Source organism: Notolabrus celidotus, chromosome 22 (assembly GCF_009762535.1).
Source record: "Notolabrus celidotus isolate fNotCel1 chromosome 22, fNotCel1.pri, whole genome shotgun sequence".
Taxonomy (NCBI): domain Eukaryota; kingdom Metazoa; phylum Chordata; class Actinopteri; order Labriformes; family Labridae; genus Notolabrus; species Notolabrus celidotus.
The window spans coordinates 22,013,876-22,302,233 of NC_048293.1; the positions used below are offsets into that span (position 1 = coordinate 22,013,876).

The following is a 288,358-nucleotide window of genomic DNA, read 5'->3' on the forward strand; positions in this document are numbered from 1 at the left end:
GCAGCCTTGTATTGAAAGTCCAGCTCCCAGAAGCTGTGTGGGCCTGCGAGGTTATCCAAACTTGTCTGAGTCATTCATCATTGCAGTGGAGACTCCTCTCCTCTGGAGTCACAGCTGTTTGGGGAGTGACACCGCCGTGGCAGTGTGGCCTCTACATCTGCTGCTGGGTGGGTGCTAACAGGGTCATCTGAGGATTCGTGGTACACAACAGTCTGCGGCAGACGGACTCAGCGACACAAAGCACAGGGTCGGAGGGCTACGAGTGATGTCTTAGCTGGAAATTAGTTTCAGATTGGAACTGATTTCATATTTCAGCTGGCTGCTCTGAAAAGAAGGATCACTGGCAGGAAAGAAAACTGAGGTGTAAACTGGTCACTACTGGGATGATTTTACTTCTTTATGTTCTTTAAACGACTCCTGACTTTAGTAACATGGAGGGAAGTTAGAAAGATATAACTGAATCAAGTCTTAATCAGGGATGGGAATTTGTCTTTCAATACTGAGAATAATACTGCAAATACTCTGAGTTACTGGAAAAAGAGACTCTTCATGACACATAAATCAGAGAGCACAAACCACACGAGGAGAAAATGTCTAGACCAGTTTGGTCCGTGCAGAAACCACCTGTGAGATCAGGTTTCTTTAAAGAAACTCTCTCAGGGAATTCATGAAAATGTATGGCATTTAAAGAATTTCTCATATTTTAAATTCTTCTCTGTAGAATTCACTTTCTTTAAAGCGGATCTGACTTTTAGATTTATTATTCAGATAAATGCTGCAGCTGCGTGCTCTGAGTGCTTATTTTGTCAAATAAAGGGCACTCAATTCATATAGGAGTAAATGCACAAAATGCTTTACAGTGTCAGTATGGTGTTCAGTTATTCTGACATAATTCTGATTCACTGTGGTCCAGTGATTCCTGATTAATTCAACACTATTTGCACTTTTCAGGAGTTCCACTTCAGTTGCTTTTTCTTCATACAGGTCCTGTACTCGTGAAACTATTGATCAATGTCATGCAAGACTTTTAAATGTAAGTAAAAATGTATCTCTGACTTTTATGTTGGGTTTCATAATTTTATTACTTACATTTTTATATTGATTTTAATGTTTTTTTTAATTTGTATTATTTGTCTACTCAGTTTTATTGCTATTTTTTACTGCCTTTATTTATCGTCAACTTTTATCCTTACCGTTATTAATTTGTTTATTTTACCTCATTAAATTCTTATTAAAGTGACATTTATTTTATTGATGTCTCTACTTTGTGTTTTTTAATATGTAGAATGTTTTGCAATTATTTTATTTTATTTTTTATTATTGCCTGATAATTACAACTATTTATACCATGGGTAACATTTGTACAAACTTTTAAATAATAATAATAATTTTATGTAAAGAGCACTTTTCAAAAAGTGTATTAACATTGGCAGCAAAATAAAACAGGCAGTTTGTAGAATCATATAAGTCAAGATTAAGAAATAAAACATATTTAAAAAAAAAAAAAAGAACTCTTTAAGGAATACAATTTCAAAATATATTTCTTAAAACGGTTAAACTAAAATAAAATAAAATGAAATTCAAAATAAATGGGGAAAGGCTCTTAAATAAAAGTATGTTTTAAGAAGAGATTTAAAAGAGATCACTGACTCAGCAGACCTGAGTCCTTAAGTTCTATTTTAATTTTAATGTAATTTTAATTTTTCTCTATTCATGCTCTATTATTCTTGTACTTCTCTTGCTACTATTTCTGTGTTGCTGCAACAACCGAATTCCCCCCGGGATCCACAAAGTATCTTATCTTATTTCTGCTTTTTACTTGCAATGACTGGTCCCAACATGCCAACCTCAGGACATCCCTTGGACCTGAGTCTTCCTCAGTGTCGACTAATCTGCAGTCAGTTACCATCCATTCATCAAGCACTGTATTTAAAGTCTTTAGTTTAGCTTCATGTACAGATCTATGGTGATTCACACTCTGAAAAGGTGCTCTGACATCAGACTGCACCTGCATGCTTAGCTCCTTATTGGTAGCTCAACTCAAAAGTGCATTACTTTTTACTCGCTGACTGAACCGTCTAAGGGTTTTAAGGTGAGATGTGCAGAACCACAATCGTTCCAAAGGGCTGCAGTGTCGTTATTGTCGCTGCAGCAGCAGGAGCAGAAAGACGCAGATGTGACTTAACGTTGTGCATGACAGGAAATGAAAAAGCATGCAATTAACTAACTATGATGACAGAAAGCATTTGATAGTTTCACCCTTCTTTCATCTGTTAACATGGAGAAGGCCGGCTTCATGACCTACACTGCAACCCTTCCGAGGAGAGAGCTCTAAATGTTTGGCTCCACTTTCCAGGAGCTGTTATGTCGTTCATCTTTTAATATGGTCTGTAGTTCAACTTTCACTCCTCTGGGAAACTCACATAAGTCATAATCAACACCATCTGATCAGAATGGTTTTAATTCCATTCATCCACAATCATCTGTCTCATCTCAGACATTTGTATAAACACACCTCGGCTGATGTCTGCTCTGAATTTCAAAAACTAGCAGACTACTAAGGAGGATTTTCTTGTCAGCGTGATAAAGTGGTAGAAAACAAAAATAAAGAGAAGCTGTAAACACTTTGAGGAGGTGGAAGAAGGATGAAGTCATTTTGGAGTTCAAACCCACAAACATCCCTACGATCCGATGGGAGGGGAGCTTGCTGCTGCTCCTCTCCTCCGCTGCTCCACCCCAGCCGGCTTCTCCTCTCACCTCCCCTGCTGAGACGTCGGCTTTCATGTTCTTTTCAAAGTCTCAGGTAGTGTTACCCCCAGCAACCCTGACAGAGCCCGGGGCAAAGGCAGCGCTCGCTTCTGCACCTGCGCAGACACACACACACACACACACACATATGGAGCCATGGAGCAGCAGGTAGGCTCACTGCAACGCATGCACGCCACCAGACCTGCACCCACGCTCCCTCTGCATACCCACCCACACTCTGACTGCACACACACACACACACACACACTCTCTCTCTCTCACTCACTCACTCACTCACACACACTTTGATTGTCTCCACACTGAGGCTGTCATTAAGACTCATTAAGGGGGATGGTTTTATTGAAGGCGGTCGTGTTGAGGCATCCGCTGAATTATTCATACGCGCCTTCCACCACACACTGTTTCTTTCTGATTCTCACACACACACCTCGTTGAAATGCATGAAGCTGGAGCAGACGAGAGAGAGAGAGAGAGAGAGAGAGAGAGAGAGAGAGAGAGAGAGAGAGAGAGAGAGAGAGAGAGAGAGAGAGAGAGATGCAGCCTATATAGGTCACTTCCTCCTCTGCCTGCTGCTCTCAGAAAGTGGGACTGGAAGGCGGGAGGGAGGGAGACAGAGAGCCAGGCTTATTATAGCAAGCAGGCAGACACACACACACACACACTCTCTCTCTCTCTCTCTCTCTCTCTATCCCTCTTACACACACACACACACACTCAGAAACACAGGCCCCAGCAGATAAAGGAGCGTACACCTTGGAGAGTAGATTGTCACAGCTATGAATGAAGCTCAGAGTGGCTTTTGCTGGAAGGTAATACTAATTTATTGTTCAGAGACATAGGGAGGGAGTCTGTGTGTGTGTTTGTGTGTGTGTTTGTGTGTGTGTGTGTTTGTGTGTGTGTGTGTGTGTGTGTGTGTGTGTGTGTGTGTGTGTGTGTGTGTGTGTGTGTGTGTGTGTGTGTGTGTGTGTGTGTGTGTGTGTGTGTGTGTGCCTGCATGCATGAAGGCCAGTGCTGATAGATCAGAAGGAACTGATCAGATGCCTAAGCTTTCATCCTTCATGTGGAACATATGGCTTACAGTGTGTAAGGAAACGGATGCAAATTTATATTTAGTTTGATCATTTATTCCATCAAATATTCATCACATACAATCAGGGTTTAATATGCACGCTCACGTGGCGGCATCAGAAGCAGAGAGGGAAGCTAAACGCTGTGGGTAAACGCACACTGGAGGCTAAAATAGTGAGGATGTGGTGTTAACTGAGGTTTAAATTGGGGGGCTGACTGTACTCCATGAGGTTTAGGAGCGCAGAAACAGTGCTGTGTTATATGTGGGTCAAAGGTGCAGAATAAAGACGGAGAGTCTGCAGGTGTGCAATGGGGTTTTGGTATGAAAGGTGTTCTGGTTGAGAGATTGTTTGGCACACAAATGTTTCTGCAAGCTGTGCATCTAAACAGCTGGTTAGGAGAGCAAAAGTGGAGGGACGAAATCCAGCTGGGAGCACATTGGTGGTCATCTGATGATGATTTAGTCTTAATTAAAGTCTTTATACAAATATGTGCATGAAAGTTCAGCTGACAATCTGCTCCTGGACATCGTTTCTGAACACTTATGGCTAAATACCACCAGATCCATCTCCACTCCGCCCAAGCTGCTTTCTATTCTAGTCAATGTGTTAACTTCCGCTGAATCCGCTCCATGGCGTTCCGGCTGTGTCTCTGATCCTGCAGGTCGGAGCCCTCCGGATCAGATACACAAGACTTCTATTTGTGCCGGATGCCGGAGCACGACGCATCAATCTCAACAGAGCAGATGGAGCGGGACAGGAAGTCAGGCACCAAAACAAAATGAAAACATCCGGTTAATTCGGTCAGAATAAAACACTCTGTGTTATCACCAGATCGTATTTCACTTAACTACAACAACAAACCGTCATGATGAGCGGAGCCAGGCCTGGAGTCAACAGGTCAGAGGTTTTCAGAGGACCAGAAAGACAACATGGATTAGGAGAGGAGGAGGAGAATTCTTGATCCAGTGATTACCGCGGGAAAACCTCGGTCACATGACTCCAGCTGTCTGGCGGTCCTGCTCCGCGCTACGTTCTTAAAACGGGTGCTGACGGATGAGAGAGCACAGAGCAGGACCGCTTCACTCTGCAGCTTAAAAAGTGTTGAGAGAAGCCAGGATGTGTTCACATTTTGGTCTTTTCCTGTTTACTTTTCAGGCTACAAATGTCCGTGGCGAGGTTTCTTATTGGTGGTTCCAGTTCCCTGTGATTTACGGAGTGTGTGTGTGTATCGAGTGTTGCTGATATCAGGAAGGAGAATGAAACACCTTTGAGTTGAGCATTGGGATAAGAGCTCCAGAAGGTCAGCCGCTGAATAGAGAGACCTCGCTTTGAAAGCAGGGAAAGGAGCTCCAATATTCCCGCTCGCATGACAGGCAAATACAGCATGGAGAGGTGTGTGTGTGTGTGTGTGTGTGTGTGTGTGTGTGTGTGTGTGTGTGTGTGTGTGTGTGTGTGTGTGTGTGTGTGTGTGTGTGTGTGTGTGTGTGTGTGTGTGTTCACAGGCTCACAGGGGCAATATCTCGGCAAAGGTTCACTGCATCTCCTTGTCACCTGGGTTCCTCTGTCCTCACCTGATGTCTTGTCAGTGACCCAAATGTCAAGTGCATCTGTGCCTGAGTGTGTGTGTGTGTGTGTGTGTGTTTGTGTGCTTGCGCATGGTCATCTGGGCAGAGGAGGAGACAGATCTGGGTCAGGCCGTTCCCATGAGTGCGTCCGTGCTCTCCACGGTGGACGTCGTGTTTGATGTGAATCAGGGAGCACGGAGGAAGAGGAGGAGGAGAGGGAAGGAAAGAGAGAGAGAGAGAGAGAGAGAGAGAGCGTGCAGCCAGACAGTGAAACAGCCAGGGGTCAGAGGAGGACAGAGCCATCGCATGATCACACACACTCACACAGGCACACACATGCACACACACACACACACACTGCTGTAGCCTTGCAGCAAATCTACATGCATCAGTGCATCTCTCTGCTGTGACGCTCTGGAAAGTGGCTGCAGTGACTGCTCGGAGTCACGTGTTGCTTCTGACGAGTTTTCATCAGGAAAGACGGAAACAAGAGGAGAGCTTCAGGTGGGATACATAAAAAGGGTCGTGTTTGAACGTCTAATATATTTTATCAAAGAATCTGTGAACTGACAGGTGAAGAAAATGGGACAGTATGGAAAAGGTTGCAATTTAAAGTTTATGACCTCTCCTTCAAGATGTGCAGGGAAAAAGTGGAAAGAAAGGAGGAAACTTGATCTACAAATATGAAGATGATGCATGAAGGTAACATGCAACAGAACCCCAAAGTGGGATACATGTTTTAGGACGAGTGACTCTGACAGAAACACTCCATAAAGTGCAACAAGACTCCTCTACTTGCTTGCATTAACGGCCAAATTCCACCAGATCCGTGTCCGGTCTTTCTCGGATCCGTCACAGCACTGGATCTGTTTCTATTCTAGTCAATGTGTTAACTTCCTCTGGATCCGCTCCCTTGCGTTCCGGCTGCGTCGCTGATCCGGCAAGTCGGAGTCCTCTGGATCAGAGACGCAAGACCTTTATTTTTGCCAGATGCCGGAGCACGACGCATCAATCTCAACAGAGCAGATGGAGCGGGACAGGAAGTCAGGCACCAAAACAAAATGAAAAAATCCGGTTAATTTTCAGAATCAAACACTCTGTGTTATCACCAGATCGTATTTCACTTAACTACAACAACAAACCGTCAGAGGTTTTTCAGAGGACCAGAAAGACAACATGGATGAAGACAGGAGGAGGAGAATCCTTGATTCAGAGATTACCGCAGGAAAACCTTGGTCACATGACTCCAGCTGTCCGGCGGTCCTGATCTGTGCTGCGTTCTGAAAAAATCGGACCCAGATCTGTTCGAAGTTCAATGTCAGCTTACTGATGCACATCTTGTGCAAAAATGATGAGCTGTTAAATTCCAGTCATTAAGAAGAGGATTGACTGTGACTTAAACTGAGGTTCAGATTAACTTCATTTATATTTAGTGGCAGGAAAAGAATCAGAATCCAGAAAGGACTTCATCGGGCGTCCATCAAGCAGTCAGGATCATTTGTTGAAGCTAAAGAGTAAAAATACAGTTCAAACATTGAATCAGGCTGGATGAAATCAGTGCTAAATGATCTCTTACAGAGAGCCCTTTTCACCACGTAATAATGAATGACACACCAGGTCCTGGAAATAATACTCAGCAATCAACTCGAACCACCAAAGTTTGAAAAACCGTCATTAATTCACCATGGGTCGAGCGTTGCTGGAGCTCTGAGCTGCACGGCCGTGGATAAATTGGTTTTAATGGATTTCATGGGGAGCCGTTCGAGGGCCGTGTGATTGACAAAGAGGTCTGAGAGTCACCACGGCCCCCTGCTCCCGCTCTGTCCCCGAGCAATGCTCCATTGATCAAACACATACAAACTGTCACTCTGTATTGCCGTGACGCCAGTGACGGACTCACCAGTCACTTCAATCATTAGTCAATCAGCCTCACATCCGAGAGTCAGAGGCACAAACTGAAGTAGGAGCGCAGCGTGGGACACATTTTTAATTGGTCGAAGGTGAAATGATGACATCCTTTGACTGTGATTGAACTTTAATAATATTGGAGGAAGAGACGGCAGAAGAAAGAACGAGAAACAGCTTTATGTTACCTCTTTTCAAGGATTATGCAAAATTAACCTGTAGGCATGAAGCTAGGTTTTGTTATTGACCATGTTCTGGTTTCTATTTGGCGTTTGATCAGGCGGCGGCCGTCTGCAGGAAAACAGTATGATGCACAAAAGAGGTGTGATGCAATTCCATCTCAATCCTAGTGTGCATTTTTCCACTGAAAGGATTCAACATTGCTTTAGGAAGATTTATAACCGACCGTTCAAAGACGCTGATTCGGTGCGGGTGTCATATTGGAAATTCTGAACTCAAACTAGTGTTCCCACCTGTCAATCAAGTCAGCGGTGCCTTTAATTGTGCAAAACTCCTAATCTTAATATTGACCCAGGCTCTAAACATGTTTATTCCTGCTGTAAAGATCAGCTCTTAGAATGGGTGTGTATGTGGTTTCTGATGTTCCTGCAGCCAGCTTCTAGTGGACGCTTGAGGAACTGCAGTTTTTAACATTTTTACATTGGCTTCAATTCTCTCTGTATCTCATCAATCAACTACTTCGGCATCAAGAGATCTTTTCAAAATTTCTCCCTTTACTACGTTTACTACGTCTCTGAATATTTTCAACATCACACGCCGTAAATATGTTTTTGTGAGTGAAGTCAAATGTGTTGAAATTGTCATTTCATCTAACCTTTGAAGAAATCTCGACCCTCTTACCCCTAAAGTTAACAGCTTCTGAAAATTATTAGCAAAATTGTGTTTATTCACATGAAATTTAATGACCTGATGGACCTCAAAACGATTCAAAACATGCACAGAGTTAAAAATCAACACTACCTACCAAGGTTTTCCAACAGAGTGAAGTCAAACACAACATTCGAGGAATATACGTAAAAAAAACAGCATGGAAAGGAAATGTAAAACTACTTGTGTCTCGTCTAAGGGGCTAAAGTTGCACATTCTAGGAAAGATACGATTCTTCTGCTGCAAACATGACTTGAGCATGCACAGGACAGGATCAGCAAGAATATGAATTTGTCTAAAAGAATTATTAGAATCAACACAAACCAAAAATTCCTCAGGACCTTTTAAATGTTAAAATGTTTCATGCATTTTTTTCTGAAGAGTTCACATATTAAAGGGACTGACTAGCTAGCTGTGAAAGAGTTTAAATATTAAAAAGTACCACCCTTATTGACAAACATGTATTCAACAGTCGTAGTGTGATTACCTCCAGCAATCCAAAGGGCAACCCACCACCTGTGACGTCCTTCAGCGGCTCTTCCTCTCCATGGAGATGCCACGAGGGCGCAGGAGAGGATGTCCTCACCGGACATGAGAAATGAGTACGATTACAGCTTCTGAGAGGTAATTATATGCACGTCCGGGTGGCAAGGACCCATAAATAACGCCAGATCCGCCCCGTGTGCTTGTTCAGTAATTGAAGAACAATGAGCTGGGAGAAGGGAGTGAGGTGCGTGTGGCGTCACGATAGCACCTCATCCATTGTGCTCTCTTTCACCCCAGAAGAAAGGAGGGTCGGTCAGCCAGGCAGAGCTGAATGATATCAAGCACACCGGAAACAGCTCTGCAGTGAGTGTGTGTAATAACAGGGTGGAGGGTTTAAAAGGGGTGAATATCAGAGGGGAAGAGTGTGGCAGCCGCTCACTGTGGCTTTTGTTAAAGACATTAGATTAGGTGAAGAAATCTGCAAGAGCTAATATATTTACTGCTCGGGGTCTCAGAGAGTTTAGCATCAGGAAGTTGCAGCATGAAGAGAACATATGCAAATCAGCCCGACTTTTAAAAACATGCAGGACTGTTGGGGTTTTCTGGAAAGCGTTCCCCAGATAGAGACCCCTCTTGTAGTTTTACAGATGGCTTAATAGTCTCTGTTCGCCCGCTCCTAAAGCACTTTATCTCCTGCAGAAGTGATAGGGCAGTAAATAAGTAGCTTAGGACACACAGGAGCTTTTCTCTGACTACAGGGTGGTTGTCGGTGTTAAGTAGCTATCCTTGCACGCTGCAAGCTAACATCAAAAGTGAAGGGGCCATGTTTCATCTGGGGTTCCTCCACAACAGAGCCCAGAGAAATGTACTAACAAAGAGGAAACTGGAGCTGCAAGTAGGCTAACGATGAATGGATGTTAAAGCATGGAAGATAAATCCCTGCTTATTTCTAATGCTTTATTTTACATCTTTGAACACGCAGTGGGTGAAGAACGTATAATCTAAATGTTGAAGAAAGAAAGAAGAACCCTATGCTCGACGTAGACTATGTGGATTCATCACAGTGATCAATCCTAAACAGCAAGAGCGACACCAGAGATAGCCTTATCATACACATCAACTCTGTCCCTCACATTCCCCCTCTGCCTGTTGACACTGTGGTAAAAACGTTAGTGTGGTCTCAGGCTGGTCTTGAAAGTTTGGGACAGATGTGAGAGCAGCCTGAGGAGCTACTGGACCCCAATCATCTCCTGTCCTGCAATCCAGAGCTGCTGATCTCTATAAAGTCACTGAAACCAGGAGAGGTAGAGATAACAGACACGATGTTCAAAGCTGAGACATTTGACTCGTTCATGTTTAAAGTCAACGTCAAAGAGAAGAAGGAGAGCTTAACGAAGACAGAAATGTCAACGACAATATTCCTGCAGAAGTCCTGCTCACCTCGTCTAATGTTACCTTCAATAGAATTATTCACTTTAATGCTCATTTGTCAGCATCCAAGGGTTTCTGAATGTGGAATTGGAGGAACTATTCTTATAGTTGTACGACTAAATCATTTTAAAACCTACTTTCAAAGATCTGGGAACAAGTACGCAGTCTCCCTGATGCTGCATGCACATGCTGACTGATTATCAGATATTTAGTGACATACAGAAATAAAAGGTTCAGTCGGTTTGTCTTTTATCCTCTGATCCTAAATCAGGTGACTGGAAGACGTAAACATTCTGTGATTGTCGAATGCACAACTACCGTATTCAGAGTTATGAGGAGGCTCAATAAAAAGCAACGAGCGATGGCAAGACAGATTCGAATGACTCAAAAACAGCAACTTTAGGAACTGTTCCTCACTTTTAAGACTTAAACGGCCACTTCTTGGAGAGAACCGCAAGCTGCAACTGAATAAATCCAGGACTCTGGTACTTTCTAACCGACTAAACAGTGTAAATAAGTCTGCTTTGGTTAGCTGCTCCCCGAAAAGGTTTTTGGGATCAAGTTTATGTCACTTGAGGGTCCACGTATGCAGCCATGGCTCGTAAGGATTATGCGTCTGAGACAGAAAAGTGCAAAAGATTCCTTCAGGAGTTTTACTCAGAGGATGATAATGGAAAGAAGGTCTTCAAATATGGAGGCTCTGGCCCACAGGGAGCCGGTGTCTCTCTTTGTGGACCTGGAGGATGTGGCAGAGGAGGACCCCGAGCTGGTCGAGAGCATCTGCGAGAATGCAAAGCGCTACACGGGCCTGTTTTGGAGACGCCGTCCACGAGCTCCCAGCACTACTAAACCCAAAGTGGTGTGTGAAGTGCGAGCAGACAGCATTGGGAATCTTCCTGAAATATTGTTGTGTCTTAAGTAACGCTGCTGTAAATATTTGCTATTTTTGCAAACTATTTCTTGTAAGCTAATGTTTCCTCTGATTTTCTGCGCGTTCACAGATCTCAAACTTGATTTTTCTATGGAGTCAAATTCCAGACAGCTCATCTGCATGATTCTGCATCTCAATCTGTCTCCCACTGTAAGGACTGAACACACTCTCTCATGCTCCCCTCCTCCAGCACACACACTCACGATCCACCACATACCTTCCTCCTTCATGCCAATGTTTCCACTACTTTAAGAGTCTCCTGCAGAACTCTGAAGCGCCCTTCTCCCGCTCCGAGTCACTCTCTCTTTTGTTTGTCTTTCTCACTCCTCCTCCTGTGGAGAGCGACGTGTTTGTGCATAAATTTCATTTCAACGGGTCATATAAATTCTCCTCCATGCAAATGAGCCAAACTCTCTGAGGCATTAATCACCTGAAACCCCCACACACAAACACACACACGCGCCCAAACACACACACCCCAGGTGGCTCCATATTGCATCCCTAACATGAATAAATAATTAAGTGAAATCAAATTTTTTTATTTCATTTCCGCTGCAGCTGAATCCAATTCCGCCTCCTCAGCTTGAGGACGACACTCAGGTGACCCTCAGGTACAATTATCACCATTCAAGGTGTTACAGACTCACTTTTGTTTCAGGAGAGGTGGGCTGTGTTTCCTGTGTTAGACGGAGATGATATGCTTGATGTGTGGAGATGGAGAGAATAAAGGATAAAGTAATAACAAAAAACAACTGCTAGCATCAATGGCATTTACAGAGACACAATGCAAAGAACAAATAAATATAGATATCTGTGCACACTGTTCTCTGAATGATTCATCCTGAACAATATGTCTCTGTAGTTTTTTCTTCTCATTTTATTTCAGACCAGAACCTGGGATGCAAACGCCTCCATATATTTCTACAAAGTTAAAAGTACAACACAGCATCCTCCTCTTTCCCAGCAACATCAATATTTCACTCGTTCTCCCTGCGTTTCATGCCAGCGTCTTTCCAGCCGAGTGCACTAACTCACGTGAGGCTGCCGGCAGCCCCAACAACGCTGTCATTCCTCATTCCAGGTCAAAAGGTTCATGACCTGAGGAAGCCCAGGCGGCTGGCACGTAAGAGCGGCGCGGTCACATGACGAGCAGGTGACGACAGGCTGGATTATTCATGTCGCTGCAGCGCTCCGAGTCTGTGGAGGCTGTGGGTGGAGAGGAGATGTCACGCTGCAGTGACTAATCAGTGACGACAGCAACATAGATCTCCTGGCTTTTGTCCAGAGGAGACGATGTCGCTTTTTTAAAAATGTTGCTTCGTTTGCAGCAGAGGCAGAATGTCGGGCGTTAAATAGGATGTCAGGGAATCAGGGTGCAAAGACTGAATGAAACGATGGACAGCATGACAGCGCCTCAAAAGTGAAGACAAAACACTATAAGCCTGCTTCCTCCATGTTAACACCGACTCTCTATAGATCATGTAAGGTGTCAGTGGTCCTGGGTGAGCTCTGAAGGTCTGTGTGGTATCTGGCACCAAGACGTTGCCAGCAAAACCCTCAAAGTCCTGGCTGCTACAAGGTTGGGCCTCCTTAGATCAGACTTGATGCTCGATTCGGAGACCAAGACAACTCCACATGCAGCCTCCTTCCTTTTTTCCATCACTCCACGGTCCAGTTTCGATGCTCTTGTACGCGCTCCTCGTTGTGGACAGGGGTCATCATGGGAACCTGGACCGTGTTTGCGTCTGTGCAGCGTCACACAGACAGAACTGTGATGCACCTTCGCAATGTGAGCTCCAGTTATTAGGCTGGCTGGGTTTTCTATTCATAATGCACAGAATCATTCACAGCATCATAAACTATATTAAGATGATAGAGACGTAAAAATGTGTGTGTATGTGTGTGTGTGTGTGTGACAAGCATCACAGGTTTCCAGATGAGCGAGATTCAGCGATTACCTTAACACCATCTCTCTAACTCTCCACCCTGATCCCCCCTCTCAATAATTGACTGCAGTGTATGAAGGGTTCTGTCCATGTGTGTGTGTGTTGGTGTGTGTGTGTGTGTGTGTGTGTGTGTGTGTGTGTGTGTGTGTGTGTGTGTGTGTGTGTGTGTGTGTGTGTGTGTGTGTGTGTGTGTGTGTGTGTGTGAATGTGTGAGCAGCTTCTCTGATTAGATAGACGAATACACTCTGTATTCAGCCACAGCACCGCCCGCCTCGACTGGCATAGCTAATGAAGTGCCCGCACCCCTCCCTGGGCACTCGTGTGTGTGTGTGTGTGTGTGTGTGTGTGTGTGTGTGTGTGTGTGTGTGTGTGTGTGTGTGTGTGTGTGTGTGTGTGTGTGTGTGATGCATAGAGTCAAGCTGCAATTAAAAGGCCTGTCAATGGTGTCTGCCATAACAGAGGCTTTGACTGTCACTATCGACCAGCCTCAACACACACTGTATGGAGGAGGAGACGGCGGCTAGCACAGGGAGGAGGGGGGAGAGAGAGGGAAGAGAGAGGGATGGTGAAAGGAGGGCAAGGGGAGAGGAAAGAGTGTGAGGATGAAGAGGCAGATGGAAAAGTATTTATTTTATTATGTGAATTAACAGTCCAAAAAAAGAGAAAGAGAGTGTGTTTATGGAAGTATACTGTACAATCACTCCACAGAGTGTTGCAGTCCGTCTTCTGTACGGGATGAGCGATGCATGTCTTCATTTAGCCCCGCTTCTTTCAAGTGATGTCACAGAAGTATCCTTAATCAGCGGCTCAGGTTTTAAAAGGACGATAAACCACGTAAATATCATCTAAGCTAGCTTTACACTTTTGATAAAACAAATATCTATTAACTTCTTATTCCAGTACCCTAAAGTATTAAACTTTTTAAAACTTTTACATATCAGCACCAGGGTTACTTGTTGGTGTAACCAATTACGACAATTTTTTATTAACGTCTGGATTCAAAGAGGAACTGGATCACGAAAACCTGATTCAGGTCAAGAATTCAAACGTCAACATTAAAGGTGACATATCATGCAAAATCAACTTTTTAATGGTTCTCTACCTGAAATATGTGTCCCTGGCATGTCTACAAAAATCCATTCTGCCCCTGTTCTGATTTCTCCACCTTTCTGTAAATGTGTGCTGAAACGAGCCGTTTCAGTTTTCAGTGTTTTTCATACGTCACAACGCCATCCGGTCTGTAATGGAAGTCAGAGCTCGGCACTTGTTCAGCCCATAGACTGTATAAAATACAACTCAACTCCTCCTCCGTTTTTCATTACCTGCACACACGTGTGCTAACAAGGAGCTTAGGAGGGAGGCATGCTAGTTGTAGGCTGTCTTAATAAACACAAAGGTCGGTTTTACTCCCCACGTCTGCAGATTTGAAGATCTAGTGGATGATTTTTATTTTTCATGGAAAAGTGCTAGCGCTAGTTAGCATAGCTACATAGCTACATGTTCGTAGCTGTGTACCAAGACACACGTCGACATGCTGACAAATAAAACATCAAGAAACACAAAATCTGTGACCAATCGTTCAGAAAGGTCCTGCTGCAGGCGCCTCAGATTCAGAGGGTTGAAGTAACGCGGGTCTGTGAGCAGCCGTGTATATTCAGCCAACATGTAAACATTAGATCAACGTGCTGGAGAGCCGAGGCCACATCCACTTCCTGAGAGGGCGTGGTCAGAGAGCTCATTCTCATTTAAAGGCACAGACACAGAAAACAGCCTGTTCTGAGCAGGGCTGAAAAAGAGGGGTTTACAGGCAGACCAAAATCTGATTTCAAAGTGTTTTTTTGAGCATAAACTTCAAAGACATGTTTTGGGGACCTCTTAGACCAATATATTTTGATGAAAAAGAGCATACTATGTCACCTTTAACATGTGAAATGTAAAATATACAACAGTTTATTTGAACAATTGTTGACCTTTGGACAAACTTGCTAATTTTCGGAAATAACGTGCTGGTCATTTTCAAAAATGACCCGCAACTGTCGTGCATCCTTCCTGCTTCATCAAATCGTACTTTTCAATCGGGTTTAGCATCGATTATGATCACCTGTCATAACTGAATCAAATACATACTCATTCATTGATTTCACTTTTAGCACACTTACCTGATGAAGCCATATTCCCTCTGTTACACCTCCGTGTGGCGTCCTCTTAACTGGCTGCGTCTTTGGCGTAACTTGACCTTTCAAAGCGAAGCAATGTGGTTTCTAAGTAGTACTATTTTTAGAGATTGTGTACGCTGCCCCTCAGGTCTTATAACATTTTGGGTCTTTAAGCTCATTGTTTCCGACACATGTTCTGCTCTCATGAGTCTCTCATTTCCAGCAGCTCTGATAAAACTTTCGTACACGAGCTTACGATGCTCCCGCCGATACTCATAAATCACAACTGTGTTCAGGAGTATTAGTTGTTTAATGAGATATCCAGCATGTTTATGGTTTACAGATGTCAGTGGCACATATGTGTATTTATAAACTTCAGTGTATGTACATGACACACAGTCTTTATCAATGCTGCCTTCACATGCAGTTTGCACAGAACACACTGTGACGCAAAGGAATGTCTGTTAGCAGCCTTTTTTTGTTGCAAAGGATGCGTAAAAATATGTTACCACACTCTTACAATCCACACACGCACACACTCTCTCACACACACACACACATTCAGATCACCTGTACACTCCCTCAGAGCAGGATGCGGTATTTGAGGGCACGTGGGACTCTGTTGATGACGAGGCGTCCGTCGTAGCTGAGTGAGGCGAAGAGCCAGGGGTCGGCCGACGACCACTCCGCTGCGTACACACTGTCCTCGTGTTCCTCGTAGGTCGACACCACGCTGTCCTTCAGAGGCTCCTTACCCCTGAAACACAACACAACACAAACACAGAGAGGTCAGTGACAGGGACTGAGAGAGGGTTTCATCATATCTGTTACAGAAGACTGTGATGCATTTTTCCGTCTCTGCAAGACTCAGTGAAGGCAGAGCCAGGCCGAGAACCCTTGCAGAGCTAGAGCTCACCCCGCCCAGTGTTGCCAACTCCTCAGTGAGGAAAGTAGCTATTGGCTGTCCTAAAAGTCGCTAAATTACATCATCGCCTAATTTGCATATTTGAATTGTAATGGACGCTGTAGGAGAGACAGGTAACTTTGAGGGAGAGAGAAAAAGAGGTTAAAAAACACCCTAAATATGTTTATAACTACACTTAGGAGCCTACAACATATCAAAGTAAAACATTACATTTTTCAACCAGAACATTTTCAAGATGTTTATTGTATACAATCTACATCAACTATCTAAATGGACCAAACAGAGACAGTAAGCGGGATCAGCCAGCGGTGTCTTCGTACATGCTTGATACATTAAGAGTCTAGATGCTGAGGGATTAACGACTCCTGCTCTGAATGCAGCTCGGAGGGACTCACAGCAGCATCAATTGCTCGATGAGTAAGAACGAGCGCTTTTTTAAAAAAGAGTCCCTAGAGGGGCCTGAAAACTCGCTAAATATAGAGACAAAGTCGCTAAGTTGGCAACACTGACCCCGCCAGGTTTCGCTGTACACATCTACCTCCCCCTGCTCCTCCCTTTGCATGAGGGAGGAGAGAAGAAGACAGAGAGATGAGCATGTAGAGAGGTGCTAAAAAGAAGGAGTTTTGAAGTCTATCGTTTTCAGTCACCATATTGTAAAGCTGACTCCACCAAACCTTCTGTCGGCAACAAGAGGTAAAGAGGTGGAGTTTAGGCAGGCTTTACCTACAGTGTCTCTCTGCCTGTCAGTCAAGTCAGCTGTACCCTTAATTATGTGAAACTCATAACCTTAATATCTCCAAAACTGATGAGTTGTTTCTTTGAATGGGTGTGTATGTGCTTTCAGGTGCTTCTGCAGCAAGCCTCTTGGAACTGCAGTATCTAACACATCAGCATTAGTTTCATTTCTCAGAAAACTGGGTGTTCGATCATTTCCACGTCAAAGATCGGCATTTATTAATCTGAATGTGGTGAGGAGGCCGTGCTCAAATGCAACGCCAGGTCTTAATTTGTGTACAAAAGTTTCCCAGTGCAGCAAAGTAAATCTGGCTGTGATGGAGAACTGCATCATGTTAGTGCAGGGCTTTTTCAGACAGACAAACAGAGGCTCACTGATAAATATTTAGATTGTTATGTTAGATATGACACCTCAAATGTATTTTACTTTACTTTAAAACTCCTATGAGGAATTTTTCAGTGGTCATGAAATGGACTGAAGTTAACAGTGATGCCTCTTTATGACCTAGAAAAGCAAAGAAGATTGTTAGAAAAGGTATTGATCATTTCTGTTTTGTTATTTTAAAGGTGACATATCACGCTTTTTTCATCAAAATATATTGGTCTAAGAGGTCCCCAAAACATGTCTTTAAAGTTTATGCTCAAAAAAACACTTTGAAATCAGATTTTGGCCTGCCTGAAAATCCCTCTTCATCAGTCCTCCTCAGAACACTCGGTTTTCCCTCTGACCACGCCCCCTCAGGAAGTGAATGTGCCCTCGGCTCTCCGGCACGTTGATCTAATGTTTACATGTTGGCTGAATATAAACGGCTGCTCAGAGATCACGTTACTTCAACCCTCTGAATCTGATCCAGAATCTGATCCTGACGGAGAGGCGCCTGTAGCAGGACCTTTCTGAAGGATTGGTCACAGATTTAGTGTTTCTTGTTGTTTTATTTATCAGTATGTAGACGTGTGTCTTGATACACAGCTACAAACATGTAGCTATGTGGCTATGCTAACTAGCGCTAGCACTTATCCATGATAAATAAAAATCATCCACTATATCTTCAAATCTGCAGACGTGGGGAGTAAAACCGATCTCTGCCAGAAAGGCAGCAGGACCTTTCTGAAGGATTGGTAACAGATTTAGTGTTTCTTGTTGTTTTATTTGTCAGTGTGTCTTGGTACACAGCTACAGCTACAGCTACAGCTATGAACATGTAGCTATGTGGCTATGCTAATTAGCCCTAGCACTTTTCAATGACAAATAAAAATCATCCACTAGATCTTCAAATCTGCAGACGTGGGGAGTAAAACCGACCTTTGTGTTTATTAAGACAGCCAACAAATAGCATGCCTCCTTCCTAAGCTCCTTGTTAGCACACGTGTGCAGGTAATGAAAAACGGAGGGGGGATTCAGTATTATTTTATACAGTCTATGGGCTGAACAAGCTCCGAGCTCTGACTCCGTCACAGACCGGATATTGTTGTTACGTAACAAAAACACGGAAGTCTGAAACGGCTCGTTTCACACACATTTATAGAAAGGTGTAAAAATCAAAACAGGGGCAGAATGGATTTTTTTAATTCTCGGGGGGTTTTTAGACATGCCAGGGACACATATTTCAGGTAGAGAACCATTAAAAAGTCCATTTTGCATGATATGTCACCTTTAAAGCCTGAAATCGCTGTGAAAGGGTAGGTGTCAGACGAGGTGATTGACAGCACGTCAAGAAAAACCCATTTTCTGAAGTAAATTATTCTTAATGAGTGAAATAGTTGACTTTTAGTTAAAAGCTGGAGGAGATAATATAATTTACACATGTATAGGATAAAATAAGCAAGATCAGTTAGTCAACAGGGGGGCACCAAAGTCAACACAAACAGAAAGTTCCTCACAGGAGCTTTAATAAAAAATGTGTGGTGTCTTTATCGGTTTACTTTACAATCAGAGAGGATGCTTTTAGTAATCCTAAACACTCACAGGAGCACAGTAAAACCTACAGAAAACTCAAAATAAAGATCTGCCAGGACAAAAGGAGATTTCATGAAAAAGACAAAGATTATATCTTAGTTGTGCCCGTGCTGCCCTGAATAAAACCTTTTCAAAAAAAGGAAAACAAAACACTTTCAACAACCAGTTCATGAAGTCTCTCCTTCTCTCTTTTTAAATAAATACTTCCAGGAGCAGAGACTGAAATAACCTCAAACAGAGTTCAGTTGTATTTTTGTAAATACCAACACAGCCACATGCCCAATCCTCTGAAACATTTCATTAAACTGTTGAAGTAGGAGTTTAGAAAATAAGCTCTGGAGGAGTTTTGTGTGTGGTGTCCAGGTTCTGTGGAGTGGACACGTACTGAACACACGAGAGGGGTCAATAAGTGCAGTGGAGGGGTTAAAACTGAAGCTGAGAGCTGGTGATTAGGATGAAGGGTTGATAATTGTGGATGAGAGTGTGTCGTTGAGTAGTTATGGATGAGAGGGGGAATGGGACTGTAATGGATGGTGGTGGAAAATGACTGAATGGTAACTATTACAGATGATATCACTTCAGTTCAACAAAATAAGGCCGTACGCTGCAGAGGAAAACACCTCAAGTGTTGTGACAGGAACATATTCTCAATGTTTTACATCTGTGCTTTATCATTTTGAGTGTCAAAATATGGGAGTGCAGATTTAATCTGCAGATGACTGATAGCAGCTGCATTTTTATGCATATTTGGAAATCACAGCAAAGTTTCATGAGATGGCTCGGGTATCGAGAAGCAGCTCCAACTTTGGACCGGACCCTACTTCCTGAGATTTGTGTATTAGATACGGCACATGAAACTCAGTTCTGCTTTTCAAAATGTAGTATATGATTCTAATATTTGATATCAATAATAGTTCTAATAAGCCACATCTGTGTGTTGCTGTTATTCTGCTGCAAGGTGAAGCTCTGCCCTGACTGTGTTGGTGAAGTAAAATGAATGTAAATCTTTTGTTTATTAATTACATTATTTTGTGAAAAAAATGTTACAACAGATACGACAAAAATGTATGAATGAATTTTTAAGTTGCCTGAGCAAAAATGACATTCATTAAGTCTTACAATTGATTTAAAAATGTGTGCAGGAACCATTTAAAGAAATGATTAAAAAATGACAATATTTTGATAATACATTTCGGATGAGAGGTGCATTTATTGGGATACATATTTAAAATATTTTTTTAAAAGCTTATTTTATTTTTATTTTTAAGAACCTTTCATGCTTTTTTTCACAATTGATGAAACTGTGAGAGGAAAACCAAAAACTCAGATTAATTTAGTATAAGAGACCTATCTATTTTGAAAAACATTTTGTTTTCATTCTGAAAAAATTAAGTTGAGAAATTAATTTTTTTTTCTATTTTTTATTTTTTTAAACATTTGATGTTACTTTGGGAGGAAACCGAAGTACTCGGAGTAAACCCTACCACCCAGGAGTACATGCGGGCTCACATGTACTCCTGGGTGGCACTGCTGCTATCTAAAGTCTTTCCTCTGGATCTGGACGAGGTCGGACGTGGGGGCCCCAGTAGACCTTTTCCACAGCTGTCGTAGAAGGAACCCGAAGGCACACTACCACACAAAAGGACAGCTGTAAAAAAGGTCTATCCCACCCACCCACCCTGGGGCCCGATGATTCTTTACTTGCCTTTGAAGAGGGAAGTGAACGGTCTGAATATACTTGTGAAAAACCTTTTGATGCCGCTGGTCTTCTTTGGGAAAAGCCGTTTAGTCAGAGTTTCCACCACAACCTCGTTGAATGACTGAGTCTGTAACAGCAGGCTCCTCCAGAGCAACGTATCACCTACCTTGTTAGACAGCTCCTTGGCAACCTTCTTGCAGATCTTCTTCAAGTTCGCTGAACTTAAATCGACATTAACTTCCGAGCCTCTTACCTCCTCCCAGAGCATTTTGGTCAACTTGGCTACGGTGGCTTTGTAGGCGCTGTGGGTGTGGTCAATGGGGAGATCTTTCAGGATCGTTTGTGACAGCTCCAACACGATGATTTCACAGGTCAGTTTGTCCCAGTTTTGGAGTTTGGGGGTGTGAGGTGTGAATTGTTGGCATACTGCGCGCTCAGGTGTGAATTGTTGGCATACTGCACGCTCAGGTGTGCATTGTTGTGGTACTGCACGCTCAGGTGTGCATTGTTGGCATACTGCACGCTCAGGTGTGAATTGTTGGGGTACTCCACGCTCAGGTGTGGACCGTTGGGGTACTGCACGCTCAGGTGTGGACCGTTGGGGTACTGCACGCTCAGGGGCGAATGTCAAGCTAGCTCTGTGTGTTGGTGTTGACCTTTGGCTTTCCTTACTCTTAGGTGTGACGCTGGTCAAAGTCTCCTTCTCTTCTTTCGGATCACTCGTTTCTTCTTCCTGAATGCTCACAACCTCCGAGATCTGTGTCACAGCCACACTGATGTTGCCCTTTTTTCCTTTGCACTTTCGGACCTGCTGACTGAGCCAGTTCCTCATCCGCTTCTTGAAACCTTCGACTTCTGTCCGGATCTCCACCTGAGACTTTACTTCAATGTCTTCTCCAGGCATCAGGTAATCAGCCAGTACTTCACTCAGCCTTTCAGAAGCACTATCATGCTTGCCGCTGGAAATGTTGTGGGCAAGTTTCTCATACAGGCAAAATTCTGTTGAACTGCTTTCGGTTTCCTCAGCTACCTTTGAGATCATGTAATTCACGACTTCATCAACAGAACCAATAAGATTCATTACTGATGATCCCTCTTGCTTCTCTCTTTGACTTGAGGTTTGCTTGTCACTCAGTTTAGTCACCACGTTCAGGACTGACTCTCTGGCGTATCTTCTGAAAAAGAGAGCCTTGATTTTGCTGGCGAGCCTCTTCCTGAGTGATATCTTGGTTGGTGTCACTGTCTTTGATTTGCTCTGTTTATCCAGTGTGCTAACCACGTCCTGTTCAGAGCTACTTTTTAGGATATCAACAATCTCTGTTGCTAGTTCTTCTGAATCCTCGAAGGAACTTGAATGAAGCTGCCCCATTTTTTTCTCTGAAATCAGACTCTCTCCATCAACAGCAGCTATCCCTTTCCATTGTTCGTCCAATATGTTCTTCACTGCTTCAACTGATGCATGATATGCACTGACATCAGGCAGAAAACGGCTTGATGTGTCTTGTTTCAGAGATGTTACAGGGGTCTGTTTGACTGACATGACCTCCTCCTCCTCCTCTTCCTCCTCTGTTTGAACCTCTGTTTCCAAAGTCTCGTCCTCCCTCTCCTCTTCCTGCTCTGGTGTGGATTGTTGGGGTACTCCACGCTCAGTTGTGGACCGTTGGGGTACTGCACGCTCAGGGGCGAATGTCAAGCTAGCTCTGTGTGTTGGTGTTGACCTTTGGCTTTCCTTACTCTTAGGTGTGACGCTGGTCAAAGTCTCCTTCTCTTCTTTCGGATCACTCGTTTCTTCTTCCTGAATGCTCACAACCTCCGAGATCTGTGTCACAGCCACACTGATGTTGCCCTTTTTTCCTTTGCACTTAACCTGCTGACTGAGCCAGTTCCTCATCCGCTTCATGAAACCTTCGACTTCTGTCCGGATCTCCACCTGAGACTTTACTTCAATGTCTTCTCCAGGCATCAGGTAATCAGCCAGTACTTCACTCAGCCTTTCAGAAGCACTATCATGCTTGCCGCTGGAAATGTTGTGGGCAAGTTTCTCATACAGGCAAAATTCTGTTGAACTGCTTTCGGTTTCCTCAGCTACCTTTGAGATCATGTAATTCACGACTTCATCAACAGAACCAATAAGATTCATTACTGATGATCCCTCTTGCTTCTCTCTTTGACTTGAGGTTTGCTTGTCACTCAGTTTAGTCACCACGTTCAGGACTGACTCTCTGGCGTATCTTCTGAAAAAGAGAGCCTTGATTTTGCTGGCGAGCCTCTTCCTGAGTGATATCTTGGTTGGTGTCACTGTCTTTGATTTGCTCTGTTTATCCAGTGTGCTAACCACGTCCTGTTCAGAGCTACTTTTTAGGATATCAACAATCTCTGTTGCTAGTTCTTCTGAATCCTCGAAGGAACTTGAATGAAGCTGCCCCATTTTTTTCTCTGAAATCAGACTCTCTCCATCAACAGCAGCTATCCCTTTCCATTGTTCGTCCAATATGTTCTTCACTGCTTCAACTGATGCATGATATGCACTGACATCAGGCAGAAAACGGCTTGATGTGTCTTGTTTCAGAGATGTTACAGGGGTCTGTTTGACTGACATGACCTCCTCCTCCTCCTCTTCCTCCTCTGTTTGAACCTCTGTTTCCAAAGTCTCGTCCTCCCTCTCCTCTTCCTGCTCTGGTGTGGATAACCTCTTCTTTCTTGGAAGCATCTTGGACATTTTTCTTGCACATTTCCTCAAGATCTTCTTGAAATGGAATGCCAACCTCTTTGCCATACCTGGAGAAGTCTTGTGCTCCTCGACGACTTCTCCGTTGCAGCTTTGCGAGAGTTTGGAGTTTACTCTCTCTGCGACTCCTGTGGCTAGAAGCTCCGTCATCTCCTGTGTACCTGCGTAACAGATGTTACCTACACCCTGCACCTCTGCAACAGTCCGTGTGACAATCTCACCCAGGTTACCCAGACGCTTGTACACTTCCTCCACCGATACTTCAGGGCTCCTCTGGGATCCTCTCTCCTCCTCTGTTACACTGTTCCTTAACAACTTCAGGAGAGATTTGGCAAAAGTTTCAAGGATATCCACACACATATTCGTGAGGATAGTCTTTGTCTCCTTGTCTATACACCCCGTCTGCACTTTTTCCCACGTTCCTGACGTGATCTGGTCCAGGAACATGGAGACAACTGGGCAAAGTGTGTCTATAGTGACCAGATTTGATTGTTGTTCCATCCTTTCTTGTTCTCTTGGTGTGTTCATTGCTATATTTGTTTGCTGTCGATCAATTTCAACTTGAGAAATGCTCGTGACGTAAATACGGTCAGCTCTAAATCTGTTCCTGCTGGGTGAACTATTGCAGTTTCTGAAACTGGTATAGGTAGCTGGCTCAGGGTGCTGTCCTTTGATCTTGGGTGGGGAACTCACTGTGACTATGATGTCATATCTCACATATGACATCATAGTCACAGTGAGTTCCCCACCCCCCACATTCCCTGTTACCGTGTCAACGAATCACACCATCTCATTGGCCCCGGTTACATGATGTTTTTTAATTCAGAATTAACTAGAAAGGTTGCATTTCCTGAAAGCAAATGCGTTGAAATGCTGAAGCTGAAGGCTGAAAGCTGTGAAACACAGCTGAACATGTGGAAGAGTAGTAGAAGTAGTTGAATTAGTGGAAGTAGAAGGATTAGAAAATGTAGAAGGAGAGGAAGTTGAAGAAGTTGAAGAAGTGGAAAAAGGAGAAGAAGTTGAAGGAGTGGAAAATGTAGAGGTGGAAAAAGGTGAAGGAGTGGAAAAATGTAGAAAAAGGAGAAGAAGTGAAAAAGGAGAAGAAGTGAATAAAGTGGAAAAATGTAGGAAAATGTAGAAAAAGGAGAAAAAGTGAAAAAGGAGAAGAAGTGAATAAAGTGGAAAAATTAAAAAAGAAGTTGAAGTGTTAGAAGTATTAACACCTATAAACTGCTTGACAAACTATGGAAATGTCTTACCTGTGTGTGTGTGTGTGTGTGTGTGTGTGTGTGTGTGTGTGTGTGTGTGTGTGTGTGTGTGTGCTTGTGTGTGTGTGTGTGTGTGTGTGTGTGTGTGTGTGTGTGTGTGTGTGTGTCTGCGTGCTTGTGTTTGTCACTCACTGATGAGGTCATCTGAATCACCTGTGTGTGTGTGTGTCTTTGTGTTTGTCACTCACTGATGAGGTCATTTGAATCACCTATGTGTATATGTGTGTCTGTGTATGTTTGTGTGTGTGTGTGTGTTTGTGTTTTATTACTCACTGATGAGGTCATCTGAATCACCTGTGTGTGAATGTGTGTCTGTGCGTGTGTGTCTGTGTGTGTGTGTTTGTGTGTGTGTGCATGCGTGCTTGTGTTTGTCAATCACTGATGAGGTCATCTGAATCACCTGTGTGTGTTTGAGTATGTGTGTGTGTGCGTGTCTTTGTGTCAGTCAGAACTGACGAGGTCATCTGAATCACCTGTGTTTCCAACTGTCATTAACTGTCTCCATGGTGATGGGACCAGCTGTGTAACTGCTGTGTGACAGTTGATCAAGAATGGGATTCATGGAGTAAATTAGGGTCTACAAATGCCAACACTATGCGATAACCGTAATACCTATCAGAAAAAGGATCAAACCGTGAGCGTCACAAGACTCTGATGAACACAGTGATGTGTTTTTCATGTCTGTACAGTCAGAAATGTAGTCAGGGCAGCGAGTTAAGAAAAGTGAAACTTGTGCTGCCCTCCAGAAATATTTAACATTACGGCAGATGGCCGAGCAGAGAGACTTTCTCTGACAGTTGGTGACCTGGTGGCTCAACGGTACAATCTTTTGCTTTGGTAACCTCTTTGACAGAAGCAGGAGAAGACAGGGAACGTTTTGATGTCTTATTTGTGTATGTGGAGTGAAATTTGTGGATTTTCTGGCAATTTTTCCAGAGGCCATGTCCCATTTTTTTCCCAGCCTGCCCACTCTAAGTTTTGAACCTCTCACTCTGCCCACCAGAGTTCCACCCCATACACACCAATGTTAAAGTGAGGAAAGAGCTGAAATTTGATGAATTTTTGAACAGTGAAATCTGTGAAACTGTGAAAGGTATCAAAAAAGTGAAAAATGTGTAGATAGCTGAAAGTCTTGTGAACAGTTTAAAGATTGAATGGAGTCTATAAGTGAAAGTATGCTGAAGCTATGAGCTGTAGTAGTTGAAGAAGTTGAAGTGGATTTGAAGATTCCGCCCCATCTGTTTCAATGTTAAAATAAAGGTTAAATAAAGTTGAATAATTCAAAAAGTATAAGGGTTAAATATGTGAAAAGATATAGCCTGCGAATGGTGAGGAAGCTGAATAGTTTAAAAGTTGAACGGTTAAAATCGGTCAAAATTTGAAGGCTGTGAAAGCGGTCACGGAAGTGGAAAAATAATAATAAAGTAGAAGAACAATATGTTGAAATGCTCAGCATTTCAACATAATTATTCAGAACTAGAAAGGTTGCATTTCCTGAAAGCAAATGCGTTGAAATGCTGAAGCTGAAGGCTGAAAGCTGTGAAACACAGCTGAACATGTGGAAGATTAGTAGAAGTAGTTGAATTAGTGGAAGTACAAGAAGTGGAAGGAGAGGAAGTTGAAGAAGTGGAAGAAGTGGATAAAGGAGAAGAAGTTGAAGGAGTGGAAAAAGTAGAAGTGGAAAAAAGGTGAAGGAGTGGAAAAGGGAGAAAAAGTGAAAAAGGAGAAGAAGTGAATAAAGTGGAAAAATTAAAAAGAAGTTGAAGTGTTAGAAGTAGTAGCACCTATAAACTGCTTGACAAACTATGGAAATGTCTTACTTGTATGTGTGTGTGTGTGTGTGTGTGTGTGTGTGTGTGTTTGTGTTTTATTAGTCACTGATGAGGTCATCTGAATCACCTGTGTGTGCGTGCGTGTGTGTCTGTGTGTGTGTATGTCTGTGTGTGTGTGTGTTTGTGTGTGCATGCGTGCTTGTGTTTGTCACTCACTGATGAGGTCATCTTAATCACCTGTGTGTGTTTGTGTGTGTGTTTGTGTTTTATTAGTCACTGATGAGGTCATCTGAATCACCTGTGTGTGCGTGCGTGTGTGTCTGTGTGTGTCTGTGTGTGTGTGTGTTTGTGTGTGCATGCGTGCTTGTGTTTGTCACTCACTGATGAGGTCATCTTAATCACCTGTGTGTTTTTGTGTGTGTGTGTGTTTGTGTTTGTCACTCACTGAGGAGGTCATCTGAATCACCTGTGTGTGCGTGCTTGTGTGTCTGTGTGTGTGTGTGTGTGTGTGTGTGTGTGTTTGTGTGTGCATGCGTGCTTGTGTTTATCACTCACTGATGAGGTCATCTTAATCACCTGTGTGTGTTTGTGTGTGTGTGTGTGTTTGTGTTTGTCACTCACTAAGGAGGTCATCTGAATCACCTGTGTGTGCTTGCTTGTGTGTCTGTGTGTGTGTGTGTGTGTGTTTGTGTGTGCATGCGTGCTTGTGTTTATCACTCACTGATGAGGTCATCTTAATCACCTGTGTGTGTTTGTGTGTGTGTTTGTGTTTGTCACTCACTGAGGAGGTCATCTGAATCACCTGTGTGTGCGTGTGTCTTTGTGTCAGTCAGAACTGATGAGGTCATCTGAATCACCTGTGTCTCCAACTGTCATTAACTGTTTCCAACTGTCATTAACTGTTTCCATTGTGATGGGACCAGCTGTGTAACTGCTTTGGGACAGTTGATTAAGAATGGGATTCATGGACTAAATTAGGGTCTACAAATGCCAACACTATGCGATAACCGTAATAGCTATCAGAAAAAGGATCAAACCGTGAGCATCAGAAGACTTTGATGAACACAGTGATGTGTTTTTCATGTCTGTACAGTCAGAAATGCAGTCAGGGCAGCGAGTTAAGAAAAGTGAAACGTGTGCTGCCCTCCAGAAATATTTAACATTACGGCAGATGGCCGAGCAGAGAGACTTTCTCTGACAGTTGGTGACCTGCTGGCTCAACGATACAATCTTTTCCTTTGGTTACCTCTTTGACAGAAGCAGGAGAAGACAGGGAACGTTTTGATGTCTTATTTGTGTATGTGGAGTGAAATTTGTGGATTTTCTAGCAATTTTTTCAGAGGCCATGTCCCATTTTTTTCCCAGCCTGCCCACTCTAAGTTTTGAACCTCTCACTCTGCTCACCAGAGTTCCACCCCACACACACCAATGTTAAAGTGAGGGAAGAGCTGAAATTTGATGAATTTTTGAACAGTGAAATCTGTGAAACTGTGAAAGGTATCAAAGAAGTGAAACATGTGTTGATAGCTGAAAGTCTTGTGAACAGTTTAAAGTTTGAATGGAGTCTATAAGTGAAAGTATGCTGAAGCTATGAGCTGTAGTAGTTGAAGAAGTTGAAGTGGATTTGAAGATTCCGCCCCATCTGTTTCAATGTTAAAATAAAGTTTAAATAAAGTTGAATAATTCAAAAAGTATAAGGGTTGAAGATGTGAAAAGATATAGCCTGCGAATGGTGAAGAAGCTGAATAGTTTAAAAGTTGAACGGTGAAAATCGGACAAAATTTGAAGGCTGTGAAAGCGGTCACGGAAGTGGAATAATAAGAACTAGAAAGGTTGCATTTCCTGAAAGCAAATGCGTTGAAATGCTGAAGCTGAAGGCTGAAAGCTGTGAAACACAGCTGAACATGTGGAAGAGTAGTAGAAGTAGTTGAATTAGTGGAAGTAGAAGAAGTGGAAGGATTGGAAAATGTAGAAGGAGAGGAAGTTGAAGAAGTGGAAGGAGTGGAAAAAGGAGAAGAAGTTGAAGGAGTGGAAAATGTAAAAGTGGAAAAAGGTGAAGGAGTGGAAAAAGGTAGAAAAAGGAGAAAATTTGAAAAAGGAGAAGAAGTGAATAAAGTGGAAAAATTAAAAAGAAGTTGAAGTGTTAGAAGTAGAAGCACCTATAAACTGCTTGACAAACTATGGAAATGTCTTACCTGTGTGTGTGTGTGTGTGTGTGTGTGTGTGTGTGTGTGTGTGTGTGTGTGTGTGTGTGTGTGTGTGTGTGTGTGTCTGTGTGTGCGCGTGTGTGTGTGCTTGTGTTTGTCACTCACTGATGAGGTCATCTGAATCACCTGTGTGTGTGTGTGTGTGTGTGTGTGTGTGTGTGTGTGTGTGTGCATGTGTGTGTGTGTGTGTGTATATGTGTGTGTGTGTGTGAGAGAGAGAGAGTGTGTGTACATGTGTGTGTTTGTGTTCCTGTGTGCATGCGTCTTTGTGTGTGTGTATTTGTGTGTGTGTGCGTGCGTGTTTCTGTTTGTCACTCACTGATGAGGTCATCTAAATCACGTGTGTGTGTGTGTGTGTGTGTGTGTGTGTGTGTGTGTGTGTGTGTGCATGTGTCTTTGTGTTTGTCACTCACTGATGAGGTCATTTGAATCACCTATCTGTGTATGTGTGTTTGTGTATGTGTGTGTGTGTGTGTGTGTGTGTGTGTGTGTGTGTGCGTGCATGTTTTTTTTTTTTTTCACTCACTGATGAGGTCATCTGAATCACCTGTGTGTGCGTGTGTGTGTGTTTGTGTGTGTGTGTCTGTGTGTGTTTGTGTGCGTGTGTGTGTGTGTTTGTGTGTGCATGCATGCTTGTGTTTGTCACTCACTGATGAGGTCATCTGAATCACATGGGTGTGGTTGTGTGCATGTGTGTGTGTGTATGTGTGTCTGTGTGTGTTTGTCACTCACTGAGGAGGTCATCTGAATCACCTGTGTGTGCGTGTGTGTGTGAGAATGTGTGTGTGTGTGCATGTGTCTTTGTGTCAGTCAGAACTGATGAGGTCATCTGAATCACCTGTGTCTCCAACTGTCATTAACTGTTTCAACTGTCATTAACTGTTTCCATTGTGATGGGACCAGCTGTGTAACTGCTGTGTGACAGTTGATTAAGAATGGGATTCATGGAGTAAATTAGGGTCTACATATGTCCACACTATGCGATAACCGTAATAGCTATCAGAAAAAGGATCAAACCGTGAGCATCAGAAGACTCTGATGAACACAGTGATGTGTTTTTCATGTCTGTACTGTCAGAAATGTAGTCAGGGCAGCGAGTTAAGAAAAGTGAAACGTGTGCTGCCCTCCAGAAATATTTAACATTACGGCAGATGGCCGAGCAGAGAGACTTTCTCTGACAGTTGGTGACCTGCTGGCTCAACGATACAATCTTTTCCTTTGGTTACCTCTTTGACAGAAGCAGGAGAAGACAGGGAACGTTTTGATGTCTTATTTGTGTATGTGGAGTGAAATTTGTGGATTTTCTAGCAATTTTTCCAGAGGCCATGTCCCATTTTTTTCCCAGCCTGCCCACTCTAAGTTTTGAACCTCTCACTCTGCTCACCAGAGTTCCACCCCACACACACCAATGTTAAAGTGAGGAAAGAGCTGAAATTTGATGAATTTTTAAACGGTGAAATCTGTGAAACTGTGAAAGGTATCAAAAAAGTGAAACATGTGTAGATAGCTGAAAGTCTTGTGAATATTTTAAAGTTTGAATGGAGTCTATAAGTGAAAGTATGCTGAAGCTATGAGCTGTAGTAGTTGAAGAAGTTGAAGTGGATTTGAAGATTCCGCCCCATCTGTTTCAATGTTAAAATAAAGGTTGAATAAAGTTGAATAATTCAAAAAGTATAAGGGTTGAATATGTGAAAAGATATAGCCTGCGAATGGCGAAGAAGCTGAATAGTTTAAAAGTTGAACGGTGAAAATCGGACAAAATTTGAAGGCTGTGAAAGCGGTCACGGAAGTGGAATAATAATAAAAAGTATAAAGTTTAGGAATAACAATATGTTGAAATGCTCAGCATTTCAACATAACTAGAAAGGTTGCATTTCCTGAAAGCAAATGCGTTGAAATGCTGAAGCTGAAGGCTGAAAGCTGTGAAACACAGCTGAACATGTGGAAGAGTAGTAGAAGTAGTTGAATTAGTGGAAGTAGTTGAATTAGTGGAAGGATTGGAAAATGTAGAAGGAGAGGAAGTTGAAGAAGTGGAAGGATTGGAAAAAGGAGAAGAAGTCGAAGGAGTGGAAAATGTAGAAGTGGAAAAAGGTGAAGGAGTGGTAAAATCTAGAAAAAGGAGAAAAAGTGAAAAAGGAGAAGAAGTGAATAAAGAGGAAAAATTAAAAAGAAGTTGAAGTGTTAGAAGTAGTAGCATCTATAAACTGCTTGACAAACTATGGAAATGTCTTACCTGTGTGTGTGTGTGTGTGTGTGTGTGTGTGTGTGTGTGTGTGTGTGTGTGCTTGTGTTTGTCACTCACTGATGAGGTCATCTGAATCACCTGTGTGTGTGTGTGTGTGTGTGTGTGTGTGTGTGTGTTTGTCACTCACTGAGGAGGTCATCTGAATCACATGTGTGTACGTGTGTCTTTGTGTCAGTCAGAACTGATGAGGTCATCTGAATCACCTGTCTCCAACTGTCATTAACTGTTTCCATTGTGATGGGACCAGCTGTGTAACTGCTGTGTGACAGTTGATTTAGAATGGGATTCATGGGAAAATTAGGGTCTACATATGCCCTCACTGTGCGATAACCGTAATAGCTATCAGAAAAAGGATCAAACCGTGAGCATCAGAAGACCCTGATGAACACAGTGATGTGTTTTTCATGTCTGTACATTCAGAAATGTAGTCAGGGCAGCGAGTTAAGAAAAGTGAAATGTGTGCTAACCTCCAGAAATATTTAACATTACGGCAGATGGCCGAGCAGAGAGACTTTCTCTGACAGTTGGTGACCTGCTGACTCAACGGTACAATCTTTGGCTTTGGTTACCTCTTTGACAGAAGCAGGAGAAGACAGGGAACGTTTTGATGTCTTATTTGTGTATGTGGAGTGAAATTTGTGGATTTTCTGGCAATTTTTCCAGAGGCCATGTCCCATTTTTTTCCAGCCTGCCCACTCTAAGTTTTGAACCTCTCACTCTGCTCACCAGAGTTCCACCCCATACACACCAATGTTAAAGTGAGGAAAGAGCTGAAATTTGATGAATTTTTGAACAGTGAAATCTGTGAAACTGTGAAAGGTATCAAAAAAGTGAAACAAGTGTAGATAGCTGAAAGTCTTGTGAACAGTTTAAAGTTTGAATGGAGTGTATAAGTGAAAGTATGCTGAAGCTATGAGCTGTAGTAGTTGAAGAAGTTGAAGTGGATTTGAAGATTCCGCCCCATCTGTTTCAATGTTAAAATAAAGTTTGAATAAAGTTGAATAATTCAAAAAGTATAAGGGTTGAATATGTGAGAAGATATAGCCTGAAAGTGGAGAAGGAGCTGAAGAGTTGAAAAGTTGAACGGTGAAAATCGGTCAAAATTTGAAGGCTGTGAAAGGCGTAACGGAAAGTGGAATAATAATAATAACTAGAAAGGTTGCATTTCCTGAAAGCAAATGCGTTGAAATGCTGAAGCTGAAGGCTGAAAGCTGTGAAACACAGCTGAACATGTGGAAGAGTAGTAGAAGTAGTTGAATTAGTGGAAGTAGTTGAATTAGTGGAAGGATTGGAAAATGTAGAAGGAGAGGAAGTTGAAGAAGGAGAAGAAGTGAATAAAGAGGAAAAATTAAAAAGAAGTTGAAGTGTTAGAAGTAGTAGCATCTATAAACTGCTAGACAAACTATGGAAATGTCTTACCTATGTGTGTGTGTGTGTGTGTGTGTGTGTGTGTGTGTGTGTGTGTGTGTGTGCTTGTGTTTGTCACTCACTGATGAGGTCATCTGAATCACCTGTGTGTGTGTGTGTGTGTGTGTGTGTGAGAGAGAGAGTGTGTGTGTACATGTGTGTGTTTGTGTTCCTGTGTGTGTGTGTATGTGTGTATGTGTGTGTGTGTGTGTGTGTGTGTGTGTGTGTGCGTGCGTGTTTCTGTTTGTCACTCACTGATGAGGTCATCTGAGTCACCTGTGTGTGTCTGTGTGTGTGTGTGTGTGTGTGTTTGTGTGTGCATGCATGCTTTTGTTTGTCACTCACTGATGAGGTCATCTGAATCACCTGTGTGTGTTTGTGTGTGTGTGTGTGTGCGTGTGTCTTTGTGTCGGTCAGAACTGAGGAGGTCATCTGAATCACCTGTGTCTCCAACTGTCATTAACTGTTTCCATGGTGATGGGACCAGCTGTGTAACTGCTGTGTGACAGTTGATTAAGAATGGGATTCATGGACTAAATTAGGGTCTGCAAATGCCAACACTATGCAATAACCGTAATAGCTATCAGAAAAAGGATCAAACCGTGAGCATCCAAAGACCCTGATGAACACAGTGATATGTTTTTTTTGTCTGTACAGTCAGAAATGTAGTCAGGGCAGCGATTTAAGAAAAGTGAAACTTTTGCTGCCCTCCAGAAATATTTAACATTACGGCAGATGGCCGAGCAGAGAGACTTTCTCTGACAGTTGGTGACCTGCTGGCTCAACGGTACAATCTTTTGCTTTGGTAACCTCTTTAACAGAAGCAGGAGAAGACAGGGAACGTTTTGATGTCTTATTTGTGTATGTGGAGTGAAATTTGTGGATTTTCTGGCAATTTTTCCAGAGGCCATGTCCCATTTTTTTCCCAGCCTGCCCACTCTAAGTTTTGAACCTCTCACTCTGCCCACCAGAGTTCCACCCCACACACACCAATGTTAAAGTGAGGAAAGAGCTGAAATTTGATGAATTTTTGAACAGTGAAATCTGTGAAACTGTGAAAGGTATCAAAAAAGTGAAACAAGTGTAGATAGCTGAAAGTCTTGTGAACAGTTTAAAGTTTGAATGGAGTCTATAAGTGAAAGTATGCTGAAGCTATGAGCTGTAGTAGTTGAAGAAGTTGAAGTGGATTTGAAGATTCCGCCCCATCTGTTTCAATGTTAAAAAAAGGTTAAATAAAGTTGAATTATTCAAAAAGTATAAGGGTTGAAGATGTGAAAAGATATAGCCCGCGAATGGTGAAGAAGCTGAATAGTTTAAAAGTTGAACGGTGAAAATCGGACAAAATTTGAAGGCTGTGAAAGCGGTCACGGAAGAAGAAAAATAATAATAAGTTTAAAGTAGAAGAACAATATGTTGAAATGCTCAGCATTTCAACATAATAATAAAGTTGAATAACAATATGTTGAAATGCTCAGCATTTCAACATAATAAAGTAGAAGAACAATATTATATATTATATAATTATATAATTCGGAATTAAAGTATTCTCCTTCGTGTTTACATGGAAATAGTAATTCCGAATTGAGGTTTACATGGAAAACATGTTTAACCGTCTTCATTCAATTCCTCTTAAGGTCTGGGGGTTAGGAAGGGTTCTGATTGGACAGGGGCGTGACGTATTTACGTTTACCGGAAGAAAACAGACTCCAGTACCTGCTTCTTTTATTGTCGGTTACAACATGGAAGACCACACAATAAGTACAACTTTCACTTTGATTTTGATTATAGTTTTGAATAAGCAGTTGGACACAAACATACTGTTTCACTTTCGTCAGCTGAGGAGGAGAAGAGAGATAGAGGACCGGAGAAGTGAGGTGGAAGACCGAATTTTGGCGAATCAAAGCCTGATTATGGAAGAAGTCATGGAGATGGCAGGAATATGGGCTGTATTCATTACAGCGGTGAGTTTTCACCGGCGCCATGTTTTTGTTTGTCCTTACTTCCTCTTCCGTCAGTCATCTAAGTCAGCTTGCGTCTCGATTGGCTTTTGCTCCGGTACACGTGACATTACACACTGTGCGTGCTCGGCTCCTCTCGTAGCATTCCACACACTACAGCTGTTAGCTGCCCGTAGCATGTTGATGCTAAACGATGCTGGGCCCGGTGTTCCCTGCGAGCTGAGGAGAAGGAGGCAAGGACGACGTGCTGGTATTGAGGTGCAAGCTAGGAAGGGACGACGTCGACCTGTCCATCCACCCACCGTTATGGGGAATGTGAGATCTATCTACGATAAGGTGGATGAGATAACCCAGAACCAGAGGGAATACTGGCAGAGTAGCATCATGCTAACAGAGCTAACACCGGACACGAACGCTACATTGGAAGGATTTCACCTGCTGTGGGCGGACAGGATACAGGAGAGCAAGACTGAACACACTGGTGAAGAAGGCCAGCTCAGTTCTGGACCCTGTGGAGGTGGTGGCTGACAGGAGGATTATGGCCAATCTGTCGTCTTTGATGAATATTTCTTTTTTTTTTAGATATATATTCTGATAGATTAGTTATATTTAGACATAGAGTGGTCTAGACCTCCTATGTTTGTAAAAGCGTCTTGAGATAACGTTTGTTGTGATTTGGCGCTATACAAATAAAGATTGATTGATTGATTGATTGATTGACACTACATGATTTCTAGTCGCAAATATTAAACATGTTCATTATTTACGATCTCTCCTTCTGAGGCCTTCCGACCGGACAGAATCACTCTTAACACACGCCACAGGAAAATCACACACCATGTCGTTTGCAAACATCAGACAATCGGGCCTTTGCTTGATGATCATAAAGGGGACAAAAATCACCCCGATTATCCTGTAGTGTGTACCCGCCTTTAGACTTGCATAGAACCACGCAACTGAAGCAATATGTATCCATCGGCAGCCATGTGGACGTTAACCTGCAAGTAGTAGCAATGCTAACGATATCCACAACCCTTTAATATCGTTAACCCACAGACGCTGTGATCCAGTGTTTGATAAATTCAGCACAGTTTGACTGTTTTCAGAGAGTTTTCTTACCTTTAGACGGCAGTAATTTAAATTGCAGCTTGAACAACCAGGAAACTGCATCGCTAACATCCCTAACTAACCTTTTCCATACTCCCGTCACAGACTGCAGAGTTGCCTACAGCAGTAACGGCTGGTACACAAGATGACGACACACAAATTGCTTGCCGGATTCATGTAGATGTATTTTCCTCGTCACATCTTGACTAATGAAACACTGCACACAAACCTCTCCCAGAGCTCCCTCTGGCTTTAAAACCTCATAGAGAAACTGTAAAGCGATGGCCATAAATGGTAAGACGAAGAAGAATATAATGATAATAAAATCCATCGTATTGCTTTCTTATACCCGACATGAGAAAAAGCAACATCTTAAAATCAAGCATTGTATGTGTTGTTCTTACTTTTCCTCCTGGTGGTTGTCCTCCCCCTCGCTCAGCTCTTCATCATCCACCAAGTGTCCGAACGGCTCTGAGGAGATGGACACCATATTGGAGAGGATGAGGCGGCTGTCACTGCTGGCCGTCAACACCAGCTGGTCATGGCTGTGGTTGTAGCGCACGCTCCACACCCTGGTGCAAATGACACAGACATTCAGTGAGTGCTGCGGTAAAGGTTTGTGCATGAATGTGTTTAAGAGTCTGCAGTGGAGATGAGGAATTAATCGATCTGAATAAAATGAGCAATGATACAGACTAAAACTCTCCACTGTGGATTAAACAGCCTTCCACACAGCAAAAACACAAACAGCTAGTAAGTCTGTAGTCCGTGCCAAAAAGCGTGTCTGCAAAACCTGCAAATCCTCTTTTAGCTGTCAGTAAGAGAGAACGGATGTCTACGATAAATAAATAAATAAATAAATAGATAAATAAATAAATAAATAAAAGAGGAAAGTGGATCCAGGCAGCAGAAAAAAACAACTTAGAAACTGAACTTTCTTCTCCTTCAAAGACGGGGAAACTTTCGGTATGACCTCAGTCATACGGGCATTGTTGGCAGCTCGGCTCGCCTGCCTCGGTGCGTCGGAGAGACTCAGACATTCAAGATGAAAATCCTTTATTCAGTTATTCTGCTGCAAGGGTTCTTCTATTCTCGTGTAGCATTTATGTCAACTGTGTGTCTTAAGTTCAGGCTGCTGGACCAGGATAGGATTTGATTGAGAGGGGTAAGAGTATAATTAATGGTTGAGACCGTATACTTTACTGTAAAGAGCACAGAAATGAGACAGCTTCAACAACTGGTAATACTTCTGCAGGTTAATAAAAAAGAACATTTTAAAAGGTTAGTTATTCATTTTTCCTATTTTTTAAAGGCACTTTAAGTTACCACTACTCGAGTACTCGCAATTATTATTACTTTTAACCATAAACAAAAATAAATAAATAAAAGTCCATTTTGGTTATTAGCAGGCTAATCTTCTCCGCTCTGGTTTCGTCACAACAACGTGTGCTAACAGGGCGAGCAAAAGACGTGATGTGAGACTGCCTGTTATCTGTCTCTGCTGTTTTCTCCTTGTGCTTTAAGCATCGAACTAGTGTTTCTATGGTATGCAAGTTTAACGCCACATATCTTGCACTGCACATTAACATCATCGTGTTCTTGGAAGTACTTCCAGACATCACTTTTTTTTTTTTAACTAACATGTCGCAGGTGTCGCAGACGGTTCTGTACTTGTGCTTTTGCTTTCGGTGGAATAATGTGTTCCTAGAGAGTTGCCGTAGCTGCCAAAAAACTGTTGTTTTTACTGAAATCTGGCTCGGTGTGTACTAAAGCTGAAGCGGTGGCCGGTGAAGTCATACGTTTATATCCTAATGGCGAGAACCTGAGTACTCGAGTATTCGTACCCATCCCTACTTTGGTTTAGATTCTAGATTTTGTAAGTACTTTGAGTTTAGTTATTTTTCTGAGTTAAAGCTGGGGTTGGTAGTCACGGAAAACTAGCATGAATTTGAATGTAGCATGTCCTCATGACTCCGTCTAACCCCTCCCCCCCTCCCCTCGGAGCTCCTCCAAAATGACGTCCCCGCTCACATGCATGAGCGCAGCTGATTTGCGACCATATGATCGTGGCTGATCCAAAACCGGTCCTCACCAAAACATTATCATAGTGAAAGTTAAAAACACAAACAAACATGGCTGCTGTTAGCACTCACAACTGTCATGCTAGTATTATCCAGTTGTACTGGTGACACAATATCAGGAGAAAAGTTATAATACATATATAATACTGTAACAGGTCTACTGTTTGTTAAACGTGTTCAGTGTAGATGTTCTTAATTCCTACAGTGTTGACAGTCAGTGAAGGCATCAGGAGAGGTGTAGAGAGTGCGAGCGGGAGAGAGGAGAGACAAGAGGAGAAGTTCTTCATTCATTCAAACATTGATTGTTGCTTTGTTGGTTGGCGTGATCACGGCCGACAGTGACCGGTTATTAAAGATCAGCGTGTTCACGAATCGGCTTGTCATCCCTACAGTGTCCGGACGGACCCTACAGTACATATTATGTAGGACTTACTAAATGTCATAAATTCTTTTGTTTGTCAGAGCCCCCGTGGTGAGAGCTTCTTAGACTCTGATCCGGACTACAGTCCTGAGCAAAGCGTCTCATCGGGTCGGAGGGGACAGGCCTGAGGTCGAGCGAGTGGGGCAGTAAGTAGAGACAGGGGAAGCAGAGGCAGGGGACGGGGAGTGAACGCTGGGGAAATGTAGGAGGCGAGCAGAACAGCAGGATGGGATTTTATTGGTTTCATATTTGGCTCCTGATGGCAGGGATTGGTTGGTGTTTTCCCAGGTTTACTCCGGCTATAGATAGCGGCTTTTTTTTCGCTCTTTTTTAAGAACACATTATGTATTGATTGCCATCAGGACATAAAGATCATTTTAACCAGTATAACAAAAAATGTATCTAAATCTGATTACCAACCCCAGCTTTAACTCTTTTTCTGATGCTTAATTCTGATTGGCCCTTGACGACGGTTATTAACTTTCATTAACATGAGCAACACCAGAGACAAACTGATCACACGTCACGCCAAATCAATCCGCGGAAAAGAGTTCTGGCACATTTCAGGGGTTCAAAGTTGTGACATTTGTTTATTTTTAAAGGTGTGTGAATCGCAGAGCTCAGAGAAGAAGGACAGCTTCACGTCTTCAATCATTCCAGGGCAGAGATCAGCAGTGATAAAACTTAAAGCACGTAATGGATAAACACACTGTATGTGCAGGCAGACCACACACGCTGTCACATACATGCTCATGCTCATGCAGAGATTTTCTCCGTCTGTATCGTTCTCACACTCGGCTCATGCAAGTCATGCAGAAAATGCAGTGTTCTCACAGTGGGATTCACAGCTAAATATTCCTATCTGTGTGTGTGTGTGTGTGTGTGTGTGTGTGTGTGTGTGTGTGTGTGTGTGTGTGTGTGTGTGTGTGTGTGTGTGTGTGTGTGTGTGTGTGTGTGTGTGTGTGTGTGTGTGTGTGTTTTTGTGCTGGTGCCAAATATGTGGATTTGGTACCTTGCAGTCTATATTTGGGCTGGATTTAAATGAGTAGATGATAATTACCATCCCCTGCATGATGCCAGTTTGCTCATTTTTGCTTCACTTCTTTCTCATCACTCCTTCATTCCTGCCCCTCTCTTTCCATTCCCACTGATCAGCCCTGTCTTCCTCTTTTTCATCCTCTTCCTCTCTTTGTGATTGTCTATGTCTTTCCCTCTCTTCATTTCTCTGTGCGCCCGGGGCACAGCTCAGAGTGCGGTCCCGGTTCCCTCACAGGGAGGGATTGAGGGATAACCGAGGCTGTTGACAGGAAATCAGCCTCGGCCACGCTGTTCCCCGCGCTCCCCTAATCCGCTTCCCTTCTAAAAAATAGTCCCTAATACCCCCAGCAGCCCTGAGGCCATATCCTGGCTGCGCTCTGAAAAATGAGTGCGCACAACAAAGCACAGACACACACACACACACACAGACACACATACACACACGCTCTGGGAAACACCCACACAAATATGCGTCACAATAAAGATAAAGGACAAATACACACAGACATATGCCTTTGCATTATAGAAAGGCTCTAACACATTTCTGCAGCCATACACAGATATACAGAGAACCCATGCACATTCACACACACACACACACACACACACATACACACACACACACACACACACACACACACACACACACACACACACACACACACACACACACACACACACACACACACACACACACACACACACACACACACACACACACACACACACACACACACACACACACACACACACTTATCTCATATCTGAAATCATCCCATCTGCAGCTATCTCCAGTTATGGATATGTTTTCCAAGCGTACCTTTCTTTTGTAGATAACACACGCTCTACTGTGTGTTTGTGTGTGTGCATGTGTGTGTGTGTGTGTGTGTGCATATGTTGTATTCATGTGTGTGTGCGCCTTTATTAGGTAAGGGTTGCTGTGCTGCAGCAGCAATAGCCCAGTTTGGCTCGCAGACACACTGATCATCCATTCAGCTCACATAGGAGAGTGCCTCCTGTGCAAACACACACACACACACACACACACACACACACACACACACACACACACACACACACACACACACACACACACACACACACACACACACACACACACACACACACACACACACACACACACACACACACACACACACACTCACTCCTGCAGTACACTGTGTTCAGCTCTTAGCATCGCCTGAAGCTCTTTCAGAAGACGACCCAGAGCAGGACTTGGATGCAAACTACCCACAGTGATTCAACCCTCACTGACAAAACGAGTAGCTGCCTTTTTAATTAGTAATTAGAGTATAACTGCAGTTTATTGCACCAGCAGTAGTTAGGGCATTTCATTAGTTAGGAGATAAAGCCATTAATAAAAGCAGAAACCAATCAACAGTGCAGCAAAGGAGTTATCACGGTGTTTATCATTATTGTTGGTGAGTTTTCCTGAATGTGCCTGAATCACACTCCGATGCTGAATAAAAGGGATTCTCCCATCAGGCAGATACAGTGTAATTATATTAGACGCAGGAAATACTTTTCATGCGTTCATGTAGTAAAATTTAATGACATGATAAATTACTTCTTCCCCTTTTTTGGGTTATAACTCTTGTCAATTCCAATCAAGTAATAAAATCGGAGATAAAACATTATGCCCTCAACACAAGAGTCACTGAGCCGTGGAGGATCGGAGGGATTTTAAAACTCTGTTTTCCACGAAAACTTCAAGTCTCTGTGGATAAATATTTAAACCAGTTAATCAGTTAACCCTGATCGGTCGTAACAGTCAGTCCTATTATGTCAAGACTAAAACAGTGACCTGATGAGACATGGACTCCAACAACGGGCAGCAACACGTCAGCAGCAGATGGATCAGACTTGGTTGGCAGATAAACTCGGTATCAGTGCATGTGTGGGCATCCTAACCTGCAAAATATTCACCTGCTGCCACCATCTTCAATCAGCTACAGATGTCAAAGACAAGAAGAGTGAAGAGCAGACACTGGAGAGCACCCTCTGCTGTTCATCAAGGGTATTAATATTCATTTTTTATCTCGCTCATTTATGCTCTACACGCTCTGCAGCCTGCTGCACCAGCTCTGTATAAGTTGTGTTCTAAGTTAGGATGTAAAGTTGTCACTACACCATACGTTGAAACTAGTTAGTTTGATTACTATTTACAAGATAAATGCAAACTACCATCCCCTTGGTTCATTGCTACAGATTTTTAAGTGTTACTGGTATTCATATTGTTAATGTATGTTATACCATCAGTTTTGTGAATGTTATTATCACTGTCATTATTATCATAATTCTTATTTCATTATATTATAATCTTGTTGTATTTTATTTTACTTTAATTAATTTGCTTTTATTATGTATTTGCTTTTCTTCTGGTCCTGTCTCTTGGCTTATATGACTGTTCCTTGAAGTGCAACTTTAAAGAAGGGCCAGTTGACTTGTATGACTGAAAAAAGAAAAGTGATTTTAGAATAGAGATATTTGGTGGTTTATTTTTTTAACGTGTTGATTTGTCCGGCTTTTTGCCAGGAACTGATGTTTTATAAACATGCTAACTTGAGAGAAACTCTGGATGTCGGCGGCTCCTTTCAACTGTGACTTATGAAGCCCTTATGAAGCGTTGATGCTGTAGCAGAGGAAAGAATCACTGACAGAATCCCCGGTATCACAGGAACTCAACGTGAGGTGTGCGACATGACCTCCTCAGACAGAACTTTAACGTGCAATCATCTGACCCGGTGTCGGTCAACCATGCCAGCTATAATGTTGAACCATGCGTCATCTTCTGCAGAAATTTAGAGTACAATAAGAATTACTAACTGATTCACATGCCAACAACTGAACAAGGAGAGTACCAGCACTTCTTTTCTCCCATTGAAGCCCTGCTCTCACATGTACTGACTTCCATCTGTCCTGTGAGGTGCCTTTTCACCACTTTGATTAACCCCTGTGCTTAAGTTCTCCTGCTTCAGTGTGATACTCAGGGACATTTGGCCGTAATGGATATTTGCTAACACAGCGTCTTGAATCAGATCCTTAAGGTCAAGGACAGGTCCCGCTTCCCGAGCCACCCCCTCCCTGAACCTCCTCCACAGATCCACCCACCAATGCGAGTGCTCCTCCAGGGTCTTGACCGGCTCCTGGACGTTGCGGACGTCCCAGAACTTGACCTTGCAGTCGTCTCCGCAGCTGGCCAGGTAGTACTGCCGGTTGGGGTTGAAGTCCAGGTCACGCACCAGCTGGCCATGGGCGTTCTCGATGCTGTAGATCTGACTGGAGAGGAGACAGAGGGAGAGAGGGGTGAATAAAAAGAAGACAGGAGGCATTGAGGGAGAGACAAATGAGAGACGAGGCAGACAGAAAAGAAATAAGACAGGGGGGTGAAGTGAGAGGAGCAGCAGAATGGAGAGAAATGATAAGAGAGAGCAATGGAGGAGAGAGAGTGGGATATGACAGAACAACAAAAGGAGATATGAGACAGAGAGAGTGATTCACAGGGTCCACACAAGCTGGAAAACATTCCCAGGCTAAATCAAAGCCTCCTCTGTGTCTGTGTCTGTCAGCGAAGGCCAGACTCAATAAAGGAGCTGATACCGGTGGTGGTAAATTATACAGGCAATCCTCATAACCGCACAGCCTTGAGTATCTGCTGGAGTGAAGTTAACAGAAGAGAGACGCTCTGTGCATTGTGTCGCTTTCCATCTTCCCAGCCACCTACACTTCCTTTTGTTCCCTACACACTTTCTTCTGCTGGGTGTATCCTTTATTCTTAAATATAAAGTTGTTGTTTGTCTCTCTTCTGGTACCTAAAGCTCAGACAAACACAGCTTCCCACCCAGCCAGCAACAAACGTTCAACTCCTGCTGCCCTGAAACAGCCGTCAAATGATCAGAAGAGTCTGAGGTGACCATCGTGTCATAAGTTACGTTACTGATTTAAGTGAAGCTGCTGTTAAAAAACATTTTCTTAAGCTTGCATCTGTCTTAGGCGATGTTATGAGCACCGTAAAAATCAATATAGGAGACGCACTTTAATGTTTGTCATCACACCAGTAGCTTAAAGAAACTAGCAGTCTTACATCTACAGCTCTGCAAAAGACACGAATGTAACTCGTGCATTTTAATGAGACACCAGAAGGACTTCACGAAACATCTGTATTTGCCGACCTGGAGATTTGAATGGTCTGTTTGGTTGCTGTGTGAGGGCCGAAGGTCTGAAAGAGATATACGCACAGAGGGCAGTGCAAGGAGCAGCTGCATACAAACAACATTTAGCTCCTTGTTGCAAAGTTGGGCAAAGCTTTGGATGAATTTAATAGTTTTCAGAATGTTACTGCTGCAGAAAAATCCCAAAATAATGTCTAATGTTCGTGTTTCTGTAGCTACGTCCTCATAATTCATTATTATTATTACTATTACTATTACTATTACTATTACTATTGTTATTATTTTACATTCATTTTATTGTATTTTATTATTCATTTATTTATTTATTTTTTATTTATTTATTTAATTATTCTACTTTGAGTTTTTACTTTTTATTTTCATGACTTGTAAAAAATGTAGTGCAACAGAGCTGTTGTGTGTCTTGTATCCTAAAAAATGTTTGAAAAATAAACTAGAAAAAAAATTAAAATAATAATCAACATGTTTAAATTCTTTGTTTTCATTTGCAGCAAAGCTTTTGATGAATTTTTATCTGCTTATAGAGCTGCAGAAAAATCCCCAAATAACATCTAATCTTTGTGTTTCTGTAGCTGTTTCCTTCTAATTCATTATTGTATTATTATCTTATTATTATCATTATTATTGTCATTGTTATTGTTATTTTTTTATTATTATTATTATTGTTATACATTCATTTTATTTTATTTCATTTATTATTCTACTTTGAGTTTTTTCTTTCTATGACTTGTACAAAAATATAGTGCAATAGAGCTGTTGTGTATCTTGTATCCTAAAGAAAGGTTTGAAAAAAAAGTATAAATAATAATAATAATAATAATAATAATAATAATAATAATCGTGTTTCAAAGCTTTGTTTTCATTTGCAGCTTTCTTAACTTTCCCTCTATGCTGCTCTCCCTCTTTTGCCTGCAGCTTCAAACTGAAGGAATCAGCCTGTGAGTCAAACAGTGAAGGTCAGGAGCAGAGGTCACTGTGAGTACAGGAAATAAAGGCCCAGAAAATACCTTTTTTATACATTTAATGTCTCCATGTGAGACAAAACAAAATCAATAGTATCCTGAATTTATCGCCACACTTTGTTGTATCGTTATTTGTGCTTTTTTGGTCTTCATGCGACTCAAAACTCTGCGACATGACGTCACATACAGGATGCTTTACTAAGTCCTGCTAAGCTGATCCCAATCACACCACTCAGGAGCGACTCAAAGTTCAGTGCCCTGCCCAAGGACACTTCAACATGCAGGCTGCAGGATCTGGTATCGAACCACCAACCAATCGATGGAGAGAAAACCTGACTCCACTGCTGAGCCGCAGCTGCACACATCAATTCAGCGACGGCGGCTTGTTGAGCCAACCTGCTTTCCTCCATGAGTGTGTAATTGAGTGAACAGGTGTAGTGGTTCCATGGCTCTGAAGCCGTTTTCATCAGCCTGCCTTTGAAGACTCCTGATGTTGTTTTCCGTACAAAAGAAGGGAGCAGAAAATCAACTGGGGGTCAGAGAATGGGAGCCCATTTGAATAAACTTGTAATTAATTGGATCCAGAGCTTTGTTTCCACCATAAATGCAACATGAGACTTAGCAGAAAACCAGCACTTGTTTTTCCTCGGCATCATTTCTTCTCCGGGCTCGCCTCGCTCAGCTCAGCTTGGCACGGTTTTGTTCAGCAGAGTGGAAAGCTGCAGTGTTATGGCCCAGCTGGAAGCCTACCGCAGCTAGCCGGCTAGATAGTCACCCCGCTGATCACGTTAGGCAATTAACATGCTAATTAAAAATCTCATTAAAATAAGGGAGGAATAAAAGAATGACCTGGGGCAGACCGCTGGGCTTCAATTAGGTCAAGACAACTCAGGGACTGTGTGTGAGTCTGGGTGTGTGTATTTGTAAATGCTGTCACCGCCACTGGACCATGGAGCCGCAGCTTGAAGGAAAATAACGAGTAGAGCCTTCAGAAAAACACACACACACAAGCACACACACACACCCTGTGGCGACCCCTCGCTCCCCATAGATCTCTGTAAATAGAAGGTAATATGTGCAGGACACACAGATACAACATTTAAGAAGAACTAACAGTTATGATTACAGCAAGTCCTTCATTTCATCTGCCATTGAGCACCATGATGACATGCTCTCAGTTTCAACCACATGTATTCCTGCAACTGACGGCTCCACATCAATGATATCAATGCATGTGTGTATCTGTGTGTGTAACTAAGAAAGAAAACGTCATCAATCAGAAGTAGAAAGGTGGGAGGGCATGGTATAGAGTAGCACAAACCTCGCCCCCAAAACCTGTACAACCCTGCACTCCAAGTGTGTGTGCATTCAGGAAACGGTGAGGTCATCCATTTGGAGATGTGAGCTGTATCATGAGATAAGACTACCTCGGAGTGAAGTATGTTTCCCCTAAATACGGTTAAAATGAATCAGCTGGCGATCTGGATTTTTAGAAGCGAGGACTCTCAAATGTAGTGTAACCTGGGACTTCAACCAGATCCGTGTCCAATCTGTCTCCGATCCGCTGCGGTCCGGCTCCGTGATCTCCCATCCGTCAACATGCAAGCTTCTGTTTTCAGAACGTAGCACGGAGCAGGACAGCTGGAGTCAAGTGACCGAGGTTCTTCCCACGTTAATCACTGAATCAAGGATTCTCCTCCTCCTCTCCTCATCCATGTTGTCTTCCTGGTCCTCTGAAAACCTCTGACCTGTTGACTCCAGGCCTGGCTCCGCTCATCATGATGGTTTGTTGTTGTAGTTAAGTGAAATACGATCTGGTGATAACACAGAGTGTTTTATTCTGAAAATTAACCGGATGTTTTCATTTTGTTTTGGTGCCTGACTTCCTGTCCCGTTCCATCTGCTCTGTTGAGATTAATGCGTCGTGCTCCGGCATCCGGCAAAAATAGAAGTCTTGTGCATCTGATCCGGAGGGTTCCGACCTGCCGGATCAGAGATGCAGCCGGAACGCGAAGGAGCGGATCCAGTGGAAGCTAACACATTGACTAGAAACCTATCAGATCCAGAGCTGTGACGGATCGGAGACAGACCGGACATGGATCTGGTGGAATTTGGCCGTTACAATCCATACTTGTGCAGATGATCATTCTCTGTAAGACGTGTTCTGAAGGAGCGCATAAAGAAGGGAAACCACACCTCTGTAACGGCCTCTGTGCAGAGGATCCTTGTAGGTAGACTGTCCCGTGTACTTCTCCAGTATCTAAATATTTGAATCAAGCATCAAACCACAACTATCAAGTCTGAATCTGACTCTCCTTGAAACTTTGGCTGAACTTTGATTTCACTTTAAAGCAGCTTTTCATGTGTAATTTTAGTCAGGAGCATATGTTTTATTTACGGCACCCCCTCCTTCCCCTCCTCCCCCTCCTCCCCCTCCTCTTCCTCCTCCTGCGTGTGACTCTGAGGTAAAAGGCGTGACCTCGGGCTGTAGGTCTGCTGGTGTTCAACCCGGCCCGCCGTGGAATGGGACGCACCCGCCGCGTGAAAAAGGAAATGGAGCAGGAAATTGGGTTAGTTTTGCTCTTTCCCTCTCCGGTGTCTCTGAGCAATCCTCTCCACGCACGCACACACACGGACACACACACTCGCGCATACACTCCCCCGGCTCAGGCTAATAGCGGAGAGAGAGACCTGGGACTTTTTGTACGTGTGCGAGTGTGTGTTTGTGTTTGTATGAGGGCACAGGATTAGAGATGTGGCCGGCCTAAGCCACCAAACACACTCAATCTCAAGTCATCCAGCCAGCTGAGTGTGTGTGTGTGTATGTGTGTGTGTGTGTGTGTGTGTGTGTGTGTGAGAGAGAGAGAGAGAGAGTGTGTGTGTGTGTGTGATGGGGGTTTGATGAGGGGACAGGGGACCTATTACACACACTGTTAGGCGCTCACAGATAAAAACATAAAACTGGGAAAACACACTCCCTCAAATACGGTTGTGTGTGTGTAAATACAGAAAAAGATATACAGTAGGTGTGTGTGAGAGGAGTCACAAAGGTAGACACACACACACACACACACACACACACACACACACACACACACACACACACACACACACACACACACACACACACACACACACACACACACACACACACACACACACACACACACACACACACTCTCTCTCTCTCTCTCTCTCACGCTGACAAATACACGCACACACACCCTCCTGGCTGAGTCTGGGTGATAAATCTCTGCTGAGGGGATCGACTGGAACACAGACGCTCACAATTACACACACGCTCACACACACATACACACACATAAACTAACACACACACATGTCTCTGTTTCTATGACAACTGCCATGAGGAGGGAGGGGGAGGAAGAAAAATCGAAATAGGAGCGCAATCATTTCATCGCTGATCAAAATTAAAGCCTGGCTTTGAGACCGAGCTGCAGAGAGAGACAGATGGAGAGAGAGAGAGGGAGACAGGCAGGCAGGTAGAGTGAGTGAGAGGAGGGGAAGGAGGGAGAGAGGGAGAGGGGGGAGAGTCTGCCCATGCATAAAAGTGAGAGATCATTACCTCAAGCTGCCTTAATTTTGGGGTAGATATTCATGGTTGGCATTAAGTGCTCACAAAAGTCCAAAAGAGAAAAACTGTGATCACGAGTTCTGAATTTCAAACTTTCAGGAATTAAAGTTAAATTCTCAACGCCTTATTTTATCTCTGTTAGAGATCACACAGAGCAGATGCATTCTGCAGAGGGGAACCAGGACTGTAAACTATGGTTTACATGTCACTTCCTGAAGCCAATGCAGAAGTGTTAAAAATTGCAGTTCCTCGAGTGTCCTCTACAGGCTGGCTGCTGAAACACCGGAAACCACATACACACCCATTCAAAGAAGCCGATCTTTACAGCAGAAATAAACATGTTTACAGCCTGGTTCAAAAAACAGTTTAGGTCTGTACCAGTCTGTCGTGGTGAAGAGAGAGCTAAGCCAGAAGGCAAAGCTCTAAATTTACCGGTCAATCTACATTCCCACCCTCACCTATGGTCACGAGCTGTGGGTAGTGACCGAAAGAACAAGGTGGCTAATACAAGCGGTCGAAATGAGCTTTCTCCGCAGGGTGTCTGGACTCTGGAGAGAGGGTCAGGAGCTCAGACATCCGGGCACAAAGTAGAGCCGCTGTTCCTCCAGATTCAGAGGAACCAGATGAGGTAGTTCGGGCATGGTCAGGATGCCTCCCTGCGGAGGTGTTTCGGGCCTGTCCGTCTGGGAGGAGGCCACGGGGAAAACCCAGGACACGCTGGCAAGATTATATCTCTCAGCTGGCCTGGGAACGCCTCGGTATCCTCCCAGAAGAGCTGGTGGAAGTGGTCGGGGAGAGGAGTGTCTGGGCTTCACTGCTGAGACTGCTGCCCCCGCGACCCGGAACCGGTTAAGTGGGGGAAGATAGATGGATGGATGGATGGACTGAATAGTTAATTTCTCTATCGAAACACACTGTACAGGGGGTGATTTTTATCATAACTTGTTCTATTTGAAGATATTAAACTTACGAGTTTTGCCCAAATAAGGGCGTGGCTGACTTGATTGACAGGCGGGCACTCTGACGCTGTTAGCGTAAAGGCTGAAGCCCCGCCTCTTTACCTCACAATTGCTCAGACAGAAGTTAGGTTGAGTTCAGCGTTTCCAATATGGCATCCGCCGACGATCGGCTTCAAAACAGCGCTTCAGAAACAGACGGGTGACGCCACGGAGACTACGTCCATTTGTTATACAGTCTATGTGTCACATGCACCACTGTCTGCAAAGATAGTAAAGACAGGATGACAAGTCTCACTCCTCAGCGATTCAAATCGAGAAAACAATCTCATGTCTGCACATCAGAGAAGACTAAAGAAATGTGGGATCATGAGGATAAGATTATAGCATTACAAGAATTAAGCTGTAAGATAATAAAGGAACGATATCACAGAAACAGAGTCGTCATTTTTTGGGGGAATTAAGACAAAATATTTGGATGAAATAACAAAATATGAGAAAAAGTTGTTATTTCTAAGATTACAAGGATTTTTATGTGGTGATGAAGCAGCCTTAATTTAGGACTAATGCCACTCTATCACCTAAAAAGCAAACAAGACGGACAGATAAGAAAAACTGTTTCTAAATGCTGATTAGTTAAGAGAAATCTCAATTTTTACAGTGTTGTAATATAAGACAGACATGTAGTGCTAATGTTAGCCTAATAAACTACTTTGCATGACAGAACAATCAAATCAAAAGCTATAAATTCAGCCCAATCCAGATCTTTCTAAAACTGCCTCAAGTAAGGACATCCTAAATTCTGCGTCAGACGCCCGCTATACCAGCGTTACTGTAACCTGCTGAAGAGCCCGACATTAAACCGGTGGCGGGCCGACCCGGTGTCATAAATCTAAAGAAATCTTTGTTCATTTTTATCCCTTAATTTCAAGGTCTGCATAAGGTCATGAACACACCATTATGAGAGTTACAGTACGATGTCTGGCTGCCGTCTGGGGGAGTTTGGGCGCATGAAAAGGTTACAGATGATCGATTTGACAGTCGCCGGGTTCAAAAGGTCATCCTCAAATCAACAGCGCCGTATGGAAAACCACTTCTTCAAAAGCACCTGACATCTTTTGCATAATGGCACATATAAGGATGTGAAATATGATACTCCTAATGGGGAACACTCTTTGCATAATGGTGCTATATTTGAATACGTGAATAAAATATGATGGGAGGCTTCAGAGTAATGCTTTACCTGCGGAGCGGAGAAGCACTGACGCTGCTGGGGGAAAAGGTGGATTGCTGTTTCCGGTCAGTGTGTGTGTGTGCGTGTGCGTGTGCGTGTGTGTGTGTGTTTGTCCTGTCTGGATGAGCAGTTTTGATGATGTCTGGTTCTTGTCTTTGTACCAACAGACGGCTGGCTTTTAACCCGGACGGTGAACGAGCAAATAGCAGCACTATCCATCATTCACCCCTTTTTTTTATTATTCTTGCTCTCTCTTTCTTTTCTCTCTTTCTTTTCATAACTGCCCAAAGTGTTCTCTCTCTCTCTCTCTTTATAGCTAGCTCACACTCTCTCTCTCTCTCTCTCACACACACACACACACATGCCCGAATACACACCACAGGGGAGGTGTAGAGTCCACGCGTCACTGCAGCACTGCACTGCTTTTCAGTATGCACCCTGCAGTGCATGGTATGGCCGCGGGCCTGACAGCTATTACACAGCTCAGTGTGCATGTAGGAGTGTGTGTGTGTGTGTGTGTGTGTATGTGTGTGTGTGTGTGTGTGTGTGTGTGTGTGTGTGTGTGTGTGTGTGTGTGTGTGTGTGTGTGTGTGTGTGTGTGTGTGTGTGTGTGTGTGTGTGTGTGTGTGTGTGTGTGTGTGTGTGTGTGTGTTGCCCCTCACTGTGGACTGTCAGTCCAAAGGGAATTCAGAGGAGCTGCAGTGTAAGAACATCTCCAGTGACAGGCCTCTCTCTCTCCTTCCCTCTCTCCCTCTCTCTCTCTCTCTCTCTCTCTCTCACACACATACACACACATCTGTACAGTATGCCCAGTGGCTAGTTCTTCATGCCTGTTAGCTAGCCTAATGTTATTCAAAAGCTCACAGCACCCCAGTGTGCTGGGAATGACACACAGTCGGTTCTCCACAAACTAACACGACTCTGTTTTTTCATTATTTCTCTGTAAAGTCGTTTAAAGTTGCCGACAGGATCGCACATTTCATAAACACTGATGGATCCCTGCTCGGGTTGTTTGTCCCGACTGGAGGGCACACGTTGCTCTTAACTGACTAACTCTTAGCAGGCATCACTAATCAACCACCGGTCACTGTATGAGCTAACGTTTCACAGAGAAATGAAAAGAAAAAAACAATGCACCATAAAATGATTTGCACTCACACAAAAACTCCCAAATATATTTTGATTTTGCACAGATTAAACTTTGAGAGCATATGCAAACAAAACAGTCACAACTTTGCGCTTTAGAGCAGAGTCTTGTGTCAGTTTGAAGCGGACGCCCGTGGTTATCCTCTACTCTGATAATCTGGTGCTCACAGCTCTGCAGTAGCTTCATTAGTGTCACATCATATCCTTACAACCTTTTTACAGCATCAAATAACAAAAGAAAACCAAAGTTCAAAGGAAATTTAACACTGGGACATAATTCAACATGATAAGAACCGACAATAGCCGTTAACTTGTGATTAATCGCAAATTAATTTAGCATTTTTTAAAATCTCTTCTGAAGTTACCTCAAGGGGATATTCTTTTAACTGTGTATTACTCTTATAAACATGTGAGTGGACATAAATGCTTAAATCGTTTTTAAATTGCTGGTAAAACTAAAATCTACAGCAAAATAAACTGTCTCAATGAAATGTGAATTTTATATTTTCTTGATGTGACATTTAAACACATCGTGATGACATCATAATTCTGACCCAACCTTGAACACATCCTAACGTTTGACTGTCAGAAAATGTTTTTTATTCAAAAGCTTTATTAGACAGATGATCGTTTTTAAATCTCTTCTTAAAACATATTTTATCGCAGAGCCTTTCCTGATTTTATCTGAATTTCATTTTTTTTTTGAGTTTAAGAAATATTTTTGAATAATCATATTCCTCCAATTTTATCCATATTAAAGTATGTTTTATATCTTTACCTTGCCTTGTGAGATTTTACAAACTGCTTGTTTTATTTTGCTGCCCATGTGAAGCACTTTGTAACTTGGTTTTGAAAAGTGCTTTATAAATCAAATTATTATTATTATGATGCATGTTTGTACATCAGTGATTTGATTTCACATGCATGAATCAACTCAAACGCTGTCAAATTTTAAGCTGTCTGTGCATCTGTTTTTATTTATTTATTTATTTATTTTGTGTGTATGTAGTGGTAGTTTATGATTATTATTTTTTATGTGTGTATGTAATTGATCTCTTGAGTGACCCAGCACTTGGTACTTTGGTCACTATTGTGGTGATGTTAATTGTTGATGATGATAATGGAAGGTCTTGAATTGTTGGGTGCTTCATTGTAGATGTTCCCTATTTTAAAAAATAAAAATAAAAAAAATGAAAAAATTCCTTACTTACTTTTGTGCATTGCCTTTCCACTGCTTGGCAGTACCTGCACCCAAATTGACTTGAAGCACTTTGTTACTCGTACTGATCTTGTTTCCTCTTGTCTAGATCTTTGCTTGTGTTGTTCTTGTTCTCGTATGTACGTTACTTTGGATAAAAGCGTCTGCTAAATGACATTGTAACATTGTAACATTGTAACATTGTAACATTGTAATTGTATTGTGTCTATTTTAGTTATAGGTGGTCCTTGCCATTCAGGGTGCCACTGCTTGTTTATGCTTGTTCACTGTGAAAATAACAATAAAAACTATGAATCGTAAAAAAAAAACATGCATTAATCAACTCACGATATAACGTAACGTCTCGGGACCCACAAGACCTGATAGCAGTGTGATGAGCTCAAACGTTATTGATTTTGGCGTTCTGCAAAACGTGGAACGAGGTTCTAAATCGAGCTGTGTTTCTATTTCTTCATCAACTTCTGCTCAGTGAGGTTTTGTTTCATCTTGCCCTCCACAACGTTACTGCTGCACTGCTTCCTGATTTCCTTCAAGATGTCACAATCACAGAACATGTGAGCGTTAATCATGAGTCATAAAAACTAGTGGCGTTAAAAGGAATTTGCGTTAAGTTGTTAATTTAAACTGCTCTAGGGTTTTGATTTTAAAGTTAGATCCAAGTCCCTACGACCGATGCTGCAGCCAGTCAGCAGGGGGAGCTCTAAATCTTTTGGCTTCACTTTCAGGGAGCTCTCATATCATCCATACATTCATCCAGTCTTTGCGGCCGAACCGCTGGATGTTCCTGCAGAACTCTGGAGATTAAGAGGCAGAGGAGGCATAGAGCTATGAGGGAGGAGAGCTGGTTTAAGAAGACGGAGGTTTATGGAGAGGAGATAGAAGCCGTGTCTCTCCTCTGTCATCACGGACAACGTGAGATCTCTGGCTAATAAGATGGACGAGCTAACAGGACTAGCCAGGAGTCAGACAGTTTTGGGGATTTAACATGGTGTGCTTTACGGAGACGTGGCTGCATCTGGATATTCCTGACCATGACGTCTCCATTGACGGCTTCCAGACTGTCCGGGCAGACCGGGATAGCACCGAGGGTGCTGTGGGGCTCCGACCATATTATCTGCACAGGGAGATCTCACATGTCATACTGGTAGCTAGGCGTCCAATGTTCTCAACGCTGCCATAGCCAGACTCCAGACAGACCACCAGAGGGCCCTCTTCCTGATCTCCGGGGACTTCAACCATGTATTTATTTTCTACAGAGCTTATTATTCTACTTGTATAACTTATTGTGTATTGAGCAACTGTAATGACTGGGATAAATAAAGTATTTCTGATTCTGATTCTTTGAACCCAGGACCTTCTTTCAACAGTTCTGAACATTGTACTTATGCGCCACCGAATCTATTGTTAAACTCTACTTTATGAACAATATGCGTGCAAACTTAAAGTCCTCAAAAATGCTGCAAAGCTCTCTCTGTCGACTTATTGCACAAGAGAAAATTTTGCTTTAAAACATGCATTAATAGAAAAAAAAAATCACAACAGCAGCTCTGCACAACAGGGATTCAGCTGTGAATAATGTAAGAGCGAAGGTACGATATGATACAAAAAGACAAGCTGAGAAGAAGAGGAAATGTGTAAGAATTTTCTATTAAACACCACTTTCTGTCCCCAATATTGGAGCAGGGTATTCTATAATTTACATAATACTGCATATTACATCAGTACAAACTAGAACAGGATCCATATATGTTTCATAAGAGCTGTTATCTTTGTGTTTTAAGCACTGCGTGTCTGGGAGACAGGGTGCTGTAGATACCGAGCTCCTCTCCAGGGTGTTAGATAACTAACTAGAGGCGGCTGCCACTGCTGGGCTGCTGTCCCCGTCCTTATTTCAGAGAGAGGAGGACAGGAAACAAGGAAAAAAAGGAAAGAAGAGGGGAGGAAAGGAAAGAAGAAGAGGAGAGTGTGTGCACTTTTATGCGTGTGGGTGTGTGTGTGTGTTTTAGTATGTGTGTGGGTGTGAGGGGACACCTCAGAGGTCGTCTGAGGAGGCAGCAGAGCGTGCTGAGAGGCTGCCATCACACAGCTGCCACGCCAACTGGACACACACACACACAAATCAAACACACACACGAGCAAGCCGCATCTATGTGGAGGCATGAACACACACACACACAGCAAAGAGCAAACACGGCCACTTGTCACACGCGAGTCACTTACTCAAACAGAAACACACAAACGTGACTCACCGCTCATTCACACTTGCAACCTCTCCACTCGCAAGCACTTCACACTTGTGCAGGGATGGCATGCATGAGCAAACACACACATACACACACACACAAATACACACACACCATGCCCTTGGTTGTGTGCGTGTTGATCTGAAACCTTGGTTTCAAGGTGTAAAGAGGCTACAGAGACTCATTCAGTCCAAAACCTCGATGGACTTTTTGCCTTTCATACGTCATTATTTTTAATCTTTCATCTTTGTATGAAATGTATTTAAATTTGAAGCCAGCAACATGTTTAAAAACTGAAAAGGCATGTTTACATTGTATTCATCACCTCCTTAATTAACAACACTCTGTAAATGTTGGGGGACCCAGGAGACCAGTTTCTGGACTTTAAAGTCAAATGTTGTCCCATTCTTGCCTGATAGAGGATTTCAGCTGCTCATCAGTTCAGGGTCTCCTTTGTCGTGTTTTATGTGTTGAACGGGTGACGAGTCAGGACTGCAGGCAGTCCAGTTCAGCACCTGGACTCTTCTACAACAGAGCCATGCTGTTGTAATCCGTGCAGAAAGTGGTTTGGCGTCGTCTTGCTGAAATCTGTAAGGTCTTCCTGAAGACATGATTGTCTGGATGGCAGCATGTGTTGCTCCTAAACTTGTATATATTGTTCAGCATTAATGGAGCCTTCACAGATGTAGAAGCTACCCATGCCATGGACTCTTGTGATCCCCATACCATCAGGGACACTGGCTTTGAACTGTGAGCTGATAACAAGCTGGGTGGTCTCTCTCCTCTTTAGAGGAGGACACAGCGTCCATGATTTCCAAAAAGAACGTCAGATTTTGATTCATCAGACCACAGGACAATTTCCACTTCCCCTCAGTCCATCTTAAACGGGCTCAGGTCCAGAGAAGCCTCCGGCATTTGCATTTGTAGAGGTAGTGACAAACTGTGTTCACAGACAGAGGTGATTTTGAGCCCATGCAGTGATTTCCACTACAGAGTCATGTCTGTTTCCACTGCAGTGCCACCTGACACCCCAAAGATCCTCATTCTTCTCCCTTTTAAACTGTGATTTCTCCAGATTCTCTGAATCTATCAGGGTATTGTTGTGGTTTTGGGGTCCTCTTGTAGTGGACTTGGTCTCTTTGTTCTTGTTTTGGAGTTTCTTTGTAGTTGTTTTGTGTCCTCGTCATCATTCAGCGTCTCTTTGAAGATGTTTAAACGGGCTCAGGTCCAAAGAAGTCTCTGTGTTTCTGGATCATGTTTATATATGGTTTCCTCTTTGCATGGTTCAGTTTTAGCCTGCTGTATTGTGTGTAACTACAGTAGATTTGGAAGTGATTTTGAGCACATGCAGTGATTTCCACTACAGAGTCATGTCTGTTTATAAAGCTGTGCAGAGATTTCTCTGTTGCCTGGATGTTAATCCACTTCTCAGACGGTGAATCCAAATAAATCTGGCTCAAACTTTCATTGTGTAGTATGTTTAACTTATTCTCTGAACTAAAAAGCGATCACTTTAACAACGGGAAACCCTCTCACTGAAATAAAATATAGACTTGAGACCTGTTTTTATAAGTGATATAAGACCAATCCTAAAATCTTAACCTTATCTTAACAAAAAGTCAGGTTCAACCTTAAATTTAAATAGTCTAGCTTTCCGCCCTAAACGGCAGCAAAGTCCCCAAAATGTGACAGTTTTCCACTTCCCCTCAGTCCATCTGAAACAGGCTCAGGTCCAGAGAAGTCTCCGTGGTTCTGGATCATGTTTACATATGGTTTTCTGTGTGACAAACTGTGTTCTCAGACTGGTTTTGGGCAGTGATCTTGACCCCATGCAGTGACTTCCACTACAGAGTCATGCATTCTCTGAATCTTTAAATTTTGTTATATGAAGATGATGAAATCCTCACATTTTTTGCACTTTTCTGCAGATGAATGTGATTAATAGAAATGAAAATAACATTAAAATATACTTAGTACTATCATTTAATTTTAAAAACTGTTCTTTTTATATTGATTACAAAATAAATGAATATTTATGCACACAGTTAGATTATTTTAAAACCAACTACCGCTTGAAGCAGCAGTGACACATTCATGAACCAGTCATTTCAAACTGAGCCTTTAAAGATAAAAATGTTTGAGCTTCATATTTTTAAGTTAAATTAAATTACAGATCTAAAATTTTCACAACATTCAAGCTCAGTTTTCAGGAAACGTGTTTTAAATAACGCCGATCTTTTGGTACGCTCTGATTTGAGAGATGAGGCTGTGGTCTGTGCCGCCGCCGCCGCCCCCTCCTTCCCTTTGTGCCAGCGGCTAAATCAGCACTGTTGCATCTTTCAAAATAGCACAACGGGAGGACGCACAGCCAAAATGTAGCGTGCAGGAACTCTGTAATTTGTTCTGGGGCTGACGAGGAGTGATATCAATGATTCAGCTATCTTATCTGAGCTTGTGATACACATCTGTGAATAAATTCTCCCTCTCCTCCAACCGGCACCCCTCTCCATCTCTTCAGCGGGTTCCTGTTATCACGGCGATGGAGAGCGAGGTGATTAGTATTCCTCCACATGTACACACACACTGACCTCACTCCTCGCACAGTGCACACACACACACACGCGCTGATTGAGGCTGTAAGGTGGGAAGCTGATAACCTGCAGTTACAAGGTTAATGTGTGGTAGTACACAAGCTCCATGTCAAGCAGGACTGTTTGTGCTCTGCTGCCTCGCACTTCATTGAATGCTGAGGAGACGCTGATGTTCGATAAACTCATGAAGAAGAACACGTCTACAAACAGAACGTGTCGTAAACAGGTAAAAAGGAAATAAACAGGACGTGATGGCTTCTCAGAAGTGAAGCCAGAATATTTGGAGCTCCCCCTACTGGCTGGTTGCAGTGTAATCATAAACTCCACCTCCTCTATTCTAACAGATGGGACATGGGTCAAAGTAGAAAATCAAAATACACGACTTCTCTCCGTTCCGTCACAGCACCGGATCTGATAGATCTCTGTTGCGCTCCGGATGCGTCTCTGATCCAGCAGGTCGGAGCCCTCCGGATCAGATGCACAAGACTTCTATTTGTGCCAGATGCCGGAGCACGACGCATCAATCTCAACAGAGCAGATGGAGCGGGACAGGAAGTCAAGCACCAAAACAAAATGAAAACATCCGGTTCATTTTCAGAATAAAACACTCTGTGTTATCACCAGATCGTATTTCACTTAACTACAACAACAAACCGTCATGATGAGCGGAGCCAGGCCTGGAGTCAACAGGTCAGAGGTTTTCAGAGGACCAGAAAGACAACATGGATGAGGAGAGGAGGAGGAGGATCCTTGATTCAGTGATTACTGCGGGAAAACCTCGGTCACATGACTCCAGCTGTCCGGTGGTCCTGCTCCGTGCTGCATTCTGAAAACGCAATCGGGGGGCTTTGACGGACGAGAGACCACGGAGCTGGCAGCAGATCGGAGACGGTCTGGACACGGATCCAGTCCAGTCCATTCAGTCCCAGACCCAACTCGGTCGAGGCATTATGGCTGTCTAACATAAGTCTGGTTCTGCCTGAGGTTTCTGCCTGTTAAAAGTTTTTCTCGCCACTGTAACCAGCTAAATACTGCGATGTGCAATGCTCATGGTGGATTAAGGTGAGGTCAGACTGAGTCTTACCCTGTGCTCTAGACCTCCTATGTTTGTAAAAGCATCTTGAGATAACGTTTGTTGTGATTTGGCGCTATACAAATAAAGATTGATTGATTGACTGATTGATTCATCATGCTTTTCTCTGTGCTGTATCAGGTGCAAGTTTTGCGCAGCATCTCTTTCTGTTCAACTTTGCCATAACCAAATCAGAATCATTTCCATATCGTTGACATTGCATTTATTTCGTCAGCAGTTCCACTACAGCCTTCTCGTCATGCTCCTTCTCGTCTGCATCCACTTTGGTCTCCAAACATGTAAAAGATAATTACTCTCTGTAATATCTTCAGTCAGTGTGATGAGTCAAATTAAACTGCCCTGAAATATCTTGTAATGACATGTAAACACACGCTGAAACAGTTAAGCTGTGAGAGTTTAACTCAAAGGACTCACTTCTGTCAGATTTAAACTGTCGACTGTTCCAAACATCAGAGTGTTTTTCCTTCAGGTGTCTTAATGCTGAGCGGCAAAGCTCAAAGAAAGAACGCCTCGTCTTTTTTTTCCATTTCTGAATATTCAATCCTCGATGCAACCGAAGCTGTTTCTGCCTCATTCTTCTTTCCTGGCACTCGCTCACGGGCAGACACAGAGTTATTGAGCACATGTGGTTTCACCTCAAGTGTCTGTACATGTTCAGGTTTCAGGAAAAAAAAAAAAAGATCACTACAGTTTCCCTGAAACAACGACCATCAAACAATGAGGGTCCGTCTTTACATTAGAAACCAGGTTTTGTCTGCACCGTTTTTCTTTTTTTCAAGCTCCTTCTAAAATCTTAACTCTCACTGATCAACTTGAATTAAGACATATGAAGAATATTAATTAGAAAAATATTGGAATTTTGTCATCATTCATCATAAACATGTCGGGCCAACACAATTCTGGATGCATAAACCTAAAAATATAGATCTCTTTGCACTCCAGACGATATTAAGACTGTAAGTTTTGCAAAGTTGCTCTCCTTGTGAACACCAGAGCATGCTGACACCTGATTGGACAAAACTAAGTGGACTACAAACCTAACACTTCTCATGCTGAAAGAACAGATTCAACATTTTCATGAGGAATCTTTAAATAAAGATCGAGTTGGAGCATCACCCAGGAAAGGATAAATAAGAAGTACACATAAAAACAAACAGTATGAGTATGCAGACTGTATTGTGTTTGTTTTCCACACCTCATGGTGCGAAGGTCCCATCCCCGTATGGCCGTGTCGTTGGCGGTGGCGAGCTGGCTGCAGTTGTGATGCGGGCTCCACTTCCCCGAGGTGAACTTCAGCTGACCTTTGCCCTCCAGGGTGGCCATGCTGGAGACCTGCAGAGGACAGCAACGCCTTCATTAGCATCTCTGCACGGGGACGTGAATTTCATCTGAATATGTGCGACAGGTTCAGGCGGTGCGGTGCATTCAATCAGCATAATGAGGCATTATTAGACATTGTTTTCTCTGCAGGCCACACTCCAGATTACAATTCTCCTGTAGGACGATCACCGGAGCAGCACATACAACTGCCAGCTGATTTAAAGCAGGCTGGAACATACACACTAATACTGACATGTGAGACTATGCAATCAAAGGGTCAGACCCAGTCAGAGTAATTCCTCAACAATTATTTATACATTTAGGGAGAGAGCTCCTGTAATCTGCAGCTTCCCTTTTCTCTGTAGAGCCTTTGAGCCTGTTGTTACTCATTGTTTTGGCTGTTTGATATGTCAAATTATTTATTTATCAACCTTTTTTGGCAGCAGGCAGCAAGTTAACAAAAATATGACATAAATAAAAAGACAGATACACAGGACCAGAGGGTAGAACAAGAAAGGTAAGCTCCAAACTTGCATATTTCATTCAACTTCATTGACTACATTTTGGTCACATATGCTTCTGAGATGTAATCTATGCAACCTCAGAATAAATCTTGGAGTATGTGCATGTGAAAGTATTGTGTTGCAACCTTTTACTTTCATTACTGTATAACACGTCCACTGACAGGTTGTTTGAAAGTCATCGTAAAATCTCAAACAAAAACATTCAACTGAAAAAAAAAAAAGAATCAGAGCAGTTAAAAAGCGTTTCAGGTTAAATGTAAGACTTTCAAACAAGACGACATGCTGTCACTGGATATTTATCAAACCCAGTACATACATTTCACAGGGCAACAATGAAGGTGAAATTAATCAAAGTCAAAACACTTCAAGGAATTTGAATTATAAAGCATATCACTTCATCAGCCTACTTTAAAAATGGAATCCAATTAATTCAGCAGGCCAGCTTTAGAAATGGTTATCTCTCCCTTTAACTATGATGCATCTAACCATTCTAAAAAAGCAGCATCACGCTGCTCCATTTTTCTCTGCTCCCTGACTATCTGCAGGTTTTTATCCTCATCTTTCTCCTTCTCCCGTTTCTCCCCCCCTCCCCCCCTCCCTCCCTCCCTCCCTCGTCTCTGCCTGTTGGAGCAGGGATCATCGATCGCCCCGTCACCGCACAGCTCCCTGGTACACTCTCATTATTTCAGCTGGAGAGGACAGAGAGAGAGAGAGAGAGAGAGGGAGGGATAAGAGAGGGAGAAAGCAGCAGGGATGCAGGAGGAGGGAGAAATAAAGGGAAAAGAAAATGAGTGAAAGGAAAGAAGCTGAAGTCAGGGTGGAAGAAATGGGACAAGGAGAGAACAAGGTTTCCAGCGTGGCCTTTATGTCTTTATTACATTATCACAGTTTCTCATGTTACATATTCTGGACTTTGAAACAACCGTGACACTATGAATGTTTTTAGATCTCTCACTGTTCGACCCTTTCTGTGTGTTAACCTTTTCAGCCCAAACTCAAATGTGACATAATCTGAAACACTTCAAAATACAACTTTTTATTCAACCCTGCATTTTTTGAGCTCCTTCGATCTACACAAAGCATGCAAGTCTCATAGACCCTGAAATGACTATAAAACCTGTTTATAAGGAGCGCTTTAGATACCTGTTTCTGTCATCTATATACACAGGTGTGACTGTTGTACCAGTATAAAATACAGAGAGGTATTTTACTCTGTCGCGGTATTTTACCCAGAAGATGGAGCTCGAAAAACCAAGCAAACTCATCGCTAAAGCAAGATGACAGATGATTCTCTAAAGAAATCTGCACAGAAACTGCACATTGCTGAATGCAGGTGTTTAAACTTTTCCTTGTAGGAGCCCAAAAAAAACAGACTTTATGTACCAGTGCGACTTATATTCTGGATTTTATGGTATTTGCAGAAATCCTCTTAAGGCATACCTTGTGATCAAAACCAGAACATCACTGAATAATGAAGCTTTAGGCAAAAAAAAGACAAACAATGTCTTTGATGCACTTTGGCCAAGTGTCAGGGAATGCAAACTGAGCTGCAGCTAGCCACGTCTTAGATGCACAGCTCGTTCATACATTGGGATTTTCTTAGTGTTCATTGTTCAGAAGGTTTCTACCAAAAGACAAAATCTCAGCACAGATCTCCTCCACTCTGAAACTAACAGACTAAGAAACCAAAACCTTGTGAACAATTGATACTAAGAAAGTCTTAATGTACAAACAAGATGTGCAACAAAAACCTAGCTAGTTGCAGCTCAGCCTGCAGCCCCTGATGCTAAGTGTTAGATGCTCAGCTTGTTCATACGTAAGGTTTCCACCAAGAGACAAAATATCAACATAGGTGTACTCCTCTAAAACGAACAAACCAGGGAATCAAACCACGTAGAGAGCAAATATTGTGTTGTTACAACGCTCTTTAGACGGGCTTTAAGGGCTGCAAGCTGAGCTGCAGCTGACTAATCTGTGTGTGCCCCACTTGTTCTTAGGTTGGGACAATTTATATTTACTGTGTAAGGTTTTTACTGAAAGCTGGGTTATCCAAAGAGGTTTCAACTTCTCCAAGCTATCTAAAACCTGGTAAAAGAGTGAATCGAGAAGTTTCTCCAAAGTAAGGTTGTGGTTCTACGATGTTCTTTGGCAGGGATTTGGGGGCTGCAAGCTGAGCTGCAGAAAGCTAATAAGTTGGTGCTTGTTCTAAAGGATTTTACTTGGGGTTGAAAAATATCTGCACAAGTCTTTAAACACTTACTTCGAATTTAAAGCCCATAAAATGACTGATGGAGAGTTCCCAAGAAATAAATCAGTGTTTTTTTGGTTCTTTTCTCTTTGATTGGACTTTCAGAAGCTGCAAGTTGAGTAAGCAATCAACCTTAGTTTTGTAAACCCATGAAGAGACCAGAATAGTGTCCTGACATAAGAAAGTGTTTCTCTTATGCTCTTTAGAAAGGCTTTAGGGGGCTGCAAGCTGAGCTGAGGGTAGCTTATTTGTTAGTGCTCAGCTTGTTTATAGATTCTGTCAGTGTTCACGGTTTGTCAGGTTTGCACCTGAAGTAGAAATGTGCACAGAGGTCTCCTTTACTCTAAAGCAAAACGACTTAAGTAAGCAAAATGCATGAAAACAATAAACTAGACAGATTTTGGGAAGATAAATGTTGGATTCTTGGTTGAGCTTTGGGGGCTGCAAACCAAGCTGCTGCAACGGGAACTTTGAAATGTGGCTTCAACATTTCCTCCAAAGGGACTGATGTCTAGAGGAATCAGAATTCATTGAGAGTTTTAGCATCAGAACGAAACACCCTGAGCTCATATTTTCTAGAGACGGGTGTCAAATCTGCTGATCGACGCTGAATAACCCGAAAAGCTGATCGAGTTCCCCGACTTCCTCATAACAGAACAGAAGCTCTGTTAACTTCACGCTCAACAACTCTCCCTCTCTGCAGACACGCTACAGCAAAGCCGGAGCTGCGTGCATCCCAGGTTCCCAGCTTTATTAGTGCACTAACCAAATTAGGGGCCCTAACAAGGCAGTACACACAACACTTGGGGACGTATTCATTTAGGACGCAAGCGGCACTAATGCAAAGCTATCTGTCAAATCGCCTTGCATTTATGCTTTCTCCAGACTCCGGAAGAGAGGAAGAGTGTGTGCGTGTGCGTGTGCGTGTGCGTGTGCGTGTATGTGCGTGCGTGTGTGTGTGTGTGTGTATGAGCAGATGTGCAGGACAAGGTATGTGGGTGTGCTGTGAGCCGGCGGAGATGTTCTCACTCAATTCCACCAGCGATTCTAATTGATGAGCCACACACACACACACACACACACACACACACACACACACACACACACACACACACACACACACACACACACACACACACACACACACACACACACACACACACACACACACACACACACACACACACATCTCCCTTCAAACAATGCACACTGGTACGCTTATGTACATGATCCTCTCTTATATATGCATACACACACTCATGCAGACACCCACACTGAACAAACACACACACACACACTAATCTCGGCTCGGCCCTTGAGAGAGAGAGAGAGAGAGGGAGAGGGAGAGGGAGAGGGAGAGGGAGAGAGAGAGAGAGAGAGAGAGAGAGAGACGCATCCACACTGCAGCTGGACACGGCTTGAGATGAACACATCACCCTCTGACAGATAGAAGGAACGAGAGAGAGGAGAGTGGGATGAAAGGAGGGAGGGAGAGAGAGAGAGAGAGGGAGGGAGAGAGATTAGCATTCTCATCAGCACTGGAGGAATTTGTCTTGGCTGCCAAGCTCTTTCTCCTCTTTTCATTCCCTCTCTCCTCATCAAGCCCACTCTCTGTCCTTTTCCGTATCTCCCTCTTCCTCCCTCCTAATCTCCATCTTTCTAATCAGTCAAACCCTCCATCGCTTCCTCTTTTCTCCATCCTCCCTCCATCTTCCCTTCCTTGTTATTCTTCTCTCACCCACCATTACTTTCTTCCTCTTCTTCTCCCTTGATGCAGGATTTAATCGCGGTGTCGTCCGGTGTCGGAGTCAGAGGAGGGAATCAACGACCCCTGTCTTAACCTGTCTTAACCTCACACCAGGTCACACACACACACACACACACACACACACAGATTCCCACACACACATACTGAATTGATTATAAGAGGAACATGTAGACTTAGAGTTCAACCACAAAGACGTTCTCCTGTTTGAGGATTCATGCTGTCATGTTGATTATGCTCAAATTTAAATGATCTGACATTCATTTTGTGTCTTTAAGCGTTCTTATCAGGGTGCTTTAAACTGTCCAGCAGGAGGAGCTCTACTGATCTCTGATGTTTTCATGAAGTGACACTGCCGTATTTAGCTTGTCAGACTGGAGGCTATATTCCAACTTAAACGCGGCACAGAAGTGGACATGTCCCTGTAAGCTTTACGACCAAATTCTGCCTGAATATTTGAACGTAACGTGGAGGAAAGTTGCAGAACTGTTAAGACATTTAAGACGAAATAGTTCTTGCAGACAATGCCAGGATTTCCAGTGATGTCTAGTATTCAGTGTTCCAGTATCTGTGAGATGTTTGATAAATGCCGTTAAGTCCTTGGCTACCATCTTGTTGGTCAACTCGGCTCTGGGTCCTTCCTCTTTCCTTTTGTCAACTACAGACTCCTGATACTGAGAGCTGCAACTTAGCTAAAAGTTGTCATGAACAAAGTAAAGTAGGATTAAAACGAAGATCTGATTTCATTCATTCGCCTTGACAACAAATGAGACACATCTTTATGACAGTGGGTGACGGTGCTCATGGGAAATGTGGTCTTAATTCCAGAAAAAAACACAGATTTTGTCTGTTTTACTGTCTTCTGTTTGCTGCTTTCACAAGTAAAAACTTAACGCCTCATGCACTAATGTTTTGCATTAAAAGTAAGGCAACTTTTCTTTCCACTAACGGCCAAATTCCACCAGATCCGTCTCCGATCCGTCAGAGTGCCGGATGTAATAGGTTTCTATTCTAGTCAATGTGTTAACTTCCACTGGATCCGCTCTGTTGCGTTCCGTTTGCGTCTCTGATCCGGCAGCTCGGAGCCCTCTGGATCAGAGACGCAAGACTTCTAATTTTGCCGGATGCTGGAGCATGACCCATCAATCTCAACAGAGCAGATGGAGCGGGACAGGAAGTCAGGCACCAAAACAAAATGAAAACATCCGGTTAATTTTCAGAATAAAACACTCTGTGTTATCACCAGATCGTATTTCACTTAACTACAACAACAAACCGTCATGATGAGCGGAGCCAGGCCTGGAGTCAACAGGTCCGAGGTTTTCAGAGGACCAGAAAGACAACATGGATGAAGAGAGGAGGAGGAGGATCCTCGATTCAGTGATTATCGAGGGAAAACCTCGGTCACTTGACTCCAGCTGTCCGGCGGTCCTGCTCCGTGCTGCGTTCTGAAAACACAGCTGGTGGGTGTTGATGGACGAGAAAGCCCGGACCTGACACGGATCGAGTGGAGGTCCCGGATAAGCCTCTACAAAGACCGGTTTCATGCTGCCCCACATCTTTAATTTTTGCTGTTCCTCTGAACACCAGAAAGCGAGCGCTGCCTTCTCATTCTTTATCTTTTTGGCATTTCTACCATCCATGACTGATGTCACACTCACCATTTATCAATAATAAGATAACACATACGCTTGAAAACAGGCACTTAATCAAACCTTCCTCTTTAGGTCAATTCTTAATTTGTGCATCAATAAATAATGCAACAGGTAACACCTGACTGCAGAACAGGTTTACTCTCACCTCAGAGCGAACATGACGGTTCATGAGGTGTAAAGGTGTTTGTAATATTCATGAATGTATGTATGAATTATGTAAACTGTGCATTCCCATCACGCTGTCTCAAGGATGCTCGACATATGATGTATATGTAGCCCAAAGGGAAAGTCTGTGTGCATGTAGTATTTAATTAAACACATTTTCTATCAGTTATAAAACTTCTTCTAACTTCACTTTGCCAAAAGAGATGGAAACTGTCAACACGGAGCACAGATGGAACAAAGCTAGCTTGCAGCTAAGATCAGTTTGCACGAGGCAAAGTGGGAACAAATGATGGTCTGAGGCGATGTTCTCACAGTTGACTCTCCAGTCACTCTGGAACACGGCGTACCTCTCCATGATTTATTATTTACTCGGCATGATTTTCAACCGGCCCTGCAGGAGCGTCAGCAACCAAAAGGTCAACGTGTTAGCAGCTTAGCTTTCTGTAAAGAGTGCTCCAGTTTATTATGATACCCTGGAAAATTTACCACCTGAAAATCTCACAATATCAGAAGATAAACCTTCATCGATGTCAGACGGAGCAGCTTTTCTTCACATGCTAACAAACACTCATTTTCCTCGCTAATTAAGATCTAATTTGAGTCGCCTGAGTGATTGAATTACACATTTTTCATCTGACTTATTTAAAAATGAGAATCCTGTAAGACGCTAAAAACAGCTGATGCTAAAGCAACCTGTCCCTGACAAACATGAGCATTATCACCAGCTGATGGATGCAGGAATAATATAAATACAGATGTTGTTTTTCACAGTGGAGCTGACATCCTACCTAAGAAGAAGAAGAAGAAGAAGAAGAAGAAGAAGTTTCGGTGCCTTGCTCAAGGGCACCTCGGCAGTGCCCAGGCAAGTGAACCAGTACCTCTCCATCCATCTATATATCTATACATCCATACATCCATACATCCATCCATCCATTTATTGATTTTTATTGATTTTTCAGTTAAAAAGGACCATGCATATTAATTACCACTTCTGTAAATATGCCAGAATTAGCCAAAAGGCTAGTTTACATCCATAGTCCCTTGCCAGATGTTAAAAAAAAGGCTCCCTAAAGAGATCAAGATTAAACAAAATAATAAAATAAAGTAAAATAAAATGAAAATAAGAAGGGAGAGGGTCTGTCTGTCCGTCTGTCTGTCTGTCTGTCTGTCTGTCTGTCTGTCTGTCTGTCTGTCTGTCTGTCTGTCTGTCTGTCTGTCTGTCTGTCTGTCTGTTAATTTAATTTAAAGTCACAGCTTTACGTTCTGACATAAACGTATTAAAATCATAACCAGAAATCAGAAAAATGACCAATAACAGAGCTTCAAAATAATACAAGTCTGGACTAAATAGCAGCGTGTTGTTGTCTATCATCATGAAGCAGATACTGCACACACACAATAAGTTCAGTGACCTCAGTATGTCAACGTGCTCTGGTGAAAGTCCAGTCCTGACTCTTTTAACTGTAGGTCCAGAGGCTGAAGATGTCATAGATCTTGCAGGCACAGAGACAAAGATGTGCCAGGCGGTGTTTCGGTTAAATTAGTTACCCTGTTAACTGGTGACTTTCATCCAATACGACTATAGGAATCATCGTTGCAGCTGTTAAAGCCCCTGCAGATAACTCTTTGTTTAGTTATTCATGGGAGGCACATCTGATGAGTAAACAATGAAGGGGGACTTCATTTGTTGTAACAGACTCATTCATAACAACTGATAGTCACCATCCAGGGTCACTCTGCGTCTTTAACCACCCAGTAATTCTGGTAACGACTAGCGAGGGAATCATTTAGTCGACTACCTTGTATTAGCATTAGCTATCGTTGCCTTTGTGAGCTTCTAATCTCTGCAGAGTTTCTGATAAGACCTGCTTTCACACAACAGAACGGGTGAACCTGTCGGAGCTAAAAAGTTGGCCATTGCTCCGACGTTCCCAGAGGCAGCACACTGTTTCAAATCCTGGCTGCTGGATTTAAAGATTGAGCTCTGCTTGATGTGAATACAAAATAATAATCAATAATTTAAGGTGAACGCCTCGATGCAGACTCACACCGACGAAGCCAGAGAGAGATTGACCGAGAGTGTGTGTGTGTGTGTGTGTGTGTGTGTGTGTGTGTGTGTGTGTGTGTGTGTGTGTGTATTCATGCAAACTAAGGCTAGAGGTTTTCAATGCATCAGCTCACTGACATCCAAACACACACACACACTTCTATGTTCATTGTATCTATAAGGAGTGCGACCTGCCTGCCCTGTGTGTATGTCTCAACAAGAGCATGAATTACCAATTACCCATCTACATTCTTCTTCCCTCATGCCCTCTAATGGAACAACACACACTCACACACTCCACAACTCTATTACTTCTCCCTGCACACACACACACACACACACCTGACACACACCATTATCCTGAGTCTTTAAATACATAATGGGCATTTTAATTGCAGAGCCGGCAGGTTGGAGACAGGGACTCTACAGTGAAGAGCCTCTTCACCTTGCATTAGGGAGGACAAAACTACAAAAGGAACTGACCAGGAGCACTCACACGCCACGGCTACACGGGGATCCATTCCTTTTTTACACATCTTAAAAATCCATAACTGTGTACTCAAGACAGAACCATGGTGATTGAATGAGTGGAGGAAGTGAGTTTGCCTCTGAAAACTTTGAAAGAAGAGTTTTCAGAGTTTGTGAATGTCTCCTTTTTGAGTTATATGAGGAGCTAGCTCATGTTTACAAAGCCGGGTTCACACGTCAGGTCATTTAAAACAAAAACACATTTAAAACACAGAATGAAAGATCCTTAAGGGCTTTCAATTTGAGGCAGAAAGGTTTTAAGACCTAAATATAGATGTATGCGATTAAAGCTCCAGGGTCGTGGTGATTTTGAGTCTGCAGAAACTTTGTCACAAGACGCTCTTTGATGCTAGTGTGAATGTTAAACTATCAACCAAAGGGATGAGACTTCCTGTGTCCACGTAGATTTTTCATGGCGTTGCAGAGTCTTTACATTTCTAGGAAACACAGACGTTAGCGCTGCTGCAGTGAGATCTGTTAAATGACCTTCCTGTTACTTATGAAACAAAACTATTACGATCCCTGTGGGAGAGACTCGACCAGAATGATGTTGGAGTGGTCACAGCTTACAGCCCAGATACTGTGCATATATCTGTGTGTATGTGTGTGTGCAGGAGTGTGTGTTTGTGTGTATGAGATAGAATGGACACTCTGCTGTTGTTGCAAAGAGGATGTGTGGGTCCGATAACACCAAGACGATATGGTTGTTATCAAATAATGAGTTAGCTATTGTGCGATATGGTGTGTGTGTGTGTTGAGTTATACAGTGTAAGTGTGTGTGTGTGTGTGTGTGTGTCTTACTGTGGCCTGTGTGGAGCCCTCCTGCAGGTCCCAGAGTAGTGCATGGTTATCAGCCAATGAAATCACACGCTTGCCGTCCCCCATGGGCTCCCACAGCACGCTGTAAGTACACAAAGGCAAACGCACAAAACCTCAAAGTCACACTCAATTAGAATACAGATGCTGGTCAAACATGCGTACGTTCTCACGGGAGGACAGATTTCACATGCATGTTGAATACAGACACAGGTTGTGCAAAGAGACGCCTGATGATTGTTTCTTTACACTGGAAAATCAAGAAAAGTGACGGAAACGGAATTAAAGGAAGAAGTCAGAGAAATCTAGCAAACTGGAGTTGGTGCATGACGTTAACACTGAACAGATGTGGAACTGTGTCATAAGTGCTTTTCTTGGAGTTCCAGTCTGCTGGAACAACCCTCTAACTTTACATTATCTCTGACTGTGTGACAACCCAGAACATGTCTTAAATTATCCTGCATGAACCTCCTCACCTTAAATATATTACACTTCTTACACCTTAAAGGTCAAGACTGAAGACTGTTCATTTGAAGGGGCACGAAGAGGTGGTTCAGTTCCTTCATGAGCACAGGTTGGGACACTTTTACCTTTACTGAGACAGGACATATGGGGAGCAGAGAAGGGAGGGGACATGCAGCAAAGGGTCGAGTTTATGAGATGAACCAGAGACCGCTGCAACAAGGACTGCATCCTCTGTATATGGAGCTTGAGTAGATTCTAGCATGAGTACAGATTCTTAAAGGGATACACAAAACCCTGGGGCTACTTCAGAGGGCTGCAGGAAAGACTAAAGATTTTTATATTTGTAAAATTCCAGGCATGAAAAATATGCCATGAAGACGTGAGTTTGATAAGCCACATGTCACATTGTATGCTCTTATTTTCATTCATAGATGTATGAAACATAGAAGGTCTCTGACCCGGGACTTCCACCAGATCCGTGTCCAGTCCGTCTCCAATCCGCTGCGGTCCGGCTCGGTGCTCTCTCGTCCTTCAACACCCACTGGTTGTGTTTTCAGAACGCAGCACGAAGCAGGACCGCCGGACAGCTGGAGTCATGTGACCGAGGTTTTCCCGCGGTAATCACTGAATCAAAGACTCTCCTCCTCCTCTCCTCCTCCATGTTGTCTCTCTGGTCCTCTGAAAACCTCTGACCTGTTGACTCCAGGCCTGGCTTTGCTCATCATGACGGTTTGTTGTTGTAGTTAAGTGAAATACGATCTGGTGATAACACAGAGTGTTTTATTCTGAAAATGAACCGGATGTTTTCATTTTGTTTTGGTGCCTGACTTCCTGTCCCGCTCCATCTGCTCTGTTGAGATTGATGCGTCGTGCTCAGGCATCCGGCAGAAATAGAAGTCTTGCGTATCTGATCCGGAAGTTAACACACTGACTAGAATAGAAACCATCAGATCCGGTGCTGTGACGGATCGGAGACGGTCTGGACACGGATCTGGACACGGATCTGGTGGAATTAGGCCGTGAGGGTGCATTTAAACTCTACGGTGACCTTGAGTGCTCAGAAAGGCGCCTTTAAATAAAATGTATCATTATTATTATGGAGCCAAATATGGCAGTCACCTTGTTTCAAATACTGACTATAAATAACTACATAGATAATACGAGATCATGCACTAGTCAGAGATCACTTTGTTGCAAAAAATATTTAACAGACTGCACAAAATGAATGTGGAAAGTCACTTCTAAAGCAGGTCCGACTTACACAAAACAGGCAACGGCCAATTGTTAATCACCCAAAATACTGACAACAGCTCACAATTGAGCCATGCACAGTAAGCACACGGTGCTTATTGGAAAGCCAGCAGCCCAATTCTGTCAATCCAGCGTTCAAACACAGCACTGGGATGCAGAGTTGCCTCAGTGGTGTTAAAGAAGTGGTAGCTTTTACTGCATACTTAGCTTTGATTCCTCCCTGCATACTACTTTCTGAAGAGTATTGATTCCTCGCTGCATGCTTCTTGGAGATGTGATTCTCCACTGCGCTCTACTTAAAACATGTATTCTGTGCACAAGCCATAGGGACCGATCCGCACCTGACACTCTGGAGCCCAAACTGTTGCTTTATCGCTCCCTCAGTGTTGTTTGGATCAACATGCTTTCATGCTTTTGTTGTTTGTTCTTAGTTTGGATGGGCTGAGCAGCTAAATGTAGGCAGAGACACAACTACATGGAATAAGAAAGAGGACACAACCCAAGTGAGAAAGCTTTTAAGTCTGAGTCCTGTCGACTTTAAAAGCAATATGTCAGCGCAGTCAGAGACCCGGCAATAAGCTAAACATAACCTTGGTCTGAGAAAGCTGCTATATGCTTGTTAAGGTTTGATCTGGTGTGACGTCTCGGCTCAGAAAAAATTCTCTCTCTAATTTGGGTCAAAGGATGTGAGATGTCACAGAGGCACAGACGTGGTCTGGCTGAGGGTTTGGATTTCTCTTCGTGTCAAAGTATTAAAGCTGCTGTCGTTAGGTTTACCAAATGATGCCATTTATTTAAGGAGTTCATCAATTAGACAACCCCATTTTCTTTCAATCATCTCTCAACTTGAAGCCATAGTAACAATGGCGGCATTACAGAGAGAGGGTGCTGAAGAAGGTGAGTGTTCGCAGGAGATAAAGGCATGACAGAGGAAGGGAGGGAGGACAAAATGACAGTTTTCTTTAGGTTGAAATCCATATTTCTAATATGCATAAAGGCTGAAGAGGAGGAGAGGGAGGAGGTGTTAATTTAAAGGCTCTATAAGGAACAGCTCTTACTCCCTCTCTGGGTTTGGGATATACTGTACGTTCTCCAACACGCACACTGAACGAGGACATTTGTTTCTGGACTTTAAAGTGAAATGTTGTCCCATTCTTGCCTGATAGAGGGTTTCAGCTGCTCATCAGTTCAGGGTCTCCTTTCTCATATTTTATGTTTTCAATGCGGGACAAGTCAGGACTGCAGGTAGGCCAGTTTAGCACCTGGACTCTCCGGCATCGTCTTGCTGAAATCTGTAAGGTCTTCCTGAAGACCTCATTGTCTGGATGGCAGCATATGTTGCTCCTAAACCTGTAGATATTGTTCAGCATTAATGGAGCCTTCACAGATGTGGAAGCTACCCATGCCATGGACTCTTATGATCCCCATACCATCAGGGACGCTGGCTTTGAACTGTGAGCTGATAACAAGCCGGGTGGTCCCTCTCCTCTTTAGAGCGGAGGACACAGTGTCCATGATTTCCAAAAAGAATGTCAGATTTTGATTCATCAGACCACAGGACAGTTTTCCACTTCCCCTCAGTCCATCTTAAACGGGCTCAGGTCCAGAGAAGTTTCCGTGGTTCTGGATCTTGTTTATATATGGTTTCCTCTTTGCACGGTTCAGTTTTAGCCTGCTGTACTGTGTGTAACTAAAGTAGATTTGGGAGGGATTTTGAGCCCATGCAGTGAGTTCTACTACAGAGTCATGTCTGTTTTTAAAGCTGTGCAGAGATTTATCCTGGATTGATGTTGCCTGGATGTTAATCCACTTCTCTTACATTGGAGTTACTCCAAATAAATCTTGTCAAACTTTCATTGTGTCGTATATTTAACTTATTCTCTGAAATAAGAAGCGATCACTTTAACAACGGGAAACCCTCTCACTGAAATAAAAGAGATCTGTTTTTATAAGTGATATAAGACCAATTCTAAAATCTTAACCTTATTTTAACAAAAAGTCAGGTTCAACCTTGAAATTGATCGGTTGAGCTTTTCGCCCTAAACGGCAGCAAAGTCCCCAAAATGCGCTCGGCAGCTCACAGACACAATGGATGGAGACTACGGCATGTCACATATCACCTTTCTCTCAGACACACACACACACACTCTGACATATAAATAAGCACACCACAGGACCAATTAAAATATACTCACCACTCTGGGATTTACGCAGAGTATGCCTCCCTATAGTATAAATTAATTCATTGAGCAGAGGGTGCAGGGTGCACAGAATCTCACATTTCCTTCCTCTCTTATTAAAGAATATAAGTTATGTGCATTTGACCTTGAGCTCTGCAACAAGCTGGCACTCTGGATACTGGAGTGGTATGTAAATACTGTCAGGGAGAGCTATGGAGGTTTTATAGCCCCATATATCTAAGTCTGGGACACAGATGCACTCCTCTCTCTCTTTGTCTCTCTCGGTGTCTCTCGCTCATCAGATTGCTCCCCTGCTTTACTGTGCTTTGCATCCATATGAGTCTAATCCAAGCCGCTCTTATACAAATACAACAGCCAGCACAAACAAAGTGTGTGCGTGTGTATGAGTGTGAGTGTGTGTGTGTGTGTGTGTGTGTTTTCTCCTTCTGGATAAGATTTAAGCTTGGATACAGGGACCGCACGGGCAGCGTGTTTCAGTATGTGAGATGTTTGGAAATTAGTTTTCCAGAAGGAGGACATTTTAGATAAGTTGCATGAGGTTTGTGTTGTTGTTGGTTTGTGTTAGAGCTCCTGAGAGGAGTTTTTAGCCGGCCCAAAAAGACGAACAAGACCATCAGTAACAAAATAGATCCTCTCTATGATGTTTTAATGGCTGAAACCGCAACCAGAGTCAGTGTCGGGCGTCGCGAATACCTGCATGCTTCCAAAACAGCCTCTTATTCACATTTCATGCAGCAGAGATTCTCGATGAGTGACATGTTTGACTGTTAAAAGAGGCAAGATGACATTTTTTATTTAAAACAAACACCATATGTGCCAGGCAAGATTAGCCGATGGATAAGATGCATCGTTTGTCCACAGGGGCCGCCAAAAAATCAAACAAACTGAAGGTTTCTCAAAGGAGCTATAAAGATAACCATCATGCATTACAAAAAAGGGTTGTATTTAAGTTCTTTTGACGATAGCAGGCCAAAGTCTGGAGGTCATATCTTCACTTTGCGATCATGAATCAAGTGTCAAGCAGTTTCTGGTCTGGTGTGTGCTGCACTTGGTAATGCAAAGCTAAAAGCATAGGCTTCCCTGATCGATGTACTGAAGTAGAGGGATGGAGAAGAAAGGTGCTCCCTGATGTCTGCAGCCATGTCAACTACCAGGCTGCAGAGAGAGATCGGGTTTGCAGAAGAAGCTCCAGGCAATCCTGTCGCAAGCCCCTTCCACACATGCACTGCACTCTGTCCAGGTGGGGTGTACGAGTAAACACAAACAGCCAAATATGTTCATCCAGACTTCAGCCAGACTTTCTCCAGCCTGCGTGGAGTCGGGGTGACTCGATGCAGCAGTGAGCAGTCTGAAGCAGTCACAGGGAGCTTGCAAGCTTGTAGAGAAGTGCAGACGTAGAGCATAGATAGTGACCATCGTGACCAGTTCATTGTTTTATGCAGTTGGGATTGGCATTGGAGAACATCTATATCCATGTTGCAATGATATTAAAACAGAAACAGTCACCATTATCCGAACCCTAACCCTGTGCATGCACCCAGCCGCCCTCCCTTGCCTGACGCAGAATATTTCCAGCATTCTCGACTCAGATAACCCCCCACTGTGACGTGCATGTGGGCCTGAATGTCCGGGAGTTATCAGGAAAATGTCAGGGGCTCACGTGTGAAGGAACGGATAGAGGCTGCAGAATGATCAGAACTACTGGTATGTTTGTTTCACAGAACAAAGCTGGTAGACCTGCAGACAACTGAAGCTTGGATTTTTAGTCTGCTGGGACTTGTTTTGCAAACTAGCTACAGAATAAGAGACAAATTATAAGTGCATATGGATGCTATGGATGAGGAAACATTTTGCAGCACTATAAGTCACAAAATATGCAGCCATGTTTAGGCAAAGAAATGCAGCGGCGTGAAGCCAAGGCTTAACTGCTCAATTTCTGTGTATCCTGTTGATTGACAGGCGGGCACCCTGTAATTGTTAGGGAGGAGGCTAAAGGCTCTTAACCTCACACTTGCTCGACAGAAGTTAGGTTGTGTTCAGAATTTCCAATATGGCATCCCCTGATGATCAGCTTCAAAACAGCGCTCAGGAACAGAGGGGTGACGTCACGGATACTACGTCGAACACACACAGAAGATGATCCCAAATCTACAGAGGTAGTTTCATATATCCAAACAAATCTTGATTATCCTTGATACAGCTGTGGCTTCCCTGAACTTTACCAGAATTCCTGTTTAATCAGAACCTGCTCGTACCAGAGGAGAAACCTGCAAACTTCATTGGAAAGCCTCCATCAATAATGTAAGACGTGGTTGAAAAGGCTGGACACCGCAGGCCCTGTGATCGACTCCAGCCTCCATCACACAAACAAACCATCAGACGAGTGTGTTTGTGTGAGACTCCTCTACTGGGGTACGATTGATTGGGACTCAGGGACCCTGACAGTGAAAATCAGCAAGAAATCATTCTCACACACTCACACACACACTTTGCATGTCCAAGAGAGAAATATGGACCCTGCTCTCACTCCAGGTCTCCTCGTGTATGCAGCGAGAGAGTCTTTCACTTGAAATGGCTGCAAAATAATACACACGATCGCATTCATGCGTGCGCACACACAAACACCTACAATCAGACACACAAACACCTCTTGCCCCCTGCTGTCAGTCCACACTTTAGAAAATTAGCCGTATTGCCTTCTGTGCTTCATCATTCTCACGTACAGCCCTGATTGGGTGAAATGGCTCTATAGGAATCGATTTGATCAACCCAATTGAAACCAATCCAGGGGATGAAAAGAGGATAAAAAAAAACACATGGGACCCAAAGACAGATTTCCCCCTACCCTTCTGTAGCCCTGTTTGTCTCTCTTTGGGTGTGTTTTGCTGATATTTCCATTCAGAGCACGCTTCACGACGGGGCAGAGGCTCAAATGTTTGCCCACCCAAACAATGAGGGGATTTGGAGGAAGGAGAAAGTGTTATTGTTAGTGGGAGTGGAGGGACACCAGCCACGGGATAACACACACACACACACACACACACACACATAGGAAGGAGGTGGGCAGACATAAACACACACACCGAAGACACACAGGGGCAAACACACGTTGGACGGACAAAAGCCTCGTAAGAATACGATACACGATCGCTTTACTCTTTGTCTGCTCACAAACATTCACACATACTCTGACTGGTGCAGGCTGCCAGTATTATCTGTGTGTGTGTGTGTGTGTGTGTGTGTGTGTGTGTGTGTGTGTGTGTGTGTGTGTGTGTGTGTGTGTGTGTGTGTGTGTGTGTGTCATAGAGAGATGGAGGAGGTGGGCAGCAGACCAAAGCCATCCATCTAGGAGAGCCAATAGTGCACAGCATAGGCTACAGGCTTCACAGCACTGAACACACACTCCCCCCAAACACGCACACACACACACACACACACACAGACACACACACACGCACGCACACGCACATGCACACACACAAACACACACTCTAAACACAGTACACAGTGTGGTGCCCTTGTGAGGGTTACAGCTCTAAGGGTGTTAAGATGGAGGAGCCCAGGGCCATCAATCTTTCCCCAGCAGCCTTGCTTGACCTGCCCTCTGACACACACACACACACACAAACACACACACACACACACACACACACACAGAGTACACATGCAAGGATGCTCCCCCGCAAATAAAAGACCCTCCTCTTCCACTCACACAAGCAGCAGACACACACCACACTGCACAAATCCAATCTCTCCTCTCCTCTCTTGCGTTCTTCTTTGTGAGTTTCTTTCTCTCTCTCTCTTCCTCACTCCTCCTCTCCATCTTTATCTCTCCCTCGCAGACACCTGCTGCAGCATGCATCACGCTAACTGATTGGCGCCTCTAAAAATGATTGCAATCATGTGCCAGCCGATGAGCGGTGGACTAAAAAGGGGAATGACCATTGATTTTTGTTCTCATCAGCGGTGAATTATGGCGAGGCATTGTGCACGGGAGCTCCGACTGTAAGACAAAGAGGAACAGTGCCGAGACTAGGATCTGAGACGTGGACCAGTCAATAGTCTGAGCCGGGGAGAAATAATAAAACACCCGTATGGAGAGAGACACAGGCAGAGAGTGGGAGATAAGAGTAAAGAGAGTGGAGCTGTATTCCAGCTCGTAGTGGTGTGGAGAGAGTGGGTAGTTTCATTTCAGTAGGACAACATGTCCATCTGTCCTCTCGTGTGTTTCCTCCGCTCTGTGTTTCTAAACAGCTCTCGTTTAGTTTGAGGATTTCTGATCTGATGATAAAACTCCCTGTGAGTTGTTTGTTTCTGTGTTTTAGGTGGGGAATATCAAAACACTAAAGTCTCTGCCAAAGCTCTTCAGAGGACTCCTGAATGAGCGTTTCGTATTATGTGATGTTTAAATCCGAGCATCACAGTCTGCGTATCATGTACCCGGATTAAAGGATGGGCTCACAGGCTTTCAGGTCCTTCTTGAAGGATGACGGCACATGAGCACTGTTTCCCAAAGAATGACTCTGTACCTGTCACAGGGGGGCAGAGAGGGTACAGATACCACAGTGTTGAAGAAGTCATGCAGTCCAAATCTGGAGACTCTTTTCATAAACTGCAAACCCTTCTATTCGCCGCGGGAGTTCTCCTCCTTTATTCTGGTCGGCGTCTACATCCCACCTCAGGCCTGCGTAACGGAGGCGTTACAGCACCTGGCTGACCAGATTACAGACGTGGAGAAAAAACATCCTGACTCTCTGCTCATCATTCTCGGGGATTTTAACAGAGCAAATTTAACCCACGAACTACCTAAATACAGACAACATATTAAGTGTCCCACCAGGGAGTCTAACACTCTGGACCACTGCTACACAGTAATAAAGGACTCATATCGCTCTGTCCCCCGTGCAGCTTTAGGACTATCTGATCACTGTCTGATTCATCTCATCCCGACCTACAGGCAGAAGTTAAAAACGGCTAAGCCTGTAGTTAGGACTGTGAAGAAGTGGACGGAGGAGTCAAAGCAGGAGTTACAAGCCTGCTTTGATTGCACTGATTGGAGTGTTTTTGAAGCTGCATCAGGAAACCTCAATGAACTCACTGACACTGTGACTTCATACATCAACTTCTGTGAGGACATGTGTGTGCAGACCAGGACCTTCTGCACATACAACAACAATAAGCCCTGGTTCACACCTCAACTGAGGAAGCTGCGTCAGGCCAAAGAAGAGGCCTACAGGAGTGGGGACCGGGACCTGTTCAAGCAGGCCAGAAACAAACTGACGAGGGGGATCAAGGTAGCTAAGAGGAGCTACACTGAGAAGTTAAAACAGAGCTTCTCTGCCAACGACCCCTCAGAAGTTTGGAGAGGCCTGCGTGAAGTTACAAGCTACAGGAGACCCTCCCCCCACCCTGAAGGTAACAAAAGACTAGCTGACGACCTGAACAGCTTCTACTGCAGGTTTTCACACCCCACACCCGAACACTCTGATTTACCTGGCCCCCCCACAAGCCCCTCCCCACCCCCCTCTGACCTCCCACCTGCGCTGACGATCTGTGAAGATGAGGTAATCCAGCTCTTCCAGAGACAAAAGACCAAGAAGGCTCCAGGACCAGACGGCGTGTCCCCCTCCTGCCTGAGAGTCTGTGCTGAGCAGCTGGCCCCCATCTTCACAAAGATCTTCAACACATCGCTGGAGCTGTGTGAAGTGCCCTCATGCTTCAAAAGCTCCACCATCATCCCAGTCCCAAAGAAACCCACCATCACAGGACTCAATGACTACAGGCCCGTCGCCCTGACGTCTGTGGTCATGAAGTCCTTCGAGAGACTAGTGTTGAGCCACCTGAAAGACATCACAGGCCCCCTGCTGGACCCCCTGCAGTTTGCCTATCGGGCAAACAGGTCGGTGGAGGATGCAGTCAATATGGGTCTGAACTACATCCTGCATCACCTGGACTCCCCCAGGACCTACGCTAGGATCCTGTTTGTGGACTTCAGCTCTGCGTTCAATACCATCATACCAGACATCCTGCACCAGAAACTCACCCAGCTCACAGTGCCGGCCTCCATCTGTCAGTGGATCACCAACTTCCTGACGGACAGGAGACAGCAGGTGAGGCTGGGGAGCATCAAATCCAGCACCCGGACCATCAGCACTGGCGCCCCACAGGGATGTGTTCTCTCCCCACTGCTCTTCTCCCTCTACACCAATGACTGCACCTCAGGAGACCCCTCGGTGAAACTCCTGAAGTTTGCAGACGACACCACCGTCATCGGTCTCATCCAGGACGGAGACGAGTCTGCTTACAGACAGGAGGTGGAACAGCTGGCCCTCTGGTGTAGTCAGAACCATCTGGAGCTGAACCCGCTCAAGACGGTAGAGATGACAGTGGACTTCAGTGTCTCGTGTCTGATCTTCTGACAATATTCATCAGCAGCTTGTTCATAGAGACGGAGCATCTCAATCGATGCATCCAGAGGAGAGACATACGAGAAAGTATGGACTGCAGCGGCAACAGCTACTACTACTACTATCCATCTCACCACTATCATCTCTCTCTCTCTCTCTTCATCTCCCTCTATCCCTCTCTCCAACACGGTCTCAGCAGATGTGTGTCTAACATGAGTCTGGTCCTGCTGGAGGTTTCTGCCTGTTAAAGGAAGTTTGTCCTTGCCACTGTAACTTGCTAAATGCTGCAAAGTGCTCTGCTCATGGTGGATTAAGATAAGATGAATCCTGGTTCATTCATTCGTCACTTCCCGTATCGATTACTGCAACGCCCTCCTCACCGGACTCCCCACCAAACTGATCAACAGACTGCAAATCATTCAGAACTCGGCCGCCCAGATCATCACCCGCACCAAATCATCTGACCACATCACCCCTGTTCTCATCCAACTTCACTGGCTCCCTGTCCCATACCGCATCCATTACAAAAACCTTCTCCTCACCTACAAAGCTCTTCATAACCTGGCCCCCACTTACCTCCGCGACCTCCTTCATGAATACACTCCCTCCCGCTCCCTCCGCTCAACCTCTGCTGGACTATTAACAATTCCACCATCACGCCTCATTACTATGGGTGCCCGAGCCTTCAGCTGCTCAGCACCCAGACTCTGGAACTCCCTCCCCCCACAAATGAGACAGTCAGACTCCACAAACATTCAAATCCCAACTCAAAACTCACCTGTTCAAACAGACATATTCATCTAAACTGGACTCTCTGCACCTCACTAGTTTTTAGTTTTTATTTATTACTTTTTGTTTGTTTGTTTGTTTTTATGATGTTTTAATGATGTATGCTTTTATAATCTGTAAGGTGACCTTGGCTGATCTGAAAGGTGCCCAAAATAAAATGTATTATTATTATTATTACTAGACTGAGTCCTGTCTGTAAGATGGGACTGGATTGATGTTGGATCTTTGTTAATAATAGAACATAGAGTACGGTCTAGACCTGTTCTGTTTGGAAAGAGTCTGAGGAGAACATTTGTTGTGATTTGGCGTGATACAGGAGGACCTGTGCAGGACGTGTGTCAGGTGCTGCAGATTTGTCTGCAACATTGTCAGACTTTTAGAAAAATCTGAGCCTGTTTTGAGGACTTTCCTAAAGGTCCCTGAGGATTCCTTTGCAGCCGTTACGTTGTTTTGCTGCTGCACGCTGGAGCAATTACGAAACTTTATGTACAAACGAAACATTTAGATTAGTAAAAATAGGACCGAGAAGTAAATGATCCGAACAATAAAAGGTTTAGGTCTATCTCAATACTTCAGAAACTAAATCTGTATCAGGGTTTTTAGACGTTCGGCATCCTGGTCCGCCCACAACTACATCAAACACATCCGTCTTATAAATACACACAGGAGACAGACACTTAATCGCACACTACGGCGGATCAAAAGAATAATTCACTTGTGTGAGTTCGACTGTTCCCCGGCAACACCTACCAGGAAGCATTGCTGTGTGCGCTGTCGTCAAGGTGACAGAGCAGCTCCAGGGTCTGGGGGTTGTGAGCGGAGTCGTCAGGTGACTCATGGCTTCCTGTGTCCCAATCAGAGGGCATCCGCCATACCGCCGCACAGGACACCACCCTGCTGTCGCTGGCTGGAGGGGGCGAGAAACACAAACACACACACACAAAGAGTCATATTCACAGGTTGTTAGAGTACAGGGCGGTGATGTGGATACACTGTGCTTCAAATCCACATCGCATGTGAGTTATTTTGGCACATCCACACCAGAGCCAGAGCTGCTAATTGGAACCAGTGGAGTAAATGTAGAATTGATACGGTAATTGGACTAAAAGTTTGAGGCTGGAGGGCATAACCGATCACAGAGAGAGAGAGAGAGAGAGAGAGAGGGAGAGAGAGAGGGTGAGAGGGAGAGAGGGAGAGAGAGAGAGAGAGAGAGAGAGAGAGAGAGAGAACAGAGGGAGCAAAAGAGCCTAATTTCTTTTCGGTGTAGTATTGACAGTGTGTGGGCAGGCGCCGGGCTATGAAACACAGGCGTTAGGCCTATTTGTCAAATTAAAAAGCAACGTGGTGCGAGTCCACAGGCTCTTGAGTGGTTTTAGACAACCTTGCACTTGGAGTAAGTGGGCAAGCAATCATCTTGAACAAAAGGCTTTTCTTGCTCACATATTGGAGTGCCGGTGGGAGGCGGTATGGAAACGCCATAAGAGCGCACTTGTGTATGTGTGTTTATTACTCCTGTGTATGTATATATTGCTGTGTGTGTGGTGTGTGTGTGTGCATCAGTGCGTGGTGGGCTGTCTGAGCCTCAGCCCGGTCCAGAGTGGCTGTCATCCTGTGAACTGAAGCATGTAGAGCTCAGCTGACAGAGAGCGAGAGACAGAGGGGGGGAGGGAGAGAGGGGAGGTTGGGTGAGGATTGTGTGTAACCCTGAAGGCCTACAGTGTGCTCTCTGCACACACCTCACCGTGCCCCATCTGATGTGGCTGTCTGCTCCTGTGTGACGCAAACTCACACACACTCACACCAAAACACCAAAACACCTACTACACCTGTGAGATCCGAGGTTTAAACACATTTTTACACTGTTTTTGAACTTTTTGTGCTTCCAATTAAAATTTTTAACTTTGTTTTAATGCTGGTTTATATTTTATTTGTTTATTAGTTTTAGTTTTGTCTCCAGGTAATCAAAGCTAGCATGATGCCGGACCAGGAGAGATTGGAAAAAGAAGACAAGCACATCCAAACCAAAGACGACACGCAACATTAAGTGCTGCTGTCTCCTGGTATGAAACAGTCTCTTGTTCTTGCCTTTGGTTTGGGTTTACGTAGAGAAACTTTGAGTGTATGTAAAGTATAAAAATGGAGATTTAAGGACTAAAAGCTGTAACAGACTTACATTTAGGTAAAGCACTTTTCATTATGTTTCAGGGACAACGAATCAAAACCTGAGGCCACGTGCAACGAGTGTCAGAAAACATGTAGCAGTGTCAGCGACCGGCTTGAATGCTGCAGAAAAAAAAGACTTCTCAATAAATATGTGACAGGTTACTATAAAGCTAAGCTGGACCATGTTGAGTTCAGAGTTTCAGCTTTAAATACAAAGAAAAGTGCCATTCTTTCAGTCACTGTAACACACTGATGCTCTGTGCAGGAGGTTTAGATCCTCAGCTGAAAGAAGCTTCTGAATTGTGATGAGTTTGAATAATCAGCAGATCATCCATACAGGAGAAGAACAATCACAGCATCTCTGACACTGGGTCATGTTTTTAAGCTTGGTCCTGATATCCTGCAAAAACTGTTTGTATTTATCACAGATTAAATGAAACCAATCATTTTATTTGACTTCTATTTCACCAAGTATACAACTTTCTGCCTGTACAGCTCATGTGTTTCACTGTTAAAGATTAAGAGTTGTCTGTGTGTAGTTTATTTTCTTTTTGATCCTGTTACATGTCGTTTTTTTAATTTTGGTGTTCTATCAAATACAGGGTTCCCACTCTATTCCAGAGATCATTTTCCAGGACATTTTCAGTGACGATCAAGCTGGTATGACAGTCTAAATGTAGTTCCTAATTTAGTTCCTAAATAGTCTAATATGTTCCTCTCAGTGGAAGTCTACATTGAAGACATGCAGTCTATGGCTATGGATGAAATCATCTCTTACATTAGGGCTGAACGATTAATCGAATTCAAACCGACATCGCAATGTAATAGAATGCGATTATCAAATCGCAAAGGCTGAGACTAAAAAAAAATAATAATAAAAGTTTCATGTACTCAGACGCAGCCTCACGTGACATGCATGCAGTAGGTGGCCGTAATGCGCCTTTCAGCTGATTTGCCGACGGCAAATAAACTCAGAAGAACGAGACACGTGTGAGCGGGGGATGAAGAAAACAACTTAAGCCAAATTTTTGCAAAATTTTGATTTGAAAAATATGAAATAATGCTATGAATAAAGGAAATATATTTGTGATTAAAAATGTATCTTTATAAATCCACTCTTTTTTTGTTACAAACAAAATTATTATTCTCACGAACCACAGATTCGTTTGCGTTTCCAGTTTTTGCGTTTGCGTTTCCAGTTTTTGCATTTGCGTTTCCAGTTTTTGCATTTGCGTTTCTACATAACTGTCATGGGCGGGACCTCCCCTGAGAGATGCAAGAAGCCTCCTGATTGGTCAGTCTCACTCAGAGAGACGGTGTGACAACTTCCGCCCCAACAAGTTGTTGCCGCGAAGGGAGACATATCAACATCGAGAAACAGGTACGTTTTGCGTAACATACCTGTCTATTTTCTGTCTTATTGGTGCTATTAAGGTTACACTTGTCGTTCGGTCTCCCTTCGCGGCAACAACTTGTTGGGGCGGAAGTTGTCACACCGTCTCTCTGAGTGAGACTGACCATTCAGGAGGCTTCTTGCATCTCTCAGGGGAGGTCCCGCCCATGACAGTTATGTAGAAACGCAAATGCAAAAACTGGAAACGCAAACGCAAAAACTGGAAACGCAAACGAATCTGTGGTTCGTGAGAATAATAATTTTGTTTGTAACAAAAAAAGAGTGGATTTATAAAGATACATTTTTAATCACAAATATATTTCCTTTATTCATTGCATTATTTCATATTTTTCAAATCATAATTTTGTTTGCAAAATTGTTTTTTGTTCTCAAATCCATTATTTTTGATTGCATATTAAAGACACAATATTCTCTCCATAAATATCAACATGTGGAGCAGGCTTATAAATCATCTCCGCAGACGCAGAATCAGTGAAGACCCAGACAACATGTGGATTTACTGCAACAGGACAACTGAACAGAATCATATTTAATACTCACAGTGTCCAGTTTTCTGTCTACTGGTTCTTATTGAGAAAAATAAGCATGTTTACGTGGTCAGGTGTCAGTCAGGAGCGCAACCGGGTCAGAATCAGTCCGGCAGCGCAGAAAAAAGAGACCTGTCACTCAGCCGCAGCTCCCAGCTGAGCGTCTCCGCTGGTTCACATCCAAACATGCTTTAAACTGAAAACACTTGTCTGGCAGAATTTTGTTAATTAGTTGTGGTGAACGCTTACAAGACTCCAAGTCAAAGGATTCAGTAAGTTTACAACTGTAATTGAAGTAGATAAATAAACCGTCTTTCATATTAATTCATGCTTCATTTGCCTTTATCTTAACAGAAGTCCAGCCTATGAGAAAGAACAGTTTGTGTATAATAAACCTGATATTGTTTATTATAATACAGATTGATTTATTACTTGTGTTTGTTGAAAAATACATGAGAAGAGGACCTTGAAAAAATAATCATATACTAAATCGCAATCGCAATATTAAGGAAAATAATCGCAATTAGATTATTTTCCAAAATCGTTCAGCCCTATCTTACATGTTTAAAAATGATGGCAAATTAATTATAGAACAATGCAACCACAGATGTACAGCACTTTATTAGTGCAACCAAGCAACAATGATGGCCAACTCTCATCTCAGCTTTCTCTTTTCTCAAAAAATATAAAATGAGCTAAGTAAAAAACAAAAGAGCCAGCAAAACACTCTGGAAGCTGCCTTACTGAAATAAATAAATAATAATAATAATCAGAGGATCAGTGCATAAATTGACCTAAATAGATCTGAATGACAAAAATGGCCACAAATGTTGAATGGGGGTGTGTTTTTTTAACCTTGTCAGGTCTCATATAGTCATGTTGGAATAATTTTCCAGGACAATCCGTGATTTTCCAGGACATTTAACTTTTTCTCCTATTTTCCAGGTGTTTTCCAGTACTGGAAAACTGGTCAATTGTTTTCCAGGTTTTCCAGTTTTTCCAGGACGCTTGGGAACCCTGAAATAGTTTTTCCTATCGAGAGGATCCTGGGCGCTTGTCTCCAGTGGGAGCATTCTTTGATAGAGCATATCCGTTCATCTCACCTGAAGTCTAATCAAGTTTTCTTTTGTTATTTAAATAATCTTTGGGGGCTTGTGCTTTTATTTTGATAGGACAGGGTGAGAGAATAAGAAATGACCGATCAGGAATCTATCCTAAGACCTGTGCGAGAGGACTGTGACCTCAATGCATCCGCGACACCAACCTTACCTAGATGGCGCCGCATTGAAAGATTGTAATAAGGTATTGAAACACGCTCCTATTACTCTGAAAATGCAAATGTAGAGAGTATTATTGTGACGTAGAATGAGTCTATACTTGGAGCATTATCTGAGGGGGGATATTCTCCTGAAATCATTAATAAAAGTCTTATAAAAGTCCATGAAAACATTATTCTTTAACTACATTTACCCCTGTTTGAGACCAAAAACATGAATAAATAGAGAGAGCTGAGGCATGCCGGTTAAATTGCGCACCTCTTGTGAAGAGGCTATCGTCCTCAAGCAGGCAGCTTGAGTTTGATTCCAACCTGCGGCCTCTTTTACTGCATGTCACTCTACACTGTCTCTCCCAGCTTCAGAATAAAGGCATAAAAGCCGAAAATATAACTTTAAACACAGAGAGCTGACGGCTGTTGATTCATGCTCCAGTGGAGTTTTTGGACAAAGCAGCAAAAGTTGATTTTTAACGTCATCACTTGCAGCTTTTATCATGCAGTGATATCCCTGTATATGTACCTGCTGCACTCCTACAGCTCACCCTGCACAACACAAAGTTTGACTTCAGGACTGGCGGGAGAAATTCCAGATAAAGTCAGAAGATAAAGATGATTCTGTTAAGTTTTGAGGAGTTCTTGGATGTGAAAAGAGAAAGAAAAGTAGATGCACGGCACAAACAAAGAGAGAAACAGAAAGAGGAATAAAGAAAAAACTGAGAGAATCATGATGCGTAGAGAGAGACTGTGAATGGATCCAGAGACAGACGGAAACAGTAGGACTCACTTTTGTTATAGCAGGTGGTGAGCACAGCCTTATCTGCAGGACTGGCGCCAATGTGCCATATCTCCCCAGCTTGGTGCAGAAGGACATTCTTATTAATGATGTTATTCTCATCATCAAAGTCAATGATGTGGATCTGGAAGAAAAGCAAAGACACACAGAGAGAGAAGAGGATGAAGCTGGAGTTAAAACACCGCAAGCACCTCCCTCACACACACACACACACACACACACACACACCAGCTGCAGTTCAAAGCTCCAACACTCCTCTGAATCCCACAGAAAAGAAGGTTTCTCTTTTTAATATGACAGTAAACGTAATTTCAAGGCAGGCTTCTCTTTGGTTCTCTCTTCCCTGTCAACGCCGAGACGTTTCATCTTGATTTAGCCTTTAAAGCGACGATTAAGACACTTCTTGAAGTCGTGTTGGATTCACGGGAGTTCTCATTTGACATGTTGGAGGAGTCAGAGGAAAAGGCAAAACAAAAAGGAAATCGATAAAAGCTCATTCCATCTTTTTTTTTTTTTTTTTTTTGAAGACAAATGGCTCTGCTAAATGGAGCTGGGGACGAGGTGCATTATCTGAGAGAGCTTTTCTGTTGAAGGGCTTTAATTGTGCAGTTTTTAGAGAGACATTTTTTATTTTGCAAACCTTTGGCAGTAGATTATTAAACCACGGCTGAGTGTGCCATCATTTTACATGTCTAGTTTTGATCTGCAGAGTATCAATTAGGTACAGTATGAGAGGGGCAGCAACAGGATGGAGAGCAGGAAGTATTCGTCTTAACTTAACGGATCATATGACGAAGAAATGTAAACTTCACCGTATTGCTGATGTAGCTCCGGTTCCTGGGAAATAAAGGGTACAACACGGATTTGTGACCGGGCTGTCGGCATCAGAATCAGAATCAGAAATACTTTATTCATACTGGAGGGACATTCAGTCGTCACAGTTGCTCTTAAACACGAAACAGAAGTAAGAATATAGAAGCATATTAATAGAAATGGGGAATAAATGAGCAATGAGCCAAAACCAACACAAATTTAAAGTTTTCACAGGAGCTTTAAGGTCGGATCAGACGTATATAATGCATATTTCTCAAACTTCATGTATTGAAAAGGTGATAATGCACACAATTATCACTACAACAGTAATCTTTATTCACAGATTCAGCATAGAAATGTACAATCTATACTCAGGGGTCTGGATTTTCAGTATCAGAAGTGTTCTGGTTCCTGTTTATAGTTGTCACGTTTCAGGAAGCTTCAGTGTGTGCAGGAAAAAGAGTTCTATGGAGAGCAAAAGCAGGCTGAATGCACACCCTGCCATAACATCTCACTGACTTCTATCGGTGGTAATCTGACATTGCAGACGAAAACACAGCATGGAAAAGAAAGTGTTAGGGACAACCAGATCCGTGTCCGGTCCATCTCCGATCTGTCACGGCAGCGGATCTGATAGGTTTCTATTCTAGTCAATTTGTTAACTTCCACTGGATCCGCTCCGTTGCGTACTGGCTGTGTCTCTGATCCAGCAGGTCGGAGCCCTCCGGATTAGAGCACAACGAATCAATCTCAACAGAGCAGATGGAGCGGGACAGGAAGTCAGGCACCAAAACAAAATGAAAACATCCGGTTAATTTTCAGAATAAAACACTCTGTGTTATCACCAGATCGTATTTCACTTAACTACAACAACAAACCGTCATGATGAGCGGAGCCAGACCTGGAGTCAACAGGTCAGAGGTTTTCAGAGGACCAGAAAGACAACATGGATGAGGAGAGGAGGAGGAGAATCCTTGATTCAGTGATTACCGTGGGGAAAACCTCGGTCACATGACTCCAGCTGTCCCGCTCTGTGCTGCGTTCTGAAAACGCAACCAATGGAAGTTGATGGGCAAGAGAGCACAGAGCCGGACAGCATCGGATCGGAGACAGACCGAACATGGATCTGGTGGAAGTCCTTATTAGTTGGAAGTCAGCATCATTCCCAGAGCTACATCACATAGCATCCTCAGACAAAGATAAGCGAGGATAAAGCGATGAGACGCTAACAAGAAAGAAAACAAAGAATCTAAACTGAAGTTCCTTCTGCAATGTCATACTGAGCTTGGACCTGCAGGATGGGGTCAAAATATTCTGATAAAAGGTGGAGGTCAGATTTTTCTTTTCAATGTTTCCAGCGTAAAGAAAAAACTCATCCTAACATTGTATGATCTGTTTTCCCTGTAGCTTAAATGTTCATGATCAAGAATGCAAAAGATGCACTAGAACACGTTGTTAAATGTAGAAGCTAAATCACTTCCCGTCACGAGGACCAAGAAATGCTCCAAATGTCACGGCCTTGAAAACACAATCATCAGCTCTCTCACTTTATAGCGCACAAGTTCAACAAACAAGAAGCTAACTTTTATCCATAAGATGTTAACAGCGACTCCTTCTTCGGCTCTTTTTACAACATGGAAATCTATTCTACGAGGGCTTGCGATTGAATGCAGTTCAGGGCCCTCGATACAGTAAAACAGTGAGGGTCTCAAGGTTTGATCAGACAATTAATGGCGGTTTCTCCCCGATGAGAGACACTTACAGCACCTTGGGGGACTGTTAATGGGGTTGCACTGGACAATAACTCCTGCGAGGCACTTCCACTCCCCTTCCCTGTTCTACTTTTACGGGCTAAACAAGAGGATGAAAGAAGGGGTGTTGGGAGGAGGACCAGCGGAGCAGCAGCATCCTTCAGCCCCCTCAAAGTCAGCTAGGCAGCTATTAACCTTGAGTTGGACTGCAGCGAGCAAAAAATTATTAGGCAAAGTTATAATTTTATGGTGGTGGGGGAGCGGCACAAATAAATTCAGGCTGGCGGGACAGGGTAATTGGAGGGCCCGGTAATAGGGTCCCCCTGAATGAACCCAGGTGTGAGGGGAGAGAAGTTCCAGCCCTCCTCCCCCAGGTGATTTATCCCTCATTCTTCAGGTCTAGGGAGTGACTCATAGCCCTTAGCCACTTGGGCAGCCGGCCCAGCAGTTTTAATTATGTGCCGATGGTGGGAGGAACTGAAGCAAGGAGGAGGAGAGGGGAGGGAAGATTGGGAAGCGGGGGTGAGGGAGGGATAAAGCCGAGCTGGCTCGTGGCCCCCACTCCGAGGGCCTCTCTGCTAAAGCTCTTTAGCCGTGCAGATGACAGTAAGCGGGGCGGAGGAGTGGCGAGCGGGTGAGAGGTGCCAAGCTCGGGCGCTTTATCTCGTTAGCAGCCTTAAATGCCATGCCGACGCGCCCTCCGATTTGTCATTCCAGCTATTGGTCTCTGAGGGATTTGAGAGGTGCTCTGCGAGTTAAAAGAGACATTTCCACCCTGCATTATGCTTAATGGGAGGTGGAGAGGCCAGCAGGCTTATGGATACAGCAGAAGCTATCAGGGCTGAAATGCCAATCGAAAAAACATTCTTCACATCACAAGTTCAGACTGAGACGGACGGAGCGCACCGATGTAGGCCAGCGAAGTTATGCAGAGTGGAAGAGACGAAGAGCTCATGAATAAAACAAACCCAATCTGGGACTTCAAATCAGGGTCATCTTAAAGACCACGAACTAAGAGACCAACGATGATCCCGATTAGGTTCTCAGCTTTGACATTAATATCAGAAAACCAAGGTCATGACAGATTTTACATTTTAACAACACGAGTTAAAATAATGTTTGTTTTCAAGGTTTGCATTACTTTAACAAGACAGCATCAAAACCAGACTGTGCAAAAAGATGGATGACATTACCGCTCCTGAAAGGTAAAGCCCCAAAAAATGGAGCGCCCCCCCTCTGGTGACTGGCTGCAGTGTCTGTCCCAAAGCACGCCTCCTCCAAGATGATGAGATTAGAGAGCATATCTAGTAAGATGTTTCACAGTTTTGATGAACTCTAACGGCCAATCCGTCACGGCACCAGATCTGATAAGTTTCTATTCGAGTCATTGTGTTAACTTCCACTGGATCCGCTCCGTTGCGTTCCGGCTGCGTCTCTGATCTAGCAGGTCGGAGTCCTCCGGATCAGATACACAAGACTTCTATTACTGCCGGATGCCGGAGCACGACGCATCAATCTCAACAGAGCAGATGGAGCGGGACAGGAAGTCAGGCACCAAAACAAAATGAAAACATCTGGTTAATTTTCAGAATAAAACACTCCTGTTATCACCAGATCGTATTTCACTTAACTACAACAACAAACCGTCATGATGAGCGGAGCCAGGCCTGGAGTCAACAAGTCAGAGGTTTTCAGAGGACCAGAAAGACAACATGGTTGAGGAGAGGAGGAGGAGAATCCTCGATTTAACGGACAAGAGAGCACGGAGCCGGACACTGGTATTGACTCTCAAACATCTGTGCCAATAACAGCCAAGCACGACGAGCCAATCGGATCAACTCACAGAGAATCAGCTTCTCCTATTCCTCACAAGATCAGTTGAATGAGGTTTAAATAAAACTCCAAAAATCTGCAGCTACTTGAAGATGGTCCATTTCTTTTCACAAGTACAAAGAAATAACGAGAAGGAGCAGTTTAGAGAATATTTCCATGCAGTGTATTTCTGACACTGCAGCAATCAATCAGATTCATTTATAGGTAAATGCAGGTTGTACACTGCTCCTCCTGCTTTCATTAGACTGAATATTTACATCTTCTTTAATAAAACTGTTCATTTACTTTTTAGACTTTATCCTCAGATCGCTAAATTTGAGGATAAAGTCTAACACAAGAGGCAGCAGGGCGACATTACATCAGGTTATTGCATTTTAAATGTGATTTCAGATGATTGAGGATTTCACCGCGTCTCTCTTATTAGTACAACTTTCTATTACGACGTCACAAAATTGCAGCAGAGGTCCTGCGTGGCCTTAAAGTAATGAACCCATGAATAAATGATAAGCACAATAACCGCCTTCATTACTGCATTAATTTGAAAATTATGCTAAGAATGGATTTACTCTATTATTAAAGTTCCTGGTGCCTCCCTGGTTCTCGTGTGTTTCAGTGTGCCAGAGTGAGAGTGAAAGTGCGAAGAGGAGTATATTCAGCTACTAACAGTGTGTGATAAGAAATCACACAGATCGACTGGGATGCATTGTCACCGTTCCCAACGAGCTCTGAATTAGACTCGCTACACAAGACTTGGATTGAGCTGCGTCTGCATTCAGTGCCAGACCGTTTTCACACCGGAGTCTGCCAGAGAATAGGCTCCTCTTTTTTCAAAGCAGGAATCTCTCTCTCTCTCTCTCTCTCCATCTCAATCATTGACAGCCAACTGTTTCCGTCATCTGTGTCTGAAATAACCTCTGCAAGATGTGCACACACAGCCACACACTCGCACACTCACGTACTCCAGCACACATGTAGAGAAAGCACAGATACACACACGATATCACACAATAAATTCACTAGATAATCAATTAATCACAGGCCAAATAATATCCATCTCACTCACAGTTATGTTGCAATAAATATCATCTGAGTCCTTACGCAAGATGAACGATTAACATTTACCTTTTCCAGCTCTTTCAAAACAGATTGAAATGAACTGTGATGCACCTTTATGATGCACAAAATCAAACTGCTGACAGGAAGATCGACATTTTCCATATTGTAGTCTTGAATGCCTGCAACCAGTGAGAGGGGGTAGGTGACAGATGAGACTAAGTAAAGCATGCAGAGGAAAGAAACTGCCCTCATGTACCTTCTCCACAGCAAAGATTCACAGTGAGTGACATATTTCACAATTCAAATTAAAGTGTGTGATTTTTATTTTTATTCAGAAGACGTAAGATGTAATACTCTGCCAACTGGGGGCGCCAAACTAAATAGAAAGTTCCTTTAAGGAGCTTTAATATTATAATTTTTATTTCTTATCTTTTACATTCTACCTTTATTATTATTATTATTATTATTATTATTTATTTAATCAGTTTCAATGATATTTTTAGCCTTTATTTTAGCTCCAACTCACCTTTTTTATTTATTTTAAAGATGTATATTCTTAATGTTAATTTCATGCTTGAATTTATTTTAATAACACATATATTGCTGTTATTAGTGTGCATAAGTCTCTATTGTTATGTTATATTATAATTATATTTTATTATTATTATTTTAATCATTGCTTCAACATGTATTTATCTTATATAATTATTTATTTATCTATTTATTTCTTGTATTCATCTGATCTTGTTAAATCTACCTTATTTTTAACTTTTCTTTCCACTACTACTTATTGTATTCATTTTACTGTATCGATTTTATTTTTAAGTATTTTATTTATAATCATGCCTTTTATAATTTCACCATTGCTGTTGTTTTCTGTCTCTCTGTTATTCTGTGAAGCACTTTGGGCTGCATGCTTTTATCTATGAAAGGTGCTATAGAAAATAAAGTTGAGTTGAGGATTATAAAATCTTTTTTTTTTTTTAAGTTTTGCCTTTATTTTATTTCTGCTTCTTTCTTGTTTTCATTCACTGTAAAGTTTGAATTGCATTTGATTTAAGATAGATAAGATATTACTTTATTGATCCCCGTGGGGAAATTTGGTTGTTGCAGCAACCCAGACAAAAGTACAATCTAGAATACGTTTAAATAAGTAAAATAAAATAAATAAATAATACAGATTTAAGATATATACAAATGTTACAAATGGTTTAAATGGATGAAAGGGGCTATACTGTATAAATAAAGCTTGATTGATTGATAAGACTCCCCAGCATAATTCAGCCCCTCACTCTTCACACAACCTTTTTCAGATCACATAACACAAAGAGAAATCTCTGCCCACATGGCATGCATCTAAACATGTACACAACACATAATCAACAAAATATACCTTATTTCTGCACCTTCTCATTTTTTTTAGATAAGAGATGATCTACTTAATTGATCCTCCATTGGTGGAAATGTACTTGTAACAGCTCAAAACAAAAAAACAAGGGGGTCTTGAATATGAAAGTGAAGGACATGAACAAAAAGCTTCATAGCTAAAACAGAATAACATCAAACATAAATAAATACATCATATACAGGAGGTGGAAAAAAGTTCTTGGACACCCTTAAAATTTTACACAATCTCAAACATTGTCATGAAATGTTTGTGGGAAAATATGTGTGACTGGACTAAAATAAATTGCACTTGAAGACCATAGAGTGATTCTCGGTGCAATATTTGGAGGAAGTACACACTTTGAGATAAGCATAATGATGTGGTAAAGAAGATGCTGCAGTCAACATTGCACATGAAAAAACAATAGTTGCACTAACATCATTGCACAGTAAGCATGGAGTAAGTTTTTACAAGGATACAGATACTATGTAGAATATATATGTGTGCATCGTATAGATGTGCATAAGCATTAAAATTGAAATTATAGTAGGTGCATTTAATCATTTTATTTATCCTCAAAGTGCCTCAACTTTCAGCAACATCAACATCCCTGCATCTTTTCTAACTTTCTGTAGCTCCTGTGCTGAATGTCCCTCTGTTAGGTTTGCTCTTTGTATTTCCTTTTCATTGTTTGTTCTTGATTTGTATTTCATGTTATCTCACCAATAAAGAGATTAAATGTCTGTCAGGATTTTAATTCATACCTGGTTGTCAAATTTCAGTGACTGTGTGCCCACAAGGAACCGAATAGCATCAGTTTCAGCTGTCTGAGCTGTCAGTGCTCGAGCCTGTAAAGGAGGAAAGTAATAATATGGTTATCCTATATCACATAAAAACATTGTATGTTACTTAAACACCTCAATGACACACTTTAAAGCTCGTGTATGAGCTTAAAACAGATAAGATATTGAATATAACAGAGCTAACTCCCACTAGCTAGCATGTAAACAGTAATGAATGGTGACAGAATAGCATGAACTGTTACCTGAAACTCGAGACCATAAATCACAGGAGCGTCGTCCTCCATTTTTCAGAGTTATGCCACAATTCCCGCTTCTTTTATAAGCTTAAAAATCTCTCCAAGTGATAAAACGCTTAAAATATAACAGAGTTATAACGTTCTGTCCACAAACACATCACAGGTTTTTACTTCCGGGAATCAAGAAACGTCAAATGCGTAACGGCTCCCAGGCGAAGCTGTAGCGCCTTTTTAAAGAGCGTAGAAGAAGACGAGAATCGCAAAACCAGCGTTGGGATGAAATTTGACTGCTCAGGGACACCGTACGTCCAGCTGACTCTCAGTACTGCGCATGCCCTGTGGAGTACAAGCTGTCATTCTGCAGTAAGGTGAGTAAATTAAACGTTATCGAGGAAATGTTGCAGTTGTTATCATTTTATAGAATTCAAACCAGCATATTAATGTGTTTCTTTTATTTTAGACGCGTTAAGTGATGTATATGTTTTCAATTGGCAACCATCGGTGAAGCCAAAGCCAACCGGCTAACGTAGCATTAGCGTGCTAGTGCTAATTAGACAACAATCATGGGATAGCTCCGTGATGGATTTAACAGGACAGGAGAGAAAGCACAATTAATAAGCTGAGAAACTGACTCTTTCTCTCTGTAGTTGTAATCTAATGCTGTCTTTGAGTTATTGTGCTAAAATCAGCGTTTGTTTGGCTATTAAATATCAGGAAGTGGCTGCTATGTGTGCTGTATTTATCTCAGTATTTGTTGATGCATCAAAACATCAATCAATCAATCAAGCTTTATTTATAGAGCACCTTTCATACAAATCAAATGCAACCCAAAGTCCTTCACAGCGACTGAAAACAAGACAGAAGCAGAAATAAAACAATGGCAAGACATATTAGGGGAAAATAATAATAATAACAATACAAATTAAAATGAAAATAACAAAACAAAATAAAATAGAGACTAATGCACACCAACAATAAAATATGTGTAATTAAAATGATCTAAAGCATCAAAATTAAGAATACATATAGTTAAAATAAATACATTTAAAAAGGGTAAGGATAAGAGTTGAAAATGAAACTAAGGCTAGAAATATCAATAAAACTGAGTAGATAAAAAAATTAAATAAATGAATGAATAAATAAAAATAGAATATGATAATAGTTAAAATTACTAAAATAATAAAGCAACATTTAAATCAATATCATAGTAAAAGGTAGGTAATAAAATTGTTAAACCCTACATAAAAGCCAGACTGAATAAATATGTTTTTAGTTTACATTTAAAAGTCTCAATATCTCGGTCAGCTCCTCTCAGATCCTCCGGCAGGCAGTTCCATAGTTTAGGAGCGTAGTGGCTGAAGCAGCGTCACCAAATGTTTTTGTTCTCCTCTGACGGCTGAAAGAGAGGAGCCGGAGGATCTGAGAGGCCATCCTGGTTTATACACTAAAAGCATCTCTGAGATGTAGTCTGGTTTCAAGGCCATGCAGCGCCTTAAAAACTAGTAAAATAATTTTAAAATCAACATGAAAAGCAACAGGTAGCCAATGCCAGTTAAATGATAAAAAAGCTGTTTTGGTGATAAAATGAACATGTGGTTTAAAATTAAATTCAGAGTCAAATAAAACACCAAGGTTTCTTGCTTCTTGGCTTGGATTAAGTCCATGAACATTTAGTGTGGAGGCCAGTTTCTCTCTCTGAGCCTTTGAAAAGTCTTTATTTTCTCTGTTTCACTATCCAGAGCATTAAGATGGATAGTGACGAGGCTCCAGCTCAGCGGCCTGTCACCTTGGACATCACTGTAGAAGATGTCACCATTGAAACCCCAGCCCCAGATCCTCCAGAGCCCACCACCAGTCAGACCCCCTTCAGAGACTCCCTCCTACCCCAGGAAGACAGCATCGACCTGGGCGGGGAGTTTGTCACCCCGCAGGAGGACAGCAGTGCAACACCTTCAGAGAGCCTGCTGGAGAAGCTCAATGACCAGATGATGGAGAGTGTCATGATTTCTGACTCGCCCAATAACAGTGAGGAGGATGATGTGGCGCCCATTGACTCTTTTCTGGATGGAGGAATTGAGGAGGAGGAGGAGGAGGAGGACGAGGATGAGGACTTGGACAAGGAACAAGGGACTTTATGCATCACTCAGGAACTTGGTGAAATTGGACATAACACAACTGAGATAACGGTTTCTGTGGAAGATCAGGACAAAGAGGAGAAGGTAGAAGAGGACGCAAAGGAGCAGACAGAAACACAAGAGGAAGTTGTAGCTGTTGTTTCTCCAATTGAGGACCTTCAGAGCCCATCTGATGTCATAGTAGAGGAACTAGCGCTACAAGAAGCTAAAGGGACAACCCTGAAAAACGAGAATGTGCCGGTGTGCACCATATTCAGCCATGGAACCCAGCCAAAGTCTCTGGTGCCTGATGGCTTCCAGCCCACTCTCATCAAGTCCCCCAGCTTCAGCATGGGGAGTGGTGGACCAAGCACCGAGGCAGTGACGCCCAGCAAGCAGACGCCCCCCCTTGTGTGTCAGCCAAGCCCCAGCCTCAGTAAGTTCTTCACCGACAACGGACAGTGCAACCCAGCCACTGACTTCTTTGATTCCTTCACTGCCCCCTCTTCCTTTATCTCTGTTTCAAACCCAAATGCTGACATCCCTCCTGGCTCCAGCCCTGCACCGATCGCTCCCACTCCTGAGCGCCAGCTCTCCTCCACATCCTCCTCCATCTCCACCCCGGGAGGACCTCTGGATTCTGGAGCTCCCACCCCTAGCTCAGTGTTCGGACCTGCCCCTCCCGAATCAACCACTAAAGCCCAACATCCTCCACCACAAACAGTCCCAGCTCCGTCTCAGACTCCGGCCAGTCAGCCCCAGCCCTTCAACCAGCTGTTCTCAGGCAGCGACGACCCGTTCGCGAAAGCCTTGAGTCTGAGTGAGGTGGACAGGCGCCATGATGCCTGGCTGCCGTCTGAGGAGACGAGGAAGGTGTTGATTTCTGTGGCCACCCAGCAGTACAGCCCAGCTTTAGTGGAGACCATCAGACTCACCATGCCGGGACTCAAGTTCGACAACCTGCAGGTAAACACATTGTTATAATACACTGCACTGATTTTAAACTTGAAGATCATTGTGTGTTTTACTTCTCATCCTGTTACAATAGAAGTTATCTTTTCATTTATCTCTCATGTCGTTGTTATAAGGACTGCACTCATACAGTGCCTATCAAGTCTTCTGACCCCTTAAAGCACTTTACCAACACATGTCCATGCATCCTTTCACACGCCTTATTACTTAATCTAATGTCGAGCAACTGCCAATAACAAGTCTTTAAATTTGTGCATTTCGAAACTCAGATTAAAAGTGTGATTCTTAACATGGAAACTGTCATCCTCCATGTTTTTAATACATTTCTGTGTTTTGTTTCAGGGCGATGCTGTAAAAGACCTGATGCTTCGTTTCCTGGGAGAACAGGCAGCGATGAAGCGTCAGGTCCTCACTGCCAACTCGGTGGAGCAGTCCTTCACAGGCCTCAAACAGCTCATCGTAAGTCACTAACTGTACTCTGTGTGTATAAATGATTTGTTTTTATTCACTTCTGAGGCTCCAAACATCACAAAGTGTGCCAGAGCGGTCTGACGTACAGCAACGACTAAGTAAAAAGAAGAGATGATGATCAGCTTTATAGATGATGTAAAGCTGATATTTTATAGATACTTGAGAGGTTGAAAAGCTGTTTTTTAATCAGGGGTCAAACAACCAGATCAGTCTTCGCTAGAGCAGCTTTTTTCTTCTTTTATTGGGGTTAAAATATAAATATTAAATGTATAACAAGAAAGTAGAAACAAGACCTGTTAACCCTGAATTGAATCCTGTTTTTTTAACTTGAAATGTCAAAGTGGGTTCACTAAATATTAGAGAAAGGCTCACCTGCCTCTTAATGTGACAAAGGAAGCGTCTGGTGCGTCTTCCAGCAGGTGACATGGAGACTTTTCATGCCAAGTGATCTCCTTGGTGTAGATTAGCTAACTCTGCTCGGAGAGAGGGGCCCAAATTTGGGTAAAAGAGACACTGTGCAAAAATAATTTGATGAAGAGTTCCCTCGTAATAATTTCTGAAAGGTTAACTCAGACTCAAAGCACAGAGGAGAAGAAAACAAAGGAGGTATTTTGTATGGAGTGTACGTGCACGTGTGTATTTTGGGACCATTACCTCACTTTGTAAAGGTTAATGACAAAAGCATGGATAGGTAACCGCAGCCTCACATCCTGTGGTTACTGCAGCCCGTCTGACCTTCTGACAGTCGGCCTGTGCAGTCAGTGATTCCACCGACACTCAGCTGACTGAGAACAGCCGACGACTCCTCTCCTTTCTCTTCATATTGCATCCCTCTGCTGTTCTTCTGCAGAGCATAAAAACCTCTTTCTTTTGTGAGCATGCATCGTACACTCGTTCTCCTCCATCATATCATCTGACCCACACATGACCCTGAGAGACAGTTGTTATTTAAAACATATGCACGGCAGCAGCAGATGATGGAGAGAGGAGGATGAGGAGAGGAGGGTGAAGTGGAGGGGATGGAAAGGTGGAGATCCACTTGGCTCACAAGTTCTTTTCTCCTGCTGTGCCCATGTATTATGCATGGGACTGCTGTGCATATTTCAAGGGCCTTCTGGACTTGGTGTAGACGCACAAACACACACACACACACACACACAAACAAGATGTTACTCTCAGCTTGCACTGTATGGTGTAGGTGAGTGTGTGTGTAAGAGGATCATACACCGTCTACCAATTGGTGTGGGAGGCTCCCTGGAGCAAGAGGCAAAAGAAAGGAGAGAGATGGGCGAGCTGGAGAGGGAACGCAGGCCTACAGGAGAGATGTCAAGAAATGACAAGCTAAAAAAAACACAGGGAGAAATGTGTGTGTGAGATATGGAAGCAGAGGAGGGCTACACCTGGCTCTGAGCAGTAAACACACACACACACACACACGGTTGTTTTATTGATGATATGCAGAAAAGCAACATAAACTGGATCATATGAAGCAGAACCTGCTCATGAGTTTTCTCGTTGAGCTGTCGGACGATTTAATTCATCACAGGCTCTGTGATTGATTCAACAACATTAATACTAGTATTAGTATTTTTTTTGTAGACAGAAGTCTATAATTGATCATTTGTTGCATCCTGTGTTGGTGGTACTTTATTCTCTTCTCATTATGACTGTCTTTGACCGGACGTTTATTTTGGGGTCAGAAAAGTTATTATTTTCCCTCCACAGTTTAGTTTTCACAGACTGTTCAGGGTTCAAGTTGGAGGAGGATTTTTATTAATGACGCAACATTTGTTTTGGATGCTATCAACAGAAGACTTCTCTGTGGGTGTTCACTATCCAGCTGTAGCCTCGAAGCATGCTGAAAGTGACACGTATGCCTCTTTTTTTTTGTAAATACTGCACACTGCAGATTCTTAAAATGGATGTTAGGATTACAAAAAAATATGTTTTAATCATAGACTGTATAAAATATGAACGTAGTATCCGTGATGTCACCCATCTGTTCCTGAGAGCTGTTTTGAAGCCAATCGACGGCGGCAGCCATATTGGAAATGCGGAACTCAACCAGGCAGAGTGTGACGTAGTGTGAGCCTCTTAGCCAACAGCTATGTGTTCCCCACCGGGAGTCACGTCAGTCATGTCCTTATTTGGGCAAAAACTTGAAATCTTAATATCTTCTGAACCATCACGTTAGAAAGAAATTCACCCCCCGTACAGTGTGTGCCGATAGAGAGATTAGCTTCGTAGGGCCAAGCTGTTTTTTGAACCAGGCTGTAAACATGTTTATTAATGCTGCAAAGATCACCTTTTTCACATTCATGTCTATGTGGTTTCCGGTGTTTCTGCAGCCAGCCTCAAGCGGATTCTCGATGTATTGCAGTTTATAACACTTCCGCATGGTCTTCATCGTTTGAGACCCGAGGTTGCCGCTTGGTTTTAATTCCTTTTTAGTGACAGAAGTGACGTCAAAGAGGAACTGTTTCTAAAACCTGAAACTTTCCCTGACAGCAGATCGTGTTTTCAGTTATCAGAGAAACTAGCTCGGCTAACATTAGCAGCAGCTTCGAGTGTCAGAGGTATTTTTTTTTTTATGTTCTTAATTATAGAATCGGTTTCAGGGAGGAGATCTTATCTGCCAATAATTGTTTCTCTATAAAAACCATAGACTGTAAAAAATATGGACGTAGTATCCGTGACGTCACCCATCTGTTTCTGAAGAGTTGTTTTGAGACCAATCGGCTGCGGCAGCCATATTGCTTCTGTCGAGCCAGTGTGACGTAAAGAGGCGGGCTTTGAGCCTCCTAGCCAATAGCTGTAGTGTTCCCACGGGCAGCTGTGCCTCTCATTGGAAGACTGGTAATCTCAATATCTTCAAAATTGCCGAATTAGAATAAAAATTCACCCCCCTCACAGTGAGAGGACATCGAGAAATTAGCTATTCAGACTACACTCATCTTTTGTACCAGGCTGTAAACATGTTTATTAATGCTGCAAAGATCGTCTTTTCCCCATTCATGTGTATGTGACTTCCGGTACTTCCAGAGCCAGCCTCAAGCGGATCCACGATGAACTGCAGCTTTTAACACTTCCGCATTGACTCATATTTTTAGACCGGAGGTTGCCGCTTGATAAAAACACAACGTGAATCATGAAAACTGAAGGAATACTTCAAGACAAAACAAGCTGAGCGTACAGGAATGTGCGAGCAACAGCCGCTGCTTGTGTCCTGTTAGAAGCAGGGTTGAGAAAGCATGTTATCGTAACATAAAGGTGCTTTCTTTGATTTTTATTGGGTCATATTATATCAGTTAGAAGAAGACTTCAGTGGAAAATTCAGCTCCTGATAAAAACCTTTGAATGATCGTCACTGAAGGGTCATTTTCAGACTCAGTTTAGAAAGTTTGCAGCCTGTTCGGATGTCGCTCCTGCACACTGAACGTATGTTGATGCATCTCCTCCCGTTGTACAAAAGTGAAGCAAAAACACCGCCTAGCAAATTGATTTAAACCCTCAGTTTATAAAAGGGAGCTTCATGAACCTCAGTTAGAGTCATGTCATAGAGTCATAGATACAGCGTACAAAAGTTGCCTTGTCGTGTGTAAAACGCTCGTCAGTGCTGCCCCTCGTTTCATCTTTCGTCCTTAATTGCATCAACAAATTCCAGAAACGTCTGAGATTGTGCGTGATAATCCGCCTCTGTGATTAGTCCACCATCTTTTATTGCAAATCAGCACATGATGTTATCAGGCCCTCTGCACAGACACATAACTGAAGACTTGTTTAAAACCAGTATAATCTGATACTTGTGATCCTTGAAAGAAATTCTCTTTTTTTTTCACTCCGACTCTAAAGGTCAGAGTCGGCTACAGAGCGGCTCTTCTGCAGCTGTTTTAGATTCAGTGTCTCGCTCAGAAACACTTCAATGAGACTCATGATTGCCGACACAGAGACTTGAACCCAAGGCCTCCAGCTGAAGGACAACATCTCCGCTCACTGCATCAGCGTGGAGCCGGCGAGACCTGCACCCTAATAGGGAGCTTGCTTTGCTGTTGATCGCTGTGCTGACATAATAATCATTCATTTAGTCACTACTGCTGATGAATGGACTAGACACCATCTGCCTTCTCCATTTACTGCCATCCACACACATTCAAATGATTTACTCACCAATAAATTATATGTTTCCAAACTTTTAGCACCAAAGTAAGTCATAGATCAGAGGAGTGGATGAGCTGGGTGAGAGGTTGAAAACTGAGAAAACAAAGTTGTGTGCAAACAATCAGTAAGCATGAAGCCACATACGAGCATCCACTGACTGTTTATAGGAATTAAACATAGCCTCGGTGAAGTCCAGCTGTAGGAGGTAATCTGACGTCACATTCACACAGGAACACATCCTCTCTCAGTCAGACTGAGCGGTGAAACATCCTGCTACATGGCGTCAAAGGTTGTTTGTCTTGTATTATGTCTGTCTCTAAACAAATAGACTGTGACAATAAGAGTAGCTGCCTGCAGGAGAAGAAACAGGAGTTACTCAGAAGACGGTCCGCTCATATGAAGGAAGTTGTTCTATTCTAAACCTGGATGACAACTAAACTTCTCAAACTGAAAAGTAAAGAGACGGATCTCATGGTTGTGGCCCCCAAGCCACTGCTCATGAAGGTTGGAGATCTCCTCCTCCATGTGGATGGCTGTTCCATCTCTCCATCTCCTGAAGTCTGCAGCCTGGGTGTCATTCTTGACTCCACCCTCTCCTTTCGGTCACACATCAAATCAGTCACAAAGTCTGCCTTCTACCACCAGAGGAACATCTCCCGTCTGCGTCCATCTCTCTCCGATTCAGTTGCAGAGACCCTCGTTCATGCTTTCATAGCCTCCTGGCTGGATTACTGCACTGGAGTCCTGTTCGGGGTACCCAGCAATGCTCTGGACCGGCTCCAATGTGTGCAGAACTCAGCTGCCAGGGTTCTCACGCACACTAAGCCCTGACAGCACATCACCCCCACTCTCATGTGCCTCCACTGGCTCCCTGTTAAGTCCTGCATCTCCTATTTTTTGCGTACTCCCTGTACAAACATAAATAGACAGACACTAAAAATCAAGTACTAATAAAAAATATATAAAATATATATATAAGTACAAAAGGCACGAGTGCAATAAAAAGACACAATAGACAAACATGATAACGTGCAATAGTGCAAGGATGAAGGTGGCTCTGTCCATGAGGTAGCTGGTTTATGACACAGTGTTAAGTGTTCATCAGTGTGACGGCCTAGGGGAAGAAACTGTTCCTGTGTCGGGATGTTTTTGTGTACAGAGCTCTGTAACGCCGACCGGAGGGGAGGAGTTTGAAAAGTGAGTGTCAAGGGTGAGAGGGGTCTGCAGATATGTTACTGGCCCGCTTCCTGGTCCTAGAGCGGTACAAGTCCTGGATGGAGGGCAGGCTGACTCCAATGATCTTCTCTGCAGACCTGACTGTGCGCTGCAGTCTGTGCCTGTCACGTTTAGAGGCAGAGGGAAACCAAACAGTGATGGAGAGAGACAGGACAGACTGGATGATGGAGGTGTAAAAGATGATGAGCAGTTCTCGGGGCAGGTTGAACTTCTTGAGCTGTCTGAGGAAGTACAGCCTCTGCTGTGCCTTCTTCCTGATGGAGTCTATGTGGGAGGTCCACCTCAGGTCCTGGGAGGTAGTAGATCCCAGGAACCGGAAGTTGTCCACACCAGACACAGTGTTGTTGAGGATGGTGAGGGGGGAGAGTGATGGGGGGTTTCGTCTAAAGTCCACTGTCATCTCCACAGTCTTGAGCGGGTTCAGCTCCAGACTGTTCTGGCCACACCAGAGGACCAACTGTTCCACCTCCCGTCTGTATGCGGCCTCATCACCATCCTGGATGAGACCAATGATGGTGGTATCGTCCGAGAACTTCAGGAGTTTAACAGAGGGGTCCCCAGAGGTGCAGTCGTTTGTATAGAGGTCTTCGGACCTGGGTCTCCTCTCCATCCCCCGGACTAAGCTGCGGACCTTTTGGGGACAGAGTATTAAGTGTGGCGGTCTCTACTCTGTGGGACTCTCTCCCTCCCAACCTCTGCAGCGCCCCAACCCTGGACACTTTTAAGAAAGCAGTCAAAACGCACCTTTTCCTCAAGGCCTTTCCCCGTTAGATATCCCCACCTACCTCCCAGACCCCCTACCTGACCCTGTGAAGCGACTTTGGGTTTCTTGAAAGGCGCTATATAAATATCAGTTATTATTATTATTATTATTATTTGGTTTCCTGACGTTTATAAATACCTGATCTCAAAGTTGGGGAAGTAAAAAGCTATACCTGGAGGTATATACAGACGCTAATGGTGAAAAGTTCCTGTCTGCCTTAACGTTGTTGATCACGAGGCTGTGCGGGGGATTACTCACTCAGGTGGCTTCATTTGGCCTTCAGGTGTCATCTGTCCGGTGTCAGATTGCATTTACTTGTCAGGTGTATCAAACCCGGTCTGCGTCTTTATTTACACACTTTAAACACATTCTCTGCTCCTCTGTATTTGATGTCAGATATGATCATCATGGCCTTTTGCCTGGATGGAGCGAGGAGTCGGTTCATAGAGCTTTTCCTCTGCTGTGTGGCATCAGCGTGTGTGTGTGTGTGTGAATGTGTGTGTTGTTGTTGAGTTCTGTTATGAGCTGGCAGAATGAGTCATGCTGCAGACCCAGAGTGTGACTGCACCCACAGACACTACACTCACACTCTCACTCTGCACATACATACATGTGCACTGAGTCAGTCACAACACACAGGAGATTGAAATGAAACCCCGCTCTTCCTCCCTTTCTCTCTTTGTTTCTCTGTGTTTGTCTCTCTCCTCCTCATCTGGTAAATGTGGACATCACTGCTGGAGAGCTGTCATTACAAATCCACAAACTCACGCAGTACCTCATCCTGATGATGCCTCATGCAAGACTGCAAAACACAGCTGAGGAAAAATCCTAATCCTGAATTGACAGATTTTTGGACGTCAGCACTTCTGCTCTTACGTCATCTGAAAGAAATATACGAGTCATTATACATCCACAAAAAAATCAAGTATCAAAACTGAGCACTATTTTTATCAGCTGCTCTCATTTATAGCTCTTATTAATCATTTTAGCTTTATATAAGGTTGGTGCTTACATTTCAATACCACATGCTTTAAAAGCTGCCACGTGTGAAAGAAGAGAGCGAGCAATCGGAGGACATTATGGAAGATCACATACGTATAGATTGAGTAAAGAGAGAGAGAGCGTCAATAAAGGAAACAGTAGAGAAACTATAAATGTTATTTTCTGATTTGGTTACTTGAAAAACTTCAACAGCAACAACAACAACAGCAGCAACAACAACAACAACAACAACAGCAGCAGCAGCTCGTCAAAAACAAAAACAACAACAACATCTCTCCCTCGGTTCACCAGGAGGGGAGTCAGAGCGTCCCCCCTCAGCCCAACATCACCTCAGCGTGATTCTCCCTCTCTCACCTGAACTCTTGCACAGACACGCCCCCTCAGACACGCCCCCTAAGACATGCCCCCTCAGACAGGAACATCCTGTTAGTAAAGACAACGCCCCTCAGCTCCATCGCGCCAAACGCCTCTGCGCTCTTTACGCTCCATTTAAAGCTGGGGTTGGTAGTCTCGGAAAATCATCATGAATTTGAATGTAGCTTTTCCTCATGACTCCGTCTAACCCCTCCCCCCCTCCCCTCGGAGCTCCTCCAAAACGACGCCCCCCCCGCTCACATGCACAAGCGCCGCTGACTTGCGACCATATGATCGTGACTGATTCAAAACCGGTCCTCACCAAAACATTATCATAGTTAAAGTTAAAAACACGAACAAATGCTAGCATTATCCAGTTGTACTGGTGACACGATATCAGGCGAAAAGTTATAACACATATATAATACTGTAACAACTCTACTGTTTGTTAAACCTGTTCAGTGTAGATGTTCTTAATTCCTACAGTGTTGACAGTCAGTGAAGGCATCAGGAGAGGTGTAGAGAGTGCGAGCTGGAGAGAGGAGAGACAAGAGGAGAAGTTCTTCATTCATTCAAACTTTGATTGTTGTTTTGTTGGTTGGCGTGATCACGGCCGACAGTGACCGATTAGTAAAACTCAACGTGTTCACGAATCGGCTCGTCATCCCTACAGTGTCCGGACGGACGCTACAGTACATATACATTTTCTGTAGGACTATAACTAAATGCCATTAATTCTTCTGCTTGTCAGAGCCCCCGTGGTGAGAGCTTTTTAGACTCTGATCCGGACTACAGTCATGGGCAAAGCACCTCATCGGGTCAGAGGGGACAGGCCCGAGGTCTAGCGAGAGGGGCAGTAAATAGAGGCAGGGGACGGGGACTGGGAGGAGTGCACGCCGGGGAAATGTACGCGCAGGAGGCGGGCAGAACGGCAGGACGGGATTTGAATGGTTTAAAATTTTGGCACCCAAAAAACGGTGATTGGTTGGTGTTTTCCCAGGTTTACTCCGGCTGTAGATAGCAGCTTTTCTTCGCTCTTTTTTAAGAACACATTATGTATTGATTGCCATCAGGACATAAAGATCATTTTAACCAGTATAACAAAAAGTGTATCTAAATCTGATTACCAACCCCAGCTTTAAGGAAAAATCAAAAACTTGTAATATATTCCCACAGCTGCAAAAACTTGCAGGAAACAGCAGGATATTGTTTTTCTTGCAGCTGAAGTTATGCTCCTTTACCTCTTGTGTGTCTTTATGCTCCGCCCTCTGTCACACACACTACACTACTTACCCGGTCCATCTCTGATCCGCTGTGGTCCGGCTCTGTGCTCTCTCATCCGTCAACGCCAGTTGCAGAACGCAGCACGGAGCAGGACAGCTGGAGTCATGTGACCGAGGTTTTCCTGTTGTAATTACTGAATCAAGGATTCTCCTCCACAGATCTGAGACTGACTAGATACGGATCTGGTGGAATTTGGCCGTTACACTCACAGAAAGTGTGCTATGAGAACGTGCACACCTCTTCTGTCTCCCTCTTACACACAAACTCAGATCCATAATTAGTCTGGTCCTGATTAAAGGGGGTGAGGTTTCTAAAATGTGTTGAAGATCAAGAGTTCAGAGCGCCCTTCCTTTAGTGAGTTTAAGAAAAAGAAACCTGCAGGACAAAGCTTGATGAACAAACGAACGCCCACTTCTTCTCTCGCAAGACCTGAAGCCTCAAGGCGAATTGGACATAAAAAGGCTTCCTTGCACCAACTCTGGTTAACACAGGGAGCTCCCATGCGACTTCAATTAAGCTCAGACATTTTGGATTACACAGAGGGTGTGAATAAAAAAAAAACACATTTGTATTTCGCTAAAAGAGAATGCCAGTCATTACAGCGTCGGCTAACTTCACTTTGATGCCTCTGTAGTCGGTTTTCAGACACTTGAACCAGGGGACAGAGGATCGCCCTCGAGCTGGAGGACGGCACACTCGCCTGCCGTACTGATACCAACTTCACACAGCAGCCATTTTGTCTCCCGCAGGCAATCACTGGACTCTTCAAACAGTAACACTGATAGATGTACAGACACAAACTTGCATAATATATTATGTGAAGACAGTGTAGCTCATGGCTCGTAGGAGAACTCTCCATAACACTCCCTGAGACAGTTCAGCGCAGCGTCTGAGCTCTAAGTGACGCTCCTCTGGGTGATATCAGCCGCTGATTGAGTAGTGGGCTACTGGATAGCTTTTGATGGTTTTGTTGTCAACAATAACAGAAATGTCCCACTTCCTTTTTCCTCTGAGAGTGCTGCTGAAGTTCAGCACACACAGGAAGTTTTTACAGTATGGTGAGAGTTAAAGCTGAGGCAGGCCGGGGAGTTAAGGTCACCGGACACCAACAGACTCACCAGTTTTTAACATTTCGCTTCCAAAAGAAATCAGATCCAGGATTATACAAACAGAGATACTTATGACCTCTTCGGACAATTATTTCTTTACATTTCAACACATCTTAAACCCCTCCTACTGTGCAAAAACTACGCCAAAACGCGACAGAGCAGATCCAGTGGAAGTTAACAGATTGACTAGAATAGAAACCTATCAGACACAGACACAGTGGAATTTGGCCGTAACTCAATCTGCAGGTTGGGAATAAAAAATAATAGATTAGCATACCCCAGAATCTTCCCAAAGAACTGTTAGCATAAGAAAATGCCGGTTCTATAAATACTTTGTCATATGAAGGGAGTTTGGTGGCTCTCCTTGCCCCCCTCTCTCCTCCTGTCTTTGTCTCCTCGGTGACCTCTGCTGTGTGGTCAGCAGTGGGTTTGTCTCTGGCTCAGCACCACCCTGGGCTGGCCTCATCTGTCTCTCTCATTAGCCATCACCCCTCTCCTCTCCTCTCCTCTCCTCCTCTCTCCCCCCTCTCCCTTCTTCTCCTTCATCTCTGTCTGTTCTCCCCTCCCTCTGTACTTTCCACCAGAGACTCTAACCTCTCTTTCCTCCCACAGTGTGATGCCGTCTGGGCCCGGGGCCAGCGGAATTTGTGCATGTGTGTGCATGTGTGTGTGCATGTGTATGTGTGCATGTGTGTGTGTTGGAGAGATAGAAAGAAACCCACCTTGACTGGGTCAGACAGACACACCCCCATAATCACTGCAACGACCCAGCTGCTGCATAGCACTTTGATATCATTGCTGTAACCTTTACTTGTTATTATCGTAACCTTTTTACATAGCTGTCATTTCCTCCGCCGGTTACTCTTACAGGCCGAGTCTGGGTAATGCACCGTCAGCGTTTGTAGCGCTGAAGGGCATGTTTAAACCTCAGTGGTGGTTGTTTTCCTCCTCGCTCTGTTTGTGTTGGCTGCAGCCTTATGCTGAGTGAAAATAAGAATAGAGTTTAGCCTGTTGGATGTTAGGACACATTATGGTTCCAGTTCATTACGTGTCGGGGATTTCTTTGGTGCTTTCTGCCATCATCGATCCTGCTTCATTAAACAATGAACACACAGAGTCATTGCATGGATCTGGAGTGACAAGAGCCGTCTCTGATCCATCACAGCACCGGATCTGATAGGTTTCTACTCTAGTCAATGTGTTAACTTCCACTGGATCCGCTCCGTTGCAATCCGGCAGGTCGGAGCCCTCCGGATCAGATACACAAGACTTCTATTTCTGCCGGATGCCGGAGCACGACGCATCAATCTCAACAGAGCAGATGGAGCGGGACAGGAAGTCAGGCACCAAAACAAAATGAAAACATCCAGTTAATTTTCAGAATAAAACACTCTGTGTTATCACCAGATCGTATTTCACTTAACTACAACAACAAACCGTCATGATGAGCGGAGCCAGACCTGGAGTCAACAGGTCAGAGGTTTTCAGAGGACCAGAAAGACAACATGGATGAGGAGAGGAGGAGGAGAATCCTTCACTCAGTGTTTGCAGCGGAAAAACCTCGGTCACATTACTCTAGCTGTCCGGAGGTCCTGCTCTGTGCTGCGTTCTGAAAAGGTAACCGGTGTGTGTTGATGGACGAGAGAGCACAGAGACGGACTGGACACAGATCTGGTGGATGTCGCGTGTAAAACATCAAGATACTCCTGAGTTAACTCATAATGATGAAATTATGCCCCACTTAACGACCAACCTTATTTCTGAGGTAGAGGGCCAAGGATTTCAGCAGCTGATGGCGTATTTGGAAAGTAAACACATCAGTAATCTTCTCAGCGTTAGCCTTCAGGAGCGGGTTTTTATTTGTCTTCAAAGATATCCGTGACTTACCTGAAGAAGCACCTTGAGCAGCATGCCGTCGCTCTGTCGGGTTATGACTTCCCCCTCAGAGCTCTTTACAATTCTCTCCTTCCTCTTGTGTGTGTTCTGCGGGGAACAAAGGCAGGTGGGCTCTACACCAACTTCAGAACAGCAAACAATATTAAATTTGCCCTCCCCACAGTCTCAGCCTTTACACTCACACACGTCTCTCCCTCTGCCTCCGTACTCAGTCTCTCATTTAATATCACTGGCAATAAATCACCATGGTAATGCCTCCTCATTTGATTTAGGAGGGATCTGATTATGCTTTATTGTGGAGTCATTTGAGTGGAGCTGAATTATTAATCACGATCAGCCTATTGTTTTTCTATTTGGATTTTCTCCCGGCCCCTTTTCTTTGTTAATTGAAATCATTCAACCTGAGACGCACTAATCACGGTGTCACCAGCGTGGTTTGTATGCTTGTTGGCATTCATGGCGAGCTACCATGAAGCTCTTTGTGTGCTCTGAGAAGAGAATGGGCTCACCTGGAGTATCAACTTCTTGGAGGGATGACACTGGAGGTGCTTTTGCTGCAGGCGGAAATATTTTAGAAACTCTTCAAGAAACTTTCATGATATTTGGTGGAAATATCTTTGATTCGTTTAGTGAGTTGGTTGGTTATCCTCTTGCACCACACGGCAGCAACTGGTAGGGAGGCTGAGGTGTTTCAAACATTCGTTGCTCACCATGCAGACGTCAATCCAGCCATCACTGCACTGATCAACATCAGTATCCGCAGGTTAGACTCTTTACAAAATCAGAAATCGAGCTTGTCTGATGGCCAAATTTGACCAGATCCGTGTTCAGTCCGTGTCTGATCCGTCACAGCACCAGATCTGATAGGTTTCTATTCTAGTCAATGTGTTAACTTCCACTGGATCCGCTCTGTCGTGTACTGGCTGCGTCTCTGATCAAGCAGGTCGGAGCCCTCCGGATCAGATACACAAGACTTCTATTTTTGCCAGATGCCGGAGCACGACGCATCAATCTAAACAGAGCAGATGGAGCGGGACAGGAAGTCAGGCACCAAAACAAAATGAAAACATCTGGTTAATCTTCAGAATAAAACACTCTGTGTTATCACCAGATCGTATTTCACTTAACTACAACAACAAACCGTCATGATGAGCGGAGCCAGGCCTGGAGTTAACAGGTCAGAGGTTTTCAGAGGACCAGAAAGACAACATGGATGAGGAGAGGAGGAGGAGAATCCTTGATTCAGTGATTACCGCGGGAAAATCCTTAGTCACATGACTCCAGCTGTCCGGCGGTCCTGCTCTGTGCTGCGCTCCGAAAACGCAACCGGTGGGTGTTGACGGACGAGAGAGCACAGAGATGGACCGAACACAGATCTGGTGGAAGTACTGTGTAAGAAAAGTGCAACTGGTTCACGCCTCATCGTCATTAAGACAACCACAGACCCATGCAGATTAAATTCACTCTCTAACAGGGTGGCCTATTAAACCAAAACACCCATGTAGGTTTGGGAATTCTGCATCTTCCCACTCCAGCTTCCCTGTGTTCAGTATTCAGGGCCTACAACGTAAATAATTTGTTTAACCAACTACTAATTGTGGTACGACAATTTTTGTTTTTGTTGTTGTGTTTTTTAAGACAGCTGAAGAGAAACAGCTGGAAGTCGAACCGCTGCAAAAAAAGACTATATACTGTACATGGGGTGCATAATTAAACTGCTAGGCTAACGTAGCCCTACCGGTGACAATGCTGCACATCCCTAATAACAACCCTAACCTCACATGAGAGAGACTCTTTGGTGAACACTTGGCCGCCGCTGCCATCGATTCACGCGTCAGGAGCATTTTTCAACGTGGCAGCAAAACTACTCACAACACTGGCTGCATGATATAAATGTAATCATCCTCCGCCGCTTGCTCGCAGTGAATATTCCTTGAAGACTTCCTGCTGTGCTCTCACAAGAGAAAAAAAGATTCTGGGGGACATCGGGGTGAAGAATTTGAACATTAACGTTCACAAATGCAGCACATGTGAGTAATCTTGTGAAGTTTTAAGGAATGTTCCGGAAATTGGAAGCACCATCAGTGTGTTTTTTTTCCTGTTTTAGAAACCGTATGACTCAAACTGGAACACTGCAGCTCAGGCAGCCTTCCCCGCATCTGTAAAAGCCCAAACTTTGAGGAAAGTTGAGTTTCATTCACGATCTCATTCACATACAGTGAATCCAACACTGTACTTTCCAAATGATAGATTAGCATGTTGAACGCAGTCTAATCTGTCATTGTTCCTGCTCTTTTTTCATCAGCGGGGTCAGAGCTCGGGTTCAATCACCAGGAATGAAAGCGGAGCAGGGATGTCATTATCTCACATCAAGGGCGCTCACAATTGCACACTAACTTTAATGGAGTCTGACCCTGTGAACCTCTGGACGTGTTAAAGCTCGCCTCTCAAAACACAAAGCCTGCATGCTGTCTACTCAGATCGCCGCTCCTGTACCGCTGCACGCCTTTAGCGCTTGGTTCAAGACCTGAAATTATAGGCTGGAGTGAGATAATATCATACCATAAAGCTATGCGTATAGGCAATGCAGCATAGTTACATAAAGCCGGAGCTGAAGTTCACTTTTCTAGCTTTCAGGGTTTTTTCACTTTGGCTCCATGCTGTGCATCTCTGCAGCTCCCTCTGGCCCTCAGCTCTCTTCTCCTCTCTGCTACTTTACTTCTTGCAACTCTTGGTCCAGAGTTTCTTCTCTTTTGTCTCTGATCCGCTGTGGCCAACTCTGACTCCTGCGCACTTTCTCTACTTGTGGGCCAGATTTCTTCCATCCGTATCCTCTGTTGAATCTCCTTACTCCTCTGTGCCCTGTCTCCTCTCTGTGTGTGTGCAGCTACATCACTGCTGGCTCTCTTCATTTCACCTCCTCGCGCCGCATCCCAATCTCACACACACATATCCGAGAAGCACACTCTGGCACACCTGTCTTCTCACGCCCTGTGGCAGGGCAGCGGTGTACTGTAGCGTACTGTAGGATATGTGTGTGAGAGAGTGTGTGTGCGTGAGTGACTGCAGCTGCTTTTGGCCATCCAGGCTGCCTCCTCGTTTTCAGCTTCATTTCCCCCCCTAATGAAGATTCAGAGGCAGCGCAGCTCCTGGTACAGGGCAGGGGAGGAGAGGAGAGGAGAGGAGAGGAAGGAGGGAGGAAGGAGGGATAAATGACGCCAGGGAAGAGAAAGGGGAGGGGAGGGTGGAAGGAAAAGTATGGAAATGATCTGAGGAGAGAGGGAGAGGAAGGGAAGAAGAGGAGAGAAAAAGAAAGGGAAGATGATGATGAGTTTTGCGATAAAGATGGTTAAGAAGAAAGTAGCCCCCCCCCCCCCTCTCTCTCTCTCTCTCTCTCTCTCTCTCTCTCTCTCTCTCTCTCTCTCTCTCTCCCTCTCTCTCCTAATTAGCTCCCTGGCTGTGATGAATGGCGCAGCACTTAGAAACCAATTGTCGAGCCGACCTTGTCATGTGTGTTGATGGGGTGGGGTGACTCTTCTCCCCCCTCCACCAGCACCACCTCTGTCCCCCTCTTACCTATAGTGCCACCTCCTGAGGAAGCAGATGCTGCTAATATCAAGGTGTGTGTGTGAAGGTGTGTGTTTGTTTGTGTGTGGAAGGGATCTTTGTCCTCTCGTCTAAATAGCAGGCAGTTCGACACGTCAGCGAAACACATTGTGCATTCGTAGACACACACTCCTGTAAATTAGAGGCCAAAGGAATGCTTATATTTATTTTTCTTTCTACATTTCTTTAAAAATACTTTTTGTGATCTTTGATTTAAATTCTAAATTGAACTTGACGTGAAAAGGTTCAAAATCAGGGATGCAACAGTATCTTCAAGAGGGTTAAAAGTTACACATAAGAGATGATTTAAATCAGTGAGATGACAAATGAATATCAGTACCCTTTTCAAACAGCAGAGGGCGCCATCTACCTCTTAGTCCTGTTGGATCATTGTGTTTCCTGTCTGCAGCAGGTGAAGAGTTAGCACCTGAGGATGCACCTTCCCTTGATACCTGCACAGCTCATTTCTATATTTGCAGATCATTTCAGCACTATTTTATTTTACTTCTGTTATTTTTTATTTATATAAGATTGCCACCTGCTATTAATAAACATCACAACAACGTTTGAGCATCTGCCTCCTCACAAAGTGTTAATCCACTGCTGTTCATCTTTCCTTTGGCTGTTTTCATTTATTCCCATAACTGTATGATCTGGGGAAGTGCCCTCATTGTCCTTTCAAAATAAAAGCACCTTTGTTATCAAAACTGGAAACAAATTAAAAGCCCTGGGTGTAGGGAAGTAAAAACAACAGAATAAAACCATCACAGATCGCAGTTTTATGAGTCTCTTCTCTAAAGCTTTGACATAAACTGAGTATTTTAAAAACACACTTTACTTTGGTGTTCTTTAAGTGTCACAAAACTAAATATTGAAAAGATGATGCTGGATTCTATTCTTATAAAACAATATAACACGACAGACAGTAAAAAAAAAAAAGTGCAACTTCAAACCTAGTCGAGTCTCCACTGACTCCACCCACTCTCTATGTGCAACACACAACTTTACCTTGCAGAGACGGTGACTCTTCATCAAAAAAGACACTAAAACATCCTTTAAAACAATCAAATACAATCACAATGTTCCTAGCTTTACAATTATAATTTCTCAATTGACACTCACGTTAAATAAATCAATAGACAGCAGGGCTGTCAAAATTGCTCCAAAATGATGTTCGAATATTCGCTCTAAAAAAATCCCATAGGTTCGAACCATTCGAATATCTATATTTGCGCATTATGTCAATAACAGGTGGACAAACTAATACAAGGAGACATAACTACTTGTATATGTATTTTTATTTCAGATTAAACATGCCTAAAACATACCTACACATTACAAAACAAGTAAATGACCTAATGGTCTATACCGTAACACTTTGGAGACCTCTCGCTCGCTCGCCCCCCTCTCTGTGCGCAATGCGCTGAGTGAGTGCTGAACAAGACTTGTGCGAGCAATTAAAGGTCCCGACTCTTGTCCCTAATATAGGCAGGCTTCATTCAGTGATTGAAGCAAATATTATTAACATTAATTGAAGTTAAAAATGAAAAAAGTAGTCCACTTACATTATTGGCGCTAGTTTGAAAAAAAGAGAGGAATAACTGCATTTTATCCCAGTGTCACTGATTGTCGGGCTCTTTTAGTCCACTGTCAATGTAGGTTCTTAGGCCTGACAGGTTATTTGCCAAAATCACAAGACAGTCCACATGTAAAGAGGCCAGTGCTGATCTCTTTTTATTCACTGTATTCCCAGCGGAGGAAAAGACGCGCTCAGAGCGCACTGAGGATCCGGGGACGGAAGGATTTCTCTCTGCCGTCTGCTTCACGCTGTGCATGTGTGACTCCTGTGACCTGTCCCTGACCTGTCATGCAGTGCGCGCACTCGCAAAGCAGCCGCCGATGTGTTTTTTTCCACAATCGAATATTAATTTTCACAATCGAATCTCCGTTTTTTTTTTAAATATTGGAATAGATATTCGAATTTAGAATATTCGTTGACAGCCCTAATAGACAGTCATTAATAATCAGTAATGTAACCTTGCCTCATACACCATCACTGTAAGTTGTGTTATATTTTTTAATCGAGTTTGAATTATGTTTCTATTTTCGGTTCAATATAATTTGGATGTTACTTTTTTTAGTTTTAACATCTATTATATCTTAAAAAATGATCCTGCCAACTATTCGCTTAAGTTTGATTAATTTACTCAGATTGTGTTATTTATTTATTCGCACTTCATATCTGATTTTATTCATTTTAATTTTATAAATGTAACAGCAAAACGTGTGGATGAAAAACCCCCCCATTTTTGTTTAACAAACTTAATATTGGAAGTCCCGCCCCTTCTTGATTTTGATTGGTCTGTGACTGAGAAGTTATATGCTGTAGTCATTCTTCCATCTCTCATGTGCAGTTGAAGGTTATTTACATCTTCTAAGCTGCACTCAACTTTAGATTTACTAAACAAACTATTGAAGGATCAGTCTGAAACTTAATATTTGACAGGTTCTGATGGACTGAAATTCTTCTTCCTCACCACACGATATCCTCTATATCAGGCGATCATGAACTTTCATTATTCAGAGCACTTTAAATTCCTCTTATTGAATGTGACATTTAACAGCAGCCATAGATTAGAAGTCCTGTCTGAAATAATCCTCTGTTTCCTCCCGCACAGATGAATGCTCCGAGTTTCTCTGTATTTAGCATTAAGATTTCAGACCGGTGTGATTCACCATCTTTATTTTGCGTCATCACCGACAGCTGTGGTGTCTCACACCTGTCTCTCAGTCTGGTGCTGAGGATTGGTGTGATACATCTGGAATATTAACAGAGCAAAAATGAACTCCAAGCTTCTACCGGTCTGTGCTTTCACATCCAGATAACAAAGAACCCACCCTTCACAAGATGCACCTTTTAAGATACAAAAAAATGAGTAATCTTATCAGTATCAGCAATCAGAGCCAGGTTTGTATAGGTTATCAACACTGGCTGAAAGAAATCCTTCTTCTGCATCTCTGATTTGTTTTATTTTAGTATAACCACCCAACCACAGCAGTGCATAACCAGCACAGGCATGGGGACGTTAACCTGCAAGGAGGACCAAATGATGATCTGCTAACTTTAGCCACACTCAGCAAACCAATTTGACATTGTCTACATGCAGACTTTATGATCCTGTGTTAGGCTGAGTTACACTTTGTTGTGTATCCTTACTTTTAGACTAGTTGGTAAGTCAGAATTTGAATTTCTGGATAAATAGCTAGATAATAAGTGGCTTTTTAACATCCCTAGTTTTTCTAAATTGGACACAAATTGTTGTAAAGGTCAGTCAAAGGTAAAGTGAGGACCTGATTGAGGAATACAAGCTCTCTTTTATTATGAAGAGTAAAGGAAAATGGAAGAATTCAAACCCTCCTAAGAGCATTTTAAATGGAGATAGAGGCTTCAAATTCAATTTAATTAGCATCTTCAGTCAGTTTAAAAGTGTAGGAAAAACATTTCACCCCACATCTTTATTTATACAGCGCAAAATCCCAACAAATGTTCTCCTCAGACTCTTTCCAAACAGAGCAGGTCTAGACCGTACTCTATGTTCTGTTATTAACAAAGATCCAACAGGACTCAGTCTGATCTCATCTTAATCCACCATGAGCAGAGCACTTTGCAGCATTTAGCAAGTTACAGTGGAAAGGACAAACTTCCTTTAACAGGCAGAAACCTCCAGCAGGACCAGACTCATGTTAGACACACATCTGCTGAGACCGTGTTGGAAAGAGATTAAGATTAAGCAGCATATTAAAGCATGACTTGTAGCATGAACCCTGTGAGAGGTCTTCTCGGTGTGTCGGTCTAAGAGGGAATGAAGTTGGGGGACGGAGAAAGACTCCCCAATAGATTCACAGACTCAAAACAAGATGTTTGATTCCGGTGTCAGGTGTCTTGTCGGCCATTTTTTATTTTTGTTTGTTTGTGATTATGATGTCTGGAGCTTCATATGTGATATATTTAGCCTCAGGTCTTCCTCCATGTTTCCATCAGTTTCTCACAGTGTGTGTCTGTTTCAGACGTCATGTGTTGTGTCTTTTCTCCCCCTGCAGAGCAGCAAGAACTGGCGGGCTGCGGTGGATCTGACGGGCCGGCTGCTGACAGCTCACGGTCAGGGATATGGGAAAGCTGGCCAACCAACCTCCCACACCACCGACTCACTGCAGGTAAGACACCAGGGATTTTCTATCTGTGCATCGCTCCATTCATCTGAGTGTTTGTGGGCATTGGAAGCTGAAGCCAAGAATCTTCTTCTACAGATTAATCCAATGATTTCCAAACACCACCTTCACATTAATGGATAAGCTTTAGTTTGTTCTGTTGTTTTTTTGTGCTATCCTTTCTACATGATTTGCACGTTCCCATGCCGTGTTTGTGAAGCTCTATTCAAAGATGGATGGCAGCATAAGCTCATTAGGAAGGCCACCCCTGTGTTCAGCTCTGTGCATGAGGCTTAAAATAAATCGACCATGTCGTTGGCTTGTGTTACATTTTACCATTTATGTTACTTCCTTGAATACACTGGTGCAAAGTTCAGGTTTTAAATGTGTTAAAGAAACATTTAGAAAGTTTTCCTCCTTTAAAAGGCCAAACTGCAGCCGAAAGGTCAACGGTAGTATCACCAGAGCATTATGCATCATAACAAGACTCTGTTAACCTTAAGCACTGTACTAAATCTCACAGTCTGCAAGTTCCTCACAGAATAACATCGATATGAACAACCGCACAGTTAGAGTCGACTCTGTGGTCATCTTAAAAAACAGCAGATGGCTCGCATGGCTGAGGTCACAACTCAAACTTTATACATTTTCTCTCTCCCTAAATTCAACACTACGGAGACTTAATATTGCCAATGACTCAAAACATAAAACACAACATTTAATTATATAAAAATTGCTCACAGAGAGTCATAATCATGCAACAAAAACTCATAATAATGTGATTGGTCCAAATTTATTAAAATGCCATAACTGTGTGATGAATAATCATAATAATAAAATAAAAACTCTTGTATTTATCAAAAATAAATTCATATATTATGAGTTAAAACGCAATAAAGTTGTATTTGGGTTGAAAAAAAGTCAAAGGCAATACTTTCTGCACATTTTTTGTCCTGAAGCTCTCCAAGTTCATCAGGACAGCACAGGTCAGGTTAGTGTTTTTTGAGGTGGCATCAGTGCTGCTCAGGTGCTTCTGCTTCCTTCCATGTCTCCATGTCCATCGCCTCCTCAGTCACTTCAGGGTACACCAGCATACGTCTGGGTGTCCATCCAACTGTGTATGTGCTGCCAAAACCCCCTGAGAATGCACACAACATGGTCCTGGAACAGCCTGAGCCCTGCAGATGTTGAGAAGCTCTGCAACGTTTACATACTGTACTTTTTTTTCTAATTCCTTAAAAAAAAATGTTTTATTTAAGATAAAAATATTTTTGCAATCACAATGAATACTCAAAAATTGCAGCTCCATTGTGGCGTTTCTTAATAATAATAATAAATCTATGAAAAACATGATAAATATTCGATCACATTAACGGCAGAATGTTTGAATTTTAAGTAACTGGTTTGTTTACTGAAGCTTCAGTGCTGCTGTGACCAAAGAGATAAGAAAATGTGTTCGGTTTATATTTAATGTTTGTGTTTGAAATATTTGATTAATACTTTATAACAAACACAGGGAGTTGTGTGTGTTTTTCTGTGTGTGTGTGTGTGTGTGTGTGTGTTCCAGCTGTGGTTTGTGCGGCTTGGCCTCCTCACCAAACTGAACCTGCACCAAAACGCCGAGCTGGAGATTGAGCCCTTCGGCAACCTGGACCAACCAGACCTCTACTATGAGTACTACCCCACTGTGTACCCTGGGAGAAGAGGTACACACACCAACACACTCACACACACACACACACACACACACACACACACACACACACACTCAGCCCTTTAAGTCATCATTACTGACTTCCTTCTTTACGTGGAGAAATTGATCAGAGAAAGTTTATAATCCAGGCTCATTGTAAAAATCATGCCTCTGTTTTATATTTCATGTCTCCGTCAGCAGCTCGATGCGTCTCTGTTCGTTCTCTCTGTTCGTTCTCTCTGCGTTCTCTCTGCATTCTCTCTGCGTTCTCTGTGCGTTCTCTGTCTGTTCTCTTTGCATTCTCTCTGCGTTCTCTCTGCGTTCTCTCTGTGCATTCTCTCTGTGCGTTCTCTCTGTGCGTTCTCTCTGTGCGTTCTCTCTGCATTCTCTGTGCGTTCTCTGTGTGTTCTCTTTGTGTTCTCTTTGTGTTCTCTCTGCGTTCTCTCTGCGTTCTCTCTGTGTTCTCTCTGTGTTCTCTTTGTGTTCTCTCTGCGTTCTCTCTGTGTTCTCTCTGCGTTCTCTCTGCGTTCTCTCTGTGCGTTCTCTCTGCGTTCTCTCTGCATTCTCTGTGCGTTCTCTTTGCGTTCTCTGTCTGTTCTCTTTGCGTTCTCTCTGCGTTCTCTGTGTGTTCTCTCTGCGTTCTCTCTGTGCGTTCTCTGTGCGTTCTCTGTGCGTTCTCTGTGCGTTCTCTCTGGGTTCTCTCTCTGTGTTCTCTGTCCGTTCTCTCTGTGTTCTCTCTGTGCGTTCTCTCTGCGTTCTCTGTCCGTTCTCTCTGTGTGTTCTCTCTGCGTTCTCTCTGCGTTCTCTCTCTGCGTTCTCTGTCCGTTCTCTCTGTGTGTTCTCTCTGCGTTCTCTCTGCGTTCTCTCTCTGCGTTCTCTGTGAGTTCTCTCTGCGTTCTCTCTGTGTGTTCTCTCTGCGTTCTCTCTCTGAGTTCTCTGTGCGTTCTCTGTGCGTTCTCTCTGCGTTCTCTCTGTGCGTTCTCTCTGTGCGTTCTCTCTGCATTCTCTGTGCGTTCTCTCTGCGTTCTCTGTCCGTTCTCTCTGTGTGTTCTCTCTGCGTTCTCTCTGCGTTCTCTCTCTGCGTTCTCTGTGAGTTCTCTCTGCGTTCTCTCTGTGTTCTCTCTGCGTTCTCTCTCTGAGTTCTCTCTGCGTTCTCTGTCTGTTCTCTTTGTGTTCTCTCTGCGTTCTCTCTGCGTTCTCTCTGCGTTCTCTGTCTGTTCTTTGTGTTCTCTCTGCGTTCTCTCTGCGTTCTCTCTGCATTCTCTCTGCGTTCTCTCTCTGTGTTCTCTGTGCGTTCTCTCTGCGTTCTCTCTCTGCGTTCTCTCTGCGTTCTCTGTGAGCTCTTACTGAAGGTTGATTCCCAGTATTCATGGTCGTGCTGAAATCAGCTCTGAAAGTTTTTTTGAATGTGATATTAGCGCGCTCTTCTGCAGGATTTTGCATTTTACCCACGTTATTTTACAGATCCACTCACATACCAGCACTGTCCTATTAAATATTCAAAGGAAAGTTTGTGCCAGGAGCTTGATATCAGACTGTATCGTCGAGGAGCTCCAACAACTCCACTTGTCTCCTGCAGTTCTTTGGTTTTGTTTTCCCTCTTTTTACACTGCATGAATTGCTCTCTAATGTATTCCCATTACTTTGGATCTGCTTCGCCCCTCGGGCTACCACAGTGAAGGCAGTAGCAGAGACACAGCTGCATGCACACGCACACACACCACACACACTTGTTCTTGAAGCTGCACTGCATAGCCTTTTAAAGAGAGCACCGATTGACTTTCCATTGCTCAATTTAAACGCTCGGTGCCCTGCTAGGTGCTCGCAGACAAACTGGCACGAGTTGTGTAGTTTGGCATCAGGAGTCGAACATTTCTCCAGCCCAACGCTTACATCGACTATCTATTACTCATGATCGCACTCTTTGAACGCCTTAAGAGACGGCTGCCCATGTATCACACTCCCAAGTATTAGGATTGACTGAGCGCTCAAGAAGGAATCGATGTTTATCAGTTATTCATTTGTTTTCCGAAATGAAAATTTGAGTCCAATTTAGACTCTGAAATATTGAGACCTGAAAGCCACCGACCCAATGAGCAGCACACTTTAATGTCCTGGCTGAAGCTGCGTCTTTACGCTGTCACATCAGGTTGGTTATCAAAAATCACAGAGACTCACCAGTCCTCTCACAGGTCAAATAAAACAAACCTGTGGTCAAAGCTAACCGTCCCATCGTCTTTAAAAGGCATCCTTGGTTAAATTATTCTCTCAGCTGGACATCAGATCGTTACTGCATCTTTAAATCTGCAATTTTGCTCCTAAAAAAGTCAGTCAGGTGTTCTAAAGTCAGCCCAACACAAAAGGATTTTTTAAAATTATCTCTGGACATTTCAAAATCAGGATTACAATACATTACATATCACATTACTGGTTTCACGATATGATTTTATTACAATACGATTTTCCAGTTTTTAGAATTTTGATTCCTTTATTTAAATTTTCTGACGATAAAGATGCCAAATATATTTTACCCTTGTGCTTTCTTTATATATTTAAGTAGTCTTTTACAAATTTGGGATTAGTTACTTAAAAAATGTTGCACTGAAAAAGTCTTGCAAACAGATCTTTACTTGAAATGTTTATATAAGAGAGTCCAAGGATTTTAATGCGTTATGAAAATAGGTGCAGTCTATGTTTCCAGCATTAAAGCACAGAAAGCTTTTAAAAACCAACTTCATTTTCTCAACAATTGACTTCATGTTTCGCTTTGTTCGGCAACGTAAGAGAAGTGCTGGTCACGTGTTTCTGCACAGTGTTGTTCTTCTGTTTGTAGAACCATTAAAGCAATGAGAGGCGTTCAAACACCATAGTGTTAATATGGTGTGCAGTTAATGTGAGAGAGTTCTGATGACTCACTGATGTTCAGGGATTCCTGGTTAATGCAATGGCATTTGCACTTTTCAGGAGGTCCAGTTTGGTTACGTTCTTAGGACAACCCTTTCGATCTAAGTCTTTCTTTGACCTTTGATAACATCCCAAGGTCTGCACACTCGTAAATAGTGCTCTGCTGGCCTTTGTGGCTCTGTATGCTCAGCTCATAGGTGGTAACTCAAATTCAAAGCACTTAATTGATGTTTTAATTCCATTTGACACTAAGTGATTTTTCCTTTACTCATCAACTGAGCCATCTGCAAGTTTTAAAGTGAAATGAATCCCTCAAAAGCCACAGTGCTAGCAGGAAGCAAGTGCCGCTTAACTACAGTGAACAAAAAGGGACTTCTTCTTCTTCTTTCTTTAGTGCAGGTTGCAACCAGCATTAAGGTGCATTACTGCCCTCTACTGTATTGGAGTGTGAACCAGAGTAAACACAAAGGCACAAAAGTAGATTACAAAACTAGCACACCACTAGAAAAACATTAGCACCTCGCATTAACGCTGACAGTCCTTAATAAAAGCAACTCCTATTGGTAGTTATTTATCTGATTCAAGTTTTATTATCATCAGTCTAGATGGACAGATTGTAAGATAAATATATGGATGCATATAGACGGATGGATGGATGGACTGAATGATTAAAAGGTGTAGATTTACGAGTTGTTTCCTTTCAGTTGTGGACACTTTAAAGGTTTTTTAAAAGACTACCACGAGAGACGAAGAGTGAAGCCACGAGAGAGCGCTGTCCAGACAGCGTTAAGATGGAAAGCGGGCAGTAATTGAAGCGCTGTGGTAAACGTGGGGGAAGAGTGTGTACTCGCTACACTTGATGGCAAAGATTAAAAAAAACTCGATGTAGATAAAGTGAGATAGAAATCTAGATTCAGCAGCTAAAGATGGACCAGCTCGCTGAGCTTCAGATCTGATGACAATATCAAAGAGACCCTGATCAAAGCCTGGGGACTCACCTGAATATAGGCTTCTCCTTTTGGGAAATGTGTGTGTGTATCTTTGTGTGTGTGTGTCTGTGTGTGTGTGACAGTGTGAATGATGCTCAGGCAGAGAGACAGAGGGATGAGGCAGGGAGATGAGTGATGGAGCTGTGCAGAGAGAGAGAGAGAGGGAGAGAGATGAGAGGGTTTAATAAGCAGCCATACGTAGCTCAATGCCATCTGTAGGTTCCTGCCTTCAGGGCTGTGTGCAGTCTGTGTGTGGGCGGATGGGTTTATATTCTCATCTCGCACTCTGTGTCTCTCTGTCTCACTACGCCTTCCTTTTCTCTTTTTTTCCCTCTCTCTCTTTCTCTCCTGCTATGTCCTCATCCCACCCTGTTTCTTATTTTCCCCCTTTTCCCCTCACACATTTCTCCCCCTCCATCCCTCCCTCCCTCCCTCCCTCCTTCTCCTCTTCCTCCTCCCATCCAGGCTCCATGGTGCCGTTCTCCATGCGGCTGCTGCATGCCGAGCTCCCACAGTACCTGGCCAAGCCCCAGGAGGCTCTGGACCGCCTGCACACTCTGAAAACCGTCTGCCTCGCTGTGAGCGCGCACACACACACATCCACACAAACAGCCTCTGGATGAACATAAAGATATGCATACTCTGTAGTATTCGCACAATAAAAACTACACACCCACACAGAAGCACATTAGCCATACAAATCCTTAAGCCCACCTGTGTAAACAGCCAAATATGAATGGATTTTAGAGGGAATATGCAGATTCTAATACAAACAGATAAAAAGCCTTCAGCTCTGGCAGTGAAGCAACTTCCTCCTTATGAAGTTTCCACCTCCCCGCTCCCCTCCCTCACACCCCTCCCTCATTAACAGATCCTGGAGAACTTGGAGAAAGGCTTGGCTGAGGATGGCAGCATGATCACCTTAACACAGGAGAACAGGCAAGGTAAGCGCGCACACACACACACACACACACACTCACTTATGCACACAGACGCTTGGCTACAGACCTGGCCCCGGTCCCAGACTGCATCACACTGAGGAAGGAGAGTGAGGTCATGAGCCCCAGTGGGTAACACACACACACACACACACACACACACTAACACACAAACACACACGAGCACTGAGGTACACCTGGTGCAGGATTGCAGCATACCTCGGCCACACATACACACACTCCCAACCACACAAACTCCACCAATGCGGTGCTCTAAAAGTGTTTAGCACCTCAGTGCTTCTGTACTCGCTCTGAATATCAAACGGTCTCTCCAGCCCTTCACGCCAAGCAGATCAATACGGATCAATCCCATCCAATCCACTCACATCTGCACAAGTGTGCTGGGGAAACAGGCAGGCACCTTCATCTGAAAATTCACCACTTTTAGGGAGACACACCTCCACACACACCGATGTAAATAGACTTCATTTATTCTTCTTTTCTCTTGTCTCACACGGCAACGTTCCTCCGATCGATGCAGCGTTCTCTGAGTCCTGTGATGACTAATTTAGCAACTTTTACAGAGGTTGTGTCAGGTTTTCTCTTGTTAAAAGCAACTAGAAGCCATTTAATCAGCTAATTCAGGGCGATGCACAACAACAAGCCACTTGGCGAAGTTGAGCTAAATGCACCAAGACACTTGCTTATAATTGGGGGAAACTGGCAGGGTGAGGCGTGTGCGGATTTATGCGTGAGGGTGCCGCGCTTCTGCTAGTTTCTCCCCCTTCAGAAAGCAGCGTAATAGCCGTGCCCTCTGTCTCTCCTCTCTCTGCCCACGCAGACAGTCGACAGTCAATAACGCAGGGGCCTTGCCTTCACACATCAGACCCCAACTGAGTGATTAGCTCCTCTCCCCAACACACACAGGCTCACACACACACACACACACGCGAACATGTGTGCAGCAATGAATACTAATAGGCCTGCAGACTCGCTCTTCCACAGGGCGCTGTGTCTGAGGAAAGAGGAGTGTGCCGCAGTGTCTTCCTCACCACCTCGCCTTAAAATAAACCTGCGAGGAGGCGGCGGCGGCGAGGGGGGAGAAGGGGGGTAATGAGAGCAATGAAGCAATGAAAACGATGATGGAAGAGAGAGGGGGGGGAAAGAGGGAGGGCGTCAGGGGGATGCCCCAAAAACCTTTAAAAAAAAGTAACCCTGCTGTCCGTTTGTCTTCTTCTTCTTCTCTCCCTGTTTGCAGTGTCTCTCAAGCTGTGGCGGTCTCGCCTCAGCCGGGTCATGTACTCCATGGCCAACTGTCTGCTGCTCATGAAGGTATGTGCATGTGTGCGTGTGTGTGTATGTGTGTGTGTGCGTGTGTGTGTCTGCTCAGGTTTGTGTGTCATTCGCGGTGTGTTGGAGAGGATGTGTCCCTGTGTGCCTGTCTGGATGTGCGTCTGTGGGAGGGTGTGCTTCTCTGTATGTGTGTGTGTGTGCGTGTGTTTGTGTGTGAGAGAGAGACTCTGAGATCTCTGATGCCAGCCTGGTGGAGGATTCACAGTGAAATCCCCCCAGACTGACCACTAATTGGATTCTTGGTCAGTGAGAGAGAGACGGAGAGAGAGTGAGCGAGAGGGTGAGGTGAAGGCTCGGATCAGACGGTGGAGAGAGCCACAGTGCCACCTACTGGTGAGAGCTGAGATTACAGCCGTGTATAATTGCATTGGCTCTCAATGAGAAGCAGCTTTTATAGGACAGGTATTCATGCAGGTACTCTGTGTACAGACACAAACACAGACAAAGGTAACACAAGCTATTAGAAATGAGAATGCTGTGAAAAGGCTCATAGATATAATTAATGTAATGGTGCAGTGAGGAGGGCAGAGGTGCTGGATTTAACGTGGTTATGCATTCAACTCCTGTATGTTCAAAGATTTATAGCATTTGCAATCAATTTCAGCATCTCAAACTCACCTTTAACGCACGTTACCTATGTTGGAGCACCTTGCAACGAATCATAAATACAGCACATCGTGCTTCTTAAATTTAGTGATGCACAGATCCAACTCTTTAAGTCCCGAGACGATCTGATCAATAATAATGATAATAATAATTTATTTGTAGAGCACTTTTCAAAAACCAAGTTACAAAGTGCTTCACATGAGCAGCAAAATAAAACAGGCAGTTCATAAAATCAACAAGTCAAGATAAAGACATAAACGGTTCAAAGGTTCAAAGGTTTTTATTGTCAATTTTCACTGTATATACGAGACATACAGGAAAAACGAGATGCTGTTTCTCTCTTCCAGCTTTTAAATATCTAAAATTTAAATATAAAATACAATAAAATATAATAAAATACAGTTTTAAAACATATTTTAAAAGACATAAAATTCCCCTAAAAGAACTCTAAAGGAATACAATTGTTTTAAAATATACTTCTTAAGATGGTCGGTTGAAATAAAATAAAATAAAATAAAATAAAATTCAGATAAATCAGGAAAGGCTCTGGGACAAAAGTATGTTTAGAGCTCACTGACTCAGCAGACCTGATCTCCTCGGGCAGATGGTTCCAAAGTGTCAGACCCCTCACTGCAGCGTAGCTTTAAATTTCAGCTTTAAATAACTTCCTCCATGTTAGGATGAGACTGGGGATTACTGTCATCAGGCTCTTCTAACTTTGTAAAAAGCAATTCACATCTATTCATATATATTTCCACTACCAGTCAAAAGTTTGGAGACACCTTCTCATTCAATGGTTTTTATTTATTTTAATAATTTTCAGCATTGTAGATTAATACTGAAGACACCAAAACTATGAAATAATCTGGATTACAACAGTAGTCAAATAGGGCTATCCATTGTGTACTAACCCTACCTCTGAACAACACAACTGATGGTCTCAAAAAGAAAGAAAAAAGAAAGAAAGGTACTTTATTAATCCCCAGGGGGCAAATTCAATTTTTTTCACTCATGCTTTTTTGGACATGTTACACATACAGTTTTTTTTGGTATATACATACAAATGCACATACATGCAGTTAACATGCTTAGGGAGAGTCATATGTCATATGTCAGAGTGAGGATACTGCCATCAACCAGCGCACCCAGAGCAGTAGGGGGTTCGGTGCCTTGCTCAAGGGCAACCAGCACCTCTCCAGCCACCAGTCCACTTGCCAAACTTCGTTCATACTGGGACTCGAACCGGCGACCCTTCGGTTCCCAATCGGCGACCCTTCGGTTCCCAAGCCAAGTCCCTATGGACTGAGCTACTGCTGCCCCTACACATTAAGAAGGCAAGTCCTTCTACAAATGAACTCTTGACAAGGCTCATGTTAATTAGAAACCATTCCAGGAGACCACTTCATGAAGCAGACTCAGAGAATACCAAGAGTGTGCAAAGCTGTCCTGAAGGAAAAAGGGGGCTACTTTACAGAATCTAAAATATAAAACGTATTCTGCTTTGTTTAACACTTTTTGTAAATTAAATAATTCCCTATATGTTCTTTCATAGTTTTGATGTCTTCAGTATTAATCTACAGTGTTTCAAATAATTAGAATAAATACAAACCCTTGAATGAGAAGGTGTTTCAAAACTTTGGACTGGTAGTGTATGTGATGGTAAACTGTATTCCAAGAGTTCAACCAGGGTACAGAATCCCAGGCGTTCCTCATCCCATCACAAGCTTCCTCACGTCTTTGCAACACAGCCACCAAATGAAACATGAGATGTGCACGTATTGAAAGTTGTTGGCGTAGCAAGTGTAGTTAGATTTCTGCATGCTACATTTGGACATTTGGTCTCTTCCCTGCAAAATAGACAGATCTACAGATGTGCTGATGACGTAGTTCACACACGTGGTTGTTGTAAACACTGAATGGATCGGCTCTTTGTCACTGATACCAGATCTAGCTCCGAGTCTAGTCTGAATCTGATACCAGGATCAACTCAATGCATCCCTAAAGTGCATCATAATGAACATAACCTGTTCTGTTTTTGAAGTTCGACACACTGTACGCTTGCACACTGTAGCTGTTGAGTCTAGTTTCGTAGTTTCAAACACAACTTGTGCAAACTTTCCCGCTCATTAAGACAAAAGCTACAGCACAAGTCCTGTGCTTGGTTCCAACCTGGTCCACACTCTCTCTCTACCCACACACACACGCACACACCTCGCTGACCTCTCTCGGTCGTCGTACTCAGCAGTGCGGTCGCCATGTGAGTGATGTGAAGCAGTGCAGCGTGGAGGTGGGAGGAGGGTCACATCGCCCTGCTAATACTCCATATGTTTGATTAATGCCCTCTCTCTGTTCACGCCTCAGCTTTGCTCCTCTTTACCTCGCTCGCCCTCCACCTGTCTCCACCTCCTACAGTTCACCCAGCTTTACCTCACTCACCTCTAACTAGTGGATTACTTTACCTTCCTCTGCTCTTCTTCTTGTTAACTCTCTCTCCCTCTCTCTTCCTCTCTCTCTCTCTCCCTCCCTCCCTCCCTCCCTCTCTCTCTCTCTCTCTCTCTCAGGACTATGTTCTGGCTGTGGAGACGTATCACTCCACCATCCAGTATGAACCCCAGCAGAGAGTGCAGCTGCTCAGCGGCATAGGACGCATCTTCCTCCAGGTCTGCACACACACACACACACACACACACACACACACACACAAACACACACACACACACACACACACACACACACACACACACACACACACACACAAACACACACACACACACACACACACACACACACACACACACACACACACACACACACACATATGCTCTACGGATACATGATGACACACTGATTCCCAACACGCACACACACAGCTTCCTCCACCCTTCAGAAATCACCCAATTTTCAGCTAATCGCCCGATTCAGCACCTCACACTTCAAGGTACTTCATCAGATTGATCTTTTTAAGATCCTCACATATTTCCTTGAAACAGTCCTGAATGAAGGTTTGCAACTTTGCTTCAAATGTTCACATCAGCAAATCACAAAGTGCAGGGTCAGTGTTTGCTGTGGGGGGTGAAAAGTTCAGTGAAGATAAAGAAAGGCGGGGCAGAGTTAAGATTTCTAGGTTTAAAAGATGATTTGTGTGATACTATGGTTTAATAGTATCATGCTGATATTTTCCCTTTGCATTTTACTTGAGTGGTGTTTGTTAATATATTTAAACCTGCTACTCTAGCGCCCTGTTTATGGCAGACATCATCAAAAATATGTGAATGCATTTACAACAGAAGCAGCATTTTGCACTGCGTCTATGTTCAGTTACAGCTCATAAGACTTATGAGACTTTTAAAAGTAAATGAAAAACCTATCTGGCTTTCTTTTTATTCATGTTTATTTTATTTTTTTTAAGTTATATTTTTGGCCTTTTTGCCTTTATTTGATAGGACAGCTGAAGAGAGACAGGAAATGTGGGGGGTAGAGAGTTGGGGAAGACTGGCCGGGAATAGAGCCGGCGACACCTGCGACGAGGGCTGTGGCCTCTGTATGTGGGGCGCTTAGACCGCTAGGCCACCAGTGCCCCTTATTTATCATTTTAATTTCACTTTATGTTTATTTAAATATTCTATTGTTTTATTTCTTTTTGATTCTTTATTTTTTTTATTGAATTACTATTTGTATTGATATTTTTAGCGTTCTTTATAAATCTTACAACAAAAGCAGCATTTTGCAATGCGTCTGTGTTGAGTCACAGCTCATAAGACTTTTGAGACTTTTAAAAGTAATATAACATCTTTAAATTCATCACTTAAATATACCTTTATTTTAACTTTAATATTCTATTCTTTTTTTATTTTTAACTCTTCAATTTTCATTATTTAATTCCTATTTTTATTGATATTTTTAGCGGTTTTTATTTATCTTAGAATGTTTTTGTTTTATCTTTTATTTACTTATTTATTAACTCTCTCTCTCTTTGTTTTTTAATTATATTTATTTTATTGCAATTGTGTGCTTAAGTCTCTACTACTAAATCCATTTCTGTTTTAAGTTTAGTCATTATATATAAGATTTTTATATCCTGACTTTAGTTCTGTACTCAAAGATCAGAGCATTGATTCAGTTTTCTCTCTTTTTAAAAATCATTTTATTAAATAATTCTAAAGTCTTGTTTCTTAATTTTTTGTTCCATCATTAGAGAAATATTTGTGTTATCTCCATTATTCTCTCTCCTAATGTTCCTGTTTGTATTCTTTGCTGATGATATAAGTTAGCTTCCCCAGGGGCATCACACAATCCGACCTAATTCATGAATGCTGTACAACACACACACACACACACAAACACACACACACACACACACACACACACACACACACACACACACACACACGTACGTGGATCAGCTAATGTGTCGCTGCTTTGTTCTCGTCCAGATCGGAGACGTTAAAACAGCAGAGCGGTATTTCCAGGATGTGGAGAAAACCTGGCAGATGAAAGGGAGCCAGCCGAGTCACACCACATGCGTGCTGATGAACAGGTACGTGTGTGTGTGTTTGTCATGTACTTCGCACCTTCATACAGCATGCGTGCGTGTGTGTATGTGTGTGTGTGTGTGTGTTCAGGATATCGTTGCTCCATGATAGCGGTGCTTCCTTCGGGGCCTTTTGCAGGTTTGAACTTCCTCCTGGTGTGTGTGTGTGTGTGTTTGTGTGTGTTTGTGTGTGTTTGTGTGTGTGTGTGTGTGTGTGTGTGTGTGTGTGTGTGTGTGTGTGTGTGTGTGTGTGTGTGTGTGTGTGTGTGTGTGTGTGTGTGTGTGTGTGTGTGTGTGTGTGTGTGTGTGTGTTTTAGCGCAGGAGGTCACACCTGTGCAGCTCCGGCCTGAGGGGAAGTTAAGTATGAGACATAGCTGAGGTGACAACCTGTCTCCCTCACGCTGAGTGTGTCGATGCTCGCTTTGAAAAGCTGATGATTGATGTCATCATAGAGTCACGGCTGCTGGTTTTTGTGATCAGCTAAAGGAAAAATGTTAAAAAAGATGGGGGGAAATGTTTTTTTTTTATCTATCAGCAACACCGTTTATTCTGTCCTCTGAAACCAAAAAGGCAGAGAGAGATCTGTGCAGTATTTATTCCTGAATGAAGACTACATTTCCCATGAGCACCGTCACCCTCTGTGATAAAGATGTGTCTCATCTTTTTAATCTTCTTTGCTCGTGATGATTTGCAACTATGTCTAAACTTCATAAACTCTGATTTGTCACTGCTAGCTTAAAAACAGGCGAGCAGACGTCGTCATTCCACGTACTTTGTGGACGAACAGCAGCTTGATTTCTCATTGCAAACAAACCAGATAATCGCTGCACAGGTTTGTTGTGATGAGAAAGCCGGGGACGACAAGACTCTTTATTGTGTTTAGGTGGGCTCTGATTTGCAGCTAGATTTATTCAAACCAGAGTAATCGGCTGAAGGAATGAAGCAGATTGGGGGCCACGGCTGCAGCTGCTCCCCTGCAATGCATCCAGTGGAACATGTAGGCGCAGTGATTGGACGTCCAAGTAAAGCATGGCAGGAGATTGCATATAAGTGAAATCTTATGTCCAGAGTAAGGAACTAACAGCTTTGTGTCAGCTGTTTGTGTTTGTCCCTTCCATGTTCAAACAAAACATCCCGTCTGTGCAGAAAGACAGCTGCAGGAAGTCGTAGTTTTTCCAGTTTAGTGAGGAAAATCTAGTCCAGCCTGCATGGAATCAGAGAGCAGGGCCTTGAGTTTAATAAGACATGTTCACAATAACTTAAAGACGTGTTTGCTTGTGCAGCTAATTTTGTTTTCCAGGAGTTTTCCTCCCTTGTTTCATTGTGATCGCTGTAAATGTAAAGACTGAGTGTGTGTTTGTTTATTTTCAGAGCCTTTGTCTACCTCAGTCAGAACAACTACACTGAAGCTCACGGGTCCTTCGCTGAAGTCTTGAAAATTGACCCCAAGAACCCTGTGGTAAGCTTCCATATTTCCACTGTAGTATTTATAAAGCAGGAAAGGCTGGAAATCAAGTATTTTAAATTAAAGAAGCATGCATTTACACCCTGCATGTGCACATTTTACTGTCAGATGAAGCTCAAGCTAGCTTCGATTAGTTGGTGTATTTTATGCGCTTTGTCTTTATGTGCTTTGGGCTCAGATGGTGAGTAAACACAAGCAGCAACCTCAGTGTAGAAAAATGATCATGCAATTTGTCGTAGCTGTTGCAGAAGCTTGCAAAAGTTCGGTTGTAAGTGTTTCTAATAAGGTGACTGGCATCGTTTGGCTCCAAAAAAGCCTCTTCAGGAACCAAAAACTCACTAAAACTGCAGCTAAGTTTAAAATGTTGTTTTCATATCCTCAACCTTTCCTTCCCTCCCTCCGTCCCCTCTCAGGCTAACAACAACGCCGCGGTGTGTTTGCTGTATCTCGGCCGGCTGAAGGAGTCCCTGGGTCAGCTGGAGGGTCTGGTGCAGCAGGACCCGGCCCTCTACCTCCACGAGAGCGTCCTCTTCAACCTGACCACCATGTACGAGCTGGAGTCGTCCCGCAGCACGCAGAAGAAGCAGGCGCTGCTGGAGGCCGTGGCCTGCCGGGAGGGCGACAGCTTCAACACGCAGTGTCTTAAACTGGTGTGAGAGGCAAGAGCATGAACTGGAAGATAACACACACACAACACACACACACACACACACACACATCCTCCCCCTGTGTGAAAGGGAATTAAAGCCCAGACGTGAGATCTGTAGAGGGAAAAAGTGAATGTGTACTGCTTGGTTTAGCTTCCAAAAATCATGTCAATTTTCATCTTTAGGATTACTCTTTTAGATTGATGTGGAGGACCAAACAGAGGTGCACATTTCTCTTTGTGTCAGCACATTGAGGACTTCCTGTCCCCGTGAAGAGAGACCTGATAAAGACACAACAGGAACACACACTAGAGGTCACCCACAGGACATGTCTACTAAAGTCCAGTTTTATTTATCAGATTTACGGGATCGTTTGACCCTCATGGAAATTCCCAAACTAGAAGATCGAAGCTGCTCTCATGTCTGCACCGGAAACATGAAGCTGTAAGGACGGTTAGCTTTATTTAGCATCACGAATGGAAACAGGGAATGAGTCAGAGTTGCTCTAACTTAACAAAAAGACGATGAGATGATCAGCAGGCAGCTAGAATATTCAGCAGAAACAGAGAAGCAGTCTGGTGTCCTTTTATTTTAGTTTATTTTTAATGTTTCTCTGGAGATATTTCAGTTAAAGAAACTACTTTTGACATTTTTAATTCAGACATTACAATAGGACCTCCTGCAGAAGAATAAGGGACGATTCAGAGCTCCACCAGGAGAGGTTTTTAACTCTATGTGAGCATTCATGATCATGAGGGAGCTTCACTTTCTGCATGGGAGCTTTAAACTTTCATGCACATTTTTAATCCTGCAAAGATAAAGACGTGCAGGAGTCTTTTTCCTTCCAGTGAGAGCATATCAAGCATTACTTTACTAACCTCATCGTGCAGCCAACACTCTTCAATCTGCAAGTGAACCAACCAGCTGCAACTCCAGCTTCACAACGAGCGTGCAGACATGACAGTAGCTTCCTTTTTTTCTTTACATTAATGATGCAAAACGTAAATATAATCACAGAAAGTGTCGAACTCTTCCTCTAAAGATCATCAGACTAACTCTTGTGGGACGAGCGCTGGTTTTAAGGGAGTTTCAGGCTCACGCTGTGAGACCTGACCCGGGCATTAAGCTGAGCTTCAGTGTCGCTTTAAGACTAATACACTACCACACTTCCTCTGCACACACCTGTACACCTGTAAACCACTCCACTTCACCTGCACAGGTGACTATAACTCATGCAGTGAACAGATTAAGACGCGCTTCAGATTACATCACTTCCTGTCCTCTACACAGACTGTACATTTGTACATATCAGAAAGGCTGATTGTTTCCTGTTGAAATAATTATATCTAAATTAATGTCATTTTTAGTGATGCGTCCTCTTTGATTCTGTTTACAAACTGTGCTGATCATATTAATGTATATTATTATAAATAATTTGTTTTTATCTGAAATAAAAACTCTTTTAAATCTTCTCTGAGTGTCGGGAACGTTTAAAGAAAGCAGAACACGAAACAGACTGAGCTTTATAACCGCTTTATTTTCCATAGAACAAAAACTTTGACTTTTATTTGACTTATATTTAATAGCTGATCAGGAGAAGCTGCATAATTCATTTTTACAACATGCTGAAGAAGGTAAGGACACAGAGTAAGGCACTGCTGATTGTTCTGCTGGGAATCGATTATTCAAACCCTAAAAAAAGGTAAAAATATTCTTTAATTTCTGCTTTAAATTCAAAGTACAGAGTCTAAAAAAAAGGGAAGCATAATTAAATATTTCTAAGGTTTTATTAAAGCATTATCACCAGACAATAAAAGTTATTGCAAGTATTGTATGTTTCAAAATAAGCTGATTATCTCTACAAATGGAGCACCTTTTCAAATAAGGTGTGCACTTTCTACAGTAGCCCATAAGGGACAAAAAACATGAGCTTCAAAGCTTGAATTTGCACTTAAAAAGATTCTGCAGCTACATTAAGTTCAGCTGAATAAAAAGAGGAGGATGAAGTGGATTTGTCAGTTGGGTGCAATCTGGACTCTCACCACTAGGTGTCACTAAATCTCAAACACTGCCCCTTTAAGTTAAAGTAAAACTGGCATCAAAACTAAAGTCCTTTTTATTTGCTGTGTAGTATGTATGACACAAAACTAACGGTAGCTGCTAACGAGTGAAATGTGAAGTTTCCTTAAGTGTAAATTGGGATGAAATGAAGAAACCTGTAGCTTTCTATCTGAAACATCACCTCTGAAACTGTGGACGTGTCTGCTCAGCTACAGGACACCTTTAAATAATCTAGATTATTCTTTAAACCATCAGTGTTCATGTGGAACCTGCTCTTGCTCAGGATCCCTGCAGAGAAGACAGGTACTTCTGCCGGATCTCAAACTCGTCTGCAGGTCGGTTGTAAGCTTTCCACACCGGTTCCCCGACAAACAGCCTCATGGCTTTTGTGTACTCCTGAAGAACAAACAAACAAACAAACTTAAAGGGAAGATTTAGTTCTGCACCAGTATGAAACCACAGAGGAAAGCTGTTCATGTAGCTAGCTGGAAGCTAATGAACTGCTGCTGTTTGAGAGAGACAAAGGTCCAGTCTCCACACTCATGGACTTGAAGCCAGGTTTCTTGGAAGTGCATGTGTCCCTCTGTCACATCCTCGAGTGTGTGAGCTCTCTGCAAACTTTCCTGAGGGGCTAACTCAGAGTTCATGATGTGAGGGACACACACCTCTCTAATCTCATCTGTAAATGCAAACAAACTTCTGAATATTGAAGCTGTTTTCATTTAAGATTAGGTATATAACTAAATGTGAACAAAGAAAGCATGAAATACTTTATTGTTTTGTTCCTCAATGCAGTTTTATGACTTTAGATTGTATTTATTCCACGTTTTTAAAAGTGTTTTGTTCATTTTCACTCCGTCTCATCCCCTCATGGACTCCTGCATTCCTGCACTGCACATCAGACATTATTAGCCTCAGTGGGAGTTCAGTGCTGAGGTGTCAGGGTGGAGGTTATGCAGATATTTAGACAAATAAAGGAACTTTTGTGTGTTCAAAAAGTCTTTCTGACTTTAAGTTATTGAGCTGAGTGAAAAAAAAACCAAGATGTTAAAGTCGTAGCTGCTAAAGAGACCTTCAATGCTTCCTCTCTTATCACCTTTAGATGAGTAAGCACTCGGCATAATCCTCATAATGCATCAGTTAAAAATATATATACTTCAGATTGGCCACAGGCTGTCAGCAGCTAGGAAGTAGATTTGAATTTTAGATCACTGCCTGAAGAGAAACTGAAGTAAACTTTCCTTTAAATGAAAAACAAACAGAGTTTTGCATTCTCAGTTAAACATTACTGACGTCACACGGCTGCAACAGTGTGAGGAAACAGTGACACTCTAAACTCTGTGCATTCCTAAATCATATAAATGAGAATAACTTTCACATACGATGGTAAAATAAAAACTCATCTGTACATTTTGTTTGTATTCTGATGTAAAAACAAACCCATCGGGATGTCCTCTCAATATTTGCTCTACTTATTCCAATATTGTTCTTTTCTGCAGCTTCGCCTCCTCAGGCATCTTTTACTTTTCAGCTCCACTAATCCTGAGGTGCAAACACTCTCAGACATCCACAGTCGGTGTCACAGAACCTCCAAAGAGGCGTCCAGGATCCAGACTGTCTGGAGGGTTTGTATTACTTATAAGCTCCTGATTTCTGCATCTCTAAAAAGCAGAATCCTGCTTATATCAGAGTCTAGAGCTAATGTTAAGAAAATGAAGAGCAATAATGTAAGTTTTCAGCTTTTCAAGGGTGCTGAAGTCGTTCTTTTAAACATGTTTTCAGTGGTGAGGAATTAAATGATATCCAACAGCCAATCAGAATCAAGTATTCACTTTAACCACAGTGGAATAAACTGAAGTGATCTACGTACGGTCTCGTCGGGGGTGAAGCGGTGGTAGATGCCGGCCGGTAGAGTGATCAGGTCTCCTTTGGTCAGGAGGATGCGGATCCATCGTTCCTGCTTGTCCCTGACGTCAAAGTAGGCCCGGCCGTCCAGGATGTAACGGATCTCATCGTCCAGGTGAAGGTGCTCCGAGTATAAAACCTTCAACTGAGAGACACAAAGAGACAAACTGGGCTGATTACAAAACGTTGTAGAAGCTACAGGTCAGGAGATGCATTGATTGTGAAAATCAGGGAAATAAAAATGTAGCCTTTCTTTTTGCATCACTTCTTTGTTACTCTCTGAGACTGTTTTACAACTGAGCTGATGAATTTAGATTCTTGCAAATAATCTATCTTCTTAAAATGTCAATGCACTAAGAAGAAACTCCCACACTGAAGACTTTATCTTTCACATTTGACCATGGTAGGTAAAGGTATGATAGATTTTCTGCATGAAATTCAGAATCAAAGTAATAAAGATAAATAAATCATGCAGATAAACATCGGCTACAGATGTCAGCTGCATTCAAATTTTCATTTCTAACGCTCTGAGACTCTTTCAGCTCATTCTTCTGACTTAGAGTTATCATAGAGTTTGAAAGGTACGTGTTCTGCAGTGTTCTGCAGTGTTCTGCGGTTACCTTTGCTTCATAGTCAGGCAGTGTGTCCCTGTGGATCGTGATGGTGTCCATGAAGGAGTAGCCCTGCTCTTTACGGATCTTCTCCAGCTCTGGGTCGTTTTCGTAGATGTCGGCGTTCAGCTGCAACGACAGAGGAAAAAGCTCATGTGTGGAAAAACTGCATCGATATGATCTCTGAGGAATGAGTCAGCAGGCAGTGAAGATGAGCCTCTTTCTGTGTCTCTAAGTTGGGTTTAAAACAAACTGAAGCAGTCCACGCTTCTTCTCTTTTCTGTTAATTTTGGTGAATAAATACAAAACATTTAATGGTTGATTCCATCTGTTTAGTATGATTTAAAAAACTTTCAGGGTCAAACATAATCAGACTTCTTTCAGTCACACTGATAAAATAACTTTTTAAAAGTGAGCAGAATTGTTTTTTTATGTTATATAATCCAGATTATGTGTTGACAGCTGGTCCAAGAAATTTAATAACTTATTAACAGCATCGAGAGCAGTGTGTCATTGTGGATGGACAACTAGGACAACTATTTTTGACACACAAATCTTTCTAAACCACAAACTGATCAACTTTTAAATGTTTTTACAGAAGAATAAATCATGCATATTGACTTATTTCTAATGCAACAAATCCAAACATATACTTTACTGCCAAACTTCACATGGGATTGAACATTTTTTACCAATCATGCTTTAAAACCTGCAACATTAAACTTGTAAAAGTTGTCATTTTTGTAAAGATGTGTTGGGATCTTTAAAGATTAACTTGCAATATGGCTTCTTGCAATACAAAATGTAACATTAGCCCCTCATGGAGCCTCTTATGTAATGATGAACTCTCATGTGATGCATATGGAGAACAATCCAGCAGTTTAAATCACTGAGAAAACTTTAAAGTACTTTAAATTATTCTGTTTAGTGAGTTTAATGTCATTAGGACTATTGATAATGAAGCTTCAGTGTATTTTGCATGCAATTAAAAGCTCAGCAGTTTCAAACTAGAAGAGGAATGTCCACATATTAGTTGGGATTTGTTGAGGATCACAAAGTTATATAACCCAGATTAAAGATTAACCTACAGAGATTATGCAAACTATTAAAAGTAATGAAACACTCTTTCAAAATTAACTGATACCAATGAATAACAAGGTGTTGAATCAGCTGTTTGCTAAATAACATGTGTTTTTTTACCTTCCATGAAAACACTCCCAGAGCCTTTAACTCCTCCAGGGACACGGACTGGTTCGGGTCCAGTCTGTGAGGCTTCTTCACGTCCTCCTCCGAGCTGTCCATGAACCAGGCTTCTATCGCCATGCTGGAGACACCTGTGGGACCTTTATGATCCGGACTCCTGAGAAGAACTGAGACAGGTTACTGATCCAGTCCAGACTCACGCCAGGAGACGGGAGAGAAGAGTCTGCAGATCACTTCCTGATTACAAATGTGACGCATGCGCTGTGAACGTCAGGCTGAACAGCTGTTATTTCAGGAATTTTAATAACAATGAATAATTTATTATTTCAAGTACATTTTTATGAAGATGTGTTAGAATTAGTAACCACATTTAGCTGGTCTGATTTTATTCTCAATGAAAAGTATTTACAGGAACAAAGTTTGTGGAAAGGAGAACAAATTAAAATGTTTTTTATTGTATTTTTATCTTTTATTCTCTCACATTTACGTTTTTAAACACAATCCCATATAGAAAAAACATAACTTTAAAAAGAAATGGCTTTTAAAGTTACACCTGAAAGTGAGTTTTATTTTAAGGAATGCTGAAATGTAATGCAACACTGCCCTCTGGTGTTCATTTTGATTAATTACACCTCAATATTTCAGTTGTATAAAGATAATTAATAACACTTTTATATGAAATCAGGCCTATTTAATATAAAATCATCATTACATTAATTTAATATGACAGTTTGTGCTCCACAGTCATAATCTGGACTCATTTATTCACCTTTAAAAGTTGTGAGTAAACATTATTGGAAAGTAATCTCTCCCACTTTTCTGACATGGCGTGAATGCACCACTCAAGTAATAAAGAAAGCAACAGAAATGGTGGTTTAGTGTGATGTTGTGTTATTCTGTGTAAGATTGAAGCTCGGAGGAGAAAAAGTCACATGTCGACGAGGATGGGATTCGAACCCACGCGTGCAGAGCACAATGGATTAGCAGTCCATCGCCTTAACCACTCGGCCACCTCGTCGCTGCGTGTGCCGCTCCACAGTTTGAAAGATTTTACACGATCAACCCGAACTTATATTACTCCTCTTTATACATGCATTATGGTGGATTTCACATCAGCTGATTTAAAATATAAACTGTATTTCAATGTGCAGAGAGACTGTAGAACCTGCAGGAGACACCAAAGCAAACATATGCATGGATTATAACCCTTAAACACACTGTCAAGGATATTTATAGGAGGATAACATGAAGCCTTTGTATTGTTGAAGGTCAAACTGACACAGGAATAAGACCTGTAATTCAGCAAAAACTCATGGGCTCTTTCCAGAAACATCCTCCCCTTTTAAGCTAAGAAGTGTGCATTATTATTCTGATTTCAGGCAATTCAAAGTTCTTTATTCAGATAATAATAAAATAAAGACAATATAGAGACAGTTAAAAACATTGGGCAATTAAAAACAAGATAAAAGGAAAGTAAAACTGGTCTAATTGTTTGTCAAACTAAGAAAAAGTGATCTGTTTTAGCACACTACACTTGTGTTTGTTAGATGTATTTCTAATCATTGTGTTTATGCAGGGCTGTAAGCAAATGTAAAATAATGTGGGAGATTATTTAAATGACATGCTTTTAGTTTACAGAGGTGTGTTGATTTAACCACCAGAGGGCGCCAGACTTTGCAAAGACACAGCCAGCACCCCACCTGGTTCACCTGGAGGGTGTTTCATAAAGCAGCGCTTGACCTGAGAGCTGTGAAAATGATGAATCTCTCTGTGATGTGATTCCTTTTAAACCAATAAGGTAAAAAGATAAACCAGCTGCAGGAAAACATCAAATATAACATTCATGTGTTGTTGTTTATTTCCTCTGTGAGTGTCTGAAATCCTCCAGCAGAGTCAGTGTCCTGTGATTTCAAGGTGAACTGACACCACAGCCTCAACAGGAAGAGGAGACGTCATGAGGATGTGTCGGATGAGCTGGCACCGGAGCTCATGTGAGAAAACCAAAGACAGACCAGCACATTGGAACACATAGACTCAGAGATCTGCAGGGAGGGATTTGATTCGTCGCCATAAAACACGATGACGTGAATCGTTGCTCCTGTCATTGTTTTTTATTTACTTCCACTGCTGCTCACTAAATATTCAGATTGAGTGTTTCAGCTTTTATCCACAGGGGGAAACACTGCACTTGTGTACTGAAACTCAGAGAGAAATGCAAAAAAATTTCATATTTGTATTCATTTCATCACCACAGAAGTCTTCACGTTACAGGCTCAGGTTTGTGTGATTGCAGAAACAAGAAAGACAGACATAGTCCAACGAGGAGGGTCCGAATAGAGACCACATCAGTCCTGAGGAGCCAGGTCCACCATCCAACAGGGTCCAGATGTAGAGCAGCTTTATTAATGTAGCAGAGTTCAAACACAGGATCAAATCAAAGTGATTTTTATACACAAAGATATGGCAAAAAGATATAATCTCAGTGTTAGAAGTTAGAAATAGAAAACTGCAGGACTATAAAGCTGCACGGAGATATTTTGAGCTCTATAAAGTTGATCTAGCTCGCCAACAACCAGCCGTAAAATGACTCTGTCTCCAAAGCTCCCAATTCCTTGCAATGTATACATTCAGTTTTAGAGTTTTCCCATCTTGCAGGATTCAAACTACCTCTACAGTTTACACCTGGAGGCAGCCAGAAAAGCACAATTGAAGATATTTTATTAGAATCCAAACTAGTAGATTTGAGCTGAAACTTGAGCTTTATCGAAAGAGGCACATTGAAAGAAACTGAAGTGAAAACTTGCATACAATCTTTGTTAAAAAATCCTGCAAGTCACAGTTTAATAAGGTAATAACAAAGGGATTCAAGGTCCAAAGTTTAAATATAAACATTATGTAATCAAAATAAAGCCTGCTATTCATGACATCCAATTTATCAATCAATCAATCAATCTTTATTTGTATAGCGCCAAATCACAACAAACGTTATCTCAAGACGCTTTTACAAACATAGGAGGTCTAGACCACTCTATGTCAAATTATGAACAGAGACCCAACTTCAAGACAGGGTAAGACTCAGTCTGACCCCACCTTAATCCATCATGAGCATTGCACATCGCAGTATTTAGCTAGTTACAGTGGTGAGGAAAAACTTCCTTTTAACAGGCAGAAACCTCAGGCAGAACCAGACTCATGTTAGACAGCCATCATGCCTCGACTGAGTTGGGTCTGGAAAGACAGATAGAGGGGAGTAAGAGAGAGAGGTGATAGTGATGAGACGAGTAGTAGAAGCTGTTGCCGCTGGAGTCCAGTACGTCCGTATCAGCTGGAGTCCAGAACGTCCACAGCAGGAGGACGTCTACGGCAGCTCAGAGGAATCTACTAGACAATGGAGCTCAGGGACTCCAGAAAGGTCTATGGTTAGTAACTTTAATAGGACAGGCAGAGTTAAAGTAAGTGATGAAGGGGTTGGGGGGAAGGGGGTGAGCTAGGATCCCAGTGTGTCAGTGCGCCAGTTCCCCCGGTAGTCTAGGCCTATAGCAGCATAACAAAAGCTGGTCCAAGCCTGAGCCAGCTTTAACTATAAGCTTTATCAAAAAGGAAAGTTTTAAGCCTACTCTTAAAAGTGGAGAGGGTGTCTGCCTCCTGGACCCTGACTGGTAGATGATTCCAAAGGAGAGGGGCCTGGTAACTGAAGGTTCTACCTCCCATACTACTTTTAGAGATTTTAGGTAATTTTCCAATTTAGTGGACAGATGATGAATCAAATTTGCTCCAAAGATAAATCAAGGTCTTCTAGAAAGGAAAGATTTGTGAGGTGTGTCTGAGCTGCATATCTGACTGATTTGAGAAATTTCTGGTACATTTACAACAGCTGGCCACTAGATGGCAGTGTACAGGACGACTTAACTAACATCCAGTGAAGTCGTCGATGAACAAACACACCATCAACACGCATGCATTCAGCAGAAAGCAGCCTTTGAGTGGTTGCCTGCTGCAGTGATCGAAGTGCATGAGCTGTAGACTGATGAATACCTTTGAATGTAGTGTTAACAGCTTGTTGTAGTGCCCCCTGGTGGCTGTACAGCTAAGTGAGCAGCGTTGTTGTTAGGATTGATGGAAAAATATATTTTGAAACAGGAATTTTAAAACTGCAGCTCCTGTGAGGAACTTTTGGTTCGTAGTGATTTTGGCGCCCCCTGTGGACAAAGCGTTCAGCTGCTTTCTTTAACAGACAAATATATATTTCTCATCCTGTCTCCATGGTTTCCCACATTAACAATCATTACATCGATGTATTCTCTCTGTATGCTGATGCCTTCGTGTTTGCAGGCCATACAGAGGCGTCAATTTTAATTTCAGTCTGTACAAATCCAGATAAAAACTGCTCACAGGAGCTTTAAATCCAGGAGCAGGATCAGATCTCAGTGTGCTAAACCCATGTCACATCTCCCCCGTGTCCTCTAAATGCGCTCCTTCATGTGAATCAAACTAACACTGCAGGTGCTGTTTTCAATTATGCTTATCAGTCTGGAAGAGAAAGCAGCCACTTTATCTCTGAGCAGTTCAAATCCCTGCAGAGGAGAATTCGTATCATCAGCTTCATCCGACAATATTCATATTATTTCTCTCCCAACGCCGCACGCATCCACCCACCATACTGTACAAGAATCTGTGAGCTGTGCAGCAGCAGCAGCAGCAGCAGCAGCTCTGTCTGTATTTATTCAGCTCTGTTTTTCTGCACAAACCCTGAAACCACAGTCAGGAGTTTCTGCAACCATTTGACCAGGAGAGGAAATTTGGAGGTGCCTCACTGTGATAAAAGCCCCAGTCTGCATTATGTAACTTTCCTTTAAAGTCCCAGTCCGCTCTGCCAGGTTTCAGAAGGGAGAGGAACACACGCTTTACACACACACACACACACACACACACACACACACAAAGATGATTTCCTGCGATGGCCAACATATCAGCCCACACTGCTGCTTTCTTTCTCTGAGCTCAGGCCCGGGTTTAAAATAGCTCCGCTCCCTCTCAGGTCCTTACCATGATATTTGTGATAGTCTTATATAAGCGGCACCTCCTGATCTCCTCTTTCTCTTCATCACTCGGTGTTTGTATCCCATTCTGCCTGCCTATATCTGCTTCTCTTTCACAGCTCTCTCTTTGACAGAGGGAACTGAAAAAAAAATTGTCAGAGCAATTTTCATGGCAAAGACAGCCGGTCTGCTCCGGCCCAGACAGACTGGCAACATCAAAATCCTCCTGTTTGCAGCTTTTGTTGCTGCTTTTGTCCCCGTAGTAATTCAGGACTGAAATGAAAAGGAGATGAAGATGCTAATGATGTCGCTCATTCTGACTGCATCAGAAAGAAGGTTCACCTTATGGAGACTTCATAAGCCTGGTTCTGGCTCGTTTTGTGCACGCCGCAGTGCTTCCACAATAAAGTCTGAAGATGTTACACCACTTTAACTTGGAAAATAACTTCTTATTGATGTTGTTTTTTGGGCCTTTTGCTTCTACATTGAGCAGCTAAAGTAAGACAGGAAATGGGGGATGACGTACGAAGGGTCATGGATGAGAGTCAAACTAGCGACAACTGCAACAGCCTGCAACCTCTCCTGTGTTCTGAGCGTGCACATTAACCGCTGAGCTTATCCTGAGCATATTGAATATTTACATGAGTATGTTTGGCTCATTGCAACCGCTCTGAGAAAGATAAACACACCTTAGTTTAGTTTAGTTTAGTTTATTCACACACATCATCACAAATATACATCTATACAGTAAACATTTCAAAATGGTTGGATGTGTGGAAAGGGGTGAACCCCAAGGAAGCTATTTAAAGCTCTTAACAGGGGGCCCAATTTCCCACAAACAAAGTAGCAACAGACAAGATACAGCAGCAACAACATACTAACAGACATATAACAAACACACAACAGACAATCCCAATATTGTGGTTACATACATAAATTAGTGGATGCATTGATATGGTCAGTGCATTAATCCTAAATTTCCAGAAGTTGTAATTTTAGCTTTTTCTTGATGATGGAGATGGAACAACTCACAACGGCTTTCATTGAAAACTTGTGAGAGCGAAGTAATCAGACATCATTAAAAGTTTGCACTCAGGGGATGTCAGCGGTGTTATCCGTCATCACTCATGCAAGAGTAGCAGGAGGAGGTTTCAGTAATGGTGACTGTGTGGGTTAACATCACTACAGCATGTTTTAGGATGTTTAAACACGACTATCTTGAGAATTAAAAACAGAACTACAAGCAGGAAAGACGCTCTGCATCGACTGAGTATAAAGATGGTGGGCACATCTCTATCTCCTCCCGTTGTACAAAAGAAAAGCCACAACAGGCACTGACATCTTGTGACAGTCTGCACAGGAGAAATCAGACCCGCCTGCAAACCAAAACACATATTTAACTTACTGATTAAATGTCAGAGCTCCCTCAGGTGAGTCCAGTCCACAGCGTCACAAATTCTCACGTCAGTTTGAAGCAGACATTCTCAGTTATGGAGTTAAGCAAGGGAAAATGTTTAGTGAGCAGGAGCCTGACGAGTTGGGAGGAGGTCTTATCATCCAGCAAACAATGAAAGCTACAACTAACAATTGCAGAATGAGGTCCTGAGTGTGCAGCCGTCAGGTGTGCAGACACTTGCTGTCAACACAGAGGAAGCAGGCTTTACGATCTGTACTGCAGCCAGTCAGAGGAGCATGGTTGAAATGTTTGGCCTCACTTTTCAGAGGCTGCAGTGTTGTCTATCTTTTTACACAGTCTGGTTTCAGACTCTTCTCTGCTGTGTTCTTGCACCAGCTTGCAGAAGTTTTACTTGTGGCATGGCAGGACATTTTCCTCCACTAATGCACTCCTCTAGGACAGTGTCGGGAAATGTTTTGGAGTTTAATGCATGTAAGAAAGAGGCTCATGCTAGCTAGTATCAAGCTGCATACTACTTTAATCTATCTCCAAATAGTGCGATACATAAAAGAAACTTGTGCATCTTTATCTTAAATCTTCTACCCCCTCATGTTGTATTTTCAATTCCCTGTGTCCAAACCAGCGTGGAAAATTAACAGACATCTTCGGAGGGCACACGCAGGTGCTAGAAACATTAATGAAGATGATTAAAACTATTCATGAGTGGATGTGGAGGTGATGAAAAGCCCAGATTAAAAGCTTTGAGTGTATGTGACTTTTTACTGTAGAGACTGAGAAACAACCTTGAATCCTGACGCCTTCCACTTTATATTCCTGCACGCTTGTGTTTGTGTGTGAATGTGAGATTCAGCAGCTCCCTCCGTCCTCCTCTCTTCACACATGCGGTGCATACAAACAGCCAGCACCCACACAGAACTACACACTCACATAGACAACAACAAAAGCCAGCAGCCACCCACGCTTGTACACACACGCCCACACACAGTCAAATACTCAAAAAACAATGGACTAGATAGACACCAAGGAGACAGAGAGAGGCAGAGATAGACTCTGACAGACCCGCTGCTGTTCCTGCTCTGTACGCCTGTTAGCATTAATACTAAATGTATGATAATGATACTGATAGAAGGAAGACATGAGGCCACAGATAAAAGACCAGCGCTGAGATAAACCCAATTATCTGCAGGGTGTCTCTGCAGCAGGAGCCTTAAAAAGTGGACATAGTGTTAATGGTCACTGCAGACACAGAAAACCTTCGACATGTTATCAGTGCTAAGATTAAAAACTGTGTTTTTATGAGCCTGCATGATGTAGCGCTGGCATTTCCATTTGGCACCAGCAGCTTTTATTTTCGTCGGCTCCTGTTTGATATTTTGGTAAATAATCACCAGGCTTCTAACCGCCTTTGAAGGAAAAACAGACCCGACATGCTGAGCGACACTAGCCCGGATAATCAGGCGACTACCCACCTGCTCAGGATGTGTCAACAGGAATATGTTTTCATTTGAGCAGCACATTAGATTTGCTAACACTGCTCTGACAAGTTAGAGTCTCTTTCTGAGAAGCTGCAGACTGTTTTAGTTTAATGCTCAGGAGGTTTGTGTCAGCGTGTGCCCGAAGGAATGGAGACGTTTCAAAACAGCAGCGTGGACAGTCGTTCAAAAATACATGCAGAAGGCTAAATATGAAGCTCTGTGGCGTTTGTGTTCTTGTTGTGGACGTTCTCGACGTTGCATTTTTGTATTTGCAGAATTTTGTCTGTGAATGCATCTTTTTTGGGGGCATTTTTTAATAATTTGCAACACTTCTGAGTCTTTGCATCTGTGTTGGATTATTGCAAGTGTTAAGAATTTGATTCATCTCTGAATTTGGAGCACATTTCTTGCTAAGAGTTCATACAAATGGATTCTCGTCAGCAGCTGTAGAATTACATGTCTAATGTTGCAAAGAAAATCATTTACTCGCTTAATTCACGCAAATAACTCACTCCATTTACTTATCAAACTGCATGAATGAAAGTAGCCAAAGACACGAGGCCGGTGATGTAAATTGTGAAGTGGTTTTCGTGAAGTTGCACCAAGAATTAGAACCCAGGACTCGAGAGGCAGGCGAGAATTTAAGTGGTGATGATATCAAAATTTCAGGAGCAGGGCCACACCTACGAAGCTTCCCCAAAGCGACAACAAGTTCAACATCGATCAATACAATAATCCGTAATCAATAAACTATCTTTCAAATCTCATTCTGTTGTTGGTGTGGTCCTTGCTGGTGAAAGTCCATTTAATCAGGAGCAAGTTCGGTACATAGGCAGGGCGTCGAAAAGGGACAGAAACTGGTTAAAAATAACACGAGTGAAAATGCAGGACCTCTGACACACAGTACAAGACAAACTGGTACACAAGGAAGGGGAGAGTGAGGAGGAGTGGAGTTAACACATTAGGTGCAACACATTAGGGTAATCAGGAGAGCGGGAAACACAGGATCAGGAAGTCAGTGGATCTGAAACAAGAGACAAGGATAAGTGACAAAATATAAAAGACAAAGCACAGAGCAAGCAGATGTGACAATTTTCACAACTTACCAGATGATCTGACCTCCTCTCTCACTTTCCTCCAGGAGAGCTCCTTTTATTCCTGTTTCTTAAAAAATATAAATAAAATGAACTGAAGTTAAGGTGTTAACTTAAATTCAGGAGCAGGACCACGCCTAAACCACACCTTCAATCACCTGACAAGCCTACTTAAACATAGCCAGCCTACTCCAACTGCTTGTCTGTGATTCTTCAACACACCCTCCCTCACCTTACTCTACTGCACTTAACCTTTTTCCTTATCCTCTCCTACTCAACTAATGCTCGCTTCTTCTATGCCCTTGTCCACTTCAAGGTACAACCTGGGTTAAGATCAGCTCCGGTGGGATAACGCTGAGATGGAACCCCCATCCTGAGTGTCCTTCTGCTGGGCACACTATGCACAACTAATTCATTAAATGTTCAAACTTATATCCTTGTGTGGCGTGGTCCTTGCTAGTGAACTGACCGTTGTTGTACGGTTCGGTTGGCTTCTCATGAGACTGACTTTATTTGAATAAATATAAAATACATTCCAACAAAATGTGTGATTTACCTCTGAGAAGTTTGATTTTACCTCATCATATTGTTGATTTTGGTATTCCCGTGAAGCAGGGATCGTCTCAGTGATCACAGAACGTCACATAAACTTCACTCGACGGGTAACTAAACCCGTTTTACTCGTAAAGGTCAGTTTGCTTGTTAGTGTGAAAACAGCTCGTCTTCTTTTCCTCCAGAGGAAACTTTTTCTGCTGTGACTGAAAGAGGCCCTTAAATCTCCATCAAGGGCTCAGAGACCAGGAATTTAGCGCAGAAATCTGGAGTAACAAATTGGAGACGTCAGCTGAGCAGACATGGATATTAACCACGGAAGGAAGGCGTGATGGAGAGAGGTGATGAGAAGGGAAAGAGCAGAATGGGCTGTCTTTGCTTCTTGTCCATTACTAGAGAATAAACTCAGAGTGTCAGGTATTATGTTTTCAACTTCTCCATCAGTGTTTTAACACGATGTCTCAAGAACTGCTTGAGGGAGTTTCTTTAAATGTTGCACTGATATAACATTGAGCTTGGAGGACGAATGAGCAGTCGAATGTTCAGATCCCAGTGATCTTGGGGTCTCTTGAATGTCTGAAATGATAAAGCGGAGTACTGGATGCATTTTTGTAATGAAGACGTCCAAGGTTAACGTCATCAAGACAAAAAAACACTCCGGAAAATATCTATATCTGGACGTTCTTTTGCGGTTGTAATTTGAGAAACCCTGGAGGGAAAAATGTCAGATTTGGCACAAACAACAACTTGGACTCATGGAGGAACTTGCTTAGATTTGAGTGGTCTAAGGTAACCACATAGCTCTGTTGATAGATAGATAGATAGATAGATAGATAGATAGATAGATAGATAGATAGATAGATAGATAGATAGATAGATAGATAGATAGATAGATAGATAGATAGATAGATAGATAGATAGATAGATAGATAGATAGATAGATAGATAGATAGATAGATAGATAGATAGATAGATAGATCGATCGATCGATCGATCGATCGATCGATCTTTATTTGTCCTTAGGAGATTTTTTGCCACCGTCTGTACAAGAATACATGTATAAACACAATAAACAATAAACATCCACGCAGCCTCACAACAATGGTGCACCTCATCCCACATATGTACACACCGGACACATCTGAACACACAGGACACATATATGCACACCGGACACATATAAACACACTGGACACATTACATTGGCATCGCCATTTTGCTATGGCGGACGGGACAAAGCTTCTGCCAAACCGGGCTCGCCTACAGTATGGGGATCTGTATCTGCGACCGGATGGGAGTAGTGTGAAGACTGAGTAGAGGGGGTGTTGGGGGTCCAGTGTTATAGCCCGTGCTCTGTGTATGATGGCTCTGTTGTTGAGGTCAGACAGGTTGGGTGTGGGGAGGCGGATGATTTTGGTGGCAGTGTTTGTGGTGCGTATGAGTTTGTTTTTGTTGGAGACAGTTAGCATGTTGTAGAAGCAGGGGGAACAGTAGAGGAGAACGGGTTGGATGATGCTTTGGTACAGTAACAGCAGAAGGTGGGGGGGGCGACAGAAAGTGCTTTAAGTTTGCGGATGGCAGAGAGTCTTTGTTGGCAGCGTTTGTAATGCCCTCAATCTCAGCACCTCTAGGTGTAAATAATGTCATTCCTTTATTATGATGGATTAACTAAGGTAGAACTAAAGCAGCAAACTCTGATGTTGGAAAATGAAACAAATGTGGAAGTGCTAAAGCTGCAGTTCCTTAAGTGTCCACTTGAGGCTGTCTACAGGAGCCAAGGCAACCCATGCATCCGTGTTTACAGCAGAAATAAACATGTTTACAGCCTACAGGTATTATACAGTCTGGTTTTAACCCATAGTTACATTTTGGAGGAGGTGCATGTCAGGCCTCTGCGTTGAAGCAGGGTTACGATTCGACACAGGACTATAAACTAGTCTTTTGGGGGTTCAACTGAAAAAGAGAAGCTCAACGCAGCACAAAAAGAAAGACAGGAACTTGTCCATGATAATCTATTCGTCTCCCTTACACAACCCTTGTTATGTCACCCCCGTCTCTCTACTCCCATAGCCGTGGCGGCTGCATGCTCCTGCTCTCAGGCGTCTATTCAGAGCAGCTCATCAAGTTGCATATTCAAGGATAGCGTTCACATTTCTCAAAGGAGTGATTGAACAGGCACATCATGCTGCTCCGCGGCATAAAGGACAAGGAAATTAATGTCGTCCTCTTGAAGCCTCAAGATCTACAACCTCTTTGGTCCCTACGGATAAATTGTGATCATTTAGGGACGTTGACGTTTATCAGCCTTAAAATGAGTTGAGCGGTAAACGTATAGGATAAGCGCCGCTCTGCGCTCGGCGTGTAATTTACCAGAGAAACTGTTCAAATCCTGTCTCCCATCTTTCTCCAGCGCCTTGATCCTCAAAGTTTGTTCAAGTTGGTTTAAGAATTACAGTAAATCTGGTTGTATATTTTTACAGACTGTGTGACAAACAGACTGTGTCATCTGGCCCAATAAATCACCACAGTCCCTGCGGTGGTGGCTGAGGAAGTGGCACATGGATTAAGTATTCATAAATGTAGCGTCTCTATCTCTCTCTCTCTCTCTCTCTCTCTCTCTCTCTCTCTCTCTCTCTCTCTCTCTGGCCTTATTCTCAGTGCTCTAATTAATCAGCCCTAAATAGATGGACGGACCTACATAACTGACACAACTCCTTATACAACATGTACTATTTAATACACAGATGGCACCACAGGCTGTGTGTATGTGTGATGAAAGATACCGTTAATCTAAAGAGGAAGCTTCGGTGATACTGCTTCTGTAACTAAAGTTGACCAATTTTCCCTGCGTTACATCAAACATGTTAGAGGCACATTTCCAGCGTTGGAATAAAATCACAAGAGTTCAGTTTCAATGGTTCGGGTTTCCAGCTCAAATATAATCGGGAGTTTGAGTCTGAGCTTGTGGAAAAAGGGACATTGTGTACGACTAATGGTGGCACTCTCTCCAGCAGAAAGCAGCAAACCAGGTGATTACTCTTTGATTTCACAGCAGGTGTGTGGACTGTCTGTGCCAGTTACAACACACACACACACATCTGTCGATCAAATAAGCTACCAACCTGCACTCTAAGCTTTAATATAATCAAAACGAATGAGTTATAAACAAAGGAGGGATTGAGACTAAAACATGTTTTCACTGTCGAATCACAGATTGATTTTGAAATTGTCGCATCATCCTTTGACAGTATTTTCCTTTGACATCATCAGACTTAAATAAATCTTATTATATGAGTCACTCAGATGATAGTTAAACATGTTTTCTTTACTAGAAAGTTGATTTGCCTTTTTTTTAAATGTGAGCAATATTTATTTTATTCATGTGTAAACAAAGGGTAGCTAAACAATCAATCAATCTTTATTCATATAGCACCAAATCACAGCAACAGGTCTAGACCGTACTCTATGTTCTATTATTAACAAAGACCCAACATCAAGACCGGATCAGATCCAGCCCCATCTTACAGACAGGACTCAGTCTGATCTCATCTTAATCCACCATGAGCAGAGCACTTTGCAGCATTTAGCAAGTTACAGTGGCAAGGACAAACTTCCTTTAACAGGCAGAAACCTCCAGCAGGACCAGACTCATGTTAGACACACATCTGCTGAGACCGTGTTGAGATATGCATCCATTTATTCCAACAGTTAAGGCCTCAGGCTGTTACGATTGACTCTATCAACACAGGTTGTGTAATTTGTCGTGTGCAGAGTAAAGTTTGTTGAAAAAAAACCCCCAAAGCTTGTGGGCTAGTCTGCAGAATTTGTAACAATGACGTTTCAATTAAAAAACTTGTAGTGGGCGGGGCGTGTACCATCTGAACCCCGCCTCCTCTATTCTAACAGATGGAACAAGGGTCAAACTAGGAAATTAAAATACACGTCAAATAGATTTTTTCTGTCATTTTAGTTAATTCTTATCATGCTGTTTTATATCCGAGTGTTCATTTCTTTGGAGAAGATTAATTTTATTTAGTTATTTAATTTAAGAGAAAGAGGGAATGTGATGTCATGATTGACAGCTCTGTTGACCAATGAAACTCCTGCAGCGCTGTGTGCACCAGATTATTACGGCCAAATTCCACCAGATCCGTGTCCGGTCCGTCTCCGATCCGTCACAGCACCAGATCTGATAGGTTTCTATTCTAGTCAATGTGTTAACTTCCATTGGATCTGCTCCGTTGCGTTCCGGCTGCGTCTCGGATCCGGCAGGTCGGAGTCCTCCGGATCAGATACGCAAGACTTCTATTTTTTCCGGATGCCTGAGCACGACGCATCAATCTCAACAGAGCAGATGGAGCGGGACAGGAAGTCAGGCACCAAAACAAAATTAAAACATCTGGTTAATTTTCAGAATAAAACACTGTTATCACCAGATCGTATTTCACTTAACTACAACAAGAAACCAAAGTCATGATGAGTGGAGCCAGGCCTGGAGTCAACAGGTCAGAGGTTTTCAGAGGACCGGGAAGACAACATGGATGAAGAATCCTTGATTCAGTAATTACCGCGGGAAAACCTTGGTCACATGACTCCAGCTCTGTTCTGTGCTGCGTTCTGAAAACGCAACCGGTAGGTGTTGACGGACGAGAGAGAACGGAGCCGGACCGCAGTGGATCGGAGACGGATCGGACCCAGATCTGGTGGAAGTCCTGTGTAAGGGAGTCGGCCTAGTGGCTTCTGATCTCACCATCATGAGAAATGAAGAAACATTGTCCACTCTGTATACAGTCAATAATCAAAGCAGACAAAAAGACTGTATAGTCTCACCCTTGGCATATCATACAGGCCTACTATACGGATAGCAGGCTAAGGAGGTTTTGCTAGTTTATATAGAAAGTGAGCTTACAGTTGGAGAAATGTTTGAAGCTCTTAATATTATTTAGATTTTAAATGTTTTTGTTTGTAGCAGGCTGTAAACATGTTTGTTCTTGCTGTTAAAATGAGCACTTTCAGAGCCAGCCCCAAGTGGATGTTTGAGGAACTGCAGTTTTTGGCACTTCCGCTTTGTCTTCACTTTTCAACACCTGAGGTTGCCGCTTGGTTGAGACACACACCAAACAGTTGAATCACATTCCACCATCAAGTTAAGTCTTTATTTTTACATTAATGCATTTCAACAAGGCTTGGGAATACAGCACACGATAAGATTTTACATAAATCATCATTTTCTGCTAAGAATTTCTCTCAGGTCTTAGTTCTTAATCACCACTAAGCTTGAACAGTGATCAGCGTTAACATGAACAGCAAAGTATTATGGCCTGGATTTTTACAAAAGATGTGTACAGTAATTTATCCTTAATATGTCACAGTGAAACTAGATGTCTTACCACAGTTTGATGCGAGCAGAAATCAAAGATATTTGTCTTTGATAAGAATGTACAAACAATCCTCTCATTTTGGTCCGATTAGTGAGCTTTACACAACAATCCTCCAGCAGACATGAAAAGCAGTAGGGTTTGAAAATGTCATTATCCAATAGAAAGCAGGTTTCAAGTGCTACACATAATAGTGCCAATTGTATAATACATGAGAGAAAAAATCCACACAGGTTACATTTCATAAACAGTGTCATGTAAACAGCCTTTCAGCGCCGCTCGAGTCCGCACGTGACGTAAAAGGCGATGTGGACCACCTGACATTTTGTCCAGATGGTTTTCATAAATGCAATGGCCTTTTCAATTCACAGCCAGCTTCAAATAAAGAGCACAGCCGTCCATACACGAGCACATTGAGATGGCAGAGCTGAAATAAAGACACTGTCCACTGTGGAGCTGCAGGAGCAAACTGGCTCTGTTCATCTTCAGCCGTTTCATAAAGCAATCACTGTTATAAAAAGGAAGAGAGACGAGATTGCCTCAGTACAAATTAGGTCTCATAACACATACACCCGCTTCATTTCTTTATATTGCTCATATGTGAAATGTGGGTGGAAAGTGTCCAAACTGTGCAGAATATCACACTGTGAGCTTCACCACCTCCAAATAAGAGCATACATGTCTCTGCAGAGACAGAAGATGATAATGTCGCACTCACAGATCTCACATGCAAACCTGCATGACTCACTGAGCGTGTTTCAGGTGCACTGTTTGTAAAAGCTTTGGTGGTTGTTTAATGAATATTAGAAGATTAAAGGGATAGTTCAGGTTTTTTAAGAGGGATTTGAAGAGGTGTTGTCAATAGTACGTGTATTATTCAGAGGGGATGTCAGGGGAGAAACTTCTTCTCTAACTGGAGAGCAGCAGAGATCCAGAGTTACCTGGTGGAGCAGGAGAGTAAACTGTGAGTCCCTGAACCCAGAGAGCTCCTGCTGTCAGGAGTGGGACTTCAGGACCTTTCTGAATCAGAGAAAACCAGCGGCTCACATACGGCTGCAGTCTGCATCACTCACCATGCAGAGGTTCCTACAGCTTCACTGAACGCCACTGTTTTACCCACTTTCTTCACTTTTCAGAAGTTAACATTACTTTTTGGAGGGGCATTTTTTGCCTTTATTGCCTTATTGGCTTTATTAGTTCCTGGTAGAGACAGGAAATGTGGGGAGCAGAGATAGGGAGGCGGGACAGGCGGCAAATGGTCCTGGCTGGGAGTCGGACCAGCGACCGCTATGACAAGAACTATGGCCTCTTTATATGGGGAATTCGATTAAAAAGCTAGGCAAATGACACCCCAGTTTTATGTAGTTAAATAAGAAAAACAAAAAAGTTGAATGGAAGAGCGTCATCAGAGGAAGTTTTCTGCTCTTGTTGCTTTTCTTTGGGTTGATGCATGGTCCACATGATAACTTTACCTTATCAAAACACACTGTTAGCTGTTGAAGGAGAAGACTAAGCTGAAGTAAAGTCTAAAGACATCATTGTTCAGAATGTTCTCTCAAACTGAGATGCAATAATATCAAATCTCACAATCTTTCAGTGTACTGGGAAAAAAACAACTAGACTTGTACATCATGGACCCGTACAGCTGTTCAGCGCGCTGCAAGAAGAAGAACACGCATGTGTCACTTTTGAAAATAGTGCAAAAACAAATGGGCTTTTTGACAACAAAGTAAAGCCCTGGACATGTTTTAAATATAGCGGACACCCATGCTAACAGTGAAGTTTCTTGCAGTTTGCCGAATGATGTAGTAGAGCTGATCCTGTCTGCAGCAGTTGATAGCTTAGCCTCAGTTGTTGTTCTCTTAGTGGTTTCTGGACAAAGGGTTCAAGCTGACTGGGTTCCCCTGTGGGTATTGCTCTTACTATTGACAAGTACCTCATGCATACACACTTCAAAACACTGAACTATCCCTTTAAATGCATTCATGCTTTTGGAACTTGTGTTTGAAACCACAAAAACAGTTTGAACCTTCGTCTCATCGCCGTAAGGAAATGATGATTCTGATTGATCTGAAGGTGTAGATGATTTGTTCGTACTTGGACACAATGTGCAGGCGTTGTTTCCGTTTAGCGCCCCTTTTTTTAATGCAGAAAAAGAACAGCAATAGAGGGAAGTTTATACCGAATGTTCCCGATACAATCAAGAAATGCAACTTAAAACAACTCAGCATATTGAATTATAAACCTGCGAAATATTTCATGAATCTGAAACCAAAAAAAGAAAAACAACAGTCTTCAGGTAAAGAAAGGAAAGGGATGTTAAGTGTGATTAAAGGTAATAAATGGATCCAAGGGAAGCCTTAACAACTGAACCATGATACAGAGTTGAAAAAAAAGGTCTGAATTCATGCTTTGTCAGAGGGGCAGCTTGTTTGTTATCTTACGAGGAGGTGACGATGAGAAGAGCGAAATGATTCCCAGTTATTCACAGGTGTTGTTGTGTTCTAAGACTTTGGCCGAGAGTGAAGCTCCACTCAGAAATCCTCCACTTTTTTTAAAAGCCTCCACTCTGTTTGCTAAAGTTTACAGCCTGCCATGTTGTTGCTTCTGCATTGCTGTGTGTACAGTGACGCAGCTAAAAAAAAAACAAAGGTGCAGAGATTCGGCTGAAAATAGGTCAGATGACACATGGCATACTCGACTGATTGAACTCTTAACTTTGGGAGGCAGCGGAGGAGATACTGAAGCTGAATCGTCTGGTTCTCTGCGATTTGAAGCAGTTTCAACCCGACCTTGACTGCAGCTCGACGCTTAAAGGAAAGTTAACAAGGCGGTCGAGAGTAATGTGAGTTTTTGCACATTTTTTGGCCAGTTATTTCGACTGATATTTGACTTTACAGGTTGGGCATGCCATGCATTTTCACACACAGCAAAAAATCAATATCATATAAGTTATTTTTTGGGAAACTCAAGTAATTTTGACTCATTACAGGCAATGCAGGCCTTAGTATTTGCTTGTTATTTCTTGAAATAAGATATCTGCATCTGTCCGGTGAATGTGGCCTATATTGCATGTATTGTGGTATTTTGAAATTCAACAAAAACACATGGTAAGCTTTGAGTTTTTGCAGTATACCTCCAAAATGTTAAATAATTCACTTTTGTTTAACCAGATTACCAAAAACTGACAGGCGTAGAAAACCTACAACAAAGTAGGCCTACCAATATCTGGAATATAAATTGCACCGTAGTATAAACAATGTAATCTGTGTTTTGGGGTCTTCTTTGGGGGGTCTTCTTGCAGGTGTCTGTGCAGCTCTTTCAAGTACCATCAGTTTTTGCCTTGTACAATTTGTAGCCCCTGTAAGTTACCAGAACTGTGTTGGATATTCAGTAGCATACACCCAAGACCAGTTCACCCAGAGTCACACTGCACACCGCTAATCACACGTTTTAAACCGGAGATATACCTGCTGTGTAGCTTTGTGTTCATGCACGCGTCTGGCTGCATCATGAGCATAATCCTAATTATTTTATACTTAAAGGCATGCCATAAAGCTCAGGCTGTATAGAACGACCGGATGTGTGGGACAGACTTGAAGAGGTTAATCTTATGCCAATGCTTGAACAAGCCAGAAAAAGCAACAGAGGCAGTAACGTAGGTGGTATTTAAGGCCACTAAATGTAAAAGCGCGTAGGACAATGGCGAGTATGAGTCAGCATGTCGTCAAAGCTTTCCGCCACTTATAATCCCTGCTGTTGTTTATTCATTCACATCCGCACTGCCACGACACTGCAACTCGTGTCCACGTAGCAAACCAAACCAACGCAGGGGATGCACGGCAGCCATCATGCATATGCATAGGTAACAGAAAGTAGATCTCCTGCCTTACTCTGAGGAGGTTTTCTCAATCAAACCAGCACTCCACAAGGTTTCTCTAAGAAATAGTGGACTACAGTTTTCTCAAAATGCATGATTAGGACCTGATGAGGGAGAGAAGCTGGTAAAAAGTGGTGCCGCCAACCATGCATTGAGAAGCTTGCAGCACACAATGAATGGTTGCATGCAGATGGTGATGGTTCCTCTCTTTGCATCTTGCACTGGTATATTGGTCACACTGGTGGTCGGGTTGCAGCTCACTTTTAAGATGAAATAAAGGTGATAAAAGACCGTCTTGTACAAGTTTTGTGTCAATATTTTTCGATCAAAGGTGTATTAAGGTTTGTCAGAGGGGGCTTCAAGAGACCCAGGGGCCCCTTAACACAGATCCAGCCATGCCAAATTGTCCTTACAGCCCACATAACTCCCTGCAAAGACTTGGAGTGTTAATATGTGTAAAAATGTATAAAGAATATGCAGTAAATGAGCTTTGCAATGAAATTCAGAAGTAGCCACCTTCGCTTGTCACTCATTCCGCCCTGATTCATATTCACCTCCTCAGACGTTCTTACAATCCTGCAGCTTGAAAAAAATACAGACATGCTAATGAAGCACTTAACTCCTCAGTGGATGTGCTGTTAAATCAGCGCTCAAAAAGAACCAGGGATAAATCCATCCTTGAACCCGACAGGTGCGTTTGCAGCGCCACCAAATCCTGTTGGCTTTACATTGAGCGTTGTTACTGAGAACAAGGACTGGCAGAGGATTTCACTGTTCATAATCGCAGCACAAGCTGCACGGAGAAACATTCATCTCACATGAGGACAAAAAAGAAACAGCCTCGGTCCCCTTTTCATGTGAATCAACAAATAGATTCAGCCTCCAAATTCAACCTTCACTGTCAACAGGAGAAACATTCAGTTAACTCGAAGGTGTCAAATGGTGACGTGCCCTCTTTTAAATTCAAGTGCAAATTCAAAAATAGCAACCTGCTCATGAAACAATTTACCTGTCAGGCCATGACTTCCCACATGACCTTCATCACCTCAGGAGTCATTATCATGTCGCTGACGATCACTTGTTCACCTGCCACCTCGAATGCACATTAATAAAGAATCTGATAGCACTGTGCTCCCCAGTAGAGGTGCTATATGCATCATTTTTTACATCAGTAAATTATAACCACATTAATCTAAGTGTTGCTGTAATTAATCAACTGCAAGACCACTGCTGGGATGACTGGCAGATCCTCCAGCCTCCACACTGCATGTTAAACTGTGCGCCGACGCTGTGGATTTAAAGGGAGCTCTTCTGGTTTGCTTTCCTTTCAGCACAAACACAGCTAAACCTGTCCTCATGCTCCTCCGCCGAGATGTCCCAGAAGAGACGCGAGGCAGGACACGGAGGGGATTATGGGAGATATAACTCTTTAGAGAAAACACTAAAAATAACAGCAGTGTGAGACAAAGGCTATCAATCATCCCAACAATGGTCTCAATGTGTAGAGCAACTGTACCTGACGATGGCTCGATGTTCAAAATGTCACACATAGAACCTCTTAGTAGGTGTGAGACTGCGTTTACAATAAGTATTTGGCTGTATAAATAAAATAAAACCCAGCCGTTATTATATACATCACTCAGGCAACACTTTCCACATACAAAACATAGAATATAGCATGAGTCTTTAAGCATATTGCTCAATTATTACATTCACAAATCTAATCAATAAATAAAACATTCAAATTAAATGTTATTACTAAATTCCCTCCAGTGTTTCTTCATGATTGCACATTCATTACATATATATCTCCCTCTTTAATTATCTCAAAAATCAAAATATATTATAGACACACTGTTAAATACACTTTAAAGTTGTATGTGATTATAAAATATATTGTACACTGTAAAGTCCGACCGCAGTCAGTTTGTAAAAGTCAGTTTTTAAAGGATGTATAAAGTATTAAGTGTCAGGGTTTGGTGTTAAAGAAAGGCATTGAATAAAGGGGAGGGGGTTTGTTAAAAGGCCTGAGTCAAATTTACATCGTTAGATCGTTAAACAGCGACACATGTTCGGTTTCATGTGACTGATTTCCAACATTGTTCTGTTTAAAAATGCACAACTGAGCCAGATTATTGGGAGTTATTTGATGTCTGTTTGAAAGTGGATTTGTCTTGTTTTTGTGTGTATGCTGTCAAGTACATTCAACAGAATAAAAAAACTCACAGAAATCGACATATTTGTAATCATAAAGAGAATAAAGTGAGTGTGTAACAAGTAAATCAACCCTGTTTTCAAAATTTGACCACTGATAAAAACCCAACACTGCATGACTCACTCAAGTGGTCCACCATTGGCCATAATTCCACATAATCTCAACCTGAAGTTGTCTGTTTAGCCTGAGTCTTATTCTGTCTTAATCTGTGTGCACAATATTTAATGAGTCTAATCTGAGAAAATGCAATGTTTAACTAGTCTTTATGCAGCCTGTAGAAGGTCAGAGGAAGGCAATGGCAGCAGCTTGATGAAAGATTCAAAACTTTACAGGCGAAAAAAAAAAAAAAAGCTGAAGTGGATCCAGCCGGCAGTTTCTTTTGAATAAACTGAAGATCTTTTCTACCTTTCTGCAACCATCTCAGTTTCAGGCGATGAAAGCTCCTTCCAAGAAACTCAAAAACAAAAACTCTGTCCTTCCAAAATCAACCAGAGGAGGATGAGGACGGTGACGAGGATGAGGACGATGAAGCGGACGGGGAGGGTAAATAGCTCTCGCCGTATTCAGTGAACCTTGATGTGGTCATTTCCTTGTCTTTCTCCTTTCTGCTTCCGGTGCAGACCGACCTCTGGGCTGGTTTAAACTGCCACGTCACCTTCTTTGATGATTGATCCACCGATGTCATCCGACTCATTTGCGTAGTGACAGCATGAGTAGCCCTGGGCGTGGCTTGTGCCCCTGCGATGCTGGTGGTAACCTTTGCTTGGCCGTTGTTGTTGCTGTCCTCGTCTGCGAAAGGCTCATTCAGCACTTCGGGCTCTGGGGTGTCTCCGACCATGTCCCAGTCTGGTTCGTTTGGCAGCCGCTTGGGTCGCGCTACACCGGCGGATTTGTTGGCGGCAGCTGAGAATCTTGAAGAGCGACTTGGATCAGAGTCGGACAAGTCTGAGTCCCAGTCGCTGTCACCCGCCACTGAGCCACAACCCAGAACTGACACATCAGCACCGCCAGATCCTGAACTCTCAGAGTCTGAATCCCTGGAGAAACACAACGCATAGAATCTGAGTTAAACACTGAGCTGTTAACGAAGTCATCCCTGACATCTAGAGCTGCTTTCGCTGCTTTTAAATATTCTACAGAATTCTAAGCTATGACTCAAGCGAGGGCAAGCATGCATGGACTACCGTTCCAAACAGGGCTGTCGCAATATACAGTTATTGATGCTAACAGTTGACATTGTGCTAAAAGTGAGAATATGGAAATACCACGTGACTAGTTGGATCATAGTAGGGGGCAGTAGTGGTTATTTTTTCTGGTTTCTACCTGCCATAAATCTGAGAAAAGACGATGAAGAAGCAGCTGCAGCAGAAGAAGACTCATAAACCAGCCAGCTAGTCTTTAACGCAGTATCTGGCTTCTCCTGCAGCGCAAATCATGTTAGACGAGATAAAAGCAAAGCACTTTAGTTTCCTCGCCAGTTTGGGAGATTTGGGGATTTTTTTTTAATTAATGGGGTTTTTGTGGAACAAGTGTACAGCAGAACTTTATTCATATAATGCCAGTACATAACAAATGTTATCTCAGGACACTTTTTAATGATAACGTAAGTAAGTCAAGGGAAAGTAAAGTTAAAGCCTTGTGTCACTTGTCTTTCCTTAATTTGACTGATAGCGTTCTCTATGTTTTCCATAAATACCACGATAATATTACCATCAATATTTTCTTAGGGGAAACCTGACATCATGATTGACCTAATTCAAAATTCTCAATATTTAGTTTTGAAGAGATGGTATCACATTAAAACATTCATATTTATGAAGATGGACTTGCAAAGAATGTCTCAAAAGGACAACACAGTATGTTGAATTGGAAAGTTGGAAGTGCTGAAAGAGAAGAACTACTCAACCACCCATTTATCTTCTATTCTCAGCCAGAGCAACCAAGTGAGGTGCCTCTTGTTTTGGTATGCTATAACTGGGCATGGGACCAGAAATAGGCATACCCTTGAAACAGCTAACATGGGTGCTGTGTTGGACCCATTATGGAGCCACTGAATGGCCCTTCATCTACCTATTTTGGCAGAACCACGAGACCTCTACAAATACTGGGGATAAAATTGGCTAAGCCCAAGTTGAGTATACTTGGGGCCCCAAGTGGTTGATGAAGAGTGGAGCTCTTCATCAACCCATTTGGCTGACCCATGAGAGACCTCTGAGGAAATATGTAAAGCCCAAGTCGGGCTGGATCCTGGTCTGAGTCATAGTGGCTATATGTCTTTTAGCTGAGCCATGCCTTCAAGCTCTCCCTCAGGAATAGGATTAAGATTTCAGCCCAAGAACTGCGGTTAAGGCAGTATATATACAAAGGATATGGTCCTTGTCCCAGCAGTATCTGCTGCATGTTGTCCTCCACTCTCTACTCCCCATAGTCCACTAAGACTCCAGCCCCAATACTTTACTTAATCTACTTTAATCTCCCCTCCGTTGGATCCACCTTGAATTCCTTCATAGGGGAAGTCCATAAGATGACAATGCTCCAAGCTTTGGTTATTATTTCCCACCAACATCTAACAGTACTTCCAGTCAGTTGCCCTTACTTGCTCAAAATCTTCAGTGCCAAGGCTTGCACACACAAACTGGAAGTCTCCATGCTCCTCAAAGGTACACCCCTACCCTCTTGACTTCCTTGCACCAATAAGCTGCGCCAGGAGTCCCCCTTACCCAATCCTTATCCCACTACTGTACTGTCAATGTGAAGATGGAGATTATCCTGATGGAGCCATTCCGTTTACTGGCCAGTCTCCATTAGAACCATCCTCATTGGTCACTAACATTGCTTAGTAACCAATGGGGATGGTTGGTGCAAAATGAGACACCATGGAGGAGTTGAAATGCTTCCCTCTTGGGGGTTGGGGCGTCTGATTTGGGTTACTCATGCTTGCCTCTCTATATGGGTCCCTCCCGGTGTGTGTGCAAGCAAAACCAGCTAGAGTAGAATCAAGTGTGGGCTGACACCTTTTCAGTAAACCTCAGGGAGAGCTGGAAGACATGGAAAAGTAAAAGAAGTCTAGGCGCTACAGCCTTGCCTTGGACAAGTGGAGCAGAAATGGATGGATGAATCGGTAGTTGAACAGAATTGCTTTCCTGATATTTTTCTGACCCCACACTGAAAAACAAACAATACAATGCACAATGACCAAACAGGAAATGGACATACCTGCCGGTGTACTGTGAACTTCCTGCAGGACCCAGTAGGAGGCATGCTGGAGCAGCAAGGTAGACAAAGCTGTCAGTGCACAGAAAATCTTCCTCTGGTTTTTGTGGGTTAAGGTGAGTAGGCTTGGCATCCCCTTCTGTATTTGACTGGTTCAAATTTGTTTTCATGCTATCTGAATGTTGCTGTACAATGTCTTGTTTTGTAACATGGGTGGGAACTTCTGTCACTTTGGTGGCTTCACCAGGTCTTGCAGACACAGCAAGGTAAACAAAGCTGTCCGATTGGACAAAAGGATCTATGTCACCACAGTCCAGTCCTGAGCTTCTGATGGGCTTCTGATTAGGATCTAGCAAGTGTTTAATTTGTTGTTTGGAGGGCGACAGAGGGAGAGGGGAGTCACCCCCCATAAGGGTTACTTTTTTTCGGGATGGTATCTCTTCACTTTGAGGGACATTGAAATTTGTTGAGACCTCACTGTGTGCATGGTTGAGTGGGGCCCTAATGATTGAAACAGTGGCAATCTTACCAACTCTTCTTCCACTCTCTTCTTTGCTTTTCTCTTCTCCTTCCTTCTTTGTACGCCTTGGTTCTTCTCTTTCACCATCGCCATGTATGTCCGTATCCTCCTGCATGGAGGTATTGAGGAGTGATGGGTAGCACCACTGTAGCTCCGAACTCTCCTCCCTCCCCCATTCCTTTAGTCCTCCTTCCTCACCGTCTTTCTCCAGTGATGTGTTGCTGCTGCCTAAGTCGGAGCCGCTGATTGGTGGGTCGCTATCAGAGCCGCCCTCCTCTTGGCTCTGATTGGATAAGGACATGAAGACGCCACTGGAGTCGGACTCCAGTGTTAGGTTGGAGTCTGGAGAGCTGTCCTCTTTAGTGGAGCTGGAAAAAAAGAAAAGGTGGTTAAATGGCTGCTACATCCTCCACCAAGACTCTGCTTAACTCAGGTTACTCCGAATGCTCAGTCTTTCCCATTGGTGACAATTCATGACATTTACATTTGACTTGACCTCCTTTATAAGACCAAACCTTGATCTGTTTTCGTCTGGAGTGTTTGGATTTTTGAGGCTATAACTGAATGCTTGCATGGTTGTGTTGGGTGACAGACACCTCATTATAAAAACAGTACCTCTCTTGTTTAGAGAAGGCGATGGCATAGTTTGGCTTTCATTTATTCACCAGAGCAACACATATATTCGTGATGCAATTGATTGCAATAACTTTGTAAATGCTGCCATTACACCTCTTCCCCTCACATGACCAGTTTTTATAATGCTCTAGAGGTTTTGTTATAGTCCAGATTCTAGATTAAGCTCAGTACTATTACTACTAGCATAAAGAATATTATGAATTAATGCAAAATGCACAAAATTGAATTTTATCGTTTATAATAATTATATAAAATATATTCTGTTTTTTTAAAGCTGTATATACACTACCAGTCAAACATTTGGAAACACCTTCTCATTCAAGGGTTTGTATTTATTTTAATTATTTAAAACACTGTAGATTAAAACAAAAGACATCAAAACCATGAAAGAACATATATGGAATTATTTAATTACCAAAAAAGTGTTAAACAAAGCAGAATACGTTTTATATTTTAGATTCTGTAAAGTAGCCCCCTTTTTCCTTCATGACAGCTTTACACACTCTTGGTATTCTCTCAGTCTGCTTCATGAAGTGGTCTCCTGGAATGGTTTCTAATTAACATGAGCCTTGTCAAGAGTTCATTTGTAGAATGACTTGCCTTCTTAATGTGTTTGAGACCATCAGTTGTGTTGTTTAGAGGTAGGGTTAGCACACAATGGATAGCCCTATTTGACGACTGTTGTAATCCAGATTATGGCAAAACCAGATTATTTCATAGTTTTGATGTCTTCAGTATTAATCTACAATGTCCAAAATATTTAAAATGAATAAAAACCATTGAATGAGAAGGTTTGTCCAAACTTTTGACTGGTTGTGTATATCAGAAAACAATTTCTGCAAGTGAAAGTCGCCAAATTTGAAATATTTTGCAGCCAATGAAGTTAACATGCATCACTTTTTAAAAGCACCCATTCAGTGAACACAGTCAGTTCATATTGAGTGCTCAGTCAACACTTTGTACAATTACCATGTGCCAACAGTGGAAGTCACGACAGATTTGGTCGACCACTCGGCAGGATGTCTGTCTGTGTCTGTAGCTGGTGAGGCCTTCGTGCTGAGCTCCAAACTGACCTGCGATCTGCTCACCACTCCTGGAGAGAGGAGAGCAAAGATTACACACAGTTACAAAAGAGCAACTGGAAATATCATCGTAACACATTCAAGCTTTTCTTATTTGATCACCGCCAAGGGAGCAACCGCCTCTGACAATCAGCTGAACAACCCTAAATCCAGACTTCCCTTCAGATCTGAACACCTGCTGTAAGGAGCAGTAACTCTGGCACGGCTGCAGCTGTTAATGAAGCATTTCAGATGCCTCCACATAACCTCAAGGTCCCGAGTCTGCCTTCCTCCTTGTGAAGGTTAATATTGCTTCCTTCCCCGGTCCCTGCTGTACTGACCCACATGTATCAGTCAGCTACTGTCATATGAGCAGCTTCAAATATAACAGATCTTGTGAATGTTAAGGTATCAGTTTGTGACAAGAAATATCATGATTGTTATTTTCTACACTTCTGACTGACCAGATAGTGAGACATGCAGCTAGACGCCTGAATCTGGACCCACCAGTTTATGGTTCAAGCTTTATCAGGTCAACATAGCGCTCCTAATTTCATTGTTTGCAAGTCACGCAATGACAATAAAGGCACTCTATTCTATTCTATTCTATATGCTCATTTAACAGGAAGTGTGACGTCTTATGCTTTATTTATCACTCATAAACCTAATAATGTTCACGCTCTCAATCCTTATTTCTTTGCATTTGCATTATATGCAGATGCACAACATGGTGTCTGTTTTGCTAAAGTTTCAAGGTACCCTTTCGTAGCTTCTCCAGGAAGCTGCATTCAGAGAATGAATGCAGTTCAAAAAAGCCTGCAATTTTAGCCAAGCAACACGTATGTCAACAAACACACTTCTTTTATTTCCAACATATATAGGTGTGCAATGTTTCGTCACATCAGAGAGTATCAGTTACTGTATCTTTCATTTCTTTGGAGACCTTGACGCTGACAAAAAGCCGACCGCTGCATCAATCTGACACGACTCTAGCCTGATAATTACCCTTTTGTGAGCTTCCTAATTCAGCCTCAAACTGCACTGACTTAATGTAGAACCCATGCAGTGAATCCATAATAATGAATCCAATGCTCAGAGTCTCCCTGTGATTATCCAATCACGCTGGAAGCTGTTTGCCGTCTGCATCGCCGCCTTCTGGAGGAGCTTATTGACTAATCACAGCCTCTGTGACAAACTTTCCACCAGCGAGAGTCAAGTCTTTCTTTTATTGGAGAGCGCTTGTCCCTCTTGGTCACTGTGGATGTGTCACGATCAACAATGCAGGGATCAACTGGTTTCACTTTGAACCGTGCTTTAAAATGTCACGCTTATTTAATCGTTGTTGAGTGTTTGTGTTGTCATCCTCGAAAAGAGGCCAGTACAATATGTTTGGTGCAACCTGCATGGAACGAAAACAAAGTGACACCTGTGGAGCGCCAGCTCAATGTGTCGTGCTGGTGAAGCTTTATTAGCACATTAGCAGCTCAGTTTTAGAGAAGAAGCGAAGAAACAAGTGGAATCGGCAGTGTGGGAAGTTTTCATGTAAAGCTAGAATGAGCAAAGAAGTTATTGAAGACGACAGATCACTGTCTGCAGAAACCTGTTGCTTAAAGTTGCTTCTACTGCTGCATTTATGTGCTCCTCGGATTCTCCCAGTTTGTGCATTCAGAAGTCATTGTTCTGACTTTGGTGTTCACGTGCTTTCAATTTGGGAAGTTGAGTTTAACTTTACCTGACTGTTTAATCAAGGTTCTTGTAATAAAGAGTTAAATACCATAAGGATTTTAATAAACGTATCTAAGTCACTCTTTCTGAACAACAACTAAATTGATGTGCAAGACATAAATCCAATTAAAGTTTCTTAACATTAACAAAACATTGTTTGCCCACCATGATGTTGACGAATGTGACGTCAAGCCATCAAGTCAGGGACCAAAATCTTTAACGTTTTTTTGGCGAGGGGCTTTTTTGCCTCTACTTGGCAGGACAGCTGAAGACAAACAGGAAACACTGGGAGTAGAGAGTTGGGGAAGACATGCAAAAATGGCCGTGGTGAGGAGGCAAACCAGTAACCTCTGCAACAAGGTCTTTGGCCCTTGTACTTGGGGCACACGCTCAAATTATTGCTGGAGTATAAGAGTTATTGTTCGACTGGAGCGGGCGTTTCTGACTCAGAAAGTCATTTTTTACCTGATGTGTTTGACAAACACATGAATGCAGGATAAGTATACAGCTTGGAAATACTGCAGCTTGCATTGCAATGTTCTCAAAAAGCTGCCGTGAAGTCAGGCAATTTGGGCCGCAGCAATCACAGAAAGCCCTGCGAAATCCCAGAGGGAGTGATTCAGCATCTGTTTAAAATTCCGTTTCCTCCTCCCTAATGATGAAATAATGTTTGTCTGAAGGAGCCTGTAAGATTTTTTTTCTCCCTTTCTTACAAATAGATTAAGTTATGCTTCATTAAGAACGGCCAGAAAATAATGTTACAAAGATGGTGTCAAGTGGGCCTCGAACCTGAGAGCAGATTCACCATCCATTGTCCTGAAACACGAGTCTCAAGAGGACTTTTAATCCTTCCACTAATACTCCCGCAAATGGGTTTTAATTTGAGTTAGTGTGAAGACCGGCTCGTCTCATGCAAGTAAAGCCTCCCTGTGACGAAGATATAAAGGATCGGGATGGTGTTATACTAAAGATGTCACTGTCACGTTGAGCAGCAGCTTCCAAACGTCAAATACATGATTGTAACGCACATGATTGAGACATTTGAAAGGACTGTAAAAACCGTGCATGCATTCAGCTTCTATCTACCTGTATAGACTGTAGCTTTCTCCCTCTGTGGTCCCGGGTGTGTTTGGTACATGTCGCCTCGTTCCCTCTGTGGCTCCAGAAGAGTCTGGTACACATCCTGGCTCTCCCTCTGAGGCTGAGACAGGTCCAGGTGCTCCAGGTCAGAGTCCAGCTCCCGGGCTCTCCTCTCTATCTCTGTCAGGCTGAGCTCCGAGGCGGCCGACGAGGGGGGGTGCGAGCCTCCGAAGCCGATGGGAGGCCGGAGAAGAGGCCAGCGCTGCAGGGATCCTGAGAAAGAGTCTGTATCTCCTTCTCCTCCTCCTGCTTCTCCTTTATCCCACCCTTCATCCCACAGTGTGGTGACCAACTCAAGGACTGAATCCCAACTCTCCATCCCTTCTTCCTCTCCTTCCACGCCTTCCAGTTCAACATCTTCCCTTTTTACCTTCGGCACCACCTCCCCCAGATCTTGTCTATGCTGGACATGCACCCCACTCATGATCTTTATTCCTGTACTCTCTCTCTTTTCACACGTTACTTGTACTACTATCTCCTTTTTGAAACCTTCCTTTCTGTTTTCTTTCCCTTCAACCCTTCTTTCTATCTTTGGTTGTTTGGTTTCTATCACCACCCCCTCACTGACAGGAACTCTTTCCTTCTCCCTTCCCACACACTCCTCCTTTTTGTCTCTTTCCTTTTCTCTGATCTCCTCTTTACTCTTCATCTCCTCCCTCTCAGTCTTTTTCTTACTCTCCTCTCCCTGTTTCTCCTTGCTCCTGGATCTCCTCGGTTCTTCCAGCTCTCTGCAGACCCGCCACTGCTCCAAGTTCTGCTCCTTCAGGGAAGCTCTGCCCACCAAACCAGCCCCGAGTCCAAGATCTGGATGAGAAGGCTCTTTCAGGGAGCATCTTCCCACCATGCTTGTTGAGTTGATTAGACTCGTCAGCGGGTTCTCTGAGTAGTGGCCTGCACGAGAATGAAGGTGGGCATGTGGACGCCTCTTCTCCAATGCTGAGAGGACGGCGGGGAGCGGGGGCAGGATGGGAAGGTTGTGAAGTGCCCCACCCTGCCGGACAGTCCTCTTCCTGACCATGATGCGCCTCGGCCAGGTGGACTCAATGCCCTCAGGAGGGCCTGAAGACTCAAGGTCTCCGAGCCCTCTGCTCAGTCGAGGGCTGACGACACCAGGTCTGAGTCCGGTGGCCGTGCCAGGTCGAGCCCTGGAGCTGGACTTTGATGATTTGGACTTCTGGGATCTGGAAATTCTCTCGTCATGGCTGGATTCAGTATTAACAGAATCCAGAGACTTATTGTCGGACAGATCAGCGGGGGAAAGTTCTCTTTTGATCACAGTCACGTCTCTTATCTGTGCTTTATCTGTTTTGTGGATGCTGTTCTGGCTCTTACTGATCTCAGCGTTACTCTTTGTCCCTGTCTCAGTGGCGACCCCGACGTCTTTCGCCTCAGGATAAGGTGGAGGAACAACCTTAACATCCATCTCGACTTTAGCTTCTACTTTGGGCTCTGGTGCAGAAACAAACTCATTATTAACTTTCATCACTCCTCCAGGTTCCCCTCCAGTCTTCATTCCAACCTGCTGTGAGTGGATTCTCTCTTCGGCCCTCCCTGACTCCATCTCTGGCATCATCACTGGACCAGATACGGCTGATATGTCAATTGTATCCCCAGGCACAGCCCTGCTCTCAAAGTCTCTCACAGGTGAAGGTGTTGTATCAGCAACAGGTTCAGGTTTAGACAAAACCCTGCCGTTCTTCTCCCCACCCCTCGTTCCTCCCCGGTGAGACTCCTTGTTCACAGCCGGAGCCATCTTGTCCATCTCCATCCCAGACTGAACTTTACCTTCCAGCTCCCGTCCCCCTGGTCTGGTTTTCACCTGGGAGCCCATCCTGGTTTCAGATGCATGCTTATTGCTCGCCCTACATCCGTTGTCGTATTTGTTCCAGCTCTCGGCTCGGTGGTGTTCTTGAATTGCAGCTCTCATCTCAGCCTCTGACATGTTTCCAGACATAACCTCGCTCACTAGCCGGGGCCCAGATTTGCTCTCCACTAAAACCAAACCCACATTCCCGTTGTCATACTTAGGAACCATACCCCCACTGACACTATCATGACCAACCTTTGACCCGGCCCTGTTCCTACCCACGGCGCCGGTGCCCATCCTGGGGGCAGCGTTAGGGGAGGGTGACGGTGATGGCTGGGGGATTAACAGCGGTGTTGTGTCCAGAGCCTGATCAGGTTCTAAAAACACAGAATCTCTTTCTGAGCGAAGAGGGACCGGCCGACCGTACCCAAAGGTCCCAAAAGTTGACGTTTCCCTCCTCTCCCTCTCTCTCGCCCTCTCTCTCTCCAGCCTCCCTCTCTCCCTTTCTCTTTCCCACTCTCTCTGGGCCCACCCTCGCTCCATCTCCCTCTCTCTCTCCCTCTCCCACTCTCTTTCTCGCTCACTCATGGCTCGCCCCCATCCTCCTCCTCGCTCCCTCAGGTCCTGCTCGAGGTCATGGGCTGACAGTTGGACCAGCGGGGCTCGGTAAGGGGATCTTCTGAGCTCCTGGGGGGGTGACAGCCTGAGGCTCTGGGTCTGGGAGTAATGCCTCGGCTGCATGACCTGGGGTGGGGAGCAGCGCAGGCTCTGAGTCTGGCTGGGTCGAGGTTTGGCCGGGGAGAAAAAGACTGGAGTGTGGTAGCCTGAAGAGAGAGGTGAGCCAGAGAAGGGAGAAATGAGGGGGGAGGTAAGAGAGGAGGATTGACCTCCAGGGGGAGCGTAGTGCCCTGGATTCAGATATCCACCTCCTCCTCTGTCCATCATTTCTGTTGTTGTAAACTCCAAACACTCCAGGTGTTTCGGAGGTGTTAAGACTTTCCAAGACTGTCGGCCATCTCTGCTCTTTGTGCTGTCTCCATGGTGATGATGATGATGCTGTTGTTGTTGTTGGTGGTGTTTCTTGGATGAGGAGGAGGACACTCCAGGCGCCGAGAAAGATGACACAGAGGGAGAAACTGAGCGGTTGTAATTTCCTGGAGAATGGCAGCTGCCACCATCAACTTCCTGACCCGCGAGCTTCAACGAATCATAGATGGCTCTTTCGTCCAGACGCCTCACGAACGAGGGGTTCGGAGTCAAAGAGCGAGGCTGGTCGAACATGTCAGGTGTAGGCCTGCAGACCCTCAGGGAGCCACTTGCAGAGTAGCTGAAACTCCCCTCACAGTCTCGCCTGATGGACCCTCCGGGGTGATGGTGATGGCTGTCGATTTGCTGATTGATGCACATGGTATCGTAGATGGACCGTTGGGGTATGTAGCCATCTCCGTATCCCCCATCCACCCCACCAGCTCTTCCCCCCATTCCCACATCCCCAGGTCCATGCTTCTCCAGGCAGCAGGAGCTCTTCCTGAAACACCCGGGACGGCTAAGGGGCTTGCCCATGACTGGTCGGATGGCTGATGGTGGGAGGGGTTGGTGGGAGGCACGGTTGCAGTTTGAAGAGTGAATCGTGAAGTCGTTATTTGCACTAATTCTGAAAAATGTTGCTCGCAAAATGAATATTTGAATGTGCAGAGTGCATAAAAGCAGACTTTAAGAAGGCCATGACAGATTGAGCAAATACAGTAATGTCAAAGCAGAAGTCTTGCTTTCTATTTTCTGATGCTGCAGCGTAATTCCTCTGTTTGAACAATCTTGTGATAAAGGAATGCTGCAAAAACATCCGCTTCTCAAAAGCTCAATAACATGAAATAATAAAAACAAAATAATGTCCAAATAAAAATTGGAAATTGATTCCTTCTTCCAAAAATATTCCCCAAAAATTGAGTAGAAAAAATTATAAGTAAGTCCAGTTTTAATCTCCACTGGGTTTCTGTTCTTAGCTCATCTTCTCCCACTCTCTTCTCAGTCTGACTGCATCCGTATTTATTCTGCTTGTTTATTGTTCTGGCTGTCTTTTCAGAGCCAATTAAGTCTTTATCCAGTGGAGCGTTAGTCAGTCAGTCACAGAGCGACAGAAAGACCGAGCACAGTTGATGGAGGATTGAATCCAGTGAAAGCTTCTCCCTTCATTCTGGCAGTTGTAATTGGTTGATTACAGACGTCTGCCTGTGGAAAACAAAGCAAACAACAAAAGATTTGAATAGAACGCAGCTTGAAAAAGTCTCCTTATAATTATATAACTGAGTGGGTATTAGCATATCCACTAAAGACATTATAATCATTGATAGTCTTGCATGTCCAATCAAATGGGTCCAGTAGTTATTGTAAACATGCTGAATTGACTTGCTAAGTACTAATCAAACCGTTGTGTAATGCCTCCTGTAGCTCGGAATTGAGCTCCTCAAAATCTGACATAACAACTCTGATAAGCGTCTGAGTGGAAAGCCTGAAATGAGGAGTTTAGAAGGGGCAAAGACAAAGACGAGACTAATTTGCATTTAAGGAACAGCAGGATCAAGTGTTCTGAAATTGACCAATACTCGTGAGTAGAAGTCAGGATGCTCGGCCTCTCCTCGTGGATATTTTTTCTCCTCCTAATCAAAATGCAACGCTAAACTTCTGAAGTGTCTGATTAGATTCAATCCAGCTGTGCCGGCAGAGCACTTTACCAGCAACTCAGAAGAAAAGTGGCACACGCCTGTCTAAAACGTATCCAACCATTTCCTCAGTCTATTGATTTGAATATAAGAATCACTAATGCACCCACCAAAGCATCAACACATGGACCTTTCTCCATCAGTGGGTTATCATAATGCTGGAAACAGGAGCTAAGATTAGAGGAGGGTGGACTAGCTTCATGGTTTCAAAAGAAAAGCCAATGCAGAAGAACATTAATACTGCTTTTTGTCTTATAACCACTAGGGGGCAACCCCAATGGTTTCAAGGAAAGTCAGACAGGTGAGGAAAGAACCCCTTTGTGCTCAAGCGGTAACCTCCGGTCCTAAAATATGAAGCCCATGCTGAAGTGCTAAAACCTGCAGTTCATCAAGCGTCCACTAGAGGCTGGCTGCAGAAACACCGTAAACCACATACACACCCATTCAAAGAAGACGATCTTTACATCAGAAATAAACATGTTTACAGCCTGGTTCAAAAAACAGTTCAGGTCTGAGTAGTTAATTTCTTGAGTCCACTCTAATCCTGAAGCCTTTTGTTTGATAATCTCCTTCATCCAAGATTTATATTTAGACAAAAACCAACAAACCTTCAAACCCAAAGGGTGAAAAACTGCTCAGTACCAAAACAACAAAGGCTGCACACATTCTGCATTATTTCTGCAGGTGTGTTTTTCCCAAGGACTCGCTGAAGCTGAGCTAAAAACTGTTAGCCTTGGTGGTGAAGTTTGTAAAAGCATTTTGTGCAGAAAGATGCCAACAGTCTCACCAAGCTTGAGAGGGAAAATCTGTTTAGAGCAAAAACAACAAGGGTGGGAACCATCAGAGCTCCTTTCGAAAGGACTTATTTCACTTTAAGCTGTGCTAAACAATGAGGTACCTTTGGAAGCCCTTCAAAGTTTTATATCTCAACATGTTTCTCACTGAAAGGCTTCAAACCTAAAAGGAAAACACCTCATTAAAGCCATACTACCACAAACAGAAAGTTCCTTTTTTTCCTTTTAGATTTTTTGGATGGTGATGCAACAAACTGAGATTAACACTGATGCTTCTTTATGACCAAAGCAAGCAAACAAGTCCATCAGGAAGAAGACTGATTATGTCTATATGGTTATTTTTCATGCCTGCAACCCCTGCTGCAGGGTAGGCGTCAGACGAGATTACGAAACAGCCTTTATTCACATTTCCCAAAGCGATGATTCACAATGAGGGATGCATTTGACTTCTGATAGTAAGCCGGAAGAGATTTATCTTTCAGAAAAATATTTTAATAAGCACAGGACAAAATCAGCGTAGAGCTGAGGTGTCACATTTTGACCAGAGGGGTCGCCAAAGTTGACACAAGGTGAATGTTCCTCATAGGAGCTTTAACTTAAAGAGAAACCTTCTGCATCATAATTTGACATCAAAGTTCACAGTGAGTCAACTTTGTGTAATGTAACAGTTCTGACGATTCAGAGTACAAACTCAAGATGTTCCCAAATGACTAATTTCCTAGTCGCCTGTATGGAAATTTCAAATCTGAGTACCTGACTGATCTAAAAGTGAGAAGAAAAGGTCAAAATTGAGCTGATTGGCAAGGCTAAACATGTGGCCACAGAATCTGCAGGTTAGGTTCCTCATTGCTCTGGTGGAGTGGTTATATGTCAGTTTAACCAGACTCAACCTACTTACAACTTTATCTCCATTTACTAGATCAACATACTGACAAACCACGGCGCACTACGAGACGACATCATCACCTGCACTCGTTTAGATCCTGGTAGTAGAGCATTAAGGTAGCAGCCATTTACTGGAGCTGCAGCCCTGACTGTGACACCTTTTGTGCAGGACATATAACCGTCATTCTGGGCTTTTAACCAATTGGTGATTCTGGTGCCGATGCTGGTTAGTCGACTCCAGTCTCAACACTCATGTAGCTGACTGAACGCGCACATAACTTTAAGGCCTCTCTCCAAAGAATGGGCGATACACTAAGATGATTGAAACGGTTGTTGGTTAGTGTCTAATTTTTATGAGACTTAAAATAACGACATCAATGTTAAGTCCAACATCCAATATTTGTAAAACCTCTCCTCACAGGCTGAACACCAAGCCAACTTCTCCAGCCCTTTGTTTCTTTGTTGCTCCGTTTGGTGGAAGTGTCCAAAATGGGGATCGCAAAGATAACAAACAATAAAATACTCAAACTACTCTGTGTGGGATTGTGAAGTTGGAGAAATGTTAATGCGGCAGCCTGCACCAAGCAGCCTTAAAGCCCCATGCAAATTTGCTGCCAAAAATAAAATCAAGATGACGTCAATATTCCATCAAAGCTGCATCTTCACTCAATATGAGAAATCACAAACCGAACATTCTCCTCATTGTCACAGGACGACGATTGTTTCTGATGTTTCTGCTTCCGATGTGCCCACAAACTAGCTAGCCTGGCAATGCCAACTTTGTGGGAGGAAAACAACAGTCTGATGATTAGCTCCAAACAGCTTAGAGAAAGTCACGATCAACAAAAGAAAGAGGCGTTCGGGACAAATCATGAGCACAGACAGGATGGTGAAAGACGTAGTAACCTCGGGGTGACGCTTGAGCCAGTTCAGAGGGTAGAAAAAGTTGAATGAGAGATTAATCACTGATTCAAAAACTCCATTTAGACTCAACAGATAAGCATGCACACATCACAACACATCCCTAGAAGGTTTTCCTGAAGTATCAGAGCAGAGATGATCTCAGATGTAACATGAAGGAGTCAGGATCGTCTCATTTGCATCTATTAGAGAAACCTTCCCCACAATTAAGTCGAGCTTCATCAAAGGAGCCTATTGATAGTTGAAAACCATCCCTAGCCTCTCTATCTCTTCATCTTTTCAGCATGCCTTCATTCTTAAGCATCCTCTCCCTCCCTCTCTCTCTCTCTCCCTCTCTCTCTTTCATCACCGCTGCCGCCACCTGCTCTATTTTCCTCCGATCAATAGAAAAGCCAGAACCTTATCAACGTGGTCACAGTCGTTTAGACGCATCAGTCAATCCCGTCCATCGAACTCAGTCCCATCCTGGTCACGTCTTGTCATTCGGCTTCAAATCAGCATCATCATTTGTTTTTTCTTACCGGCATCTCTCTCTCCCTCTTTATCTCTGCCGTTTTTCTCTTCCTCTGTTCCTCTCTCTCTTTCTCTCCCCCTTTCTCTCTCCCTCCGCTGTGAATCATGCCTTCTGTCAGAGGAAGGTTTTTTTGACAAGCGCTCTCTCTGCCAACCAACACACCAACGCAAACCTCCTCCTCCTCCTCCTCCTCTCCCTCACTCTCCCTCACTCTCTCTCTCTCTCCTTCCAAGCTTTCCTTCTCAATTCAGCCTCCCTCTACCTCTCGCTCTCTCCCTCCCATTTATACTCTGCACAGCTTCAGGGCTTTGAGAGCTTTGGAGCTGCACAGAGACCAAGTTCTCCTCTCCAGCTGCTTCTCTTTTCCTCTCTCCCTCCGTCTCTTTTTCTCACTATTGTTATCCCTCTATCTTCCTCTCTCCCCTCTTCCCTCACTCCCTTCTAGATTTAGTTTGACCTGAGTGGGTTACTCTTGGGAAATCATCGCCGTCAGACATTTTTGAAACGAGGTAACGGAGGAGAAGAGGGGTGATTGAAGGACAGATTTATCTATCTATCTATCTATCTATCTATCTATCTATCTATCTATCTATCTATCTATCTATCTATCTATCTATCTATCTATCTATCTATCTATCCCACATATCTACATTTTCAGTCTCCCACACACTCTTTTCTTCTGCGGCTCTCTCTCCATCCCTCTTGTAGCCCTCTCAGCTTGCCCTCTACCTCCCACTCTTCACCTCAGCGTTAATGCAACATGCATCACTGTGGAGGCGGCATGGAGAGAGAGAGAGAGAGAGAGGGAGAGAGAGAGAGAGACAATGGGCACTCATACGTACTGTACTGTGCAATTTGAAAGCATCCTCATCATCCTCATCATGATTAGCAACATCATTTGACCGTTCGGAGCTGTGTGGAAAAACAGCAGCTATTTCTGCTCATTAAAGGACATTAATGTGATGATATCAAAATGTACTTTCTGATCCTTCCTGACTGAATGATATAACAGCTAGATTTTCACAAACACTCCTGGAAATTAATCCTGAGGAGGAATAACTAGAAAAGGAAAGAAGAGGGTAGTTAGCTCAGCCGCCATGTTTGGGCAAGAGAAGCGAGTGCCACCTACAGAAATACCAACTTCATCCAAATCAGAAAAGTAGATGTCACTGTGCTGCCCACATGGTTTGATTGACACTCTGTGGGATTGACCTCTTAGGATCCAAACATGGCGATAAACAGCTTCAGAAACAGCATGCTTCTGCAAAAACGGAGGAATACCGTCAATGCAGGCCTTACGAACCTCAATCCAAATCTGCATTTACACCTGAAGTGTCAAAGAAGACGTAATATGTTGATGTTTGAAGGTAGGCTGCTCTCTTGAGCTGTGCATACTTCAACCTACAAAAAGTTTAAACTTTGTATTCTGTTTCTAACACAAACTGAAGCACCTGGTGGGCATTAGTAGAGTTGAACTGGAGTGGTGCTCCATCTATCTCACATATAGACTCTGCTCTGTTGTCACGTGACCTCCAGGGATCTGTCTTGGGACCCAGGAACAACCTGATCACAAGCTTCATATCAAATCAATCAGAAAGGAGTCTGTAACATCTCTCCTCTGCCTGTTGACACTGTGGTAAAAACGCTAGGCTGGTTTTGAGAGTGGGGAAATAATGACAGTTAGCGGGCACAGGTGTGAGAGCAGCCTGAGGAGCTACTGGACCCCAACCCTCTCTGAGAGGGAAAATTGGAGCAACATCCTGTCCTGTGATCCAGAGCTGGTGAGAGCATCTCTAAGCCAGTGGTTCTCAAAGTTGGGTCCTAGGACCCCTGGGGGTCCGCGAACCATAGCGTGGGGGTCCGTGAAATAATTATATCACTCATGCACACTTCATTCTGGTCACAACTGTTCCTGATACTACTTAGCTTTGCTTACTACCTCGCAAGCATGGAGCCATTTCTAAATCAGTTAATTTCACCAAGTGATGCTAAACCCAAGCTAGCTAAATTAAGACAATATGATGACAGGTATATAGATTTCGGTTTTATTGAGATCAGTGACGGGAGACCAAATGCGTCATGTGTCTTCAGATGCTAGTGAACAAAGCTATGAAGCCAGCCAAGCTAAAGTGACATCTGATCACCCGGAATATAAGGACAAAACTAAAGACTTTTTCCAGCAAGAGAGAGGAACACATCCACCAGAAAACATAGATGGTGAAGTGTTTTCTGTTTATCACTATGGAACAGGTCTGAAGTGTTTAGATTGCCAAGTTTTACAATACAAATAGTTCAAAATGCATCTAAGAGTGCAAATGGTAGCAAGCATGTGCTTAATTGATGTTACAATTATGAGGGGGTCCTTGGAAAACGTTCTCACCTGTAAGGGGTCCCTGACCCCAAAAAGTTTGAGAACCCCTGCTCTAAGCTGCTGATCTCTACAAAGTCACTGAAATCAGGAGAGGTCGAGATAACGGCAACAACGTTCAAAGAGGAGACATCTGACTCATTTATGTTTAAAGACAACATCAAAGAGAAGAAGGAGAGCTGAATGAGGACAGAAATGTCAATACTCCTGCAGAAGTCCTGCTCACCTCGTCTAAAATGACCTTCAATGGAAATGGTCACTTTAATGCGGATTAGAACAAATAAGAGGAACAGGTTTAAAGTTGGCTGTGAAATCAGGCTTTTTTAAGATGGGAACAGACCCATTAGGAACACCATGTGCACACGGATTTGCAAAAATGACTGAAAACACCAGCGTTTGCATGCCAGGCCACTAGTCGGCAGTATAACTTAGTAATGAAAACGCCAAAGAAGAACAACACACACCTGTGGTTGGAGACATTTCTCAACATAGCGGTGAGTACAAACAATCAAGGTATGCATGTGTGACTGGGGCTACAGGTGTAGTTTAGACAGCGACCAACGAGGTGCTGTTTTCAAAATGATCCCCTCTGAGACCTGGTTTCCAAAGTTTGCATTTTCAATCCTCCAAAGCGCCATTTCGTGTCAAGGAACGGCCAAAACACAACTGCAATGTTCTGTTTTCATTTGCTTTAATGAGGGGAGGATAATGTATAGCAAGCGGGGGGTTTATGCAAATTAGAATCCACTCTGTCAAGATTCTCTTGTTGTTAATTTCGTGTACGCGAACCCACGATGGCTGCCGCGTGTCCCCAGCATCAGTTTTGTGAGTTGGCTTTGCACGCCCTCTCACATTAATGCAGACACGAGGTATATAAAGAGCAAAGCGGAAGTGACAGAGTAAACAGCCATCATGATTACAAATGGCGGAAAGATTTGAAGACAATCTGTCTCATAGTCGCCATTTGCTCATCAGGCTTGATTTCGTGGCATTACATTGCCGCCTCTGCTGTCGCTATTCCCGCCTTAATCTCAGCTCTACTATAAGAGTAACTTCCTCAAGCGTTGCCATTTTGGTTGTCACTCACATCCAGTAGTTGTTATCACACGTAGTGCATTGTCAAGTTTATTCACAATCAAGCTTACTTTCGTACACGACTATATCTCTCTTTATCGATGCCTGAATCTGCTGCACGCTGCAGAAATAGCCTCTTTTTTTTTTTACATTTTCTGCAGCACAGATTCTCAGTGAGTGATATATTTGATTGTAAAGGAGACTAAGGTGAAATTGTTGTTAAAAAATAAAAAATGTGAGATGCAGCTTGACCACAGCGATCGCAAAAATGACCAAAACCAAAAGTTTCTCACTGGAGCTTTAAGGTATCCTTCTCCCTAAACACATACCAATCAATATGGTTCATCATTTAGAAGTCCAAGATGAGTAGCATCAATAATAAGAATGCAAATGATTATATTATGATAATGTCACATAGTCCTGAAGGTTTCGCTTTTTCTACAGCAGTGGATGAAGTTATACGACAGAGGATTCATGTTGGCCTCAGTTTAGAAACAGGGCAGTACAGCTGATGTGTTTCTAAAGGAGTTAAATAAAATTTATATCGACATGAGTAGGTGCCAAAAAAAACCTGGTATGATATTTGTGAAACTCTAGGTTTCAGTTTCGAGCTGTACCTTTCACCACAGGCTTGTTGAAACGGGGCGAGTCATTTCCAGGATGTCTTGTGTGATTGACGGAGACGAGGACTGACTCACACTCTGCTGTATTATATGTGTTCATTATGTGAGCTCAAGTGGTGTTGACTCTGAGTCTGTGTGTGATAAAGACAAGACTGACAGGAGACAGAGAGAAGCAGGCAGAGACAGGGAGGAAGATCTGAGTCAACAGAAGAAGAAAAAACTGTTTATGAAGAAACTGAATATCCTGAGTTAGACTGCACAGCCGAGTGAGTCTACATTGGACAGCTGTGAAAGAGTAGCACTGATTCACGCTAACATTCAGCTTCTTCCTTTTTCCTTAGGTTGCATTATGAAATTAATCCAACGCCCATCGGGATTTAAAGATACCATCAGTGATAACTTAAGACATTTGCACGTAACGCAAATGTTTCTACTTTGATTATACATTTAAATATTATCCTTTTAACCAAACTACAGTTATATGACCCATTAAATTACAAATTGCTCTTTAAGATTTGACAAACAAAAGCATCAGTGTCCTCACAAATATGATGGACTGTTGTCTTGTGACTAATAAACACAACTTCAGCAGGTAGTTCACACATTACAACACTCACAGGGAGATTTTTTTTGATAAACAACAAGTAGTCAACTTTTTCTTGCACATCATTTTTGCTGTTTTTCCAGAGCTCTGTGCAGAATGTCAAATAATAAAATATAAGAGCGGTGTATTAATCTGTATTCCAAATTTTAAAAACCAGTGCCCACGGTTCGTAAACTGTGGGCACGGGTTTGCATGAGCTACGGACACGAGTTTTGTATACTTTGGGCACAGTTTTTCGTGAACTACAGGAATTGTTTTCAAAGAGTATGGACACTGATTTGAAAACTGTGATGGCCAAATTCCACCAGATCTGTGTCCCATCCGTCTCTGATCCTTCACAGCACCGGATCTGATAGGTTGCTATTCTAGTCAATGTGTTAACTACCACTGGATCCGCTCCCTTGCGTTCTGGCTGCGTCTCTGATCCAGCAGGTCGGAGCCCTCTGGATCAGATACACAAGGCTTCTATTTTTGTTGGATGCCGGAGCACGACGCATCAATCTCAACAGAGCAGATGGAGCGGGACAGGAAGTCAGGCACCAAAACAAAATGAAAACATCCGGTTAATTTTCAGAATAAAACACTCTGTGTTATCACCAGATCGTATTTCACTTAACTTCAACTACTACGTTCTGAAATACAAGCAGCGGATTGGAGACGGACCGGACAAGGATCTGGTGGAAGTCTCGGGTTAGTTTAAATAAACTAATGACATGGTTTTGGAAAATGTGGGCACAGATTTTTAAAATACAGGCATTTTTTTTCAAAGAGTACAGACTCTGGTTTCAAAACTGTTGCGGCCAAATTCCATCAAACCGGTGTCTGGTCCGTCTCAGCTCCGTCACAGCACCAGATCTGATAGGTTTCTATTCTAGTCAATGTGTTAACTTCCACTGGATCCGCTCCGTTGCGTTCCGGCTGCGTCTCTGATCCAGCAGGTCGGAGCCCTCAGGATCAGATACACAAGCCTTCTCAACAGAGCAGATGGAGCGGGACAGGAAGTCAGGCACCAAAACAAAATGAAAACATCCGGTTAATTTTCAGAATAAAACTCTCTGTGTTATCACCAGATTGTATTTCACTTAACTTCAACTACTACGTTCTGAAACACAAGCAGCGGATTGGAGACGGACCGGACAAGGATCTGGTGGAAGTCCCAGGTTAGTTTAAATAAACTAATGACATGGTTTTTGAAAATGTGGGCACAGATTTGTAAACCCTGGTCTGATTTGTGACTTTCAGTACAGATTTGTAAATTTAGGGCAAAATTCAGTAAATTACATGCACAGATTTGTAAACCGTGTGGGTATGGGTTTCTTAAAACATTAGCATGGTTTTGCATGCTATGGGTACAGATTTGTTTTCTACCAAGCTAACCTCATTTATTTCTAACTATGAGTAGATCTATGCTGTTTCGCATTGGACTACACAGATTACACGTCTTTCGTTTTTAATATGCATTTCACTTCGCCCACAAAATATGTCCTGCAGATTTCAAGTCTACCTGTCCATGTGGTTGTGATGTACCTAATGTGACGTAACTGTGACAATACTTTCCAATCTTATAGCGGATGTCTGTCATATCTGTGCTGCAGGAGCAGGCTGACAGACACATGCAGGTGATTCCCAAATAAGTGAACGAGCCCAACGAAATCCCCGGTGCAGTCTGCAAACACTGAGGACAGAGGACAGTAAAGCAAGGTATCTGTGGACACGTTGAAACTCAGAAAAGGGAAGAGAGGACGAGTTGTGCCAGTGTGTCAGTTGACCCACCTCCTGTTTCTAGGCAACTGTGATTCTTTTTTTTCTTTTAGTTGACCATACTTTAAGGAAGCACACATTATTTCTACACACTGTAAAGTGATACAGTGTTTTACAGATGTGTAGGAGCATGTTCAGTCAAGCTTCTCCTTTTAGTCGTGTCTCTCCAAATCTCATGCTGTATTAACAGACAGCTGCTGTCTTCATTCATCCCTCCTCGTTTATTGTCATCAGTTTGGACTCCTCAAATCCTGCAGCCTGCTCCTGGTAAACAAATGAATCACCTGCACCTCGTGCCTGTGTGTCTATTTCAGCTGAGACAGAGACGAGCGGCCGTGTTTTCAGAGCGCAGATAAAGGGAAAAAGGACCGGTTAGAAATGCATTCAGAAGCAGCACAGTAGGCTTCTGGCACAGCATATGGTGGCCTGTATCTGACACAGATACCACAAATCACTTTAGCACAGTGAGTGCAGCGGGCTTGCCAAGTAGAGTGGAGATCCAACAGAAACTTCTGGTGAAAATAGAACGATAACAAAGCTTCTTAGGGTGCTGCACCCTGCGTTTAGCACGGACTATTCTGGGTCAAAAAACTTGTAGAGGATTATTAAAGCTGCACTTTTATCGTCTCTTTATAATGACAGTAGACCAAATAACTCTTATTAATGGAGCCTACATAAAAAGTAGAATCTGCACACACACAGGATGAGACTTTGGTTCCTGTTTGTGGTCAAGTTATATTAACCAATCACGTACTAGCAGGCTTTGGTGTTCGCAGGAAAAAACGCCCACATGGAGAGCAAAAGCAAGAGGAATGCAATCTGCTGTCATGACAGTGATCTGACGCCAATTTACTGCTCTCTATAAACAGATATCTGCATACAAGTGCAGCCAGCAATCTGCTCTACTACATCACACGTCTCAGCTTGAGTGACAAATCGGCTTGATGATGAGTCGTGGAGGCCAATAAGCGTTCAGATTTCCCAAGTTCCTTGAATGCATCAGAAATGATCAATCCAACATGTTTATTGCTATTCATGATAGGGGGATTCTTCTGATATGCATCTATCTACAATTTATGCAAAGACAGGTACAAGCAACCTGTTGCACCGCAGCCCATGGTGAGGTAAACCTTAGTCCAACCTCTTACGGAGCGAATAGCAAATCAAACTACTAATTAAGAACATGAACTCAAAAAGGTTCGTATAAATGGACAGGTATCAGGTCAGATCTGTTCTGGCTGCACCTCTCTGACCTACACCGGTATGTCACAGCTCTAACACTGTGCAGTAGGATTTGTAGTTCTATCATAGCCCCCTTTTAATGCTGTAATTGTTGCCTGTAATGCTCTGAACCACAGCTCCCTCCAGTGGTTGCTCTCTGGTGGTGACAGCCTGCAACTGAAAGCAACTTCACACTTCTTTCCCACAGTCTGATGAGCACAGAGTCTGTAGAAACAGCTCAGGTGTGATCATGTTTGGTTTGCACAGGAAGCAGCTGCACAGTCAGACCACAAATGCATGTCCATGCAGAACAGCAGCTGAGGACTTTACAGTAATCAGGACCACCGTATCAGAACAGGGAGGGATTTCATGCCGCTCGTTTTGATGCATGAGAGATTTATTTTCGAATACATGCATAAATATTAGATGTGATGATAAGAAAAGGAGTTTAAAAAGGGTGCTGGAGGTCAGCCGTGGTTGAGAGTGCTGAGAGAAGACATTTTCAAGTGAGATCTTGATTTTTACGGGCCGCAGTTAAAGCGTGCACCGTGTACTGAGGGGTCTCCACGCCACAGCGGTCTGGTTGGACTCCTGGAACCGACCCTTACAGATGCATGTCACTTCCAACACTCTAATCCTGTCTGTCTTCAGCGTCCGATCTAATAAAGGCCAGAAAAAATAACTGCAAGGGAAAAATTATCTTAACTTTAACCAAAGGGAGATTTTAAGTTCTGAAGACCTTTTCCTTCTTCAGGTTTTGGGTTCTTTAAAGTTCTAAGTAAAGTTTATAATCCCCTGAGTTCTTTTAGTTTCTATATTTATGCAGAGTTAGTGTTAGTGCAGTAAATATCACATATTCAGAGACTTTTACTGGACATTAGAGAAGCTGACTTTTACTCCTACCATGATACCTAAACTTTTACTCCAGTGCAGCTTTCCGGTCTTCATCCACTGCCTGTGCAGGAGAGTTTAAACAATCCAAAAGCAAACACACGTTTGTTGTTAAAGGATCTGAGTTACATGACTCTCTAATTAACATATTATGTGCAAGTATTCTTAGTTTTCAAACCTTTATGCATGCTCTAAGATCTCCTAACTTTGACTTTTCTCAGGACAGAAAACGTTGGGATGCTGAGACTTGTCATGAGAAAGAAGAACAAAGCTAAGGACAGATAAGAAATCAGTGGAGGAGGGAGGACAAGAGAATGAGTTGTGTGAACTTAAAGGGGGAGGAGTGAGGAGCAGAGAGGGACGACGGGAGGGGGAGAAGAAGTTGTGCATTCCTCAGTTTGAAGGGGGAGCATCTGGAAATCTTTAAAGAAGGAGGAGGAGACTAACGGAGCATCTGCTGAATATGTAGGCCACAGATACAAACAAATGTGAGCTATGCTGGTCTGTTTATAAGACAAGGCTAGGCTGGACTTGTGAAAGTACAACCAGAGGTACTGAAACTTGTGTTTGCATGAGAGAGGAGTTATAGGTCTGTGAGTAGGAGACAAAAAAAGACAGCAGAGAGGAGGGGAAGTCCGACCAAAGTGCTCGGCCTCTTCCTGCCTCTCGATCAGCTCAGGAAGTGGAGGCAGAAACAAGAGAAGGGGGGGCTCACACACACTGACACATTTTCCCTCTGCCTTGTAGTTTTCCCTTATTCAGTCCTGCACGGATCAACAGGAGGAAGAAGAAAAAAAAGGAGGAGTGGGGAGCAGAGAGGAGGCGGGGCTTTCAATGGAGCTGAGACAGAGTGACAGAGAGCAGTCGAACAGTCAATCTGTGGAAATATGATGGAGGCCAGTGTTGTTTCTCCGGACGCAGGGTGAGTTTATGAGCGGTGTGTGATAATGTGAACAAACAGAGCAGGAGCTGAACTCTGTGAGGACGGGGGGGTCGCTTCAAAACCTCACAGAGGGACAGGGAGGGGAGGGAGGGGGTCCAAAGTCAGGCAGTCAGAGCAGGAAAACCAGATGTGATGACTCAGTGACAAATAAATAGGTCAATACGTTTTCTGAGGGTTTGAAATTCCTGGTCTGGGTTTTACATTTTCATCAAATCCTCTTTCTTAGACACGAAGGACACAAAGGGAGTTATTTGTTGTAGAGAACTTGTGGAAAGGAGAGTTTTTAAGTTGAAGTTGCTTCAGAAAAAGGGAAGATCAGAGCGTTTAAAGCTGATTGATGATGCTGAAGAAAAATCTGATTTAAGATCCTTTTTATGAGTCAAAGTTTTTAGTGTTTGTGTCAAACAATGAAGAGGCAGCATAAATCTGGAGTCAAGGTTTTATTGCTGTGTTTGGCTTTTAAAATACAGCCCTCAGATTAAATGTTAAATTACAGACTCTTATGAAACTTTATTTTGTCCATTGATTCAGGATTGTGTTGTTTGTCTTTAACTTTCATGCGAGTATCCTAAAGGTTAAGTTAGGTCAGCAAAGTAAGAGGTCGGATCAGGTATTCAGACCATGTTCAAGCTTTGGAGAAACACTCCTATAGGATCATCACCTAAAGAGACTCTTGTTATCTGACATTATTACACAGCTGTCATAGTTATAACCCAGCTGTGTTAAATGCTTGATTTTGATTGGTTAATTGATTCTGAATAGCAGGAACAAGGACAACATGATCTCATCTTTCCATGTTGACGCTTAAGTAAGAGTGTTTCTGTTAACACTCTAAATCTGTAAACGTTGTTGCTTAACCTTTTAATTTTTAGTTTGCATTTTAAATTGGTCGGCCAAACAACATGGAGGATATTTGAAGTGTTACCTTTGATGCTTTTGGAAATACAAAACTTTAAACTCCTGGATTCATCTTTTAGAGTTAAGACGATTTCAAATCGTGGGAGAGCACAGACAGTTTTACCGATTTTTAACGCAACAGTCTTCTGAACACACACGAGACGGCTAGATCACACACTTAACTTTTGTGGTTATGATTCCAGAGACTTGAGATCTCACAGAAATGTGCATGTGTTCTGTTTTGCAGCGATAAACAAAAAACAAGGACAATAATCTGGGTGAATAATTCCACAAGGTGCTCTTCTTTTTAATATTCAGCTTGGTTAGAGGTTCAGTTGTGTTTACATTCACTGTCATGTTTGTGAACTTTAGAAGTTCACAACATCCAGACTGTGACGCTTCCCAGTTTGCTCCTCTCATTGGTTATTGAAGGTTTCCTGTAAGACGCAGTCCCAACTGCTTGATATTTACGATTCCTTGAGGACCATTTGGACAAATAATCGGTCACGACAAGACTTGAATATGGTCACACACACTCGATCATTGGGGTGGCAGATTGGGCCTTAAGTCAGTTAGTGTGTGGCCTGTATTTCCTCCAGAGAAACAGGGGCGGATCAAGAGGGGTGGCATTGGTGTCACCCGAGAACCCTTCATCAGAAAGGTGCGAAGAAGAGGAATCAGTCAATCAAAGGCTTTGAACAAACTTTTGCACACCATCTTTCCGTCAAAATACATTTATTGGAAGCATCTCGGTGCAAAAAGTTGCTTTTAAGTGTCTTAAAGTACCTTCAAATTTGACTCCGGACAAACATCTTCTCTTGAGTCCTTAAAGAACTGAACTTAGAAGATTTGCAAGTTGCTGCTCTGTCATGTTGCATTTTAAAGTTCGAAAAATGACATCCAGGAATATAACATCTGTCAAATACTTCACTGTTTGCAGTTAAAGTTAAAGCTTAAATGAATGCCATTCACTCACTGGAGTGTGTGCATGCAAACTTAATGCCAACCCTGCAGAAGTCAGCTCCCCAGTTGGGTCACCCCAGTAAACAAAGTGTGGACACACCCATGCAAAGAAAAGAGGAAGGAAGGAGGAAAACAGAGCAGAAACTAGAGATGACAAAGCAGACGAGGAGCTGAGTGAAGAAGACGTTGACCATATTGAATGAAACAGACACAACGCAGCTTTGGTGACGTTACAGGATGAATGAGAAGAGCATGCTTACAGACTCGTGCTGCTGTTGCCAACGTTTAGACTTTACTGTAAATTAGAACGTCAATCATCTTCAAATCAATACTTGTTGATGTCCTTAGTTTGTAGCCAGGTAATGAGCAGGATTATGTAACAGTAACAGTTTCACATCAGGGTCTTGTCTCACCCTGTGGGGATTATTTTTCGCATAACCACCTGCTCACTATACGTTATCCCCCTTATAACCCTGCTACCAACTTAAGATACACATAAGTCGACCCTTAGTGCTGATTTAAAGACAATTGTATTAATTAAAATGTATTTGGTGGATTTTGGACTTGTAGCTGCAACAAGTGTTGCATGTTTTAGTTTCTTTATAAACAATCTGTGAGTTAAGTCGGATAGTTTTCAACCCTCAGACTTCTTCTAAAGCTCAGAAAACAGACCTGAGGGGATGTGAGATTAATAGTGAGAGAGGAAAGAAGAGATAAACGTCAACAACACATACATCTTTACATCGCTGGGCTTGTTTTCCAACTTCTGGGGGGCATTCTGTCCAACGATGATCTATTTTCAATCGTATGAAGTGCAAAATGACGCTGTCTGATTGCTCCTGTGAGTGTTTAACTTAATAAACGGTTTATTAGCAATCATGCATGAATTGGTTAATGTTAGTCTTCTTCTACTTTTGCAATCTAAGTTGATGTCATCACCCACAAAAAGCTTGCATCACATTTCCTTGAATCTGAGTGAAGTAGAGGTTTTAAGAGACCTCAAAATCTGATAAAGGTCTGCAAAGAGAGCTAACATCACAGCTGATATCACTCCGAGTGCGTTAGTTTCTCATGACAAACACAATATTTTCCAGGATGTCTGCGCAGAGAGTTTCACTGACAGCTGCAGTTTCCATTTGCTTTCCCAGATTCAGCTGACCTGACTGTAATTCTGCTCTTTCCTCTGAGTTAGCATCACATGTGAGGCACACACACACAGGACTCTGCGGTCACTCCGTTTCCTCACAGTCACAGAATATTCCTCATAAAACATGTCTGAGCTGTGAGGTAGAGACGCATGTTGCATACGTCTCTCTGACGCAACACCAAGCTGAGAACAGTTCGTTACTGTGTTGGCCGCACAGAGCTCTCAAAAGAGGAACAAGCGGTTTGAACAGCAATGAGTATTCATCTAAAAATGGATGGATTAGGTCACATTGTGTTCTCATCAAGAGCTGGATTTTGTACCAGCAGCAAACACAGTGATGAAACTTTAGTTACGATCAGTGTGGAGTTTTTCATGCAGCTCAGGTTGTGTGGAAGTGGAAGTGGCATCGAGATTGCACCGATATAGAGGGTGATGTCATTACTCAGGTTTTTGAAGTTGAACCACCAAACCCACAAAAGGGTTTTCTCTGCTGCCTGAAAAAAGTCTTTAACTGGAATCTAATTTTAGCTGCCACTGCTGCTGAAGGTAGAACACACTTTAACTTGTCTTGCTATAGACTACTGTTCTTATAGTGTGTTTCCTTTGCTGCTGCAAGCTGAGACTGAATCCTTGTAACTCTAAAGATAACTGATAATAACCCTGTTAGATATTTCACTTTTCAGAAGCAACATTTAGAACAAGAGACATTTATCATAACTGCCAGAAAGTACACATTGTGAAGATACTTTGAGACCCAAAAGGTAAAAATGTTTCCTACTGTGGGGACAAATTGTCATTTTATGCACACAGGATAAAAGCTACAGCTATCGTGATCTGCAAGGTCATGCACACGATTCACTAAACAGTCTGCTATTCTGTTATAAATCTACATTAGCCGACAAGGGCAGGGGATCTGTACCGGCCCTGATGGTCTTCATTAGAAGGAAAGTGCTGCAAAAGCAGGAACTTCAAAAAACATTCAAAATCAAAAACAAACACACTGCAAGGGAAAAAATGTGCTTCAAAAAGCCGAAACAGCTGCATTTACAGAAACAAGCTGCAAATACTCCAACGATGCAAAACAGAAACACCTGCAGAGGGACAATGCTGCAGAATCCAGATTTTTAAACGGGAGTGCTCCAGACCTGTGGGGGCGCTGAGTGACACAGCTTTAATGATGACGGGACAGAGAAGAAGGGAAAACATGGGACTTGTGTTTTATTTATTTTAAGTGGACGTCTGGACGTTAGCTGTGTATGCATGTTTCCGCTGTTGCATTTGTTTTGGACTTTCTCTGTGTTCTTGAATTTGCATCATACATTTGCAGCATGTTTCTTCAAATGAAGATAGTTCCAACCTGCAGTGGTCACTATCTACTAAAAGTGGTCAAAGGTTTGAATCAAAACTGGACCACAGAGCGGTGAGTTCAAGGTCTTGTTTTGATCTCCAAATTTGGCAGACAGGGGCGCGTATAGATTTTTATAACTGGGGTGTTCCTGCTAAAGCTCTGACTTGTCCAGGAATGGCATGTAGAGCCCTTACCTTTACATTTAATCAGACATTATATTCCTCTTTTTAGCTTTAAAAGCAGCAAAACAGAGTGGAAACATCAAATCTTCTATACTTGAATCTTTAAGAATGCAAAAAGAAGAAGAACATTCAAAGCTGAGATTTAAATCAACAAGAGAAGGACATGTGTAACATTGAAATGCAGAAGTAAAATCCACTCTCAGCCCATCATAACACAGCCCAAGTAGGTGATTTCAACATAGATAAGCTCCATCTTTGACTGAGCTTAGCCGATCACACTTCAGGTTTTTGGGTTGGCACCCGGGGAGGCCAATCTAGTTTCAAGGGTGATCCCTGCCGCCTCTGGCTCCTCATTTGGACGCGCCCCTATCCCAATATCTCACTCCAAACAACCGTCTGTTGGATGTGTAGAGGATCTACTGCTAACAGCTTGGGACGAGGCTCTTTTAGCAGCAAACGGGGGATCTAAACACAGCTGTACAACATGAGTATGTATGCTCTGAAGGTCTTCACAATCACAAGACCAACAGCAGGTTTATGACCCGTTAGAGTGATGCTGCGAAGTCCTGCAAGCTGACCTTTCCTGACCTTCCCAACAGTACTTCTATTGTTCACGGAGTTCATAGACATCATGTGTCACAACATGCATGAGCTGCAGACGGTGAACATTAACTCCGGTCTGTGTTACCATGGATTCAGAGAGCAGGAGAGGAGCGCTGCAGCTTGTTTCTGGACGCAGAGACAACCGTCAGCGTGTTGTTTTCTCTGACCTTTACTTTCTTTCTCTTCACAGCTCTCTGACAGAAGCACTCGACTCTCCCTCCATCACCCCGGTCCCTCCAGCTTCTCCCCTCTCTCCACCTTCCCTGCCCTCCACCCAGCCTCCCGTCCGGCCATGTCGCCCCAAACCGCCTCCTCCTCCCACGCCCAAATCCTCCCAGCTCCCTTCTGGTCCTCCTCTACCTCCATCCAATCCTCCGTCCGTCCCTCCTGCCTCCAAACCTCCCCTCCCTCTCACCTCAAAAACATCACCTCCCCCTCTCTCATCCAACCTGCCTCCCCCATCTCTTCCTCCGCCTCTCGCCCCAACTCCAGCATCTCCATCAACCCTTCTCCCCCTCCAGCCGACTCTCTCCTCTGATCTAATTCCCACTTTCACTCCTCCTCCTCTTCCTCCTCCTTTATCGCCAACAATCACATCCGCCTTATCACCTCCACCTCCACCTGACATCCCTTCATCCACACAAACTCCAGACAATCTGAGTTTGATAGATCGGCTGGTCGAGAGCGCCTCGGTGTGGCAGCCGAAAGAAACCAGCAAAGAGAGAATCACGAGTTTACTGGAGAAGGAGACGGCTGGGGTAAGACACACACACACACACACACACATACACACACTTACACACACACACACACACACACACACACACACACACACACACACACACACACACACACACACACACGCACGCACGCACACACACACAGACACGCTATACTTCAGTAGAATAATAGTGAACAGTTAAAGGGATAGGTTGGTGTTTTTGAAGTGTGGTTGTATGAGGTACTTGTCAGTCGTGATGTACCCACAGAAGATCCTGGTCAGCTTGACCCATTTTTGTGTTGATGTCAGAAAGTCTGCATGTTTTTGCACTATTTTTGGACGCAACAAATTTGTGTCCCTCCGCATGCAGTGCACTGATCAGCTGCTCGGGTCTGCAGGCTCCAGAAGAGACAAAAATAAAACCAAACCCAAAAAAAACACAAGAAGAACAAGACTCAACAGACCGAAGGAGAGAGGGGAGGAACGTTTTCTAAACTGTGAGTCCATGAACCCAGAGACCTCCTGTTGTTAGGAGTGGGACTTGGTAACAACAGGACTTCAGGACCTTTCTGAATCAGAGGAAACCAGCAGCTCACATTTGGCTGCAGTCTGCATCGCTCACCATCCAGAGTTCCCTGCAGCCTCACTGAACGCCGCTGTTCTACCCGCTTTCTTCACTTTTTAGAAGTTATATCAGAAACGAATCAACCATTGATTGTATAAAGGATGTATATGTATATAAGACAATGTACTTTTTCCATGCTGGTTCTATGCATTGTTTCAACAAAGGGGCGGGGCTAATCAGGACGTGGATAATACACTTACTATTGACTAGTACCTCATACAACCACACTTTAAAAACACTTAAACTATCCCTTTATTGCATTTTAAATGCTTGTGTGGAATACATCTCAGCATGTGGCGTATATATAAAGATACAGATTTTTTTTTTTTTATTAATTTGTATTTTTTAAACGTTTATTTTTATTATTTTGCTGTAGTAACATAGATTCGTGGCTAGATTAGGATTTTATTTAACACTTTTCTTTTTCTTTTATTTATTTATTTTTACATTCCTTTATTTTCTATTTGTTTATTGAATTGATCCACTCATTTTCTGATTCATGTGGATACACATTTTTTGAATATGTAGGATTGTTACAAAAAGATGAAGAAAGTAATAGAATTGCAAATCTAAAAAAAGATACAGATATGTTTGATAAATCTTAAGTTGTTGCAGAGAAGTAATAGTTTTTGTGTCATATGTTTTGGTTGCTTCACTTGGCATATTCTTGAATCTGACCTTAGAGTTGTATCCGCTCATGTTGACACCTGCAGGCGTTCCTGGTTCACAGCACAGAGAGCGAGAGCGTGACGCTGTCAGTACGGCTGCCTGACGAGGAGGGGACGCCGCTCGTGCACAACCTGCAGGTCAAACAACACAAAACATGTATGTATCACTCACTAAAGCATCTTCTGCTTTGAGGAGCCATGGAAACACAAAATATAAGATGTGCATGAGCAGAGCTGGTGGTGATGGATTGCTCTCTGTCTCAGTTATCCACTTAGACGGTTCCAGTTTGGTTTTTGATGACATCTTTAAGCTGATCTGCTTCTACTGTGCCAGCAGGTAACACACATGTGAACGCACAAATACACAACTCAAGTACAAACACGAGAACAACCACTGCAAAAATATGACTTTCTCTGATTCCACTGTTGTTGTGTATTTAATCAAATGCAACAAAAACAGCATTTTAAATCAGCATCCGCATTCAAAAACTGATATTGATCGACCACTCGTCCTCAGTACTGTGATTCAGGACCCCTTAATTTAGCATTAAAATGTTAAGTGACTCCAAAGTACTGTTCAGGTGTGTTGATAATTGCAGGTTTGACCCTGAATGACCTCACACGCCTGTGTAAAGTAAAGAGGGCACATTCCTGCAGATACAGCCAATACGCTTCAGGACAAAGAGACTAAACACACTTTGATTTGCTATATTTGGATCTGATGGATGATTCACTGCTGATTGCACAAAAACTTCCCCTGCACAGGATTAATAAAGACATATTTTCACATGTTCAGACACATGCATGTTACTACTTCAGCGTAAACTACACACTATTGAACAAACACACACAGACACATTTATGCAGCATGCACACTCAAACACAGCATCACTAAAAGACAGAGTGTGTGTGGTCTCTTGTTTATAAGACTCTATGTTTAGACTAAACGCTGCTTTTTCTAATTGAATCCCTCGTTCAGGGACATTCTGGCCATCCCACTGAGGTTACCACAGGCCATTACCACAGCAACCAACAGAGAGGAGCTGGAGGTCATCTCCGCCATGGGAGCAGGTATATAAATCTATATTGATAGTGTATTAAAGCTTAGTCATTGCTGCTGCAGAGAAAAGAGGAGGGTGGAGAAATGGAAGGAACAAGATAAAATGAAAGAGCATCAGTGGTGTTTTATAACGGAGGGATGAAAACAGAATGGACGGTGAGAATTTATGAATGGCAGCGTGTTTTAAAACATCCAACATGCAAGAAATAGAGACTCCATGAGTTTCCCCCGAGGAGAGGAGGATGCAGTCACTCCTCTAACAGAAGCAACCACAAACCAAAACACAATGCAGATCAGATCTCATGTAAACACTCAGTCTGACATGTTATCTCAGCATCGTGCTGCAGGAAAGAAAACATTTCCCACGCAGACTCATTGGGAAAGAAGTCACTGTAATATCTTCTGAGCACCATGATCCTCCTGCACTCCAACGTTTTTAGAAAACTAATCTGATTTGAGTTTCTTTAAAGACCTGGAAGAGCTGCAACAATAAATACTTTTATCCGTGTAACATGTGAGAGAGAGCAGAGCCAGGAGAGGACTGAACTTCCTCAACCTTCATAGAGATGAAGAGGGCCTCTTCTTTTAATATTTAAAGCCAAGTTTTCAAAAGTAATCTGATCGGATTAAAATATCTGATATCACGTTTTATAATCGTGATAGATCAGACGATCCTCTCCTGGTTTCATCAGGTTAGCACCACCAGTTTGTGGAGGAGGACAGGTTAACTTTGATCCATAAATTCAGGATTGTCTTGATCCCAGCAGGAGTCTGCATTACACAACAGGGAACAAAATGTCAAAAACTTTTAATGCATTTAAAGACATTTTTCCAACATTGAGCTGTAGATCGTTTAGACATCAGGGTTGTGCAGAAATAAAGGATTAAGTCCTTATAAGAATTTTACCAAATAGCTCTTAATGTAAATTGTAGATTAATTGTTTTGGCGCCCCCTGTGGACAAAGTAGGCAGTATGTCGTCCCATGTGGAGAACTGCACTGTGTTGCACCTTGTTACTTCTAATTTATGACAGATTACATGCACAGCTGAGATTTTAAGGGTTGCACCAGCTGAGATCTTGAGTATAAGTTACAGTTGCTCTGAGCAGGACGAGCTGTGCATTCACCTCTCAGAGTCACTAGCTGTGCATTGAGGATGCTGGCTTAAGTTATCACCTTGCATGATGCTTTTTCATATTTTATCTATGCCTTGTTGTCAGATGAGTAACAGGAGTTAAAGGCTGTTAGCCATGATTGGCGGAATGGAGTGAAAACATACTTTCTGCAACAATATTTGGACTTTTTTAACGTTAAGCTTGACTTGTTAAGATGAACCGTTTGTCTCTGTGGTGCAACCAAACAATGAAAGAATTAACAAGTAAGTGTGGGCTTTAACTTGAGAAACACTTCTTCTTTTTAACCATGCATTACTGAGAATTACCAGAACATTTTAGGGCACCGCCCTGGTAAAATTTGCTAAAGTTGCTAAATCAAAGCATGCTTCACAGAGAAGTTTCCCTGTCGGTCAAGACGGGGTCTCAGGAGGAAGGACATGGCATGGTTAAAAGAGCGCTGCAGTAGTCGCAGTTTAATGTTCGCCAGATATCAAAGATGGTGGGTGAAGCAGAGTCTACCGTTGAATGTGAGGAGAGTAGAAAAGGAGTAGGAGCAGATTCTTTATGTGCATGAAGCTTGCACAGGTCGCACACCAGTTGCATGACATACACTTCATCATCCTCCACCATTCACTCTCGTTTTTGCACAACAGCTCAACCTAACTTTGCAAAACTATTTGGAGCCGAGATTGCATTTAAACGCTGACTCCTTGTGTTGCAGATTTCTGGACCTCTGATGAGAACCAGCAAGGGAAGATCCAGGATTCAGCTTTGGATCAGAACCACAGCAGACCATTCTTGTATGTGACTGTGGAGGAAACTCCCAACAAAGACCTGAACCCCCCCTCTGTCTCCAAACCTGAAGTCATAACCAATCAGAACATCCCAGTGTCCCTGCAGAATGGAGAAGCCCCTGAGACAGTCAGCACAGAGGTCAAAGGTCAGGCCAAAGCCACACTGAGTACAGATATTAAATACAAACGCCCCCCACCCAGACCCCCCAGCCTCAGCTCAGGGTCTGGGATGGGCCTCCTCTTCTCCTCCCCCCCCTTACCTCTCACTTCATCTTCTGTAAACGCAGCAGCTGAGAGAAAAGAGGAAGGAAGGGGAGGAGGCGGGGAAAGAGAAGAGAGGAAGTCAATGTCAACATCACCTCCTCATCCGTCACGGCCTCCAGTCCCCCTGCAGAGCAGAGCCGCTCCTCCTCTTCCTCCGGCTCCTCTTCGACGTACCTCCTCCAGAAAAAGCACTGACCGAGATGTAGGCGAGGGGAGGGAGAGAGAGAAGGGACAAAATCCTGCAAAGAAAACAGAGAGAGAGGGGGGAGGAGAGAGAGGAGAGGCGAAAACGGGAAGTAAGTCAGGTCTGCTGAGCGAGGGGGTTGAAAACGAGAGCAGTAGCCAACAAAAAGAGGAGGAGGAGGTGAAAAAGGATGGAGAGAAAAAAGAGGAGGAGAAGCAGGAGAGTAAGGAGGATGACAAACACAAACCTGGCTCCCAGTGCCCGCCATTAATCAAGAAACCGTCCCGACCAGTCCCTCCACCTCGGAGGAAACCATCTGCATCAGACGTACCTGTAAACCCCAGCCAGGCAGGAGGGGGATCAACCAATCAGAGTGCTGGGATGAGAGTCCCTCCTCCCACCTCAGCCCGGAGGCCAGATGTGTCCCTGTACTCGCCACAGGGGGGCGCTGTGGTGGGGACGGACCCTGACTCCTGCTCTAACAGCAGCACGGAGGAAGAAGGAGAGCAGAACCAGGAGCAGGAGAGTAATCACAGGTGAGTCTGACCACACTATAAGGGAGTCTACAAAGGGGGGCGGATCCAGGCTGTTTGACTGTTGACATCAATACCTTCAAAACGAATAAGTTGTCATAGTTTGCACAAATACAGAAATAGGCTTTTCAGACTGAAACATGTCTCTAAACATGTTTAATTCAGCTCTAAAGACGGTTAACATGGCTGTTAATGCGACTCTCTGAGCTTTTGGAGACAGCCTCAAGTGGACACTAGAGGAACTGCAGTTTTAAGCACTTCTGCTTTGTTTTTTGAAGCTCATAAAGAGACACTTCAGTCTTTTTCATATCAAGTTAAAAACTCAAGTTAAAATATGTTTTTGTTGTTTACATAAACTAGCCAAACATGCTACCATTTGTAGCTCACTTTAAAGCAGATAAACATCTCATTGAATCTGTTCTCAAGTCTCACCATAGAGTTAATAAGTGTGAAACATGTGACAGTTAGGATGCACGAACAGTATATAAAGAGGAAGAGGAGTTTCATATAGATGACTGTGGTTCACCAAAACTCAAGAGCAGAAGGTGTCACAGGTACAAAAAACTGGTCTTAAAAATAGGTATGAGTCACTCAGGCAGCCTGATGCTCGCTTTAAAAACTGGAGTGAAGGTAAAGGTTTGCTACGTGCAGCTTAAAGGAGAGAAATAAAGTTAGTTTGTGTCATGAAAGAAGGATACTAAAAGATTTAAAGGTACAGTGTGTAGTATTTAAAAGTACAGTGTAGTGTTTAAATACTGGTCCTTCAATATGACCCACAGTACCTTTAAATTCTACAAACTGTACCTTCAAATATGACACACTGTACCTTTAAATACAACACACTGTACCTCTAAATTCTACACACTGCACCTTTAAATACGACACACTGTACCTCTAAATACTACACACTGTACCTTCAAATACTACACACTGCACCTTTAAATACGACACACTGTACCTCTAAATTCTACACACTATACCTTTAAATGCTACACAATGTATCTTTAAATGCTACACAATGTACCTTTAAATACTACACAATGTACAGTGTAGTGTTTAAATACTGGTCCTTTAATATGACACACTGTACCTTTAAATACAACACACTGTTACTCTAAATTCTACAAACTGTACCTTCAAATACTACACACTGCACCTTTAAATACTACACACTGTACCTTCAAATACTACACACTGCACCTTTAAATACGACACACTGTTACTCTAAATTCTACAAACTGTACCTTCAAATACTACACACTGCACCTTTAAATACTACACACTGCACCTTTAAATACGACACACTGTACCTCTAAATTCTATACACTATACATTTAAATACTACACACTGTACCTTTAAATTCTACACACATACCTTTAAATACTACACACTGTACCTTTAAATTCTACACACTATACCTTTAAATGCTACACAATGTATCTTTAAATGCTACAAAATGTACCTTTAAATACTACACAATGTACAGTGTAGTGTTTAAATACTGGTCCTTTAATGTGACACACAGTACCTTTAAATACTACACACTGTATCTTTAAATACTACACACTGCGCCTTAAGATACTACAAACTGTACCTTTAATTGTTTTAATTGTAAAACTTCTCACTGGGTTTAAAGTCGAAGTACCAAAGAATGTAAAAAGGATGTTTCACTTCATCATAGTATCACATATTTCTCAAACATGCAGCTTCATGTGAAGTTAAATTAAAAGATTTCTCTATCTGCAAAAGCAGAAGAGAAACTGTATATGTGTAATGCATGAACAGTTGCATGGAAAATATGTGATCATATCTATTAATAACAAGAAACGAACTTGGTCAAGAGTTGAAACTGTCCAAGTATTTTGAGCTCTGCATACAGACCTTTATATGACACAACTTCTCTGCACAGAATATCTCACACAAGTGAAGATTGAACCACAAATCAATTTCAGCATGGTGTCACTGAAAGGACTGACAGTCACGAGTCACGTTTACAGAAAGTTTCTGGCGTCGCTGAATCAATACTGCGGCTGTGAGGGCGACAAATCAATCTTAGACGCGTTAGAGATGAAAAAACATGAAAGTAAAGACTTGTTTGTTTTACTTTCAGCCGCCCTGCAGAGAGCCGCAGCCCCAAAGTGCCCGTTAAAAGAACTCCCACCACCGTGATGCTGGACCGAGCTCGATACCGCCTCTCCACCGTCCTCACCGGCCTCATCAGCCACGACCGCCGCCTCAAACAACGAATCGTGGAGCTCGCCAGAGACCCCATGAGCTACTTTGGAAACCTGGTGAGTACAGTCATCTACTGGCTGATATATCTGGATTGTTCTGCATCAATCACAGTGGAATCAAATTAAGCACTCATATTCTGTATCTTCAGGTTAAAGAGCACCGTGCGTTCACTCTGGAGACCATGGCGAACCACACGACCTCCACCGAGCTGCTGCAGGAGATCAGACAGATGGTGACTCAGCTGAAGAGTTACCTGCTGCAGAGCACGGAGCTGCAGGCCATGGTAGAGCCTCAGCATCAGTACACACATGACAAACTGGGTAACTTCAGAACTCTGCACGCTTCATACAACTTTTTCAAACTCTCTCATGTCTTTTGTGTATCTGACTCATAAGTATCTTTACTTTTAACCTGTGAGAAATGTTGATGTCCTCTGTTTCTGTAAAGAAGCTTTGTCAAATCTTACACTGAAGAAAACCTCAAAATGTACTCGATATGTTTCTGAAAACATGCACCAGACGTAAACATCAGGGCTGATCCTGATACATCTATCTGTAGCTACGCAAAGTCATTTCAGTGCATTTAATCTCACATTTAAAAATCTTGCATGATGCACTTGAAGGATAAGATCTTAGACAGTGGCGGTTCTAGACCAATTTTACTGGGGGGCCAGGGTGGGGCCAAGGGTGTTGTCAGAGGGACACATTCAACCCTGACAAAAGAGACTGAGGGCAGGTGATGAGCATGTTGACTTTACCGTTGTAATGACTTAGAACAAGGTAACGCTACGCAGACATAATTTAGTATTTTGGTTTATTAGCTATTAAAAATACATAGTATTTTCTCAGCTAACAGTGCATATTCAATCTGTTAATTACTACATGGATAGAGCTGTCACAATAACAACTTTTCAGAAAAAATCTAACAATAATAACTCCTGCTTTGATATCACTTCTTCAGAGATGTATCTCTTGCACACCCAAAATGAGTGCTTGTACAGAAAAAGTTATTGAAAGTCTCAAAATGAGCTTTCCTCATCCATGTGAGGTGTGAGAGTCGGTGCTCTCTGTCTGTCTATTTTCATTTTCATACTTATTTCGTACTTATCATTGTGCGGTGTTGTAAAGCTCCCTGTCAGCAGTCTGCAGGCCAGGACTAATAAAAGTCATACGTGGACCAGGTGACATTGCGGTCTGTCTGTCTGTGGTCTCTGTCTGTCTGAAACAGACATAGATGTAACGTCGTCTTATGAGACGCTAAAGGCTGAACAAAAACACACAGATCTTAGAGCGAGATGTTTAAAACATTCTAAAGAGTAGAAAGCAAAAGAAAAAGCATGCTCAGGCATTTCAGTTTAACACCTCGACTATGAAGGCAGAAAAAAACCTTAACAACATTGAGAATTCATCAAATTTTGGAGCCAGACAGAGATGAGTGCAGGACTGGCATGCAGGAGTCACATGTTTGATTGCAGAGCGTGCAGGATGGCAACCCTGCTCACCTTCAGATCATTGAAGCTGCTATATTTGTGGGATACTGCTTGAAAATTGTGAGCAAATTAGTGATCAGACTTAGGCAGAAGCTGATTTCCCAGTGATGTATGGTTTAAACACCAACGTCTAGAAATAGATGTTAAAAAAACTGAATTTTTCAACCAGTTCAAATGTCTTTTCAGGGATGGCTGCAGACATTTTTTGCCATTGAAGTATCTGACATAAAACAAGTCAAGGAGAAGACTGTGTTGTTTCAGACTCCCAGAGATGTTTAGATAGAGACCCCCTTTCATGTTTTGTGAGTTACAGGGACAAGTTTTTGCGACCCCTAGGTCAACAGAGGTCAACAGAGCTGGAGGACAGTACTAAAGAAGATCAGATGTTAAGATAAGTTTGTGTGTGTGTGTAGTAGGTTATGTCACTGGCTCTCAGACCTATAAAAGGTGGTGGTCAACAGCAAACAGGGAAGACACGGATTGGCACGCTGTCTTCCCAGCATGTTATAAACTTAATACTATACAAGCAAGCCAGTGTCACAAAGTTCCTTCTACATCTATGCAGGGTTTTTGTAACTCGATTTTTTTGAGCTCTTATCACTTCTCTCTTCGAACCTGTCCTCGGAATTTGATGTGTGAAGCCTTTTCTTCATTTTTGCAGACATTTCTTAAAAGTTGTCTTAAAGGAAAAGCGTTTCCTGGGATTTTACTGAAACATCCAGTATGACCTAATTGCAAAAACAAAGCTGTCTCCCGGACAGTCCAGAAAGAATTACTCACCCGGCTCATGCCAAAAATATCTTTTCTACACCTGGGAAATGTGCCCCCCTGTATATAGGCTGAAGTTTCTCTCATGCTGGTCTAACTTTCAGGGGAAACTGAATTTTTGAGCACCAATCTAATCCTATTTAAACCTGTGTTCCTGCAGAGGGGATAGTCGAAGCCGCTTTGTGTAAGAGCGTCCTGAAACCACTCAGGGAGCCGATCTATCAGAGTCTGGAGAAACTGCGCACCAATGACAGCAGCCTGAAACAACTCACACAGAACCAGGTAAGACCGGACTGGATGAGCTCTCTCAGACCGCTGTAGTTTAACTGTGGGTGTAAACTGTTAATATCGTGTTGTTGTGTGTCAGTCTGTTGTTCTCGGCAGCACCACGACCGCTTTAGGGATAACCACAGCCGTCCCCGAGGCCTCGTCGATGGAGAAGATCAGCATCAAACTGAACAACCTCCATCAGGAATATTCTCCACAGAAGAAGATCGAGATGCTGCTGAAGGCATGCAAGATCATCTACGACTCCATGTCTGTCAGCAGTCCAGGTCAGAGCCCCCAGCAGCCCTTTGACCTTTGACCTCTGATTCCTCTCTGTGTGAGGTGTCTACATTTTTAGCATCAGAGCAAACGAGCGTAACAAGGCATCGAGCATTCTTGCTCCTCGTTCTGGAGTTTGAAAGTTTGCCTTCTCATGCAAGAGTGTTTGCGAGCTTTAAGTTAGAATGTAGAAACATTTTTTGCACATCCTACATGTGACAAATACATCTCTAAACTCTGGAAACACGAAACATCTGCTGCTTACAGTCAAACATTTGTGTGTTGTGAAACTTGAGCGAGTCACACCACATGATGTAACTCCTCCGCCTTGAATTAAAACCTACTTCCTCTGTCCAAATATTTAGATATGTGTGTGTTTTGTGTTGGTGTGTGTGTGTGTATGTTTGTGTGTGTGTATTAAGGGCGGGCCCATGGTGCGGATGACTTCCTGCCTGTAATGATGTACGTCCTGGCCAGATCCAATCTGTCTGCCCTGCAGCTGGATGTGGAGTACATGATGGAGCTGATGGACCCGTCTTTATCCCTGGGAGAAGGTACACACACACACACACACACACACACGCACACACACACACACACACACACACACACACACACACACACACACACACATTTTAAACACAGTACTTACAGTTTGTCCTGTTGCCCTTGTTAATCATACTCCTGTGTGTGTGTGTGTGTGTGTGTGTGTGTGTGTGTTTGCAGGCTCGTATTACCTGACCACCACGTACGGCGCTCTGGAGCACATTAAGACGTTCGACCAGCAGAGGTCAGCGACGCGGCAGCTCAGCAGAGAGGTTCAGGACTCCATCCACCGCTGGGAGAGACGACGCACGCTCAACCAGGAGCGCCAGGCCCAGGGATCTGTGCGGGTACACACACATACACACACTAACCTAAGAGATTGTGCTTTATTATCTGGGAACGTCACGACTAACACACAGACTTTAGAGATCCCATAAAGGAAAGAAAGAAAGATTATGAGATACAGTCAGGTCTTAATGAGCTCTATACTGTTTTAATAATTTCATCTGAAGAAATGCAACAATAAGTATTCAGAGATTCTCCCCCTTCTCCTGTACTTTAACATCCCTTTTTTGTCTTTAGCTATGTGTGTGTTTTTGTGTGTTTGTGTCATCTGTGTGTGCATGTACTCCAACACATATGTTAAAAGTCTTCTCCATGCAAAAGAACAAACATGAGTGTGTGTTTGCGCTTGTCTTTGTGTAACAGTGTGTTATGTGTGTGTGTGTGTTGTGCAGGACTTCCTGACAGTGTGTTGTCCTGATGTTGGGACTAACTCAAAGACTCTGGGCGTCCTCCCGACGACGACCATCCAGGAGCTGGATGAGCAGTGTGCTGCACGCTTTGAACAAGGTGAAGGACTCGCCCTCATCCATTCATTCATGCATTCAATCATTCATTCATTCATTCATATTATTTACTAATATTCAGTTTCTGACCTCATTCATAAGAGTGAGATGTTTTGGCTCAAACACTGATTCAAAAACATCTGGATTCAATATAATTGATCGTTAAGTGGAGAAATATTGCACAGATTAATCGTTAGTATTGGTTTTATTAATTTATAATTAGTCAAACTTTAACAAACTTTAACAATAAAATCTTGCTCTTACTTTCGTGCATGATTAATAAACACCTTATGATCAAATGTGTCAATGTAGAGTGAACTGGTGTTTATGCAAATCAGACTCCTGACGGGGTGAGCAGGACTCTAACGCAGAGTGACGCTAACGATGGAAAACATAAACAATGTGACACAAAATATGAATTTACATATTTATATTTAGGCTTACATACTTCTACAGATTTTCAGAGGTGTACCTGAACATGCCATGACTCTTCCAGGTTTCCATTACCGTGGGAACCATCAGGTGTTAAGCAAAAACTTTTCCTGTTAAATACAAGTGAAGACAGCAGCAGTATTAATGTCCCGCCTCTCCTGCGCACCAAAACTCACATTTGACTTTACAATAAGATCTATAAATTCAACTTTATTTAGTTCGGCATAAGATATTGTGTAATACTAAACCTACATGTTGTAATGTGTTGCATTGCACCAGAGCCAGCTTCAAGCTAATTTACATCCTGCATCCTTTGGCAAAGATCTGTCAGGTTGGGACTTAAATTCAAGGACTCTTCTGAGTGCTGCAGCAGCCACATTTCTCAACAGAGCTTCCAATCATGGCGTTAAAGCTCTCTTTATATCATCAAAGACTAAACTTCAGAGGACAATTAACACTTGGACATAAATCTGCATGATTTGAAGTAACTAGAATCACAGAAATGACATCAGAGAAAAATGTATGGATGTGTGTTTTGAGTTTAAAGTTTGACCCATGTTCCATCTGTTTTGGTTCAGCTAGATAAAAAGCAGCGTTTCTGTAGAGTATGAGTTTTCCTGAGTCGTACTACTCTGTCGTGCTACTGTTATTCCCTCGGTAACATTCCCTCCTTCCTCCTTCCCGCAGACTCCTACGTGCTCAGTCTGTACATGGACGGCGTTCATCGTCCCCTGGCGCCGACAGAGCTGGCCGTCAGTGTAAAGAACAGCTGTCAACCCGGATCCTGCTGCTTCGTCTATCACCCGGCCAACCAGCCAATCAGACAGACAATTAAACCGCCCGTCCGCAGCTGCCCCTCTGACCCGCCCCCGGCTCCTCCCACACAGATCGTCTCCCCAGCTGACATGGCGGCCGTCGATTCTGCAGAGGCGGAGGAGGAGAGTCTGATTTGCTTGTAACTGTTTCAGCATCACGGTGGCAGCTGAAGCATCAACGTGGTGACTCCATCACGGTGCATCAAGAACAGAGGACAGATTCAAAGGAAGAGGAGTTTTATTCTAAGGTGTCCCCAGAGAGGTTTATCTAATTGAGTCTTAAATTATAAACATCTTTCTTTTGAGAGCAGTTTTTTAAAGGGTTATTTCGTAAGATGGGATAAAGGCCAGCTGAGGATTAAAAAGGCTGAGATTATGAGAAAAAGGTTGAAGTTTACGAGAAAGCATACATTTAAGAGAGAACAAAGTCATTTATTTAAAAGAATAAACTTGTTCCTCATTTAAGTTCTGCTGATCTGATCTTCTCCATATAAATATATAAATATCATAAAAGCTGAATGTAGCCTCAAATCATGACTTTTTTCACATAAATGTACGACTTTAATCTTTTTTTTCCTCTTCTACATCATCGCCCTAACACTCCATCATTTTGATACAGTTAAACTTGGCCTTTAGTTTACACAAATCTTGCTTTAAAATACAAAATGTGAAAAAGTTTTGCTCTAGATTGCTTCAGCTGGAGGATGCAAAAATAAAGGCTGCAATATAATACTTCGGGGCAACATTGTCCAATTAAAGCACAGTTTGTTTTTCTAAATGTCTGACATTACAGAAAATATCTCCATATCACCAGCAACCAAAAAGCTGTTTTTTTCATCGCTCTCTTAAAAGCCACCAGATTGCAATGACAAAAGCAAAACTTTTACTTTGCATAGCATAGGAATGGCTTGTTTACCGCTGCCTCAACAGAATTAGACTCTTATTTTGAAAGTCAAATAATGTTTTGGATCCAAATCAACAATTTAAAAACACCAAAGTCATATGATACTATATAAAAAGCAACAGACTGAGGAAGATGTTCTACACAGTAAAGTTTCAGGTTTTGTCGATGGCGTCTGCTGGCTTTGAAGAGACCAAAACGAGCACATAACGGCAGGTCTTTTTTATTTCTCTGCATAGATTAGGTTGCAGTCACTCCAGTCGTTAATCAGCTGCTGGCTTAAGCAGTCTACCTGAGCAGACCCAATTGTTATCTGCGAGCTCATCATTTAGACCCTGAAATGTGTTGAAAATAAGGCCCATGTTTAAAAAATGGAGGACTGACCCTTTAAGTCTCTGTTTGCTCTGATGCACCGTGCTGAACTCGTCACCGTGGAGGAGCTGCAGTGAGACCTCACAGAAGAGAGACTGATTTTGATTTGTCATGTGGGGTCTGGAACCTCAAGAGACTGCTGGAGGATTTAAAGAAACAATGTCAACATGCACATAAATATGACTGTGTTTATACTGTTTATACTCTTTGATACCTGATGCTACTTTATCAGATTTGTAATGGCTTGGTATTTTATTTCAGGATAAATCATCACTTCAGGGGACGTCCACAGATTTAGATCAGTATTTGACTGTGATATGAAAGCTGCAAGAAACTTCTTTAAAGGCAGAAACATCCAGTAGAGCATTTTTTATTCAAATCACATGTATGGAAGCAGCTTTATGGACTAAAAGTGTCATGTTTTATCCTGCAAGCATCACATTTGTATTTTTTGTACTAAGTGTTGTAAATAAATGACTTTTACATTTTGCTGAATCTGCTTCCTGTGCATAAATTCTCCATCAGATCTTAACAGCAAAGGAGGCTGAGGTGAGAAAGCATGCAAGAGCTCTCTGTGTCCGTTCTTTACAGAAAAAATCATGTGTCCTGTTTGTGTTTACATGCACCGTAGATGCAAAGATTGAAAGGACTTTAAGTTGACGTTAGAAAAGTGAACAGAACTCCTGCAGAGAGTTGATGTGAAGTATTTAAGCTGCTGTTTATATCAAACTACCATGACACAATGTTTGTCTGGGACTGTCCTTGTTTTTTTTTTCCTGGTTTGATGGAGAACGTCAAGGAAAGGTGTAAAGAAGAAGATAGGTGAAGATAACTGCAGCCTTTACATATATGCACAGGAGTGTCATCAGGTCCCAAAAATACAAACGCACCAGGCTCCATCAAGGCTCAATTCAAGACAACCAGAGACCTGCAGAGCCGAGCGGAGAGAAGTTTAGTAGGAAGTGAGTCATGTGCATTGATCGGTGAGGTTACACCTTCCTATATCGTTCCTTGAATGCTTCAATCATGACATGTTGGTTTTCTGCGAGTAATTGTCCACCTTCCCAATAACAATGCCTGAGGAGCATGCATGTCACCATGGATGGGTGGTACAGTCAGAGATCAAGGTGTGAAGGGTCACGGTTTGTGTTTGTATTGAGCAGCGATCTATGAATGACTCAGTGTGATATCAGGTTTGTTACGAAGCTTGGATCACCTTGATTCGCTCAAGCGTTTAATCACCGGTTCACCGTCTCTGATTTGACCTCATAAATACAGAAACGATTCAGTGGAGGGAGTGGACTGTTTCCTCAGAGAACAGGTAGTGTGAGGTGACTCAGGCTTTGTGTCTGATGCTTGTTATCCTTTTTATGAATCTAGAATCCAGGGTCCTTGTTAAGTCGACCTGCTTCCTGTCCGCAGGTCATTATTTCCCACAACGCCCGTAACGAGGCCGTTAAACTGTAACAAGCTTCCTGTATGCTAAACACGCTGCTGAATGTCCACGTTTGACCTTTGTCTTTTCTCCATGTCGGTAGGGATGCACATATAAAACTATTTCATGTCCTATGGGCACAGAATCAAAAACAGCTGACATGTTTTTTATCATTCCAGTAAAGTTTATGTTTAGAAATGGGGGTTTCTTGATACTGACATACTAACAAGGTGTCTTTGTACAGTAGCGCAAGAAGAACCTTGATGCGTCCAAGAACTAGTCCGTCCTATTTCAGGCTTTCCAAAGGAGAAGCCCCTTTGTTTGCAGCTGCTGCGTATCAGCCTGTATCTAAAATAGATAACCGCCACGTAGGAAACAGTAAAGCTTCCATTCACAATTTATGTAACTGGTTCACCAGCTGACACCTCATCGCCACAATGAAGGACTTCATCATTTCTTTCCACCTCTGGGGAGTTTGGGTAACTTCGATAAAGACAAAGAAACTGAAAGAAAAAGATAACACTCGATATTAGTAGATTAAAATCTAGTACTCTTATCTTTAACATTCTGGTTCAGACTTGTTCAGACTGCTCTAGTTGAGTAAGATATGTGCTCTCAACTTTTTTGAGTTGAAGGAAAGGAATAATTTTACCTAGATTCATCAAAAAGGCGTCCTTTGGTAAGGAAGCTTGCCAAATGTGCAAAAACTGCAGTTCCACAAGTGTCCACTAGAGGCTGGCTCCAAAAGCAGCTGAAAGCCCATTGACACCAATGTTAAAACACCCATTTTTTTTACAGCTGATGGAGATCCAGGATCTTCATGCGGTTGGCCTTGATCGTCATGCCTTCAACAGACATGAGGGGCGCTGGTGGCCTAGCGGTCTAATGGACCAAAACGAGCACATAATGGCAGGTCTTTATTTCTCTGCATAGATTAGGTTGCAGTCACCCCAGTCGTTAATCAGCTGCTGGCTCAGGCAATCCACCCGAGCAATCCAAGTCTTTCTTGCTAGTTCATCATTTAGACCCTGAAATGTGTTGAAAATAAGGCCCATGTTTAAAAATGGTCTGAACCATGCAAAGAGGAAACCATATACAAACATGATCCAGAACCACAGAGACTTCTCTGGACCTGAGAGGAAGTGGAAAACTGTTCTGTGATCTGATCAGAATCTGACATTCTTTTTGGAAATCATGGACGCTGTGTCCTCCACTCTAAAGAGGAGAGGGACCACGCGGCTTGTTATCAGCTCACAGTCCAAAGCCAGCATCCCAGATGGTATGGGGATCATAAGAGTCCATGGCAGGGGTAGCTTCCACATCTGTGAAGGCTCCATTAATGCTGAACAATATCTACAGGTTTAGGAGCAACATCTGCTGCCATCCAGACAATGACGTCTTCAGGAAGACCTTACATATTTCAGCAAGACGACACCACACCACATTCTTGAGATCTTGAAGTGGTGGCGCCCAAAATCCTTGTTGGCGCCAATGCCATTCACACACTGGTGACAGAGGGTGCTATGCTGCATGCCCATAAGTATTAACTAACCCCATGCACAAGCAGTGGGCGATGCCACAGGGTGCATTCAGGGTTGGGGTTGACGTCAGTGAGACCACGTCCATGTTCTAATCAATCTATGGTTTCAGGGGGTGGACACGAACATGCCTCCTATTCAGAGCGAAAACTGCAAACTCTAAAGATATACAGCATCAGTGTTCAAGTCAGTCACCATGGTAGGTGCTGCAGGTTGAATCGGCTATGGATGTGTGTGTGTGTGTGTTTGTGTGTGTGTGTGTGTGGACATCCAGTATAGTCTATTTGCCAAATGAACTAAAAATATCTTTTTTTTCTGCACAGACAAAGTGAGACAGTCATGTCTTGGTCTTGGAGAGGGACATCCGGTGTGTGTTTGATCTGCCGAACGGTATGAATGAACACCTTCACACAGACACACACACTAACTCACACACAAACACACACATACACACACACCACAGTAATGATTTTCAGTAATAAGACGGTGGGCTCTTGGAAACGGGACACTAACAAGCTAACGGCTCTTCCTCTTGGGCTTTCCTCTTCCACGCTGAAGTCAAAGTTGGTTTGATCTGTGCTTGTGTGCATGTTTGTGTGTATGTGTGGGTGTGTTTGGGGGGGGATGGGGATTAAAACAATCCAGTCCTGGGTATATAAGTACATGCGACAAGAAACTGACTTTTAAACCAGCACTGACCTGCACGCAGACGCTCACAGAAACAAGCAGCCATTAAAAAAAAAAGAAGAGTCCAAATCCGAATAACTTTTATTTATATCAATCTTTCATTTTTAGAAGACGGGGGTTCGAAGTAAACAAAGTTTCTGACTGCACAAAGTTGTTTCTGTTGTTGTGGACACTTGACTTATACTCCTGGAGCCAAACTTTGAGAGGCCGCCTTCTGGAAACACTTTTAACTGACCGGCTGACCACCTGAGGAGCAGGTAAGAAATTAGCCTCTTTTTCAACCCTTTGTTTTCATCTCATTTTAAAAATATTGCTGCGGGTTAAATCTTTCTAAAGTGGCTTTAGCATGCACATACATGATTTTTAAACTTTTGCAGAAGTATAAAAAAAAAATGATTGATTCAGGGTGGCAGAAGTTTGATTCCAGCTCAGGTTTTGCAAATGTGCAATAACCCGATGCACAAACCAGCAGTAACTTGTATATTCTTGCACAAACTGAAACAAGTATAGTTTAATGCATATTTATGAAGTAATAGTTGAAATGTTAATGTTTGTTTTAGTTATCTAAATGTATTGACAGCTGACAAAACACATGCTGTTTACTTCCTACTTCACTTCTTGCACCAAACATGAACACAAAGTGTATGTATATGTGATCCTCTTCCTCAAAAACACTGAATCTGGTATTATCAGGACCTCAGACGGAGCGTCATACGGATTGTATTGCAGAATAAAATAAATAACTGAAGCCTATTTTGTTTTATTTTGAAGCTTAATTGTATGAATCTTAAAAAAGAAATACAGCTAGACCTTTACCACGAGGAAACTATGTTGAAATTAAAAGAAAATAGTGAGAGAGGGAAACACAGACGACTTGTTTTCTGCTTGTGCATCAAATATGAGCAATACAGCATTGAGAAAGATATATTTAAAATGTCTTATAATAAAAATACTTAATGTTTCTATTCATTTTATTTATTTTACTGAGTTGTCAGCTAACTTATTTTGGATCCACAGCAAAACTGAGATGGATTTCTGTGTTCTAATCAAGGAAGCATCTTTTTTTCAATCCTTTCAGGATGTCTGAGCTGCCGTCTTTCTCCCGCATGTCCGCTCTGCTGCTTTGCATCCTGGGTATGACAGTGATGACGTCTGGCCTCCCTCATCCTCGATTAAATCTCAGGTGGTTATTTTAAAAAGTCCTAAAACTGTAGCAGTTAAGTGAATAATAACAAACTCTAAAATGTGTTGGAGTTAGTTATAGTTCTGCAGTACGGAAGCCTAAAGTGGACATGCATCCGTACTCAGATTTCCTGTGATAACAAATATTTTCTGGTTGTTTTCTCGACGCCTCGACACCTTCATTTTGTTGGTCTGACCAGCTTACTGTGATCCCCTGCTAAAGATCCTGTTATCAAGAGAAATAAATGTGTGGATGCATGTCTGCTTTGGGCTACATTAAACTTTGAGTTTAAGTTAATACCTGGATGTTGTTTAATCCTGACTCTAATCTGGTTCCAGAAGTCCAGATGATTCGGAGGAACCGAAACAATATGACTGGGACATCCTCTTCCCCTCCATTTCTCTCCGCGATTGGAGCATCCAAATGATGTCAGCGCCGAGCCTCAGGGAAGCAGCCAATAGCAAAGGAGGACTGATGAGGGAGGCGTGGCTCTTTGGCCCAGAGAGAGCAGAGGCGAGGTAATTAATAAACTTCTGATGACACTCACGGGATGCAGTCTGTGTTTCAGGACAGATAACTCAATCAGACCCTGTTCAACTTGTTCTACTTCGTCATGAGTTCAAATGTTCAGTTTAATGTGAGAGATAACAGCTGGGTGAGCTCATTTAAAGTTGCTGTTGCTCCTGTAAGCCCCGCCCACAAACAGATCGTAGTACATGCTCAATCAGGACGATGTAGGAGGAACAATCAGGAGAGTGGCTCTGATTGGTCAGAGCTGACAGGAGCAATTGGAATATATAGATTGCTGAATACAGAGGCATAGGGAAATACAGAGATCTCGCCATAATATCAAAGTACCTCACTCATTGATGGCTGTTGAGTGCCAAACACAGCACGAAATTAGTACTGTTTTTTTTACCCCGATCCTACTAACTGCAGCTTTAAAGAGGCTGCAGAGACTCAAACTGAGTGTAACAGACTATTTCAATGGAATGAAGCCAAGAAACTTTCATTATTTCCCCCTCCACCTGTGCACTTCAGAGTCCATTTTAAGATTCTTTTATTTGTTTTTAAATCTTTAAATGGTCTGGCCCTGCCTTCTCCTCTCTGAGCTCCTTCACCCCTACGCTCCTGCTCGGTGCCTCAGGTCAGCTGATCTGCTGCTCCTGGAGGTACCGAGGGCAAAACGGAAGCTCAGAGGGGATAGAGCTTTTTCTGTTGCTGCTCCAAAACTATGGAATGAGCTTCCCCTCCACATTAGACAAGCCTCCTCACTGTCCATTTTTAAAACTCATCTTAAAACCCACTTTTATTCCTTGGCTTTCAACCCTGCATGAGACTCTGCTCCTGTTTCAGTGTTTTTATGGTTTGTTTTTATTTATTGTTTTATTGTTTTTATTGTTTTATTATCCTGTGTTTTAATTGTTTTTACGCATGCGTTGTCTATTTATGTACAGCACTCTGTTCCAGCTGTGGTCGTTTTAAAGTGCTTTATAAATAAAGTTGAGTTGAGTTGAGACTCTCAAGACCAGCCTGACGTTTTTAACAGTGTCAACAGGCAGAGGAGGAATGTGACAGACTACTCAGCGTTCTGCCCTTTGGTGCCTGAATGCTTTAAAGCTGGTCTTGTGTTTCCTTACAGCGACGAGAGGGCGTGGCCTGCCATGTGGTCGCCTCAGGGCGGCGGCCTGATGAAGAGGAACATGGTGGTGGCCGATGACGCTGCTTTCAGAGAGAAGAGTAAACTGCTCACCTCCATGGAGAGACAAAAGTGGCTAAACTCGTACATGCAGAAACTGCTGGTGGTTAACTCTTCGTGATGATTATAAAAACCTTTTAAAGTGACAGAGTCTTTAAAAGATAGATCAGTAAACAGAATAACTTTAGATTTATGGTGCAGACATGATCGGATGTTGTTAAATGCACCTCCAGAATTAAAACTCTTTGCCCATTTCACAGTTTTATCTCTGACAGAACATTTTTAGGATGAAGAAGTTGCAAAATATGTTTAAATAAATACTTAGGATTGTTTATTTATTCACTTATTTATGAGTTTATTGATGTTGAATCAATCTGGAGTGATTTTGTTGAAATAAAATGTTCTTTAATTTAATGGATGAATAAATAAAGACGTAGATTATGTTTTTGACCGCTGTGGCCTGTGTTTGACTTCATCAACAGTTTCCCTTTTAGGCTGTATAAAACATGAAGGGAGACTCAGTGACATCATATTGTGTTTATTTTTTAATAAATAAATCATCTTCATTATTATCAGAACTCTTCCAAACACTTCACGGGGGTATTAACACCAGCTCATCCCGCCTGCTGACGATCTCCTGCAGCTGCATCCCGTTGGTCAGTCTGCGTGCGTCCCTCCTCTCCAGCAGCAGAGCCTCCGTCTGAAGCAGCAGCCGAGCGGCCTGAGACGCAGGGAGCTCGTCTGCGGCCTCAGCACCACCGTCTGCTGGTCGGCTGCTGCGTTTGACCGGACCCGCGGACTGGAGTCGGGCTCGGTACACCTGAGGAAAGGTGTGCATGGAGGGGAAGGGGGGTAAGGAGGTTTCTGATCCTGATTGCAGAACCTTCCTCTGTCCTCCTTCTCCTCTGTCTGCTGCAGCCTCTCTGCTTCTCCTCTGTCCTTTCTGCGACATATAACGAGAAGAGTTAAGACAAAAAAACAACTCTCCTGTAACACTCCAGCCAACGTATCAAAAATATACATTTAAATCAAACTTGAAATGTATTTTATTACACTTAAAAGTTAAGAATTAAGGGCCTGTGTCTACGAACAGATTTTTGTGCTGCTGTGACCGATAATGTCTTTTAAAGTTCCTCTGTTGGCATGAACACCTTATGTGTGTGTGAGTGTGTGTGTTAGTGCATTGAACACCTGTCCTGTAGGCAGTCTCCGGAGCATGTCCTCCATTTCCTCGAGTCCCCGGTTTCCATGATGGCACACTCTTCTTGTGCTCCGTCTGAGCGTTTGAGTCGGCTTCTTGATAACCATCGGATCTGTCAGGTAGCAGTCCAACACACTGTCCTACACACACACACACACACATACACACACACACACACACATGCTTAGTATCATATGTCCTGGTTGCTGCACTCGTGGACGACACTGATCAGATGTTTTTTAGTATCCAAATTCAGTCCAACCTAAATTTGCAGATTCACTCTTTAAAATGTGTGTTGAATTGTTTTCCTGCGTGTCTCTGAATCTGACTCACCATCCAGGTCCAGAAGACTTTCTCCGCCTGCTTCCAGTTCAGATACGACTCCAACAGGTCGCACAGCAGCCGCACACACACACAGTCCTAAAACACCCTCATATTAAAGTGGAAAAGACACAACAGAGTGTCTATTTAACACAGTATGATGCTGTACTTAGAAATAGGAAACCAGCTCTTAACCTAACAAAGTGTCATTCATAGTAAATTGAACCTTAAAGGCACAGTGAGGAGCTTTTGTCTAATTTAGAATCACTCTAGATGTCCTTCCATGACTTGTGTTGAACAAACAATGTGTTTTTTATTCTATCCATGATGCTGTGGGTGTTTTTTCTGAAGCTTTCTGAATTGCTTTGCCGCTGAAACATTCTCTTTAAATAAATAAATCTCCCTCTTCTTGATTCGGCCGACATTCAAGAACAGGTAACAGAATCTTTAACGAGGAAGCAAAAAGTGTTCGAGCATAATCTTTAAAGACTTGTTAGTGATTCACTTAAACAGCAGGAACAAACTTACCTCCTTCAGTGCTGCTGAGTTTTGTTGAGAGGACGGCGGAGAGGAGGAGAGGCTGGCAAGAAAAACCTGAACACATATAAAGACAGATTCTGTGGTCATTTTAGATGATCTTTAAACTTATTTGGAATATAAAAACTGTGTCTCATCCTCTGCTCTGTTTCCATGAATGAGAAAGTAACAGATTAAGGGAGCAGTAGGTCTTACAGCATGAAGTAAGCGAGTTCGCTCCTCTTGCATGGACAGCAGGATCCGGCCCTGATGCCTCAGAGAGCCGACGAGCCACTGAAGTCTCCTCAGAGATGACGAGTCGACCTGAGGCTTGTTTGAAAACCCAGAGCTCACCTGATACAAAGAGAAACAGAGATAGGAGTATTAAACTTTTCAAACACAGCGTCATATTTGTATATGATGGAGGTGAACCAGTGGGACTCACAGGTGGAGGTGTAAACAGTGTTCTGTCCAGTTTTTGCACCCTCTGTGTCACCAGGGTCTCCAGAGTTCCTGCAGCGAGCAGCCAGCCCAGAGCCAGGAGGAGCTCTCTGCTGGAGCATCGCCCTCCTTCTCCTCCATCACCTTCTTCCTCCATGAACATCCAGTCTGCATGGTAACCAGTCTGCCAGAGACCAGCAGCTACAAGCTTATGGGGCTCTGAGGTGACACAGAAAGAGAGGGGAGTCCTAAGAAAATCCACATATTATTTCCATCCATTAAAGAGATGTTGTCAGCTTGGTCAAGGTATGTTACCTTCTGCGACACAGTGCCAACAGTAAAAGTTAATCTAGCTGCACAGAAGAGGCAGGAGTTGCAGGTGACAAACATTAAGATATGATACAAGTTAAAAAATAAGATCCAGATATAGCGTTGTGTGATCTCTGATAAACTGCAAGACAATCATGTGATGAAGCTTCATCATATCTGATTAATTGAGGGATACAGAACACAACTAAAACATAAAGTGCAGGATGAAAGTCATTAGCGCCATCGTGAGGAGTCATGAAGGAGTGAAGCTGTGAGTTAAACTGAGAACAAAATTATCTATGAGTTAAAATAAACAGATATTTGACACCAGTCAGGACTATGATATGTTGCTCTAGGGATATTTGGTCGCACACCTTCTGCAGAATCAATCAGGATACGATTAAAATAACATTAAGCTCACAGAGGCTGCACAATGTGATAAAAATACAGCACCATATCAGACAGGGACATTTATATTTTTGATTTAATTTAAAAAAACAAATTCAGTTAAGTGTCTGACCTCCTCCAAGCTGAGCCTGCGCCTCATGAGAAACAACTCCCGCTGTCTGCAGGATGTTGGCGAGGAGCTGCAAAAACTGATCCTCCTGGAGAACAACAGAGAGCAGAATGACTTCAGGAAACCAAGACAAACTTTCTTCCTTCATGAGAAAGATTTACGTTTATTTGTTAGGTTGCATACTTTAATTTTATTATGTTAGTCTCATCGATCATCATTTATTTTATCAGCATGCTTTACAATCAAAATCTGTAACGTTAAAAAATCTGTTTATTAGTTTATAGTTTATTGTACAGCTCAAAAACAGAATATCTAATAAAGCGATCATATCTTGTGTCTTTTATCCTAAGTGATTAGAACCTTTGTGATGCTTCAGAGAGCATCATCAACCTTGTAATTTAACTCCATTGTGCAGTAGCTTTCTGGTTATTCAACTGAATACATTTCTACCAGATACTTTCAGTACTTTTACCACCTTTAGTGAACTGAATTACTGAAACTAAAATCACCTTTGTGGCCCAAAAATAGAGGAGGGGGGTTAAAAAGTTAAAGCTCCTGTGATGAGTTTTCAATCAGTGATGAATCAGACTGAAATCAATGCTGACTTCTCTTTATGACCTTAAAAAGCAAAGCAGACCATCAGGAAGGATTTTGATTATGTCTTTATAGTTGTTGTTAAGCGTGTTACTCCGGCCACAGGGTCCCTGTCAGACGAGGGGGTGGATGAAACAGCCTTTGTTTACATTTTCCAAGACATAGATTCACAATGACTGCTCTTATTGTCTCCTAAAAGAACGCTGGATGATGTTTAGGATCTGAAAACATTAATTTTGCACGAGTAGGAGAAAACAACAGTGTGGCGTTCTGTCCACAGGGGGGCGCCACAGTCAGTACAAATCAAAAGTTACTCACAGGAGCTTTAATGTTTTCATACATTTGATTAAGCAACACTGGCTTATATAAGGTGTCAAATTATTTCAATGAAAGGTAATAATGCTGTTTGAATTATTAAAGTGATTATTTGTTTATTCATGCCTGTCATGTTTACAAGTTGGCATGTTTTTATATTATTTGAGGACGAAGTTAAAAGTTGTTTAAAAAGCTAGAAGCTGATAAAACAGCTTCCCTAGCTCGTGTTACATCTCAGCCTGTGACAGTGAAAACTATGAACCTACCACCTCGGGTCCACCACTGAATTTCGCCCGCCTGAAGGTCTCCGGAGCTGGGACAGCCTCAAGCCCTGAGGCCGTGAGCAGCCTGCAGAGAGAACCGATCACCTGCTTCACCTCCACGGAGGCTTTACTCCTCTGCATTACAGACAACTAACACTAAATATATACTTTACTTATACTACTATACTTATAATAAACACTTTAAACTAACTCAGTTATTACATTTAATCCTGAAAAAGTACTTTAAACTGTTTTAAAAGACTAATTTAACATAATTTCGAACTCTGACAGGCTGTTCGTGTTGTTGATATTTCGCGGTGAAGACTACTACTTCCGGGTTGAAGGCCGTTGCTAAGGAAGTGAATACAAAGCAACAACGTGATTGATGTGTGAGACAGCCAATCAGAAGTGTGATCCTGGAAGAAGTGGGTGGGCCTTAATTTACATGGAAAGTTTAACTTTTTAAAATATTTTATTTGTGATTAAATTAATTAATTTACTTATATTAGTTATTGATTTGTTTTAATTAACCTTTTCAAATTATTATTTTTTGTTTTGTATTTGTTACTATTCATGTTTTCTTTATATGGAATTTAAGTTTGATTAGTGATCAAACATTTTCGGTTATTTCGATCTCTTTTTTTAATTTATTTTGTTTAACAGCTAACATTTATTTAAAGAAGAAAAATTATGAAATTATAGAGGTCAAGCATGGTGGTGCGAGGAGTGAGTTAATGTCTGTATAAGTCCTTTTTTTTTCTCTGCTCTGTTTGTGGATCTTGTTTTTGTTTGTTTGTTGTTTTGTGTCACGGTGAATTTAATTGTCCCGTGTTTGATTGTTTTATTGTTTGTTTGTTTTGGTGTCATGTGTCTAAGGTGAAATGTGAATTAAAAAAAATATTTAAAAAAATAATTTAATCTGAAGTATTAAATCCTGATGTTACACACTATGTAACATGTACAGTTGGTGGCGATACACACCATTGCAATTTTGTTTGTGATCCGCCATTAAAATAAGAGAAGATGAATTCTTTTATCTAGTCATCTATTTGTGAACTTGGTGGATAAATCCTGTTTTTATAACTTAATTAAAACTAAATCTTTCTGTATAACTTCAAACATGACTACTGTTACAGATCTATTTCAAATGACATGATTCAACTGGCAAAGTTTATTTATTTAAAATATCAAAATCATTTAAAAACCATAAATATCTCACATACATATGTACAAACATGCCTTAATTATTCAAAAACATGAAAATATTTTCACTAAGACATCGTTAATCTACAACCTTATGCAACATACATGCATAAACATTACAATCACGTCTGTTAGAACAAGAAAATGCTGAAACTACAGAAGCACAATCAATCAAAGACTCCAGTTTAAAAACAGTAGATTGCTAAATGCCCTTAAAAATAGACAAGATCTCAAAACAATGCATAATTATGTTGTATTTAAGTATGTCTACATGACCTCAGTTTGATACTGGAGGGAAGATAGTGCCAAACAGAGCTTTAGACAGTTTTTTGGTCATGTTAGTCTTCAATTTTATCGCCAAAGATGCTTCCTTTGTGTCCTTTGAGAAGGTTGATACAGAAAAATGTCCCTCTTTTTTAATGCTTCTACTGCTTAGTGCCCTGAGAAGTCAGAGAGAGAACAGTACTGGGATGCACCTGTCTTACTTTTCAAACCATCAGTCGTCAGTCTAATGTGTTGCATTACCTCTCTAGATTTAAACATTGCTTGTCTATCTCTCTTGTGGTGTTATTGAGGGAGCACAGAGTTTGGTGTTTACAGCCAGAACTAGGTTTCCCACATCAACATTTGGTCCACTCAGAAGTTTCATCTAAATGTTGTGGGTGCTACATTGTGCTTTAACTCTACTAGAAGAATACAGAGACAATAAATCACTGACACTGTAAAAAAAACAAAACACTGTAGATACTTTTAGCCCTTCAGTTGGACTGTACCATAAATCCTCACAGGTCATTCTCTGTGAACAAATGCAAACATATGAGAGAATCTGACAGTTTAAAAACACTGTCATCCAGGTAAAAGCATCTGGAGATGTAATAAAACCGTAGATCAACTGGTCCCAAACCACAAGTCAACTTCCCACACTCTCCTAACTCCAACACATTCATGTTCACTGTGCTTGTTTTGTGCTTGGACGTGCAGTCTAAGCTGCTCAGAATCCCCTCTTACAGAGAAAAGCACCACAACAAACCGTACAAAACTTTAAAAAGGAAGACTCTCAGGGAGGAGGTTTGATTTCTGACAGATCAGCAGGATCCTCAGTTGTCTCCCTCTGCTTCATCCTCCTCCTCTTTGATGACCGGGGTTCCTGGAAACAACAGAAAAGGAGACCATCAGCATTAAAGAGCGGACGTGTTGCTGCTATCTGCCTTGTAAGAAATACAGATCAAGAAACATGATACTTTCATTTATGTCTTTCCCTTGCCCTCTGCTCTTCTTTTACGCCGTGTTTCATCAGATCTTATGTCACTGAGTTTTATATTTCAGTTTTATTTGTCCTGAAAAACACTTAATTACTTTTCTTTAAATCCTGCAAGTAAGGTTTTTTAAGATTATTAGCAGAAAAAGGAAAATGATTCCTTCATAAACGTTTTTTACTTCTAGTCTGACTCATCTTTAATGTTTATTATAGAATATTTACAGATCTGTAAACTTTCTGACAACTTCTAAGGACATTTCCTGAAAACAAAAGTATGATCTTACTTCAAAAATGTGAGAATTATCATTTTCTATGAAGTCTCTACTTCATTAAAACCAAAGTAGAACACGTATTTATGATTATTTTGTTGATTTTAAACATTCATTTGTCATGGAGCATGCTCAAAAACATTTTAATCATAGATCACAGGATACAGTCAGCCACATTTTGCTCCTATCTCACGACCATCTGAAGCTCTTCATCAATTCTTTTTCTGAATATATTTGATTTACGCTCAGCTGACTGAGTAAATCGATTTGAACGACTTATTTTAAACTGTTAGAAATGAGTTATAGTTAGATTTGATCTGTGCAGGACTGTGAGTCATTGCTTTTCAGAGATATAAGGTTTTTGATCAGGACTGTCTGCTGCACCGCTCTTACCATCAAGTTTCTTCAGATTCGGGAGTCTTTTAGAGGCTTCGTCCATCCAGGTTCCCTCGGCTGAATACTTCTCCTCCAGAGGATTTCCAACAAACACCAGGTCTACGAGGCACGGCATTTCAGCCAGCTTCATGAACTCTCCTGCACAACACCGAAAACACACCTTATGTTAGATTAAAGAAGGCCACAACAAATCAATATATCAAATACAGTGATTACTCTCAGATCATATATAAGAATTTTACAAAAGGTCTCTACTGTGTGCCTCATTTTCTGTATTTGTCCTTTTTTTAAAGTGCAAATTGTGCTCCGTTGCAGCTTTAAAAGGACAAATTGGTCAATAATTATCAAGAAATGTTATAGCTTCTGCTTATTTGAGGACTTGCAAATATTGTCTTGATTTGAATATCAGCAACTCATTGCAAGAATGACACAAGTGCAATGCCAGATAGTCAAGTGTTGGTTAAGTGTTGGAAATTCCCTAATTTTAAGCTAACAAGGTCAAAAGTCAACCCAAAATATTTCATTTCTTCCCTTTGTGGACTTTATTTAAGACTGTAGCGTACCCCAATCTTTGACCAGGTTGTTGGAGATGTAGAGGACTTTGAGTTTCTTCATGTGGTGGAGTCCCCTCAGTTTCTCTATCAAGTTATAAGAGATCCAAAGCTCCTCTAGTGTGTCCCCTACCGCCTCCTGCACAAACACACACAGGCACAAACAAAAACACAATATTACATAGAGTCAAAGTTTGTATTTAGCAAGTGTTAATTCAGCTTAATGTGGTACTCACCAGACCAGTAAGAAGCTTTATGTTATTTCTTCCTAATGACAATATCCTCAAGTTCTCTGGAAGCACAAACAGGAACATAAGATCACAACAGAGTCTGTATGCATGCGTGTCTTTAAACGTTTTGTATGTAAGCAGGCTCTACTCACTCATGCCGTTCAGATTGGTTATTTTCTCGATGCAGTTCGTGGACAGTGACAGTTTTCTGCGCAGGATACAGAAGTAAAATATTAAACAATTCAACATGTATTTGTGCGGTGAAACTAATGTAGATAAGAAACAGTTCAGGTGCAGGACTCACTCGCATTTAGTGAGCGTGGAGAGCGCAGAATCCATTTTCTCTATCGGAGGAACCTGAGCGTAAAGCTTTATGGCCGTGGCCTCGCTCCCTTTCTCTCCAGACTTCTCCTCCTGCACAAAGATGCACAAAGAAATAACATTAACCATGCTACAACAATATTAGTGATCATGTTGTTTGTCTCACTGTTTATGAATAAAGTTATGATCGTATGACTGCTAATGAATCAGGTTTGCCACTCTTAATTAGTTTTATTGACAATTTTTTGGGGCAAATGCTTCTTAAACTTACTGATAAATGTCCTGAAATGTCTGTTGTTGTGCACAAACCAAAGATAATCATCTAACAGATTAAGAAAAGGAAGGGATTGCTGAATAAACAGACGCCCAATGCAGACGTGCATGCAACTTCCCACCCGACGTTAATTAAAATACTTCTTATTCTTTCAAAATCATCAAGAAAACAACCAATATCACGATTATGTGTACAAGCATGGAGTGAATAAAATGTGTGGATGCATGTCCGTACAAATCAGAGAGCTGTGATCCTTATTTTCTTTTGGTTGAAATGGAATAACCAATCATGAATATATATCTCATAAATAAATAAACACTTTAAATAAGTATCCTGTCTTTGTTTTTAAGTTTGTTTTTAAGGTATGTTTGTATGACACTCACCCATTTGGCCAGTGCGTCTTTCACTGTTGTTGCTTTTGCCTGCAGACATGAGATGCCATTCAGTTAGCCAGGAAATGACTGGATTATGTTATAATGAAAAACAGCAGACAGGTAGAATAAAACAAGCTCATAACAGTGCTATTCTACATTAAACTCACTCTTTAACCTGTAAATTTACACTATCTTGATTATAAATGTCACAATAAGGCTCTAAAATGCATTCTTCTGGAATCTTTCCTCTATAAACACGATATAAAAGCATAATAATGCATAAAAGGCTCAGGTAGTCTCATTAGTTAAGCACAGAAGCTAGTTAGTTAAAGCTAAATCCTTCATTGTGCCAGTTAGTTTAGCTAACTAGCTAATTAAAGTTAGCTTATTTCAGCTCACAGCGACATTAAAACATCCTGTAATGTCAGCAGCAGCCGTCAGAAGCTACGTGACTGTATATTCTTACACTTTAACACAGTTAGGACCCTTTAAAGAGCTCATTAATCCAGGAAAGTAAAGATAAAGAGAGATAACAGCGACACTCACCATGTTGATGCTTGATATCTGCTCTGGTTGCTATGGCACTGAGAAGCAGACTACAAGCTGCGCATGCGTCGTTTGTACTGGGCCTGACCCAGTTTAGAAAACAATTTAATTGTAGATTTTCGGACTTCTGCTGTTTCTCATTCAATATCTCATTCTTTTTCACTTTAAAAAAAACAGCAAAAAGATGCACTTTATTTATTATGAAGAGGAGTCAACTTTTTATTTATTGTTTAATGATTCTTCTTGTGATTTCGAATAAAGATCCTTCAAAAATAGAAGCAAAACGACTCATTAAATTCACATTATTACCATTTGTATTCCTCTATTGAAAGATTCAGTCAGTGAATTGGCTTCTTTCTTTGCAGGGATTTAAAGTTAGATGTTTAAACCTTAAGACTTTCTCAAATGTATTTAATTTTAAGGCTTATTCTGAGTGTTTTTGTGTTATTTTGAATTTTTAAAATGTTTTTCCCCCCATTTTTTTGTTTGTTGCACCTTTTGGAGTACTTGTATTCATAACAAAAATGTATTTAAGAGGGTAAATTCTAAGGTAAACACTTTCTAAAAAGCTAGATGAGCAAGATCATTATTAACCTGCCTTATAACATTCAATTTCTTACTCTAATTTTATCCAGCAGGTGATTAAAGTTAGATTAGCTGTGTTATTGTACTTTTACTGTGATTTCTAATGATGAAAATGAAAAAAGGAAGCCATTCCTCTAACTAATGTGCAGCTCCATCTTTCCTCTCTGATGTACGAGCTCTATTTCAGTGCATACTGCAGAATTATTGAGGGAGAGGCAAATATAAAGCATGCATTGTTCCCATTAGGATGCTCTTTATAGTGTTAAAACAATTAATTTAAGTTTTATTTAACCTGAAAGGCCCCATACAGAGAGTGCTTAAAGATGAACTGCAAAAAATAAAAGTTTTCAAACAAAAGAGGAGTGCAAATACCAGACACAGAGCATGCAGGAGTCAGGAGTCAACCTGTGTAGATGATGGGACCTTAAAAAGAGCAACAACGTGTTCAGTAAAAACTAATTTTCACTTATTTTACAAATGTGCAGCAAGAATAAAAACCTAAGACAAGTACTCCCTGCAGCTGATTTTGGGCGTGGAAGGAAGCAGCAGATTTAAGTCGCTCTGTCCGGATGTTTGTAACTCTGAGAGGAATTTCCTCTGATGATCTGTTTATCTGAAGACACAGGAGCAAATACCAGTAAACAGAACCCATGCAGTACATGCAAACAGAGTGTAATAGTATCCATGTTGTATCTGCCTTTATGATTGTTAATGTAATTTATGATTATTTAGAAACATACTGCAGTTATTTAGTTTTTTCTGTTTCTAGTTGTGTTGTAATATAAAGTATTACAACACTGTCCTCTAGTTTCTAAACATGAGTACTGCATCAACGTCTGTTTTGGGGCCTTGACTTTACAGTAACCTTGAATGAACTGAGGAAATACCATTCAAGTTTATTCTCATTCAGAGTAACTCTTCATGGTCTGACATGTGAATGTACAAGTCCTGTTTTAACTGCAGTGTTTTTTATGTTTTGGATTCAGAGTGGAAGAGTAACAGTGAGAGGAAACATAACAAACAATAAGACAGGAGCCATTGAGCTTCCATAGCCTGCCTGCTTTAAACCCACATGAGAATCTGTTCTGCTGTGGACTGAACCCACCTGAAGGTAGAAGACAGTTTATTGGTACATTAAATTTGTGTTATGTTGAGTGAAATGGGCTGAATCTGCAGCTCCACCTGTGGCCAGATTGCTTCAGCGCATGTCTCCTAACTGCAGAGCTACCCTTAAAAACAATACTTCAAGTGAAATTAAATTTAATTAAATACCAGAAGCAGCCAGAGTCTTGTTGGCTTGCACGAAATAAACTTTAAACCTAAATAAATAAATAATCTGCTGATTAATGATCGCTCCTTGCCTAAGAGGAGACCTCCAAAACACTGAGTGCATCTTCAGGAGGGACGTTATAGACAGAGCTTTATATTTAAACTGCGCCTTCTGTTTGTTTTTGTTTTAGTGATTTATTGTATGTGTTTTATTATCTCTTCTTGCCCTTTCACCTTTTGATTTATGAATTTCAGTCTTGTTTCTTCTCACTTTAGTACCTCGGCATTATTGCAAATGAGGGTTCTCCTTCAATCTGTAAATAAAGGATGATTATGATCCTGATGAGAAGCTGCTTTCTTGCAGACACTTGCACAAAAATGAGGCCTTCCAAGTACGATGAGGCCTCACGCTCTGTGTGTGTTCTGCGTGCAGCTAGAGGCGGCACTGCTTAGCTGCTTCCAACACCTAATACAAGTGTCCATCAAGGCCTTATGGCTTGGGCATTGTCCATATTTATATACAGCCAAAGACACACTCCCTTTCCTGAGTTATATCTTTAGTATCCTCGTCCTGTCTGTCATGCTAAGGCAGTTGTTGAAATATTCTTAACTATACCAGCAGGATAACAGATGTTAGGACTCTGTCTCAGCTTTGAATGTGATTTCTTGAACCCTCCTCATGTCTCATATCAGCCATTCATCACTGTCAGTGGAAGAAGTGAGCTCACCTCAGTCTGTTTGGCACGTTCAGGCGGTGTTCAGTGTCACAGACTGAAACAGACAGCTCAGAATACATCCACTGCAACCCTATAGCCGGTACCTGCCTCGGGATCATTGTTAAGTAAAGAGTCAGCATGTTTGGTGACGTGCACGTCCAAACAAAGTGAAGAGGAAGATTTTATCTGACTGGGCAGCAGTCACTCAGAGTTTAAAGCATCAGAGACTCACTTTAAGACCTTTTTATACGCAACATTTGAGTCTGATTTGATTTCTTCTCAAAAATATGGATGTGTCTCCTTCGGTCCCATCAGGGTTTGCTGCTCAAAGTGCAGAGCGTCTGAGACAGCTGCTGAATAATTCCCTCCTCCCTCTTCAGTCGGAGCAGAGTTTTAATTAAAAAAGCAGGAAGTGGATTTAGATGGAGTCACTGAGGAGCTCGTAAACAAAGAACGTGACTTGAAACTGAAACCTCAGGTTTAGGTTTGCAGAACACACCAGTCATTTCCTGCTCCGTCGATCTCGTCCCATTTATCCACAGTGACAGATCAGATACCATCATGGTGAATATTTTACAGGAGGCTTATTTGTAAGACCGACAGTGAGGTCGGGTGAAGGAAACACATCCCAGAGAGAGCAGAGACGGTGAAGGACCTTGAGTCTCACTGATTAGTGCAGAGCTGGAGTCAGGTCATGTTTAGTCTAACTTAGCATAAAGACTGCCTAAAAAAACCTCTCTATCCAGCAGTGATGTCCAGGCTGTTTTTATTAGGGTGGCACTGTCAGCGTTATCATAACGACCACTGATAGGTGAAGGGAATATAATTGTTTACCTCTTCTGTGTGGCAGAAAGTCAAACAGCTTTTCCCCAAAGTTGATTTGTAGGAAGCAGAAAAAATGGGAAGCAAAAGCATGTGACGACGACTGGGTCAGAGCATCTCCAGAACTGTTCCCTGTCTGCAGAGGGAGGAAGGAAGACCAAGGAACAAGCAGCGAGGTCATGGGTGGGAAAGGCTGGCCCGTGTGATCCTTCTAAAGAGCTGCTGGAGCTCAAACTGCTGAAAAGTTAATGCTGATTCTGATACAAAGGTGTCCGAACACAGAGCATCACAGTTTGTTGTGTGTGAGGCTGTGTAGCTGCAGACCGGTCAGGGTGCACACTGCCAAAAGCGCCTGCAATGGGCTGGACCACTCACCTTAGCAATGGAGGAAGTTTAAGGTGTTGACTTGGCCTCCAATTTCTTCAGATCTCAATCTAATTGAGCATCTGAGGGATGTGCTGGACATCCAAACCCCACTTCACAATTTCCAGGACGTCTGAGCTGACTGCTGTGATGCAGCTTGATGAAACCCGGGTGCAGAGAGGAGGCCAGTTTATGTCTTGGCTCTTGCTGCCGATGTTGAGGGCCAAATCGGAGTGTAGGAAGTACCAGCTCTCAAATAGAAGTGACACCACCGGCTCATTAAAGTTGTCAAACCACCAAAGACTGACCTTTCCACTTGAATCATCTTTTCAAACTGCATGAAAGACTCAAGTGTCCGCTCTGTGTGCTGTATTGTTGTTTGATTTATGACTCTTCATCAGCTGTGAAAGAGTTTGGTTCCTTTTAGGTTACCGGTAAAGTGTAATGTTACAGGTCGAATGACTGCTCAGGATGTGTGTGTGTGTGTGTGTGTGTGGGGGAGTGGAGTGAGGAGGAGTGGGCTGGGTCTTTAAGGGACAGACAGTATAAAAGACGACTGACAGCAAAGTGGTTTCATGTGCCTTGAAGATGGTTGTGTTCCCCTGACAGACGATGCAACAAGCTGCTGCTGAAGTTATGAAAAGTTCTCAGACAGTTGTCCACAAAAAGCCAGACTGGTTGGATTTAAACAGAAGAAGGTTTGCACGATGGGGATTCAACTTTACTGAAAGGAAAAGTCGAGCTCTGGAGATCAGCATCCGACAGATTGACCGATCGAGATCCTCCATTTATCTCCAAGCTGCTCTTAAATTATCTGACACTGCACACGTCCTGAGCAGGTCCAAACACCTCATGGGTTTGTCCAAACCAAGACAAACCACAATCATCCCTCTGCCTCCCATCAAGGGATCAAGAACCATCTCTGTGCAGAACACTGAAGCTTCACCGTGTAAAGTCAATCAGGAGTCAAACAGATCTAATAAAATCTATGTTGCTCCTGCAGCAAGGAGCAAAGCAGCGGTCAAAGACTCAGAGACTCGCAGCAGACGGATTCAGAAGACGCTGGATGGCCAGCCAGCTGCAACATTGACTCCAGCACCACCAGAGCTTTCAGGACGACAAACGAAGGATGCCAGGGATCATGATGCCAAGGACGGGTGTACGATAAAGGTCGAACTTGATGCCATTCTCCGGGAAGGACTCAAACAAAGACATTTCTGCTCCGATGACTCAGCCTTTGAAACTGAGTCTGGGCTTTCTGTGGACAAAGGCCGTCTGGAGAGGCTGCAGGAGGACAGTGATGATGCAGAAGAGGAGGAGTACTACACGGAGCAGAGGATCACAGAGTGGGTCCTCAAAGTCAACTCCAGCCTCTTCTCGACGGGAGATCGTGAGCAGGAACCCTCCAAACCTGCAGAGGAGCAGGATGTGGGGACCATAAAGATTGTTTACAGTGGAGACTGACCTGCTGATGGAAGAGCCGCTATTACTGGAACACAACATGTGTAAACTACCTCCAGGTGTCCACAGTCTTAAACCACTTTAAGTTTTTTTACAGAGTAAAAAGTTGTGAGGAATTGGAAATGAAACAGAAGTTGGGAATTGTCAAGTATTACAATAAATATATAATATTTTTTATTTATCTAGCACCTTTTAAAACAAATGTTTACAAAATGCTTTAACAGAAAAAGCATGGCAGAAACTTCAGAAGTAGACAAAATACACATTTAACAGATGGAAAGACGTGTAGGATATTTAAACAATGCAGAAAACAAAATATAACACAAAAGGTTAAATAGAATAAAAAAAATTAAACAGTATAAAGTGACACAACAGTATAAAAGGGAGTGGAGCAATAGGATAAAAATAAATCAATAGATAAATAAATGAATGAAAAAATAAATAAAGAGGATCAGAGGAGGTCATGGTAACAAATAAATTGATTAAGAGCTTTAAATAATACAAGAAAAAATGAATTAATTAATTAATACGACAAATAAAGTATAATTAATTAAGATAAAGTAAAGATAAATCAATTCTCAATAAAAACATGAGAATTTAAGCTGCAATAGGATGATCTGAGGTTTAAACTTGCCTAGAACAGTATCAACGTAGTACCAGAAAATATCTAATGATATTAACTAATTAACTGTTTCAATCTGGATTAAATACCAGAGTTGTGATCAGGTAAATTCATTTAAAAACAAAACTTCAACTCATCGCATTTGTGTCCTTTCTTGTTAGCAGGCGCATTGATTACACCAACAAAGCTTTAGACTTGTTCACTTTAGTGGGAATTATAATAGATAAGCAGGATCATGTTTGAACTTGAATGTAAATTGAAATGTTCAGTTTAATCTCATCAAGGAGGCTACCAAGAATCTGTTGCCAAGCATTTCCAACCATGGAATTGCAAAATCAAATTTTTAGCTGTATAAAGAAATCGCTTTAAAATCAATAAAATCATCTGTTAATCAAGTTTATGATTCAACTTGTTTATGTCTCTAGTTTTGTTCGTAAGCTGGATCATGTGCAGGGAATGTGTGACTTACATCGGGGGTCCTGCTCACCCTGTCGATATTATAATTTGCATAATCATCTGTTACCCAAACATCGTCCCCATTATATCCATTAATCAAAGGTTAGTGAGTTTTCAAGTTAAAAAAAGGAGCTTTTTATTTAAGTTTGATCATGACATTATGGAAAATTATAGCAGATAGAAAAAAATAATCATTTCAAATCTACGAATTACTTTTTAAAACTCATCGTTGAAGCAAATGTTGAGCATTTCCTCCGTCTTCTTTGCCGGCCCAAGGACTGAACTGAGCATGTGCAGTAGCAACATCATGACCGTGTGTTTGTGACTCAAGGAATCCAGTCTCTCGTATATTTTGATGATGCATGTATTACCTGTAACGCCAAAGCAGACTCAAGGGGCTCCTGTCTGCCCAGGAGAGGAGTGTGGATGTGATGACTGTGTTGCACACTGTTGCCTCCTTGTGGACAGAAATCAAGCTAATGACACTGAAATGTCATAAGCTAGGCTCTGTTGTTGTTTTATTCCGTTGTTGTTGGCAGCTTTTGAGCGGGTGTTTGTTGGCTGAAGCAGTGAGACACATTTCTCCCACTCTGCTGCATGCCTCTGTTTAAGATGTTGAAATATATTGATCGTGCTGCTGCCTGTAGCAGCAACAGCCTTTGAACAAACTTTGCAGCGGTCTGATGTTGCAACAAGTTTCAAACTACTGACGTGACTGTGGCACAATCTGTTCATACGCCTCACCTTTTCATAATACAGGTGCATATGAGAACAATCAGTGCAACAGAACAATGCAAGCAAACGCATGCACACTTTCTTACAGTCAAAGATACATTTGTTGGGAACACTGTGGTATCAAAACGATGCCAATAATATATCTTTGAAACATACACAGTGTGCAGGAGTTTGCTTTGAATGTTTCCTTTTTTTTTACTCATGATTGTATATGCTGTTGTATCTTAACAGCCCGTGATGTGCAGATGCAGAATGAACCTCGTGACACTGGCCAGCTTGGATAGTAATTAGATTTATTACAATCAAACAGCATCAGCATCAGTAACAAGCATCGCGACCTCTCTTCTGTCTCCACGTTCTGACTTAAATACTATGAAGGTGCACTCAAATTAGAGTGAGGGTGTCCTCCAAACATGCACATATATGGACTCCTCAATACGAGTTTAACGTTAGCCGCTATTTGACTCAATTTATGAAAACCTTGTTTTGAATATGTCAGAGATGTCAGCTGTCAGTGTCAATCATATTATTGCCTAGGTCAAAGGTGATCTTTTGTTAGGCCCTCCCTAGAGACTTCTGGGGCCATTCTACACATTCTTGTAGGCTCCTGAAATTATTTTAAACAACACAGACTAGCAACATATACTTGATATTATGTGGGTTGAATATCAGATACTTCAATGCCTTCAAGTGATGTAAATGTGGGAAATACAATGAGAGCCATCGGCGGTTCTAGACCAATTTTACTGGGAGGGCCAGGCTGGGGCCAAGGGTGTTGTGAGAGGGACACATTCAACCCTGAGAAGGTCGAGGACCGGCTAAGAGCAAACTGGCAAAACATCAGTGCATCCCTTTATACTAGACATATATACTACTGTGCACTACATCAAAATGCAGACTGACAGCAGCTGTTTGGCTGTTTACACTCAACATGAGTCCCTTGGTGCTCTAAGGGACTGGAACCAAGTGCCACACGCATGTGTTCCGCCTGTAACATCGGCGCGATGCTTTTTTTATTGTATGATATTATTTTGGTGTGGAGGAGGGGGCCACAGGGGGGCCCCTCCCCAGAACCGGCACTGGGCAGAAAGGACCAATCACAGGGCTTGCGGTCCGCGTCAATTCTACGGGTGGTTACATTTTGGAGGAGGTGCATGTCAGCTATGTGAGTAGGCCTCTGCGTAGGCTATGCCATCGATTCAATGCAGAAGTATAAATCAGGCATTAGTGAAAGTCCTACATGCCACCCCTGCATGAGTCAGTATCCTAGCTGGGCCACCTTAGTCAGAAAGTCTGGATCCGCCCCTGCTGCAGATGTCCTAAAATAGACTTAATAATGTGGTTTCATTGAATGTGGCCCTCACTGATTACAGAACTTTTTAATAATAAATATATTTTACTGAAAGGTCACAGAACCTATATTTTGACGTTATCTTAAGTTCTAAATGTGTTCCCAAAAATCTTCCCTAATTACTGGGAGGACATTTAGACATAAGGACACTCTCAGATATAGTATCATCCTCCAGAGGTGCAGCATCACACACACACACACACACACGCACGCACACACATAGAGGTTGTGTGCGTGTGTGTGTGTGTGTGTGTGTGTGTGTGTGTGTGTGTGTGTGTGTGTGTGTATGTGCCGGCTCGGTGCAGACAGAGGTTGTAAACATGGCGGCGGACGGGATGGTGCTCACTAACCACGACCATCAGACCCGAGTGGGGATCCTGACAGGTGAGGAAACAGTTGATATTTATATATGTATCTCGTCTCTGTCGCGCGACTCTGAGGGTTTATTGTCTCTGTCACGATCTGTCGAGCTGCCGTTAGCCTGATGCTAAGCTAACCGGTCATTGCTTTAACGTTAGCTCCCTGACAGATCGGACAGATGTGGAATCTGCTTCTGAGCGACAATATTTGAAGTTATATGTTCACATTAGTGACGTTAGTGCTCAGATGTACAGACTGGCTGTCATATTTAGGGCTGTAGTTGATAAAAATCGACGCTGTAACGAGATATTTTAATCAGCGTGAAGTCAAACAGGATGTAAGAGAACTTCCGGCAGAAACTTTCACAATAAGAGTCTTTTTATTTCACCTTTGGCTTTCCTTTATACATATATATTTATTATTAAGGGCTAGTTCAACCATCTTATCAATGTATCAAATATATAACAATACAGTAATTTTGCACATTTCTATTTATTAATAATAATAATAATAATAATAATGTATTTTATTTGTCACGCACTTTACATTTGGAGCAAATCTCAAATTGCTACAGGGCATAATAAAAGAGCGGTAAGAATAAAAACAGGGTTAAAAAAATAAAATAAAATAAAAAAAGAGACATTTTCTCAATTTTCTCTGCGTTTTTGTAAGTAAGTGAGTCAATACTCTCTGTAAATATACATGTAAATATACAATGCAACAATTCCCCAAGCAGAATTCCATATTTCTATTTATTTTATTATTTATAGCACCTTTCATAGAATGAAATCACAAAGTGCTTCACAGGAAATATATTCAAATTAAAATGAAATCATAAAACATTAAAAGAAACAGACAATAGCATAATTAAAACATCAGTGTCTACAAGGTGAGTCGAAGGCCTGTTTAAATAAATGTGTCTTTAAGAGTTTTTCTTAAAAGTGACAACAGAGACAGCTGAATGAATATTTACAGGAAGAGCGTTCCGCAATGTTGGTGCCACCACTTCAAAAGCACGGTCACCTTTTGTCCTTAGAGGAGTTCGAGGTCAGAAGACCTGAGTGACCTACTGGTGTAGGTTGTATTTCACAGTCACTGATATCTCATCTGTGAGATGGAGGCTTGGGTTTTAAGCGTGCAATAACGTTGATGGATAAGCAGGGGGAAAAAAGTGTGCATACTAGCTTTAACTGTAGACTGCATATTAAAGTGATATGCCATAAGCGTTCACTGATTGTGAAGCCTAAAGATGCAGAGCTTCCACAACTGACTGGCTGTAGTTTGGGTGATAAACTCCTGGCTTCATCTGCACAATATTTCAGTATCTATTGAGGCAGTCTTTGGCTCCACATCTCACAATGGGCTGAATTGTAGGCACATTGTACTTTATATGTGCAGTTACCTGTGTCTGAAACATGTTCCTTCTGAATCCAAAAGTAATCTTAATCTATAAGCATTTTTCCTGCACAATGAATTCAGACTTTCTCTGTGTATGTATTGTGAATTCTCATATTGCATCAAACATGAGGTCATGTTTACCTGCACAGCTCGACTGGATATAATGACCTTGCTTTAAAACAAGTTGATGCTCAATGTTGGTATCATCTTCTCTCGGATTAATTAGCGCCAGTGAAGTAAAGGAAAAAGTCACTGTTTTCTGGATTTATTTTGGTTTCAGAGGAGATGTGTTACAAACATCAGTATTGTGTAAATCAGGAAAAATCCCTTTTTTTTTTATTTAAATTTTATTTTATTTTCCAAATAACAAGAAAAATAATGACAGAGACAATACACCTAATATACAAAAAGAGTAACGCACAAAAACACACAAGACAAAACAAACAAAACACAAGAGAAACAAAGAAAGCCTTGTTTCCATGGGGTAGATCAACATTAGTATAGTTTTTCATTATTATTATTATAAGGATCACAATTAGCTTAGATGCATATATAATTTAAACTTTTCCCTGATTATAGTCCATAGGGCTTCTGGTGTGTGATGGTCGCTGAGAGATGATGCTGCACTCTCCATTGATAACAAGTCCAAGAAGTCTGCAAACCAGTTGTGTATATTAAAACAGTCCAGTTTTGGGAATTTCCAGTTGAGGAGTATTGTCCTTTTTACAGACATAAAAGCTAGACCAACAATATGTTGGGTTGCTCTTGGCTGTATAATTTAATGAATGTTCATGTCCCTAATCGCCCTGATGTATGCATACTTGGAAATGTGATGGACAATATACAGCCAAGAGGAAAAATCCCTCTTTAAAATGTGTTCAATTGTAGCACTACATGTTGCAATATTGAACATGAAACACTGCAGCTCTGTATTTGTGCTACCTTTTAATAGGCGCTCTTATTTTGAAAGGTAACACCTGGTTCTTCCGGTTTGGCTGTGTTTTTTGTTTCTACATTTACATTAAATTTTCTTCCAGTGTAGCGTTACTGAGCCTACATCAGCTGCATTATTCATGTCCCTTTGCAGATCCGATATGTTGGCTGCATTGGAGGAAGCTTTCCATTAACATCAGCCTCTTGAATGTTTTCGCTTTTGTTTCATTTGCACGAAGGATTCACTCTTAATGCAGACATGTACATGTATGAATAATGAATCGTGCGTCTTGCAGCTAATTAAGCTGGTTCCATGGTCAAAGCGTCAAAGCGACATTAATTCAGCAGTGCAGCTCTGTTTCAGTAGCTCCCTGCATCAGCTGATCTCTGCCTGTGAGTCGTGCAGAGAGGGACCAGAACCAGAACCAGCACAGTGCCGTGTGACAGTCACCAGTGGTCCTGCTGCCTCCCTGTCAAAGCAGGAGAGACGTGAGAATAATGCTAAGAGGATCCGAGCCAGCTGCTGCACCTCGGCTAACAAGGAGCTAACCCTCCATCCATCCAGCTGACACACAAACCTCCTGTTAGGTGTTCCTGCAGGTTCAGAACCCAGTATGTCCTCTGGGATCAGGGGCTGGATCCAGGCTCTCTGTGATCAGGGGCTGGATCCAGACCCTCTTTGACGAGGGGTTGCCCAAATGAGGCACTGGCATATGCAGGGGTGGCTTGAAGCATGTGTGCTCTATTTATTCACCCTTTCTGTCCTTGCCAATCACATCTACTGTAACTCCTCACATCAACATATCTATGAGGTGTTATATACCTGTGTGTATGTGGGAGTGAAGATAGGATGGTTTTAAGGTCCTGTGACTGACAGGGGCTGAAAACATCTGAACATTTTGCAGTAGTTGAAGTGGTGAGGCCTAATGTGGTGGTTTTCATGAGGCCTGGATTCCCTGGTGGCGCCCCTTACTGTGAATAATTTTTAAACTTGATTGAACTTTGATATGATACCAGTAAAAATCACACGACCTCGATTCCCTGTTTTCATACCACATCCAAAAGTAAAGACTTCTCTGGCACCCAAAACAGATAATTGATGTCCATATAATATTTCATTTCCAACCTGCACACAGGGCTGGTGCAGATAAATTAATTGAACACAGACTAGCATTGGACATATTGGAATAATATGAAAAGCACAATGGGATTTTTACCCAAAAATAGTGTAAACCCCCCAAAAATATTCCCTCTGCATAATCATTTAAATGAAAAGTGAGTGTAAGGCAAGGCAAGGCAGCTGTATTTGTATAGCGCATTTCATACACGAGGGCAACTCAATGTCCTTTACATTAAAAGATTTAAAAAATTGGAGACATTCAGACAAGCATAAAAGAACACAATTAAAATGACAAATATAATAAAACAGAAAAGAAAAGGAAAATTAGAAATATATTAAAAATTACATTAAAATTTGCATTTAAAGAGAGTTAAAATGAGCTAAGATAGGAAGGCAGTGTCAAATAAAAAGGTCTTAATCTTTGATTTAAAAGAGGTGAGAGTTGGAGCTGACCTACAGCTTCCAGGGAGTGTGTTCCAGATAAGTGGTGCATAATGACTAAACGCTGCTTCACCATGTTTCCTTCTGACTCTAGGGACTGAAAGCAGACCAGTACCTGATGACCTCAGAGGTCGAGGTGGTTCATAAAGTAGTAGCAGATCAGTAATGTATTTTGGGTCCTAAACCATTCAGTGCTTTATAAACCATCAGCAGGATTTGATTTTAGTCTATTCTCTGACAGACAGGAAGCCAGTGTAGGGATCTAAGAACTGGAGTGATGTGGTCTTCTTTTTCGGTCCTTGTTAGGACTCGAGCAGCAGCATTCTGTATGAGCTGCAGTCGTCTGATGGACTTTTTAGGGAGTCCTGTAAAGACCCCGTTACAGTAGTCTTGTCTGCTAAAGATAAATGCATGGACGAGTTTTTCTGCATCCTGCTGAGACATAAGTCCTTTAACCCTTGATATATTCTTAAGGTGATAGTAGGCTGACTTTGTGATTGTCTTAATGTGGCTGCTGAAATTAAGGTCTGAGTCTAAGACTACACCAAGGTTTCTGGCTTGGTTTGAACATTTCATCTGTGCAGATTGGAGCTGAGCAGTACCCCTTAACCTTTCTGGTGAATGAAGTGTACTCTCATTCTGTATTGTCGTTTTATTGGTATCAGTCATGGTTTAGTGGTGTGATAGTCCCTGACTTACTGAAACGTGGCATTTCTCAACCTGTAAATGAGAAGGGCTAGCGGTGCAGATGCAGTGACAGAGGGCAGAGCAGAGACACACAGCAGAGGAATAAGTGCGGCTACAGTAGCAAAGAATCAAAATCTGGTTACTGCAGAGGTGTGGACGTGTTTGTGATTTCTTTAAAGCCTAACGGCTGTGAAACAATCAGGAAATGACCTAACGCTTTATTTGACTGCTTTGCTCTCCATACTTAACTCTCTATCAATTAACCACCACTCCTCTATCTCTCTCTTCATTTGCTAGTATCAGCATACGGTTGTGTCCTTGACAAACAACCAATCACAGATTAGGATTTGGGGGTGACACCTGGTGGAGCCAATCACAGATTTCGACCTCTGGACGCGCTCCTGCTGCTGTGCTATAACCACAACTTCCTGTCAGATGTTATAACACATTATAACCCTTCTTAATCAGTGTCAGTACTGACTGAACACCTGAGCTGTTGGTTCTGCAGACTGAGTATCATCATATTATTGAACACATCTGTTTGCCTCACTGGGTAGGAAGAGCTAGATCACAGTTACACATGGCGCTTGCTGTGATGTTGCTTTTAATATTCACTGGTGCACCAAATGTATCTTTAAATTAATCCACAGCCAAAAATAGTTCCCAACAAATGCACTTTTCCTCCCCCTAAGAAGGATTTGTGAAAAAGCAGAGTGCACAGCTGTTTCAAAGTCTAACAAATATCTATATGCAGTTCGACCAAGCTGAGTTTCTCCTCTGGAGCCGTTTAGTGTGTTTGATCTTAAAAGTGTGAGATATGTGAATTTACTGTGGGCACAAATTAGCTTCTGTGACCTGCTGTTGTTCCTTTAATACAGGAATATTACATAAACAGAAAAAATAACACTGTGTAATCTTTAACAGAACCTCAAAGGTGGGGCTTCTGTTTGATATTCGATATAATGTCATGTTTCCTCTTTTTTTCGTCTAAAATCCTTGTCAGAGAAAATATTCTGTGTCCACTCCGTCATGGCACCAGATCTGATAGGTTTCTATTCTAGTCAATGTGTTAACTTCCACTGGATCTGCTCTGTTGTGTTCGGGCTGCGTCTCTGATCCGGCAGGTCGGAGCCCTCCGGATCAGATACTCAAGAGTTCTATTTTTGTTGGATGCCCGGAGCACGACGCATCAATCTCAACAGAGCAGATGGAGCGGGACAGGAAGTCAGGCACCAAAACAAAATGAAGACATCCGGTTAATTTTCAGAATAAAACACTCTGTGTTATCACCAGATCGTATTTCACTTAACTACAACAACAAACCGTCATGATGAGCGGAGCCAGGCCTGGAGTCAACAGGTCAGAGGTTTTCAGAGGACCAGGAAGACAACATGGATGAGGAGAGGAGGAGGAGAATTCTTGATTCAGTAAAACCTCGGTCACATGACTCCAGCTGTCCGGCGGTCCTGCTCCGTGCTGCGTTCAGAAAACACAGACGATGGGTGTTGACGGATGAGAGAGCACGGCGCCGGACGGCAACAGATCTGGTGGACGTCCCGGGTTACTTCACACTGCAGCAGACAGTCCTGTTACTTCTCCGATAAAGTTATGTGTCAAGGAAGGTAGCATCTGAACACCTTTGCAGAGTCATTTTAAATTCATAAATATTAAATCACAAACACAACCATAACGTTTTCCTTGCTCTTGTTTTGTGTCGGGATGAGCTGTCAGCATCTCCTTGTTCTGATCATACGTGACATTTTTAACTTCTAACATTGGTATTTGAACAGATGTCAGAAATCTAACATCAGTTGGACTGTAGTGAGAAATAAAGATCAGGATAAATGAGAGAGATTGTTTAAGTTTGGCTCCCTTACACCTTTATCTCTGTTAAAACCCTGGAGTGTGAGACGTTGTGTGTGAGAGAGCAAAATGCTGCTTTTGAAAAACACACAAACTTTCACCTATATACTGAAGTTGACAGCCGGGTTGATCTCTAAATGTTTGTGCCCTTGAACTCAGTGTGCTCAGGTTTCAAGATAAGCTGTCAGAACACAAAGAGTGTGCTGACATTTTGCCTCCAAATGAAGAATTACCACTTTCAAATGTTCATAGTTTTCTAGAATTACACACTGTTGTTTGCAGGCGTGCATAGAGTTAAATTCCAGGAGTGGCACCGCCCGTACTCACCTGTGTTTTCAGACACATGACAGTGTTGTCATTATTTCTACTAACTCAGGGCAATAAATCAAACCAGCGTTATTCCAGGAGTGTCAAACTCCTCCTTTGAATGTTTCAGGCTGTGACACTTTCAAACGGAGCGTGGATGCTGACTGATTAAAGAAAGGTTAAACACTCTTGGCAGGCTTTTGAAATCACTGTCGACACATCTCATTTGAACTGGATCCAGACAATCAGTTCATACTTTATATAAACTGTGAATGAGGAGAGAAGTTGCTGCTGTTAGGAGGCTACAAGGGAGTGCTCTAATAATTCAATATATTAAAGGGGATGGTTGTATTTCGAGACGTGGTCTATATTTTTTTGGCATAGTTTGGGGGCTAAAAAAGTACAAGTTTAAAAAAGTTGCTCCACTAGCAGAGATAAAACAGGCTGCAAAGGCTGAGATGTTAAGTTTCAGGCTGAGTTATTCTTCCACAATTCAACGTGGAACAATAATGAACACCCTCCTGTAGAGACCTGGGTATTAAACCCATCACTGAAATGTCTCCATCGTATGAAGCCATGCCTCAATGTTCCTTACAGACGTTCAGTGTGTCTGTGATCAGTAAGTCTTCGTCATATAGATCCTGTCTGAAGTGTCCTTCTTCTGTCTCTCTGCAGTTAGTGACAGCTGCTACAGGAACCTGGCTGAGGACAGGAGCGGGGTCAACCTGAAGGACCTGGTGCATGATCCCTCACTGTGAGTATACATTGCCTATACTTCACAAAGCATGTGTATCGTTTAGTAATTTGGATTTAAATGTGCCTCACTTTACTGTATACTGTGTTTTATATCAATCAATCAATCAATCAATCAATCAATCAGACTTTATTTGTAAATTACTTTTCAATATGTGCTGTATAAAGGAATAATAATGGAATAATGAAATGGAATAAATAATATATACAAAAAAAGAAAAAGATGATTTATAAAATTATAAAATTAATAATAATAAAAATGATTTAAAGAAATAAATTAATAAGAAAGAACATGTATATATGATGTGAAAATAATCAAATTAATATTAATACAAATGATAAAAAAACAAATTAATGAAGTAATAAAAAAGAAGATCCTGACGATGTGAGAAAATGTTGCATAATACCTTAATGAGGAAACACTGGAGAAAAAATAAGATGTTAAAACTCAAGACAGGAAATTAAACTCACCAAAATAACAGAAATTAATAAGAGAATAAAACACTAAAATATTAAACCAGTAAAAGGAACTAAGAAGCTACACTTAAGGGAAAACAGAATAAAATATGAAATTATCTGTAAGAAAAATCACAAGATGATAAAATCCATTTAATAACTAAATAAATAGTTAAATAATCCACAATAAATTAAAGTATATTATATATATTTATGATTTTATTTACGTTGCATTCATTGGACACCATTATTAGTCTTTTGACTTTATTATAATTATTTTTTTATTTTTTTATTTTTTATTTATCCATCTTTTTCTCGTATTCTTCTGATCTTGTTATGGTTTCCTTATTTTTAACTTTTCCTTCCACTCTTACTTATTTTATTAATTTTACTGTGTTGATTTTATTTTATTTATAATCATGCCTTTTATTATTCTACCTCTTGCTGCTGTTTTCTGTCTCTGTTATTTAGTGAAGCACTCTGGGCTGCATGTTTATATGTATGAAAAGTGATATATAAATAAGAGTTGAGTTGAGTTTAGAGATTCCTGGGAAATGCTTCCTCAATTTTGCCGTTTTTAACAGTTTTTTTGCCAAATGACGCTGAATTTTAATTTCCCTGATTTGATTTGAAATGTAAACAAAGTCACGTCTCACCTTCTGTATCTCTGTCGCCCCCTGCAGGCTCGGAGGAGTCATATCAGCCTACAAGATAGTCCCAGATGAGATCGATGAAATTAAGGTACTGGTCTATTTTTCTGTCGCCCTTTCACACATGAACTCTGACATTCTCTGGATAATTTGAGGACTCTCCTCTCCTCTCCTCTCCTCTCCTCTCCTCTCCTTTCCTTTTCTGTAACACATGCACGTAACACCGTGGAAGATGATCTGAGTTGCATTTGCTCTCCCAACTTGAAATACTCTGTTTGGTGTAGGTGGAGGGGGGTAGCTCATGCAGGAGCAGGTGGTGGAGTGTTAAGTAACGGTGACTGTATGTGGGTTATTTATTTTACATGTATGAGGGTGTTTCCACAAGATGAACACATCAGTGGAAAATATTTGACATGCAACAAGAGTAGAAAGCTGAGGAGCTCCACACAACGTGACTCATGTCATCGTTAACATAAAGGTGCTTTTTGGACTGCGTGAGGTTTATACATTCTCTACAGTGCAGAGATGAGTGCTGGATTCTTTTCCAATGCTTGATGTTCTAATCCAGCTTGTACATTAAGCTTTTTGTTTGTGACTGTCCTGCTCACATATACTCTCATTCTGGCTGCTTTATATGAGATATGACTTGAACATTTGCAGTTAATATATGCCTGAATGTGTGACGAATGTTGTGATGGAAGCAGATTTCCTGGTGAAAAAAACTTCATTTTTGAACTTGATTTGAACGTCTTTGCAAAACTATGCACAAAGGAAGTTTCAAAAGGTACTGTATTTGCTGCCATGTTGATAATTAATAATAATAATAATAATAATAATAATAATAATAATAATAATAATAATAATAATAATACATTTTATTTAGAAGCGCCTTTCAAAACACTCAAGGTCACTTTACAGACAGATTAAAACACAATAAATAAAAACAACGTGATAAAATAAATAAAGCAGAGTTACACCAAGTTAAAATGAGGCAATGAAATGAGACAGGGAATGCAGTTTGAAACAGGTGAGTTTTAAATTTTGATTTGAACAGGGGTAGAGAGAATTGGTGAAATTAATCTCTTAAAATGTGTATTAACAATCTGTTAGCTTCTAAAAAAGCCAGGTAAGATTCCTCACGTCAGCCTGACGAGTTGCTGAGGAGCTCTGTGGAGAATCAGGGCAGATGCTAACTTGAAGGAAGTTGTCATTCATTAATCAGAATCAGAAATACTTAATTTATCCCGGGGAGGAAAATTTGGGAATTACAGAGCTCTTTTAAACAGTATGTAAGAAAGTAAGATATTAATAGAAGAATTAATAAAATAAGATATAATTCAAATAAAATAAAATTACAGATAAAAAGATAAAAATACAATAAAATAAAATAATAAAGTATTTACATAAGCGCAAAATAGTTAGAGTTAGCTATTTACAGAAGTGCTGGGAATGAAGGAGATATATACAATGATGTTAAAGTTGCAGGGATTTTGCACAGTGTATTGCACGGTTATTGTATGGTTATTGCACAGTACAGGATATTGTTGCTTAATGCAGCTGTGCCATCAAACCATCCTATATCCCCACAAAGGGATCTCTAATGTAGTTGTTACGTGTGTGTGTGTGTGTGTGTGTGTGTGTGTGTGTGCGTGTGCGTGTGCGTGTGCGTGTGCGTGTGTGTGTGTGTGTGTGTGTGTGTGTGTGTGTTTCTGTGTGCACAGGACACTCTGTTGGAGTGGTGTGATGATCTGGAGCTGAATCTCATTCTGACGACCGGAGGAACTGGCTTTGCACCACGAGATGTTACACCTGAGGTGCAAACACACAGAGACACCTTACTTAAAGACTTATCAATGAAGAAACCATGAATACGAACTATTAAAATCATAACAAGAATGCTCTGTTTAGAAATGTGTTTTAAATATATGATCTGTGTGTTTCAGGCCACCAGAGAGGTGATCGAGCGCGAGGCTCCGGGGATGGCTCTGGCCATGCTGATGGGATCACTCAACGTTACACCCCTCGGCATGCTGTCCAGGTGAGAATTAACCGTTTCCACTACTCTGTTGACTTTTCAGCCACACATGCTGTCTGCAGCAGGTGGTGCAGCACTACAGTAATCTCTTAATCGGTTTTGTTCTAACCAGATTATTGAGTGTGGTATCCTCTCAGGCTCTGATCTCCTTTTAAACTGCGTTATCTTCATCCAGGCCCGTGTGTGGTATCCGTGGTAAAACGCTGATCATCAACCTGCCGGGGAGCAAGAAGGGCTCTCAGGTAGATTGCTTCTTCTTCAGTGGTGTGCACTGTAATAATATTAATAAGCACTTTACATATAAAGGAGTGATTCCTGATGTTTTATTGTTCAGTCGACAAAACATGCACCTCCCTGATAACAACGGTTTCATGTTAAATTAAGAATTTAAATCTTAATAACTTAGCAATGATCCTTTCTGTGATGTTGCCGGTCGTTTACAGTTAAAATTTGAGCCTGGAGCCTCTGTGAATAAACTCTGATTGCTCTGAAAATTAAGTTTCAGTGAAGCACGTTGAAGCAACACGCTGCTGCAGTTACAAAACTTTTTGCACCCATGTAAATAATTAGCAGAATTATATTTGATTGAAACCTTTATCATTAATGTGGTTTGTGTTTCTGTTTTTGAACTAGTTTTGAAGTTTTAAAGTGATATTTTTTGGACTTTTGACCTTTATTATATAGGAAAGCTGAAGAGAGACAGGAAACATGGGGAGTAGAGAGTGGCCGGGAGTCGAAACCAGCGACCTCTGCGACAAGGGCTATAGCCCCGGTAGATGTGGGGCGCTTATACCGCTAGGCCACCAGCGCCTCCAGTTCTGAAGTTCAACTTTTGCATTTCGTTCTTATCTGCAGGAGTGTTTCCAGTTCATCCTGCCGGCCCTGCCTCATGCCATCGACCTGCTGCGTGAGGCCACAGTCAGGGTTAAATCCACGCACGCCGCTCTGGAGCAGCTGCCCTCCCCTTCCTCTCTCATGGGCAACACGCTCGGCAACGCACACTCCAACATGCACACCATGGAGCGCGCCACCCAGTGCGAGGAAGAGGAGGAGGAGGAGGAGGACAGGAGGAGAGGCCGCCATGCGCACAACCACCACCATCACCAGCATGGCTCCTCCCGCATCACCGCAGCCGCCATTGCTGCCAAGGTAACCGGATGACAGGGCACGCCACGGCCGGGGCAGCTTCTTGAAACTTGTTAGATGAAACTTTAATGATCCCAGCGGGGAAACTGGGTCATCGCTGCAGCCGGCTACTGTACTACAGATAACGGCCGCTTATGCTGTAGTGTGCTGCTCAGATAATCATAAAACACAGACTATGAAACATCCCTGCATTTATTGTCCTGGTCAAGCCGAGGACGGTTCTCGTGGTGTTTTACTTTGAAGGCCGAAGAGAGATAAAAACTTGGCCTTGATGTTCGAAACGTCTCCCCATGTTAAGTCTAAATTATGAGACATCTGTAGGACCCACATGTTTGTTTATATGTTTTAGCCGTGACATTAAAACATCAACTTTCTGTGATTTTATTTACTCATCATTCTGAAGTGCTCCACATCATCTCCCTCACCTGTCTGTCAATGTGCACATGTGTGTCTCTGTGTGTGTCTCTGTGTGTGTTTTACTGCTTGCATGTGTGTGTTCATCAGACGAGCCATGCTGTTGTCATGGCCAAGGGTGCCCCCTACCTGCCCGGGAACACACCAGCCCCTCCCACTCATTTCACATGCTCCTGTACCCATGACTCTCAGGTGAGACCCTCCACACACCCTTCCTCTCCTGTCATTGTTCACTTCATCTCTGTCTCTGTTCTGCAAACATGGATGATAGTTCAGCTCTGAGGCTTCTTATCTTCCTCTAAAAACTGCAGCTTAGCCCGGAAGAAGACTAGTTTTGAAGTTACGACGCTCACTGTATCTTACATCTTTGGACGGCAGCTTTGGAGAAACCAGAAAAATGTAGATTTTGAACTTTCTGCCTTTGCCGTTCTTGTGTAAACAGTTTGCAAGCTTTAACTTGTGAAGGACTCAACTTGTGTGAGGTTGGCAGAAGGATAAGTAGAAAGGCAGAGTGGCCATCCATTTAATTTCCTTTGGTGTGGTTGAAAAGATCGGACGGGTTGCTTTCGGGACAAGTTGTCAAACTGTTTGATTCTTTCAATAGTACATGCTTTCAAACGATGTAATCTCTGTTTAAATTAGTACCAAAGCTGATGAAAGTGCAGATCTATTGTTGCATTTTTAACCAAAAGCTGCTGCATGCTAAAGAGAGAGCGGCGTGGTGAAGTGACCTAGAGAGACAGTGAAGAGAGAGCGCACCGCTAATGAAACAAAGCACTGATCCAAAGTCGTTGCTTTCTTTTAAACACGTCCACACCTCGACACAAACATGCAGACAGGTACTGGATTTTGTGTCTTTGCTGCTCTAGAAGCGTTTATTCCTCTGCTGTGTGTCTCTGCTCTGCCCTCTGTTACAGTTAAGTGAATACTGAATACTAGTTTTGTGAAGTCAAAATATTTTGTATGTCCAAGCTTATTTGTCAAAATGTTCATTCAAGTTCAGCAATTTTCTTTCTCATTTGTTATTATTCTGTTATATATATATATCAGCTGACCTGCTCTCTAATTATCGTCATCCGCCGTTTAAAAACTGATATCATTTGACATCTTCATGTGATCAGAAGCTTCTTCTTGATATTGCTTAAAAATTAGAGGACATGTTTTATTTTAGGTACACATAATTTTTTGTGTGTCAAATATTTGCATGTATTCAGAGATTCTTTCTAAACTAGATCAATGTGCAGAAACTCAAAATAACAAGTTTAATCAGGTTAAAGCATCCTTTGATGCTTAAGTAGAGAAACAGGTATTGATTGTGTTTCATTTTTACTGGTATCTAATCAAAGTTCATAATTCTGGTAATGTGACAACTGTAGGTTGCATACTAAGTTTTTGAGGTTATCTTCATGTAAATGTATGAAATCCAGGATTTATGAGAGTTAAGAGCATCCAGGTTCTTTAGAAAATTAAATAACTTGAGATGATTTACTCAAATCAGTTTCTAGAAAAGGTTTAAACGGGCTCGTCTTATAATACAATACAAGTTGTACCCTAAAAGCTGCTTTAATCAAAACTATGAGCTAAAAAAATGTGGGGAAAGTCATGAAGCCTCAGAAAATTATCATCCAGCTCTGCAGTTCCATTGATTGATTAATCAATCAATCAATCTTTATTTATATAGCACCAAACCACAACAGATGTTACCTGAAGACTCTTTCCCAACAGAGCAGGTCTAGACCGTACTCTATTCTATTATTAACAAAGACCCAACATCAAGACCGGATCAGATCCAGTCCCATCTTACAGACAGGACTCAGTCTGATCTCATCTTAATCCACCATGAGAAGAGCACTTTGCAGCATTTAGCAAGTTACAGTGGCAAGGACAAACTTCCTTTAACAGGCAGAAACCTCCAGCAGGACCAGACTCATGTTAGACACACATCTGCTGAGACTGTGTTGGAAAGAGGGATAGAGGGAGATGAAGAGAGAGAGAGATGATAGTGGTGAGACGGATAGGACGGCAGAGATCCAGAGGAACCTACGAGACAAGGGAGCTCAGGGACTCCAGAAAGGTCTATGGTTAGTAACTTTAATGGGACAGGAAGAGTTAAAGTAAGAGACAGGCAGAGAGGTTTCAACCTGCAGAGGTGTGCACACATTACAGGTAACCAGGATGTGACCAGGGCTGGATTTTTGAGATTCTTTTTGCTTGGAATATCATGCAGGACTTTTTCTTTATGGACTGTATCATCTTTATCAGACCTGCTTCTAACGGTTCAACATCCACAGAGTGTTTTCTTTGTTTTTCTGTCAGTATTCGATTCATGAAGTGTTCTCAGGATGTAGACGAGTCACATTACTTCATATATTCATTAAACTGCAGTAGAATCAAAGTCTAACGTGGCTCCATAAATCCAAACTCCATGTGAGCGCAGCTTTAATTGACGTTAAAGCTGCTGAAGACAAATCCTCTGGCTGGCATAAAGTGTGTCTGTATGTACCTGTTTGTGTCTGGTGTGTGTGTGTGTGTGTGTGTGTGTGTGTGTGTGTGTGTGTGTGTGTGTGTGTGTGTGTGTGTGTGTGTGTGTGTGTGTGTGTGTGTGTGTAGATCCCGGACTCTATCATTTCCCGAGGCGTTCAGGTGCTTCCTCGAGATTCGGCCTCTTTAAGCTCCACCCCCTCCGAGTCACCGCGGGCAACACAGGCGACTTCCCGCCTTTCCACCGCCTCATGCCCGACACCCAAGGTACACACAAGCTTACACACACAAACACACACACACATACACACACACACACACACACACACACACACACACACACACACGAAGCAGTGAATTAGGAATCGGTTGAAATTAAAGTTACCTTTAAGTTGCATGAAGTCTCGTATGTTTGCTCTGTAAGATTCAGGATGATCGGCATGATGACAAAATGTTTAGAAACCTCAAAAGGACAGTTTCTGCATGATTGGAGTTTTTTGCTTTTTGCCTCTATTTCCCAAACTTCTGCTGTCACACTGATGTCCATGTCTCACTGAGAATAACGAACTCCCTGTTAGCAGTTTGATTCTCTTCTTCTAAAATTTTCCTTTGAATTGTTTTGAGTTTTTTTGGTCCCAGTGTAATCACCGTGATCGCCCATCTCTGTTGTAGGCATCCTGAATTAACCTCGCAGGAGTTTACACATCCTTCCGCTCACACGATTTATCCCGATTACCACTTTAGAGTTAAAAATTCTCGGGACTTGTGTGGTGTTTGGAATCGAATGGGAGTGAATGAGACTGTGAGAAGTATCTTCAGCTGTGGTCAGTCACGAAAAAATTCACCCATTATAAGAAAAACTCAAACAATGCTGGAATAGTCTTAAAGGTCATGATAAGTTGACTTTTATATATCTGTGATTAGAACTCTTTACCTGTCCTGAGTGCAAAGAGAGTTCACCTTTTATTCCTTTGTCTCCTTTTTATTCAGTCTTAATGATTAGTAAGTACATAAAAAGGAATCTTACTCTGATACAAAAAGGTCTGTAAGTGTGAGGAACATTTCTACAAAGTCATCAGACAGTAGTCTAACAGTCTGAGCCTCTCAGTGGCAACAAAACAACACTTTGATGAGATGCATGTGAAAAGGTAAGAAGTACGGAAGTCCATTTCCAACATTTAACAGGAAGTACAAACAAAAAGATACTTAGCCATGATAAATAATGATAATTCAAAAATGTCAAATCATATATATGACATAAAAGTTGTGAGAAAATTATGATTATTAGAAAAATGAAAATAAAAAAATAGACGGTCTGTCATTTTCTTTTTTACTCCTTTAGTTATTATTTTTTAAATATTTTTTTAGAATTATAATAATTATTATGATTGTTGTTTTTTTCTCATTAACGTATTTCTTCACCTGTCTATTTTTGATTTCATTTACTATAAAAACACCTTAAATGCCTTAATTGTGAAAATTGATCCTCTGTACATAATGTGAAGAAAAATTCAAATAAAGAGATTATACAAAATAATAATAATTTAATGGTCATAATTATGAGACAAAAAAATCACCATTAATGGATGAAAAGTCAAAGTTATTAGATAAAAATGTTAAATTAGGAGATAGAAGGTTGAAAAGAAAAAAAAGACAGTTGTAATTACGGGATAAAAATTCAAAGAGGTAAAGAAATATATATATTTTTTTATGTGTTTTGCTTTTCTACATTTAAAGGAACATTTTTAAAAAATTTAACGTGTGCTAATTTTATTGTCATCTAATTTTGGGGTTCAATTTTTTGTTCAAAATTCCTGATTTCCAGATAAAAAGTTGAAATTATGACTTTTATTATCCCATAGCTGTGACATTCAATCTCAAAATGTTTACTTTTTAATCACATTAGGACTTCCTATCTCATACTGAAGACTGAACTTTAATGTTGAGTCATCTATTGGAAGTTTTTTCCTACTGATGGAAATGGGCTTCAACAAACGAAGTCAGTTTTAAGTTTCGTCCATTTTTTCTTCCAGGGATCCAAAAAAAGAAAGAATCCCGGAGACACTTGAAATTAATTAGTACAGTACTTGAGGTGGTTCACCGTGATTTTCCCTCACTGCCTGCTGACACCTGATGTGTGATTAGAGGACAGAACAGTAACCACATACTGCGTCATGTTTTTATTTCCCAATAATCCCGTGTCATCCTGCGCAATCAGGGACTAAGAGACAGAGCTGCCGCTGTGCTGGTTGTCAGCGTCACAGCCAGATTTCATGTTATTTATGTTTCCATGTCCTGTTTGTGAGACATTATTTATGGATAAATCGACATGAAAGCCTTTGCCATGCCGTCTTGTTATGAAGGAGAGGTATTTAAATCATTCCTCCCATACATTTGCATCAGACAATGAGCAAATATAGAATATCTGTGTGTGTCTCTGCAGGTTCAGTCACGATGTGGCAGTAATGAGAACATCCTGAGAGCCAGTAAGTTCAGACTGTGTGTGTGCGTGTGTATGTGTGTGTGTGTGTGTGTGTGTGTGTGTGTGTGTGTGCATGTCTCATTTATATGCTGGTCCTGCTTTAGCTTCTTACATCACAATGTAAAATGTACAAACTCTGTCGTATTGTTTAAAATAGCATACTCACCGTTTACTCTAACACATAAGCTTTAATTGTGTTTCTCTTTGTGCGTGTGTGTGTGTGTGTGTGTGTGTGTGTGTGTGTGTGTGTGTGTGTGTGTGTGTGTGTGTGTGTGTGTGTGTGTGTGTGTGTGTGTGTGTGTGTGTGTGTGTGTGTGTGTGTGTGTGTGTGTGTGTGTGTGTGTGTGCGTGCGTGTGTGCGTGCGTACAGGCCACAGTGCGGTGGACATCAGTAAAGTTGCACGTCGTCATCGTATGTCTCCGTTCCCATTGACGTCAATGGACAAAGCCTTCATCACCGTTCTAGAGATGACGCCTATTCTGGGAATTGAAGTCATTAACTACAGAGGTGAGTCTGTGGAAGGTTAAGTGTGTGTGTGTGTGTGTGTGTGTGTGTGTGTGTGTGTGTGTGTGTGTGTGTGTGTGTGTGTGTGTGTGTGTGTGTGTGTGTGTGTGTGTGTGTGTGTGTCTTTACTGTAGGTATGTGCATCTGCTTTTGATTTAACTGCCCTGCTGCTACTTTCAGAGTGCAGAGAACAATATAAGCGTTTTGACCGGCCAGTGTAGGAGCCTTTTATTGGACGATGTGATCTGGAGGATTTCTCAATGGGAGGTCGAAGCTTGACCAAGTGTTTACATAGTAACATAACTGACATCAGGTATTGTGAGGCTGTAGCTTTATTTAAGTCAGTACAGAGGTCCCAAGAAATACGAGTAACGTATTCAAAACCCAAAGTAGAATTAACCAATCAGCAGCGTCTACATTCAACAGAGCAAAAGCAAAGAAAGTGAAAAGCTTTCTTGCAGGAAATTATAAAGCTCAGTCCTGGTCTTGTCTTTCCCAATCACCATCAACAAACAACTCTGCAGACTTTTAATCCCAGAGATCCCTGAAGACAATCACAAAGAGGAACTGTTTCTTAACAGCTCTGATGGGATAGTTTTACCTCTTCGTTGCCTGTGCTCATGGTGCCTCCCATTTAAAGACAGTCCATGTGGAGGCGTGTCTGTGACCTGCACAGGTGTGTGAGAGGAGAACCAATCGTTTCCAATCTGATGCTGTAGTGATGTGAGATTGCAGAGTTCACTGTGCTATTGTATCTTGTGCAGCTTGATTCAGAACTGATTGATAGTCAAACGACTCTTTGAATCAGAGGAACAAAAGGAGGCAAAGTTTTATTTTCCCTATGAAGCAGAAATGATTATTAGATTTCCATATTTTCTTCATCAGCCGTTGAAGTTTTTGTTGTTGTATTATATTGATTATTTAATGTGATTGTGTTTGTGGTGTTTTGCACTAAACTGACCTCTGCTGGGTTTCCGTTTTCAGACGGTTTGGGTCGAGTTCTCGCTCAGGACATCTATGCCAAAGATAACCTTCCTCCGTTTCCTGCCTCTGTTAAAGACGGCTACGCTGTACGAGGTAAGACCACACGTAGCATGCCTTTATCATACAAACATAATAATTCAAGACAAAAATGTTGAACAGGAAACATGAAAACATCTGAAACTGGACTTTAAGGGTATTTTGGTGAAGAAGCCTGGGCTGTATTTCTGCTTCTCTTTGAATGCAGGCGTCTCCAGATTTAAAAAGTTATTTGTTTAATTAAATCAGCATTTAAAAAGGCTTTAATGTCTGCAATGAAGTCACAGCAGGTGAGCATGTCTGATCAAAGTGCATTGACAAAATTGAAAGGCTCATATTTTTATTTGCAATATCTTCTAACAGTCATTTTCCTCTGCAGGACACAGGAGTTGCTTGTCTTGTTGTGTGACTTTAGGATTTTAATGCAACCTGGTACTAGTGCATCTCAAAAAAATGTAATATCATGCACATTCAATATTTTCCATCAGCTATTTAAGAAAGTAAATAATTGTAGACTCATGCATGTCAACTGAAATGTTTCATGCATTTTTTTTACTTTGATAATGACGGTCTGCAGCTCTAAACATTTTAGACACATCTCAAAATGTAAGAATATTTCATTTTGAGGTACTTTATTTCAAGTTATTACAAAAAAAAGAGATTTTTCATGGTATTTACAGTTTTCAGATGCACTAGTATTCGTATAAGAAAGATATAAACAATCCTGACATGGGTAGAGGAGTAACTTCCATGCTGCAGGAGGTCATATGTCGTATAAATAGGCCCATGGTTCAAAAGTTTCCCTTTTGCCTGACATTTACCTTCAATTGTACGTCTTTGTTTACAACCGCTTAGCATTGAATCTGTTAAAAAACAACCTGAATCTTAACATCATCGGTCTCGGGATCATCTCCAGAGTTTGCCCGATTAACATCACTGTCATTGACCTTTAGCTGCTGATGGCCCAGGAGACCGCTTCATCATGGGAGAATCACAGGCTGGACAACAGGTCAGCTCTAACACACTAACACTACAGTAACGTTTGAGTCCTGAATGATATAACCCAGCACCAGAAGTAAAGCTGCCCCCCTTCTGCAGACCACATAACTACTCCTGGTGCTGACATTGCACATGAGAAAGGGACAGCATCCAGAGAAGGGATACTTTTTTCTTCTCATTTGAATCCACTGACTTGTTTTAACTGCTCCACAAACTCCGAGCTCTGACCTCAGCGCAGTAATGAGATAGCTAATCATGCTACAAACCCTCTACATCCAACTCCTAGCAGACAGACCTCAACTTTCCATCCTCGCTGTTCAGCTCCTGCTGCCAAATCTGCATATCTAAGCTTTTCCTTTCATACGCTTCCTCCTCCTCCTCCTCCCAGGGAACAGTCCGTTCTAAAGAATAAACTATCCCCTGACTTGCAGACCATAACACGATGTCAGGCCACAACGTAGTGCAAACTTTTTCTTGTGGAACAACAAGTTCTCCTCAAAAATGACCTGCAGCTCCGGATCCTTAGCACCCTTTAGGTGGCCTGCTTTTGTTGCTGTGTTTACTGACCTCGCAACAGATTTATCTCCCAGCATGTCAGAGTGTGGCTCGTGGTTGTTGTCTCTGAATACAGCAGGCATGAAGGCTCACTACATCGTCCAGAAGCCCCGATCAGCATGAGATATACAGTATATGTTGCTTAGTAATGACAATGCATTGGACAATTTTATGATTTTACACCAAAAGAGCATTTTTCTTTTACATATTTACTTGCAAAGTTTCTTGTATCAGCCAGTTTAAGGAGGCAGAAGAAGATTTATCATTAGAGAATGCTGCATAAGCATGCACAGGATCAGTGAAGAGATAAGAGGAACAGTTTTGTCTACAGGGGCTGCAAACTTCAACACAAATAAAAGTTCCTCAGGGTTGCTTTAAGGGTAAAATAAGCATGAATAAGTACATATAGAATACTTAAAGTAATCAGCCGTCTATAAAACAAGCATTCAGAGAATACATTTAGAGAGAAGTCAGCAAACTGAGACTGATGTAGCTTCACGTTTGTGTCCGTGCAGCCCACCCATACTGTGATGCCAGGTCAGGTGATGAGGGTGACGACTGGGGCTCCGATTCCTTGTGGAGCCGACGCTGTGGTCCAAGTGGAAGATACCGAGCTGCTGCGAGAGTCTGAGGATGTGAGGACATGATGTTACCTTTTACCTTTTTTGTTCTTGCTAACGTGCTCAACAGGATGGTGTTACTCTCTGACTCTGTCTTATTTTCAGGGCACAGAGGAGCTGGAGGTCAGGATCATGGTCCAGGCTCGACCCGGTCAGGACATCAGGTACACAAACAACCATGATGAGTTTCAGGTTATTGCAATCAAAGCTGCATGAGTAAGCTCAACATGTGTGTGTGTCTGCGCAGGCCGATAGGTCACGACATCAGACGAGGGGAGTGTGTGCTGGCTAAAGGAACACACATGGGCCCCTCTGAGATCGGCCTGCTGGCTACAGTGGGAGTGACCGAGGTCAGCGTGCACAAGTTCCCCGTGGTGGCTGTCATGTCCACTGGAAATGAGGTACATGAAAATTGGTATTTTCAGGTTATATTACAAACTGTAATTTGTAGTAGCATTCAGTGACCACAAGATAGCAGCACTAATAGTTTAGGTATTGAATTGTGCAAAACTGAGGGCAAAAATTAAAGTATTTTGCAGGCAATTGAGAAAAATTGAGATCATGTAACTCTTAAAATTGCACACAAAGGGTTAAATGCATCCCTAAAGTTCAAATCAGGCATTGTACATACATTCAGGACAAAATTGACCTCACTCTTTGCAAACAAGCCTTATAACAGGAAGCGTTTGATTCATAAACACCACATCTTATAGCCGTATGCAGTTTGAGTGAAATCATTGACAACTTCAGAGAGTTGTGCTAAAACTTTAAATTTGACTATTTACAAAGATGGTAGGACTGCCCCTAATACAGGCCTGGTTCAAATAAAGGCCTGGTCATTCTCAGAGGAAGCATGACCAACAAACTATTTTTAAATTGAGTGAAGAAGAAAGAGGTTTGAGTTTTTCCTTCTTAACCAAGATGTCATTTAAACCGCTCGATGTCTTCCCTTGTGGCTGTAGTTGTTGAATCCAGAGGACGACCTCCACCCGGGCAAAATCAGAGACTCCAACCGCTCCACTCTGCTGTCCACAATCCAGGAACACGGATATCCCACCATCAATCTGGGCATCGTCGGAGACAAGTAAGAGCACTCAAGCTCTAGACACAAAATGATTGCATGAGAGTGTAATTCTCAAAGTACACATCTAACTAACAATTGTGCGGTATTATAAGTAATGTTTCAGACTTTCAGGTGATAATGATGTATGTTACTCTGCAAATACAGTCCATAAATCAAACATACTATAACTACTATCCTCATGATGTCTGAGGCTCAGCTCTGAAATAACACGCTCAGTTCCTCCACATGATTGCAGATGGTGCAGCAGCAGAGCAGATAAGCTGTGGACAGACAAATCCAGCTTACGTCTGCCTCAGATAATTACTAAAAATTAATATCTTGTGCTGGGACCAAGTTTTAAAAGAGTTCTCCGACCTTTTAATGCTGCATTTAATTAAGAATGATGAGCGACAGAGTGAAACAGTAATAAGATCATTACAGCCGAGGCCAACACATCCAAACTTTGAATCCCGAGCTTCGGAAAACTGGAACCTCACTTCCCATCATGTCTCTTGATTCTGTCTTTCTGTTGGAGCACTCTTTCCAGAGAAATGTCTGTACCTTTCAGACTCCACATCCTGTATCACAAGCGTTTTATAATAATATTACATTTTCAAACTCAGTCCAACTTAACCCCGGACGACTTTAACAGGATTATTGTCTCAGACTTGGAAAGCTCCACAGAGAGTGTCACACAGCTGCTGCGGTTAACTGATGCGTCATGGTTGTGTTTTTAGCCCTGATGACCTGCTGTCCGCTCTCCACGAGGGAATCAGCCGCGCTGATGTCATCATCACCTCAGGGGGCGTGTCCATGGGAGAGAAGGTAACCCTCTCCACCTATTATGTGACCTTAAATTTAACCCTTTATGTATCCTCTCCGTTTGGTGTAAGATTTTAACTTTTAATCTTTTATTTCTCTCTGTTTATTCGTGTTTTCATCAGGACTACCTGAAGCAGGTGCTGGATATCGATCTTCATGCCCAGATTCACTTTGGACGAGTCTTTATGAAACCAGGGTGAGATGGATGCTGCTTTAACTTTGAGTACTACTTCTGCAAATCCTACCTCCACCTTTTCTCCTTCTGCTGCGTTCACTGCCTCGACAGCTACTGCTTCTTTCAATCGTCCTACCACTACTACTCCTTCAACTCTTTCTACTGCACCTCTATCTCTCATACTTCCACAGTTACTACTACTTCTGCTGCTTAAACTTCCTCTACAGTTTCTTCTCCTCCAACATTAAAAAGAAACTGCTGGGTGCAGGCTTGGCTTAACGGTTAAGTTGCATGCCCATATAGCGAACGACTCGGGTTTGATTACAGCCTGTCGATTCCTGCATCTCATTCCCCCGCTCTCTCCCAGTTTCATCCTCTGTCCCTTGTCCTGTCCTCTCCAAATCAGAATCAGAATCAGAAATACTTTATTTATCCCAGGGAGGGAAATCCAGTCATTACAGTTCCTGTATACACAATAAGTTACACCGATACAATAATAAGATATGTAGAAAATAAATACATGGTTGAAGTCCCTGGAGATCAGGAAGAGGGCACGCTGGTGGTCTGTCTGGAGTCTGGCTATGGCAGCAAGCATTGAGAACGTTGGACGCCGTAGTCGGGTTGGCAGAGGGGCGATGTAAACAGCTACCAGTATGACATGTGAGATCTCCCTGTGCAGATAATATGGTCGGAGGCCCACAGCGCTCTAGCTGCTATCCCGGTCTGCCCGGACAGTCTGGAAGCCGTCAATGGAGACGTTGTGGTCAGGAATATCCTGATGTCGCCACGTTTCCGTGAAGCACACCATGCTACATTCCTGAAACTCCGTCTGACTCCTGGCTAGTCCTGTTAGCTTGTCCATCTTATGAGCCAGAGATCTCTCGTTGCTCATGATGAGAGAGGAGAGACACGGCTTCTATCTCCTATCCATAAACCTCCATCTTCTTATATCAGCTCTCCTCCTCATAGCTCTATGCCACCTCTGCAGCCTCTATGCATTTTGGCCAATTAGAACCAAGCATCTTAAACACCCGGAAGATCAGTAAGACAGCCGGGTAATAAGCACTGAGAACACAACAGCTAGCTCTAAATGTATTGTTCCACCTTCTTTCATTTCTGCTGCTTCCTCTTTTGTTTCTACTCTTACTTGTGTTTCTGCTTCTACTGTTTTCCCCACACTTACTATGTCCACTCTCGTCTCCTCTAGCTGCTGTTTCTGCCTCTTCTTCTGCATCAAAGCTTTTATTAAATAATATTAAATAACTCCTCCTCTCACTGTAGTGACACCAAGATGAAAAATAACAACCTGTGCGTTTCTGCTCCTCAGTCTTCCTACTACCTTCGCCACAGCTGACATCGACGGAGCACGGAAACTCATCTTTGCCCTGCCAGGTACGGGACACACGTGCGAGGAGGCTGTGCTAGTGTGTGTTGTTTCGGTGTCAGTGTGTGTACATCTCCTTGTTTTCAAACCCCTGGCCCGTCTCTGACACCCCACTGCTTAGCCCTGAGGGTCTCATTTAGAGTTTCTGAGATTATTCATCTGAAGTCTTGTCTGATTTGATGTATGTAACCTTCATGTAGGGACGAGAAGAACTGACACGCTTTTCTAGTAAACAACTCAGGTTCTCACAGTACGAGATGCTGTTACTGTTAGTTGTATTTTGTACCCTTACTTTGCAATATCTGAGGGTCTAAATAGCCAAAATGTTGGTTACAGTAAAATAAAACAAGTTTAAAGGAGGAAGAGTCAGTGAAGAGGTGTGTGTGTGTCACATGGGTGCAAAGAGACGTTGACAGTGCTGATACAAATGAAGACATAAGCATGTTCTGTGTCATGTGTTCACAGTAACCCTGTGTTTGTGGTTTTCCAGGTAACCCAGTGTCTGCAGTGGTGACGTGTAACCTGTTTGTGATTCCTGCTCTGAGAAAAATGCAAGGCATACTGGACCCGAGACCTACGATTATTAAAGCTAGGGTAAAACACACACACACACACACACACACACTCTCACACTCAAGAGGATTGAAGCAGAAAGTAATATAAAATCCATATTTGGTACGTCAGTAACATTTTTCTGCGTGTCTTTTAGCTTTCCTGTGACGTGAAGCTGGATCCAAGACCAGAGTACCACCGCTGTATTCTCACCTGGCATCACCAGGAGCCCCTGCCCTGGGCACAAAGCACAGGTCAGGACTGATTTACTGCACTCTCACCTGCAAGAATCTGGTGTTGAGATACTGATGATACTGGAAACTTTTCATGGGAATTATGGGAATTAACTGGGAATTGAGGGTAATTTAATGGAAAGGCATCAAATCCAAGCATACATATTTGTTTTGTTATAAGCAGACATCCATCCAAATTAGAAATCATGTGTGCATGTGATGGAGGAATGCACAGTACATGTAGGGGGCGCGGTCTCAATAGCGCTGCAGTAAGCAGTGTGCATGTGATTGAGGAATAGCATAGATATTCAACTGTACTTGCAGGAAATCTGGTTGTTTAGGTCAGGATTATGCTAAAATATATTTTCCCAACTATATTTAAGTTCCTTATGAAGAGTCAACCTTCAATTTAGTAAATTCCTGTTTATTCCCGTTAATTCCCATGGAATGTTTCCAACTTTGAAAATTCCCGGAATTTTGCAACCCTAGTTGAAACATTACCACGACTCTCTGTGTTTAAACTACAAACTAAAAACTTCCAGCTAACACGTCTCCTGTTCTCTGCCTCTGTTCCTGCAGGTAACCAGGTATCCAGCAGACTAATGTCGATGCGTAGTGCCAACGGTCTGCTGATGTTACCTCCTAAAACAGAGCAGTATGTGGAGCTGCACAAAGGAGAGGTCGTGGACGTCATGGTCATCGGACGGCTATGATGCAGGTGCAGTATACTCTTATGAGTTTGTGATCACACATCCAGACAGAGATGTAATGATACACCCAACTCAAGATACGATTTATGATGCTGGAGAGTGAGCAGAGTGTGCCTCATATGACATATTTGTGATGCTCTTATTTTTCCTTCTTACTGCCTCACCTGGGTTATTTTATTCCCTCTTTTGATAACACATGCTTTTATTTTGAAAGGATGGAAAAGGTACCTCTGCTCAATCTTAAAGTTACAGGATTAAATGAAATAATCAATAGTTAATAGAGCGTCGTCTCTTGTATTATTCATTGACTCGGTGATCCCGGCCTCTCGTGTAACACTGAAATATCTTCCCTCCAGACTTCAACGTCACTCGCTACCGATTACCATGGCAGTGCCAGGACTTCCTGTCTGGACAGGAAACGGGCGGGGGCAGGAAGTGGTGCATGTCTACCTGGTCGCCATTAGCTGTGATGTCATATGCAACAGCCAATCGGAGCCAGCGAAGGCTGAATCCTCATTGGTCTGCTTTGGGGAGATCACTGTATTTCAATGGAGAAAAAAATGTGAAAAAAATATATAAAATATGAGATTTATTCTGTAATATTATTATTATCCTGATGATAATGATTATTAATATTCTTAATTAATATTCTATTTATTATTATTATCATGGTTCTGATTGAATATTATCATCTTAGTAGTAATCATGCCCTCTTCTCCCCTGTTCATTTGCTTTGTGCGTTTGACATTTTTCCCGGTAGATATAGAGAAATAGAGGCTTTCCCTCCTTCCTCCACTCCTCCTCACCTTCTCTCCTCCCTTCTTTCTCTCTACTTCTTCTTCTTCTTCTTCTTCTTTTCGATATAGAAACTTCCTGATTACCTCTCCTTGCACTACCACTACATCTGCTCCTGATCCACACTGACCCTTACATCAGTATTGACAGATATATATGAACTAAAGACTTTTAAAGATATCTTTTGATCAAAGCTGCTGATATAGTTTGTGCCAGTGCAGAAAATATTACCCCACTTTGGGGAAAAAAAAGAAGAAAATACAAAGAGAACTGTTTTTTTTCTTTATTGTTTTAAGATGTTAAACTTTCAAACCATCCTGAGACACTTAAACTCATCATAACTCTCAATGAAAGCCATTCAACTCTTGAAGGTGGGTCATACTGGAGTGATTCCTCTGCATCAAATATTACTGCTGTTATTAAAAATACGATGATTTCATATCAGAGACGGGACGCTGATTGACTGGTACAACTCTAACTCTGCATTTAAGTGCTGTTTGTTCACGGTTTACACCATGAAACGCGGTCAACACTTGTTATACTTGGGCGTCTTTTGTAAATGTGCCATTTCCAACATTTTACTACTATAAGGGATAACGCTTGTGATATTTTATATTTCTCTTTGACTCAGATCCCATTAAATGACCAGAAACATTACCTGTGTTTTAACACTCCTGATTTTAAAGAGGTCACAGCCAATTGCTCCTCTCCTTATAGACTCTATGCTAAGCAAAGCCAAGTAGATGCTTTCTGTAGCTTCAAATTCAGTTTTTAGGAACTGGACGAGAAAGAAAAAGCTTCATTTTAATGTCATTACTTTGCATTACTCGTTATTTCCTTTAGGTTTTTGGCAAACATCGGTCAAACAAATGATTACACATTTGGTGCTCCTGTAAATATTTCTAGGAGTGCCGTATGTCGAATCAAAATATCAAAATCTTGCCACAGCATCATCTCCAGTTTTGCAGATTTCTCTTTAACCTCTCTTTACTTCTCTCCTCTGTGTTCATCTTTCCCTCAGTTTCCCCCTGATGTCAACAAACAGACTAACGGTACATGATGTGATCACAGCCGTGTGATAAACAAGCTCTATAAGACTTGAAAGACGCACAATTGAAGTCTGTATAACCTATTGTTTTTGGTCCTTTGATGGGATTTTTTAAAAGTTAAAATCATAAAATATCATCAGCTTTATACTTTTAGTAGCCAAAGATTAATGACTCTACCTTCATGGCCAATCACACGTCTTCATCTTTTTTTCAAATCAACAAATGAAGGAAAATGTTGTTCGATCGAGCTGTGAAAAAACTTCCAACTCAACATCTCTTGAAGGCAGGGTGTTGCGTTCAGGTGCTCGTAAACTACACAGCTGGAATCTTTCTACCATGACAGTGTAAAGGTGCTTGTTAATGTCAAAGAAAAAAAAAACATGTGACTGCTTCTCTCTCAATGTGCTGTACGTAGTCAGAGCTACACGGAGACATATAGAAAACCTTAGGCTGAGTTTACTGTTAGCATTAACAAGCTAGTATGCTAATGTTATCCTGCTGATTAAACACCAAACTGAAATTGTTTACCGATTAACAAGGACCATTCAAATGCATCAAATGCAATCTGTGATTCCTGAGCATTCACCAATGCACCATACCTTAACTCCTCATGACCCTCTGATTCTTCCTGTCAGTGTGATCAGTGCCAAACAAACCCACACAGTCAAAGATTCATGCTGCCTTCAGGTCACAAAGGAAAGACTGGTACCTATTTGAAATTATTTTTATGTTTGGACACAATAGAGTCGACATACTAGAGATGTTTGGTAGATGTGGGTTGCACATGATTATCCTCCCCTAGAGTTAACTTCCAGATCTGATGCTCATGTGCCCTACATTTCCTTTGTGACTTGAATGCAGCACCAGCCAGACCTTCTGATCTTTGACCCCTCTCCTGATAGGCTGATACAGTCTTCCTACACACCTTCCAACATTTCTACCCACCCCTCTCATCCTCCTCTCTTCCTCCCCTCCTCCTCCTCCTCCTCCTCCTCCTCCTCCTCCACTCTTGCATGCCCATGAAAGGGGGGCGTGTCTTTCTCTTTGGGCAGGTGTCTCTCCCAGGCGTGAGACCAGAGGTGCAGCACCTGGGCGGGGTCTTCTGATCTGACGAAGTGATGTTTAAATCAGTTCATGTGTGATTGTTGGTGGGTAAGAGGAAGTGTTCAAAGTCTAGGCTTCTGGTACCAACACTGTCCTCTTGTTCATTCCACTGGAGCGGATGTCAGAAACTTCCCAGTTACCTCAAATGCACCGTGAAACTATCAATCAGTGGCTCATGCTGTGTTCAAGTCATGCAGGAGAATGCAGAAAGTTTAAAGGTGGAAAATCCCGTGTTTAAATGGATACAAAGAAGCAGTTTTATGTTTTCAGATGCTCTTATTTATGACTTGAATGCAGCATGAGAACATGTCCTGGCGCCTGCCCAAGGAGAACCAGTCAAACCCAGATAGATCCATTTGAGTGAGAAGAAGCAGGTTATTGTTAAACTGCCTTTGTACTGAGTGATTCGTAACACTGGACTGAACTCAGTGTCACACTGCACACACTATAAACTATGACCAGCACTTGTAATGAAGCAATGACACAGCATTCTACTACTACTGTAAAAATATAATGAAGAGGATGTTTTTTTCTGTAATGATATTATTGAAACTGAAGATGAATTAATAAAAATAATCCTGATTATTCTGTACATGTTGTTTGAGCATGTCATTTTAGAAATATCTTCTACATTTCCCATGAGCACCATCGCCCACTGCGGTAAAGATGTAGCTCTTATGAAAGTGCATTTGCAGCCAGCTCTAACTTAAAGCTTTATCAAAAGGAACCTTTGAAGCCTACTCTTAAAAGTAGAGAGGGTGTCTGCCTCCCGGACCCTGACTGGTAGATGATTCCAAAGGAGAGGGGCCTGATAACTGAAGGTTCTACCTCCAATACTGCTTTTAGAGACTTTAGGTACGATGAGCAGGCCTGCATGCTGGGAACGTAGTAATCTAGAGGGGTGATAGGGCACTATGAGCTCTTTAAGATGTTATGGTGCATGAGAAGAAAGATTTTAACTCTAATTTAGAATCTATTTTATAGGAAGACAGCTTAAAGAAGCTTGCACAGGAGAGATGAGCTTTCTTTTCTTAGCTCTAGCACTCGTGGGAATGCCGAATGTGTCGCAGTCCCTCCTCTGTGACATCTGTTTGCTTGTGAGTGATTTTTTTCAGTGTGTTTTTGTCCTCCCTCTCCCTGCCCTTGATCTTCACTCTCCACACACCTGCTCTGGAGGTGCAATCAGTGCACCTGCCTGCCATCAAGCAATCAGACTCCCTATAAGAACCCCGCACCAACAGCTGGATCAAAACACTGTTTGTTGTGTCTCAGAGTGGAGCTCAGATGTTGCCTGTTGCCTGCCTTGAATTCATATGTCATTGTTTCCCACTTCCCTACAAAACCCATACCTGCTTTTCCTGTCTTTAGGCCCTTTATTCCTCTCTTGCCCCCCAGCCAGACCCTTCCTCACAGACCACTTCCTCAACCCCTTCACCTTTTGACACCTGACCTGCATTAGTCTGCCTCCTGGTTCAGCTATTATTTGTGATAAAATGTGTGTTTCAGAATCTAAAAACACTGTGAAACCCACATAACCTCGTATGTATGTAATGAAAAAAAAGAATCCTACTTCAGTTCTGCTTAAAAAATCTCACTATCACCCACCTTACAGCTGGTATTAGAAGACATCTGGGTCTGCTGCACCACCCTCTGTCCAACAAAAGACGTTACAGGAGAGATTTCAGAGAGTATCCACAAACAGGAAGCAGTGTGGAGTTTGAACTTCTGATAAGGGAGTGGTGATTTTGTTAGTGTGTCACACTGAAATTTCCAACCTCATTATCACAATAAATCTTTTTAATTATTGATACATGAAGGTTATCAGAATACAAACGTTACTAACTTTTATTATGGGAATTATGACACCGTTCATCAATTATTGGTTTGGATATTAATATCAGTATCAGTGAATTTGCAAACCTTGCTTTACTAACTTGTGCTTGATGTCCAAAGTGAAGACAGCAGCGAATGATAGAATATCAGATTATGCATAAAACATATTTGTAATGCTTCTTTAATAATGAAAATAGTAGGTGAAGGCTGCCGGGTACTGACTTTATCCAGAATACAAAGGCATCTTTTCTCTCCTCACATTGCATTAAATGCATCACAGAACATCACAGGAAGTCATTCCTGCCTGTGGCCATCAGACTGAACAACTCCTCCCTCTGATCACTGAACAATAACCTGTACGCAATAAACCTTACCACTTTAACATCAGAATCAGAGATACTTTATTTATCCCGGGGGGAATTCAGGCATAACAGTTGCTCCTATACACAATAAATAAGAAAATCAAATAATATTAATAGAAAAAAGTAATTAATATGATATAAATACTAATACAATGAAAATAATGATAATAAAAGTATGCACAGAAGACAAAATAAGCTATGTAGAAAATAAATACATGGTTGAATCAATATCACCTTCATTTTATATATATATATTATATTTTATTCCTTCTTCATGGTTCCCACGCGTCCTGGAAAACCTGGAAAACAGTTGACCAGTTTTCCAGTACTAGAAAACACCTGGAAAATGGGAGAAAAAGTAAAAAGTCCTGGAAAATCACAGATTGTCCTGGAAAATTATTCCAACATGACTGCGTGCGACCTGACACAGTTAAAAAAAACACATCCCCATTCAACATTTGTGGCCATTTTTGTCATTCAGTTCTATTTAGGTCAATATATGCACTGATCCTCTGATTAATATTATTATTTATTTATTTATTTCAGTAAGGCAGCGACCAGAGTGTTTTGCTGGCTCTTTTGTTTTTTACTTAGCTAATTTTATCTTTTTTGAGAAAAGAGAAAGCTGAGATGAGAGTTGGCCATCATTGTTACTTGGTTGCACTAATAAAGTGAAGTGCTGTACATCTGTGGTTGCAGTGTTCTATAATTAATTTGCCATAATTTTTTAACATGTAAGAGATTATTTCATTGATAGCCATAGACTGCATGCCTTTCAATGTAGACTTCCACTGAGAGGAACATATTAGACTATTTAGGAACTAAATTAGGAACTCATTTTAGACTGTCATACCAGCTTGATCATCACTGAAAATGTCCTGGGAAATGATCTCTGGAAAAGAGTGGGAACCCTGCTTCTTTCTATTGATATTTTGACTTTCTTGCATACTGTATATAAGCCCATACTGTAATTACAGGATAAATAAAGTATTTCTGATTCTCACTCTAATTCTGATCAAGCTAACTTGTGTTTTTAAATTTAGTGTAATAAATTAAAATGTTATCTTTCAGTCCAGAATAAAATTGATTAAATTTTTCTTTGAGTTTTGTTTAATTTTATCTTTTATTTGGATAGTTAAACTATAATGTGTCTATGGCATAGACTGTAAATAAAAAGGTCCATGGTAGTAAGTGTTCCTATGCTGCATTCCACAGACGTAGCAACGTTTCTGATTGGTTCACCAAAGATTCCTCTCACGGCCTCGTCCAATCAGAGTCTTTGTTTTATGCAGCCGTTGGTATGCTGGCTCCTCCCCCCGTGTGGAGCTGAGATGACAGTCTGAGACGGAGCTCCGAGAGAGAGCAACAAGTCTGTGAGAGAGAAACTGAGAATTAAAGAAGAGAAACTAAAGAGTTTCTGTTTCCTTTAAGAGAAATACTTCATAACGAGCCTCCTGTTGGATTAATCTGTGTGGAGAGTCCGTGAACTCAGGAACAGAGTGAGTGTTTCACTGTTTTCTTTGTTATCAACAGGTGCTAGTTAGTTAGCTGCTAACATTAGCCTGATAACGTTCAGATAATTTAAACATTTTACTAAATAAAGTGTTTAAAGTTTATATGTAGGCACAGTTAAAGGGATTAAAACAACTTAAATCAGCTCATCTCTGCTGGAAATGAAGCTAATTAGTGTTAGCTCAGTATTTGAACTGACTTCTGAGTGTTACTTTGATAGAGGAGAGGCTAACCAAAACAGCTAATGCTGCTCATTCTGTGTTAGCTGTCAGACTCAGCTGTCAAATAAACTAAATATATGTACATGTGAGGGTTAGATGATATATGTATACTTACAACAGGGGAGTGTGTGTTCAGTTTGTGTGGTTTAGTTGAACGTTAGTGTGTCGTTTACATCAAGTGTCTCAATTAGGGGAGGGACGATACGATATTCGACACTTGACCCGATACTGTTCCATTATACAGCGATAATAGATATATCAAGCTTTATTTATATATTTAGTTATTTATTTATATAGCACCTTTCATACTAATCAAATGCAGTTCAAAGTCCCTTACATCAATTAAAAAAAGATATGCAAATGATAATACAAATCTAATATATCATGACTAAACATTATAGCAGAAATGGATATAGAAGTAGAGACTAATGCAAACTTATTGCAATAAAAAAATAGAAATAAACTACAAAGAGAAATAGTTAAGAAATAAATAATTAAAAGATAAAACATGACTAGTTAAGACAATAATGGTATAAATAAAAGCAGTAAAATATCAATAAAAATAGTAATAAAAAAAAATGTAATCAATCAACCAAGCGTTATTTATATAGCACCTTTCATACAAATCAAATGCAACCCAAAGTGCTTTACAGCGACTGAAAACAAGAAAGAAGCAGAAATAATATGATGGCAAGACATATAAGGGGACAATAATAATAATAATAAGAAAAATAGTAATAATACAAATTAAAAATAGGAACAACATAAAATAAAATAAGATAGAGACCAATGCACACCAAAAATAAAAGAGATCAAAATAAATAAAACAATAGAAAATTAAAATAAATATAAAATGATAAATTATCGCAAAACAACCATATAAAGATCAGATGTCTTCAGTCTTTAAAATTAATATGAAAAACATAAAATCTCTTGAATAAAAACACTTAAATAACAATAAAAAATAGTGATAGAAAAGCAAAAATTAAAGAGTTACAAATAAATACAATATTAAAGTAAATATAAAATGATACATTGTCGCAAAACAACCATATAAAGATCAGATCTTTTTCAGTCTGTAAAATTAGTGTGAAAAACATAAAATCTCTTAAATAACACAGAATGAAACACAAACAAACGTAACCAGCTTGTCTTGATACAGCCGGGTCACATCCCCTCCTCTGTATATTCTGCCTTCTGCTTTTATGTTAAAGTCTGGTGCATTAGCCAGCTTGCAGCAGGTAGGGATGCAGTCTTGAAGCGCATCCTCCATATTTCCTCTTGTCTCAGTGTGAAGAGCTGGAGTAGCTGGTTTTCTGATATCGCGCTGGTGTCATCCTTTCTTCTGTTTTTGCTTCTACTTTTGTTTTAATCTAATCTCTGTCAGAGAACGGTATGCCTACGGAGCGCTGTGCCAACAAGAGATAACAACAACACCACTGAGAGCAGCATCAAGAGCTGAAGTGACTTATCTCACTCTTTGTTTGTGTTTCAGTGTTTCCTCCTGATTTCCAGTCAGGGTTGTGATTGTAAATCAGTGTGCAACAATATATTACAGTATCACACATACTAGATCTTAGAGAGGATGTTTGGAGTGTGTGCTACCTTTCAGGCGAGCTTCATATGTGAAAAGAAGTGGCTGAATTTTTCAACTTGATTTCATCCAGACTTCTTCTTGAGAGCCCAAGAGTCACATTTCCACAAGAAGTCAGGAATGTTCTCCCTCAAGTGATTGGACGGAGGGATGACGTTCACATTGAGCGAGTTTCTGTCCTCTGTACTCTGACGTACTCGCTGCAGTTGTCTGTCACGTCTCCCACACAAAGTTCCTGAAAATATCTGCCTGAAGAAAACACGCTGGTTACTGCCCAAATGATCAGAGCCGAGGTCTCAAACAGCTGACTCTGACTTTATCTAATATCAGGGACTGATTGCAGTGTCTTGGCAGCGTCATGCCGTGTGCCTGAGACTTATTGATAACACTTTGCTTTCTTTGTTGTGTGACGTGTTTGTGGCCAGTGTCATTCTCCTCTTCTAAAACAAACACTGCTCGTATTCCCCCGTTAGAGAGGAACTAACTGAGATGAATTTACCAGAACAATCTTTGGTATTTAAGCGTCATAAAGCTGTGGGTTAGCTCAGCTTCTAACTGCTGAGAGGATGGAAATATAAACGAGTCTGTCATCATAAAAGATGTTCTGATACCAGTTTTTCCTCCTCTTACCTGTTCTGATATCCAGACTTGAGCTCATCCGATAGTGAGGACCTTTTCATTATTTGATCTGCAGTTATAAAACCTGGAAATCAATCACATTTGAGCTCATGGATCTGGCTATCAAGTCTTCTGGATCCTCTGATGGAAAGTAACATCTTGAGTTGAGTCACATCATCGTCTAATAAAGCTTTTGAATAACCTTATTAGTCAGCCACCATGTATCAAACCACACAAAGAAGAACTCTGGTGAACTTGCAAAGAGGTCTAAAGTTTACAGAAGCAAAAGATAGGGAGAGAAATGCAGTTCATGTTGCTAAATAATTTCTTGCAAGTAGGAAACACAATGTCCATGTCCAAGAACATCAGCACTCTGCATGAAATTAAACCAAAATGCATAAATAAACTCAGTTTGCTCCACTCAAAGCAGCCCTGTATATTGTGCCTAAGTTAAAAAAAGAATCCAGTTTTGAAATTGTCAGGATAAAAGCTTGTGAGCTAACTAAACAGCATGACATAAGGTTACATGATGATGTATTCAAGGTCAGGTCAGTAAAACGACCATCAGTCAAAGGTAGGTAAATAAAACGTTGTCCAAAGAGCAAAACCAGTTCTGTTGAAAACGCATTGTCTTCTCATGTTTTCAGCAGATAATAGAAATGTATTGAAACTTGATAATGGTGTCAATATCAGTAAAATAAATGATCCAGGCCCCTCATTTTTTTGTATTTATTTGTATTTAATTATTATATTAGTTGTACTTATTGATATAACTATTTTATCAGCTTATTATATTATGATTTATTAGAATATATTATTATTATGTATTAAAATATATTATTATCATTATTGTGATTTATTAAAATATATACATTATAATTATTATTATTGTGAATTATTAAAATATATACATTATTGCTGTAAAAAGTAATGATAAACATTAACATTACACCACACTGCTGTTGTTACTATTATCACATGATAATACACCTGAAACCAGTACCAGGGCCTAACTGGTATTAGATCGGTGCGTTTCCAGGTATTTGCACTGAACACACTTTCAACACTTGTATCCTAACAACTCACGACATCGTGGTTTTGTCTGTCACAGTGAAAACATGCATCCACAGCTTCTGCAGACTTTCTGTTGTAGCTTGTTTTAAAGATCCGTTGGATTTAGGGAACAAACTGTGAGCGATTAGTCAGATTTAGAGAAGACATCAGACCATGACTGGAGGAGTTTAGAAACATAACCTCTGCAGTAGAAAGCTGCAGAATTAACGAATGAATACAGCTTAGTACACTTCTTTGCACGGCCTCAAAATTCATGTAAACCCTTTCCTGCATGCTGCTATTACTTTCGATCAGGGCCAAACAAGGAGTGTTTTTAACAGGTGGGGTTTCCATATTTTGCATATTGGCAGATTAGTTGTTACTGACAGGTCTAAACTTGATCTGAAAGACTTTTGTGTGAGAGGAGCCGTTTTTTTTTGGAGCATAATGAGAGGAATATGTTGCATCGTCACATCATTTATACCCTCTTAGTCTTACAGCTGAGTGTATGTGCATCTAAAGCTGTGTAAGTAGATCTCTACCCCTCCAAAACAAAACCGACCCCATCATTAAAACATTAAACTGTCTACGAAGCACCGACATTACTTTACCTCGACTCTCCTTCCTGCAGCAGAACTCAAGACTTTCAGGTTTTTAAATAACTCTTCCTACCATGGCAAGTTCACATACATAAATCAGCTCAAACGTTTAAATAATTGAGCCACGATGAGGATGTTACACGCTCAGGTTCAGATCATCAGCAAGGCGTAAAGATGGGTGAGTGCACACGAGTAGATGGTGTTAAAATGACTTGATTTCATTCTTGTGCTGAGAATGAAGCTTAAAAATGTCCCTACAATAATCTCACACATTATTTTGTTTATTACATTATTATTTATTATCATTAGGAATTTGATTTAGTTATTGTTAAATGTATAAAATGTATTATATTATTATTTAATTTTATTATTTATTTAATTTGTTAATTTGTGACTTTTCTATTCCCTCATTTGGAATAAAAATGTGTCAGACCAGGAGGCAGTTTATCCATCATGGTGTCAAACATTTAAAAACCATCAGACCCAGTTATTGCATGTTGAAAAGGTGACCCTTGTTGCTTCCTTGCAGCTGCAGGGGCTGCGAGCTGAGCTGCAGCAAACTGTAGCACGCCAGTTCCCGAGCATCTTCGATCCACTTCAATTAATGTTCAATTAGAGAGGGAGAGAGGGAGAGAGAGAGGGTGCATATACAAACATAGAAGTGTCTTTAAATCAGTTAAAGAAATCAGATGTATACGTGTGTGTTTAATTTCACGCAGCTTGGCGGTGGACTCGTGAGTCAGGGGCAGAGTTGTAGTTTACTGTACGACACGGTGTGTACATACCCCGCTACTCTCAAGCAAAACTGACCTTTAGATAGGCGCTACTGCCAGGTATGAGGTCACATCGCTATGGTGACGGGGTCATGGCTGACTTTTACAAACACACACACACACACACACACACACACACACACCCGGGAAGCTAGTGAAGCAGAGAGGTGAGGACGGGCACATTTAGGCCACAAGCCAGAAAAATACAGACGTCCTCTGTTCTCAGGAATGCTCTCTCTCTCTCTCTCTCTCTCTCTCTCTCTCTCTCTCTCTCTCTCTCTCTCTCTCTCTCTCTCCCTCTCCCTCTCTCAAACTCAGACCTCAATAAATATCACTAAATCAGGATCAGACCGTCACTGAGCCTATCCCTCCTCCTGTTGTCACCTTGCTGTCCTCCTCCTCTCAGGTGACGTTAAAGTTCCCGTCTGCTTCAGGAGAGCCGGTGCGTTCAGATCAGGCGCTTTCTGCTCGACTGACGGCCTGAAACTTCTCAGAGAAACTGCTTCAGCCGGCGGGAACAATGGGCGGGAGGGTCACGTCTACTTAAGCAGCTGTTGTAAAAGCTAAACCCTCTCAGTGAGGCTGTTTCACCTTGATTTCACCGCGTTATTGAAACATACCGAGCATGCACGACTTTATCTGAAGGGTGTGGCGTGCAGATTCATGATGTTTCTTTTCATTATTACTTTTACTTTATGGTTTAAATCGTTCCAGATGCTTCAGAGTTTTTGAATCATCGTCGAGGTCCGTAAATTCAGAAAGCTACCCCAGCGTGTCTCCTCTCCTTCTCCCTGCCTCATTTTGGCTCTTGCACTCCCTGTCTGGTACGGAGTGGTACAGCCCTTTTCTGAGTGTGTGTGTGTGTCTGTGAGTGAGTGTGTGTACTCTAGTGTGCACACAAGATAAGAGGCAGCTCTGCTTCTGCTCAGTGACATTCACAGCACACACACACACACACTCACGGCTTTATCCGTCACAAACGCTTGTTTTCCAGAGTTGCACGATCGCTTCCCCTCGTACGTATAAACGCTCTTAAAGACGGAAACATCGGCTTTAAAAGAGGAGAGAATACCAGGATGTAACGCAGCTCTGTCGGTGTCCAGTGTGTCGTTCCACATCGTGTTGCAGAAACACGAGAGGTAAAGACACAGCAAGAGCTTCACACACTCAGACATGCACACACACACATCACTGTGATCCGATCTCGTCTCTGTTTCTACCTCTAATGTCGGCACAGACGTAGGATGACTTTCATATTGAAGGTGAGACGCGACAGCATCAGTAGAATCTGAATATATTAATGAATCAATCTACAGCTAAGAAGGAGAAACATGAAACATGCACCTGCTGCTGTTGTTGGTTTCTTTTATCCCTGACAGGAAGTTTCAGCTTTCGTTGTTACGCAACTTAAAGAAACAAATTCCACCCTGAGGTAATCCTCTACAGTAAACATTCACACTTCACTCTTCATTCCTGATTCACTTCATGCTTTGCCTCATCTCCATCTGCTGCAGGAGGAAACGGAAGTTATAGGCCGAGAACAAAGCAACCGCCACTCCCAGTTATCCACGTCTCTGTTTATCTTTGAACTTCCCTCCACAGAGGTTTATAAGAGCTGAATGAAAACATCAAACATGTTCTTCTAAGCTGCTCAGCTGCTGATAATGCTGTGACGTGACAACTATCTGTTGTTTTTAAGTTTTCTTCGTCACTCTTCCTTGAATGAAAGCAAAAACTGAGCATGCAGAGTTTTAAAACAGAATGAATGAAGCTGGAGGTTCTGCAGGACGGGTCTCTGAACTGAGCATCAGTAAGGTCTGGTGAGGAGCGCTCTGACAATGACCCTAATGTTGAACTACAACAAAATACAACACAAAAGGTTCAAAGGAATAAAAGCAAACTAAACAGAATAAAGTGATCAAAGAGTAGACCATTAAATTTATTGTTATCAAGGTAAAAAAAGAAAAGAATTAAAGGACAATAAAAAGGTTACAAGAAGAAGTCGATACCACATCACAGAAATTAGAAAAAAATAATAAGGAATATTAAAATGATAAGTGTATAATAAAATAATGAAACTATGTGTAAACAAATAAATACAATCAAATTAATTAGTTAAAAATAAATAAACACAATTATGAAATAAATAAAATAAAATTAAGTGGTCAATAAAATTAAAACAAATAAATTAATAAAAGTCAAACTAATTGGTTAAATAAAACATATATACAAATAAATAATAAACGTTTTTTAATAAAAGTTAGATTAAATAAAAATAAACTAAATAAAATTAATTAGTTACATACAATGAAAATAAATAAATGCATAAATTAATTAACCAAATAAATTAAATGAATGAGTTGAATAAAATGAAAATAAATATAAATCAATAGATAAAAATTAAATAGGAATTAAAAAGGTGAAGTCACAGAAACAAGTCTGTAAAAATTGACACACATGCTTATGAGTTTGTGATACAGACTTCACTTCATATGCGTAATGTTAAAGGTTTGTGCAGTCGTCCTGGTCTTTGGTCTCTGTAAAGTATGAAAACATACGGACTTGTTCATTTCAAAATGATGCGTTTCATTTCCTTCTTTCACCTCCTTAAAGTTTGAACTTTATTAATTCAGTACAATGCACTTTGCATCGAACTGAATGAATGCAAACTGGATGATTCAGCTCTTATTGTGTGTAACTTTTATTTGTTATCTTTTTCATAACAAATCAACTGATTTCTGCTCAGTCATCAATCTCACTGACCAATCACATCACTGTTAATTGGATGCAAAGACAGAAACATCTGGAAGTTTATTAAAGCAGAGGGGAGACGAACGGCCTGTGGAGCTTTAAAGAGTAAAAACTGCTTCAGTAGAGATTTCTCTCTTCATTCAAAGAGCTGTTTGTTTCTCAGAGCCTTCAACTGTAACACACACACATTGATACATGCACAGCGGGGGGTAAGCTGCAGCAGCAGATGGCGTTCGGCGTTCTGTGTGTGCGTCGGTGTGTGTGTGTTTGAGGGGGGGTTAGGTCATAGCTTATGTGTGTTTCTTCTTCAGGTGAAGTGTTATTTAACTAAGTAACTGGTTTGAGGGTCCAGGAGGACCAGATCTTCATCAGCTGTGAAACTGGTTTATCAAGTTAAACCGGGCGTCAGAACTGAATCAGCATCTCCACCAGAACCCTGACCTGAGGACAGCTTTCAGTCATGATAGAGAGGGTTGCGCTTTAGTAACCCGACTGTGGAGGATCAGTGTTTTTCATAACTTTAACTATGATTACTGAACCCAGCTGGTGGTTGTAGCGTCTGATCGCTGCACTGACTGATGAAGTTAAAGTATCGCTCTCAGAGCAGCTCTACGTGCAGTACCTTAATCTTCCTCTGGATCTCGTCGGCTTATAGATTTAAATGTTTGTTGTTAGAGTTTGAGAGTTTTACCTCCCAGGGGGGTGACTCGCTGATCCACATCATGGATTAAGCTTACATGTACCCTGCCTTCATCATGCTCCATGTTGTCTTCTCTGATTAGTAATCAAGCCGTTTTTAGGAGCTCCTCCTGGATGATGTTCAGAGCTTTGTTTTCCTTCCTCGTGTTATCCTGCCGGTCCCTCCCTCAGAGAGAGAGCAGGCTGATGTTTGTTGTTGTAGGAGGAAGGTTAGCTCTCCAGTGGAGCTGCTTAAATCCTCCTGCACTTAGAAACCCTCAGACTGCAGGTCTTTATCATTGTTTTATGGCTCACAGACTTCATCACTCACTCCCTCCTCTTCCTTCACCTGCTGCTGCTCAGTCAGAGCCGGCATGGTGAACGTCTCTCTCCCTGAGACATGTCCTGCTTTCATTAAAAGACAGGTAGAACATCCCTTTTTAGTAAAAACAATGATATGCTCAGGAGGATTCTCTGAGATTATTTCGCTCTCCCGGTGAAGACACATATTTGTCTATCGGACCCGAGGCATCCCAAGAACTTCTCCTGGATTTAGGCCGAGTCGTTGTTTACTGCTGAGAGTGAACTTGTACAGAGAGAGGATGGAAATGGATGGAAAAGGTTGCCCGACCCTCAGATTATGGATTCAACGTGATTAAACTGTGTTTATAAATAAAGTTTTATAAATTAAAGACAAAAAAATCAAAAGATCTGATTCAGACGTCGCAAAAAATAGCATCACTGTGACCTTAAGTTGGACGTTTTTCTGTTTAGTCAAAGTGCTGTGACGCTGATCAGTGCTGATACACTGAGATGTGAGTGAGAGTGTGTGTGTGTTTATTGCTCACACACTCTCACACACACACACACTCTCTCTCTCTCACACACACACACACACACACACACACACACACACACACACACACACACACACACACACACACACACACACACACACACACACACACTCCCTTCCCCCATCAGAGGAATTTTGTTCCCAGGGCTGCCTGGCATTCCTCGCTGCTGCATCATGGGACCTCTGCTCTCTCTCTCTCTCTCTCTCTCTCTCTCTCTCTCTCTCTCTCTCTCTCTCACCCCCCCCTCCCTGTGTGTTTGTGCTTGCGTGTGTGTGCGTGTGTGTGCGTGTGTGTGTGTGTGTGTGTGTGTGTGTGTTTCTGTGTGTGTACAGTCCTGCTGGTAAGAGATAACATATCAAACACAGAGCTGTTGTTGTTGTGCCACAGAGTGATAAGGCATCCATCCATCTCTCACCTGTTTATTTATACCTCCTCTCTCTCTCTCTCTCTCTCTCTCTCTCTCTCTCTCTCTCTCTCTCTCTCTCTCTCTCTCTCTCTCTCTCTCTCTCTCTCTCTCTCTCTCTCTCTTTCATTCCCATCTCTTTCATTCCCATCTCGTCCGCCCTCCCTCTGTTTTCTCACCCATGCACTTCTTCTCCCTCCCACCACCTCCCTACATATATTTATGTGTGTGTGTGTGTGTGTGTGTGTGTGTGTGTGTGTGTGTGTGTGTGTGTGTGTGTGTGTGTCAGGGGGACCACCCGGTTGCTGACAAAGCCTCTGCAGAGTGGGGGGGCTGTGATGACGTGTTTGTCCTTAATTAAAGAAAGAAAAGGTAGAGGTAGAAATCACCTGTGTGAACAAAGAGGATCAGCATCTTTGATGTATTTTGTTAGTTATTGATTATGTCTCCTGAAAACTGTTTTTGCTCCACGGTTAAACCAGTTACCCTCCTAGAAGTCTAACTAGGTCAGACGAGGGGGTAACTGTCGAGTCTGTCATTTAGTTTATAAACAACAAAGTGAACCAGCTTGCTAAATCAGCCACTCTTCTCAACAGTGAACACGTGAGATGTCATAAATTGTCAACTTATTTACATCTCTCACAAACTATTTTCAAAAGAAGAGAGGACGCTCACCACAATAGCTTGTAGCTATGTTTTTATCGTCCTGTTCTGTGTGATTGAGCCGTGAAAGAAAGGCCTTTGTTAATGTTCATCCTGTGATGGAAAGTGCAAATGCATTGGAGTAAGGAGGTATTTCAGTTACTGAATCTGACTCTGAAATATTGGGTAAAACACTAACTCTAGTCCTGACACGAGTTTCCTCCTCTCCTTACAGGTGAAGGTGTCATGGCCGCCCACTTCACTGAACTTCCCTCCTAGACTCGACCGAGATAAGGACATACACACCTAAATATCAACACAAACTCCTTAGGCTTTAAGTGTGTGTGTGTGTGAGGGATGACAACCTCCCATCTGAACGGCCATGTTGCCGGAGAGGGAGGCGGAGGCGGTGGAGGAGGAGGAGGAGATGAAGAACTGAGACAGCAGCACAGGGAAATGGCCGTTGACTGTCCGGGAGAGCTGGGGAGTCGAACGCTACCGGTCCGAAGATCCGCACAGCTGGAGCGGATACGACAGCACCAGGTACGAACACTCAGAGTTTCATTATTGACATCAAAAGTAAACATTCAGTCAAGATCACAATCCTCATATCTTTGCAGAAGATGATTTTAAAGACTTGGTGGAGTATAACTAAGAACATTAACGACTCTGAGATGCTGTTGCATACTGAAGTTCTTCTATTTTAGGCCACTTGTTGCACGCTAAATCTCAGAATCCAGTTGTGCTTTTGAGATACTTTGCATGACAGGTTGGATCCGACGTAAGCCTGTGACGTCCAATCAGAGTCTGAGATTTGTGCACGTTCCAAAAGATTTGAAAATATGTCAGCGAAGGAGGCGTGTGAGGTCGAGAGACGAAGGTGTTTTCAGGTGTTTTGTTTGGGCTTGTGAAGTTGCGTGCATGCAAGGCTTGGTGTTCCAAGTGGTAACCAAATGGAAACACACATGAACGCCAAAAGGCCAATCATTGCTTTCTATGTGGAAATCCCAAAATTGTTTATTATTATTATGTTATTATGTCTGAATAGCTAATTTCTCTATCAACACACACTGTACGGGGGGTGATTATTTTATAAGTTGTTATTTTTTAAGGTATTGAAGTTACGAGTTTTGCCCAAATAAGGACATGGCTGACTTGATTGACATGCGGGCCCCCTGTAGCTGTTAGCAAGGAGGCCAAAGGCTGTCCTTAACTCCACCTCTTTACCTCATTGTCTCTTGCTCGATCAACTTAAAGTTAAAGGTTGAGACAGCATTTCCAATATGGCGAGCGCCAACACTAGGCTTCAAAACTCTGCTTCAGAAACAAACAGGTGATGTCACAGAGACTGCGTCCATGTATGATACAGTCTGTGAGCTAACGTTAATCTACTTTGTATAATAGCGTATCGTATTTATGTGAAACTGGATTTCACCGGGCTCCACCATTTCTGAAAACGTCATCAAACACGCCACAACCCCTGAACTCTAACCTTTCCGAAAATTAAACGTACAATGTGGTAAATGAACAGTTTTGTTATATTTAGTATCAATGATGCATGTATGTGTTCATTGTTTGTGTGTGTTTCAGGAGGATCTTCGTCGTCGTAGGGAGGAGGAGGGTCGACAGCTGGACCTGAACGCCTCGCTCAGACTCAGGAAGCTCTCCCAGAATCCTCACATCGGCATCGACAACCCCACATTCCTCCAAGACACGCCGCATCAGCAAGCGCTTGGCAGCCAGCACACACATGCACTGCTGGGTAAAACACACACACACACACACACACACACACACACACACACACACACACACACTCACACGTAGGCCGGAGCGTAACTGCATTTCATCGTGTCGTGAAGCTCTCAGTGGGATGGAGAGAATACAGAGATAGCCGTGAGAGGGGTGGTGGACTTGAAATGTGGCTTAAATGAAGAAAAAGAGGAGGAAGAAAAAGAGAGGCAGAAACAGAAAAGAGTGTGCAAGGATGAGGAATGTGAGGAAGACATGTCTGCCGTCAGGGAGGGAATTCCTCAGAGAGGGAGAGAAGGACACGAGAGGCTCTCGAGGGCGACTTAATTAAAAGTTGGTGAGGGGTGGCGACAAACACAAACAGAGACACACAAAGTAGAGCGAGAGCCTCGACTCTGAATGACTCACTGTCTCTCACACATAAAGTAAAGGCCCATACAGGTGAAGTTAAACCTTTATTCTCACATGTTGGGGTCTGTGTGAGTAACAGGAAACAAAGATTAGACTCCTTCAGACAGCAAAATGTCTTTATTGAGAGGACAGGACATCAGGAAGAGAAGGAAACTGAAGGAAGAGAGGTGGATGACGAGCCTGTTTTGACTCTGGGCTGCCTGCTTTGACTGTAGCCAGACTGGTGCCCGGCTACATGTGTTTTAAATCGATACAGTCTCTTTTAATGATATCAAAAAGAGCTGAGTCATGAAAAGAACAACAGAGTCACATCTTTAAGCCAAAGCTGCTCCCAGTCTAATAATATAAAACACCAGGGACTAAGCTGCAGCCATGAAACCATATTCATAGTCTTGTAATAGGATGCAGATATGGTGTTATAAAGTAACGTGTAGTGTTATTAATGGTGACTTCTTCATGTGTTTCTTTGCAGAGTTGGAGGAGCTGCTGCTCTCCCTGAAGCAGGTCCGCGGCTGCCTGTCTGACCAGCAGAGTCTGAATGACGTGGAGCTGGTTCTTGCACTATTAAACAAGGTAACATAAAGATTGAGATAATAGAAAGTCCTCGTCTCAACATGTAATTTTGGTGTTTCAAAGACTCTCTGAGGTGAAAGAGATTTGAAAGGTGGAGCCGGGCGTCTGAGCTCTGAACACGAACTGAATATGGAAATATTTCTGGACTTGATGCAGCTGATGGGCAGTCTTTGTGCTCGTATTAAATATTCTTATGTTGGATATTTTTATGCTCAAAGCTCAGAAATAATTCAGAGTTTCTCCTGGAACATGGCACTCTCTGTCAGAGGACAGAAAGCCTCCGAACCAGGAACCTTTTTAAAGAATCAGAAACATAATCTGCAGTTTAAAGGGAAGCAACTGCTTTTTATTTCTGTGTTGAGCCCTCCTATAGGAGTGTGCATCAAGCTGCGTGTGTTCACTTGTTGTTTGTATGAAATGAAGGCCCTCATATGTGCAGGCATCTGCACCACACACCTGTTTGTGTTTTCACTGCTCACAGAGAACATGAACCTGTATCTGGGCGCTGTAGTGTGTGCTCTTCTGTTTGTCCTCAGGTAGCATTTAGAAGCTCAGATAAGATCCCTTCATATCATGTTTGTTCGTTTGTCTGAGAGCAGAAACAACTTAATGTTCTGTTGGGCAGATCAGAGACACGGTTTAGATGATGATGACGAGCAGGCGGTGAAGACACTGGTGTTTATGTGGCTCAGATTCTGCACAATAATGACGTCTGCGAGACGGACCCGGCATGAACCTGGATCAAGTGTTGATGCAACAAAAGTCAGCTGTTCTGTCTGGTGATCATTTCCTTAGGTTGCAAACCTTTGAAGTTTTGTACACTGGCATCGAACTCTCACTTTTTCAAACCTGCGTTTACTTCCTGTGCACAACACTGCAGATTGAATCATGATTTTATCAGACATTCTTTTATTTCACTGCAACATCTATCTGTTCCTTCTTTAATTAACTAACACGCAGTCATATATCTTACTGCAACGTCAGAGTTCTTTTTTGCAGCAGCATAATTCCATCAGCGTGTTTTCCTAATGACTTGTTTTAACTCCCTGTTGTTGTCTCGTAACTATTCAAAGTTCAGCTTCAGTGTAATTAGCAGTGAGGCACTGTGTTTCTTTGTGCAGTCATGGTTGGTTAGTTATCAATGCTCGTCCTAACTACTGAGTGCTTTTGTTCTCTTCAAGAGGACTGTAACTATTCAAAACAAAACGTTTCTCTGAGAAAGACGCGGTGGAAGCAACAACAAATTAAAAAGGCTACATGGAAAGAAAAGCAAGTCGACTCAACTGTTACGTAGGAATGAAACTATACACTCAACTAAAGATACAACTTTTATCAGTTTGTAAGTAACCCAGTTAAAGTTAAAGCTTCAGAGAAGAGATTCCCTCATAAAACTCTACCTTTTCACTGCCTTAATCCCAGTTCGTTTTATTTTTTATGATGACCAACAGGCTTTTATTTTGAAAGGACACAAAAGGTACTTCCTCTCTAGATCATTAAATCAGAGAAGTAAATAAAAACAGCCAGAAGATTTGTCCATTACATTTCTTACCCTTTCTGTTACTGCGAAAAGAGATGTGGAGATACTACTTCTGACTTGTGCAGGATCAGAGAGAGAGAGAGGGAAAGAGATTGTCTTCTCGTTTGTCGTTATCTTTTATGGATGAAAAGAAGAATGCAAAAATGGTCTGCAAATATCCTTAGACAGGCCGCTTAGGTTTCATCAATGTGTCGGAAACGCTGGTGGTGCATCCCCCAATTGAAAAATCCTCACCTGCTGCTGCCGCCATGTTGCTACCAAGGAGGGGAATAGAACTGTAAAATCAACAATGTTCAACTTATTCGAGTAGAGTCACGTCTTCTAACTCAGATAACTGATGCATGAAAGAGATTAAATATATGATAAACTACACAAACAGAATGCAACAACACATTACTGAAGCAAAGTGTTGTATATGTTGCAGAACGATCTTGTGAGGAGGGAACGTGACTTCCATGGCCAAGTGCATCAGCATCGTTTTTAAAATTTGACTTAATGCATTAAAAAACGTTGCACTCTCTGGCTGCCTCCTCCTTCAGTCAAAGCTGCTGACGTAATCACGCCCAAAGTTTGCAGCAAGTCCCGTTAGTTAAAGATAACTCAACGCTGAAATCAGCAGGAGGTGACACAACATTAGATTATGATGTGTTCAAGGTCAGGTGTTTGGGGGAAGTATCACTGTAAATAGAAGCGACACCAGCTCTGTTAAAAACAAAGTGACGTCATCTTTCCACTGAATGCTAGAAGAGTACAGATAGAGGAATTGATAGATACTTAGAGGCGGCATAATGATGCTTATATCAATATAAATAAATGATCATCATCCTTACTCTGACTGTGCATATTCAGCTTGAGATAAAAGAGAGACGTGACCTTAAACAAGGGAAGTAAAAGGCAGATAGCGCCCTCTGTTGTTCAACAAAGATTATACAAGTATATGGATGTGTTGAAAGTGTCTCCTCCAGCTTAAAGATGATGTTTGTGTCTCTTTTCCTCCTCCAGTCTGATTTCCAGTCAGCACTGAAGATCCATAATGCCGTGGCCTCCAGCATGCACAGACCGTCTCCTCCGTACCCTCACACACAGCAGGCTCTTCAGCTGGCCATGGAGGTAACACACAGATACGACACAGCTCTTATTATATGATATTTATCTGAATCTATCTTTCTAAAGTAAGGGAAAACTTGTTAATGCTGACCAGCTCACGTTAAACCAACATCCAAGAATTCAGAACAATCGGTGCTTTAATTATGGGTCTGTTGTTGGCGAGCCGTCAGATCTATTCATGGCTCATTTCTGTGGAATCTCATTAAAGTGCAGCTCCGTGTTGGCCGCCCCCTGCCCTGCGTTTGGCTTCAGAGGAGGAGAAACTCTGGATTGCTCTGAACTCTCAGAAACATTTTCTTTGTCTCTGTTAACGAAGGAGAAAACAGACGAGGGAAAAACAAACAGGAACGAAGGCAGGGCGGGTTTTAGGGACGAATGTTGATCTGACTTTCTCTTCTATTGATTATTATTAAATAAAACAGGAAGCAGATTGAAGTAATCCTCACTCTTTTTCATGAATGACCTCCTCTGTGACTTATTCAAACATCCGAAGATTAATGAACGAGTCTGAATCCAGATTTATTCGGATCAAAGTTCTCTCAGTCCAAAATTTTAAACACACTGGAGGTCTCTGGTGATGATGATGATGCTTTGATTTTAGGTCAGGAATCTCATCCAGCCAGCCCAGAACAAAGAGGGACTCGAACTCCAAAGCCTGCTGTCAGACACACACCTCCAGGTACAACACACACACACACACACACACACACACACACACACACACACACACACACACACACATTCACATATAAAGCTGTCTGAGCGAATAAAAGGAGAGACTCTGTACTAACTGTGAGTGTGTGTGTGTGTGTGTGTGTGTGTGTGTGTGTGTGTGCGTGTGCGTGTGTGCGTGTGTGTGCAGTCCTTGCTCCTGGCTCATGACAGCATAGCAGAGAGGGAGATGCAGCCTGAGCCGCTGCCCGCCCAAGGAGAAACTCTGACCCAGTGGGGAGGAGAGACTGTCAAGATAGTTCGCATAGAGAAGGCCCCGGACATACCACTGGTAAGACACACACACACCCACACACACACACATACACACACACACACTCTCTCAGGTGCTCCAGTTTCTCTTTGCAGTCAGGTTATATCAGCTGAAGACTTTAAACTCTCTGATGTTTTGGATGTGTCTGCATTAGAGGAAGATTTCAATGGAAAATGTAGTGTGTACAAGATTATGTGTACAACCGATAGTTCCAGTAACAGACATAAGTCATTTTCACACATGCAACCCCTGAAAAGTTCAGGACAGAAGGACGGGAAGGGAAAGGAGGGTGTCAGGCAGCAGGACGTGATGGATAAAAGGATGTTGTGAAATTCAGAGTAATGTTTACAAGGTGTTGCTGCTCATCCTGACTTTTATGAGGGTGCTTTCTGTGTGCATCCTGCAGGGGGCGACAGTTCGTAACGAGATGGAGAGCGTTGTGATCAGTCGTATCGTTCGAGGCGGAGCGGCCGAACGGAGCGGACTTCTAACCGAAGGAGACGAAGTGCTGGAGATCAACGGGATAGAGATCAGAGGGAAAGACGTCAACCAGGTCTTTGACATCCTCGTAAGTAAACCCACAAAGTCAAAACCACGTTTATTTTTTATCGAATTTCAGACGTTGTCAGCTTTGATCTGTGTTCAGATTTTAAAGTGAGGAAGGCAAGCTGATACAAGTGCTCTTCTCTCTTTCTCTCCCTTTGTTTCCCTCCCTCTGTGTGTGTGTGTTTCTGTGTCTGTGTCTCTCTCTGTGTGTGTTTCAGGCGGACATGCACGGCCTCCTGACCTTTGTGCTTATTCCCAGCTCTCAGAGCAAACCTCCTCCCGTCAAAGAGAACGTGGTGAGCTCTGAGTTTTAAACGTGGTTTAATTGTCTTGTTTTTATGGTATGAACCTGCTCTAATCTTCCTCCTCGTCCTTTCTCCTCCTCCTCCTCTTCCTCAGGTCCACGTGAAAGCACACTTTGACTACGACCCCTCAGACGACCCTTACGTGCCGTGCAGAGAGCTCGGCTTGTCTTTCCAGAAAGGAGACATCCTGCACATCATCAGCCAGGCAGACCCGAACTGGTGGCAGGCGTACAGGGACGGAGACGAGGACAACCAGCCGCTCGCCGGACTGGTCCCAGGTACTTCTGTCGCCTCGTGTTGGTTTGAGGTTTGTTTATGTTTGTGAAAGCATTTAAAGTCACACTGCTGTTCCTCCACAGGGAAGAGCTTCCAGCAGCAGAGAGAGGCCATGAAGCAAACGATAGAAGAAGACAAGGAGCCTGAGAAGTCTGGTGAGTTCCTCTGAGGGACTAGCTTAATTTCACAGTTTGATTTCAGCAGACACAGCATGTTGCATGAGCTGAAAACCACAAGAGAGAGAAGCAACTTATCTGTATGATGAGACCAAAACAGAAAGGTGGCTCCCCCGTGTGGCGCTGCCTGGTACTGCAGCAGTATTATAGCAGCTGGACTGACTGTAACAACAGACTGTAACAACAAGACTGTAACAATAGACTGTAACAACGGGCATGAGTGAAACAGAGCTGCTTGACATCCCTGCTGTTTTTAACATGATGGCAAATGAAGACGATGTGTCCTCTGGTGCAAAACTTTGACCCCTTCCACAGCCATGAACCTCGTAGCTGCACGTTGTGTTTAACTGTCGTCTTCTTGTTTGCAGGGAAGCTTTGGTGTGCAAAGAAAAACAAGAGGAAGAGAAAGAAGCTGCTCTACAACGCTCACAAAAATGATGGTACGACCATATACACACGCTTCAACTTAGACTGCTTCTTTGAGGATGAATGTGAGAGGTAGACAGAAGAAGCTGGATGAACTTTTTAAGGGGGGGGGCTGAAAACTTACATCTTCATCTAATCATCTTACAAACATCATGTTCATCTCCTCTTCCTGTTTTGATTTCCTCATGATTATTAACTTGTTTCTTTTCAATTCTTTTTCTCCATCCTCTCAGATATGGATAACGATGAGGTCCTCACCTACGAGGAGATGGCGCTCTACCACCAGCCGGCCAATAGAAAGCGGCCAATCGCTCTGATTGGTCCGACCAGCTGCGGGCAGACGGAGCTCAGACAGAGACTCCTCAACAACCAACCGGAGCGCTTTGCCGGGGCCGTACCTCGTAAGACTTACACACAGACACACCCACACACACACACACACACACACACACACACACACACACACACACACACACACACACACACACACACACACACACATTCAACATAAACCAACTGTATATTATGTGTTTGTGGACATGCTAATAATCTATGTGTGTGTGTGTGTGTGTGTTGCAGACACCACACGGAATCGCAGAGATGGCGAGCTGAGCGGTCGAGATTATCAATTCGTGTCTCGTCAGACGTTTGAGGCCGAGCTGGCAGCAGGTAAAGTTTCATGTTTATGGATAAATGGATCATTTTGTGAGGTTTCTTAAGGATGAGATTTAAAGTTTAAGTTACTAAAGTGCCAGATCAATAAAAGAACTTCTGCATTTATTCTGCAAATTATGAAAAAAAGGACAAGTTTGAAATGTCTAATGTTAGAGAATAAATGTAGCTTAAATCCTGAGCAGCATGGGGACATGAGTTAGAGTATGTCTGCCTTTAAGTGGTGAGGTTAAGTGTGTTGTGAATGTGATATTCTTGATGCTTAAGTATTTATGTCCTGTGAAATGTGAATTATGACACCCCTCGTCTTGTTCTTTCCAGGAAAGCTGATCGAGTCCGGTGAGTTTGAGAAGAACCTCTACGGGACGAGTACGGACTCAGTGAGACAAGTCATCAACACTGGAAAAATCTGTGTGCTCTGTCTGCACACCCAGGTGGGTACACACTCCGACTCCAACCGCTCCTTATACACACATTCCTTTTATTCATTTATTTATTTAATTATTTAATTATTTAATTATTTAATTATTAAATTAAATTGGTTAGTTTTAAATGCAATCCAGTTTTAGGTTAGTTCATAGCTCAGACCAGACTGAGGGAGCAAACACGTTGAAAGCTTTTACAGACAATAAAGACGATGAATAAGACGGCAGATCATGTAGTATGGTCTTATAGAGAAAGATAAACCAATGCTCCATTCTTCTGCATCGCTGCTGGCTTACTGAGCATGTGCAGCACCGTTAAATGTGCATCATGGAAGACGTCTGTGAATGAAAGCTCAGTGTTATTACACAGATGTAAAAAGCTTTTATTAAGATAAATCTTCTTACAGATAAAATAGTGTAAAAGTTAAAGTACATCCAGGATCCATTGGCTAATTTCTAGTCTTGAAAATGACACGTTTGTTTGATTTTACAGCGTTTTAAAACTTTTTAGAGGGATGTGAAACAAAAAGGCAGAATGTAAACATGAGATTAAAACAAGAAGATGTTTACAAAAAATAATGCCACCAAATGATCTGAGTTGTCTGATACACTAGTGATTGTATGAGTCTGCCTGAAGTGTAGCTACTTATTATTCTCATAACATAAAACTAAGGTTGCATAAAGTCCCTGTTTCAAGGAGAGTGTGTGTGTTCGCAGGCTCTGAGGGTGCTGAGGAGCTCCGACCTGAAGCCTTACATCATCTTCATCGCTCCGCCCTCTCAGGAGAGACTCAGAGCCTTACTGGCGAAAGACAACAAGAACCCCAAGGTCTGTTTACGCTCAAACATAAACATCAGTCATGTTTACATCTCCAGAATGTTTGCGTCACTAATGTGTGTTATCTTTGTGTGTCTTTGTTTGTGTGTGTGTCTGCAGCCCGAGGAGCTGCGTGACATCATCGAGAAAGCCCGGGAGATGGAGCAGAGCTGCGGTCACCTGTTCGACGCCGTCATCGTGAACCTGGACCTGGACAAAGCCTTCAACGAGCTGCTACGACTCATCAACAAACTGGACACTGAGCCGCAGTGGGTGCCCTGCTCCTGGCTGCGCTGAACACACACTCACACACTCACACACACACTCACACACCATTTAAAGAGTAGACGATGGAGTCACACTTCTAGAGATTTAACAAACTGGAACCTGAAATGCGACTAGAAATTAAGACAGAGTGTTAGGGTCAGTGTGACGAGCGTGAGGTCATATATGAGATATAAGTTTTATAATCACATTTAAAGGTCCTTTAAGTCGATGTTAGGAGAGTAACTTAGAGAAAAGACGTGATTATTTTGCAGATTAAACTACCTGCATCCTCATCTCTGAACTGTGAATGTTCCCTCAGAGCTCAGCTGCCTTTAAATCACCTCAGACTCTAAATCTGCTGTCGTGAACTTTGAGTTCTGCGTGCTCCAGCTGCCTCAGACACATCCAGGTGTGAGAGTTATACTTCACCTTCATGCTTCTTTTATTATAATATCACACAGACTGTAAACTAGTAAGGCTTCCCTTAAAGATGCACCTCAATGAAACCTGTAATCAAGTGTGTAACGTTAAAAATGACCGGATATGACAGTAAAAATCTAGTATTTTCATTCTTCTTCTTTGATTTCAACACTGTCTCACATATCCTGACTGCATTTTATCATTTTAAAGAGCCTTTTGTCATCTAAATGATCACTTTCTTTCTCTAAAGTAACTCCTCAAATAAACCCCAGTGTTGAATTCATGGTGGGGCTCTTGTAACGCCTCCTTTACGAGTGAATAGATCAGCTGTGAAGTCTTAACTCCTGAAACATTTAAGACTCTTGGAGTTTAAGCGTGCACCCCATGTACGGAGGCTTTAGTCAACCACTTCCTGTCTTCAGTTGTCCTTTCAAAATAAGGCGAAATACCCCAAAATATCACTTAAATTGTCCTATAACAAATATAATAACTGTAAAATATTATGACCTTTTATTCCCAGATCTTTTTGAACTCTCTGTTTTTAATCATTGACCCTGATACTCTGTCGTACCGCAGAAAGTAACTCCACAAACATTGACCTGGAGGCTCGTGTAAAGCGGTTTTAAAGAAGCCAGAACGAACTGATCTCAGACGATGTCTTTCCTGAAGCGTCATCTCTTCACTCAAACACTGATCTCTCTTTTCCTTTCTCTTCTCCTCACGTCTCTTAGTGCGACCAAAATACGGACCTGGAACTTTTTTTTTAACTTTCCTTCTTTGTGTCTGTTTTACTCTCTGAAATGTCCGGCCTCATTAAGAAGCATCCTGTGATCATTTCAACTGTTATGATTAGAAATATTTAAATTATTTTTAACTTTTTGCAGTGCTGAAATCCTTGTAAACGTTTGATTTTGTACTCTTGATTTTTTTATTGAATAACTCCGGCTCGGAGAGTTTGAGAACTGAGGAGGAAATGTGAAATCAAACTCAGAGTACAAATTTAAATCCACGCTGAGCCTCCACACGTACTGCTCTGAACACGTTCTGTGTCTTACATGCTGACTCTCCTCTGTACTGAGGAGGATTTATGGCCTGAGGGGACATCCCTAACTGACTGGTGTATGACTGACTGACTGTCCTGTTAACTGAACACTATTTACCATATTCACCCTGCATCCATTTTCACACTGACGTCATCACGCTCAGGGAGGAGCCTCGATCACTGTTATCAAAAGGAACATGTTGTTCAAGAAGGACAATGTATTTGCGAAATGAAGTGTGACATGAGTCCAAATTTAGAGAAGACAGCAGCTTTTTCTTAGGCTGAGAATGAAGCTTACACAAAAACGCCAAAAACTGCAGTTCCTAAAGTGGCCACACGAGGCTGGCTCCAAAAGTGAGTCGATCCTCATTAAGCTTCATGTTGTATTTCAAACTTTACAACCCTGCACAAGAAACATTTTCAGTCATTAAAGCACATTTATTTTTCAAGACAGCTGTGCATGGGTTGAATTTTGAATAACTCCATAATTTAAGTTATAGCAAGTTTCAAATATGCATAATTAGGGGCGTGGCCTATTTGAGTGACAGGAATTGATTCACTGAATTCAACGCCTTGGCCATGTTTGATGACGGTGCCTTGTGGACATTTTACATGCAAAATAAGAGACAAATAATTTGTCTTGCTATGTCTTTCTCATCTTGAGGACACACCTGACAGAGTTTGCATTCTTACTTTTTATAATCTGCATCATGATGTCGTTATTTCAGCAACTTTAAGACCCGGAAATTGCAAGAAAATCTGTCTTTTCAGCCTTAGTTTGCTGAAGCAGCCTGAGTGAAGCCTCTGTAAAACCTACAGTTAACAGTGAAACTGAGACTCACCAGAAACAGATCAATTGATGTAATGAACCAAGAACTGATGGTGTTAATTTTGCAGACACATGCAAAGGAACCACTTTCAAAACAGGGCACAGAAAAGGAAGTCTAGGCTTGATGTTGCTGATATCTAACCGCTAGTTTAACCCTGAGGCAAGACCGGCATCATCAGACAACAGCTGATGGGTTTCGGCTGATCAACAGTTAGTCAGAACTGCTTCAGTTACAGGACCTGCAGCCTCAAACAAAGCTGCCCATCATCCGTTTGAAACACCTGATCTCTCCGTCCTGAGCGTGACTCCAGGAAAGCGGACGCTGTGTGAATATCATGAAATGCAATAAACACTAAAACAAAGGACGCAGCACTTGATACTTCTTGTTTCTCTAACGCTCGACAGACGACGCTGTCGGCCGACTCTTTCTGTCCCGTCTGATCACACCTGAGTAGAAAATGACCTCTGACCCCTGAGGGGGGAGAGGACGATGGAAACGTGCGAGTTGTAGTTTTTAGTCGGCACGTGATGCTGAAATTATTATATATTTAGTGTTTGTGTGTGTGTGTGTGTGTGTGTGTGTGTGGATGGATGTGTGTGTGTGTGTGTGTGTGTGTGTGTATCTGTCTTTGAAGACAGTGAAGTATTATTATTGTGACCTGAAGTAGACCTGACACCATATCACTGTTATCACTGGGTAGAGCATTTATATATTTGTAATATTAAAAATAGATTTATGAAGTCCAGAATGCACCAATAGGATTGCAGGTTTCACCTCTCTCGCCTCCCTGCCATTGGTCCAGGAGGAAGAGGGGGGCGGAGCTAAGTGGAATTAACTGTATTGAATGTAAAGTTAATTGACACCACTTCCTGTTTATGAGACATCACGTTTCCTGAGAAAATCTGCTTTTTGTATGAATATTCACAATGAATAAAGAAATAAATAGATGATTGATAAAAAAAACTGACTGGCTGAGTTAATTTTATAAACTTTGTCTTTAAAAAATGTCTCAATTTACCGCTGAGAGGTCTTCAACTTTGTATTAACACCTTCACTTTGACAGGTCTGAATACTTCAACACATCTTCTTCGTCTGCTTAATCTCATAGTACAACCTTTATTACTTTTTATTACTATGTTTTTCCACTTGACAATTCACTGAATCTACAACAGAACATCAGATATGCACTCACAAATTTTGCCTCCAGATGCAGATACAGTAGTTACATAATCAACACCTGTGATTTTTTTTGTGCTTTTATGTAGGCTGATTTTTATAATCTCCACCTTGTGAAATTTAGTAGTGGAGTACAGTACATTAAATGTAAACAATTGCAACTGAAGAAACACTTCTTTAAAAGTGAAATAATTTATGAATAGAAGCCTGCAACTTGAGGGCTCATTGGATGCGTTCAAGGTCATTTTGAATGACTGATAGACGGCACATCTGGCTTCATCTTTAGCATATTTTTAGGATGTTCGTAGTTGATTTTTACAAATTTGCATACTTCACATGTTATATTTTTGTCTTTTTGAAAACATAATAGTCAGATATGTGTTATTATGTTTATTATGTTTGTTAGTAAAGCTGCTCATTATATTAAACAAAAACCTTTCACTCTCAATGATCTAATCATGGTTACGTAGTAAAAGTTAAATTAAATAAGGTAAAAAAAACAACTCCTGCTCTAGAATCTGCTTCGTAAAATAAAAGTAAAACCAATCCAATCTACTTGTAAATGCAATTTTGTTATTTTAATAAATACATATTCATCACCTTTATTATAGAAATATTAGTTTCACAGCATTATAAAAGTCTTCAGATTACTGTATGTCATGATTTCATGTCTCAACAGTGTGAAATAAATATTTTACAGCTGCATTTCAGTGAAGCTGATCTGATTGATGTAATAACAGGAGGAAGCCAAAGGAGGGCGCTGCTCTTTAGATAATTGATAGCAGCTCCCTTGAGTTAAACAACGTCCACTTTTAAGAAGTATTCTCCTACAACAGCTTCTTCACTAAGTCAAATAAAGGCAGACTGAACTATTTAACTTAATTTAAAAATTTTAAGTTGGCAGTATTTGGTGAAGTTTTATATATATGGATAGAAAGCTGGCAAAGCTTTAGTTTCCTGTTTGATCATGCACAATCCAAAGTTCACCCTCCACATGAGGCAGAGTCCTCCAGAGAAATCTTTACAGCTTAAAAACACTCCACCCTTTACTCCTCCACATGCCACACTGCCCTGAGATCAGCTCCAAAACACCTTCAGCATATTTATTTATTCATCACAACTCTCTCATTAATAAATAAATCTCTGATGGCTGACTGGAGTTGTGCATTTGTCAGTTGCTGCTGCTTTGCATGTGATCTTTGTGTTGTTTGATCTGAGCTGATCTTTGGTTTCCTTTTCAACCTGTTTGAAGAGCAGCCAAAGAGTGTAGAAGCAGAACAAGAGTCCAACCTGCAGGCTGCTCAAATCACACAGCAGAGGTCATACTTTTTGGGCTGCAACAAGACGAGCCACGATTTGTTCTGGAGGTGTTTAGTTGTGGTTTGAAGGTTATAAATAGCAGAGGACAGGTGTGTTTTGTAAAGAGCAAAGCCAACACACTGTAGGACCAACTTTGCTTTTTCCAGTGTTTACTTTTTAAAGCTCAGAGGTATGATGCATGATTTTGGGGTTTGCAAAATACTTGAATAGCTCCTAATAATGTCAGATTTGTACACTCAAATGCATATGAACTTAAGTAACACTGTTTTTGCATGTCTCCATAACCTCAAATGATTAAAACATAACTGCTTCTAAATCAGATTATAGAATAATTACTTTTGTAATCACCCAAATGCAATATTTCCCCTAGAAGTTCACCTAAAACATGACACGTTTGCACAGATACATACATATTTTTGCAAATGGTGTGCATTTATTCTCTCTATGCATCATTAATAGTTTAGTATCCCATCATGTATTTAAAAATCTGATTAGATCAGAGTCTCCTATTATGATTTTCTTCTAAATAAACTCATTTTAGTTACACAAACGTGTTTTTTTTGGTCACTTTCTTTCCATTTTGCAGTAAAATATATGTGAGGAAAGCAAACGCCAGCTTCACTCTGACATTAATCACACCAACTGTATTTTTTTAAACAAAATTTCACTCATTAAAAGTGCA

At 42.2% G+C, this 288,358-nt stretch overlaps 9 protein-coding genes, 1 long non-coding RNA gene and 1 other non-coding gene across 15 annotated transcripts; 6 read left to right on the forward strand and 5 right to left on the reverse strand.

The window, feature by feature from the left end:
* Positions 1-15,438: 15,438 nt before the first annotated feature.
* Positions 15,439-94,392, reverse strand: eipr1 (EARP complex and GARP complex interacting protein 1). The gene is made up of 9 exons (XM_034675598.1): positions 94,185-94,392; positions 93,904-93,987; positions 86,291-86,423; positions 80,877-81,033; positions 68,999-69,098; positions 59,141-59,277; positions 41,828-41,995; positions 35,560-35,727; positions 15,439-15,904 (listed from the first exon to the last, which is right to left on the reverse strand). Exons 1-9 carry the CDS (start codon positions 94,224-94,226, stop codon positions 15,730-15,732), a joined length of 1,164 nt encoding a protein of 387 aa, XP_034531489.1. The 5' UTR covers positions 94,227-94,392; the 3' UTR covers positions 15,439-15,729.
* Positions 35,214-44,440, forward strand: LOC117806619. 2 transcript variants are annotated; one of them, XR_004629706.1, is made up of 3 exons: positions 35,214-35,752; positions 43,822-43,881; positions 44,058-44,440. It is a non-coding gene; the product is annotated as an uncharacterized LOC117806619 (long non-coding RNA). The 2 variants fall into 2 exon arrangements; XR_004629707.1 differs by lacking the exon at positions 35,214-35,752 and adding an exon at positions 40,505-40,733.
* A 91-nt stretch (positions 94,393-94,483) lies between the features above and the next one.
* On the forward strand, positions 94,484-133,951 carry trappc12 (trafficking protein particle complex 12). Its single transcript, XM_034675597.1, has 12 exons — positions 94,484-94,546; positions 95,918-97,258; positions 97,607-97,723; positions 117,245-117,358; positions 118,920-119,058; positions 123,404-123,516; positions 123,810-123,882; positions 125,135-125,208; positions 128,397-128,495; positions 130,269-130,372; positions 131,739-131,826; positions 132,246-133,951. Exons 2-12 carry the CDS (start codon positions 95,927-95,929, stop codon positions 132,486-132,488), a joined length of 2,496 nt encoding a protein of 831 aa, XP_034531488.1. The 5' UTR covers positions 94,484-94,546; positions 95,918-95,926; the 3' UTR covers positions 132,489-133,951.
* A 45-nt stretch (positions 133,952-133,996) lies between these two features.
* Positions 133,997-138,515, reverse strand: adi1 (acireductone dioxygenase 1). The gene is made up of 4 exons (XM_034675600.1): positions 138,257-138,515; positions 137,066-137,185; positions 136,411-136,590; positions 133,997-134,936 (listed from the first exon to the last, which is right to left on the reverse strand). Exons 1-4 carry the CDS (start codon positions 138,377-138,379, stop codon positions 134,820-134,822), a joined length of 540 nt encoding a protein of 179 aa, XP_034531491.1. The 5' UTR covers positions 138,380-138,515; the 3' UTR covers positions 133,997-134,819.
* A 680-nt stretch (positions 138,516-139,195) lies between these two features.
* trnas-gcu lies at positions 139,196-139,277 on the reverse strand. Its single transcript has one exon. It is a non-coding gene; the product is annotated as a tRNA-Ser (tRNA).
* Positions 139,278-178,090: 38,813 nt separating this feature from the next.
* On the forward strand, positions 178,091-205,281 carry rin3 (Ras and Rab interactor 3). Of its 4 annotated transcripts, none has more exons than XM_034675547.1 (15): positions 178,091-178,107; positions 184,535-184,709; positions 190,061-190,628; positions 191,930-192,041; positions 192,149-192,221; positions 192,864-192,955; positions 194,780-195,836; positions 197,945-198,125; positions 198,218-198,389; positions 200,487-200,608; positions 200,694-200,880; positions 201,295-201,426; positions 201,599-201,765; positions 202,156-202,270; positions 203,386-205,278. In XM_034675547.1, the coding sequence occupies exons 2-15, from the start codon at positions 184,675-184,677 to the stop codon at positions 203,655-203,657; spliced, it is 3,285 nt and encodes a 1,094-aa protein (XP_034531438.1). In that variant the 5' UTR covers positions 178,091-178,107; positions 184,535-184,674; the 3' UTR covers positions 203,658-205,278. The 4 variants fall into 4 exon arrangements, with proteins under 4 accessions (XP_034531438.1, XP_034531436.1, XP_034531437.1 ...); XM_034675545.1 differs by lacking the exon at positions 178,091-178,107 and adding an exon at positions 181,510-181,615; XM_034675546.1 differs by lacking the exon at positions 178,091-178,107 and adding an exon at positions 184,247-184,338.
* Positions 205,282-207,817: 2,536 nt separating this feature from the next.
* On the forward strand, positions 207,818-211,732 carry pth2 (parathyroid hormone 2). The gene is made up of 6 exons (XM_034675850.1): positions 207,818-207,958; positions 208,083-208,149; positions 208,555-208,703; positions 209,525-209,629; positions 209,968-210,147; positions 211,272-211,732. The coding sequence occupies exons 4-6, from the start codon at positions 209,526-209,528 to the stop codon at positions 211,447-211,449; spliced, it is 462 nt and encodes a 153-aa protein (XP_034531741.1). The 5' UTR covers positions 207,818-207,958; positions 208,083-208,149; positions 208,555-208,703; position 209,525; the 3' UTR covers positions 211,450-211,732.
* A 118-nt stretch (positions 211,733-211,850) lies between these two features.
* Positions 211,851-216,145, reverse strand: tedc1 (tubulin epsilon and delta complex 1). Its single transcript, XM_034675849.1, has 8 exons — positions 215,809-216,145; positions 214,637-214,721; positions 213,812-214,026; positions 213,583-213,720; positions 213,379-213,444; positions 212,863-212,949; positions 212,520-212,669; positions 211,851-212,271 (listed from the first exon to the last, which is right to left on the reverse strand). Exons 1-8 carry the CDS (start codon positions 215,944-215,946, stop codon positions 211,921-211,923), a joined length of 1,230 nt encoding a protein of 409 aa, XP_034531740.1. The 5' UTR covers positions 215,947-216,145; the 3' UTR covers positions 211,851-211,920.
* Positions 216,146-217,937: 1,792 nt separating this feature from the next.
* dnal1 (dynein, axonemal, light chain 1) lies at positions 217,938-221,301 on the reverse strand. The gene is made up of 8 exons (XM_034675933.1): positions 221,228-221,301; positions 220,691-220,729; positions 220,017-220,126; positions 219,865-219,920; positions 219,719-219,774; positions 219,495-219,621; positions 218,929-219,069; positions 217,938-218,155 (listed from the first exon to the last, which is right to left on the reverse strand). The coding sequence occupies exons 1-8, from the start codon at positions 221,228-221,230 to the stop codon at positions 218,106-218,108; spliced, it is 582 nt and encodes a 193-aa protein (XP_034531824.1). The 5' UTR covers positions 221,231-221,301; the 3' UTR covers positions 217,938-218,105.
* Positions 221,302-229,893: 8,592 nt separating this feature from the next.
* On the forward strand, positions 229,894-259,310 carry gphna (gephyrin a). The gene is made up of 24 exons (XM_034674924.1): positions 229,894-229,991; positions 237,391-237,469; positions 238,608-238,665; positions 240,296-240,388; positions 240,518-240,612; positions 240,785-240,851; positions 241,465-241,758; positions 242,260-242,361; positions 244,780-244,917; positions 247,094-247,136; positions 247,503-247,640; positions 248,622-248,714; positions 249,611-249,666; positions 250,727-250,846; positions 250,937-250,995; positions 251,079-251,232; positions 251,794-251,915; positions 252,632-252,719; positions 252,839-252,912; positions 254,219-254,283; positions 254,766-254,869; positions 254,985-255,081; positions 255,640-255,778; positions 256,127-259,310. Exons 1-23 carry the CDS (start codon positions 229,928-229,930, stop codon positions 255,771-255,773), a joined length of 2,337 nt encoding a protein of 778 aa, XP_034530815.1. The 5' UTR covers positions 229,894-229,927; the 3' UTR covers positions 255,774-255,778; positions 256,127-259,310.
* Positions 259,311-262,221: 2,911 nt separating this feature from the next.
* On the forward strand, positions 262,222-285,542 carry mpp5a (membrane protein, palmitoylated 5a (MAGUK p55 subfamily member 5)). The gene is made up of 17 exons (XM_034674985.1): positions 262,222-262,412; positions 272,850-273,157; positions 274,205-274,376; positions 275,250-275,350; positions 277,890-277,997; positions 278,596-278,673; positions 278,857-278,997; positions 279,386-279,547; positions 279,744-279,821; positions 279,925-280,108; positions 280,190-280,261; positions 280,651-280,722; positions 280,942-281,109; positions 281,288-281,377; positions 281,702-281,814; positions 282,523-282,633; positions 282,742-285,542. The coding sequence occupies exons 2-17, from the start codon at positions 272,972-272,974 to the stop codon at positions 282,916-282,918; spliced, it is 2,013 nt and encodes a 670-aa protein (XP_034530876.1). The 5' UTR covers positions 262,222-262,412; positions 272,850-272,971; the 3' UTR covers positions 282,919-285,542.
* The last annotated feature ends 2,816 nt before the right edge of the window (positions 285,543-288,358 follow it).

What these genes read in the sequence shown, in the direction of transcription:
- eipr1 (XM_034675598.1), bottom strand. Translation starts at nt 94,226, where the DNA reads ATGGAGGACGACGCTCCTGTGATTTATGGTCTCGAGTTTCAG. An exon ending in GCACACAGCAATGCTTCCTG is followed by an intron (nt 69,099 to 80,876) that starts GTAGGTGTTGCC and finishes GTGTACTTACAG; the next exon opens with CGTGCTGTGGGAGCCCATGG. An exon ending in CTGGAGGAGCACTCGCATTG is followed by an intron (nt 35,728 to 41,827) that starts GTGGGTGGATCT and finishes CATTTGCACCAG; the next exon opens with GGTGTGGAGCGTGCGCTACA.
- trappc12 (XM_034675597.1), top strand. Translation starts at nt 95,927, where the DNA reads ATGGATAGTGACGAGGCTCCAGCTCAGCGGCCTGTCACCTTGGACATC. An exon ending in TGTGTACCCTGGGAGAAGAG is followed by an intron (nt 119,059 to 123,403) that starts GTACACACACCA and finishes CCTCCCATCCAG; the next exon opens with GCTCCATGGTGCCGTTCTCC. An exon ending in AACACAGGAGAACAGGCAAG is followed by an intron (nt 123,883 to 125,134) that starts GTAAGCGCGCAC and finishes CCCTGTTTGCAG; the next exon opens with TGTCTCTCAAGCTGTGGCGG.
- adi1 (XM_034675600.1), bottom strand. Translation starts at nt 138,379, where the DNA reads ATGGCGATAGAAGCCTGGTTCATGGACAGCTCGGAGGAGGACGTGAAG. An exon ending in TGCCTGACTATGAAGCAAAG is followed by an intron (nt 136,591 to 137,065) that starts GTAACCGCAGAA and finishes TGTGTCTCTCAG; the next exon opens with TTGAAGGTTTTATACTCGGA. An exon ending in GCTTCACCCCCGACGAGACC is followed by an intron (nt 134,937 to 136,410) that starts GTACGTAGATCA and finishes TTTGTTCTTCAG; the next exon opens with GAGTACACAAAAGCCATGAG.
- rin3 (XM_034675544.1), top strand. Translation starts at nt 188,994, where the DNA reads ATGCATGTTTCCGCTGTTGCATTTGTTTTGGACTTTCTCTGTGTTCTT. An exon ending in TGCTTCTACTGTGCCAGCAG is followed by an intron (nt 192,222 to 192,863) that starts GTAACACACATG and finishes TCCCTCGTTCAG; the next exon opens with GGACATTCTGGCCATCCCAC. An exon ending in GAGCAGGAGAGTAATCACAG is followed by an intron (nt 195,837 to 197,944) that starts GTGAGTCTGACC and finishes TTTTACTTTCAG; the next exon opens with CCGCCCTGCAGAGAGCCGCA.
- pth2 (XM_034675850.1), top strand. Translation starts at nt 209,526, where the DNA reads ATGTCTGAGCTGCCGTCTTTCTCCCGCATGTCCGCTCTGCTGCTTTGC. An exon ending in CATCCTCGATTAAATCTCAG is followed by an intron (nt 209,630 to 209,967) that starts GTGGTTATTTTA and finishes ATCTGGTTCCAG; the next exon opens with AAGTCCAGATGATTCGGAGG. An exon ending in CCAGAGAGAGCAGAGGCGAG is followed by an intron (nt 210,148 to 211,271) that starts GTAATTAATAAA and finishes GTTTCCTTACAG; the next exon opens with CGACGAGAGGGCGTGGCCTG.
- tedc1 (XM_034675849.1), bottom strand. Translation starts at nt 215,946, where the DNA reads ATGCAGAGGAGTAAAGCCTCCGTGGAGGTGAAGCAGGTGATCGGTTCT. An exon ending in TCAGTGGTGGACCCGAGGTG is followed by an intron (nt 214,722 to 215,808) that starts GTAGGTTCATAG and finishes GTTGTTCTCCAG; the next exon opens with GAGGATCAGTTTTTGCAGCT. An exon ending in GCAGGCTCAGCTTGGAGGAG is followed by an intron (nt 214,027 to 214,636) that starts GTCAGACACTTA and finishes GTGTCACCTCAG; the next exon opens with AGCCCCATAAGCTTGTAGCT.
- dnal1 (XM_034675933.1), bottom strand. An exon ending in AAGACGCACTGGCCAAATGG is followed by an intron (nt 220,127 to 220,690) that starts GTGAGTGTCATA and finishes ATCTTTGTGCAG; the next exon opens with GAGGAGAAGTCTGGAGAGAA. An exon ending in AACCAATCTGAACGGCATGA is followed by an intron (nt 219,775 to 219,864) that starts GTGAGTAGAGCC and finishes TTGTGCTTCCAG; the next exon opens with AGAACTTGAGGATATTGTCA.
- gphna (XM_034674924.1), top strand. Translation starts at nt 229,928, where the DNA reads ATGGCGGCGGACGGGATGGTGCTCACTAACCACGACCATCAGACCCGA. An exon ending in CCTCATGCCCGACACCCAAG is followed by an intron (nt 244,918 to 247,093) that starts GTACACACAAGC and finishes GTGTCTCTGCAG; the next exon opens with GTTCAGTCACGATGTGGCAG. An exon ending in AATCACAGGCTGGACAACAG is followed by an intron (nt 249,667 to 250,726) that starts GTCAGCTCTAAC and finishes GTGTCCGTGCAG; the next exon opens with CCCACCCATACTGTGATGCC.
- mpp5a (XM_034674985.1), top strand. Translation starts at nt 272,972, where the DNA reads ATGACAACCTCCCATCTGAACGGCCATGTTGCCGGAGAGGGAGGCGGA. An exon ending in CTCTTCAGCTGGCCATGGAG is followed by an intron (nt 277,998 to 278,595) that starts GTAACACACAGA and finishes CTTTGATTTTAG; the next exon opens with GTCAGGAATCTCATCCAGCC. An exon ending in AAGACAACAAGAACCCCAAG is followed by an intron (nt 282,634 to 282,741) that starts GTCTGTTTACGC and finishes GTGTGTCTGCAG; the next exon opens with CCCGAGGAGCTGCGTGACAT.